The sequence below is a fragment of the Phascolarctos cinereus genome, unplaced genomic scaffold (genome assembly GCF_003287225.1).
Source record: "Phascolarctos cinereus isolate Bilbo 61053 unplaced genomic scaffold, phaCin_HiC Scaffold_8;HRSCAF=390, whole genome shotgun sequence".
Classification (NCBI taxonomy): Eukaryota; Metazoa; Chordata; class Mammalia; order Diprotodontia; family Phascolarctidae; genus Phascolarctos; species Phascolarctos cinereus.
The window spans coordinates 26,230,669-26,503,927 of record NW_027556291.1 but is presented as its reverse complement, the minus strand read 5'-3'; the positions used below and the strand labels follow the sequence as shown (position 1 = coordinate 26,503,927).

At 43.9% G+C, this 273,259-nt stretch overlaps 3 protein-coding genes and 1 pseudogene across 5 annotated transcripts; 2 read left to right on the top strand and 2 right to left on the bottom strand.

Moving 5' to 3' along the window:
• Window positions 1-6,643: 6,643 nt before the first annotated feature.
• LOC110193006 (high mobility group protein B1-like) lies at window positions 6,644-7,562 on the top strand. Its single transcript, XM_078147795.1, has one exon. The coding sequence runs from the start codon at window positions 7,070-7,072 to the stop codon at window positions 7,460-7,462; it is 393 nt and encodes a 130-aa protein (XP_078003921.1). The 5' UTR covers window positions 6,644-7,069; the 3' UTR covers window positions 7,463-7,562.
• Window positions 7,563-59,018: 51,456 nt separating this feature from the next.
• On the bottom strand, window positions 59,019-62,851 carry LOC110193027 (ELAV-like protein 2 pseudogene; annotated as a pseudogene).
• Window positions 62,852-83,857: 21,006 nt separating this feature from the next.
• UPRT (uracil phosphoribosyltransferase homolog) lies at window positions 83,858-119,550 on the top strand. The gene is made up of 7 exons (XM_020964601.2): window positions 83,858-84,322; window positions 108,162-108,204; window positions 111,387-111,456; window positions 113,620-113,682; window positions 116,160-116,321; window positions 116,930-117,028; window positions 118,213-119,550. The coding sequence occupies exons 1-7, from the start codon at window positions 84,015-84,017 to the stop codon at window positions 118,317-118,319; spliced, it is 852 nt and encodes a 283-aa protein (XP_020820260.1). The 5' UTR covers window positions 83,858-84,014; the 3' UTR covers window positions 118,320-119,550.
• A 2,731-nt stretch (window positions 119,551-122,281) lies between these two features.
• ZDHHC15 (zDHHC palmitoyltransferase 15) lies at window positions 122,282-197,893 on the bottom strand. Of its 3 annotated transcripts, none has more exons than XM_020964541.2 (12): window positions 197,713-197,893; window positions 187,826-187,852; window positions 174,611-174,705; window positions 170,695-170,815; window positions 168,082-168,151; window positions 166,752-166,784; window positions 165,964-166,084; window positions 157,931-158,063; window positions 155,320-155,446; window positions 151,930-152,033; window positions 135,033-135,111; window positions 122,282-129,580 (listed from the first exon to the last, which is right to left on the bottom strand). In XM_020964541.2, exons 1-11 carry the CDS (start codon window positions 197,846-197,848, stop codon window positions 135,065-135,067), a joined length of 1,014 nt encoding a protein of 337 aa, XP_020820200.1. In that variant the 5' UTR covers window positions 197,849-197,893; the 3' UTR covers window positions 122,282-129,580; window positions 135,033-135,064. The 3 variants fall into 3 exon arrangements, with proteins under 3 accessions (XP_020820200.1, XP_020820202.1, XP_020820201.1); XM_020964542.1 differs by lacking the exon at window positions 122,282-129,580 and adding an exon at window positions 134,738-134,933; XM_020964543.2 differs by lacking the exon at window positions 135,033-135,111.
• Window positions 197,894-273,259: the final 75,366 nt, after the last annotated feature.

Genomic DNA, 273,259 nt, shown 5'->3' with positions numbered 1-273,259 from the left:
GTCTCCCAGCTAGCTACCCAGCTTAGGCAAGAGGCTAGATTTGAACCCAGCTCTTTTGATCGTACAACTTAACCACTTAGACCACACTGCATCTCTAAATCGGATTATTGTTTTTATTTGAAAATCAGTATCGTTCTCCTTGTGCACTATGGGGAGGTGGAATGGAAGACCTGGGTTTCGGTCCATCCTTAGATTCTCAGCTCTATAAACCCTGGACAAGTAAAAAACTTATCTATGCTACAGTTGCCTTAGCTGTAAAATGGAGATAATGATAGCACAAACCTCATAGGTTGTTGCAAGGATCAAATGAGATTATGGAAAACCTGAAACTGTTATCAACTAAGTGCTTTATGTAGCGAGTATGAGATGGTTGCTCTCTTCCAGAAGAGCCTGACAAGCTCAGATGAAGGAAAAAAAATGAGGTTGGATGAGATGACTTCATAAGATTCTTCCAGATCTAAATCTATGGTCCTATGATCCTAGACACAGAAAAGCAACAGCGTTCAATTCAACAGACATTGATTAAGCGCTGGAGATGCAAGGACAAAAAAGCTAGCACTCACTGCCTTCAAGGAGAATACATTCTGCTGGGAAAGGAGGGTTACACCATGGGCGAAAATGAGCAAATATAAATTAGGGGAAAACAGTGACAAGGGAGGGATCAGTTACTGTTTTTGGAAATTTGAGGAGGTAGAGATGCCAGAGTGGGGAGATCTGGGAAAGCCTCCCAGGGGAATAAGAACCTGGGAACCTGAGCTGGCAAAGGTTTCTGAAATAATTATGAAAGGCAAAGGTAAAGAGGGAATGCATTGCACACATGAGAAATAGCCCAAGGTCACACAGGTAGTCAATGACAGAACCTGAAATCAACCTTAGTCAAGTCACTAAGCATTTATTAAGTGCTTGCTGTGTGCCAGGCACTGTGCTAAGCACTAGGGATACAAAGAAAGGCAAAAACAATCTCTGCCCTCAAGGAGCTCCCAATCTAATAGGGGAAACTGAAGGTCCTCAGACTCCAAGTTCATGTCTCTTCCCACTTCACACTTCTTCATGTGTAAAAGAAAAGGATGGGCAGTGGACCTATGATATCTGTGGTATAAACAACTCCCAAATGAGGACACTCCCTTCCCAATGCAGGTCAGCGCCTTCTCTGCAACTTAGAGACTAGCTTAGAGAAGATCTTGGTGCCAAACCCAGTGACCCAACAACCAAACCAGATAAAAATGTCATTAGGAAATATTTAACAAATAAAAACAATAAGACACAGACAATTGTTAATATGTGGTCTTCAAAGTGTCTGCAGAGATCCTTCTGTAGAGTTTTGTGGCCCCTTTTCTATTTGAGTTGCCACCACTGGCCTAGAACACCAAGAGGTTTTTCCCAAGAAGTCTTGCCCAAGATCATAGAGCCAGAAGAAGGACTTGAACCTAGGCCTTTCTGGCTTCAAGGCCAGTTCTCTATCCACTGCACCACTACTACTACTGTGTGTAAGGCAGCATCTCCCTATAGCAAAAAAAAAAAATCTCAGACCTAACGAAAAATTTTCATCAGAGCTGAAATTTGTCCCTGATTTCTACTCCCTAGGCAGCATGTCCAGTGATTTTCTAATTAACAGAGAGGGGGAGGAGATAGGAGGGAGGGAAAGAGAGGGTAGGAGAGAGGGAGACGAGAAGGGAGAGGGGAAGGGAAACAAATAATCCCAGGTATCCTTTGGGCCAGACCAGCAGCATGCTTATAGGATGATTTTTTTTTTAACTCACTAGAGAGGTGGCTCCGTGGATAGAGCACCAGGCCCAGAGTCGGGAAGACCAGAGTTCCAATCTGGCCTCAGACACTTAGTAGTTGTGTGACCTGGGAAGTCACTTAGCCCTGTTTGCCTCAGTTTCCTCATCTGCAAAATGAACTGGAGAAGAAAATGACAAACCACTCAAGTATCTTTGCCCAGAAAACCCTAAATGGGATCATGAAGAGTCAGGCACAATGAGCCAGACTGAAAAGACTCAAGGAAAAGGTAAGAAAGTTAGCTTTGGTGTCAGGGACCCAGATTCTTCAATCCAGCTTTTCTGAAGCCAGAAGGAAGGCTCTTGTCAAAACACCAGTCACTTGGCTCTCTGAGTTTCCATTTCCTCATGCTTAAAATGCATTTAAACATGTATTAGGTACCTACTATATGCAGAGTGCTAAGCTAAGTGAGTTCCAAAGTTCAGATACGGTGCCAAACTCAGACCCAGCTTGTTACTTTCCACTATACAATACTTATTTCCCCATTTTCAGATACCAGAGAGCCAGGGATCTGAGACTGCAGCACTGGAGTAATGAGTCCCTTTCTTCTGAGAAGCTCAGAATCCTAGCATTAAGCCTTTCACTCCAGGGACTTCCTCTAGCTGTTGGCTGGGGCTCTTCCTCTTGTTGCTTATTAGTGGTGTGGTGAATAAAGTGCTAGACTTAGGGTCTGAAGAACATGAGTTCAAATCCCACTTCAGATGCTTACTATCTCTCAAGTTACTTAAATTCTCTGGGCCTCAGTTTCCTCATCTGTAAAATGAGGAGGTTAAACTCCGAGACCTTAAAGGCCCCTTCCAGCTGTAGATCTAGGACCCTAAAGTACCTCTCTGGGCTTTAGTTAACATATAGGGGGTGAGGATGGGGAGGGGAGCCTTCCATTCCTAACAATCTTTGGATCTGAGATTCTAGTGCATTGCCTTGCCTCTCAGCCCCAAAGTCCTTACTGGGCAATGATACAGGGCCAAAGGAAACTGACACTTTCTTCTATACTGAATCCCTTGCCTTTGCTGGATTTGGAGGGATAAAAAAGGGTAGGGGCACTTAGTACAATGGAAAGAATTCCAAATAAATGACGAGGAGGCCTCTATGGCTTATATTAAGCTGCCAGTATGGGCTCTTTGTGGAGTTGGAGGTCAAACGCTGCTTCTTTCCTTCTTTTCTCTCCTGGGCTGGAATGACAGAAAGTTCTTTCTGTCCCAAACTATCTCCACCTCCTAGCCTTTCACATCAAGTCCTCACCCCAGTACTGATAAAATACAAACTCCTCCCCTGGAATTTTAAACTCTTCACAATCCTACCTACCTGGCCCAGAGAGCAATCCCACCTCTTCTAGGCCTTGTATAATCACCTATAGGCTCCACATCATGAAGCAGGCCCAGGCCTCCCTCTCTACCCCACTCTCCAAATTGTTGTAACTTCCCCACCAACTTCCCCCCTTCCCCACTCCCCCCACACACACACACCCCAAGGAAAATATAAACCCGTTGAGGGCAAGGACTGTTTTGGTTTGGTCTCTAGGGCGTTAGCACACAGTGCTCTATGCAAAGTGGGCACCAAAAAATACTTGTTGATTTTGCCAAGTTCAAATCCTGATCCTTCCACTAATTTCTTTCCTGGCCATAACAGAGAGAAAAATTAATTGGATAGGCTGGTTAAGTCTTCTTCAGACTTAAAATCAGCCCATAGTGCTGCAACAAAAGCAATGTAAAATTATTTAATATGTTTTATATGATGTTGGTGATTTGAAAAGGCCTTGGTACCATAGAACTGTTACTACACAATTATCTCCAAAATAGGCGATCATAGACTATAGAGACAAAGGAGTTTAAGAATTCATCTAGTTCAATGACCTTGGGCAAGCCACTTCTTTCCAGGACTTGGTTTCCTCATCTGTAAAATGAGGACTTTGAATTAGATGATCTTGGCTTCCAGTTTCAAATCCTGTAACAGTATGGTACCATTCAAAGGAACAAGTCATCATTTGCAAATACTTCAGGAAGTGGAAGGCTAGGCACCCCTTATGCTTTATATGCAGCATCATTTTCCAGAATACTTGCTCACAATTCCCATTTTAATAATAATCTTTTGAGTCAAGTAGGAGAGGTATTATTATCCCCATCTTACAGACAGAGAAACTGAGGACCAGAGAGGCGAAGTGACTACCTGATGGTCACACAGACAGTCAGGAACAAACCCAGAGATAGTGCTCAACTCTCTTAACTCTTAATCCTCCTTCCCCCAGGCCCAGTTGCTTGAAGTCAGGTTCTTGGTTAAATTATCCATAGGTCTGTAGATTGCTGGTTGGGTCTAACCATCTGTATAGAGACGATACCTGAAATATCTAAGAGACTTCTGTGAAGCTTTTTGAGTCATTTAACTTTCCACTAAATGCCCCTCCCGGGTGAAATGGTAAATGTGGATTGCTATTCCCTGAAATAGAATGAATCTATTAACCATCAATCAATCAATAATCATTTATTAATCTCCTCCTATGTGCCAGCCACTGTGCTGGGTGCTGGGCATACAAAGACAAAGAATGAAACAATCTCTGCTCTCAAAGAGCTTCTATCATAACAGGGTTGACAGCATGTACCTATATAAGTATATATGGAATATACATATATAGAATAAATACAGGTAGGTACATACCAGATGGTCTAGGAGGAAACTAGCAATTAGGGGGAATCTTGTGAAAGATGGTGCTTGAGCTATGTCTTTTTTGTGTTTCTTTTGTTATATTCTGAATTTTAAAGACACTAAATAAAATAGGTGGTTTTCTATATTTAATAGAACAGGAGAAGATTGTATCTGAAATTGCAAGTCTCCATTATTTAGGGGTGATTAAGACTAGAACAAGAGTGATAGTGGTGTGAATAGAGAAGGGAACATATGTGAGAGATGCTAGGAAGGTAGAATCAATATAGGAATGGATTACTTATGTGTGGTGAGGCAAGTGAGAAGTCAGGATGACCTTGAGGGTGGCAGCCTGGGAGACTGGAACAGTTGTCAGCCTCACCAGAAATAAGGCAGTATGGAACAAGGGTGTAGCCATTCTGCAGGCCTGCCCTATCCTGATGCACTGCTGTGCTGGGAGGGGCCCTTCCAGATTTTGCCAGAGCTGGACAAGATATGGGCCTTCTCACCTCCAGGCAGGAAAATCTGGGTTTCTGAAAGACCTGTGGCAGCTTTTCTCCAGGCAAAGGAATCACCTGACTCCATGATAATGACAAACAAAAGACTCTGTAAATAGTGGCTGAAACCAAAGGATTTGTTTTAACCATCACGGAGAACAAGCATTTAAGCGCCTATGTAAGTGTGCTAAGAAAGGCAAAAACATGGTCTCAGCCTTCCTGGAGCTCAAGGCTAATGGGAGGGAAGGGAAGGGCAGGAAGACAGTATGAAAACTCTGTACATATATAAAAGATATATACAATGTAAATTCAAGGTGATGTCAGAGGGAAGGCAGTGGGGGGGGGGATTGGGAGGAGGAAAGTGGGGAGGGTTTGGGAAGAGTACCAGGAAAGACCTCCTGCAGAAGGTGGGATGTGAACTGAGTTTTGAAGGAAGCTCAGATCAAGGACAATTTGGAAGAAATCCTGCTATTGGACTTTCCATCCTCTTCAAACACTGAAGGATAGACATATCAATGTTTACATCCTTGTTCAGATCAGAGCCAGTTTGCAAATGGGTCCTCCTATGCAGATCTTTGAATAGGGTTGAGAATCCTACAGAACTCCTTGCTGGATTACAGACCTTAGAACTGGAAGGCACCTCAGAAACCATCTAGTCAAATCTCCTCATTTTGCAGATGAAGAAACTGAGGTCCAGTCAGCAGAAATGATTCACTCAAGATCACACAGAAAATGAGTGGTAGAGCCTATTTTTGTGCCCAGTCCAGTGCTTTTTGGCATAATTATCTAGGAAGTCCAGGGATATGCTGGAGCTTATTGTTAAATTTTCAGTGTGAGCGCTTACACCTCTGAAATCAGCAAGCCTTACAAAGGAGGGCTTGTTTTATTGTTTTGCTGATTGTCTAGACTTAAAAAAAAATGTTAATAATGCAGATTAAACGTGGAAGTGTGTCCTGAAGTTTTTTGCTTTTTTTTTTCCAGAGTGCCAGATGTTAAACAATTGCCAGCTCACCCCTGCTATGGTCTCTCTAAGAGATGCATGTCTTCTCAATCGTTTGGCAGGTGGGCTTAGAGTGAAGCAGTAAATATGCATAGCATAGGTCTTAGGACTGTCTTCCTATCTTCCTTCCGACTTTCTAGAGCTTGATGATTTCTTTTGCCTTAAGGGAAAACTGGGGTTGCCTGATAGGCACTGGGGTAGTGGGGAGCAGCAGGGTGTAATGGAAAGAGTCCTGGGCTTCCAGCCAAGGTAGCTGCCTGAATAGAGGCAGGCTGCCATCCCTACTCTAGCAAAAACCTGAAATTTGCACCAGACTGAATAATGCTCAGGAAATCCAATGAAAAATGACAGTAAATGACTTCTTTCACCCCAGTAGGTCACAGGAAATAAGAAAAGAAGCCTTCAGCAAAGACAGCACTGGAGTAGATAGAGAAGGAGGAAGTTGAAAAAAAGAGGAAGAGAAGGAGGAGGAGGAGGAGTTGGAAGAGAAGAAGAATCAGAAAAAGATCTAATATTTTTGTAGCACCTACTATGTGACAGGCATAGTATCTCAATTGATCCTCACAGCAACACTGGGAGGTAGGTGCTATTATTATTTCTATTTTACAGTTGGGGAAACTGAGGCAACCACAGGTGAAGTGACTTGCTCAGGGTCAAATAGCTAGTAAGTGTCTGAGATCACATTTGGACTCAGGTCTTCCTGATTACAGGCCTATCACTGTATCCAAGAGGGGGACCAGAGACACATTTAACCTGCTGGGCTCTTTGTCTGGGTGCAGCAAGAGGAGAGGGCTCCCCTGAGAAAGCCTAAAGGCAGTTGTAAACTCCCAGTGAGAAGGATCTTGGAAATTCCAGGGAAAAGCAATGTGACTGTGTGAGAGACCAGTGTGACCTAACCCTAACCCTCAGGGCTCCAAGATCCCTAGGACCCTGTCCTGAGCCACAAAAGAGGGACCTAAAGATCCAGCACTCTAGTAAAAATGGGAGATCTTGAGAGTAATGTTACAAAATGGAGAGAGTGAGGAGGCTGTGTCTGGCTTGAGCTCTTACAACCATTACAGTACATTGAGCTCCATGGAGACAGCACCGGGGCAAGTAAAAGCCGGATGGGCACTGGGCTACTCTGTGCCACACTGAGGGAAAGTACTCCAAAATGGGCAAAGGTGATCCTAAGAAGCCGAGAGGGAAAATGTCTTCATATGCCTTCTTCGTGCAAACTTGTGGGGAGGAACACAAGAAGAAGCACCCAGATGCTTCTGTGAACTTCTCAGAATTTTCTAAAAAATGCTCAGAAAGGTGGAAGACAATGTCTGCTAAAGAGAAAGGGAAATTTGAGGACATGGCAAAAGCCAAAAAGGTTCCTTATGACAGAGAAATGAAAACCTACATGCCACCTAAAGGAGAAACAAAAAAGAAGTTTAAGGATCCCAATGTACCGAAGAGGCCTCCTTTGGCATTCTTCTTATTCTGTTCTGAGTATTGTCCAAAAATCAAAGGGGAGCATCCTGGTGATGTGGCAAAAAAAATTGGGAGATATGCGGAATAATACTGCTTCAGATGACAACCTCATGAAAAGAAGGCAGCTAAGCTGAAGGAAAAATATGAAAAGGATATTGCCAAATACCAGGCTAAAGGAAAACCTGATGTTGGTAAAAAGGGAGGAGTTGTCAAGGCTGAGAAGAGCAAGAAAAAGAAGGAGGAGGAAGATGAAGAATACAAGGAGGAAAATGATGATGACGATGAATAAGTTGGTTCTAGAGCAATTTTTTTCTTGTCTATAAAGCATTTAACCCCCCTGTACACAACTCACTCCTTTTAAAGAAAAAAAAATTGAAATGTAAGGCTGTGTAAGATTTGTTTTTAAACTGTACAGTGTGTTTTTTTGTATAGTTAACACACTACCGAATGTGTCTTTAGATAGCCCTCTCCTTTAGTGGTATTTTCAATAGCCATTAACCTTGCCTGGTACAGTATAGGGGTTGTAAATTGGCATGGAAATTTAAAGCAGGTTCTTGTTGGTGCACAGCACAAATTAGTATATATGGGGATGTAGTTCATTTTCATCTTCAGCTGTCTTTGATGCAGCATATGAAATAATTGCTGTTCTGTTAACTGAATACCACTCTGTAATTGCAAAAAAAAAAAGTTGCAGCTGTTTTGTTGACATTCTGAATGCTTCTAAGTAAATACAATTTTTTTTTATTAGTATTGTTGTCCTTTTCATAGGTGCCCTTAAATCATAACTTTTCTTTTTCAGGGGAAGCTCGTGTTTGCTTTTGTATGCCCATTTGGGATCACATGAATTATTACAGTTTTCACTTTTTCATATAGTTAGCCGATAAAAAGCTTTGATCTACACACCCTGCATAATTGTAATGGGGTAATAAAAGTTGTATAGAAACAATTTTCTTCCATAACTGGAAATCAAAAGTTACCAGTTAATAAACTCAAATTTCATATAGTACAGTATTCTATCAGATTACATTTACCAAGTGGAGAATATAGAAATTTGCAGCATGGAACTATTTGAGTGAAATGTACTAAAACTCTGTCCTTGAAGAATCAGTAGAAGGGTATATTCTAATCTTTATGTGGGGAATATACATTCATAATTTCATTACTGTGTAACTGAAGTTATGTTTTGATTCCCATCCTTCAGAAGAGCTGAGAATGTACCCCAAAAGCGTGAGTTGAAAATATAAGACTGCCATCATTAATCTTTGGCAGCAGACTTACTGAAGGCTAAGTAGGCTTATAGTATGAAGAGCTGGCAGTAAATGGCCCCTTGGGAAACTTAAAATTCTATATGGTACCATTTATGACTATGTACATCTAGATTTGATTTGTTAGTTGAAGATAAAATTATAAAGGTCTCAGTTAATAAACTGAGACATGATCTTCACATTATGGTTTATATTAAAATTGTAATATTTGACCCTATATAAATAAAATAGGCCTTGATGGGAAATACACTTAAAATTTGGCATTAAGGTAAAATGTAGACCAAGTGTCTGATTTGATCAAAACTTTTTTCCCTTCCAAAACCAAAGCTAACAATGTATTCATTAAAACTGACCATTTATATGTTTACCTGCTTACCATTTGGGGGGACAATTTGGCAATGTTGTGGTTTTGAAATTATGGTTCTCTTAAGTGCCAGTGTTTTAAAATAGCATTCTTGTAATTTTACATGCTTTTGTGATGGAGTACTGTTTTGTTATACAATTTTGACTTTCAGATTCTAATTTCAGTTTTGCATTTGTTTATGTATAATTCCTGGATGATACTAATAAACTAATAATTGCAGAGGTTTTAAAAAAATGAAAGATCTTAGGTAACATTACTATGAGCCAAAGATCTAGGCTTACAACCAAGTTTAGCTTACTTTGAAAAATTGATTATCATCCTACAGCCAAAAAAAATATGAACCTGTAATGGAACAGAAGAATTTCAAGCATTTCTGATGAGGAGGAACTGAGGAGGAACTTTGAAATGCAAACACAAACTTCCAGAGAAACCTAGAAAGATAAATTTTTTGAGTAACTGGAAGTGGCTGGAGGACGTTGTATCTGTCATTCTAACGGGGGAAAAGAAACGAGTATCCCTTTAGAAACTCAGTGTCCAGGGTAGAGCCAAGATGGCAGAGTAAAAGCAGTGACTTGCTTGAGCTCTCCCCCAAACCCCTCCAAATACTTATAAAAAATGACTCTAGGAAATTGAGAGGATGCCCATCAACTGGAGAATGGCTGAACAAGTTGTGGTATATGAATGTAATGGAATACTATTGTGCTATAAGAAATGATGAGCAGGCTGACTTCAGAAGAACCTGGAAAGACTTGTATGGTCTGATGCTGAATGAAGTGAGCAGAACCAGGAGAACATTATACACAGTAACAGCCATGTTGTGTAATGACTAATATTGATAAACTTAACCCTTCTCAGAATTACAAGGATCTAAGACATCTCCAAAGGCCTCGTGATGGAAAATGCTATCCACAAAGAAGGAAAAACTATGGAGTTTGAATGCAGATCGAAGCATACTATTTGCTATTTTTTTTCTTCTGTTGTGTTTTGTTTCCTCTTTCTGGTGGTTCCTCCTATTGGTTCTAATTCTTACTTACAACATGACTAATGTGAAAATATGTTTAATAGGAATGTATATGTATAGCCTGTATCAGATTGAGCACTGTCTTGGGGAGGGAGGTGGGGAGGCAGGGGATGAAAAATTTAAAACTCAAAAGCTTATGGAAGTGATTGTTGGTAATTCAAAATAAATTAATTTTAAAAAATGACTCTAAACAAATTCTAGAGCAGCAGAACCCACAAAAAGACAGAGTGAAACAAATTTCCAGCCCAAGGCAACTTGGATGGTTGATGGGAAAGGTCTGTTGCACAGGGCTGAGAGAGGAGCATGGTTCAGCATGGACATCAGAGACAAAGACCGGGCCTGAGAGAACCTGGAGTAGGCATCAGGCGACTGAATCACTAGCAGCTGTGGTGGTTTCCAGACTGCTCAACCCACAGATTCCAAAGAATTAGAAGGTCAGTAGGAAAGGTCTGTTTGACCTGGATGAGAGAGGAATGTGGCCGGGCCCCAACCCCATGGTGGCAGAGGCAGCCACTGCTTCTGGAGCTCTAGGCTCACAGATAGTGGGGAGATTGAGCAGCTGATCAGAGGGGGATTGCAGGGATTTCATTGCTGGTGCTGAGGCAGGATTCTCTTGCTTTGCCCGGGCATGGATCTGGGTCCCAGGCCTGGGTGGTGGTCCTGCGGTGAGGAGGAGCACTGGTGTGGGGGAGCTTGTGGAAGCAGTGAAAAGGGAATCTTCCTCACAGTTTCAAGGAAGAAAAGAGTGCTTGTGGTCACTCATAGACCAGAGCACAGGCCAGGAAAGGAGTAAACACTTCATACCACCTTTGATCATAGCACTGAAAATTTACAGGTTTCTAGAAGTATCTCTGAAAACAGCTGAACAAAACCCCTGAAACTTGGGGCAGTACACCTTCCACACTGGAAGCAGAGCCCTACCTTAACAAAGAGTTAAAAAGTCAAGTACTTGGGGCAGCTAGGTGGCTCAGTAGATAGAGCACCAGACCTGAAGTCAGGAGGACCTGAGTTCAAATCCGGCCTCAGACCAAACACTTGACACTTACTAGCTGTGTGACCCTGGGCAAGTCACTTAACCCCAATTGCCAAAAAAAAAAAAGTCAAGTAATTGGCTGGGAACATGAGCAAACAGCTTTAAAAAATTCAGACTATAGAATCTTACTTACTTTGGTGATGAAGATCAAAACATACAACCAGAAGAAGACAACAAAGTCAAAACTCCTACATCCAAAGCCTCCAAGAAAAATATGAATTGTCCCAGGCCTGGAAGAGCTCAAAAGGATTTTGAAAGTCAAGTAAGAGAAGTAGAAGAAAAATTTAGCAGAGAAATGAGAGTGATGCAAGAAATTCATGAAAAACAAGTCAAAGCTTGCTAAAGGAGACCCAAAAAAATACTGAAGAAAATAACACCTTAAAAAATAGCCTAACCCAAATGGCAAAAGAGGTCCAAAAAGCCAATGAGGAGAAGAATGCCTAAAAAGAAATTGGCCAAATGGAAAAGGAAGTCCAAAAGACTTACTGAGAAAATACTTCCTTAAAAATTAGAATGAGCAATTGGAAGTAGTGACTTTATGAGAAATCAAGACACTTATAAACAAATCCAAAGAATGAAAAATTAGAAACAATGTGAAATATCTCATTGGAAAAACAACTGACCTGGAAAATAGATCCAGGAGAGAGAATTTAAAAATTATTGGACTATCTGAAAGCCATGATCAAAAAAAGAGCCTAGACATCATCTTTCAAGAAATTATCAAGGAAAACTGCCCTGATATATAGAACCAGAGGGCAAAATAGAAATTGAAAGAATCCACCATCTCTCCTGAAAGAGATCCCCAAAGGAAAACTCCTAGGAATATTATAGCCAAATTCCAGAGTTCCCAGGTCAAGGAGAAAATATTACAAGCTGCCAGAAGGAAACAATTCAAGTACTGTGGAAACACAATCAGGATAACACAAGATTTAGCAGCTTCTACATTAAAGGACCGCAGGGCATGGAATATAATATTCTGGAGGGCAAAGGAGATAGGATTACAACCAAGAATCACCTACCGCAGAGTAAATCCTTCAGGGGAAAAAATGGTCATTCAGTGAAATAGAGGACTTTCAAGCATTCTTGATGAAAAGACCAGAGCTGAATAGAAAATTTGACTTTCAAATACAGGACTCACAGTGGAACATGAAGAGGTAAACAGGAAAGAGAAATCATAAGAGACTTATTAAGATTGAACTGTTTACATTCCTGCATGGAAAGATGATATTTATAACTCATGAGACCTTTGTCAGTATTAGGGTAGTTGGAGGAAAAAAATTATATGTATGTATATGTAGATAGATAGATAGAGGGCACAGGGTGAGTTGAAGATTAAGGGGTCATATCTGGAGAATAAAATTAAGGGATGAGAGAGGATTATACTCGGAGAAGAAGAAAGGGAGAGGTAGAATGGGGTAAATCTCACAAAAAAACAGAAAAGAAAAGTCTCTTACAGTGGAGGGAAGCAGGGGAAGGTGAGAGGGAATGAGTGAATCTTATTCTCATAGGATTTGGCTTAAGGAGGAATAAATACACATTCAATTGGGTATGGAAATCTGTCTTACCCTACAGGAAAATAGGGGGAAAGGGGACAAGAGAGCAGGGGATGATAGAGAGGAGGGCAGATTGGGAAAGGGGTAATCAGAAGTAAATACTTCTGAGGAGGGGTCAAAAGAAAGAGAATAAATGGGAGGGCAGGATAGGATTAAGGGAAATAGAGTTAGTTTTTCACAACATGTCTACTATGGAATGTTTTGCATAACTGCACATGTACAACCTATATTGACTTGCTTGCCTTTTCAATGAGGGTGGGTGGGGAGGGAGGAAGAGAGAAAATTTGAAACCTGAAGTTTTAAAAACATATGTTTAAAAAAAAGTGTTTTCACATGCTACTGGGAAATAAGAAATACAGGAAATGGGGCACAGAAGTCTATCCTGCCCTACAGGAAAATAGAAGGGGAAAGGGATAAGAGAAGGGGAGAGAGATAGAAGAGAGGGCAGACTAGGGGAAGGGATATTCAGAATGCATGCCATCTTGGGGTGGGGGGAGGGGGAAGATGGGGTGAAAATTTGGAACTCAAAAACTTGTGGAAGTGAATGTTGAAAACTAAAAATAAATAAATTTATATTTATTTTCAAGAAATTATCAAGGAAAACTTCCCTGATATTCTAGAACCAGAGGGTAAAATAGAAATTGAAAGAATCCACCAATCACCTCCTAAAAGAGATGCCCAAAGGAAAAGTCTTAGGAATATTATAACCAAATTCCAGAGTTCCCAGGTCAAGGAGAGAATATTGCAAGCAGCCAGAAAGAAACAATTCAAGTATTGTAAAACACAATCAGGATAACACAAGATTTACATTAATGGACCAGAGGGCTTGGAATATGATATTCTGGAGGTCAAAGGAACTAGGATTAAAACCAAGAATCACCTACCCAGAAAAACTGAGTAAAATCTTTCAGGGGAAAAAATGGATATTCAATGAAATAGAGGACTTTCAAGCATTCTTGATGAAAAGACCAGAGCTGAATAGAAAATTTGACTTTCAAATACAAGACTCAAGAGAAGCATGAAAAGGTAAACAGGAAAGAGAAATCATAAGGGACTTATTAAAGTTGAACTGTTTACGTTCCTACATGAAAAGATGACATTTGTAACTAATGAGACCTTTCTCAGTAGTAGGGTAGTTGGAGGAAATATATGTATGTATTTATATATATATATATATATATATATATATATATATATATATATATATATATATATATATATATATATATATATATATATATATATATACATACATACAAAGGGCACAGGGTGAGTTGAATATGGAGAGATAACATGTAAAAAACAAAATTAAGGGGTGAGAGGGAATTGTACTGGGAGAAGGAGAAAGGGAGAGGTAGAATGGGGTAAATTATCTCATAAAAGAGGAAAGGAAAAGCTTTTACAATGGAGAAGGGGGGAAGGTGAGAGGGAATAAGTGAATCTTACTCTCCTCTGATTTGGCTTAAGGATGGAATAACATACACACTCAATTGGGTATGGAAATCTATCTTACCCTACAGGAAAATAGGGGGGAAGAGCATAAAAGGTGGGGAGGACAGATTGGGGGAGGGAGTAATCAGAAGCAAACACTTTTGAGGAGGGACAGGGTCAAAGGAGAGAATAGAATAAATGGGGGCAGGATTGGATGTAGGGAATTATAGTTAGTCTTTCACAACATGACTTATAGAAGTGTTTTGCATGACTACACATGTATAACCTATATCAAATTGCTTGCCTTCTCAATGAGGGTAGGTGGGGAGGAAGGAAGGGAGAGAATTTAGAATTCCAAGTTTTAAAAACGAATGTTAAAAATTGTTTTTACATGCAACTGAGAAATAAGATATACCGGCAATGGGGTATAGAAATCTATCCTGCCCTACAGGAAAATAGAAGGGGAAGGGGATAAGAGAAGTGGGGGGGTCATAGAAGGGAGGGCAGATTGGGGAAAGGGGTATTCAGGATGCATGTCATCTTGGGGTGGGGGGGGAGAAAATTTGGAACTTAAAATCTTGTGGAAGTAAATGTTGACAACTAAGGATTAATTAATTAATTTTAAAAAAAAGAACAAAAAAAGAAAATAAATAGAAGGAAGCTTCATAAACCAAAGTAGTAGAAAGATATGACAAAAATAGTGCTTTGTGTATATATGGGCAAGGGGACAGCTTCCAGATCACTGTTGTGTGCCAAGGATGTCTGTCTTCTGAGAATTAAACAAAGACCAATAAAACACTTCTTACAGGGATGGATTAAAAATAAATAAATAAATGCATGAAGGAAAGAAAGAAAGAAAGAAAGAAGGAAGGAAGGAAGGAAGGAAGGAAGGAAGGAAGGAAGGAAGGAAGGAAGGAAGGAAGGAAGGAAAGGAAGGAAGGAAGGAAGGAAGGAAGGAAGGAAGGAAGGAAGAAAGAAAGAAAAGAAGAAGAAAGAAAGAAAGAAAGAAAGAAAGAAAGAAAGAAAGAAAGAAAGAAAGAAAGAAAGAAAGAAAGAAAGAAAGAAAGAAAGAAACTCAGTACCCTTAAAAGCTAGTGAGAGAATTAAGAGAAGCAGTAGACCTGAGCTGGTGGTTTGGTCTTGTTCTAAGGGTTTAAAGAGAGGAAAGAGAACGGAGGGTCAAAGTTATACTCTAATGTACAAAGGAGGAAGGTGTTGAAATTTGCTATTTCTTATGAATGGGGTACATGAGAAGAAGAGCATACAAACATGGAGTACAGGATTGGGGAGTGGGCATCTTATCTGAACTGGACAAAGAAGGATTAGCCAGACATGTGGAGTTTGGCAGAGCAATACAGTAAACTGCCCCCCTCCTTTCTTTATATCCTTCCCTGTCTCTTTGTCCTTTCCTTTTCCTTTCCTCTCCTTCCTTTCCCCCTCCTCTCTTTCCCCTCTCTGTCCTTTCCCCTTCCTCCCTTCCTCAGCTTAGATGAGTGGAGATAGCCAAGAATCATGAAGGCCAACATCACAGGTCTGTGCTGGTACATCCATGTTCCTTCAAAATGGGAAGGACCAGTGAAGACCACAAACTTCGGGGAAATATGAACAAGCTGACCAACGTAAAGTGTCTAGAAATAAAAGATGCTGCAGTAATCATTAGTCGAAACCTGAAGAAAAGAGATTTAAAAAAGAAGAAGAAACCTAAAGGCCTTAAACCTGAAGTTTGTAGCACTCCAGCCTTAGTGGGATCAGATCACACCAATTAAGGAGTAAGTAGGTAGTAGCTCTTGAACAGACAGCCTATAGGGTGCAAGCATATTCAAAGAAACTGGAAACAAGGTAAAAGAAGCTCAAGAAACAATGAAACAATTATTCATTCTTTAATGCTGAGACTTTCTTCACCTATAAGAATGTTCCATAAGAGCTGAAGTTTGTCAGATACAATTTATCACGTCTATGCTTCAACTCCATAAAAGGCAACAAGCAGCATCCCAGCTCATGAGCTTTGGTTAGATACTATTACTGTGGCTGCCCTTTGATGTATCTCTCGATCTACGTCCCAGTCTTGCCTCTTCATCAGTTGGTTGCATGACCTTGAGCAAGTCAGTTAACCTCTTCGGGCCTCAGTTTCCCCATCTGTAAAATAAAGGGATTTGCGCAGTGGATAGAGCCCTGGCCTTGGAGTCAAGAGGACCTGAGTTCAAATTTGGCCTCAGACACTTGACACTTACTAGCTGTGTGACCCTGAGCAAGTCACTTAACCCTGATTGCCTCTCCAAAAAAAAAATTAATAATAATAATAATAATAATAAATAAAGGGGTTGACTAGATGACTAGGTACTTTCCAGTTCCAACATTCTAGAATTTCCCTTAGGTCAAAGTGATGCCTTCTAGGAAAATCAGACAAGACCCATCAGTATCTCTCACCCTCAATAATGAAAGAGATTTGCGGTTTCAGAAACATCTGGGCTTTCCTTCCATTGACATTCACAGCAATCCTACCACACCTTAAGTAGAGTCTAGACTTGGTGCTAAAAAGGACCTTGGAGCTTATCTAGACCAGAACTTCTTAAACTGTGGGTCCCAACTCCATATGGAGTCACGAAAAATTTGGCAACAGTAAAAGGTTTCTGAAACCGCAATGACCAAAAATTAATTAAAAATCAAAAATGTAATGAATGTGAGCTGTTTCTGTCAGTGCTTGCCATGTTGCATCATGCAACTTCACTGCAGCCTTGGCTCTGAACACACAGCATGTTCACTTTGCACTGTGCATGCCTTCAGGCCACGCAACACCAAGGAAAGCTGCCAAAATGGGGAAAGGGGTCAGGAGTAGACAAAGTGTAAGAAGCCCTGATCTAGACAAATTCTCTCATTTTACAGAGGACGTTGAACCCAAGAGAGGTCAAATGATTTGCCCAGTGATTCAAATATAGTAAGTAGCAGACCTAGTGCTCATGGTGAAAACCAGTTCATGCTTTGATAGCCAGCCTTCTAGCAATGAGACGAAGCTGGTCCATCATCAGGTCTGTACTTGAAATCCTCCCCGTTCAGTAGGAACTAACAGAGTCTGAAAAGCTAGCAGAGCCTTCGAGAATCCAGGCTCAGCTCCACATTCATGAGAAAGTACCTGAGTATAGGATGATAATCATGAAGAGAGAAGAGACCTCAGTATCATGGCCTTGTAACTAACTAGGCCAGTGGCAACCCATTCTTCCTTATCTCTAGTTGTTCTCATCTATGAACTCTTAGATCAGAAAGTGATGCTGATCTAAATCCCTTTTTAGGTTTTATAGAATTTAAAAATATTCTGTTGCACACACCCCCATTTTCAGATGAAGAAACTGAGACCCAGAAACATGAAGCAGTTTACCCAAGATCATATAGGTTAGTGAGTAGCAAGATCAGGATTCCAGCCTACATCCAACATTCTTACCACTATACTATTTATTTTTTCTTCTGGAAGAAATGGAGAATAGTTGTTCAATATCATATACACCATCTCCTCCATGTCATCTTCTTTTATGTACCTTCAGGCCTTTAGCATCATCAGTAACACCAGCTGTGACACTGAGGAAGATACTTAAATCAATCCTTTCTGTGCTCTCCTTTTGTCTGGGGATCTAAGAATAAACTTTCCCAAGCTTCATTTATTTTCTCCTTGGCGGGAGGGGGTGGTGGTGGTTAAAGTACTATCTTATCTTAAGTCACCACCCTCTCCTCCCAGCCCCTCTCCTTGATGGAGATTTAATCAGTTGTCTGGGACAATAATTAGCTCACTGTTAGCCTAGGAGTAATATAGTCAACCTCAGATTCACATAGTTCTTTTCTCTGCTATTTTATGGAGTTTATATCTGGCAAAAATTTATTCATAAAAGTCACCCTAGCTCAGAGTACCCAGTTAGGAAAATCCCTACCACTCAGACGGAGATTTTGAACACTGCCCCAATTTAAAGTTTGTGCTTTTCCAGCTCTCTCCTGGCTTCTATATAATTGAGGTGTAATCAGGACACAGGAAACACTTGGGAGGAAGAACAGGTACGAGGAGGAAAACTGAGGAAGAGGGGAGAAGGAGCCCTTTCAGAAGTTCCCTCAAAACTTGAAGAGGTTGGGACAAGAGTTAGTTACTTCAATCCCAGTTCCATTCTGATTCTGAGATACCTGACAAACTCATTGGCCCGCCTTGATTTTTCCCTTCTTTGATGCAAGTGAACTCTTTCTGTTTCCCCGCCACCTGTTGCCCCTATGCCTCCAATGTCTTTCCTATGTCTCAAGTGGAGCTGAGGACCCTATCTCACTGCTGCTGTCACTTTCCTCTCAGCCGAGTGTGTCCTGTAATCAGAAATAGTCCACACTGCTCTTAGGGCTGAGTAGCGATTCTTTCCCCTCAACATTTCAGATCTCAGTACACCACTCGGTTCTCAACTCACCCCCCATGAGTCAAGAATATCTGAGTTTGATTCCTGACTCTGACATTTACTAGCTGAGTGACCCTGGGCAAGTCACTGAATCACTGTCTACTTCAGTTTCCTCATCAGTAAAATGGGGATAATAATAATAATAATGAGGAGGATGGGAGCTAAATCCCCAAAAGGAAAAACCCTGGGCTTTCCCACATGGCCAAATCTCTGGCATTTGCCTGAGACAAATCAACTGGCCTTTCTTTGTGGCTACACCCAATCTCCCAATTCTGTTACCCTTAACCTAGCCTAGCCCTTCATATGGCCCCCGGCCATTTCCCACACTTAATTCTAGCTAGGCTCCATTGTCCAGTTCCCAGGAGTCCTGTTCACCCCAGTTTACTGGCTACTCCCATTCAGATCTTCCTTAGACCCCTCCTCCAATCACCCCAAACTACTTGGCTACTCCTAGATCCCTCCCACAGTCTTTCTATATATGAGGTGCATCTTGTCTCCATTAAGATGCTCAGATTCCTAAAATCTAACCACTGCTCTGATTCTTAGAATCTAGCAAAAACTTGTAGATTCCTAAATTCCTCAACAGTCTAGCTAATATGGCAGGTCTTTAATAAACTTTGTCTTTGGCTGAAAGAAGGCTTGGGTCAAATTCTTTCCAGCAGGCCCTACATGTTGAGATCTTGGGGTTCCAGCACCCCTAACCTTTAGGCCTCATCAATACCACTCTCCCACAGTTGTTTGTTTGTTTGTTTTATTTTTAGGCAATTGGGGTTAAGTGACTTGCCTAGGGTCACATAGCTAGTGTCAAGTGTTTGGTCTGAGGCCGAATTTGAACTCAGGTCCTCCTGACTTCAGGGCTGGTGCTCCATCCACTGTGCCACCTAGCTGCTCCTACTTCCAGGGTTGTTGTGAGGATTAAATGAAATAGATAAGTGAAGCATCTTGCAAACCTTAAAGCTATTATATTATTATTCTTATGACAATCCACACAAAGTAAACACTCTGCTCAGAAGGCTATATCATCTTTATTTAATGCCTTTTGCTTTTTTGCCTGAACTGACACTGGGATCTCCTGCCTTCATGCTTACACTGGTCCCTGTGTCTGAAATCCCTTCCTCTTCTACTTCATCTGTTGAATTCTTACTTATCTTCTCTTTTTTTTCTTACTGATCTTCTAAAGTCTAGCAAATTAATGCTGTTTCTTCTATGAAGCCTATGAAGTTCTATGAAGAACTAGAACCCAGTTCTTCAAATAAGAAACAATAAGCATCGTCTTCAAATTTTGTAATGATCAGAGAAACACAAATTAAAATAACTCCAAAGGACAACTTTATACCCATTGAATTGCTAAAGATATTAAAATAAGATAAAGTACAATGTTGGTACATCTGTGGAAAACCAGACAAGCTAGCATACTGCCAGTAGAGCTGGGAATTAATTCTTTCTTTATGGAATCAATGCTATCTTTATGTAATGAAGCCAAGATGGTGTAGTAGATAGAGTATCTGATCAGGAAGACCAGAATTTCAATCTTTTCATTCATTCATTCATTCATTTGTTCATTAGTTCTTTCCTTTATTGGCTTGTTTCTTTGTTTGTTTGTTTGTTTGTTTTTAGGCAATTGGGATTAAATGACTTGCCCAGGGTCACATGGCTAGTAAGTACCAACTGTTTGGTCCGAGGCTGGATTTGAACTCGGGTCCTCCTGACTCCAAGGCCTTCCTCTATCCACTGTACCATCTAGCTGCCCCCCAGAATTTGAATCTTGCCCCAGGCACTTAATGGCAGTGTGATCCTGAGCAAGTCATTTAACCTCTCTCAGTTTCAGCTTCCTTATCTGTAAAATAGGAATAATCATAGCACCCCCCTCACTGAGTGGTTGGAGGATCAAGTGAGATAGTATGTAAAGCTCTTGGCAAATCTTAAAGTGCTATATAGATACTTTTGTTCTTGTTGTTTAAGTCCTTTTCAGTTGTGTCCTGACTCTTCATGACCCTGTTTGAGATTTTCTTGGCAAAGATCCTGGAGTGGCTTGCTATTTCCTTTTCCAACTCATTTTATAGAGGAAACTGAGGCAAACAGGGTTTAAGTGACTTGCTCCAGGCCACATAGCTAAGTGTCTTAGGTCAGATTTGAACTCGGGTTTTCCTGATTCCAGGCCCAGAGCTCTATCCACTGGACCACCTAGATGCCCTATATAAATACTAGCTATTATTATTATTGTGGAAGGCAGTAACAGCTATTAAAATGTCTGTACCCCTGGAACACTATGCCCCAAAGTGTTATTAATAAGAAAAACAATCTGTACAAAAATATTCCTAGCGCTACTATTTGTAAGAGCAATTGGAATCAATCTTCACCTTATCTTCATTGATTGGTGAATAGCTGAACAAACTTTGGTACATGAATGTACTAGACCTCATCATTCTGCTCAAACTGCTCTCTTTAAAGCTACCAGTGCTCTCTTAGTTGCCCAATCCAATGGCCTTTTCTCAATCCTCGTTCTCCTTGACCTCTCTGCAGCCTTTGACACTGTTGATCACCCTTTTCTCCTTGACACGTTCTTCTCTCTAGGTTTTCAGGACACCATTCTCTCCTGATTCTCCTCCTATCAGACCTCTCCTTCCCAGTCTCCTTTCCTGGATTCTCATCCAGACAAAGCCCTCCAATCATAGGTTTCCCTCAGGTTCTGCCCTAGGCCCTCTTCTCTTCTCCCTCTGTACTGCTTCACTTTGTGATCTCACCAACTCCAGGGGATTTAATTACTTAATTACTATCTCCTCTATGCTGATGATTCTCAAGTCTTCCTATCCTGCCCCAACTTTTCTGCTGACCTCCAATCTCACATCTCCAACTGCTTTTCAGACAGGATGTCCAGTAGACATCTTAAACCCTCTCCTGGCCTACCTTGTCTAGTACTGTAGAGGGCAACACCACCCTCTCAGTCTCTCAACCCCTCACTATCACTCATCCTCCATATCCAATCTGTTGCCAAGGCCTGTCAACTTCACCTTTGCAGCATTTCTCAAATGTGCCCCCTTCTCTCCTTGGATGCTGCCACCACTCTGGTGCAGGCCCTCATCACTTCATAACTGGCCTATTGCAATAGCTGGTGGGTCAGCCTGCCTCAAGTCTCTCCCCACTCCAATCCATCCTCCATTCAGTCACTAAAGTGGTTTTCCTAAAGTGAAGGTTGCATAGTGCATGTCACTCCCCCCAACCCCCCCCCACAATAAACTCCAGTGGGTTCCTACTGCCTCTAGAATCAAATACAAAGTGCTCTGTTTGGCATTCAAAGCCCTTCAAAGCCTAGCCCCCTCCTACCCTTCCAGTCTTCTTAGACCCTACTCCCCAACTCATATACTCTATGATCAAGTGACACCAGTCTCCCGAGGCTGTTCCACAAACAAGATACTCCATCTCTCAGCTCTGAGCATTTTCTCTGTCTCGTCTGTACCCCATGACTAGAATTTTCTCTCTCCTCATCTCCGCCTCTTGACTTTTCCCAGCTTCCCCCAATAAAAATCCCACCTTCTACAGGAAGCCTTCCCTAAGCCCTCTTAATTCTAGTTGACAGCCAGGGCAGTCTTTTCCCTTTTTTTGTAACCCCAGTGCTTAGCACAGTACCTGCACATAGTAGGCACTTAATAAATGTTTATGGATTGACCAATAATATATTGCCAAATATTTTGCTAAGCACTTTACAAATATGACCTCATTTGATTCTCACAACAAGCCTAGGAGGCAGTTACTATCATTATCCCCATTTTACAGTTGAGGAAACTGAAGCAGACAGTGATTAAGTAGATAGTGATTAAGTGACTTGCCCAAGGTCACACAGCTACTAAGTATCTGAAGCTAAATTTGAACTCAGGTCTTCTTGACTCCATGCCCCGCACTGTGCCATCCAGCTGCCTGTTTTTGAAATCAAATTATTAATCATAAAAAGTACCTTCCCTCTCTGAACTCACATAGCACTTTGGTGGGCACCTCTCAGGTAATACTATATATTATATAGGCATGTGTTTGCATCTTATACCCCTATTAGACTCCATGAGGAAGGGGCCTGAGGCTTATCTAAATGTTCTATTTTCCCCAGAAAGGGAAGGGGGAAAGACTTAATATTTAATAAATGTTTAGTGAATGAATGAAAGCTGACATTTATAATAATATCTCATTTAATCCTTTAAAACGATCCCATAAGATAGATGGTGCAAGAATTATCCCCATTTTACAGATCAGAAAATGAGTCCCAGGAAGTCAAAGTGATTTGTCTGGGATCTCACAGTCAGCAAGTGGCTGACCTTGGACTGTCTGTATCCCCCAGGTCTTCTGACCCCCTATCCAGGGTGCTTTACAATTCATCACAGTTTCTGAGATGCTCAATAAGGCAGCTTTTTAAGATAGGATATAAATTGTTTGTAACTGTATTCTCCTGCTGCTTGAATACAGTGAATTTAGGGGATCAAATTAATAGTAATGAGCTTTCCTATGGCACTAATTAATCCTCACAATAGGTAAGAAACATTATCCCAAGCTCACAGATGTGTGGCAAGCACGGAACTCCTGATGCTGACATCAAGTACAACCTTGTTCACACACTGACAGTCTCCCTTGCAAAGATTTCCTCCTTTGCCTTGAAAGCAAAAGGATAAAACAAAACAAAACAAAAGACTGTAACAAAATGTTTTCGATTCCTTCTGTGCACTTCCTAAGACTCCAACCAAGGGAAGTCTAAAGAAAGATCGCCTTTGATTGCCTCACAGGGTTCGCTTTTAAATATGCCAGTCTTATAGTAAAAAGAAGTAAGAGCGTCATTTCCAGAGGATAACGAAGATCTCCCCATTATTTTTGCAAATCTCCTCATTCTTCATATTTCTCCAGGCTGCCAGCACTACCCTCATTTAGATCTTCATGTTTTAGAAGACACTCCATGCAGACATAGGAAATGGCTTAACTGTGTAAGTAGGATAAATTGGCATCTGCAAAAATCCATCAGGAGTGTGCTCATGGGAGATTTGGGCATGGACAGAGAAGTGCTAGAGAGATATATGAATGTGAAATCCAGAGATTTACATATAAAACGGCATGCTCATGGAAAGACATCAACTTGGAAGGTTAACAGTACGCTTTATGAGAAAAGAAGAGAGTCAAGCATATTATGCGCCTTATCAACTCTGAACCAGGACTCATCATTAACGCTGGACGTGAACAGGGCAAAAGCAGTTTCATTTTGGGTGGTCTTTCAAAATGAATCCTTGATCTTCTTTATTTCTTGCTTAATGGTATAAGGAGGGATTCATGAGGTGATTTCTTTGTTAGAGTGTACTTGTGTGAAAAGAAGGATTAGTTCCTGACCCTTGTTCATATTTCCTTCAGGGCTTTAGGGTTTACAAAATGCTTTTATATAACCCTCTATCAGCCTCATCATACCCTAGATGAGGCAGATAAAAGAAGTATGATTAGTGCCATTCTACAGATAAGAAAACTGAGGTTCCAAGAAGTTACGGGATTTACTTGCCCAAACTCACACAGCTAATGAGCAGTGAAACAGACTCAGACTCAGGTTTTTACTGCCTTTATTGATCATTATGAAGCCTTTGACTCAGTTCCACACTCATGGCTTATTCAAGTCACTGCAAATGTATAAAATAGACTCAAGTACAGTGAGAGGACTGGAATTGTCAACCTGGAAAATTGTCCTCTATCTAAAACATGCCACCAGATCTGCCCCACCTTCTTTGCAGAGTTCAAGGACTTTATGTATAAAACACTGGCTATAATGGCAACTTTTTTTGATATATCGGTTAGTTGTGATGAACTAGGAGGGAGGGGAGAGAGACATAATGGGAAATCTAGGCCATGTAAAAATAAAAGATTAATATATTTTTGAAAATCACCACAATATCAAAAGCAGTTGATATTGAAATGTGGCATCTTTCAGGGAGGCAGTTTAAGGCTTTTGTGGCTCAGCCTCAAGCCCAATACAATCTCTGTCAATCATAATTGAGAATGGATTCTAAGTTATAAGAGTTATACCAAAACGTTAAGTTATGTCTCCACTGAAAAATACACTAGACAACTTTTCCATCTCATGGAATCTTCCTTCAATGATATGAAAGTGACATTTAGAATCAATAAGAATAAAATTTTTAATGCACACCAAGGAAATATTGGGACTTAAGGCTTTGAACTTGGATCTAGAGGTCCAATTGAACCAAGGGAAGAAGGTGATACTTACAAATGCCTTGGTCTTCTACAGGCAAAGCATGTTGAGCATAAAGCTGTCAAGGAGGTTACTGTGACTGTCTATGTCAAGAAATGTACTGGCATTTTGAAATCAAAGCTCAATGGGATATGCATGTTTAAGGCAATTAAAACCTAAGCAGTGCCAATCTTAAAAAAAATACCTTTGAAATTTTAACATAGAACAAAACAGATTTGTAAAGTATTCTAATGAAAACTTGGGCAATGGTAACAAAACACAGAACCTAAGGCAACTAGGGAAAGATGGATGCTTCCTCATCCAAAAGCAGAAAAGGAATTTATAGATGGTCTTAGAGCACATGCTAAGCAAACCACAAGTTTACAGAAATATTTTGGGATTAAGCAGATATCACTTCCCTGAGAAACAATGAAGTGTGAAAATAGGTATGCACTATTAGATTTGTCAGATACACCCAAGAGTGGTTTACCGCTGGGTAAAGCCAATGAAATGGCTAAAATCCAACAGCAGAATCAAAAGGCCCTCCATGGGTAGCATCCATATGAGCTCAACCAATATGGTTTAATCCAGCAGCCAATTCAGATTGACTGAGTCCTATAGATTTACGTATTAAAATAGATGGATTTTTTTTTTGGTTAGGCAATGGGATTAAGTGACTTGCCCAGGTCACACAGCTAGTAAGTGTTATGTGTCTGAGGCCAGATTTGAACTCAGGTCCTCCTGAATCCAGGGCTGGTGCTCTATCCACTGTGCCACCTAGCTGCCCCATAATAGATGGATTTTTAATGACAATTCAGGACCAGGTTATTGCCACCAGATTTATAGACATATTGTTGTTAAGGAGTCTGGACTTATTGATCAGTGCAAATTACACAAGGAAATGGTAAAAAGTGGGCAATACATTACTGCAGGCTGTCAAAATTTAGCATCTACCAAATACCTAGCAAGACATGACCTGATAACTAGAATTATATATCAGATGCCCACTATCTTTCATAAACCAGAAGTTTACAAATCTCCACACTATAGATACAGAACACAAAATCTACAAAATTGTGGCCCACAATCACCTAGAGATGACACAGATACATAAGCATTTGAGAACACCATATTAAATAGATGTCACCATATCAAATACTCATGTTCTACAAGCCACATGGAAGAAAAGGCTTTCAAGCTATAGAGACGTAGAAGAAGAAGAAATCAAAATCATGTGGGAAGAGAATGAGGTGCATTTCATGCCTGTTATTCTATCTGCTGCTGTAGTTTCCCCCAAGGATGCTTTCAGTGAGCCTATAGAAGATATGATTATATCAGTAATTTTATTCAATTACAAAAGGCTTATCAGTCTTTGCAGTGGTCTGCAGGACATTAAAAATGGAAGAACAATAGCAGGATAGCAGCCTGTCCCAGGACCATTTTTGTCTAAACTCTACCACAAAAGATGAGAACAAGATTAACACCAATAACAATACAAGATGCAATTATTTTAGCCATCTTTCAACATTGCATAGAACATTAAATATAAAATAATAATAGCTAACATACAGGTAGTACTTCAAAGTTTGCTAAGTGCTTTACAAGGGGCAGCTAAGGAGTGCTGCAGTGGATAGAGCGCCAGGCCCAGATTCAGGAAGAACTGAGTTCAAATCTGGCCTCAGACACTTACTAGCTGTGTGACCCTGGGCAAGTCACTTCACCCTATTTGCTTCAGTTTCCTTATCTGTAAAATGAGCTGGAAAAGAAAATGGCAAACTACTCCAGTATCTTTGCCAAAAAAATTCTAAAATGACTGAAACAACTACGGCAACGTGCTTTATAAATATCTCATAGGGCAGCTAGGTGGCACAGTGGATAGAGCAATGACCTTGGAGTCTGGAGGATCTGAGTTCAAACCCAGCCTCAGACCTCAGACATATAACACTAGCTGTGTGACTCCGGGAAAAAAAAAAAAAATATATATATATATATATATATATATATATATGTATATATCTCATTTGATCCTCTGGAAAGTAGTGCTATTATTATTCCCATTTTACAAATAACTGAGACAGAGGTTAAATGACTTGCCCAGAGTCATATAGCTAGTAAGTATCTGAGGTAGGATTTGAATTCAGGTCTACCTGACTACAGGTCCAACACTCCATATACTCACTGTGTCACTTAGCTGCTTCTAGCAACTTGTTCATCCACCCCTGCTAACTATTTTCTTATATCTCTTCTCCCTTTTGTGGTTAAATTTCTTGAGAAGGCTGTTTACTTCCTTTCCTCCTCTCACTCTCTTCTTTACTCTTTGCAGTCTGACTTTTGACCTCAATTACTGAACTGAAATGCTCTCCAAATTTACCAGTGTTAACTCTAATGGCCTTTTCTCAATCCTCATTCTTCTTGACCTCTCTGCAGCCTCTGACACTGTCCATCACCCTCTTCCCCTTGACTCCCTCTTTTCTCTAAGTTTTCATAATACTGTTCTCTCCTCAGTCTCCTTTGCTGGATCTTTATCCATGTCACAGCCAGTACTCATGAGGGTGCCCCAAGGCTCTATCTTGGGACCTCTTCTCTCTCCTTCTATATTATTTTACTTGGTGATCTCATGAGCTCCCATGATTTCAGTTATCATCTCTGCAGATGGCTCTCAGATCTACTTGTCCACCTCTCTCCTAATCTTCTGATTTACATCTCCAAATGCCTTTTGAACATCTTGAACTGGATGTTCCATAGGCATCTTAAACTCAACATGTCCAAAACTGAACTCATTATTATCCTTTCCACAAAAACCTCCCCTCTTCCTAACGTCCCTATTACTGTTAAGGATACCATCCTTCTAGTCACCCAGCTCAATACCTAGGTGTCATCCTCTCTATCTCACCTTCCCATATCCCATCAGTTTCCAAATCCTGGCTTAGTAACATCTCTCTCATATGTTCTTTTCTTTCGTCCAACACTGCCATAAGCCTGTATTCATTGATATGCTTTGTTATATTGTTCCTAAGGCTGGAGGCAAACCGTATGCAAGGACAGTTGTCAAGGCAATTTTCCATTTCCCTTCATTAGCTAACATTTACTGAATATCTACTGGGTATATGACACTTCTAGCACCATGGTGGGGTTTCTGCAGTAAGGAGATATAGCCAAAGGGGCTTTCATCTCCAGAAAAGATCGGGTCGTAATCTAAGGTTCCTAAAGAAATAGACATTAGTTGAATCAGTACTTAGATGTGTGACACCAACACCTCCCCCCCACACCCACACACAGGTTTACATATACAACAAATACCAAAGAGATCCCTGGTGCATGTGGCAAGCCATGGTAGGAGCAGACACTAAGCAAGTGATATTCTTTGCTGAGTCGATGTAAAACTGCTTTTTATCAGGGAAGACTGTTCCTTGCTGTTCTTAACATATAGACAAATCCACCCATCTCCAGATAGAGAGGTGATAGACTCAGTGCAGATTCAGGCATACTTTTTTTAAAAAACATAACCAATGCAGGAATTTGTTTTGCTCAACTATTTTTTTTAATATAAATTTATTTATTTTTAGTTTTCAACATTTACTTCCACAAGATTTTGAATTCCAAATTTTCACCCCATCTTGCCCCTCCCCCCACCCCAAGATGGCATGCATTCTGAATACTCCGTCCCCTAGTCTTCCCTCCCTTCTATCTCTCCCCCCCCTTCTCTTATCCCCTTCCCCTTCTATTTTCCTGTAGGGCAGGATAGATTTCTGTACCTCATTTCCTGTATTTCTTATTTCCCAGTTGCATGTGGAAGCATTTTTTTAAACATGTGTTTTTAAAACTTTGGGTTCCAAATTTTCTACCTTCCTCCCACCCCACCCACCCTCATTGAAAAGGCAAGCAAGTCAATACAGGCCATACATGTGCAGTTATGCAAAACATTTCCATAGTAGACCTGTTGTGAAAAACTAACTCCATTTCCCTTAATCCTATCCTGCCCCCCCATTTATTCTATTCTTTCTTTTGACCCTGTCCCTCCTCAGAAGTACTTCCTTCTGATTACCCTTTCTCAATCTGCCCTTCTCTCTATCATCCCTCTGCTCTCTTGTCCCCTTCCTCCCCTATTTTCCTGTAGGGTAAGACAGATTTCCATACCCAATTGAGTGTGTATGTTATTCCCTCCTTAAGCCAAATCCTATGAGAATAAGATTCCCTCATTTCCTCTCACCTTCCCTGTTTCCCCTCCACTGTAAGAACCTTTTCTTGTCTGTTTTGTGTGAGATAATGTACCCCATTCTACCTCTCCCTTTCTCCTTCTCCTAGTATAATCCTCTCTCACCCTTAATTTTATTCTCCAGATATCACCCCTTCATCTTCAACTCACCCTGTGCCCTCTATCTATCTATCTATCTATCTATCTATCTATCTATCTATATCTATCCATATAATTTTTTTCCCCTCCCACTACCCTAATACTGACAAAGGTCTCATGAGTTATAAATATCATCTTTCCATGCAGGAATGTAAACAGTTCAGTCTTAATAAGTCTCTTATGATTTCTCTTTCCTGTTTACCTCTTCATGTTCCACTTGAGTCTTGTATTTGAAAGTCAAATTTTCTATTCAGCTCTGGTCTTTTCATCAAGAATGCTTGAAAGTCCTCTATTTCACTGAATGACCATTTTTTCCCCTGAAGGATTATACTCAGTTTTGCTGGGTAGGTGATTCTTGGTTGTAATCCTATCTCCTTTGCCCTCCAGAATATTATATTCCATGCCCTGCGGTCCCTTAATGTAGAAGCTGCTAAATCTTGTGTTATCCTGATTGTGTTTCCACCATACTTGAATTGTTTCTTTCTGGCTGCTTGCAATATTTTCTCCTTGACCTGGGAACTCTGGAATTTGGCTATTGTATTCCTAGGAGTTTTCCTTTGGGGATCTCTTTCAGGAGGAGATCTGTGGATTCTTTCAATTTCTATTTTGCCCTCTGGTTCTAAATATCAGGGCAGTTTTCCTTGATAATTTCTTGAAAGATGATGTCTAGGCTCTTTTTTTGATCATGGCTTTCAGATAGTCCAATAATTTTTAAATTCTCTCTCCTGGATCTATTTTCCAGGTCAGTTGTTTTTCCAATGAGATATTTCACATTGTTTTCTAATTTTTCATTCTTTTGGATTTGTTTTACAGTGTCTTGATTTCTCATAAAGTCACTATCTTCCAATTGCTCTATTCTAATTTTTAAGGAAGTATTTTCTTCAGTAAGCTTTTGGACTTCCTTTTCCATTTGGCCAATTTTGCTTTTTGGGGCATTCTTCTCCTCATTGGCTTTTTGGACCTCTTTTGCCATTTGGGTTAGGCTATTTTTTAAGGTGTTATTTTCTTCAGTATTTTTTGGGTCTCCTTTAGCAAGCTGTTGACTTGTTTTTCATGATTTTCTTGCATCACTTTCATTTCTCTTCCCAGTTTTTCCTCTACTTCTCTTACTTGCTTCTCAAAATCCCTTTTGAGCTCTTCCAAGGCCTGGAATGGATTCATATTTTTCTTGGAGGCTTTAGATGTAAGAGCTTTGACTTTGTTGTCTTCTTCTGGTTATATGTTTTGATCTTCTTTGTCACCAAAGTAAGATAATATAGTCTGACTCTTTTTGCAAGGTTTGCTCATGATCCCAGCCAACTACTTGAGTTTTAAACTCTTTGTTAAGGTAAAAGTCTGCTTCCAATGTGGAGCATGTACTGTCCCAAGCTTTGGGGGTTTGTATAGATGTTTTCAGAGATACTTCTAGGGACTTATAAATTTTTAGTTCTTCCAAGGTGGTATGATAATGGTCGAGGTGTTTACTCTTTTCCTGGCCTGTGCTCTGGTCTTTGAGTGACCGGCCACAAGCAGTCTTTTCTCTCTTGGAACTGTGAGGAGGATTTTCTCTCCACTGCCACTACAAGCTCCACAACGCCAGCGCTCCTCCTCACCCAAGCACTGCTGCCCAGAACTGTGACCCAGATCCAAACATGGGCAAAGCAAGAGATTCCTGCCTCAGCACTGGCAAAGAGATCCCTGCAGTCCCCCTCTGATCAGCCACTGGATTCCCCCTCAGTCAGTGGGCTGGAAGCTCAGGACGCAGCCACCGCCAGGCGCCTGCACTCTGCACTCTGTGCTCTGGAACTGGCTCTGACCTAGCTCTTCTCTTACCAAAAAAACAGACTTTTCCCACTGACCTTCTAAGTTGTCTTTGGTGTTCGTGGATTGAGGAGTCTGGAAACCTCCACAGCTGCCTGTGATTCATTCCTCTAAGGCCTGCTCCAGGTTTGCTGCAGCCTGTGTGCCCATGCCGAGCTGAGCTCCTCTCCCTGCCTGGCAAGATATGCCTTTCCAATCAACCATCTAGGCTGTCTTGGGCTGGAAATTTGTTTTCCTCTGTCTTTTTGTGGGTTCTGCTGCTTTAGAATTTGTTTAGAACCATTTTTTATGAGTATTTGGAGGGGTTTGGGGGAGAGCTCAAGTAAGTCACTGCTTTTACTCCGCCATCTTGGCTCTACCCCCCCTTGCTCAACTATTCCTATTTGTAATGGGTTTTGTTTTCTTGCTTTCTCAGTTGGGGAAGGGAGGAGGTGAAAGAGAGAGAATGTAGATCTACAAATAAAATAAAAATAAATGTAAAGAAGACACATGAGAAGATGCAAGTTGTAGGGAAAAGGGCACTACCACCATCCACTAGAAGACCTAGGTTCTCATCTGACTTCCATTGCAAACTATCTGTGCCATCTTAGACCTCTCTGGGTCTCAGTTTGCTTCTCTGTAATATGAGGGAGTCAAAGTGATGCAGAGAGAAGTAAGTAGAACCAGGAAAAACAATGTTCAGGTATTTAAATGATGCCAATGAAAAAGAACATGAAAGCATAGCCAAATATTTGGAATTGTAATATTCACTCTCGGCCTCAAGAAAGAGGCAAGAAAATATATCCTCTTTTCATTAAAGATGTGGGAGAGCTGTGAGTGTGGAATGCTGCCATCAGATGCCAGTAACCTATCTAGGCACTTTCCCCATCTGTAAAATGGGTATAATAATGACAACTGTCTCAATCCGTTATTGTAAGAATCAAATGAGATAACATCTATAAAACTTTTTTGCAACCTTAAAGCACCATACAAAAGTTAGATATTATTATTGAAGAACAGGTTGGAGTATTTCTGGATCTCATCACCTCTCTCCGGGACTGTTGACATAGCCTTCTAATTGGCCTCCTGCCTTCAGGCTCTCCGCTCTCCAATCCATCTTCCATTCAGCTGACAAAGTGATTTTCCTAAAGCACAGGTCTGACTGTGGCCCCACCCCCACCCCTGCCTTCCACAGTGAGTTACCTCCAGGACCCAATATAAAGTTATTTCTTTGGCTTTCAAATGAAGGCTTTCAGAACTTGACTACTTCCTGCCTTTCTAGTCCCCTCCATACACTTTACCATCCAGCCACATTGGCCAGCTAGATGTTCTTTGTGCACAACACTCGCATTTCAGATCTCTGTAAATTCGCACTGGCTTTCCCCTGTGCCTGGAGTGCTCTCTCTTCACACCTCTGCCTCTTAGTTTCCCTGGCTTCTTTGAAGACTCAGCTCAGATTCGACCTTCTGCAGGAGGCCTTTCCCTAGTGCCTTCCCTTCTCAGGTTCTCTGTCATCTACTCTGTATAAATCTTCTATGTACCTATTTATCCCTAGGGCTTAGCACAGTGCCTGGCTCAATACATGTTTGTGGACTGACTGCTCTGTGATCTCACTGATCTCACTGAATGAGGGAGACCCGTAATTCATGGAATTCTTGTGCATGACCTTCCCAGAAAACCCTGAGCAGGAACATCCCTGACAAGCGTGCCTTCCTTCTTCACTTGAAGACATCAAATACAGGGAAGGCCACTACCTCCTGAGGAAGCCCAGTTCACTGTGGATCAGCCCTGAGGAAATTTTTTCTGAGACAAAGTCTAAATCTTCATCTCTGTAACTTTAACCCACTGGCCCTAGCTCTGCTATCTGGGGCAATCTAATCCTTTTTCCCTCCACATGCTGGGAAATAACTATCATGTTCCCTCTAGGTCTTCCCTTGTTCAAGCTCTATGTTTCCAGTTGCTTCAACCCATCTTCCCCAATCTGAATGCCCTCCTCTGAATGTGTTCTAGTTTGTCATTGTCCTTCCTTTTTTTTTTTTTAACTAGGCAATAGGATTATGTGACTTATTTGCCCAGGGTCACACAGCTAGTAAGTATTATGTGTCTGACGTCAAATTTGAACTCAGGTCCTCCTGAATTCAGGGCCAGTGCTCTATCCACTGCTCCACTTAGCTGCCCCCTGTCATTGTCCTTCCTAGGATGTGCTGACAGAATCGAATGAGTATGACCATGGACCTGATCTCTGTCGTCTTCCTCAGGCAGTCAATTTTTTGTGACCATATATAGAATTGTATGGTCTTCTCTAATAAAGTCTGTCTTTTTTCATTTGGCCCATTAGGCAACAGTGAGTAAGCATTTATTAAGCACCTACTATATGCCAGGCACTGGGCTAAGCCCTGGGGATACAAAGAAATGACATAGGCAGTCCTCACCATCAAGGAGCTCACATTTTAATGGGGGAAACTGAGCAAATAAGATATGGGGTGGGCTGGGCAGAAGGTGGGATCTGAGCTGAGTCTTGAAGGAAGCCAGGGAATTGAGCAGGTAGAGAGAGAGCCTTCTAGACCTAGGATTCAGACAGGAGATGGAGACACAGAGGAACAGCAAGGAGGCCAATGGAGCTGAACCAGAAAGTACATTAAATGCTTTATTCATTCATTCACTTCTATTTATCCAGCCCTAACCCCCTTCTCAACCTCCAGCCTCTCATCACCAACGTCCTATTGAACATCTCAAACTGGTTATCCCACAGACAACTCACACTCACCTTATCCAAAACAGAACTCATTATCTTTCTCACTTAACCCTCCCCTCTTCTATTATTATGGAGATCAAATGAGGTAATAATTGTAAAGCGCTTAGCACAAGGCCTGGAACATAGTGTTATATAAATATTAGCTATTATTATGGAGAGCACCAGCATCATCTCAGTTGCTGAGGCTCACCGTATCATCCTTAACTCCTCATCGGTACTCACTACACTTCTCCAATTTATTGCCATCTTATTCCTCTCATATGTGTGTGCATGTATATCTACCTGCTTACCTATTTATCTGTCTGTCTGTCTGTCTACATCATCTTCTCTCTACTCATGAAGCCACCACCCTGGTGCAGACCTTGATCACCTGTGCTACTACCACCACCACCTGGACCACCATCTCCCCTTAGATCCTGATGGAGATAGCTTAGAACTCTGAACCCAGGGGGATAGGAGCGTAATACATACGAGATCTTCTCACAGCCTAGCTCTTGCAGCCATCATTAAGGGGAGGAATCATTGTGGAGAAGGCCAGACTTCCCTATCACCAATAGCAACAAATGCTTACCAACTGCCACCAGACAGATGGGGGTGGGAACCCTGGGAGTGGCAACACCTCCCAAACCACTGGCCCTGCTTCCAGCCCAGCCCTCCCAGCCATCACCCAGGGAAACAATTCCTGCGGAGAAGGCGCCATTCATCCCCAACAAATGCCAACTGACTTCCACCCACAGGGCAGGTTAATCAGACTAGCTGAAGCAACAGGGCACCCTAAGGGAGAGGCAGAAGGTAGCACATGCCAGGCAAGTCAAACTACCACCATCTCCCCTCAGATCCTGCCGGGGATCCTTAACCCAAAAGCCTTGGCAATATCAATACTTACGAAAGTCCTGAACCCTCAGCCATCATCCCGGGCAGCAACTCCTGAGGAGATGCAGCCTAGCAGAGGCTCCTGCAGGGGCTACTGCCACAGTTCCTGTAGACCCAGATCCTAAAGTTCTTCTCACCCAAATCAGTCAGCATCAAAAACATGACATAATTTTATCAGTGGAAGTGACATTAAAGAAGAGACCTTACCATCTGCTTTGCTGCTGCACTCCCAGGACCGTGGGACCTTTCCATTTAACTGAAATTAGCTGAAACCTTCCATAGGTGTTGTCTCCTCCATGAGAATGTGAGCTCCTGGAGAGCAGGGGCTGTCTAGATTTTCTGTTTGTAACTCCGAGCCTCAGCAGAGCCTGGCATATAGCAAGCAATTAATCAATGTTTAGCACTTGATTGATTGAATCATCTGAACAGAGATGATAATTGATTCAAGTAGTCAGCTCTCCCTTTTCTTCATTAGCATAGTATTTTCTCCTTATATCTTCAAAATTTCATCTTTTATAATTTTCTATTTCTTATATGCCAACCTTACTTGTGGAATGAATAGGATCCTACCTATTACTTCCCTTTGGAATTTGGTTTCTCCATATCTAGATGGTGGGACAGACTATGCCAGCTTCTCCAACTCTATCATATACTCTGTGAAGGAGAGCTCCTGGTTTCAGTCATTTTTACTTCCTTTGCTGTTCAAAATTAAACTGCAAAGAGAATTTCTCCTTGTTTCTGCCATATTTTGAAGTTATTATTTAGTTGAGTTGTGAATTTCTTGACTGGGAGGGGAGAGAGGAAAGAGACAGAGACAGACAGAGATGGAGGGAGAGAGAAAGAAGAAGGGAGGCAGAGGGGGGAGAGAGAAAAAGAGAGAGACAGAGATGGAGGGAGGGAGGGAGAGGGGAGAGAGAGAAAGAGGAAAAGAGGGAGGGAGAGACAGAGACAGAGAGAGGGAGAGACAGAAACAGAGAGAGATGCTTCAGCTCTCTGTATGGCTGAGGTTCCCTATTACTAAAATATCATGCTTTTATGCCAGTTTTGTGATGTTTCCTAAATTCTTTATCTATTTCTTCTTTCTGCCCAAGTGGTCTTGGAATATAGTCTATTCCAAAGATAATAATACTTTTTCTGCTACTGAATTTCCTTACATGAGTATACTTCTGATGGATGTGAGACAGTATATATGTCCCTAGGTGCTTCTCACAAACATAGCTATAACTAGGAATTCTAGCAGCTAGGGCAGATTTCAGTTGTAGAGGCAGACCTCTAAAGACAAAGCTCTGTGGGGGGAAAGAGACCTTGGGACATAGCCCTGTGTGTTTAGGGAAGGGTGGTGGTGGTAGTGGAATTAAAATCCCTGATTTTCTGTGACATTCAGGAGGGATGTCATGAGCATCCCCTGTGAAAGTTGGGGAGGGGCCCCCTGGGCCACTCTGCTCTGGCACAGTCACGGTAGAAGAGGGGAGCATTCCATCCCCTAAAATATAGATATTGCCCCCACGGCAGGGCCAATGAATGACCCACCCCAATTCCCTAACCCCTCCAACTTCTCACAGGAGGAGTTTGGAGGAGAATCAAGAGAGGTGGCAGGTAGGGGATGTAGCAGTGCCATGGAGGAAGACATTACAGCAATTCGACCTTAAGCAAGTACAGTACCTTAATCAAAGACAATCACTCAAGAAGCATTTATTAATCGCTTACTACATGCTAGGTAGTATGTTAAGCACAAGGGATAAAGTAAGGTAAAAGGAATCCCTGCTGAAAAAAAGTTCACATTCTAATGGAGGAGACATGTAAGTAACTAGGTGGATATATGATATATACAGAGTAGATGGAAATTATGTTCTCAGAGGAAGGGCACAGTGGGGCTGGGGGTAGGGGGGGAATAGAACTTGAAAAGGTCTCCTGCAGAAGGTGGGATTCAAGCTGATACTTGGAGAAAGCCAGGGAATCTGAGGCAAAGATGAGGTGGCAGAGTATGCCAGGCATGGGGATGAAGAGGTCTAGGGGTTTTGGGGTGCTGGGACCCCAAGATCACGGTACCGGGCCCTGCCTGAATGAATTCAACTCAAATCTTCAGCCAGAGGAAAAGCTTATTGGTGGTAAAACATATAGGCCAGGTGACGCCCGTAAAGACCAGCGGGCATGAGAGGTTCTCAGCCTTGTGGGCCTGAGATTCTCAGCCGGGTGACGCCCATAAAGATGAGAGGGCATGAGAGGTTCTCAGCCTTGTGGGCCTGAGATTCTCAGCCGGGTGACGCCCATAAAGATGAGAGGGCATGAGAGGTTCTCAGCCTTTTGAGCATGAGATTCTCAGCATCTGAATGAGGGCCAAGGTGGATCTTAAATACTAAAGTAACTTTGGGTGGCCAGAGAAGGGGGTTGGGTAAAGGGTGTAGGTAACAATTCTAATTGGGGAGGTCAGAGAGACTGAATAGACAATGGGAATAGATAATGGAGGAACAGGAAGGCAGAAGTTTGAAAGGCATCTGCACAAAATCAAAGTGGGGCTAGGACTTTCAAAAGGAGACAAAGGAAGGCCTTTCTGGGGCCTATAGACAAGAGCAAGCCTGATTCTATTCAGGGCAAGGGTTGAAGGTGCATCTGAATAAGATCTAAAGGTAAGCTAGGGCTTTCAAGGGAGATGAGGGTCTGGGGCCTGTGAGTCAGATTCCCTTTGGGGCAAAGGGTGGAAGATCTTGGCTTGGGCCCCACCCTCATCAGGGAGAGAGAGAGTGCAAAGACCTGGCAAGGGCATAGAGGTAGTGACCCCAAGAAGAAAACATGCATATCTTTCTAATGTTAGCAGCCTGGACAAAGCCCTGGTCACCAGGCTCTAGTTACATCTCTGTCCGCCATCACACCCTGGCTCTCCGTCCCACAGCCTTTCTTCTTCCCTGATCCTTTCTTTATTGTAGTCAGCCCGGATCAAAAAAAAAAAAAAAAAGATTCTCTGCCCCGGGCTATCTGCAGAGCCGAACTGTTCTGCAGAGAGGAAGCTTCCAGAGGCGTCCTTCCTGGCTTAGTGCTTATCTCTAACCTACTTCAGTAAATATAGCCTTCAAATCAAGCTTCTTACAAACAAGAAACAATTAGCACACACTATTGATTTATTGCCTCGTTCAACAAACTTTTCTTGGACAACTCCCACCCACTTTAAAACCTTCCTAAGTCCTTGGGGCAAGAGCTTTCCTCTTACCCCACTTCCGTTGGCTCAAAATAAATTACATTTCCTCAGGGCAGGGACTGTTCAGCTCTGCAGCCCCAGGACTGTCCCTGGACTTATAGCAGTTGCTTAGTAAATGCTTGTGAAGAAAGGAGAGAACCACATCAAGGACTTGACTTTGGCTGTCAGAATGATTGTCAAGGTCGTCAAGGTCATGGCCAGTGGCCAGTGGCCAAGCACAGCAGCTCCCGGAAACGGAAGCAGGGCCCAAGTGAAGCCCGGAGTTTGAGGCAAAATCCAAACAAAGAGGAAATCACCAAGCTGAAGGTGAAAGTGGGACAAAGGTGCCAGAAGGGGCTGCTTCAGGGGTAATGAGATCCCTCTGTGAAGTTCTTCGGGGGAAGATTGCATGCCCATTTGACAGGTGTATTGGAGTTGGGATTCCCTATTAGATGAGGGCCAATCTGGATCACCCCTAAATGTCTTCCAGTTCTGAGATTCCAGAGTCCCATACAAAGTGTGACAGAGGGAGCAAGGCTTGGGCAGGTGGAATGGGACATGGTCACACCGGCACTTTGGGAAAGTCACCTTGGCTTCTGAACAGAAGGTGGACTGGAGTGGGGAAGAGACTGAGGTAGGAAGACCAATTAGAAGCTTATTCCAAGGCAGCTAGGTGGTGCAGTGAATAGAGTGCTGGGTTTGCATTCAGGAAGACTGAAGTTTATTTCCTGCCTCAGATATTACAGTTGAAATAGTCCCGTTGAGAGGTCCGGAGACTTGATCTATGATGGAGGCACATATGAGAGTGATAGGGTTTTTTTTTTAGGAATTCAGAAGGAAAGCTGTTTCTGTTTGTTTGTTGTTGTTTTGCTTTTTGGTGAGGTGATGGGGGTTAAGTGACTTGCCCAGGGTCACACAGCTAGTAAGTGTTGAGTGTCTGAAGTCAAATTTGAACTCAGATCCTCCTGACTCCAAGGCCAGAGCTCTGTTCCCTGGTTGCTCTTAAGGGGGATGGTAGGCCTCTGTTTACACTCACCAGCTTAGATTCTTCCCTCCAAATGCCGATTAACACAAAAGGCCATCACAAATAGAGAACAGTGAGTAAACTCATTTATCCAAGCAAGACAGCAAATAAATAAAAGTTCTAGAGATCAGAATATACCAAAGAATACACAAGAATAAATGAGCTCTTCAGCTGGTTGTAAAATAAGATCTCAGCTCAAATCTAGAAAGTTAGTGCCATTCACGACTCTCTCCCTTCCTTTTGGCCACCTCCTGGAAATCTTCTTTCCACATGTCCCTGCAAACAACTCAAATAAGTCTCTGATGACAGGTACATAACATCACCCTCAGCATTCTCTCAGCCAATCAGGAGTCACATTGATCTCTGCTTATGCTACATGAAGCACAGGGTTGTCTTTCTAGGCACCACCCAAAGTGGTGTTTCAACTGGATATCCTAATTGCAGGTGAGGTTCCTGAACCTCAACTAATAAAGTGATAGCAAAAGTCACAACTTCATTTCTTTTTTTTTTTCCACTATTAATTTATTTTGATTTATCAACAATCACTTCCATATGCTTTTGAGTTTAAAATTTTTCACCCCCTCCCTCCCCACTTCCCTCCCCAAAATGGCACACAATCTGATATAGGCTATACATATACATTCCTATTAAACATATTCTCACATTAGTGATGTTGTAAGTAAGAATTAGAACCAATAGGAGGAAGCACCAGAAAGAGGAAGCAAAACATAACAGAAGAGAAAAAAAAATAGCAAATAGTATGCTTTGATCTGTATTTAAATTTCACAGTTCTTTCTTTGGATGTGGACAGCGTTTTTCATCGTGAGGCCTTTGGAGATGTCTTAGATCCTTGTATTGCTGGGAAGGGTTAAGTTTATCAGTATTAGTCATTGCACAACATGGCTGTTATTGTGTACAACACTCTCTTGGTTCTGCTCACTTCACTCAGCATCAGTCCATACAAGTCTTTCCAGGTTTTTCTGAAGTCTGCCTGTTCATCATTTCTTATAGCACAATAGTATTCCATTACATTCATATACCACAACTTGTTCAGCCATTCTCCAATTGATGAGCATACCCTCAATTTCCAATTCTTTGCCACCACAAAGACAGCTGCTATAAATATTTTTGTACACGTGGGTCCTTTTCCCATTTGTATGATCTCTTTGGGATACAGCCCTAGAAGTGCTATTGCTGGGTCAAAGGGCACAACTTCATTTCAAGGCAAGGTGAAGAGGAAGGAGCTCTGGATTTGGTTGGAATCAGTGGACCTAGGTTCAAATCCTTTTTCTGCATGTCATTTTTCTTGAACTGACTGAGCCTATGGCTACGAAGTGAGCTATAGCCCCGACAGTGAGGGGTAACAACAACGAGACAAGTTTGATTCATAGCAAGGCTTCGTGACCAGAACACGGATAAAGCAGGTGCTCAGAGAACACTTGGTGCTGGTCAAAGCAATACAATCATTATATGAAACAATTCTGGGATTTTGCAGTGGCTGAGATCATCCAGAGGGTAAACAGAAAGGATTGTTGTTATGCCAAGCTCAGGACACAGCTTGCTTGCTGGGCAGTAGCTATGGAAAACAGGGTGTTTCCTAATATCTTGACAGGCAAAAACCCTTAAGCTCTCTGGGCCTCAGTTGTCCCACTGCCAGTTCCCCACATTTTCTAGCAGCCTAAGCATTTTCAGTAAAGAGCCCTGGGGCCCACTGAACTGACCCCGTTTGTCTCAAGTGTTACCAGAGAGTCATTCACTTCAACTTGCACCTTATTCTCCTAGTTTGTTGATGCACTGAACTCCTTGGCCTCCTCCTCCTCCTCCTCCTCCTCCTTTTCCTCCTCTTCCTCCTCCTCTTTTCTCTGTTTGGACCTCACAGTCTCTGACATTCTTTCTTTGCTCTTTCCTTTTCACTGGCTGTAAAATTATGATTTAAGAATAAAAGGTACCTTTTTAAAAGGGGCCTTTTCCAGTAATGCACTATATTACAGTTGACATTTGAAATGTTTACTGCTCCTTTCAGGTATGTTCCATTTGTGTTTTATTTTTAGTCAATCACATAATTTGAGTCAATAACATAATTTCATACTTACGTCACGAGGAGATTTTCAAAAAGCTGTATTTTTCCAATCAGACTAATAATTGGACAAAGAACAGTGGGAAACAGGGCCCTGTCATTGAACTGTTTTCTTACTGACAGTTTCTGTCCTGAATGTGGGAGCTCTGAGCATTTGTCCTCTTGTGGATTCAGTATCCCAGAATGCCTTTATGTTTTAACTTGTTCACATTCTCTCCTCCCTCACAAAATGTCAGGACTAACACCTCACAATGGGTCCCTTGGCCTTTGGGACAACACCAGTTTTGCACAACTGAACTCATGTCCTCAGAGACAAGATAATATAGTAGAAAGATCATTGGCACTTGGAAGACAGGAGTCCCAGTCCCAGCTCTGATAGTAATGAAAGAGTGGGGTTGCTATTTTCTTAATCAAATCTCCTACCCCACTTAAAATAAGTGGTAAGATACTCAATCCATCAGTCTCAATCATAGGCCTTGTACTAAGTGTGAAAAGTCTTGGAAAGCCATTGGACAGAAGTAAAATGATGTCATGTAGGAAAGTCAGTGAGTCAGTAAACATTTGTTAAGTGCCTATTATGTGCCAGTCCTGTGCTGTCTACTATGTGTCAGGCACTGTGCTAAGTACTGGTGATACAAAGAAAGGCAAAACCAGTCCCTACTCTTGAGGAGCTCACAATCTAATGAAAAGGGGCAGCTAGGTGGCGCAATGTATACAACACTGGCCCTGGAGTCAGGAGGACCTGAGTTCAAATCTGATCTCAGACACATAGTACTTCCTAACTGTGTGACTTTGGGCAAGTCACTTAAACCCAATTGCCTCACAAAAAAAAAAAGCAAAAAAACCCCTAATCTAATGAAAAGACAACATACAAACAACAATGCACAGACAGGCTACGTACAGACTACATTGGAGGTAATCTCAGTGGGAAGGCACTAGCCTTATGGGAGATCAGGAAAGACTTCTTGTAGAAGGTGAGATTTTAGCTGGGACTTAAAGGAAACTAGAGATGCCAGAAGGTAGAGATGAGAGTATTCCAGGTGTGGGGGACAGCCAGTGAGATACAGATACACAACCATATAAAAAAACATATATATTTATATATATAAAGGACCATATAAATGCAAGCCAGGAGAGTGCTCCAGCAAACTTTTGAGGAGGAACTGATGGTGAGGGTTAGGAGGAAGGAGAGGCCTTGGCTTTGGCCACTTCCTCCTTGGGTAGAGGAGGACCTTGAGAGCTTTAAAAGCAATGGAAGATGTTGGAGTTCCCACCTTCCTTTTGGTGTCCTAGCAGCACCCCAGATCAGCTGATGGCAGAATCTGTTTTAGGAGTCAAGGACAGAGGGAGCCCAGCAAAGAAACTAGCCCTAGCCTAAGGGGGATTTCTTAAGCACCCCATAAATGGGAGAAAAGGACTTCCAGAAACTAGTGCTTTGTGTCCTCTCCAAATTGGAGCCCTCTTTTCCCCTGTACTTTCTGTTTACTTTGTGGGAGAGTGGTCCTGGACTTTTTTATTGGGGGGGATGGAGAGGAGAGATTTTGTACCAACTATTCTTACTATATCACTTTAATAAATAGACCTAATTCTAAAAGCTGCTTAAGGCTAGCTGACTCAAATGATTCTCAGCTTGGGATAATCTTGGAGGGAAGCCCAGCACTTGAGGCTCTAGTCTAGTCCATGGCATTAGAGAGTCATCTCCTGACTCCTCAGGGCTTTTCCTAGGACTCTGAGGGATAGATGTAGCTTTGCTCCAAGATGGGAGAGTATTCTGTGAGAGAGACAGTGGGAAAAGGATCTTCAGAACTTAGATGGGCTATGCATTAATAACTAGGCCCTCTGGGGCCTCCAGAAAATGAGAGGTGTGGACTGGAGGATCTCAACAGCATTAAGGGCCCTCCTAACTCTGACATTTGGTGTTCTAAGATCTCTTTTTTTAGTGGTAAATTACAATATCATACTTTTGTACTTCAAGTAATACAATCAGCAGGGCTATGAAATGTGTTCTGTGGCTTCATTTTTTTTTTAAATGTGATCTTCTATTTACTGATGTCTTTCGTTTTTATTTCCCATCCATTTCCAAATATACTTGTCCCCCTTCCCTCTCCCTAGAGGCATCACTTATTGCTGTCATTGTCGCTGTTGTTGTGTCCAACTCTTCATGACCCCATGGACCATAGCATGCTGGGCCCTTCTATCCTCCATTATTTCTCAAAGTCTGCCCAAGCTCCTGTTCATTGCTTCCATGGCACTATCTATCCCTCTCATCCTCTGCCATCCCTTTTCCTTTTGCCTTCAGTCTTTCCCAACATCAGGCCCTTTTCCAATGAGTCCCGTCTTCCCATTATGTGGTCAAAGTACTTAAGCTTCAGCTTCAGTATCTGACCTTCCAATGAGTAACCTGAATTAATTTCATTAAGTATTGACTGACTTGATCTCTTTGCTGTCCAACGGACTCCCAAAAGTCTTCTCCAGCACCACAATTCGAAAGTGTGGATTCTGTGGTGCTCAGCTTTCCTTACAATCCAACAGCCATACACGGCTTTGACTATACGGACTTTTGGTGGCAAGGTGATGTCTCTGCTTTTTAGTCTGCTGTCCAGATTTGCCATAGCTTTCCTTCCAAGGAGCAAGCACCTTTTAATTTCATGGTTGCAGTTTCCATCTGCAGTGATCTTTGAGCCTAAGAATATAAAATCTGACACTGCCTCCATTTCTTCTCCCTCTATTTGCCAGGAAGTGATGGGACCAGTTGCCAAGATCTTAGTTTTTTTTTATATTAAGCTTCAAGCCAGCTTTTGCATTCTCCTTTCACCCTCATTAAGAGGCTTCTTAATTCCTCTTTACTTTCTGCCATCCGAGTGGTATCATCTGCGTATCTGAGATTGTTGATATTTCTCCCAGCAGCCTTAATTCCAGCTTTTGACTCATCCAGCCTGGCATTTCACATGATGTCCTCTGCAAATAAGTTAAATAAATAAGGTGACAACATACAGCCTTGTCATACTTCTTTCCCAATCTTAAACCATGTTCCATGTTTGGTTCTAACAGTTGCTTCTTAGCCCACATACAGGCTCCTTAGGAGATAAGTAAGATGATCTGGTCCTCCCATCTGTTTGGGGGCTTGCCACATTTTCTTGTGATCCACACAGTCAAAGGCTATAGTGTCATCAATGAAGCAGAAATAGATGTTTTTTCTGGAACTCCCTTGCTTTCTTCATAAGCCAGCAAATGTTGGCTATTTGGTCTCTAGTTCTTCAAAAACCAGCTGGTTCAGGGCAGCTAGGTGGAGCAGTGGATAGAGCACCGGCCCTGAAGTCAGGAGGACCCGAGTTCAAATCTGGCCTCAGACATATAACACTCACTAGCTATGTGACTCTGGGCAAGTCACTTAACCCCAATTGCCTCATCAAAAACAAAAAACCAAAACAAACAAACAAAAAACCAGCTGGTTCTTCTGGTAATTCTCAGTTCACATACTGCTGAAGCCTAGTTTGCAGAATCTTAAGCATAACCTTGCTGGCATGTGAAACTTGCTGGCACGTGAACCTCGCTGGCGTGTGAAATGATCACAACCGTTCGGTAATTTGAACATTCTTTGGCATAGGCCTTGTTTAGGATTGGGATGTAAACTGATCCATCCAGCATAGCTCATAGTTTCATTAAGCTATGCATGCCCCTCCTCCACGACAAGGCAGTGATCCAGGGTGGAAGTCATCTCTTGTAGCAAAGCTTTAAAAAAGAGAGATTTAAAAATAAATAGAAGATGAGGAAGGAAGGAGAACAGAAACAATGATAGGGATCGACAAAGGCTTTGTGTAGGAGATGGCTCCTGAGCTGAGATTTGAAGCTTAGGATTCTAGGAGGCAGAAGTGAGGAGGGAGGGCATTTCAGGCATGTAGCACAGCCAGTACAAAGGCCCAGAAATGAGAGATGGTACACCAAGTTTTGGGAGCCATAAGGAAGCTAGATTGCCTGGCATGAAAGAGTAAGGAGACACTGGTTCTCTTTATCTATATGTTGTTTATAATTTGTGGGGTGCCTTCTGTGGCTATAAAGCATATACACACAATGCATAAAGGGATAAGCAATGATGAAGCTGTCACCTCAGATCTACTTGAGCAGCACTATTTATCTGAACTGTGTCAGCTGAACTCGGAAGTGGTGTCCTCTGTGCTGGCAGCTTCCCTACCCAACTTAATCCTTGCTGATGGCACTCATTCCTCTCTGACCTCCATTGTATCCCTTCTCCCTGGTCTGCCGCCCATCTCTGTCCATCCACCACACAATGAAGGGCTGTTCCGGACTCCAGGCTAGCAGTCTCACACCTCTGGAGTCTTACAGAGGAAGAAGGCATTAAGCTTTGACAATTCAAAGCCTAGTGATACCAAAGGGGAATTCACAGTGCTATTGTGGCCAAATGGAAATGCTGATTAGGTCAGGAATACAGATGAAGCTACAGCAACACCAATAGTAATACACTGAGGAATGTCCCACCTTCCAAAGTCTGTTAAGTGCTGGGATGCTGGTTACTCACAACTAGGTTGGGAGCCCAGCCCTCTCCAGTATATATGACCTACCATTCTGTTAGTTTTATTTCAGAGAAGCAAAGAACTTTGGAGTATTATGATCTTTACCTTGCCAGTCTTCTTTCATGTTGCTCTCCTCCTCTCATATTACTTGACTATGTTTATTTGTTACAAGAGTCTTTTCCCCTCATTTCTTTCTCTAGTTAAGTTGCAAAGGGGTGGGGGCAGTGGGGAGTGAGTCAGAGGGGAATTAGCAGTAATGATCAAAAAAAAAAAAAGAGGGCCATTGTAACCCTTTTTAAGATGCATAGAAGAAAACAAAGATATTCTGGAAGAAGCACAAACAGGACAGTTTTGACAGTAATGTGTAGAATTTATTATGTTCTTTAAAAATAAAAGCAAATGATGTAGAGATTCATGTTTTCATTTAGAATTCTCTTTTTGTGCATTGCTGTATATGTAGAAATGGTCTTTTTTGGTGTTTATGGTCAAAATAAAAAAAATTAAATTTAAGAAATCAATTGTTCCTGCTCTAGACTCTTTCTTTGTGGGGAGGAACTCAAGGTAAAATGTCAGAGAAGTTGTTCAGTTCATTGGAATTATCTCCTTCCCTGATTCAGAGACCTGGGAGAAGGAGGGAAGGAGGCCTCTGAGGGGAGGGGAAGGATAGGATAGCTGAGCAACTGTTATCCTAATCAGGGGTGGGGAACCTGTGGCCTTAATAAAAAGATTCGTTCTGTCAAACTTGGATTCAGTCAAAAGGCCTCTTCCAAGGACCTAGAGGGCCACGTGTGGCCTCGAGGCCACAGCTTCCCCAGCCCTGGTTCAAATCATCAAAGCCATGAGCTCAGCTATAGCAGGGACTCATAAGGGTCAGAAAGGAAAAGATGGGAAATGAAAATGGACAGATCACCTTCACCCCACCCCTCACCATTTGCCCACATGGTCTGGCCACAGAGCTACCTACGGTGGCCAACAGGCCACTTTTTATGATGACTACCTGCCAGGAAACTTCACAGACCCTTGCCACTGGTTCCAATGACGAAATGTCTCTAACTAGTAGACTTTGGGGATAGCATCTTCATGGTGACTCAGGGTTACACTTATCTGGGTCACTAGCTTATCTCCCTATTAGATTGTAACCTCTAAGAAGACAGGCACTTGTGTCTTAGCTAAACTTGCCGCCTCATCTACAATGTTCCTTTTGCAGTGAGTGGGTGCTTAATAAGCATGTTATAAATGAGTGAATTCTGAACGAAGCCAGTCACTGCTTTCCTCAGCTGCTCTGGGTCCAATCCTCCTGTTTTTATCAGTCATTTTTTCAGCCGTGCTAATATTGATGATTAATATTGCTCTTCATGACCCCCTTTGGGGTTTTCTTGACAATGATACTGGAGTATTTTGCCATTTCCTTTACCAGCTCATTTTACAGATGAGGAAACTGAGGCAAAAATGGGATAAAGTGACTTGCCCAGAGTCACACAGCTAGGAAGTGTCTGAGGCTACATTTGAACTTGGGTCCTGCACTCTAGCCACTGTGCCTCCTAGTTTCCCCAACACTCTTATTTTACAGAGAAGGAAATTAAGGCCTAGAGAGGAAAAAAAGAGCCTCATACAAGGTCATTGAGGTAGTAAGAGGTAACTTAGCTGGGACCAGTCCAGAAATCACTCCCCTGGACCAATGTTTCTTAGACTGGTAAGACAATTTTCAGCACACCCTTTATATATGTTTATATTTACTTTTAAATAACATAGATGTACTAATAATTGCATTCATTATGGAACCCACAAAAACAGAAATTAAAAGAGGATGAGATAAAAATGAAATACTATTTGATCCCAGAGTCAATAGGGAGTCCCTGGAGTTTATTTATTGAGTGAGGAAATTATATGGTCAGACCTACATTTTAGGAAAATCACTTTGGCAACTGTGTAGAGGGTAGATTGGAGAGGGGGAAAATTGGAAGCAGAGAGCCCAATTAGGGAGCTACTGCAATTGTCTAGGCAACAGCAAACAACAACAACAATAATAGTAACAGTAATAATAATCGTAATGGTATTTTATAGTGCTTCAATTTTTTTGCAAAGCACTTTACATATTTTAACTCATTTGATCAAGACAAGAGGTGACAAGCTCCTAAGCCAGGGTCTTGGCTATGTGAAAAGGAAGAAAAGGATAAATGCAAGAGACATGAAGGTAGAAATGACACGACTGGGCGTTTGGATTGGATGTGTGGTGTGAGAAAGAAAAGGAGTCGGAGATGGTGGTACTGTATTTGGTGACCTGGGTGAACAGAATGACAATGGGACCCTTGAAGGCAAGAGGGACATTTGGAATGAAGTAGGTTTAGGAAAAAAAGAAAACGTAATGATGTAGTCATGAGCCATGCTTGTGTGTCCTCTGAGAAGTACTCTGTCCTATCTAAAGCAAAAAGCAGGGAAACAGAGATCATTCTGAGGGGAGCAAGGTGTAGAAGACAGAGAACTGGCCTCCATTTCAGGAAGTCCTTATGTTATAGGCCAGATCTCACAAGACCAATCTCCTGGTAGTTTAAATGTGAGTTCTGAATGCAATGAGACACTTAGAGATTCTGCTAAGAGCTAATAAAAGGAGATTGGCTATAGCAGAGTAAAGATATTCAACAAGGTTGGGGCAGCTAGGTGGCACAGTGGATAGAGCACTGGGCTTGGATTCAGGAGGACCTGAGTTCAAATCTGGCCTCAGACACATAACACTTACTAGCTGTGTGACCCTGGGCAAGTCACTTAACCCCATTGCCTAGCCAAAAATACAAAAATAAAAATAAAAAGAAGATATTCAACAAGGTTATGCAGTGAGGCCACCACACTGATTCAGCTGAGTGAGGACCTTCTACCTTGGAGGTCTTCTACTGAAGCACTGGGAAGGAAGTGGAGCGCCTCATCTCTGTTTGTACTCAAGTGAACACTGAGCCTTAAGTCCTCTGAGCCAATTAAGTCTTGAAGATAGCCTCAATACTTTTAAGGAAAAGAACTAGCCTGACCTATCACCTGAACTGTGATGGGGTCCTGCGGTAGCATACTAACTTAAAAAAAAAAAAAACCACAATACTAATATTTTGTTGTTATTCAGTCTTTTCCAATCCTATCTGTCTCTTTGTGACCCCATTTGGGGTTTTCTTGGCAAAGACACTGGAGTTGTTTGCCATTTCCTTTTCTAGCTCATTTTACAAATGAGGAAACTGAGGCAATGGGGTTAAGTGACTTGCCCAGGGTCACACAGCTAGTAAATGTCTGAGGCTGAATTTCAACTCAGGAAGATGGGTCTTCCTGACTCCAGGCCTAGTGCTCTATCTACTCACTGTGCCATCTAGCTGCCTCAAAACTAACATTATTTATATTCTATTGTATTTTTATTTGTTTTGTTAAATGTTTCCCAATTACATTTTCATCTGGTTCTGGCTGTGTTGTGGGCAGCGTGGGCCACATGTATTATACCTCTGTTTTAGAGCACCTTCTACCACTTCAATTAACTCTTAGACAACCCTGATTTGGGGGATGTGGGAAGCCTGGCATAGGAAAAACTAAGCTAGATAGCAAAAGCAAGACAAAAGAAAAGAGTGTAAATAAGATGATGGCCACATATCAGAGAACAAATAGCAGAAGTCCTGGGTTTTGTCTCCTTGCTTTGCCGTTCACAGGGGTCTCCCAGTGTAAAGACAGGGGGGCAGCTAGATGGTGCAGTGGATCAAGTACCCACCCTGGAGTCAGGAGGACCTGAGTTCAAATCCAGCCTCAGACACTTATTAGCTGTGTGACCCTGGACAAGTCACTCCACTTGAATGCCTCCTCCAAACGAAACAAAACAAAAAACCAATGTAAAGACAGGAAAGAAATGATGGTGAACATGGGCAGCTTAGGAAAGATCAGGGTTATATCCAGACAATGACACCTACTGTAGTCACTTAGACTTCTCATGAATCAAGATCATCTATATTAATGCAGCTAACAAATCATTCTCCTCTTGCATGCAGCCTGTCCCAATGCCAGCAGAGATACCAAGAATTGCCCTCCAAATCCTCCCTGGGAAGGAGTTATCTGATGATCGTTGGGTATTAAAAGGGAAGCAACTGGGCCTGCCTTGGCCACTGTCCACGTCAGTGAGGCCTGGGTATATGTTCCAGTGCTATGTCTGGGGCCCATAGTGCTGCCCTCTACCTGTTGCTGCTGCCACTGCTGGGGCCCAACTCTGGCCCTCTGTGCTAGGCAGAGCACTGCCCCACTGTGCTGAAGTGCAGCTTGTGCTAGAAGTCTTCTTTCTCCAGGGCCTGTATGCTAGGGCTCCCCAGGCCAGTATCTCCCAATCCCCCTAAGGTAGGCCACATCCCTGGTGTCACAGGCCAGGGCTTCACTATCCCTGGTTGGTCCACCACATTGATAAGATCAGCTCCCAGGAGAGTTTGGGCAACTCAAAGGGGCTCTGGCTAGCCAGGCCAAAGCTTGGTGGGTTCTTCCTCCTGCTAGTGGTCATCCTTTCCAATGCAGGATATGCCCCAAGGCTAGGAATAGCCAGTTCAGAATGGTTCACCTGTGCTCAAAGAAAGAGTCACAAAACAAAACAAAAGTGGACCCCCCAAACAAACAAAACCAAATGAAATCACAGGCTCTTCTAGGCCAGTAAGCAAGCAGTAGACATGTCAGTCAGGTCAGGGAGAGTACCTAGGGCTTGACCTGCACAGAGGCTACTTACTGACCCCAAGTGGCAGCCCCAAAGAGAAAGAAAATTTGAGTTCACAAAAATTTGTGTTTTAGATCAAGGAGAAAAGCTGTCTTTCTTCTTAAACTGCTGTAGCTACACACACAAACCCAATCCAATTAAAATGAGAATGGAAACATTTAATTGGGAAACAAATTGTTGCAGCAAATTTCTCTGATAAAGGGCTCATTTCCAAGATATATATGGAACTATATCAAATGTATAAGAGCAAGATCCATTCTCCAATGGAGATAACTGGTCAAAGGATATAAACAGGCAGTTTTCTTTTCTTTTCTTTTCTTTTTTAACATATTTCCACATTAATCATGTTGTAAAGAAGAATTAGAACCAAAGGGAAAAACCACAAGAAAGAAAAAAAACAAAGTAAAAGAAACCAAAAAAAAAAAAAAAGGAAAAATAGTATGCTTCGATCTGCATTCAGACTCCATAGTTCTTTCTCTGGATGTGGATAGCATTTTTGGAGATGTCTTAGATCCTTGCATTGCTGAGAAGAGCTAAGTCTATCAAAGCTGGTCATCTTACAATGTTGCTGTTACCATGTACAATTAAACAGGCAATTTTCAAAGGAAGAAATCCAAACTGTCAATAATCACATTTAAAAAATGCTCCAAATCACAAATTAAAACAACTAGGCCACACCTCAAACCTGGCAGATTGGCAAAGAAGACAAAAAAGGAAAATGACAAATGTTGGAGCAGCTGTGGGAAAACAGGCACATTCATACACTGTTGAAAGGGTTGTAAATTTGTTCAGCCATTGTGGAAAGTCACTAACTTGTGCATACCCCTTTATGCAACTATATAGCTCCCAAAGAGATCAAATAAAGAGGAAAAGGACTCATAATATGCAAAAATATTTATATTAGCTCTTTTTGTGGTAGCAAAGAACTGGAGAGGGGGAGGGAATCCTCGCTTTGGGGAATGGTTGAATGAATGATGTGATATAAATGTAATTAGATATTATTGTGCAATAACCCTGGTCTTGGAAAGTTAAGAAGCCTGGCATAGGCAGCATAGGAAAAGAAAAAATAAACCAGGAAGATAACCAAGCCAAAAAGAAAACAAGGTAATAGCCCTCAGAGAGGTGGCATAATGGTTAGAAATGCTGGGCAGGAAATCCTGAGTTCAAATTTGGCCTCAGATACTTACTAGCTAAGTGACCCTGGGCAAGTCATTTAATCTCTCTCTTCCTCAGTTTCCTCAACTCTAAAATGGAAGTTATAACAGCATCTGACTTGCGGGGTTGTCATGAGGATCAAATGTGATATTTGTAAAGCTCCTAGCATACAGTAGGCGCTTAATAAATGCTTGCTCCTTCACCATAATCCATGTTGAGGGGGGATAGTTTCAAAGCAATCTGGGAATACTTCTATTATCTGATGCAGAGTTAAGAAAGCAGAAGCAGAATAAGTTATTCAATAACAGCATAGTAAAGAAAACTTGGAAAGACTTACAGGGGCCAAGCTTGATTCCAGAAGACTCATGATGAATCATGCTACCCACTTCCAACATCAAGAGATGATGGACTTAAGGTGAAGAAGGAGACATTCATTTTGGCCATACCCAGTGTGGGTATTTGTTATGCTTGATTGTACATAATCACTGAAAGTATTTTTTTTTTGAGAGGGTGGGGAAGAAATAAAACAATTTCTTATTAAAGTAAAAAATTTTTAAAAATAAATTGATGTAGCACCACCTGCTGTGGGGTACATTTGTCCACATCTCCAATTTTGTAAAGGTCTAAGGGCACCAAGGAAGGCTGCCCTTCAAGAGCGTATTTATTTATTCATGTTCCTTGGACCAGAGTCCCAACAAATGGTCTGGTGGCCCAGCTCCCAGAGGCCTCCCAAAGGCTACTCAAAAAGTCCTAATTAGTTCTTTAAGCAGCGTTCCTTTTAAATTTCAAAGAAACAATGGATTCAATTCTACATTTCAACTAATTACCTTAGAATTTGTTTTGCATGACTATATATATTTGTGATAGGCTTTGTTTATCATGCTTTTTAAATGAGTGGAGGAAGGGAAAGGGAAGAAACTATTCAGAGCCTACTAATGCCACCCACTGAGATACATGCTTTACAAATATGATCTCATTTGATCCTCACAACAACCCAGGAGGGAGGTGCTATTATGATCCTTACTTTTACAGTTGAGGAAACTGAGGCAGACAGAGGTGATGTGACTTGCCCAGGGTCACACAGCTAGCCAGTGTCTCAGGGCAAATTTGAACTTCCTGACCCCAGGCCCAGCTCTTTGTGGACTAATAACACACCACAATTTCCTTAGCCATTCCTTAATACTAGATTACTGTGGTCATTTACTACCGTGTATTGGGTCCCTAATCTATTCCGCTGATCCACTTTGTAATACAGTTTGAGATCTAAGCCACCTTCCTTCACATATTTTTTCATTGATTCCCTTGATATTCTTGACTTTTTGCTCTTCCAAATGAATTGTTATTATTTTTTCTAGCTCTCTAAAATAATTTTTGGTCATTTAATTGGTATAGCACTGAATTAAATTAATTTAGGTAGAATTGTCATTTTAATTATGTTGGCTTGGCCTACCCATAAACAATTAATATTTTTCCACTTGTTTAGATGTGACTGTGTGAAAAGTGTTTTGTAGTTGTGTTTATATAGTTTCTGGGTTTATCTTGGCAGGGAGACTCCTAAATATTTTATATTGCTTATGGTTATTTTAAATGGTATTTTTCTTTCTCTCTCTTCCTTATGGACTTTGTTGGTAATATATAGAAATACTGATGATTTATGTGGGTTTATTTTATAGCCTACAACTTTGCTGAAGTTATTATTCAGCTAGCTTTTAGTTGATTCTCTAAGTACACCATGATATCATCTGCAAAGAGTGATAGTTTCGTTTCCTCATTGCCTAGTGTAAGTCCTTCACTTTCTTTTTCTTCTCTCATTGCTACAGTTGGCATTTCTAGTACAATATTGAACAATATTTGTGATAATGGGCATCCTTGTTTCACCCCCGATCTTATTGGGAAGGCTTTTAGCTTATCCTTGTTACAGATAATGCTTATTGATGGTTTTAGATAGACACCACTTATAATTTTAAGAAAAGCTCCATTCAAGAAAATAATAAAAAGCTCCATTTATACTTATAATTTCTAGTGTTTTTAATAGGAATGACTGTTATATTTTGTCAAAAGCTTTTTCTGCATCTATTGAGATCATATGATTTTTGTTGGTTTTGTTATTGATATGGTAATTATGCTGATAGTTTCCCTAATACTGATTTTTAAATGGTTATTAATAATTTGGGTTTTTTCCTTTGAAAACTGCCTGTTCATATCCTTTGACCATTTATTGCCATTAATGAATAGCTCTTGTTCTTAGAAATTTCAGAGTTTGTAAATATCTTGGGAATGAGACCTTTATCAGAGAAACTCACTAGAAAGTTTTTTTCCCCCATTAACCATTTCCTGTCTAATTTTAACTGTATTGAATTTGTTTAAGAATTTTTCAATTTTACATAATCAAAATGGTCTATTTCATTTTCTGTTGCTTTAGTTATGAGTTAATTGCTCCCTGAGCAATTTCTTCTTTGTTCCTCTCATTTATTTATGATGTCACTAAGGCATGCAGTCATTCAGAGTTTATTTTGGTAAATGATGTGAGCTATTGGTCTATACCCAAGTTCTGCCAGACTGCTTTCCAGTTTTCCTAGAGGTTTTGGGTTTTTTTTTTTTTTAAATAGTGACTCCTCACCCAAGTAACTGATGTCTCTATATTTATGGAACATTATGTTTTTATGTTCCCTTGCTTCTGCATGTTGTTTACTTCATTTATTCCACTGATGTACCACTTGTTTTAACCAAATTATTTTTAATAATTACTGCTTTGTGAAAGAGTTTGAGATCTGGTACTGATAGACCTCCTTCATTGCTACATTTTTCATTATTATTTTTAAAATTCTTGACATTTTCTTCTTCCATATGAAGTTCCTTATTACTTTTTTGAGCTCTAGAAAATAACCCACCATTTTGAGAAGCAGTTTAGAAGTTTGGAAATAAAATGACAGCAATGTCTGTTGCCAGATATTTAACTACTGGCCATGTCCCCATCTTCATTGATAAGAATAAAGATCCCATTTACAACAAAATATTTATGGCAGCATTTTTTGGAGTAGCAAAGAACTGGAAATAAAACAGATGCCCATAAATTGGGGAAAGGCCAAGCAAATGGTGGTACATGAATGTAATGGGTTATTATTGTGCTGTAAGAAATAATGACTGTGATATAGCCCAAGAATCAAAGACCTGCGAGAATGGATACTGAGAGAAGTAAACAGCCAGAAAACACTATGCATGACTACAACAATGTAAATGGACAGAACAAATTGTCCCTACACCACCTGCACAGCTGCTGCTCTGGGTACCCTGATGTGGGTTGGGTTCTAACCGCTCTGAGGGGCTGAAGGGCTCAGAAGTGGGAGGGGTTGGGGAACTGGGACATGGAGGAAGCAGGCTGACCAGCAGAGTGTGGGGGAATAAGGGCAGTAAGTATGGCTATACTGCCTAAGTCTCCTAATTGGCTCTCTCAGGGAGAGGGAAGATGCTATCCGTTTTTCTACTCCCTGACTGGTTGATCACATCAGGCCACATCTGCACTATCATTCAATCCTTCCACTTGTCCCAAAGTGTGCCGTGCTAGCCTCTGATTTGGACATTGGCAAAGAAGCCCAGTCCCAGATTTCCATTCTCGTCTTCCTTCTAATGAGTCAAACCAGAATATGAAGTGGCCAAGGAAACAGTGATAATGCGGCCTCCGTGGTGACGCAGATATGATTCACTTATCATCTAGCTAGAATTTGGATAGGAATTAAGACATTCATTTGCCAACAGCCCACCATCCATCAGTAGTAATTGGAATTTATTTTGCTCAGCTCACAAATTTTCTCAGGTTGACATTACAGGATGCATTAAAAAGACAAAAACGGAAAGTTGGACTGCTTTGTCACCCATCCTCATCCTGCCCTCTTTGGTCTTTGCTCACATTGCCATTCCAACGCTTGGAATCAATTACTACCGCATCCCCTGCCCTCCCATCTGGACTTCCGCTTTGTACCTACTATCCTACTCTTTGGTATCATCATTTTGTACAAAGGAGGTAAGCTCCTAGACAGCAGGACCTGCTATGACTATTTCCATGTTCCCAGTGCTAAACACAATGTTATAGATAACCGAGGCCCACCGAGGTGAAGTGACTTGCCCAAGGTAATGTAGCAAGATGATAAAGTTAGAGCTTGTCCAGCTCTCTCGGTGATAGACTGGAAGAACCACTGGATTTGGAGTTGACCTGGGTCCAGATGCTGCCTCTGTCACTTACTACACATGTGACCTGGGGTGAGTCACTTCTCCATCTCTGGGCCTGGTTTCTTATCATTAAAATGAAAGCGTTGGCCTAGATGGTCTCCAAGGTCCCTTCCAGCTCTAGATCCATGATAGGGGAAGTGAAAAGTATTTATTAAGCAACTACTCTCTGTTGTTGTTTCTCCTTTGTTTTTGTTTTTTTTGGTGAGGCAATTAGGGTTAAGTGACTTGCCCAGAGTCACACAGTAAGTGTTGAGTGTCTGACGTGGGATTTGAACTCAGGTCCTCCTGACTCCAGGGTCGGTGCTCTTCCTACTGTGCCACCTAGCTGCCCCTTGTCTTTTGTTTTCAAAGAGGACCAATGATATCACAAAAATCAAGATGGCTGACAGTGGCCTGGGACATAGTGGGTGACCTCGGCTTCTTCCACATCGGACCAAGCTCTAAGCGCTCCACAGCACCTGCGTCAGCCATCTTCATGGCTGCAGGAACAAATTGTTCTTATCCCTGCATTCTGCTGCAGGATATCTTCCCATGTTTAGGGTAGATACCCTTCCTAACTCAGCAATGGCTTTGAGGTCTGTCAGATACCTTCAACCTGGTTTAGCCCCTCTGAGACACTTTTATTGGAGCCACAGTGAGAGTTGAAGTGCCAGGTGGACACCAAAGGTTGAGCAGCCATGAAAAGGGCTAGTTCTCCCTGAACATCCCATAACGTGCTAGGTACTCTACAAATATTATCTCATTTGATTCTCATAACCACCCTGGGAGGTAGGGCCAATTATTACACCTTCTTTACAGTTGGGGAAACTGAGGCAGACAGGTGAAGTGAGTTGCCCAGGGTCACTTAGGTAGACGTGTCTGAGGGTAGATTTGAACTCAGTTGTTCCTGACTCCAGGCCCACTGTGCCACCTAGATGCCTCTCAATAATAATAGCCGCTAACATTTGTAGAGCACTTACTGTGTGTCAGACATCCTGCTAAGTGCTTTGCAATTATTATCTCATTTGACTCTCACAAAACCTTGGGGGGAAGGTGCTATTATTATTCATTTTGCAGATGAGGAAACAAAGGGAAATAGAGATTCAGTGACTTGCCCAGGGTCACTTCGGTAGTAAGTGTCTGAGGCCTCTAGATTTGAACTTAGGTCTTCCTAAGCGCTCTATCCACTGTGCCAAATAGCTGCCTTCAGATATTTCAATTGTTAAATTGTTAAAAATCTTAAATTGAATTGTTAAAAATCTTAAAACAACAATTAAAAGATGACAAAGGAAAGAAATCACCACAGAAAAAACTAGTGGAGAGACTGACTAGGAAGCATAGGAAAGCTCCCAACACAATTTTTAAAAAAATAGGGCTAGAGAATGCCAAGAAACAATTCCAGAAGACGAGAATGTCTGTAATCGTTGCAGTTAGAACCCCAGATAAAAGGACAGAATTGCCCCAAGAATCCAGGGAGTAGTTGGAAGGTCTAATAAAATAACTGAAGGAAAAGCTAGGGTATGAAATTAGAGCTCAATGAAAAACTCAAAAGGAAAGTATATGGCTTAAATTGAAAGCTAAAAATGTCAGCAAAGCAGTAGATAACCATAGAATTTAAAATTCTAATGCTATAGAGAGAAACAACAAAGAACTAATTTTTATTCGGCCATTTAATATTTGTAAGCCTTAACCCTTCATGATCTAAAATTCTCTCCCTACTTTATGTATACATATTATCTCATTTTAACCTCACAACTTTCTACCTTAACTAGAGAAATGTAAGTGCTTAATTTTTTTTTGGAGGTGGGGGGCGCTAGGCAACCGGGTTAAGTGACTTACCCAGAGTCACACAGCTAGTTAAGTGTCAAGTGGCTGACTCTGGGTTTGAACTCAGGTCCTCCTGACTCCAGGGCTGGTGCTCTAACCACTGTGCCACCTAGCTGCCCCATAAATGTTTTCTAAATGAATGAATTAGTGACTTCTCTCATGGAATACTTTACTCAGATGAGTCAGGTCCCAACCCTCTCATTTCAAAGAGGAGGAAACAAGGGGCAGCTAGGTGGCACAGTGGATAGAGCAACAGCCCTAGAGGCAGGAGGACCTGAGTTCCAATCTGGACTCAGTCACCTAGCTGGGTGACCCTGGACAAGTCACTTAACCCCAATTGCCTCACCAAAACAAACAAACAAACAATCGAAAAGAAACTAAAGCCCAGAGAAGGGTTTGGTACTGGTCCAGATTGGGCCTGGAGGTCACACCATTATGCTATCCTGCCACATTTTCCAACCCAGGTTTTTCCTGATTCCAAGTCCAAATCCAAAGAACTCATGAGATACCTACAGTAAAAAATAATGACTCTCAACACAGGTCTCAATGAGATTATCTAAGAATCACCGGTTTCCCAGAAAAATATAATGAAAGAAAAAATTACATTTCTAAACATCATTAAAAAAACTGACTGGAATTTCATGAGAAGCACTGAGGAAATGCAATTGCTAAGCTCCAGAACTCCTGGGCCAAAGAGAAAATATTTCAAGCAGTAGGGAGATGTTATTTTATTGCCTATGAAGGAACTGTGGCCAGAATCAGGAACTATTCATTAGGAAGGGGAGAAAAAAAAAAGATTGGAATATGATATAGCAAAAAGCAAAGGAGAATGGCTGACACTCAATGATAATTTATCTTGGGAAAGTGAGCATAATCCTACAAGAAAAAAAAAAAGGACTTTTACCAGAATTCATACCTGGCAAGCATCCTTTGAGGAAAAGAGAGTTGGGCAGAGCCTTTGAATTGCAGACAAAGGAAACAAAAGGAATTTAAGGTAAGTATGTCAGAAGGCTAGATGCGGATCCCCGAGTTTACATTCTGAAAGCAAGAAAAAGAATAATTTTTCTGCCTAGTCTAAAGGGCAATAAAAAAATAGAGACACATTCTAGGCTTGGGTATTAAGAAATATTCTAATAACAATAATAGCTAATGTTTATGTAGGTTTCTAGGTTATCTCATTTGTTTCCCACAATAAAATTTAAGATTGGTGCTATAATTACTCTCATTTTACAGATGAGAAAACATGCTGAGAGAGGTTAAGTGGCTTGCCCAGAGTCAGACAGCTAATGAGTGTCTGAGGTAGAATCTGAATTCAGGTCTTGCTAACTCTAGGCCCAGTGCTCCATTAACTAGCTGACCAAAGATTCTTAAACTTTGTGTTATGGACCTCTTTGGCAATCTAAAAAAACTTATGATCACCTTTTCAGCAGGATGTTTTTAAATATGTAAAATAAAATATACAGGATTATAAAGGAAATCAAGTATCTTAAAATAGTTTTCATGATTTTTTTTAAATGCAAGGTCAGAAAAAAAGAAAAGAAGAGGGCAATGAACTTAGGATTTATTGCAGTTGATTTGTTTGTTTGTTTTTTTGGAGGCAATGGGGGTTAAGTGACTTGCCCAGGGTCACACAGCTAGCTAGTAGGCCACCTAGCTGCCCCTTTGTTTTTGTTTGTTTTGATTTGTTGTAATTGAGATCCCACTGATGAAGACCCTTCCAAAACAGAGGTGGTGGGGGCAGAGAGAAAAACAAATCATAAAAATGAATATTTAAAAAAAAAAACAAGAAAAAAAGAACCAATAACAATGAAAAACACCCAAAGATATAGCCATCTGAATAAATGAAAAAGACAAATTTATCCTTTAATAAACATCAAAACATTTTATTGCCATTAAGTCTAAATGTATTCTATCCAATATTCTCAATTCAACTACCAACTAAATTATCCATAGCTAACAACTGCTTCTGTTACCAGGCAAAAGAAGAAGTTTCTCTTCAGTTTGAAAAACACAGTCCCATACAAAGAATTTACTAAAATAAAAAAGTCTGTTCCCTTAATTCTGCTTTTTGTGTTTGTTTCTCCTCAGTCTGAATAACATTAAAACAAAAGTCAAATCACAAAAAAATAAGTAATTTAAAAATTAAAAAAATACATCCATCTTTCTTTTTTCATATTGTACAGTGAGAAAACATTTTAACGAGCATGGGAATAAATTAAATGATATTTCAACACAACTTTGAGCTCTGTCACTTAGATGTAAATAATAATACAATCCTTCTTTTTAGAAATATACCCACAAAATTCAAAGGAAATTCTTAAAAGGTTTAAGTAAAAAAAAAAATCTGTCTATAAAAATGTCTACATGACACAGATAAAGAAATGTACTTCTCAGAGTTTAAATGAACAATTAAATAAAACAGCTACCTCATGCATGTGTACTCTTCATATCACCCAGTAAGTGAGTAAAGCAAGCAAAAACTGAAAAATCTCACTTCAAAATTTCTTAAACTTTAAATCTTTTTTCTCTTCTTTCAAAAACACAGTACATTTCCTAAACACATTTCCCTTATCACACAGCACTATAATTCTAAGATATGTAAATCATTTTACAGCATATCTCCCTTCTAAACTAGGAAGCTTCCAACCAAAAAAAAATTATATTTTAGCTTGTTTTGCAGAGATCCCAAACTGATGGCTTTAAAGGAAAATAATCTTTTCTTTAATAAAAGGAACTGGGGTATTCAGGGATAGAAACTCCCCCCCTTTGTGGTAAGTAGTTAAGATACCTTTTTAAAATTCCTGTTACATGCTGCAAAAAGATTTAAGATCATCTCTTTATAAAGATCCTTAAAAAAAAATTACCAATTCAGTTTAAAAACATTATCTTCATCTCTGCAAAGTCATCAGTGTATTATGAACTCAATAGTTGTTTACTTCCTTCTCTATTAGCCAAAAACTTTTTATCCAGATTCTCTTGTAAAAACCCCATTTTTAGAAAAATTCTTTGCTAGAAAAACCCGTTTTGGCAAATATTTAGCAAAAAGTTTAGCATTGTTCATTAGCATCAAATTGTTCCTGTTATCAGGCATCTCCCCTGACCCTCTCAAAGACATGCTATTTTAAAAAAAAAAAAGTTTAACTTTCTTTCCAATTTTGATTACTGCTCTTTCATTTGGAAAGAGAAGTTATCAATCAAACAAACAAAAAAAAAACCTTCAAAAAAGTTTACTAATCCAGCTTAAAAGCACACATCTTGATCTCAGCAAAGTTACCAGTGTATTATGAATTTGACGGCTGTTCATTTTCCCCATTATTAACTAGTCAAAATCTTTTTATCCAGATTCTCTTATAAAAATCCTATTTTTAGAAAAACAGATTTTGCTAGAAAAACCCATTTCAGGAAGTATTTAGCAATAACCTTAGCGTCATTCTTAAATTGTTCCAGTCACTGGACATCTCCCTTGACCCCCTAAAAGATATAAAAGAAAACTGAAAAAAAAAATTGCCAATTTCTTTCCAATTTTGCCTGTTTCTGTTTAATTTGGAAGAGGATGGGAAGGGCTGCCAATCTAACTGGATTACTGTTTGAAAAAAAAAAAGGAGAAACTTTATTTTCTCTTTTAATTCCATTGCTTAAACAACAGCAAAAAACAAAACCAAAAACAAACCACTGGGTGGTTTGGTGTTTTTTTTTTTTAATAGAGATTCCCTCTCCCCTCCTCTCTCAAATATATGAAGAATCATCATAAAAGACTCACTTACAAAGAAGGTAGTACATTTTGCTAGATAGGCAAAACCCCCTCTTCGTTGTTATCTAGATATTCTATAACTAATAGCTATTAAAGAGAACTCCACACATACCAAGTACGCCATTTTGCATTTTTCTAAGCAGGATAAAACCCTTTTCCAGAACTATTTCAAGACCACCAACACTTTTAAAATTTTGCAAACTATCAAGGTAAAGCTGGTGACAAATGGCACAAAGTTTCTTCTCCTTTCTTCCTGCTCCTTATGTTAATGCATTCCTTTTGGCTTTGCACAATTCAAGCCTTGTGAATTTTGTCGGTCTTAAAGGAAACCTGCAATACACGGCCACCAAGGACGGAACCATTCAGGCTGGCGATGGCCACAGCTGCTTCATCATAGCTGGTCATAGTGACAAAGCCAAAACGTTTGCACTTTTTGGTGTTGAAATCTCGGATGATCTTGACGTTGCTCACTGCTCCAAAGGGCTCGAAAAGCTGCCAGAGGACACTCTCATCACATTCAGGGTATAAGTTGTAGATGAAGATACACCAGCCGCTGCTATTGCTGGTGTGGCCTGGGAAGGTCATTCCCATCTGGCCCATCACGTTATCAAAAGAGGAGGGTGAAGAGCACTGGGCTCCACAGGTCGCTTTGAACAAGTTGTCTAGCCCCAATCTGCTGGTCTGAGGCTGCAGGAGCCCCTGGTGGTGCTGGGGAGGCTGCGCCAGCGGGCTCTGAGGGGTCTTCAGGGCCTGGTTACGAGCAAACTTGACCACGAGATGCTCCACCATACCGTGGAGCTTCTGGCCATTGAGGGCCTTGATGGCTTCCACAGCCTCTGATTTCGTATTAAAGCGGATAAAGCCCACACCCCGGGAGGCCCCACTGACCTTGTCTATCAGGATTCTTGATGCTACGATGTGCCCAAAGGGAGAGAAGAGCTGTTCTAGCTCCTTCTGTGTCACAGTCTTAGGCAGGCCACTGATGTAGACGTTGGCTTCTTGGACAGAGGATGAACTGGACTGAGCATAGGACACCTTAATGGTTTTGGGGGGGCAGTGAAGCCCATTCAGCAAGCAGAGAGCTTTCTCTGCGTCCCAGGGGTCCACATAGTTAATAAAGCCATAGCCTAGGCTCTGGCCGGTCATCTTGTCCCGCACTAATTTGCAAGACTGAATCTCACCCATACTGGCGAATATGTTGTAGAACTCCTCTTGGGTCATGCTCTGTGGCAGGTAATTGACGATCAGATTGGTCTTGGGGTAAGAGGAAGCCGGCAAGGGCCCCTCTGCAGCCCCTGAGGAGGAAGAGGTACCTACCACTGCAGCAGCAGCAGCAATGGTAGCTGATTCAGGCTGGGGCTGAGGACTAGCTACAGGTGCTGCTTGGGACAGGACTGAGGCCAGAGCAGGAGCCCTAGCCTGGGCATCCAGGCAGGCCTGAGCAAGGGCAGACAAAGGAAGAGGAGGCCAAGCAAAGGTAGGAGCCAGAACAGGAAACTGGGCAGAGGCTGGAGCACTGGTCTGGCCAAGAGCTGGAGGCTCAGCAACGGCAAAGCCTGGAGCTGGGACAGGAGCAACAGGCCCAGCAAAGGAAGGCACAAAAGTCGGTACTGGCGAGGGAGCTGGAACAGGAGCCGGAACGGGAGCCGGAGCCGGAGCCGGGACGGGAGCCGGAGCCGGAACGGGCGCCAGAGCCGGAACGGGAGCTGGAGCTGGAACAGGAACTGGAACTGGATCTGGAGCAGGAGCCACAGCCTGGACAGGAATGGGATTCTGGGTATGAGCTGGAACGTGAGCCAGCACAGGTGCAGGAGTAGGGAACCCAAAGCCAAAGGTCAGATTAGCAGCCAGGCTAGGGCCTGGAACCTGGGCATGGGTCATAGTGGCAGCCAGGGCTGGGACTGGGGCTGGAACCTGCGTAGAGCATGGCTCAGATTAATAGCCAAGGCAGAGGCCGGAGCCGGAGCCTGGGTAGAGGCATGGGTCAGATTAATAGCCGAGGCAGGGACCAGAGCAGGAGCCGGAACCTGGGTAGAGGCATGGCTCAGATTAGCAGCTAAGATAGGCGAAGGGGACAGGACCATCTGCACAAATGAGGTCTGGGTTTGGGCCTGTACAAGGCCCCCCGCAGCGGCAGGGAAGGCGCTCGGCCCATTACCAGAGGGCCCGTTGTGGGCGGGCCCCAAAACGTTGCTCACGTGCCCTACGCCACTGCTTGTATGGCCGCTGCCGCTGGTGGTCGGCCCCATGCCGTGGGTGGGCCAGTTGGTGGAGAACCCGGAGCTGTTGGAAGCTTGCCCATTAGCAGGGGATTCAGCGGTGCCGTTGGGGTCGTTAGGGTCATCGTGGTCATCGGAGGAGGTACCGTGGCTGCCACTCACCTCAGGCTCCGCGGTCGGAAGGTTCTTCAGATGCATTTTCTCTGGAATTGGCTGTATCTAGAGCGCCCGGGCTACACGAGGCTGAACCGCTGGTCTAGCGGGTGGCACAGCCGGGCTGCTGGAAGGCAGTGGAGACCGCCAGGGCGGTAGGCCCAAGTCCAGCGACCAGGGGAACACGTGCGCAGGAGAGGCGGCCTGCGCGTGCTACTCCCTGAGAGGCCGGCACCGGAGTGAGCCAGGGGCGTGCTGGGCAGTCTTATAGAGGGGCCAGGGGGCGGGGCCATACAGCTACCGCGAGAATAGAGAACAAAGGCGCCCCTGTGTACGTGAGCTTGGCAACAGTTGCTCCCACAGCAACTGCAAGCAGATAGGCCAGGGCACGTTGTGACGCCACGGGGAGGGGGCAGAGGGCAGAGGTGGGGGGTAAGTGGGCAGGGCTGAAAGTGTCTCGCTTGGGGGAGGGGCCAGGGCATCGGGCCTCTTAGGCGGGAAAACTTTCTTCCGCTTAGCCCTGCAACTGGCGGGCGCCAAATTATTGGAGGGAAATTGTTCTCCCTCAACAGTTACACTAAGGAAAAAAAAAAAAATTAAAAAAAAATTACACTAAGCAAAGGGGCGACCAAGTAACTGTGCATGCAGTTACAAAAAAGCAGCATTTGCAAAAGCAGGAGACGATCTAGCAAGTCACAAGTGAACTCCAAAAGGTAAAAACAAAACATGGATACAGCTTTTAAAAAATAAATAGCTTTTATTGTTTTTCTTATTGCCGTCGCTTCCTAATGACTCTCTCCCACAGAATCTTTCATACCAAGTAAGTACAGTTAAGCAAAACAAATCGATCTCCTGGCTTCATAAGCATATCTCCTCATGCACCTGTAGCCTCACCGCACAGATGGGGGAGGGATGCTCCAGCACCACTTTTTTTTTTTAAATTTATTGAGCAGGAGCATGATATGGTCAGACCTGCACTTTATTTTTTCCTCCCACTTGATACTGTTTTATTTTTTTCAAATTACATGTAAAGATAGTTTTCAACATTCACTTTTATAAGATTTCCAGTTCCAAATTTTTTTTCCTTCCCCTCCCCCCTCCCCAAGACAGCATACAATCTGATATAGGCAATACATGTACAATCCTGTTAGACATTTCCACATTAGTCATGTTGGGAAGGAAGAATCTTCAGTGCCACTCTTGAGGTCACAATTGGTCCCTGTGGTGGTGGAACTTCTCTCATCTTTCACTGTTGTTTTCCTTTCCCTTATTGTAGGAACTAAGTAAATTGTTCTGGGTCTGCTTGTTTTGCATAAAATTTATCAGATTATTTATTATTTACCCAGTTCCTATGTCCCTTAATTCTTTATAGTTGTTGCTTGTGATGGTGTGATAATATTCCATTCCATTCACATACCACAGTTAGTTTAGCTATTGCTGAGTGAGAGGGCACTCATTTTGTTTTCCAGCTTCCTCCCACAAAAAATGCAGCTATAAACATATATGTATATGTGACCTTTCCCTCTCTGACTGCCTTGAAGCTATGCCTAGTAATGGTATCACTGGATTAAAGGGTATACATTGTTTACAGACTCATAAAATAGAATTTCAAATGGCTTTCCAGCACAGTTGGACCTGCTTCACAGCTCCACTTACAGTGCATTAGTGTGCTTTTCTGCCCAAAGCCCCATCACCATTTACTATTTCATCTTTTGTTGTCTTCTCCAATCTGATAGGTGTTCTGTGAAACCTCAGTACTTTTAGATTCCATTTGTCTCATTATTAGTGATTAGATATATGCCTGTTCATATCCTTTGACTGTTTATTGAAGAATGGTTCTTATTCTTATAGCCACACAGATTTAAAAGTGAATTCTATCAAAGCAAATAACTTAAGTGCTACATAAACTGCTTGCAAAAATAGAGGGGAAAAGGTACCTTGCAAAAACTCTGTCTGCAAGATAAATAATGGTCCCAATAACAAAATCAGTGGAAGATTAAGCACAAAATAAACTATAGATCTTGGTCATGAATGACAAGTGGCACCAACATTGTAACTGAAAAATGAGCAAGGTCACATTGGCTAGTTAGGGGCAGAATTGTGATTAGGAATCAATCAGTAAGCATTCATTAAGTGTCTTCTGTGTTCCATGCACTGTATAAATGCCAGGGATACAGAGGCAAAAAAGAGAACCTACTCTTAAGAGGAGCTCACAGTCTTATAGGGAAGGAAAGACACAATTATGTCTAAACAAGATATATACAGGATAAATTGGAGATAATCCATAGAGGGAAGGTAATAGCATTAAGTGGGATAGGAAAAGGAGTCTTGTGGAGGTGTGATTTTATGTTTTTGTTTTGTTTTGTTTTTGCTTTTAGGCAACTGGGGTTAAGTGACTTGCCCAGGGTCACACAGCTAGTAGGTATCAAGTGTTTGGTGTGAGGTCGGATTTGAACTCAGGTCCTCCTGACTTCAGGGCCAGGGCTCTATCCACTGCGCCACCTAGCTGCCCCTAAAGGAGATAGGATGTAGGTCTTTTTTTTTCTTTTTTTTTTAAGGCAATTAGGGTTAAGTGACTTGCCCAGAGTCACATAGCTAGTGAGTGTTACAATGTGTCTGAGGCCAGATTTGAACTCAGGTCCTCCTGAATCCAGGGCCAGTGCTGTATCCACTGCACCACCTAGCTGCCCCGGAGGTGTGATTTTAGATGGAATTTGACAGAAGCCAGGGAATGTAGGAGGTGGAAATTAGGAGAAAGAATTCCAGGCACAGGGGACAGCAAGTGTAAATGTATGGAGATGAGAGATGAGACTGTTGTGTGCAAAGGACATTGAAGAGGCCAGAGTCACTGGGTCACAGAATGTGTTGAGAGAGTAAGGTATGAGAAGATTGGAAATGTGGAGGTAGGCCAAGTTAGGAATGGCTTTGAACACCTGAGAATTTTATATTTGATCCTGGAGGCAATAGGGAGCCGCTGGAGTTTATTCAGTAGTGGGAGGACACGGTCAGCTCTGCACATTAGGAAGATGACTTTGATAGCTGAGTGTAACATGGACTAGGGTGAGGAAAGAATTGTGGCAGGTTAATGTAATAGTCCAGTTGTGAAGTGAGGGCTTGCACCAGAGTGGTGGAAGCTTCACAGGAGAGAAGGGGACATCTAGGAGAGATGTGTTACTAAAGTAAAATTGCCAGCACTTGGCAACAGATTGGATATGGGGGTGGGTGGGTTGAGAGAGAGTCAAGGAAGGATGATGCCTGGGTGACTGGGAGGATTGTGGTACCCATGACAGTAAGAGGGAAGTTAGGGAAAGGGGGAAGGGGAAATGAGGTAAGATGGCTGAGGGCGGGAGAAGATAATGAGTTCTGTTTTGGACATGTTGACTTTAAGGTATCTAAGGGACATCTGGTTCAAAGTGTCTAAAAGGCAGTTGGAGATGCTGAACTGGGCTGGATAAATAGATCTGAGAACTGTCTGCATAGAAATAATCGAATCCTTGGGAGCTGATGAGATCACCACATACTGTGATCCTAGCCCTATGTGAGACTCCAGGGAGTCAGAAAAGTCTAAGCCAGCCACTGTCTTCATGGAGTTTGCAGTCTAGTTGAGGAGATGTTTAGCATCTAGGACAGTAGTGGGTGTTTGCTAAATCCAGGTTGAAAAAAAGAATCAATATAATCCAATGCTGCCTGGGTGGCACAGACTACAAATACTGTTGGAATTCAGAGAAGGAAAGATCATTGTGATCTGGGGTTTTCTGGACGAGGTAGGTATGATTTAAGGGGGGCCCAAGCAGGATTGAGACAAACATATAGGAAGAGGAAGAGCATTCCAGGAGGGAAAAACATTTTGCTTCTTGGTTTCTAGTATTATACATAATACAGATGTGGGTATGAGTGTGTGTGTGTGTGGGGGTAGGGTGGATACTTCTATTATCTGACTCATATGATTAGTATTTAAATTAATTCAACATTTATTAAGTACCCACTATGTACCAGACAGCTATGCTGATACTACAAAGATGAACAACAATAGAGTCCTTGGCCTCAAGGACCTTACAGTCTAATGGGAGTGGGGTATGATGTTTAAAGTTAAGTATATCCTCAAGGAGAAAGAGATAGGGATGGAGAGGAGAATCCTGACAAAGTGCTTAGGGAAGATTGGAGGGCAGAGAGATCATTTTTAAAGGCCAGGTATGGAGGGGGAACTAAAATGGAAGAGTGATCAGAAGCCACTTGGTGAGCTCCAGGCCACAGACTGTTCTAACAGTTCTAGAAAATACACCAAATGAAGTCCTGATAAGGAAATCCAGGTAAGTCACAGCGTGTCATTTGTCCAGCCTGGGTGTAGAAAAACAGATTGGGAATATATACATGTACACATATACATATGTATGTATATGTAATATGTATGTGTATATAGTTATATATAACACACAATACAGTACATACACACATTATTTAATATATACAGTATGTAATATAGATATGTATATATACATATATGTGTATACATATATATATATGCATATTATATGCAGTGTGTGTGTGTGTATGTGTGTATTGTAACAGTCCTCTGGCATAAAGGAAGGCCTCCTGGGAGGATGTAGGGGTTCCCTTACTGACCCTTGCTTTCTACAACTGGCCTCACAGTGCCATCCTCCCCCAATGTAGGTGCCACTGCCACCAGGTTAAGCCTGGGTACCCACCCAGTTTATGTTCAAGAAAAGGCAGATGAACCAGCCAGCTAAGTTAGGGAAAACAACCCACTTAATGAGGTCAACCTTACCTCACTTAAATCCAATTCACTTGCAAGTCAAGACATCACCTTCCTAATGTCATTGGTCCTCTTTGGGGGAAAAAAAATCTAAAGGAAAAACAACAATTCTGCCGTGAATAACATGTAAAACAATAGGAATCAGTTCTATGCAAAGCTTCATTGCAAGCAGTGGGGAGGAAGGGGAAGAGAAAAGGAAAAGGATTAGAGCTACAAGTCAGGGACAAGATACTGAAACAGAGTGTAACTCAAGTCAGGGCAGGGCTGCATTGGGGAGTACAGAGATCTGGGGCCATTCAGCAGGAGGACCAAAGTGCCCTTCAAAGAGAGGGCTTCTTATACTCTGATTTTGGGTGCTGCCTCCCTGAAGTTGGTAGAGTTGCATATCAGGGGTCAGGGCAACATACTATTTTGGGGGTTTGCACATCAGGGAGAAAAACAAGCCGGTGGTAGATAAAATATTATTTTAGGGACACAGTTGTATTAAGCTTCTAAAAATACAGTCTATATTTTTTCCATGAGTATGTTCTATAAGCTTACAGTCTCCCTTAAGGGCTGTCATGGTGGCCTCAAAACCACCAGGCCTAATCTTATAACAGTGGTTTCCATGCATAGATTATTTGAGCTACAGCCTCCATTAAGGGCGGACTGTCGCAGGGGTCTCAAGACCACTAAGGCCAAATCTTATAACAATATAGCAGGTATGTGGCTCTAGGCAACCCTGGGCCACATATTCAGAAACAGAAGGAAACTTGGAGATTGTCTCTTCCAATTTACTCCTTCTACAGCTGGGAAATTGGGATCCTGAGAGACAGAATGTTTTTTGGGGAAAGTCATACTTTCTTAGTGAAGCCAGGATTTCAAACCATATGCCTCTCTAAGCCTGGCCTTCTTTTGCCTCTTCTGACTTCTACTCTCTCACTTTCTGCTCCATCCATCTTGGGTAAGAATGATAAGCTCCAGTTCAAGTCTTAGAGGACCATGACATGCAGAGTCAGAAATGTAGCATGTACTTTGGCTGCCTGGATAATCTTCCTTCCTGTCATATAACTGGTCATGCCCCTGCTATGCTCCAAAATTTTCAGTGACTCCCCATTGCCTATCAAGTAAGGTTCATACTCTTTTGCTTGAGCTTCAAGGTTCTCTATAATCTAGCAGCATTTCAGATTGCTGCCCTTCACACACTCTATTTACATTACAGCCTTGAAGGGTGGGCATATTTTGGATACGTCTTTGGAGAGTCTGATCTAAAGGGGAGAAAGGAAGGCATTCCTGATGCAGGGAACAAGCATAAGCAAAGGCAGAATAACTTCTGGCCAAAATAAGGAAGGGATAGGGATAAAAAGTAGCCTTACTAGAGGCTGCACGTTCTCCAAAGAATCAGATCATAGGTAAACCAAAGGACAGTAGAAAAAATACATGTTGGGAATCATGGAGAGGATTTTCAAGGCTATTGATCATAGATTTAATGCTGGAAGGGACTTTAGAGGTCATCTACTTCAATCTCCTTGTTTTATAGAAACTGAGGCCCAGAGAGGGGAAGTGACTTCTGAAGGCCTGTGCAGTCACTGCCTTTACCTCCATCACTAAAAGGCAACACAGAATCCTTTGCCCAAAAACCCCAGGAATAGCATTGTCTGCTAGGCCACTGGCCCCCTGCAGCTGTCATACAGGGAAGCAACCTCTGTGGAGACTGAATCTCCACTGCCCTTATCACCAATAACAGAGCTACTTACAACCAAGAAAAGAAAGTTCTTCGGAGGAGGTTTGCAAGGAAACACTGACAAATAGGACAGCTTTGAAATTAACATGCTGAATTGATTATGTTCTCTTTTTTTATAATGCAGGCTCTGCATAATAGGTTTACGGACAATCTTCTTTTTCTGTGTATGTGGAAATGCTTATGTTTGATGATTTTTTTTCAAGTATGGGAGAAAAAAGACAAGAAAGGAAAAAAAAACCTCACCAAAGTCCTTGGCCCTATCAAATGATTTAAAATTATGGGGTCCACTCAATATGATTTATCAAAAGAAATGACCTTAAAGAAGATGCATTACCATTTATCTTACTGTGACTCCTTACTCACCATAGGCACTTTCCATATGCCTACAGGAAAATCTTCCCATGTGTGTTATGTCTCTCTCTTACAATGTTAGCCCCTTGAAAGCAAGGAATATCTTTCCTATCGGAGTCACATAGTAAATACTTAAATTTTTTTTATTCATTCACCTAGGTAATCAAGAGGCAGAGTCAAAATTCCAATCCAGATCTTCTCACTCCATTGCTTTCCATTGCATTAAGCCCCAGAAAATAGTCTTCACATTGTGAAGGATATACAGTGTGGATGGGCCTAGTTGGGCTAAATTTATACTAGATTTAAATAGGAGGATGAGGAGGGACTAGTGGATCGCACTTGGGAAATTTCAAAGTTCTTTCAATGATTTCAAGCTGATCACTTCCTTTTACAAAAAAACTCATGTTGGGGAAGCTAGGTGGCGCAGTGGATAGAGCACCGGCCCTGAAGTCAGGAGGACCTGAGTTCAAATCTGGCCTCAGACCAAACACTTGACATGTACTAGCTGTGTGACCTTGGCAAGTCACTTAACCCCGATTGCCTCACTAAAAAAAAACAAAAACAAAAAAAAGAAAAAACTCATGTCATGGGCAGCTAGGTGGCGCAGTGGATAGAGCACCAGCCCTGGATTCAGGAGGCCCTGAGTTCAAATGTGACCTCAGACATATAACACTTACTAGCTGTGTGACCCTGGGCAAGTCACTTAACCCCATTGCCTAGCCAAAACAAAAACAAAAACAAAAAAACTCATGTCCTTAAAACCACTGTTCTGTTGGAGAGGCAGTGTGGTGTAGGGGATAGAGAGCTGGCCTTCTTTGGAGTCAAGATCACCTGGGTTCAAATTCAGCCCACACATACGGGCTTATTGGATCCTGGGAAATTCACTGAACCTTTCAGTACCCTCAAGGGACTCCAAGGTTTTAAGTTCCATAAGTTGACCTGCATTAGTACAGGGAGTTTACTCACAGGAGTTCTCTATACCCATCAAAGCAAAGATCTGAAGGGCTCTTCCTAGCCCCCCACCTCCTCCTTGCACACAATTCCCTGATGTTATATGACCATAAGCCATAAAACTCCATGTTCTCCAAAGAATTAAAATTGCAGGAGGCCGCCTGGGTCCAAGTCTACAGGTCAACTCCAATTTCAATTCTTTGGGGAACATGGCATTCTACGGTGTGCAATCAAATAATTGAACTCACAGGGCAGTAGAAAGCTCTATAGTAAGTGTAAACTGACTGCAGATTATCAGTGGCGACTTGGCCATGAGAAAAGGCATAAAAGCCGTCATTAAGGATGCATAGAGCCAGAAGTGGAGGAGGTCACAAAAGGGTCCTGTTACTGCCAATCATCAGCATGAAAACTCCCTGCTCCAGATCACTCAGTGGCACTCTGCTTTTTAGAGTTATTTCTCCCCAGTCTGAATTAGAGAGAACTTGGAGTAGCTTAGAAAATGCCTAATTCAATCAAGCTGGAGGAGACCCAGATTGTGATCAGTTTCTCATTACTAATGATTCTGGTGCCTATGTGGGAGGCAGGGGGGGGGGGTGGTGACGGCTGGTTGGTGTCCTAGAACTAGAGCCGTACTCCCACCCATGTGCACCTGCCCTCCCCCAATGGCCAGCCTGCTCTTCATTGGCCAGGCATTTAGACAATTACTGCAGCAAGCATCCACTCATCCCTTTCACATTTCCTCTATTACTGCCTTCAGCTCTTCAAGGAAAGGTTTCTGACTAAATCACACTAAACTGCTTTGATGAAAGCAAAGCATCCCTTTAGCACAAACCTGATTCTCAGTGCATGCTCCTTCCTTCAGCATCTCAAGGGGAGTACCCATCTCATCCTTCCTGTCTGACAAGAGGTGGGCTAGTCATGTTGAGATTTTGAAGGATAAGAGATGTGGCCTGCAGGATAGCCATGAAATGCTTTGTTTGCTATAATTTTATTATCATTCTAAAAAATACCCACTATCTCATTAGAGCCTCCCAACAAGCTTTTGATGGCAGACTCTTCAAATACTCCCATTTCACAAATGAGCAAACTAAGGTTACCCGTGGTCACAAACACAGCCAGAAAACATCAGAATCAAGTTCCAGATCTGTGCCTTAGGGACTCAAAGGTCCCACACCTTGATTCTTTCTATGCAGTATTGTCTCCATCCCCATCCAAAAATATTGAATGAGCCACAGAAAACCTTCTAATCCGTTGGGCAGAGCCTTTGTAAAGGATTCATAAAAGGACATCGCTAAAAATAGGTCAGGATGTCAGGGAGTGGATGGGATGGGACCTGCACAGGGAGAACAAAGGAGTGTTCATGTGCCTGAGAGCATAGATCTTCCTCATATCCATTGATATCAATGGATAGGAGCTGATCAAAAAAAATGAAAAAAAAATGAACGATTCATTTCTTGAATATTTTGGCAATTTCATTAGTTGAAATGGTAACATTTTTTTCTACTGCTAATCATGGGAATGTTGGGGGATTGGAAATATTGTTTACAACTCTGGAGGACTTTTCTCAGATGATAACACATTTCTACAGCACACTTTCCTCACAAAAACCCTGTGAAATGGATTGTGTGACTTTGATTATCCTCATTTGACAAATCAGGAAACTGAGGCTGAGAGACATCGTGGTGTTATGAGTTGCCAGAGCCAGTGGGGTTAGGTTTAAATAGGAGGATGAGGAGGGACTGGTGGATCCCATTTGGGAAATTTCAAAGTTCTTTCGACGATTTCAAGCTGCTCACTTCCTTTTAGAAAAACCTCATGTCCTTAAAACCACTGTTCTGTTAGAGAAGCAGTGTGGTATAGGGGATAGAGAGCTGGCCTTCTTTGGACTCAAGATTGCCTGGGTTCAGTTCCAGTCCACACATCCACACACAGTGCAACTCCCTCAGAGGAAACTGAGGCCCAGAACAGTGATTTTCCCTAAGGTCATACAAAGCTGGGATACACATGTAGTTCTTCAGACTCCAAATCCAGGGCTCCTTCACTTACATCGTGGTGACTTGCATAGGGTTACACAGGATATTATGTGGTTTCATTGGGATTTGAATCTTGGGCTCCTGGGCCCAAGCCCAGGGCTACTTCTACTAAAACACACTGCCAATGGAGAAAGAGGTATAGAAGATCCTCTGGGCACAGTTGCCCAGCCTCCTGTCACGAGGGTGGTGGCAAAGGCTAGGAAGGCTGATAACAAGGACTGTCTCTATATGATTTCCTATCCCTGACATGGCCAAAAGGTGGGGTATCAGGAGAGGTGTCTTCTAGAAAGTGATCAGACATTTTCCAGTGACCTAAGGAGGCACCTACAGTTTGCATGGAGGATGTGGGTGTGGAGAGGATAAGCTGGAACACCAACAAGAGCCTAAGACTTTAGAAATCCTCCCCACTGGATTTGGAGTCAGGAGGGCCGAACTGTAGTTCCAGCTCAGACATTTATTCAGAGTGTGAACTTGGGCAGGTCTGTTCAGCTTTCGAGGCCTAGGCTTCCTCTTCAATAAAATGGGGCCAATAATCTTGAAGATCAAATGAGATCCCATATGTAAAGCTCTTCTTAAAGATCACGATGCTGTAGAAATGTCAAATATCATTAGTATTCCTAAGATACCGGCAAAGTCCTGGATGATCAATCTTCTGCCTACCTTCACCACTTTCTCCTCCAAAAATGTTCCTTGCTTACCAGTGGCAGTCACATCTTGTGAAATGTGTGTGTACAGGATGGGGTATGTGTAGAGGCATTACCCCAATCAGGAAAGTGGTACAAATGATCTGTGGATCAGTCAATCCACAAACATGTCTTAAGCTCCTATTCTATTTCAAACACTGTGCTAACAATCTAAGGATACAAAGACAAAAAAGAAAGAAAGAAAAGAGAGAAAGAAAGGAAGAGTCCTTGCCCTCAAGAGCTTACATTCTATTGGGATAAAACACATACATGTATAAATACATACAGTAGCTTTTTCTCATAACCCTTACAAGGCATCAAATGCTCTGTTCCAGACTGACTGTCCTCAGCATATAAAAGCAAATTCAGTCCAGCTTCTGGGCTGGTGTTTGTAAAGTGACCCTCATACTGCAGGGCTAAGTTGTCAAAAGGGTGAGCAATAGAGTCAAGTGATTCTCTTCGGTTGAAAAGCCACACAGTTTTGGGCAGCCTGGCCACTTAGGTGACTTTTCCTATGTATCTCTGTGTTCTCCTGGGCTGTGTACATCCCTGGAGAAACTTTCACATGGTAAGCTTTACTGAATGCCTGTTACGGGCCTTAGACTCCAATGTATACTATGTGGCTTGGGCAAGGACGATGTTGGGACCCAAGATGATTCCTAGCTGGGAGCTGGACAATCCCTTTGTATGTCTTCCTGGTTTTCTTCGCCATGTCTGAGCCAGAAGTTTTGCAGGACTCTTGCTCTCAGAAATCGCAGGCCCCTGACAGAGACCATGCCGAAAGCTAGACGCCCAGTTCAGTACAAGGCACCATTCTGATCAATGCTTCGGTATCCCACCCAGGCCATCCACTGCCTAACCTTTGGCCAAATGCATGAATACCTGCTGGCGGGATGTGAACGTGGGCGACAATAGGAGGATACTGATGGGGGCAGAAGCATAGAGAATCCAGGCTTACTTTGAGAAACTCCTGTTCAGCAGTAATGAAGGGATTTATATCAATAATTTCATAGGCAAGTACATATTAGCTCATGGTCTGTAATGTAATTTTTAATAAGTCAAAACCAGGCTACATTTTAATTATCTTGTCAATCCAATTCCCTGCAGTTGATGGATGGGGACGGCATTCAACTTCAGCTCAGTCTCTTTCCTTAGAATCCTTTAGACAATTTGGAACACCTGATATCTAGAATAATTCCATCCCCAATACCTGAAGGGTTAAAAAGCATTTTCCTCAAAGCAATAGTTATAGTGCTATGAATATTATCTCCATTTTACAGGGAAGAAACAAAAGCTCAGATCAGGGAAGGCATAACTGGGTAGCATGATGCACATGTTACTTCATTGGTCCCCTCCAAACATCCTTGAGAAGTAGGTGTTATGATTATGATTAGTATTCAATTATCATCCCCATTTTGCAGATACAGAAACTGAGGCTGAGAAAAGTTAAGTGATTTTACCCAAGGTTGCACAGCTTGTGTTTGAGATTTGAACGGGATTGTAATGCAGACCTTCCTGATTCTAAGTCCAGTGGTCTTACCCACTGCCCCACCTAGCTGCCTCTGATCCTTACAACAACTCCATGAAGTAGGTTTTTTCCTGTGGTTTTTTTTAAGTACTCCCATTTTACAGATGAGGAAACTGAGGCTCATGGAGATTATGTGACTATCCAAGATCACATGGCTAGTAAATCTAGGGCTCCTTCTACTATAAGATGGTGCCTTTGACATTTCAATAGGATTATTTTGAATTAAGGTCATCTCCAACTTTTGCAGCCCTCATTAGGCCCTCCTTGTGTGGCAACTACTCTCTGGCCTCACTCTCCCAGAGCAAGGCTGACTATATCTCCCCCTTAGTGCACACTGCTGCATGCTAGCTTATACTCATGAACACTCACCCACACTTGCTCATCCTCATGCACACTCATTCACACTTGCCCACACTCGTGTATACTCACACTCATGCACTCTCATATACTTACACAACCACACATACCCTCACACTAGCGAGTATGTGTGTATGTAGAGGACAGTGAGTGGAACACCATCATACACACTCGGACACATTCCCTCACATTCACCCACAATCAAACAAATCATACTCATGTGATACTCACACTCAATGCATCTTCCCACAGTCACATATCATGTTCACTCACAGATTCACACACTCAGAAACTCACTGACATTCTCCCACACTCTCCCACACATTCATGGATTCGCATACTCAGATACACTCATAGAAATTCACACTGACACTCTCCCACACCATCACTTACTCATGCACAGTCATGTACTTTGCTGCACAGACTCCTGTGTGAGTATGTGGGTGCATAAATATAAATTCTGTCAGTCTGTGAGGGTGTGCAAGTATGTGGAAAAATGTGCTTGAGTACATGCTGGAGAGTGTATGAGTGTGCAGGTGTCTGCGGGAGTGTATGAGCATGTGGGAGCCTGCACGAACATGCAAGAATGTGCACGAACAACATTGGGAACGTGCACTAGTGAGTATAAGTGTGCATACTGCATGAGTGTCTACATACAAAACCGTTTGAGAGTGTAAGTGCAAGCATGTATGGACGTGTTGGTGATTTCCTGCGAGTATGTGGGTGTGTGCATGTGTGTAAGTGTGAGTGCCTAGGTCAGTGATAGTCATACATAGAATAACTGAAGTGAAATGACTCATTCCCAGTTGTACAGATAGTAAAGGCTGAGCTGGAACATCGAGGAGCAGCCTTCCTTCCACTAGCTTGGTCAGACTTTCTTCTTCCTAGGCAACAAAAGGCTGAAGGTCACCAGATATCTAGGTAGGGATTGGGTTCTTTCTCAGAAGTTTCTGCTTGGTTTCCCCATTTCTAATGTCCCAGATAAGGAGGAGCTAGGGAGAAAATCAAACAGGGAAAAGAAAGCTGGTAGCTTACTGTCTTTGTCAGAGGCCTGAGGGCAGCGTAGTCATTGCTGTCACCATGGCCCTTAGTGATGCTGACGTCTAAAGGCAGAGCACATGATGGCTTTTGTTGAACAAGAAGCAAATGAGAAGGCAGGAGAAATATATGCGAAGGCAGGAGAGTTCAACATTGAGAAAGGTCGTCTTGTGCAAACAGAGACTGAAGATAATGAAATATTATAAGGAGAAAAATTGAGCAGCTGAAGAAAATTCAGATGTCCAACTTAATGAATCAGGCAAGATTGAAAGTCCTTAGAGCCAGAGATGACCTTATCTCAGATGTATTAAATGAAGTAAAGCAGAGACTCTTCTGAGCTCCAGTTTCACATCACCAAATGCCTTTTGGACATCTCAAGCTCAACATGTCCAAAACCAAGCTCATCATCTCTGCTGCTCCCATCCCCCCTTCCTGCCTGTTAGTGTCAAGGGCACCATCATCCTTTCCAATTTCCCAGGCTCTCCAACTCGGCCACTGGCACTCAGCCTGTGCTCCCCTGCCCTCATGCCCATCGCTGATCCACTTCCTGTCATTTCTACCTTCACAACATCTGTCTATGTCCCTCTCTTCTATACCTACTCAGCCACCACCTTATTGCCCCTTACCCATCCCACTGCAATGGGCTTCTAATTGGGCTCCCTCTGTCAAGTCTCCCTATTCTCCGTTCAGCTGTCAAGCTGTTTTTTCTAAAGCACAGGCAGAACCATCTTAAACCCTTCTTCAATAAAGTCCGATGGCTCCATATTAGGAAGGAAACATTTATTAAGCACCTACCACATGCCAAGTACTTCACAAATGCCGTCTCATTTGATCTTTACAACAACCCTGGTGCTATCATCCCCATTTTACAGATGGGGCAACTGAGGCAGAGGTTAAGTGACTCATGCAAGGTCACACAGGTAGTATATCTGAGGCTGGATTTGAACTCGGTTTTCCCGACTCCAGGTTCAATGCTCTATCCACTAAGCCACCTAGCTATTGCCCTCCCCCCATCAAATATAAAGTTTTCTGATTGGCCCCTTCCTACCTTTCCAGGTTTCTTCTGCCTCACTCTCCTCACATACCACATTCCATCTCCTCCTGCCTCCATGCTTTTGTATTGGCAATCTTTTATGCTTCCCTATAGACTCAGCTCAAATCTAGAGGCCTATCCTGTGCCCCCTAGCTGCTAGTACCTTCCTCTCTGAGATCCTTTCCATCTACTTTCTCTATATAGTATATCTTGGACATACCTATCAACATGTGGGCTCTCCCATTAGAACGTAAGCTCTCAGGGCAGCTAGGTGGTACAGTTGGATAGAGCAGGGGCCGAGTTAAAATCTGGCTTTAAACACTTGACGCTATCTGTGTGACCCTGGGCAAGTCACTTAACTCTGATTGCTTTGAGGGAAAATATATATAGATATAGATATAGATATAGATATAGATATAGATATAGATATATATAAGCTCTCCAAGGGCCTAGTACTTAGCATAATACCTTGGCCCACAGGAAACATAATTGCCAAGTCAGTTGCCCAGCTATCACTGAGTCTTCTGCTTCTGGGACCTGCCATGGATTGGGCTCAGCTGGGTGTGGCAGATTATTTCTCCTCTGACTTTTGAGTTCTTCAGGTTACTTTAATATGCACATGGGACATGCATTCACTCTAGGACTACCAGCAACATGCACGTTTACTGATTGGGCCCATGGCAGGGGTTCTTATTTTTTTGGGTATCATCGACCCCTTGGGCAGTGTGATGAAGCCTATGGACCCCTTTTCAGAACAGTGCCCTTAAATGCACAAGATAAAATACAAAATGTTATAAGGAAAGCAATTCTACTGAAATATAGTTAGAAAGATATTAACAAAAAACAAACCCAAACCTATGAATCTCAGATTAGGAACCCCTGTCTTAGAGGCTTCCCTTCACTGTAACTATAATTCAGAAACCAGAGCCCTGACTACCTTGGTTTATTTATTAAAATAAAGTGCGTCCAGAGCAGGGGCAGCCCTCTGATTCTCAGGGACATCACACATACAGTCCATGCTCAGAGAGCTCTCTAGCTTTGTAGGACCTGCCCAAGCTGGTGCCTGCTGATACAGGCTTTGGGAGTCACCAGTCACTTCTCTACCAGAGGGTGGCCCTGGAGGAAGCCCTAGGGGGAGACCCTCTTTCATCCAGCCTTGGAATGCTAAGGTGGCAGCACCCCGAGGCAGCAAGGGCCTCTGTGTTCTTATGTAAATCCTCCACAGAAGACAGGACACAACCCCCACACTAGAGGCCTTCCTCTGCCAGTTTTCCCATCCCCATCTTACAGACACAAGCATAGCTCTTGGAGGACGTTCTAGACTTGTGATAAGTTTCTCCCGCCCGCAAATTAAGGGAGTTTGCTGTTTCTCACAGCACAGCTGGAACACCTCAAATGAGAGTGCAGGGGAGACGGGCTATAAGTCAACAGGACCTGTTCTTGCACTCCCTTCCTCCTTTGAATTCCTCTCTTTTGGTCAATTCATTAGCCCCATGGTCAGCATAGTTTAGAGCAGAGGTTCTTTTTTTTTTTTTAATTTTATCAATTTATTTTGATTTATCAACAATCACTTCCACATGCTTTTGAGTTGAAAATTTTTCTCCCTCTTCCTCCCCCCTACCCTCCCCAAGACAGCGCAGCACAATCTGATACAGGCTTTACATTTACATTCCCATTAAACATATTTTCACATTAGTGAAGTTGTAAGTAAAAATTAAAACCAATAGGAGGAACCATCAGAAAGAGGAAACGAAACTCAACAGAAGGTAAAAATAAGTGAGAGCGATTCGACTTCCATAGTTCTTTCTTTGGATGTGGACAGCATTTTCCTTCCCGAGGCCTCTGGAGATGTCTTAGATCCTTGTAATGCTGAGAAGGGTTCAGTTTAACAATATTAGTCATTGCATAAGGTGGCTGTTATTGTGTACAAAGTCCTCTTGGTTCTAGAGCAGAGGTTCTTAACCTAGAAGGGTTTATGTGTAGATTTCATGGGGTCTTGGAACTTGGAGGGGACAAAATCATAAATCTTTATTTTCACTAATCTTTAACTGAAATTGAACATTTTCTTCAACAGTAAATAAGATTTTAATACCTATTCTTCTGCGTAGTCCATGCCTCCCTCCTCCCCAAAGTTAAGGACCCCTGGAATCAGAGTTAAGGGATCCTTTTGTGACCTTGAGCAAGGTTTTTAACCTCTCTGGGCCTCAGTTTTCTCCATCTGTCAAAGGAGAGGCTGGACTTGATGGTTTCTTTTTTTTTTTTTTTTTGGCTAGGCAATGGGGTTAAGTGACTCGCCCAGGGTCACACAGTTAGCAAGTGTCTGAGGCCAGATTTGAACTCAGGTCCTCCTGAGTCCAGGGCCAGTGCTCTATCTACTGTGCCACCTAGCTGCCCCATGGTGGTTTCTAAAATCCCTTTCAAGTCCTGCCTTCCATGAACTTCAATAAAAGGAGGACAGGACACAACAATCCAACTCTGGGGTGGGGAACCTTCGGCCTCAAGATCACATGTGGCCTTCTAGGTCTTTGGGCGTGACCCTTTGACTGAATCCAAACTTAACAGAACAAATCCTTTTATTAAGGGGATTTGTTCTGTGATGTGGCGTGGAGGCAGCAGGTTTCCTACCCCTGCTCTATACTATTTCACTGCTCAGTTTTGCTTCCAAGGCAAGTGACACTCAGTTGCTAACCATGATCTTTTTGGATTTGTTATCCACGTCGCGGACCTTCAGTCACATTGTCGGGATACTCTCTGCACAGTGAATGGCACAACCAAAGCAATGTGGGCACTTGGGTACATTTGGCTTCCAAAACTGAATCTAGCGGAGATGAGTAGACCTGGTGAGCCTGCTGCGGACAGGGGAGAGTGGGGCCCATTTCCTCCCTCCAAGATCCCTAGGGCAAGAAGAACTGCTTCAGTGCCTACATAAGGTCATTGAGAAAACAAGGTCATTTGTCTCAGATGCTCCAGAAGAACGAATGTAGCCCAGTTAAAGTCCTGGGAAGTCTTACAATGAGACCATTTTCAAATCATGGCTGCATTTAGCTTGGTGCTAATGAGACAAGATGATCTTGCTGCCGCTTTCCTTGGCGCATTTACGGGCCAAGTAGCCACTCCATTTCTTCTGCCCACTTCAAATCAGCAGGTGCAGCCTGGGAACCCCGAGATGGTTGCCAGGGCTTTGTTTGCTTGGGGAGGGAGGAGGAGAAAGAAGGATGGGAAAGATGCTACAGATTCAGGCTCTTGGGACTGAGGGGGATTAGAGTCTGAGGCTCCCCTTCAAGCTAGCCAATCAGGGCCGTGGCAGCTGGCTACTTCAGGAGGAGACTTAGCTGTGTTCATCCCTGGAGGCTCAGCACTGACTTGGGGAGGAAGCAACCAGGCACAACACCCTCCTCCCCCAGAGGAGAGAAAGAATTTAACTATTCATTTGGGCTGTTGCAACAGCCGCCTTTTAGAGATTCTGCTGTCCACTCTCCTCCTTTACCAATCTGTCCTTGACACCGATGCCAGAGTGAGTTCTTTCATGCACAGATTTGGGCATGTCACTCCTGCTCAGAAATTTCAAGGGCTTCCTATTGCCACCCACCAAAAAAATCGGAATGCTAATAATGTTGTTCAGTCCTGTCTGACTTTTGGTGACCCCATTTGGGGCTCTCTTAAGTGGTTTGCCATTTCCTTCTCCAGTTCATTTTTCAGATGAGGAAACTGAGGCCAAGGAATGTTAAGCAACTTGTCCAGGGTCACGCAACTAGTGTCTGAGGCTACCTTTGGACACAGGAAAAGGAGTCTGAGGCCCTGAACTCCATCCAGGGTGTCACTCAGCTGCCTACCAATAATAATAGCTACTGTTTACATAATATTATCTTATTTGCGCTTCACAGAAGCCCTGTGAGCTTGGAGGTGTTCTTTATCCCCATTTTACAGATGAGGAATGTAAGTCAGGGATTTCAACTCGGGTCTTCCTGGCTCCAAGTCTCTGGTGGTGTCAAACAAAAAGAAAGGGATCCCTGCCTTGGGTTGCATGCAGATTTGACTTAGAAAACCACAAAAGAACATTATCTAGGTTGTATTGTATTTTTATTTGTTTTGTTAAACATTTTCCAGTTACATTTGAATGTGGTTGAATTTGACACCTCAGCACACCACCCCGAATAAAAAGCAACCACTGTCTCACAGCCAGGAATAGGGTATAACTGACAAGAGCTGGCAAGAAAGCGATTTGCCTGCACTATTGCAAATATTATCAAGAGAGCTTTAAACTGAAAGTGGAGAGAGACAGGACAGAGCCATTGCCATATATCTGCCAGGCCAGCTACCACACAGAGCAGCGGCGACAGACCAAAAGAAGAGTTGCTCTCCAGAGAGCCCCAATAGCAAACAGGAAACACCTCCAAGTGAGGAGCTAGCAATCCTGGAAGAAAGCCTTAGTGAAGTGCTTCCTGGGGCCAGGCCTTGTGCTAAGCACGAGGAGGGTAGGGGGTGGTGGCAAGCAGGGGAAGCAGGACAGTCCCCCCTTCAAGGAGCTTGGCTGGGGTGGGGGGGAAAGGGGATTGTAGCGGTGTGTGCTGGTAAATGTTTAACAACGGGGTCTCCAAGAAAAAATCCATCCAGGGCACACTTTTAAATTTAATCTGCATTATTAACATTTTCTCGACCACTTAAGTCTAGACAACTGGCAAAACAATAAATCAAGCCTCAATTTGTAGCTTTTGTGTATTCTGGAGGTGTAAATGCTAACATTGAGAATTTAACAATCAGTTTTCCTAGGAACCTCTTTGAGCTGGTTCTAGCACACCCCAGGGAGGGTCAGAGGAGCAGGATCTACTAGGGTCTGAATCTCTGCCATGTAAGACAGGCTCGTTGTTTCTGGAAGGGGCAAGGAAATTGTCTCTGACAAGCACCCTTGGTGATAGGATTTCTTGGTAGTCTCAAGCTGCTATTGATCTGACTTCCTGCTCATCTAAGGACACAAAAAAGGCCTGGCCATATGGAGCTGAGCACTTCAGACTTGGTAGGCATGAGTCACTACACCTTGCCCTGCTAACCCAAGGCATTTCTGTATGGAGAGGAAGTGTCCAATTCTACACCTCAGAGTACGAAGAGGAGGGGGATCTGGGTGGATCCAGAGAAAGCCAAGTTCTATAATCCTTGTTGAGTTTTATTAACCTTAAAGGCAGCTAGGTGGTACAGTGCCTGGAGTCCAGCCTCAGAGCCTTCCTGGCTATGTGACAAGTCACTTAAGTTCTATTTGCCCCAGTTTCCTCATCTGTAAAGTGGGGATAATAATAGCACCTACCTGCCAGGGTTGATGTAAAGATCAAATGAGATAATAATAAAGTGCTCAGCACAGTGCCTGGCACACAGTAGGTGCTACAGAAATGTTAGCTATTATTACTAGCTAACCTTTATATTGATTAGGCTTTTTACAATTTACATTTTAAAAAAGCCTTTTACAAATATTATCTCATTTGATTGTCACAATATTATTATTATTGGGAGGTTGATATTATTATTATTACTATTACTGACCTTTCACAGCTGTGGAAACTAAGATCGACCCGTTTAAATACCCAGGGTTCCACAGCTAGCTTCTGAGACAGAATTCAAACTCAGGTCTTCCTGACTCCAAGTCCTGTGCTCTATTTATTGTACTATCTAGCTGCTAGAACCACTGATCTAGTCCAAATTCTTATTTTACAGAAAAGGAAACTGAGCTCTAGAGGGGACGTGGCTTACTTGTCACAGAGGTGGGAAGTGGTCAGGCAGGAGTTAACTCCAGTCCCCTTACTCTCTGTGCCCCTGCAGACTTTCCTTCAAGAAAATGAAGGGGCTGGACCATGTGAGAAGTCTAAGGGTTCTTCCCGCCCCAAATCCCGTGGTTTTCTCAGGTGAAGGTGCCAGTTCAGAAAGGCCTAACGGATGACGCAGGCCGGGACGGACAGGAGTAAAGTTGTCCGCCCCACGTGCTGGTGTCCGAGGGACTGCAAAGAACTAGTTAACAAAAAGAGCCCAGGAGTGGCGGGTCCTGGAGCCAATGGCGCAAGCCCATGGGCGGAGCAGACTCAGCCAGAGGCCATTGGGCTGAAGGGGCCTAGGGGAGCTGGGCTGGGCCCGGCCTGGGGTGAGGGGGCATCAGGAAGGGGAGGGGGAGGGCGTGCTGGAGCCGGCCGGCCTGGAGCTGGGTCGGGCTGGGCAGAGAAGGCGGAAGCTGACCCGGGGCGGGCTGCTCCCGCTAGTTGCCTACGGCCTCCAGTGCCTTTCGGCTCTCTCGACGGGCCCTGTTGTATGGCCAAGGAGCTCCGGCGGCCGGACACCATGCCCTGTCATAACCAGCAGCTAGCTCCCGCGGCCACCGCCTCCCAGTGTCCCGAGCCGGCAGAACCCGGCGGCGGGCCAGGGCAGGACCAGGTGGGAGGCCCGGCCAAGCTGCCTGCCAACGGCGCCGTGGCTGGGCCGGCCGGGGACAGTGCCGAGGGCCCCCCGCCAGAGGACCGCGAGCCCGAGGACCTCTCCTTCTGCCAGCTCGGCCCGCAGCTCAAACTGCTACCCATGAACGACCAGATCCGGGAGCTCCAGACCATCATCCGGGACAAGTGAGCGCCGGGGAAGGGGGGGGGATGGGGGGAGGGGGGCACCCCAGAGGGGGTGGCCGTAGACCCAGAGCCGCCTCCGCCCAGCCGTAGCTTGCCCGGCGTTCAGATGAGGACGACGTCAGCCCCCCTAGATGGGCTGTGTTTTCAACAGGCTCCCGTTTTCTAGTTAAGGGCAGAAGCCTTGTTGCCCCACTCCAGCTGCGCGCTCTGCGCTCTCCTGAGCGAGGAGTCAGTTTCCCTACAAGCACTCTCTGCTTGCCCAGGGACCCATGTGGCACAACTTTATCCTACTGTCTACGAGGCCCACCCCCGCCCAGCCCAAATCTCCTATCCAGGGCGGTCCATCCTTTTTGGACTTGTGGTTTCTGGAATAAAGTTAGGGAGCACTTTCACTTGTAATGCTGACAGACCTGTGCGAGAGAAGTTCGTTGGCATTTGCCTTTCACTTGGAAACATGTAACTTTCCCCTTGAGGAAGTTCTTGATAATTACTCTAACCTCTACTGATCCTCCCTAGAGGGCCAATGTCATGTGGGGGCTGGTCATCCTCACTTCTTTAGTTGGTATTGCTTTACTGTAATTTTATCCCAAACTCGAACATTTACAACACATCCAGTTCCTGGAGCCAAGTTTGGCCTAAAGAAAGTCCTTCCTCATTCCCCAAACCATCGGGATCAAAGCCTCCTTGTGTGTTAACATAAGATTTTAAGGATGTTTGTAAACTTCAGCATAAAAGAGTTTTAAGACATTTCAGCTGGCCCTCAAGTGCCAGTGTCCCCTTGTTATACTATTGGGGCATACGATGGCCTCCTAGGCCAAAACACACAGACAAAATGAGACCCTTTTTACTTTTGAGGGTAGGTCTTAATTTTTAAGCACTGCATGTTTCCATATGATAATACCTTTAGACATAGCCAGGTAGTTAATGGAGAAGGTTCACCCCCACCCACCTTTATCAGTGGGCTATTCTTGCAATTAACTAATAACTATAAACGTTGTCCAAAGGCAGTCTTTTGGAGTGTATTAATGGCCATTGTGGTGCTTGGCTGTATACTGCAAGTGTGTAAGCCCCTAGTCAATGGGGTTCCTCTAATTTACCTGATGTAATTGAACCTCAGGTAATAAAGACAGTGAAGTCTAAAGAGGCCACCTCTTTCAGATTTTGGCCAGAAGTGGGAGCTTGTGAAGAATGTGCAAGTTTGACTGACTTGTTGCTTAGAAAGGGTGTGGTCTGTTTGCCTTGGAGAGAGGCAGAGGACTTGGCTGAGGAGAGACGCCCAGAGAATATCAAAAGCAGTGGGATGAGGCTGAGGAGTCAGCTATAAAAGTACAACCCAGCTCATTCTTTCTTCCTTCCTCCAAATGGAGGTTCAAATTCACCCCTTTTGTAACGCAAGCAGGATGGCTTAAGAAAAAGGGAGGGGGGATAAGCATGCATATAGGTTTACTATGTGCCAGGCACTTTACTAAGCACTCTTACAAATCTCTCATTTGATTCTCACAACAATCCTGGAAGGTAGGTGGTATTATTATCCTTTTTTTTTTTTTAATCGTTGGGGTAACTGAGGCAATCAGTGGTTTAAGTGACTTGCCCAGGGTTACACAGCTAGTGAATATGTGAAGTTGGATTTGAACTCAAGTTTTCCCCACTCCCAGGCAAGTAGCTGGCTCAGTAGATAGAGCGCTGGGCCTGGAGTCAGGAATACTTAACTTCCCGAGTTAAAATCCAGTCTCTGGATACTTCTTAGCCCTGTGATCCTGGGCAAGTCACTTCACCGTGTTTGCCTCAGATTCCTAATCTGCAAAATGAACTGGAGAAGGAAATGGCAAGCCACTCTAGTATCTTTGCCAAGAAAGCCCCAAATGGGGCCATGAAGAGTCACTGAAAAAACTACTGAACAACATGTGGGACTCCCAAAGAGGGATCAAGCCCTTGAGATGGCTTAAACAGTTTCTAGGCCATCAGACTGAGTCCATAAACATCTTGGAGGGCTCTGGGTGGTCGGGTGCATTGCGGTATTCCAAGGATGCTCACGTCAGTTGCCATGCTCATAACTGACACAGTGACATCAGAGACATCGGAGCTTAAGGCATGTGACTGTGTCAAGATTCTCAGCAGTGATCTGAGTAAGGGAAATGTTAAAAAATTTGTTGGTTAAAGACTGAAACCCAAGCAAAGCTTCTAATTTTTCCTTCAAAGAGATCCCTCCTACACTAGGGCATCAAGAGATCGATACTTCCAAGACTGGAGAGATCCAGTGGGTCCCTGTAAATGGATGAGGCACCTCCCATGTATTCCAGCTGAACCCCCAGAATAGCATCCCCTTTGAGGTGCCTCCCTTAATTCCCACTCACAGCTCAGGGACCGTGGCGAACGACTACTCTAGATTCGAGGTACCTTGGGGTCCACACTCCTAGAACTTACGGCTCAGAAGACACCACTGGTAAGACCCGAGTTAAAAGTGGCCTCAGACACTTACTAGCTGTGTAACCCTGGAAAAGTTACTTTTCCTCTCTGGGCCTCAGTTTCCTCAGCTGTGAAATGGGGAAAACAATAGCACCTACCTCCCAGGGTTGTTGTAAAGATCAAGTGAGATAATATTTATACTTAACACAGTACCTGGTACACAGTAGGCACACAATAACTGCTGTTCTCTTCTCCTTAGTGCTGCTGCTGGTGGGGGTGGTAGTGGTAGTAATGGTTGTAATAGTTCCTTGTTCCCTTCTCCTTAGTTTACAGCAAAGGCATTTTATAGAATGGCATGGTATGAAAAATAGTAGCAAAAGCTCTCCCACTCCAACCTTGGCCCACCCTCCCAGAAGCGCGAAGAGTCCGGGCTTCCGGTGAACAGCCAAAGAACGCTGCAGTAAAGACAACTCACCTCGGAATTTGCCGAGTCTCTTCTCCACTGACCCTCCCGGCCACTCGGATTTTTGTATTCACTGGGAAGACTCTCCCAGCCCGAGGACTAACTACCTCCGTCTCTACCAGTCCCTTAATTTACTATCCTCTGAGGAGTTTCCTGGTCCTTTCATATGCAAATGTTCAATCCCAGCCAGAAAGGGAAACACCTGGTTGCGAAGTGCAGCTGGGCCAATCAGCGGTTCACACCCTTGATGAGCCAAAAATTTGGGCTGGGGAAAGTTAAGAGAGTGGTTCCTTTAGAGCTTCTCGCCCCTGTTACCCCCTCCTTACAGTCTCTATAATTTCATCTCGTGGCTGAACTGGAATTCCCGGATCAACACTTCCCTCCACCACATACACATACCGATGTAAACTGTGTTGTTTAAGTACTGTCAAGAACTCTAGAATCGCCTGTTAAAAGTCAGAGGCAGGTCACTTCTACTTTGCCAAGCCTCAGTTTTATTTTCTGCAAAATGGGGTAGTAAGAATTATTAACTAAGGACTCCCTGCCTCCCATCAGGTTGTGAGAAGAGTAATTTCCAAAGCTTTACATTTTACAAATCACTTTACTGAAAATAGCCCGGTGAGGTAATTATTGGAAATCTTATCCCTGTCTTACATATGGGGAAACCATATGTGAAGCCAGAGAGATAAAGTAACTTTTTCAGGGTCTGGACTAGCTGGGACCTGAATGAGGCAGTAAGTACAGTATGGAACCCGAAGCACCCATAACTCTTTACCCCAGACCTTTTTGGTTGAGTAATGGCGGGTGGGGGTGGGGAAACCACAAAGAAAAGCTCTTGGGAGTAACAAATTCATCCTTAGCTAATTAGGAAAGATAAAATGTGTCGGTTTTAGCTTAGCTCGTTTAAAGAGGCATTGCAGAAAGGGGCCTGGGCCAGATGCAGATGTCATTGGGAACATAACATAAATAAAGATACAATAAAACAGAGTTCTATCACATTTGAAAACTAAGTCAGTATGTGCCCGGCAGGTGTCCTTCGGTACAGTTCAGTGGCCTCCTTTCGTTTGAGTGTAATTAGTGTAGTGGACAGATCACCAAACTAGGATTGGCTGTCAGCAAGCATTTATCTCAATCAATCAATAAGCATTTATTAAGTGCCTACTGTGTGCCAGGCACTGGGGATATAAAAAGAGGCAGAAGACAGCCCCTGCCCTCAAGGAACTTACAACCTAATGGGGGAGACAATATACAAATATAAACAAATTGAGCAGGGTAAATGGGAAATAATTAACAGGGGGAAGGCACTGGAATTAAGAGGGGTTTGGGAAGGCTTCCAGTAAAAGATGGGAGGAGTGGAGGAAGGAAAGCATTCTAGGAAGGGGGAATGGTAAGAGAAATGGAATGTCTTGTTTGTGGACCAGCCAGGAGAAGGCCAGTGTTGCTGGATCCAAGAGTGTGTGTTGGGGAGTAAGGCGTAAGAAGACTGGGAAGGGAAGAGGGCGCTAGAAGGCTATTGCAGTGATCCAGGGGGGAGACGATGAGGGCCTGCACCAGAGTGGTGCCAGTGTGACAGGGGAAAAGGGGGTGGATTCGAGGGATGTTGTCAAGTTAGAATTGTCAGCCTTTGGCAGCATTTGGATGGGGGGGAGGGGGGGAGAGAGAGTGAGGAGTCTGGGATGGACTCCTAGGGTACGAGTCTGAGGGACTGGGAGGGTAGTGTTGCCCTTGACAGTAATAGGGAAGGGGGGAGGGGGAGGGTTTAGAGGGAAAGATAAGGAGGTCTCTTTTGGATGAATTGAGTTTAAGGTGTCTACAGGACACCCAGTAGGAGATGCCAGATTGGAGGTCAGCAGAGAGATTGGGGCAGGAAAGGCAGATTTGAGAATTATCAGCTGACAAGATCTACAGGTGAAGTAGTATGGAATAGTGTAGAGTAGTATGGAAGAGAAGAGGTCCCAGGACAAGACCCTGAGAGACACTTGCAGAGGATCCCGCAAAGGAAGGAGTGGTACGATAGGTAGGAGGAGAACCAGGAGAGATTGCAGAGAGATCCAGGGCAATGGGGGTTGTGAAAAAGCCATTGGATTGGGCAACTGAGAGTTCATTAGTAACTTTAAGGAGAGCAGGGTCAGTGGAATGATAAGGTTCAGAGCCAGATCTTAAGGACTTAAGAAGAGAGTAGAAAGAGAGAAAGTGGAGGCGCCTGTTGTAGATGGCCTTTTCAAGCAGTATGACCCCAAAGGGCAGAAGAGATAGAGGATGATAGATAGCAGGGATGGAAGGATCAAGCGAAGATTTTTTCAGAGTGGAGGAGACTTGGACGTATTTGTAGGCAGTAGAGAGGGAGATTGAAAGAACGGAATGGCAGAGTGGCAGTCTGTTGGAGGAGACAGGATGCACAAGTAGAGGAGTTACCCTTGGTAAAGAGTAGGCCACCTCATCAGGTGAGACTAGTGAAAGAGGAGACAGTGGCAGAAGGCGTACAAGTGATAGGAGATGAGAAAAAGGAGAGAGGGAGTTCCCAGAGAAGAGTCTCAATTTTTTTTCTGTAAAACATGAGGCAAGGCTTTCAGCTTTAGAATGGGGGAAGAGGAGCCATGGGAGGCTTGAGGAGGGATGAAAAGGTCTGGAAGAGCTGCTGTGGAGAGTTGGATGGTGAGCTGATAAGGGAGGTATATAGTAGGGTGGCCTAGCAGCCGTGAGGACTCAGTAGAGGTTATGTAACACAAGTTCGTAGTAGACCCTGTAGGAACGGTTGTGTGATTTTTTTCCCCCACTTTTGTTCAGTAGCACCTGTGTAGACATGAAGGTGGTGAATGATGGGAGTGATCCAAGGCTGAAGCTTGGCTGGGTGTAGTTGGGGATATGATAAGGGACCTAGGGATTCAAGAGAGGAAAACAGTGTAGAGCTGACTTGCTTCACCAAGGGGTCAAGATGGGGAAAAGAGGAGAGAGTGGTTAGTTCAGGGGAGATGGTCTGGGAGAGAATTGAGGGATCAAGGGATTGGAGGTCATGGTGCAGATGAAAGGTTTTGCAAGGAAAGGCACAGGGAAAAGCTGGTAGATTGTGGTCAGACAAGGGGATTTCCAAATTCCTGACCATAGAGATGATATATTTGTGGGTGATGGCAAGATCAAGGGTATGACCATCTTTACATGCAGCTGAGGTGGGGTGGAGGAGTAAGGAGCTCATGGGAGGTGAGTAGGTTGAGGTACTGAGTGGTTAGGGTGTTTGAGAGTCATTATGTGTCTCACAGTGTGAGGACAGGAGTTGGAGAGGAGAGAAAATTGTGAGCCTGGTACTGAACTCATTGAGGAAGGAAAGAGAGTCTGTAGACAACAGCTACCAGGATTTTGATTGGGTAGTAGATAAGAATAACATGAACTTCAGTTATGTGCCCCGTACTATGTAATATGCACAGTCTAAAACCTAGAAAGAAGAGAATATCCCGGAGGGTGATCAGCAGCCAATGGTGTCAAAGGCTGTAGAGAGTCCCAGCCAGGTGAGGCTTCAGAAAAGGCCCCATTAGATTGGCTAGTCTCAGCTCCTTGGCGAAGGTGGAGAGAGCACTTTCAGTTGAATGATGAAGTTGGAAGCCAGACTGCAGAGGGTTAAGAAAGGAGAGAGAGGAGGGGCCCAGCTCATAGATGGGCAGCAACTGATGGACAACTGATTCTATTAGAGATAGGTAGCATGGAGGGAGTTCTTGGACATCAGGGGTGCTTAAGGCAGAGGCTTAGGTTTCTTTTCATGGGAGCAGGGGTTTTGCTTCCTTGATCCCCACACATTTACATTTCCCTTTACCAGCAAGGTGTGGCTTGGGCCCTGGAGAGCTGAAGTCACAGCTGAGTCCTGATTACTTTTGCTGGTCTGGGCTGCACATGCTAAGCCTTAGGGTATATGGGCGGAGGAACTAGTTTCATGAAAACTAGTTTCAGAAGATGCTAGCGTTTGTTTTACTCCTCTGGGGCTGACAAACTGCTGGTATTTTGATGTGCCATCATGTATATGGATGATGGGCCTGTCTGCTGGTGTTCAGGTCATTGGAGCATGTCAGCCTTCCTTTTCTATCCCCTGGTCTTTGGGAGCTAGTGAGGGATTAGCTGTATAAATTTGCTTTGACTCTGTTGACATGGAGAATTGAAAATAGGCAGACCTTATATAATTGTTTGAAAAATTGAGAGGGTAGTTTGGGCTTTTTCAGATACATCCCAATGTAGGCCTTGTCTCTAAGATGAGATCTCTTTGAAAGGAAAAAAAAATAGGATGTGTACTGAAATACATCAAGGGATCTGTGATCTTATTGATATGGGTATTCTTTGCATCACTGCACGCGGCTCATCCCACGCTGGATGATCTTGTCTGGGCTGTCTCATAGATCCTCATGAAAAATCCATTTTGTTCTTTGAATCTTCGTAGTTTTTTGGAGTTATTTTCTCCTTTTGGGGGATCCCTAGATTTTCAATAATTTTTAGGACTAGTCAGTGGTTTTTGTTTTGAATTTACTCATCTCCCCAGCTTTAGTTCCTGAATTGGGGCTTTGTGCTGAAGCTCAGCCTGCTTTGTTTGTACTTGGGTCCCTTGGGTTCCCCCTGGGGTTATCCTAACCCCCTAAATCTTCAAGGCCCTCTTTGGCATCTCAGGACAGATTGTTGGAAAGCTCCGAGCTCCTGGTTTCATTGTTACAGCGCTGTGCTTGCCATTCACTAGTTGATGCCACCCAGGGTTTCCAGTGTCCCTATCCCGGGGCTTTCTGAGCACCTTGGGGCTTTCTCAGGGGAGCCCTCTGCCCTTCTTGGCCCTGGACACAAAGCCTTGCAAGCTACCCATGTATCTATTCTCTGGTCGTAGCTAAGAGCCCAGTGCTGGCACTGGTTTTGCTGGAGGTCGCCTTTCCTATTGCCTGTGGGTTTCTGACTGGATTTCTGGGCACTTCTGTGGTGGAAGGGGTAACTTCCTTTGATTTCTCTTTGGATTTCTTGAGCATGATTCGGCCTGCTATGAATTTCAAAGTTTCTCTAGAGTAGGTGTGTAGGAGCTAGGGGCAGCCTCCCTCTTATTCAGGCCAGGAACTCCTCCCCCTAGTTTTCCCCAGCAGATCTCCCCAATTGGCTAGAGGCCTTCCCCTCGCCCTTTTTACCCAGGCAGTGTGTGCTGCAGCCTTCCATCTGTGATGGAAGTGTTTGCTCTAGATGAGCTCTATGGGTTAGGAGACCCCTGGGAGATAGACTGTACAAGTTGTACTCCTGGCCTTTTACAGATCGGGAAACTGAGGTTCAAAGGAGTGAACTAACTAGCCCAGGGTCACACAATTGGGTCTGGGCCTGCCCTTGTTTTCTGATCTTTTCCTTTCCTGGGTGGTGGTGGTGGTGGTGGTGGTGGTGGTGGTGGTGGTGGAGGATATACATACAGACACATATCTGTAGCTATACTGTCTTATTATTAATTTTGTGTGTGTGTAACTATAATATCTTATACCACTTCTTTTGTGTAGGCCATCAGTGGCAGCATGCTGTGTACCTGGCCCACTATGCATCTCTTCATTGCCCTTTAGGTTGGCTTTGATTCTTCAGACACTGTGGTGTTTGGAGATGCAGAGCCATTCAGCATTTCAGGGACAACATTTGTGCCAAAAAAAATGGGTTTTTGTAGCAGACAGCAGCTTGAGCTGCTTAAAAGCAGAGCATTTCCTCAGTCTGCTCTTGTTTTCCTAGGACCCTGAGTCTGGAGCTGCAAGGGCCCTGAGAAGCTGTGTGCTGCAACCCCCTCATTTTCCAGATAAGCTAAGGATGGTGACTTGCCCAGGGTCACACAGGTAGTAAGAGTCAGAGGTGAGATCTGAACCCAGGCCCTCTAACTCCAGCTACCCTGTACCACCCTGCCTTTAGCTATCCTTTTTAAGCATGCTTTCGTGAAAAGAGTGAAAAGGGCACTGGTCTGAGGATTGAGGGAAACCTGGTTTGAGTCCCAGCTCTGAAACTTACTAGTTGTGTGACCCTGGGCAAGTTAGTTCACTCCTTTGAACCTCAGTTTCCTGATCTGTAAAAGGCCAGGAGTACAACTTGTACCTTCTATCTCCCAGGGGTCTCCTAACCCATAAATTGCTTCATCCAGAGTGAACACTCTTAGTGCCTTGTCACAGGGGGGTCAGCAGTGAAGTGGCTTTAGAAGCAGGTAACATTGATTTCTAGCTCTTTGTTCTTATAGATATGCTTTCCTTTGGGGCCTGGAGAAAAATCTGAGTGCATGCCATGAATTCAGTCTTTTCTTCAGCATACTTCCTAACCTTTGTAGCTGAAGGTCCTACAGTGCATTTGCTAAAAGGCCCTTTCCCCAGTTTCCAGCTCTCCCCCTTTTCTCCTCAAGTAGGAGGTGAAGTATGTTTTTAAGTTAGTCGTGGCTTCCTTTGTTCTCCCTCCTAAGTGGGGCTGGAGGTTTGCCGCGGCACTCAGCCCCTGCAAGCTCAGTGATCCTGGAGTGCTTGAACGGCAGTGAAATGGAAGGGAGAGCTCGCTCGGCTTATTTTCTCTCCGAGTTTTTCTGGAATGGGGGAGAAGATCAAAGAACTGTTGATTTTGAGCTAAAAGGGACCTTCAGAGTCACCTGATCCAGTCCCTGCAGTTTACAGTTGAGGAGCCAGGTGCATGACTTGGCCTAAGGTTGAACTGGGAGGAAATGGTAGAAGCATGTTTTGAAGCCAAGTTGTCGGAGTCCAAAGGGAGCAACAAGTGTGATTTCTGCTGCAGGGGGCTGGCCTCTGAGGAGAAGCCAGTCAATTTAGCACCCACTTATTAAGCACCTGCTATATGAAAGGCACTGGAAATAAGACCAAACCAGCAAATGAAACCATCAGTCTCTGTCCTCAGAGAGCTTCTGAAAGCAACTTTGGGAGAACTGATCAAAATGCTGCTTATTGTATTCTAATACTACAGTGGGCCAGCTGGATGAAGGGCAGGATGGCAGGAAAGGGACAACAGTGCAACATATATTTCCTGAGCACTGCTGTGCTAGACACTGAGGGCGTATGAAGTTTCAATGAGACATTATATAATCTTCAGGAAGTTACAGTCTATTAGGGTGATGAGACTCATACACGGAACTGTAGTACTCAATATTATATGATAGGCAAGGTAGAGTGGACAGAGGGGCCAATTTTTTTAAATTAAATTTTTTTTCTCAATTACATCTAAAAACAATTTTAACATTTGTTTTTGAAAATTCTGAATTCCAAATTCTCCCCCCCTGCCCTTCCTCCTCTCCTCCCTCATTGAGAAGGCAAGCAGTTTGCTTTAGATTATACATGTGCAGTCATACAAAACATTCCTGTATTAGCTATGTTGCAAAAGAAAAGAGACCAAAAACACAAGAAAAATAAAGAAAGTAAAAAGAGAATGCTTCTGTCTACATTCACACTCCATCAGTTTTTTCTCTGGAGGTGGATAGCAGTTTTCATCATAAGTCCTTTGGAATTGTCCTGGATTTTTGTATTGTCGAGAATACCTAAGTCATTCGCAGTTAATCCTTGTACAATATTGCTCTTACTGTGTACGAAGTTCTCCTGGTTCTGCTCACTCTTTGCATCCGTTCATATGAGTCTTGCCAGATTTTTCTGAAAGCATCCTGCTCCTCATGTCTTCTAGCATCATATTATACCATCACAGTCATATACCACAACTCGTTCAGCCATTCCCCAATTGATGGGCCTCCCCTTGATTTCCAGTTCTTTGTCACCATAAAAAGAGCTGCTAGAAATGTTTTTGTACATATAGGTCCTTTTCTCTCTCTTTTAAAAAAAATCTCTTTGGGATACAGATCTCGTAATGGTACTGATGGGTCAAAGGGTATGCACGGTTTTATAGCTCTTTGGCTGTATTTCCAAATTGCTTTCCAGAATAGTTGGATCAGTTTATGACTCCACCAAGAGTGCATTAGTGTCTCAGTTTTTCCGCATCTCCTCCAACACTTGTCATTTTCCTTTTCTATCATATTAGCCAATCTAATAGGTGTGAGATGATACCTCAGAATTGTTTTAATTTGCCTTTCTCTAATCAGTAGTGATTTAGAGCATTTTTTCCATATGAGTATAGATAGCTTTGATTTTTTTCACCTGAAACTAACTGTTCATATACGTTGACCATTTGTCAATTGGGGAACCACTTGTATTCTTATAGCTTTGACTTAGATCTCAATATATTTCAGAAATGAGGACTTTATCATAGAAACTTGCTGTAAATTTTTCCCCCAGTTTCTTGTTTTTCTTCTGATCTTGGTTGCATTGATTCTGTTTGTACAAATCCTTGTTAATGTAATGTGATCAAAATTATTCTTTTTACATCCTTTAATGTTCTCTATCTCTTGTTTCATCATAAATTTTTCAGAGAGGCAGAGGAGCTACTTACTAATCTATACCAGTGGAGGGAGTTTCCATACCGGAAATTTCTTTCCACAATAAAATCCCAGATCCCAGACCTTAGGGTGTAGCAGTTTGGAGAAGGGATGTCTGACTTGTTCTGGGCTTCTCCCCAGTCTAGATGAAGCAAGGGAAACTTAGTTGGCTTTGGGGTTGACCTGCTGTTTGTAGTTTTGCCCTGGTGGGGACTTTTTGATCCAGTGACACTTGCCTCCTGGCTGTTGCAGGAATAAAACTCTCCATCTCAGGGCTCCTCGAGTTCTTTCCGGCTGTCCTCGTGCCTGAAATGCTCTTCCTCTTCCTCTCTGAATGCAGACCTCCCCGGCCTTCCCCAACCCCCGTAATTCCAGTGTCTTCCCTTTGTTCGTTATTTCCCATTTATCCTGTGTATAGCTTGCTTTGTTTATATTTGCTTGTATGTTGTCACCCACCCCCTTAGATTGTAAACTCCTGGAGGGCAGGGACTGTCTTTTGCCTCTTTTAGCACAGAGCCAGGCACATAATAATGGCGCTTAAGGAATGCTTATTGATTGATTGATCTGGAGACCTCAGGGGCTTTGCTTTTCCCATCTGTACGATGGGAGTATTGCACTAGATGTCTTTTAAGGTCCCTTCTGGCTTAAAATATTCTTGTGAATCTATCTGGGGGTCCCTTTTGGTGGGGCTCTCTAATTACTGCCTCATTCCCTTGCTCTTATGCCTTCCCCCCCAAAAAACAAGATAATTCAGATGTGCGCTTTCGTTCATTTGAGCGTAGCCACCGTTTTGGGTTTTGTGTAGTTTATAAGACACCTTCCTCTGCAGTCTGTAAGTTATGGAGGGCGACTGTTTCTCATCATCCCCATAGGTCAGGTGTCTCCTCTGCCCCCTTGGTTCTTGGCGGCACTCCTTCCATTAAACCATGCTGCTCTGCTTGGGGAAGAGTTCTCTATTTTGGGCAAGTACAAAGAAAACGCTTTGTTAGTTACCCTTTACCTAATGTAAACATTGGGCCCAGCCATGCTGGGAAGTACAAGTAAAGAATTAGTGTTAGCTTACTAATCTGTGATCTTGAGGACTTGCCAGGTAGTAACAGTTATTTTTGTCCGACTTTCACATCTGATTAGGTTTGCTTAAATCCACTGGGGCGCTTTCATGAGGGTGAGGGAAGAAGGAAACCCATAAATATTTATGAACAAACTGTCTACAATGGCCTTCGAAACAAACAACGCCTGGCCTGAGAGTGAGCTTCTCCTGAGCCAGGCCAGGAAGCTGGAGACAGCTCGCTTTTTTGAGTTCCGATTAAACTTGAACTTGACACTGAAGCATTCCTTTGATTTAAACAGGGAAGCCTAGTTTTCAGTGCCAGGGGGAAGGCCTTTCTGATGGACCTTCCTTTAACCTGTGGCTTTGGGAGAGCATTGCTCTGGAGGCTTTGCCTTTTTTCCTGCTCCATGACTTGCCCGAAACAATAACAGCTCACTTGTCTATGCTGTTTTTTTTTTTCCAGTGTACCAAGTGCTTAACATCCATTATCTCATTTGATTGTTCCAACAACCTTGCACGGAGGTAATGATTATAAATGGGAGCAATTATTAGTTAGAGCTTTGCAGTTTACCAAGGCTTCCCTCATCATTGTCCTGCCCAGCAGGGCATCTCATCCCCATACTAGAGATGGAAACGCATGGGAGGAGGCTCTTCAGGCAGTGGACAGGGGGCCAGGTTTTCTGGCATCATGTTGCAGGCCCCTCTCTCTCCTCTCCAACGCAGTTGTTGCATCAAGAGACTGGAGTAGTGGTGTGTGACAGTCGAGGAATGTCAGACTTGGAAGATACATGGTTGAGTCTAGGGAGTATGTGAACCTGGAGGCCCTCTAGAATGTATTCAAGTGGCCATCCACCCTTTGTTCTCTGGGAGGAAGAACCCACTGCCTTCTAAGGCAGTCCTATCCATTTTTGGACCGCTATGGGAGTAAAGACATTTTTCTCCAAATCAGCATCTTTGTACCTTCTGCCCTCTGGGGCCAAGCAGACTGTATAATCCCTCTTCCACATGCTAGCCCTGCCCTTCAGATACTTGAAGACTGCTACCATGTGTTTCCCCAACTCTTTTCTTCCCCAGGCTAAAACATCCCTAGTTCCTCCAGATGGTGCTGATATGACATCATCTCACCTTACAACTTGATGATCTCCCTTCCTTGAATGTTTTCTAGCTTCATGAAATGCAACCCCCTAAACAGAATACTAGATCTGGGCTGGCCAGGGCAGAGGACAGTGGGGAGACTGCCTCCCTACCCCTTGCCACTAGGCTTCTCGTAATGCAGCCTAAACTGATATTCGCTTCATTGGCAGCCATATCACACTCATACGGCACTTGTGGTCTGTTAAAACCCCTAGAACTTTTTCAAATGAGTCCTTGCCTGTCTTGTCCTTGTGACAAAGCAGAATTTTCCCATTAGGCTTCACGAGGACAAACTTATGAACACAGCCTTGAGTGATATGAGAAGTGGAGGAGGGAGGAAGAGAAGTTTTTAAAAAAACCTTAAATGTAATGTTTTAATGGGGGTTTTATTTTTCTTGCTTTCTTTCTTAATGGAGGTGAAAGAAGATAGATCTTCATGAAAATAAAAATTAATTAAAAAGCTCAAATGGAAGACCTGAACTTTCATAGAGATAAATGTAATACTATCTGATTTGGATCAGGGCCCAAGGTTGTTAGGAATCCTGACTTTGGCATCCTGTGTGGGAGCTGGCGTTCACTCCCAGCTCTGTGTCATCTGTGAACTTGATCAGGGTGCCCGCTAGGCCTTTATCCAAGTCATTGAGAAAATGCTTTGATCCTTTGCTAAGCAGTATGGGCTAAGTACATTTCACTAGAGACCTTTCAGTTCCACATTGATCCACTGATGATGACTCTTTGGGTACAGCCCTTCAGCCAGGTCCCGAGCTGCTGAGTTCTCCTCTTGTCTAGTGTCCATCATTCGGGATCTTAAGCCCAGTCCCTGAGTTGGACCTTGGAAAGCAGCTCGCCCAGCTCGTGCTACCACTGGGATCTCTTTGATGTCATACAGGTTTTGGAAATACAGGCTAGTGTAGATACTGCGTGGGCAGACTTGATTGAAATCCATTTGATTTAATTCACTCTCTTCAGGCCTTGATTTCATCAGTCTTTGATCAGTTTCCACAAAAGAACATTTTTGCTTGCCATAGCTTAATATGTCCTCTTCATTGCTTAGATGTGATTTGCAGATCAGCTTACACCTGAGAGGAATCACTGATGCTTCGTTTAGCCCTGGCACAGAGCATGCCTTGGTTGCACTGCTTGCATTTACCACGTGTGCCAGTCGTGTCCCTGGGTAGAACAAGATCATTAGGATGTTCCCACAGGGCCTGCTGCAGCCAGCCACTTCCTCCCTTCCTCCAGGCTGTGCTCAGAAGTTGGTCCTTGTGCAGACTAATGGGAAATTCTGCTCCACAAGTGTCTCTTGATTTTGCTGCCCTTCCTGGGATGTTGGCTGGTTATGGGAGCTGAGTTCCAGTCCCATATGTCACTCAAGCCCCCCATGACAGGGTATGGGCCCAAGCTGAGACCTTTGAGAATTTGGGTCCCCTTTGTTTGAGGGGGAAATGATGGGGTACAGGCTTTGGAAACTCCCTCCTTGAACTCTCCTTGAATTTTCTCACTTCTCATCAAGGAAGTATCTAGCATTTGCCTGAGGCTATAATCCACTCAAATGGTCTTTCATTGCCCCTATGCCCAATCTCCCAATTCTTTGTTGGCCTTAACCTAGCCCAGCCCTCCAAGCCCCCAGCTACTTCCCACCCTTGATCCTATCTAGACCCCATTCCCAGGCTGTGTTCCTCCTCCAGTCACCCCAGACTATGGGCCACTCCCATCAAGATCCTCCCTAGACCCTTTCTCCCAGACCTCTCCTCCAGTCACCCCAAATTACTTGGCCACTCCTAGGTCTCTCCCACAGTCTTTCTGTATATAAGGTCCATCTTGTCTCCATTAAAGCACTCCGATTCTTATAATCTAGCCAGTGGCTGAGATTTAATCTAGCCTGCTTGTTAAAAGAGTGTCATGAATGTTCAGATTCCTTAAGAGTCTAGCCAATGTGGAAAATCTTTAATAAACCTTGTCTTTGGCTGAAAGAAGGCTTGGGTCAAATTCATCTGGGCAGGACCCACATGTTGCTCTTTTGGAGTCCCAGAACCCCAGTACCCCTAAACCTCAACACATAGCCCTTGGCCCCTGGCTTCCTTCACTGTCCAATGAGGGTGTTGGAGCAGCTGCTAGTCTCTGAAGCCCCTTATAGCTATGAGCCCGTGATCCCTTGCGTTTTGCCCGTGCCTTCTTCCTGGTTTATAACCTCCTTGAAGGTAGGGAATGTGGCCCCCACCACAACAGACAGTTCAATAAATATTGGTTGAAGGAATGAACCCTAGCAGAGGACAGTTTCTCCCTCAGCAGATTTCTTTTTTACTTTTAAGGAACAGTAGAAGGAGATGTAGACCCTACCTATAAACTTTGGATCTTCAGGGGACTATCTTTATCTCCTAGGCTGTGGTCCTGAATGCATTTGGATACTACTGTTTGCATCCTAATCCCTTCCAGTGATTTTTCCCTGGCCCCCAATGCTGCACTGTCTAGCAAAACGAATCAACCCTGGCCACATTTGTAGCTTCCTCCAGAGGCTTTTCAGACTCATTCATATTGCCTGCTGCGGAATGACTGCCATAGGTTTACTATGTGTGTGTGTGAAATGGAGGGGAAATTGTGGCAAAAGCACCAGAATTGGAGTCAAGAGAGACCTGGGTTCAAATCCCAGCTCTGACATAACTAGCTGTGTGACACCAGGCAAGTCCCCTCCCAGCTGAGCCAGCAGCTATAGTGCTTTCCGGATATTAAACCCTTTAATCAGTTATTATAATAAATCTCATTAATATGAAAGACAACAGGGCATAATGTAGAGAGAGCTAGCCTCAGGGCCGGGATGACCTGGGTTCAAGTCTTGTTCCTGAGCCATGATGTTTGTATGGCCCCCTGGCAGGTCACTTCACCTCCTTTCAGTGCTCCAAGTCACTAAGATTCTGGTCAATTCCGCTAGGTGGGGGAGGGGCTTAGAGTCTGCCTCAGACTCTTACTGCAAAATGAGGGCTTAGAGTCAATGGTCTTTAGTTCCTCCCAGTTCTAAATTTATAATCTTATGATCCTACTTCAGTCAGAATTCAAACAGTGCCCCCCTCATCCAGGTATTTGAAAATATGGTGAACAGACCTCATGATTTTATAGATGTCGGTCATGTTGCTTCTCAACCTTTAATTTTTTCAGGCTGAAGAGATTTTGGCTTTTTTTTTCTAATTCTTTCTATCCCTTCTTCCCCTCCCTTTCTCACCCCATGCTATGAGAGTTTCACAAAAACATTTTAGAAAAAAAGGTCCACAAGTAAGTTACAACAGACCATGAGAGACCATGTAGAAAAATGGAAAGAGTGCTGGATTTTGAGTCAAAGGGCTTGGGTTCAAATCTTGCATCTTTCACTTATTACTCATGTGACCTTGAGCCAGTTTCTCCTCTGTGGGTCTTAGTTTCCTTGTGGGTGAAACGAGGGGGCAGACACTAGTTGGCTTCAGAGGTCTCTTGTAGCTTTAGATCTCTTTCCTCAGCAGTCAGTTGCAAGTCCAGTTGATTTTTGTCTTCTGGCTTTTTCCCCCCTGCCATCCCCCTAGTCCAGGCCCTTACTGCCCCTCAGCTGGACCATTGTTATGGCTTCCCAGCTGCCCCTGCACATGTGATTTTGTTGGACCAACGTCATCATATCAGAGTCAGAAGGGACCTTGAGGGCAATCTACTCCGACCTCTGCCTCAAAATGAATCCTGTTGCCAAGTTTCAGGGAAGCGCCCCTCCTGAGGCAGCTGTTTCCACTTTTGTTGTAGCCCCAACACTTGGGAAGTTTTTTCCTTATTTAAAGCCTCAATTTGTGTCTTTGTGGTTCCCACCTGTTGCGACTAATCTGGCCTTGTGGGGCCATGCTAAACTAACCTGGCACCTTCTGCTACTTGCCGGCAGCTGTCAGATTCTCCCCAAGTCTTCTCTAGACCAAATGTCCCTAGTTCCTTCTATCCATTGTCACATGGAATACACTCCAGGCTCATCACCATCCTGGTTGCCCTTGGACTCTCTCCAGCTTATCGATGTCCTTCCTAAAATGTCCCGCCTAGAAAGGAACACAGTCCTCCAAATGTGGTCTGATCAGAGCCTTGTTCTAGAACACTACAGCTGCTTCCCTTTGGTCTTCAAACATTCCCACATTCCTTCATCCTTCAAAAAATCCCTCATGTCATCCCCTTTCTCTGCCACACTCCTAGAAAAAGTTGTCTACACTTGCTGTCTGCACCATTTCCCCTCCTCTCACTTCTCAGGCCTTTGCAGTCTGGCTTCTGACCTCATCAGTAGACTGCTGTTGCCCTTTCCAAAGTTACCAGTGATTTTTGATATGCCAGATCTGATGGTCTTTTTTCTTTGGTCTTCATCCTTCTGGACCTCTCTGCTGCATTTGACATTGTTGCCTACCTTCTCTCTCCTGGACACTCTCCCCTCTGGGTTTTGGGGCCGTTGCTCTCTCTTGCTTCTCCTACCTGTTGGCTCACTCCTTGTCAGGCTCCTTTGCTGGTTGATCATCTGCATCATGCCCCCCGTTGGTGTTCCCCAGTGTTGTGCCCTGGGCCCTCTTCTCTCCCTGTCTACTGTCTCTCTTGGTGACCTTATCACTTCATTTTGGGTTTAGCCATCACCTCTCTACAGATGACTCCCCAGATCTATAGGAATAGTCCTAGTCTCTCCCTCAAGTTTTAGTTGCACATTACTCCATGCCTGTTGAAACTTGCTTACTTTACAGCTAATAAATATCTGTGGCTGGATTTGAACCTGGAGATCCTAACTCCAAGTTTTTGGCTCTGTCATCTCAAAGTGCAGCACAAGCACCGCCTTCTGTTCCAAATGGTCTTGTAGTTTACTAGGTATTTGTATTTATTCTCTTTATATTTATTTTGTATATACTTACATGTGTCCTTATTGTCTCCCCGATTATAATGTAAGCTCCTTTCCAGTAGGAATTATTTCATTCATTGTATCTGTGCCTCTAGAGTCTAGCATAGTGCCTGGTACACAGTACTTATTAAGTACTCCTTCAGTCTAACCTAAGATCCCATTCATTACCTTTGCTGGTTGCCACATGACAGAGCTGACTCTTATTGAGCTTGTGATCCACCAAAACCTCTAGATCTTTTTCAAATGGCCTGCTGTCTAACCTTAGGCCTTTTCTATCTTAGACCTGGGAAGCTGATTTTTCTTTGGAACTCAAGTTTTAGACTCTACTTTTATCCCTATTAAAATGCATCTAATTTGATTCTTCCCAGTGTTCAAGTCTGTCAGTTTTTTTGGCCTTCTGCCCATGCCATAGAGTGTGTCCAGCTTTGTGCTAATTTGCAGCTGTGTAAGGTGACAGAAATGGATTCCTGAGGCACTCCATTGGAGACCTCCCGCTAAGATGATGTTGGATCATTAATAAGTATTCTTTAAGTCTGACCAGCTCTGAATATACTTAATTGGTTTTTTTCCTTGTCCACATCTCTCCATCTTTTCCACAAAAATGACATGAGATATTTTATCAAATGCTTTGCGAAAATCCAGGAAAAATATGTCTATAGCACTTCGATCATCTGCCAGTTTAGTGCTTCCTTATTATCTGTCCTCCATTCCTTTAATAACATGTTCTAGAATTTTGCCAGAAACAGAGTTTGGGCTCATGGGCCTAGAGTTCAGGCTAAGTTGGTCTAGTCTCTTTCTTGGAAAATGGTGACATTTGCTCTTTTCCAGTCCTGTTGTGCTTTGTAAAATGAAGAATATCAGCTATTTGATGGGTCATTGTATGTCCAAACTAGAACACAGGGGCCTTTGGGATCGTCTGGCTCCGTCTACCTCATTTTACAGAGTAGGGAACTCTCACTGAAACAGTAGTCTCCAGTAATTCTCTTGTCCCTTTTCTGGATTAGTAATGAAGCGTGTTATCTCTGGAGACGTGAGGCCACGTGGGAGCAGAAACTAAATGGGATTTTCTGTGCACACTCGGAGCATCAATAATTTTTGGTTATTGTAGTTTTTTTTCACCTTCCAAACCAATAGGGGGCCCCCTGGGAGTCCTTGCGATTGGTACCCTAAAGTAGTCCCTGGCCACTTGTAACTAACTGAGAACATTGACCTGTTCTCTAAAAAAGTTTTTCTCAACTTTTTTCATATTACTTTCTTTTTTGAAAAAATTAAAAATTTTTATTTGCAGTTCCAAATTCTCTCCCTCTCTCCACCTTCTCCCCTACCCATTGAGAGGATAAGAAATATGATACCCATTATGCCTATGAAGTAATTTCATATTATTTTCAAGGATGAGGGGAAAAAATTTCAAGAACAAAACTTAAAAAATGCTGATTCACTTTAAAAAAAATCCAATTAAAATATTGAGTCTAATAAAAATCTACATGGGGTTTGGGTAAATGCGTTAGAAGGGGTGTTGTTATTTTGTTGTTGTTATTTGCTTTGGTGTTTCGAGATCTTAGTATTAGTAGTTCTGCTACATTTTAGCTCCCTGAATTTCTTATAGGGTGCATCTATCTATTTTATAATAAACTCACAACTACAAGCATCTTAACAGCTCTCTTCAGGGTCGTGGATGTTTGGACGGGGTTCCTTTTTGAGAAGGGGAGAGGCCAGTTTACCAAGCAGGGGAGCCCCCAACCTGGCATCGGCTTAGCGCTAGAACTCGGGAGTAGCCGAAGAAATGGCTGCCTTTGCCTGCGTGTGGGGCTCGGGGAATTAGAGGCAAACCGAGCATTTTCAGTGTGGCTGCTGCGCCTTCATCAATCAGGATGTACAATTGAAAGGGCACTCAGCTTAAAGTTTAATTTGATTTCCACGCTATGAATTATGAGTGTCTGGACGTTCTTGTCTGTTTAAATATTCGGCGATATTGAAATGGTCTTGAGCTCTCTGGGTGTGTAGCTTGCTTTGCACTCCTTGTTCTCTGGGTTGCCTTTCAAATAGAAGATGATTAAAATGTCTTTTCAAAGCTTTATTCCCAGTAGGACAAATGCAGTTTAGTGGTTCCAAGGCAAAAAGGAATCGAGTTAAGCTTTTCCTCCAAGGTTCTGTGGCTAATGAGGCCTAGGGTTAGTTTTCATAAAAGCATCTCCATTAACAGAAGATCCATACCACAGCCAAGCTTCGAACTGGGCAAATAGAAGGTAAACATTTGTTGATTGATCAGTCAGACAAATACGTGGCTTCACTCGCTTTCACAGAATGTCAGCCTTAGCAACACTGCTATGAATGTAAATGTGGGCACTGAAGGTGGCTGTGGATTTTAAAAAAAATGTAATCAACTTATTGTCTTCTATCTATATTTGAATTCCGAAATTGATTTCAGCTGAAACAGAGCTGATCTGGAAAGCAGCAGGGGATAGGCTAGTGAGGACTGTTTGAAGTAGGCCGCCCCGCTGCAGCTGCCTCCCCATTTCAAAAGCTCCGTGATTTCATCTGCATGGGCGACACAGAGCAGGCTCTTCATGCCTTTGTCAATGGTTTCGTGTATTGCTGTGGCCAAAGAATTCCTCACCCGTTGGCCTATCTTCGGGTGATTAACCTCTCCCCACTTGGTTCTGAGATGACAGAGGCTGGCTGCGGCACCTGAGTCTGCGTCTGCCCCTTGGTCTTTCTGGCTCAGGAGGACCTGGCCAAGCCGAATTGGCTGACCCAGCCTTCTGAGAGGTCAAGGTCCCCGCTGAGAGGCCCACGGCAGATGTGCAGTAAAGACTTGCTGATTGATTTGGGTGTTTATGAAGTTTGGACTGGGAACAGCAATGCCATGGATTTTAATACAGACATTGGCCATCACTCTGGGTTGTAAAAACTGAAATCACCTTGTATCCTAGCTATATGTTAATTTCTAAATTGATTGAAAGTAAAGAGCATAGATTTGAAGTCTGGAGAGCAGCGGGGGGATAGCCTAGTAATTACTTGAATTGCTAGTGATTATTTGAAGTAATGCCGACTTGCTACTGCGCAAATATGCCTGCTTAGAGGGCCTGTCAGGGACAGACAGACAGCAAGACTGTCCTGAGCTATGTGTATTCTGCTCCCAGAATGGAGCTAGTCTGTGTGTGTGTGTGGGGGGGGCAGTGGGGAATGGGATGTTTTTGTTTGGAGGATAGGAAAAAGGGTTTGCTCCACTTGGACTCAACGAAGCTGCTACTTCCGGGTGAAGGAAGGGGAAAAGGCCTTGCATTTAATTTCCAATTTCAAAACAAAAGATCTGTGAGTTTTTGGTCACTCGGCAGAGTGAAGGATGCCGACTTAGAAGAGAGAGGAATATTTAAATAGATGGTTCAAGGGATATAGCTGCCCTATCTGCATTCTATGTTTCTTTAAGAAAATGATAGAAATTCTTTTTTTTTTTTTAAAGATTTTCCATTGTCTAGGCAGAGCTGTGTTTGCTAGTGAGAATTCTTACATAAAAGCTAGTCCAGGCTCTAGCAAATACAGCAAGGGAACTACACATGAAATTAGTATTTCACTGCCCTTTCCTTCCTTAACAGGAATGTTATAGAGCTAGATTATAGAAATGAAAGGCAGCAAGGTTTAGTGTGGCCATTGAAAGTCGGTACTTAACATGGGCTCTGATTCAGGGGGTGAGTGTATGTGTGTGTGCATGTGAGCTGAACCCTCTAGGGTGAGAAATTGTAGTTTAATTATGAATATATGGCCTATGTCCTGGGATATTGATTGTCCTATCATAGTTGATATCGTAGAGGACTTACCTAAACAGTTTTGTTCAATATGATTAGGAAATTAGTGAGAAATGTTGGTGCCTATGCTGTGTCTTCCTCAAAAAATAGGAAATAAGAAATCATATCATTAGTACTTGTGTGTGGATGCCCTCCCCTCACCCTCAGGCTTACTGTAGTCTGGAAAAGGCTCCCCTTGCTGACCATGCATCTGCTAGTGAGAAGCCAGCCCCTTTTTATCCAGCCTGGGCGTTTCCAGCATGTCAGATCTGCCGGAGCTTGGCATCCACGGGCTTCGACTTTGAGAATCCAGGCTCACCTCCACACTATTATGAGGCATCAGAAGAGGGCTTTAATGGAGGAAAAAAATACAGGCGTTTTATATACATATATACCTATTAATGTGCAACACATTTTCTTTCTTTTTTTTTTTTTTAAACAGACGTAGGCTTACTACATGACACTTGTTGGGTATCTTATAAAGGAGAGTCTTGTTCAGGTTGGGATTAAGTGAGATGGTTTCTGAGATTTTATCAGCTTCTGTAATTCCTCTTATTTGCTCCAGAATATCCTTGACTTTCCCCTGGAAGTGATCAGTACTGCCCACCCCTTCCCCTGGTCCAGCATCTCTGAGGTCCATCGATATGTTTCAAGCCCAAAGCATCCTGGGGCCAAATTAGTTAGGTCATCTCTACAGTAGGCTGGCAGTGGCTTTGTATGCACGTATAGCATTTCCCTGCTTCTCCCAGTGAGAGAAAGTGAACGTGGCTTCTACGGCTGGCTGGAGAGAAATGGTGTGCCAAGTAATGTGTGCTTCACATATGTCCTTTTGGGTGTCTTGGGCTGTGTGTTTTCGGAGTCCTATGGACGGGGGGGTGGGGGGGAGGTCTATAAACACACAGAATGTGAATCAGTTCCAAGTATCAGTCACAGCATGGTTGTGTTTATGAGAGAAGCCAGTTTGGTGGAGGCGTGGTGGCTCTGGCCAGAAATAAGGAGAACAAGTTTTGGCTCATAGCAGTAGCACGGCCTTTCACATGGGGTTAGGGGACTGTCTGCCCAAGATGGAGCTCTGGTTTAAACAGTGGGAGTACAAACCTCAGTTTCATCATGGGTAGGCACGCACTGCAGGATAAGAAAGGATGGATGCATAGGAAGAGAAAAGCAGAGCAAGAACAGAATGGCTTATGAAATGGAGAGCTTGGTTTTGAAGAAAGGCATAAGGAACACTCATTAAATGCTTGGCTTTGGAGCTAAAAGCTCTCGAAAGGTACCGGTGAAAGGAAGGCTTTATTGATCTCTTGCTACAGGCTTTCAGGACAGAGGAAGAATGGAGGAAGGCCAGGGGGAAAATTCCAGTTTTATGTGGATAGTTTTCTTGACAGTTTGTGTTCTGCATAGATTTAGTGATGCCCCTTGATCTTAGACGCTTTTTCTACCAAGATATGGGCCTTTTAATACCCAATTGCTCTGGGCATGCTGGACAAATATTTTTCAGTGTCATTTATTAAAGAAAAATGGCTTCTCTGGTTTCTGGTAAACATCTGGACATTGCACATAGGAGATTTTAGCTCTGTGTGTGTGTGTGTGTGTGTGTGTGAGAGAGAGAGAGAGAGAGAGAGAGAGAGAGAGAGAGAGAGAGAGAGAACAGGTGTTATAATCAGTGTTATTACTATATGTATAAATTAATATTTTACCATAAAGTTGTCATTTACATTAAAATTGTACTACTCTCTTTTAGGACGGCCAGTCGAGGGGACTTCATGTTTTCTGCAGACCGTTTGGTAGGTAGAGGGTTCCCATTTCTGTTTCATTGCTGTGACTTAGTGACACCTGCCAAATGCTACCCAAGGGTAAGGGGGAGGGATTGCCAGTCAGTTGCCAGCCTGCTGAGCTTCTTGAAGTTTTACTTTTATGGTTGGAGTAAAATTTGGCCTTTATACCCTTTCATCCCAAAGTCGTTCATGTGAACTCATTTTCTATAGCATTGAGGACCTACTGTCCCCCAGTTAGATGTGGCTTTGAGCCTTTTCTCTGCCACTCATTGGCTGTGAGGCCTGAGGCAAGCCCCTTCCCCTCTGGACCTCAGTTTGACTTCTCTGTAAAATGAGGCTGGGCTGGCTGCTTCCTCACCTGCCAGGGAATTCTTTTTTTTTTTCTTTTCTTTTTCGGCTAGGCAATGGGATTAAGTGACTTGCCCAGGGTCACACAGCTAATAAGTGTTATGTGTCTCAGGCCATATTTGAACTCAGGTCCTCCTGAATCTAGGGCCAGTGTTCTATCCACTGTGCTACCTACCTGCCCTTTGCCACGGAATTCTTAGAGCTCAGGGCAGCGAGTACCATGTATATGGGAATTAAAAGGAGGATCTAATGTAGCCAAAGGAAGAGCCCCCAAGGACTAAGGCCTTTGCTTAAAGGAGAAAGGAGGGTTTTGATCATGGCAGAGAAGGGGCTTTAGTTCTGTCTGCTGCTTCTCTTGTCTATTTTTTTTTTTGGAGGCAGTCGGGATTAAGTGACTTGCCCAGGGTCATATAGCTAGTAAGTGTCTGAGGTCAGATTTGAACTCAAGTCCTTCTGACTTCAGGGCCAGGGCTCTCTCATCTGTTTTTCTCATGGATATATTGAATAGTAGGTGGAAACACTTTCCTGGTACCATCCTTCTAACAGGGAATTGTTTGTCTTCAATGGTTTTACCTACAAATCCTAGCCCGGCCTAATAACTCTGATCTCATGCGGAGGAGGTTTGTTAGGCCACGCCTTTTGCCTTAACTATCCTGTATGTGACCAGCTTCAAAGTTGGATTGAGAAAAACAGGGTTGTTTATTGCTTAGAATCAGTCAACAAACATTTCTTAGGTGCACTTGGAGGTGGGGGAGGGGTAACTGGCCAGGACCTTCTTGATGCTTCTTGGAGGCCAAGGCACAGTGCGTTTCAGCCTTGTAACTTTAGCCAGATAATGGAAGAGAAAATGAAAAAAATCACAGGCCCTATCCTCTCTGGAGGTTTTAGTTACTCTACTTGAGTTTTCCTCAAGGCTGAAAGAGCACAACCAACTTTTCTGCATTTGGCTTAAAATATTGACTACTGTTTACTGTGTGACCCTGGCAAATTGCTCTCTGGGCCTCAGTTTCCTCATGTGTGAAATGAGGCCATAGACTAATGATGTACAAGAGGTCTTGATCATCTCAGACTTAAAGGTAAAAATTGCTTGGGCCCCCAGGGGCTATATACCAAGCCCAGATCAGCTCAACTGCCTTCCTTTTTATACCTTGTACCACCTCAAGAGACTGGGTGCCAGATGCTGTGAGAAAGGATGGAAGAGAAGCCAGGTGTTTCCTAAAGGAAGCTCTTCTCATTTGCCTTTACTTTTTTTGGGGGGGCTAGGCAATGGGGTCAAGTGACTTGCCCAAGGTCACACAGCTAGTTAAGTGTTATGTGTCTGTGGTTGGATTTGAACTCAGGTTCTCCTGAATTCAGGGCTGGTGCTCTATCCACTGTGCCACCTAGCTGCCCCTGCCTTTGCTTTTCTTCAAGGCTGTTCCCCTGGAAAAAGCCAGGCCACACTCATTGGCAAGTAGGAAAGGTATTCTGTCTTAGCCAGAGCTGAGGCCCTGGGTCACATTGACTGGAGGAATGACCTTGGGAGGGGAGAATTACTCAGGGCAGGGCCTTGGGCTTCTTCCAATGTTGACCTGAAGTTTCTGGTCTCAGGAAAGTGGCCCCTGTTCCTAGTATTAAGGAATTCAGCTAGCTACTCAGTCAATGAGAGCCCCTGCTAGCAAAATGTCTAACAGCTGCAGTCAGCTCTGTTACCCTTCCTGGCCACTGAGCTGGTCTCATCTGAGTCGTGGGGCTCAGAGCTGACTAGGGTTCTCTGCAATTTGTCTGTCCCAGGCTGAGGTATGGGGGGGGGGGGGCTGAAAGGATGGTCCCAGGAGGCACCTTGTTCTGCAGGTAGAACAGGAGAGAGCCCTAGTCTCTTCAAAGGAAAGAATCCTGACTTTGCCTTGTAATTTGCTCATATGAAATAGAAATTTTCCTCAAAAGTGGTGGCTGGAAGCTATGACATACCGAGATCCTGGGGTTCTGGCCCTCTGCCTAGTGCTGGGGGCTGACAAAGGGCTCTGTACCACTTAGCATTGATCCTTTTAATGGCTGCACAGCCTTTGTTGGGTTGGGATAATGGAGCCCAAGCCCAGGTTTGTCTCTGGTTTTTTCTTTTCAATCAGTAATGTCATATTGATTGCAGAAAATGAGTGGTGCAGACTCTGCCTAGCTTTTCTTGTCAGAAGGTCCCTTCGGGTAGCCGCTGATCCTCTTTGTGGAGGCTCTTCCCAGCTCTTCTTCCTCATCTCCTGTAATAGTCACCAGGAAGCCTTTGGGGGTAGAATTGCCCTGCTCCTCTCTTTACACCAACTGTCTTTTTTACCTAAGTAAGGGAGAGGGAGAGAAGAGAGAGAGACAGAGAGAGGGAGAAAGAGAGAAGGGAGAGAGAGAGAAGAGAGAGAAAGAGAGAGAGGAAAGAGAGAGAAGAGAAGAGAGGAAAGAGAGAGAAGAGAAGAGAGGAGACGGAGAGAGAGAGAGTGAGAGAAGGAAAGAGATTGTTTGAAATTTCACAGTTGCCATAAAGATCACTTAGTCAAAGACAGAAGAGTATACCACCAGATTTGGGGCCAGAGGACCTGGGTTCAAATCTTGCCTCTGCATGAGCTTCCCCTCAGTAAAGTGAGGGTGTGTGACGAGCTGAGATGAGATGAGCTTAGTGCTTCTAAGACAGGAGTGGACGGAGCCATGGAAGGCCCTCTTTCTCCTACCTCCCCCTGCGAAGGTTCAAGTGTTACTTTAGATAATACTGAGTTGATGCCTGGCATTCAGTCCTTGGGACCAACATACTAGAGGCTGGTATGTGGCAGATGGCAATTTTCTTCATTAAATCTTCAATAATTCTTTCTTTTGTTCTACAGATCAGACTTGTTGTGGAAGAGGGATTGAATCAGCTGCCATATAAAGAGTGCACAGTGACCACTCCAACAGGTAATGGGGGCTAGTGGTTCCCATCCCTTGGAAAGTTTGTGGGAGAAACAATAGTCTGCCAAGATGGGAGGAGGGGGTGGGACAGGAAAGGAAGCAGCCTGAAAGAAATCAATGTGCACAATGAGGTGTCTCTCTGGAGCTGGTCTTTTTAGCGTCTTAATGAACTCTGTGAGACATTTAGCGCCATGACTTTTTCTTAATGGTTTGCTTGTCGATCCAAGTTAAAGGTTAATAAATATCCTTCACTAGGCGGGTGTTGTCTCCCCGATGGCCCGTGGGGACACAGCTCAGAACTGCACCTCGGTGGGCAAGCTACCGGCTGGTAAATGGGAGAGACTGGCTCAGCGTTCAATCAAATGCATTAGGTAGAAGAGTGATAATTAGACTAAACAGTGGAGGTGGCAAGAGCTGAAAAGGTGCCTTGCTTTCTGCTCAGCCTTCCTTCCCCACTTTTGAAAATACAGTTTGGCACCTTAGGGCTCTGGGCGGTTCTGGGAAGCTGCTTACCCTGGCTTATCTTGAGCCCCCACGATCCCCCAGGTGACTAAAGTGCTCTGCACCCCTTCAGCCCCTGTATAAAATGCTAGCCATTATTCTGGTTGTTGAGCTTGGAGGTGGGTGTGGCAGCAGTGGTGGGCCCTGGCCTGGCAGTTAGAGGTTTCCATGCTGGGTCTGCTATTTACGATTAAGTCTGGGGCAGGGGATGGAAGACTCTTGCCACAGTATTCCTGAGTGTGGCCGAAGCAGATTAAATGTTATGGGGAAATATTGAGCAAAACAAATAATAATCTAATGGAACATTCGGTAATGTTCATTTGGGGTTCTCTGAGTCATTCTGCAGCTTCAGGGATCCTTCTGGTATGGTTAAATGGCCCTGTTTCTATTTGAGCTTGACATCACTTATTCTTTGTCAGCCTCAGTTTCCTTGTCTGTCAAACAAAGTTGTAATCCTCAGACTCACTGCATGGCAGGGTTGTTGTGATGATATAAATGAGATCTGGGCATGGGGTGCTTTGTAACCCCAAAGAGCTCTGTGATTGGTATGGGTGGTGGAAGCCTGCTGCCTCAGTGTCAGGTAGAATGCTGGCCCTTTTATCTGTCTAGCTCATCTGTGAAATGGGCCTCATACTGGCTATTACTTCAGAGGGAGGAAAATACTTTGTGAATCTTCAAGTACTTTCAGAATGCAAACTCTTATTACCAGCAGCAGCCTAGATGTCTGTGCAAGGCAGTGATGGCCAGGAGGAGAGAGCGGCCACTGGGCTTGTGTTCAGGGCAGGAGAGGGAGCTGACATCATTCACCTTGGGGAGAAATGAGAAAAGGGGACTTCTGAGATCCTAGGCAGTGCACAGGGAAGTGGTCCTAGAGCCTTTTTCAGGGTGCAGTAGGGAGGCTCAGTGGTTTTCTGTTAATTCAGGCATTTTCCTCATATTATAATATTGACAATGGACATTTCTGTGGCACTTTAAAATTTGCAAAGCTCCTTATAGCTATTCTTTGATCCTTAATGATCTTTATATCATTATTTGAGCCTTACAGCAGGCCTGTGAGGTCAGTACTGTGAATATTATCATTATTCCTGTTTATAGATGAGAAAACTGTGGCTTATAGAAGTTGTGACTTGCTCACACAGCTAGAGGTGGGATTTGAACCCAGGTCTTCCAGATTCCAAGTCTAGCCATGTCGCTATGAGAAGAAATCCTATCTCTGTTTGATGAATTCCCCAGGGATTTATCGTGGAGAGTTGAGATGTTACTCTAAAAAGCTTCACGTAAAAGTGTCACAATAAACAGGCTTTTTAATATACTAGATGGTATATTTTAATCAACTGGATGGTTCCAGGTCGGGCACTGCTCTTGTAGAATCCAGATCCCAGGCCAGCCAGGTCTTGCCATGAAGCCTCTGGGAATCCTAGGATGGAAGACGAGGTTTCATTGTGGCCCTGTCTGTCCTCCTCTTAGCTATCATTCTTACTGCCTAAAACAGACGTTGATTGAACATCTTCTTTGGGCACAGGACTGTGCTCAGATGCTGAGAAATTATGTTTGGAGAAGGCGGCTGTTCACCCTTCTGCCCCTAAACCAGAGGGCCCTTCTCAAAGAAGTATCTGCTTCAATAACAAAAGATAACATTCTCTTTTTCCTCCCTTTCTTTTGCGACAGGATATAAGTATGAAGGAGTGAAATTTGAGAAGGGGAATTGTGGGGTCAGCATAATGAGAAGTGGTAAGTCTGTCTGTACTTTGGTTCCCCCCTCCACCCCTCATCCTCTGTACCACCCCCCCGGGGTCCTGTTCGTTTTCTGTAATTGCAGCTTACCTGAGCTCCAGTTTCTTTCTCTCCATTGCCTGCCCTAGCTCTCCTCCTCTGCTGGTGCCTCTGCAGTACTGGCCGGCATGTTGCCGAGCTTGGCTAATTTTAGCGGCAGTCTCTTCCCCAGGGGCCTGTCTGCATGTGCAAGGTTGCGTAGAAAGAGGAGCAGGGGAGGCTGGGAGGATGCTGCGGTGGCATGGAGACAGTGATGGAGGGAGATGGTGCAGACTTAGTACCAGCCTGGAGGAAGTGGGGCTCCTTTGTTTTATTGTCAGGCGACAGCTGTACTGGACGACTTGTTGGGTCTCTTTCAGCATCGAAATGATTGTGTGACCATGTAGGCAAAACCACTTTCTTGGCAATAACTGGCTTGTCGATGTTATATTTGTACGTAAGTGCTCCCTCGCCAGGATCAGCCTTTGGTCACAGCCTCCAGTGAAGTTCTGTACTTGTAATTAGTACATAGAACTGTGATCATGGCCCTTCTCCCCCGCTTCTTCCCCAGCAGGACCAAGGAGAAACCCTGGGAGCTGATGGAATTTTATGAATTTCCCTCATAGCTTTTATTAACATGGATGGGCTAGGGGACATTTGAGCAGTTTTCACAAAAATAGGTGTTCAAAACAGGAATCTTCCTTCTTCTTCTTCTTCTTCTTTTTTTTTTTTGGTTAGGCAATGGGGTTAAGCGACTTGCCCAGAGTCACAGAGCTAGTAAGTGTCTGAGGCCAGATTTGAACTCAGGTCCTCCTGATTCCAAGGCTGGAGCTCTATCCCCTGCATCACCTAGCTGCCCCCAAAGCCAGAATCTTAAGAGGCTCAGATGACATAATGGATGCAAAGCACTTTACACATTGTAAAGTGCTATATAAATGCCAGATGTTATTGTCGGTGTTGTTGGCCTCCAGTCTGGTGATGCCTTCATTCCCTTTGCCTTCTACTGCCCTCCTGCTGAGCTCAAGCCAGGTTATAGAGCAGTATTGTAAATGTTTAACAACCAGGTTGGGGGGTAGGGGGTGGGAATGTGTACACACTCACTTTTAAGTTAAATTAGCATTGTTACCATTTTCTGCAGTCTGGGCAATCAACAAAACAATAAACCAAGCCCTGATTTGTAGTGATTGCTGATTTCTGAGGTGTCAGTGCTCGCCCTGAAAACTGACCAGTCGGCCCTCCCCCTGGTTCTAGATAAGGCGTAGCCTTGGTAGCTGAAGGTGGCATTTAGATATTGACTAATCCCTGGGCAATCTTGTTCAACCTCCTTTGAGTTGGTGAAGCTATGAGAGGAAGACTTGTCAGGCATTATTCATTCAACAAACATTCTGTGCCTGCCACGAAGAGCCTTGTCCTGAGCAAGGGCTAGGTTTTAGTAGGTTAGCAGCCTTTAGTTTGTTTCTTTTCTCTTTGATTTTTGTTTGCAGCCTTTTCCCTTTAAAAAATTTAAATTCCAAAATGACTTTTGGCTTCCAGGCTAAGGTGATAGTTGTTGGTAGTAAGCTATTCTTCCCCCCCCCCCAAAAAAAAGAAACCCAACCAGAAACCAAACCCAAACAAACAAAAGCCAACACCCAAAAACCCGACCCAGCAGCCAGCTGCTCCTTATTCACTGTGTGCTGGAAAAGCCTCTTCGACACTAAATTAATTCATTGCTGCACCGAGTGACAGTCTTTATAACATTGTGTTCTAAGAGCCAATCATCTTTGGTTTCTAACACCCATTCCCTTCCCAGGAATCTTTCATTCTTAACCGTAATGAAAAGGACATTGTCACATAGATGAAGTGCCAGGTTTTGGTGATTTAGGCATCTTATTTAAAATAATGGGAAGAAAAAATGTTAGGAATATCACAGAAGATCGTGAGCCAAGAGAACACAGGGCTTTTTCTGCCTTGCTAACCCCAGAAGCGCAGTGACAGTAGACATGAAAACTAAGAAATCAATCCTCTTTTTATAGCACTTTCAAACTTCATGGCCCCCCAGTGAGGGTAAGGTTTATTGCCTTCATCTTAGACATATAGCAGCTGAGGCATCACTAAGTGTCCTGGCCAGATCCCCACATACAGTGTCAGAGCTAGGCAGTGAACTCAGGCCTTTTGGACACTAGCACCTCACTTCTTTCTTTTTCTTTAGTAACACTTTCTTTTCTAGCAGGCTGCAACACAGCTAGCTTTAATAGGTGACACCTATAACCAAATGGTTCCATTCTAGAACATTCTAGAATGCTGATCTTAGCTTATTGGAGCTCTTGCTCTGGGCAAGGCACTGGGAGACTCCTCAGACAATGTCCGAGGAAGCATTGCCATCTTCTTGATGGTGTCCCTTCTGTATTTGTAACAACAGCCTGGGGTGGGTGCTTTATTCATCTCATCTTGTTCTTCTTCATCTCTGCCCTCAGGAGAGGCCATGGAGCAGGGTTTGCGGGACTGCTGCCGCTCAATCCGAATTGGAAAGATTCTGATCCAGAGTGATGAGGAGACCCAAAGAGCCAAAGTCTATTATGCCAAATTCCCCCCAGACATTTACCGGAGGAAAGTCCTCCTGATGTATCCAATCCTAAGTGAGTGTGTGCTCATTGTGCTCTGGAACCTTTGGTGAGGGAGGGCTCATTTTGGTGCTTGACTCGCAGCCTGGCAGCCTTCCAGGCAAAAGCAGTTCTGGTTCTTGCTGCTCTTGGGGCTTCTGAGTTAACATGGGCAGTTCATGTGTGAATTGATTGCCAGATATCAGAATATACAGTAGTCAAACTTCATTAGCTCCAAAGGGATTTTCTGTCTTTAAATGTACGCATCGAAGCAAGGGATGTGATGAGGCAAAAGAAACAGAATGTGAGGAGCATTGCACTGTGTCTGTTCTCTAGTCCAGTGAAGGCAGTGGAGAGTTTCTCAAAGATTTATCTTTGTGGGTCGTCTTTGTGATCCCTCGTTTTTCTGGTCTTCACCCTGATTCTGAGACTCACATTGCTCACAGCACGGGCCAGTGGGCTTCTGAAGGTTGGCTTTGGGCGTGAGATTCTGAAGTCACATAGTGAGATCCCCTCACTGGATAATAGGTCCCTTCCAGTGTAGTTTTGCCTATGGTCTGCACCAGAGAGCTGCAGAGACTCCTGAAGAGGAATTAGGTGACCCTAAAAGGATTTTAATGGCCTCGGGTTTCATTTTATTTCAGGTACTGGAAATACTGTCATTGAGGCTGTAAAAGTCCTTATAGAGCATGGTGTTCAACCCAGTGTCATCATTGTCCTCAGTCTCTTTTCTACTCCTCATGGTAAGTCCTGACTTGGGTAATGGATGGGACTCCAGATGAGGTACAGAATGGGGAAATGTGCATCTGCTTAGCTTCTCTTATGGAAAGCCCTGGCTTTATTTGCTTTCTTGTTAAGTATCCCCAGGCGGTGTGTTTAAAATAACTATGTGCTGGCTGCCCAGCCATCGGAAGAAATAGCACTTGGAAATGTAGACACCTGTGATTCAGCTGAGTGTTGTGGAGTCAGAAGTTGGAGGGTTCCATCCTGGGTCTGCTGCTTGGTAGTCTCTCTGAGTGTCCATTGGGGAGCATCCTACTTTCTAGTGCCTGCCTCAGAGGGTTGGGGGAAAAGTTCTGTGCAAACTGATCTTATAACTGTCAGGATGTGTGTGCTTCCGTCAGCTTGGCCATTACCTCTGTTGCCCCTCTGCCTCTGTGGGTGCTCTTTGTGAGACTGAACAAGAGAACCACATTAGTCTTTGGCTAGCCTGTAGATGAACCTCTGACCATTTGCCTAGGCTGCGAGTTTTCATTGCTGGACCTGACCTGGAAGCTTCTCTAGCTTGGTAGGACCTACCAGAACTTGCCTAAATTCATTGCTAGGGCATGATGACACATGGTGTGAGGGGTTGGTGGCGGGGGGGATGGGATACTTTAGTCAAGGAGAAAGTACAGAGTGCTCTGTAAATGTGAGCAGCAGGGCTTAGCAGTAGTTAATTTGAGGACTGGGAGGCATCACTTTGAAGTCCCACAGAAAAGGAAAGATAAGGACAATTGGTGGTAGTGGTCAGGTGGAGGGGAGGGATTGTTGCTGGCTGGGCAGGCATCTGGGCATAGGGTGGAAGAGAGCTTCCCTCTCAAAGGAGGCATGATGAGCCTGGAAAGTCAGTTCCCTTTTAGGAGGAAGTAGTGAGCATGAAATACTTCTGATGACTTTGGGTTTCATTTGATTCCAAGCATGGAAATACTATCATTGAGGCAAATATTAACCCCATTTTACAGATGAGGATACTCAAGCTCAGGGGGCAAAATGGCTTTTCTAGACTGATGTAGCCAGTGAGTGAGTGTCAGGGCTCACACTTTCTGAAACAGTGCTGTTCTCCATCCTCTGCTAGCCCACTACTCTGCCCTCCCTCTCAAACCAACCAACCCGCTCAGTCCCGGTATAATACTGGTTTTCCTTTGTCCTTGTTCCTTTTCTCAAGGTGCCACGTCGATCATCCAGGAGTTCCCAGACATCACAATTTTAACCACAGAGGTCCATCCTGTTGCACCAACACATTTTGGACAGAAGTATTTTGGAACAGATTAAGTTCGAGGAACACTGGGTTCCCCTGTACAATATTATAAGAGTGTATTGAGTTTCCTCTTGTTGACCTATTTCGGTTGGGGAATGGGATGAGACAGTGAGGTGGAGGGGCTGTTTAAATTTTTTTTTTTGTGGGCCAAATGGGAAATATTGGCGGTCTCTTCATTTAATTTGGTTATTTCTTGACTGTTGGAACCAAGTGCAATAATGAGGCACACTCAGCTCTTAGAATTGATGGGAATTTTAATAATGTGCTTATGCAAATTACTGGACTCTTCAGTGAATTAATTTATTCTCTAGTTTCTGGACTGCCCTGCTCTGAGGTTTCCTGTAGTTACAAATAAAACCAAAAAGAGTCAGTTCTCTAAGGCCCACTGGGAGTTGCATTGTGTTCTGTTTGCTTTCTGCTCCCCTGAGAAACAGAGAGAGGGGTGTGTGTGTGTGTGTGTGTGTGTGTGTGTGTGTGTGTGTGTGTGTCTGTGTGTGTGTGTCTGTGTGTCTGTGTGTGTCTCTGTCTAAGCCCACTTTCCGTCTTCCTCTCTTCTCCACTTTCCCAGTTCTGGCTCTTTCTCTTGGTGACTTATAAACAAAACTGAGTGCCTCTGGAAGCCCTCATTTTCTTTCCTGTCCATGCTCAGCTGGCAGACCCAAGATGTCGGCCCCGAATGTGTGCTTGACTTTTCAGCTGGTCCATTATTTTTTTTGTGGCCCACTTCCCAAGCAGTGCGTGGCTGGCTGGGCAGTGAAGGAAAAGGAAACCATTTTGGCAACTGGGCTGTGCCAGTGACCCCCACTGAACACCCCTGGGAAGTCAGAATGGCAGCACAGGAAGGCTAAGTACAGTTAAATAGCATCAATCCAGAGAAAGGAAATGATGGATGGGTGTGAGTGGGGCGGGTCGGGGGCAGGGGGAGTGGTGGCAGGCAGAATGATTTCTTGCTTGGTCTTCTGGCCAATAAGTAAATTAAAATGATGTGATTTCATATTGATGTTCTTTTACTTGAAGACTGTGATTTGGAAAAGTCATTTGGCAAGTTTTGTCACTTGTAGATGTGCTGAAATGGGACAAAAGAAGGTCATGTTTTGTATAATCCCAATAATTTGCAGGTGTTGCTATTTTGGCTTCCACAATGGAGAGGAATCATTTTTGAAACAAAAGCTTCTTGGTCAACTACTTGTAAAAACCTTTACTGTATTTTGCATTGATATTAAAAAAAACCCCCCACAATTCTAACAGTGGTGGTTGGCTGGTTGCTTGACTCATTAGGGATTTGTGGGAACACAGGCTGAGGTGTGACCTGCTGCTTTTCTGAAGTGGAAGACTTAATCTCCAATAGAACTGAGCCGCTGAGAGAAATGTCAGCAATGGCTGACCGGGAGGAGAGGAACTGCTGGGCAGAGTGGGAGCAGGGAGGGGCTTGAGAGCTGATGCACAGCGTGAGCGCTCATCTTCTTCTAGTTTGTCCCTTTTATTTTACAGATGGCCCAGAGAGGGGAAGGAACTTGTCACCGGTCACATGGGTAGAAAGCCACAGAGCCTGTATTTGGACCAAATTCATTGCTTCTCTGGTTGTGCCACACTGATTCTTTAGCAGAAAGCTAGCAGTCCCTTGCTATGTGATGCCTCTGATGGTAGAGTCTACGCTGCAGTTTTTCTATGGCCCATCTGGCTTTTGTGTTCTTAGGGAGGCAGCTGGGGTGTGGGGAAAGAACACGGGATTTGGAATTGAAAACCTGGGGTGAAGCCCTGTTCTCCTGTGCTGTATTACCTGTTAATCTTTGTGCTTTAGTTTGCTCCTCTGTAAATTGGTCTACCACCTCTGGCTACCTCACAGGGTGTACCTTGGGGAACAATAAGAATATGTGTTTAAGTCCTGGGTAAATTTGTCAGTTATAATAACTGGCAGTCACTTATGTACTTTGACACCTTCAGGACCTTGGGAACCAGCAGGGTTACATAGCAAGGCCAGTGCTGCTTTAAACTGATGCTTAGCTTTTCTTTGTTGTGGCCTTGTTGTATTGGTAAAAGTGAATTCTCCGAGTGTTAGCTTCGTCCCTATTCACTCACATAGGAAAATGCATTTCAAGGAAAAGAGTACCTGCCATTTTGGTATTAGACCCATCACCATTCTCCTCTGACCCCAGTTAGGTCTTTACGAATGTAGTGCAGTAGTTGCCAAACTCTTTTGATCACACACACCTATCGGTAAAAGAGTTTTGAGCACCCACCTCCATATATGAATATTTACTCATTTATAAATTATATGTCTGTGCTACTGTACTAGTAATTATGTACATTATAAATCTTACACAGAAAGTAGCAATTTGAAAAAGATGAGATAAAGATGAGGTGATATTTTGCAAATCTTTAAGAATGGTGCAGAAAAACCTTTTTTCTCACTAAAAATATTAATGATGATATTTTTGGTGAGAGCAGTGGGACTGAATATGCTTCATTATTTTTGAAAATCTTGACTTACCACTGTGATACAGGGATTTGAAGGTCTGGGCCTAAGCTTACTTTGATTTGAGTGGTTGTCATAGCTGAACAAGGGAACTCAGAGAGATAAACGGATCCCCTTCAAAGAAGTGTGTCTTGGGCTGTGCTTACTAAATTATAATACTCATTTTTTCAGTCCCATCCACCAATTATGCAAAAGTTTCTCTTGAAGTTCAGCTAGTGAATTTCTATCTTTCTTTATCTTTATCAATTATAAACTAATCAAAAGGGATTATAGTTTTATATTTATGTGTTTTATTTATATAATTACATAATTTATAAGTGTTTTGTATTAATAATACAAAACTCAGTGAAATTCTTCATTCGGAAGATTTCTTATCAGATTAGAAAATTCAAAGTTTTTTAAGCATGCAACTGAGTTTTGATAGGTAATACATTTCCATTGTCTTCATCAACTGAAAGAGGAGAGAGTGAGTATGTAGAAAGAGAAAGTCATCAACGCTAGAGGTCAAAAAGATGAAGAATAAAAAGAGGCCACTGGATTGGGTAACTTTGGTGAGAACAGTTCCAGCTGATGAAGGGTCAAGCATGAAGAGGTATTGGGATTGTGGGAGACTGGGATGATGGTGGTCTCTGAAAAAGAGACAGATGGGCAAGAGGAGCAGGTTTGGGGAGAATGATAATGTAATGAGATTTGTGATGCATATTGGAAGCCATGCAGGCCTACAGGTGGAGGGCTACTGGCTATTACTGGCCTGGGGGTTGGGGCCCCTCATCCCCAGCTTGCCCTTTGGGGTGCCTGCAGTAGCTACAAGGTGATCTGGAAGATAAAGGATGGGGATGTTGGGGTGGGGAGGGGCAGGACCAAGGAATGGAGGGGGCTTGAGCTATAATTGGTTATGGGGCTGATGTGGTTGTGTTGTAGACAAACTAGGAGAGTGTGGGATTCGAGCCATGTTCTCATTCTCCATTTGGAGACCACTGCCCTAATGCCTGGGCACAGAGCAGGCATTTAATGTTTGAACTAAATTGAAGCTCATCTTCCCAGACTTATCTCCTCCTGTGAAATAAGGTAATGGGACTAGATGGTTCCCAAGGATCGTTCTGTGACTGGAGTAGTCCTAACTTGGTTATCACGTGGAAGGCCCAAGGGAGGCAAGGGTGGAGGTGCAGAGAAGGACCCCGGAGATATAGTTCTCCCTGCCTCTTTTCTGCAGTTGGAGTTCTTTTCACCAAATGTCATGATCTGTTGAACTCTTCAGGCTTGGGAGAATTGTTCAGGTTTGCATAATTCTGGCAGAGGAAGAGGGCATTAGCTCTGAAGTCAGAGGACTTGGGCCTGAGTAACTTTGGGTATGGTTGAAGGGCTTACCCAAAGAACCTCCTGCCACCCAGGGACCATCTAGTGCACCCTGTCATTTTATGTAGGGCTCCCTTACGTGGCCCCTGAGGTCCCATCTAGCGTGAGATCCATGAGCCTTTGAACTCAAAAAACTTTGAGCAATTTAGTCAAAACCAGATTGTTTTTAATGCAGTGAACTGCCCAAGAGCATATAAACTCTGTACATTTCCTACAGAAGAAACAAATCCAAACACAATAGAAAATGACACCAAAATATTGTACATACAGTACTGAAACTTACGAACTTAGTAATGATACTATTAAAACCTTATGCACGTAGCATCCAATAACCAATAAATGGTGAGGGCTTGACAATAAAACAATGAACATAATGCTTTATGCAGAAAAATTTTCACAAGAATCCATTTTTTTAAATATTTAAAAACCAGTGTCAGCATCACTAAAAATATCACTAAACACTCCAGCAGCTGTCATTTTGGCTGCTTTACTTTCAAGGAGAAGCGCTTGGTCCCCCAGTTTGGAAGATCGTGGGGGGGGACCTCAGGAGTCCGCCTGTCCTCAGCGCTGGCCATGCCAATACTTGACCAAATGGTAAACAAGATGTTCTGAAAAGAGTAACTTGGGGATAACATGCTCTACCTGTTAATATGCCTTGGAAACTCTTGAGCACAGGTTGGATGTACACAGGGGCAGATAAGCATTTGATTGGATGATGCTGGGTTTAAGAGAGGTATTGCCCTCCTCATTTCTCTCCAGCTTTTACCATGCTGCCACTGACTAGAGATGGCACAGCTGATGGCAGTGATTATTAGTAATGCAGAAAGTTTAGTATAGTGAGAGCTGTGTTAGCTGGCACCAGAAAGAATACCCAGGATCTGTCTTCAGTCTGCCTAATGGGGAGAGCTGTCGGCTGCAGCGAGGTGGCACCATCGCGCAGAGTGCTAGACCTGGGGACTAGAAGACCTGAGTCCATATCCAGCCCCAGACAGTTACTAGCTGTGTGAACTGGGGAAGTCATTTACCCTTTGTCTGCCTTAGTTTCCTCATCTCTAAAATGGGGCATAATACCAGCACCTACCTCTCCCAGGCTTGAGACTCAAATGAGATAATATTTGTAACTCATTTTGCAACTCTAAAGGTGTTATTTCAGTGCTATAGTTAGCTGTTCTCAGCATCTCTTGTGAACCTTCTAAAAATGCAAGGTTTATGCTAGGTCCAATTATCTTAGTGACAGTTAACTTTCCCCAGATCCTTTAGGCAGGGAAAAAGTAGAAATCTCCAAGAGTCCATGAGAAAGGACAGTACTTGAGAAAATGGGGTTGATTAGCAATGGCACATACTCCAGGTGATTCTCTTTTGAAAATAACCAGGCCCAGAAGCAGAGATCTGAAGTTACCTCTCTGGGCCACTTAACTAATAGGAGAATCCTAGAGGCTGAATCTGTGGTTTTCATCATTAAAACTTGAGTGTCTATAGATTGAAAGCACGGTGAGAGAAAAGTTTTGAGTTTGGGGGAAATCACAAGCTAATGGATTAAATGGGAGTTTTAGCAACTCGGCCTAGCCTCTAGTTCTCCTTAATGACCCTTAATGATTCTTTAATCCATCCCCACCCCTTCACCCCCAGCCTGCCCCTGCCAGAGAGGACCTTCATTTTTGACCAGTGCACTGATCTCTCTCATCTCTCAATTGCCATCATTTCCAACAGCGTTTGCTGTTCTTGGGCAAATCCTTAGATTTTTCTATACTTTCATTCCAATTCCCATTTGCTCCAGTGGGATTTCTTTTAGACTTTGCCACATTTTTTCTGCAGCTGGGTGTGTGAGTCTCTGCCAATGGGCCAAACTGGTTAAGTTGTTAAAGTTTCTTGAAGGTGAAGGGTCTTTCTTCACCTCCAATCCACGTTCTTAAAAAATAATTGGTTGATTCCTCAGGGCTGTCTGCTTTGAGAGGAAAAGGCAAGGAGAAAAAACAAGTCACTTACTTTTTTAGTGGTACTGCGGGTTCAAATTAGGTTTTAAACCTGGTACCTGGCAAACAAGAGAAATGCTCATTGAATTGGGAAGGGGCGGGGAGGGATCAATCCATGTGGATTTTAAAGGTCATTTTGGCGTTTGTAAAATGGAAGAATAGGAACACACAATGTTTTCTCATCCATGTGGGTCCAAAGGGAGCAGGGCCAGGTCTGTGATTGCACTGGTATAGGAAGTCCCCAATGTGGAAGCTCCCCCTACCAAGGCAAGTCCACCAAGAGGCCAAATGTCACCTAGTCAGTATGTACCAGAGGCTGGGATTTGAACCCAGGCTTTGTGGGCAGCCCCTCCCTCGTGTGTGTGCCAGTCTATAGATTCTGAATGCACAATACCCTATCTGGCCAGATGGGTAGAAATGAACATTTCCATTGAAATTGGCCTGTCTTAGACTTTTAAATAACTTCAATTCACATAAAGGCCCGAATTGAAATCAATTCTAAGCTTTGTTCATTCTGAAAGTGGGAAGAGAAGCTAGGGGAACTTTGGGGTTTTAGAGGCAAGTAGGGAGACTTGCCAGTTGTATGAAGGTAGACAATAATAATGATCAATAATTAGCATTTTTATGGCGCTTTAAGGTTTGCAAAATACCGTCCAGTGTTGTTATTTGATTCTCACAGCAACCCTGGGAGATAGGTGTTATTACTATCCCTCTTTTACAGATGAGTCAACTGAGGCAGATTGAGGTTAAGAGACTTGTCCAAGGTCACACAGCGATAAATATTTGAGGGCAGATTTTCAAACCTGGGCCTCCTGACTCCCAAGTCCAACATCCACCGTGCCGCCTAGCAGCCTCTCTCTGCTTCTACTCTCTAGGTCTCAGTTTCCTTCGCTGTAAAACAAGGGAGTTGGTCTTGGTGACCAACTTGGTTATCTCGAAGGTCCCTTCTAGCTCTGACAGAATAGGATTCTGTAAGTGGAATCAGTGTGACAGATACCTGGGGGTACATGAACCCCACACTGTATTCCATTCCATCTAATGGGCTGTGTGGAAACTGACAGAAAGTGGACGAAAACTTTTTAATGAGACCACAGTATCAGCTAGAAGAAATAACAACCCCATGCACATACTTTTAATAGATTAACATGGGAAAGTACAGTTTGCCAGCCTTTTGTAATCAATACTCAGTAGCACAAGTCAGAGCACCACATACAGTCAGTCACATTGGCACAGATGAAACCAAGAAATTGGGGGAGGGGAGTATCAGTAGCAAATTGGCAACCTGACCTTCATTGCTGAGTGAACGGTGACTTGATTTTCTTGCTCAGAGGGGCAGTTCTCTCTAGTCCCCTGAACACATTCCAGAGAAAGAGCAGGAGCCTCCTGTCCGGGCCCCCAGACCTTTAGCTTGGTTAGCCAGTGGGAGGTTTGGGACAGGGGTTATTTCCCGAAGGCATTTCCACTATACCATCTCCTCTTGCCCCATATCTGCTACAGAAAGCCCATTGCTTGGTCATTACAGTCATCATCTCTTTTTAATGCCTGCGAGGATGGTCCCATAACTTGGGGAAGGTGCTTTCTGGCTGCCTCCCATAGAGCACATGAACTTACTTGTAGTATGCTCCTGGAGTCAGCCTCAGCCCTTTCTGGGAAGTGAATGGTTATTGGCTATGTGCTTTTTGGAAGCGCCTATTCCTTGGTATGTTGCACTTCATTTGCATGCAAAAAGCTACTATTTGATACTGTACATTTCGGGCTGCGTTGAAACAAATGCAAATGGACTGCACCTCCAAAGCCAACTGAGACACGGTGGAAAGAGCTCTAGATTTGGGGGCAGAAGACCCAGGTTCAAATCCCAGCTCTGCCACTTCCTAGCTGGGGGTTGTCAGGCAAATGACATCCCACATTCTCTGGGCCTTTTCCCTCATTTGTTAACGGACACACTTGGACCAGATGTTCTCTAATGACCCTTCATACTCTGAATGCTATTTTCTCTTTCCCACTGGTTTTATGGAGCTCATGAATTTTCAAAGAAAACTGTCTCATAGAGAATTTCAATCATCTTGTTTGGGATGCTTTCTGACTGGCAGAGGGTTCGTGACCAAACAACATTGATGTGACCCCACATGAGATCCTGGGTCCTAGATCTAGCACTGAAAGTGACCTCTGAGCTCATCTACAAATGAGGGACGTGAAACTCAGTGTCCAGTCACAGAGCCAGAAAGTGGCAGAGCTGAGCCATGGGCTTGGGGTCTTTGATTCCAAAGCCTCTGACGCTTTCCGCTTTTAGCTGCCCTCGGAAGTCAAGGTTCAGGAATGCACAGAGGGGGTGATTGTCACCAGTAGAGAATGTTGGGGGCCCTTTTGTCGAAAGAAGGCCTGGAGTCCCTTAATGTATCTGTTCCCACAATGTTCCCACAATGTTCCCGACAGCCAGCCTTGCCTAACTGGACAGCTCTTAACTTCCCTGAGCCTTCATTTCTCTAGCTAAAAAAAAAAAAGTCATCCCCATCTTGTTGCCCCATAAAGGAGGAAGGCATTAAGGGCTCATGTGATCACAGGATATTTAGTAATACTGGGGTGGTCCAACTTCTCATTCTAGCCCTGTATTGGACTGACTGAGGCGAGGACAGAAGATAGACTAGCACCTTTCAGCACAGATGTGAGAGATGAGGGCTAATGGCTGGAGCACCGAGTGGCATGAAGTCCATAAGAAAGACAGGCCTGTTCCAGTGGGCTCCAACTAGGCTAGGCATTCTCCACCTTTGTCGTGTCATGGGCCCCTCGGACAATCTGGCGAAGCCTGTGGAGCCCTTCTCAAAATCATCATCTTAGATGCGTAAAATAAAATATGTAGGATTACAAAGGAAACCAATTATACTGAAATGCAGTCGGCAAAATATTCAAAAAAAGCAAGTTCATGGACCCCAGGTCAAACGATCGCTAAGCTTCCTTCCAGCTCTAAAGTAAAGTCTGTACAGTTTAGGATTCTAAGCAAACGTACTATCTCTTTCTCAGCAGGGCCTCTAGCTTGGTACAGCGGTCAGCCCTATGGCGACCTCTGGAAAGCCAAGGTTACGAGCGGATTGGATGCCAGTGGAACCATGGTGCCAAGAATGCCTTATTGGGCTCTGGGAGCCCTCCAGTAGAGGCTTGCTCTCCTAGGATTCCTCGGCACGGCCTTTGTGACTTGACTTTTGGGAGGGGAGTACTAATATGCGCCAGGGCATGGGAGACATCACCTAACCTGGGATTGGGGGTAGTAGATGCTTTAGCAGAACCACTGGCAGAAAAGGCAGCATGGTAGGGTGGAGAGGGGACTGGATTGGGAATTGGAAGAGCTGGGTTCAAATCTCGATTCAGCTGCCTCCCCGAAGGACCTTCTCCCATTCAGGGCCTCTGTTTGCATGCCTTTAAGGTGAGGGAGGTGGGACTAGTGGATCTTCATCTACCTCCTCTCCTGTGCTTCCAGTCTATAAGAGAGGGAAGGGGAAAATCTGCCCAGGTAGGGGAGAGTGGGCTTTTCTCTCCCTTCCTGGAGGTGACATACAGAAGCTGTGAGTCCACAGTCTTCTGAGGCTGTCATTTGGCTTCAGGCTTTTTGAAGGACCAAGAAATTTAACTTTGGCCAGTAGTCAGAGGGAACCATCACCATAACGGTTGAGCTTTGCTCCTGAAGCTGCCTTGGCCAGAGGGCTCTGGGTGTGCCCCAAACCACTGGGGCCATCCATTCCATGGGGCTTCAGCTTCCCTGGAGCTTGGCCCAGCAGCTGGAAGCTTTGATGAAAGCCCAGCTCCAGAAGCTCCATCCCACAGCCATGCATGCTGTGAAGGCTGGCTGGGAGGCCTTGGCCTTCTCTTTGCTCAGCTCTCGGCAGCTGGGGACAAGAGGCTTGCCAGGGAAGCTGAATGCATCAGTACTCCAAGGTATTAGGATAGGGTAAACAGCTTTAGCGTCCACACACTGCACCAAGGGCTAGGGAGAGGCTGATTATAAGGAAAGAAGGCAATGAATGGAAACTACCGAGCCGTCCTAATGGCAGAGCTCCCGGGGAAGCTTTGAAAAGGTCAAAGAAAGGACTGGCAAGTTACTGCTCAGTTTATCAATGTTTATATGCTAACCCCTGGGGAGTAAACAAAAGTGTTTACATGGTGGGAGCTCTAGGGCTAATGGTAGGTCTGAAACTTGTTCCTTAGGAAAAGAACAAGGTTAGGATTGAAAAATTGTCCTGAAAGCCCACAGTTCAGAGCAATCATTTCTTGGTCCTCATTAAACCTGTTTGTAAAGTCTAAGAACACAGGGTGCATACATGTGTGTGTGTGCAGGCGTGTGCGCATGTGTGCAAGTGGGGAAACGTGTTGTGAGGGGAAGGAAAATGTGTTGGGGAAGAGGGAAACATGTTGGGGAGGGAAACAGTTTTTTGGGGGGAAGGTTGAGCATCTGACACTTGTTGCCCTGAATCTGCTCTGAACTTATCTTTTAGCTCCTGTATCAACTAGACTGGGAGTCCAAGGTCCTGGGTTCAAATCCTGCATCTGATATGTGACTTGGGTAGGCAAATCTATTCTCTTTTCAAGGCTTCAGTTTCCTCAGCTTTGATGAGAGGTAGGGATAGTGTGTGTGTGGACAGGATGACATCTGTGATCCTTTGTAGCTGGGATATGGTGTTATCCTATTTCTTGGGCCTGTGGTGGGATAAGGCTGAAATCCTCCCCTGCTGAGCAGCTGCAGGTTGGTGAGAGCACTGTCTCTTTTGGGGGGAAGGATTTGAGCTGGGGTTAGACTTGGGGGCTTGAGGCTGAGGAAGGAAAATGGGCTGGGGGAGGTTTCCCACAGTGCTTCAGTTCCCTAGCCTTTTTAGCATGTGAAGATCTCTCAGAAATTGGAAGGTCCTGCCTGGTCTGAGGGTTGCACTCAAGAGCTCAGCCAATTTGGGGTGGGGGTGGGGGGACAGGGAAGCTTGTGTCTACACAGAGGCTCCAAGCCATGCTCCAGCCTTGGTTGTGAATCTCGGTTCTTCTGGTGATCAGCCAGTTTCTGTACACAGCCTGCACCCATACATGTACTTCTACACACACACACACACACACACACACACACACACACACACACACACACACAGGCGCATGCAGCAGACATACTCAAATGCCCCTCCCACATCACAGTGCAGGGGCTTCCTGGGCTTCCCATAGCAGATGGAAAGAAGCCCAGTGTGGCATTAAGGCCCTCACTGATGGGGGATAAAGGGGAAAGAGATGAGGGCACATTGGCCTGGACCAGTGGCCAGTCACAACATGAAAGAAGGACTTGGAAAGCCCTGCAACATCGGCACATCAGGCATGGGATGGGATATTTCCAGATTGCGAGGGTTTGAATCCAATCATACTCCACCGTGGTGTCCTTTTGAACACTGGGCATCTCCAGATTTTGAACTCTGCCAGCCTCATAGGAAGGAGAGGTGATGGGGGCCTGAGAACAAAAGAACAAGACATACTTGAGTGAGCAAAGAAGGACTGAGCTGGGAAGCCAGAGCTTGCGTCTGACACAAGTTTATGGGTGAGTCGCATCACTTTGATGGGCCTCAATTTCCTCGTCATTACATGGGGCTATAAGGAAAGTGATTTGTAAAGAGAAGTCCCTCCCAGATGGGACACTTGGTGTTCTAAGACCCCTTCTAGGCCTGATATCACCCATCTTTTAGAGTCCATGTTCCAAGCTTTGTGATATTCTCAGGTCTACATGGAAGGTCCCTTCTGAATTTGACATTCTCTATTCTAAGGTCCTACTTAGCTCTACTTTTCTCCTAGCCTTATTCTGTGCATTGTTGTTGTTTGGTTGTGGCTGACTCTTTGTGACCTCGGGGACCATCACTTCCCAGTACTGTCCATGGTGTTTTCTTGGGAAAGATACTAGAGTGGTTTATCATTTCCTTTTCTCCAGTGGATTAAGGCAAACAGGTTAAATGACTTGCCCAAGGTCACATGGCTAGTAAGTGACTGAAGCCGGCTTTGTCTTCCTGACTCCAGGCCCAGCGCTCTATCCATTGAGGCACCTAGCTGCCTCATTCTCTGGTTTAGGGCATCCCCAACCCCTGTCTTCACTGTTTTAATTACCATCCAAATTGACAGTCCATGTTTGAAGATGTCTTCCAGCTGTGACATTCTATGGTTTCTATTAGATACAGATTTCCTTGTTGTTTTTTTTTTAAGTGAGGCAGTTGGGGTTAAGTGACTTGCCCAGGGTCACACAGCTAGTAAGTGTGAAGTGTTTGGTCTGAGGCTGGATTTGAACTCAGGTCCTCCTGACTCCAGGGCCAGTGCTGTATCTACTGCGCCACCTAGCTGCCCCTGGATTTCCCTGTTCTGAAGAGAGTTTTGAGAGCTGACATTGCACATTTTAAGGTACTGCCCAGATCTGACACTGTTCAAAGGCATGTCCTGGTTTTAACCTTCACTATTTTCTGTTCCCTCCTAGCTCTGTTATTCCCTCTTCAAAGGTTCCTCCCAGGTCTAACATGCTCTGTTCTAAGGGCCCTCTTAGCTCAGCTTTTCTCTTTTCTGTGGCCCATCCCTGCATCAACATAATCTGAGACATCCTTCAGCCTCAACATTCCTTCTTCTAAGGTCCCTCCCAGCACTGACGATCCACGTTCTAAAGTCAGTCTCTCTTTATCTGTGACATTTTCTGTTCTGAGGTTCCTCCCACCTCTGCCTTTCTCCTTCCTCCTACATTATCTGTTATAGGGAACCCCCAGCTCCAACATTCTCTGTTCTAAAGTCACTCATGGATGTGATATTCTCTGATCTAAGGTCTGTTCAAGCTCTGACATTCCTTGTTCTAAAGTAACTCCCAATTGGGCCATTCTCTCTTCTAAGCTCTCTCTGAGCTTTGATTTCCTCTGAGGTTCCATTCAGCCCTGACATGCTTTTTCATAAGGTCCTTTTCTCTTCTGAGGCCCCTCTCAGCCCTCAGAAGTCCACGGTCAATGATCCTTTCTAGTTCTGATTCTCTCTTTTCTAATGCCAGTTGTAAGGGACTCACCAGCCCTGGCCTTCTGTGATCTGTGGCCAGCTCTGACATTCTCTGTTCTAAGTCCCCTTCCAGCTTTGATATATTCTATACTAAGGTTCCCTTCAAGGGCAGCTAGATGGCGCAGTGGATGGAGTGCTGGGTCTGGAGTCAGGAAGACCTGAGACCAAATGTGATCTCGAGACATCTATGTGACCCTGGGCAAGTCACTTCACCCTGTTTGCTTCAGTTTCCTCATCTGTAAAAATGAGCTGGAGAAGGAAATGGCAAACCACTGTAGTATCTCTGTCAAGAAAACCCCAAACAGGATCACAAGGAGTTGGTAGTGAACAACAACAAATAGTAAGGTTCCCTTTTCTCTAAGGTGTGATATTTCTTCTCTATTCTGAACTTCTCAGCTCTGCCAGTCCATGTCCTAAGGTTCCCTCTCCAAGATGTGACATTATCTGTTCTAAGACCCCTTCCATTTGCCATCCTCTGATCCAAGGTCCCTTTAAGCTCTGGTATTCCCTGTTCTGAGGTCTCTTAGCTCCAAAATTCTGTTTTTATATACCTCCAAGCTGTGACAGTTCATAGCCTAAGGTCCCTCCCAGGTGTGACATTCTGTGTTCTACATTGCTTGCTTCTGATTTTCCTTTTCTAGCGCCCGTCCAGGCTCTAACCTTCTTTCTTATTAGGCAGCCCTAACCTGGACATTCTCTGTTCTAAGGCTCTTCCCAGCTCTGCTATTTCCTGTTGTAAGGTCTCTTCCTGGTCCAGCATCTCTTTTCTATGGTCCCTTTCATCTCCGATGGTTCATTCTCTAAGGCTTTTCTCAGCTCAGCCATTCTCTATTCCACATTTCTTCTGAGCACTTCCATTTTCCATTATACAGCCCTTTCCAGCTCTGCCATTGTCTCTTGTAAGGTCCTCCACTATGACAGTGTTCTAAGGTTCCTTACCCTTCTCCAGCTTAGCAGTGCCCGGAACATAGTAGGTGCTTAATAAAATGTGTGTTGACTGTGACGTCCTGTGTTCTAAGGACCCTGGGCTCTAAAAGACCATGGGATGTTTTCTCAGGTTTCTCTAAGACAGTCCACTTTCAGCTCTGACATTCTCTGTTCGAAGGTCCGTCCTGGCTCTGATTTTCCCTTGTCTAAGACCTCTTCTAGCTTAGACCTTCTCATTTCTACGGCATAGCCCTGTTCTGACATTTTCTGCTCTAAGCTGCTGTCTCCCACCCCCCAATCACAGATTCTTTGTCCAAACAGACCTTTCAGCTCTGCACTTCTTTGGTCCAGTCCCTTTCTGCATTAATTGTCTCATGTTCTAAGGCCCTCATAGCTGTGACCACTGTTTCAAAGCCCCTCCCAGTTAAAACATTCTCTGATCTAAGGTCCCTCCCAGCTGTGACCTTCTAAAGTTCCTTCCCAACTCTCACATATGCTCTTCCAAGGTCCCTCCAATGATATGCCATTTTCCATTCTAAGCTCCTCAACTTCCCCATGTCAGAGGCAGGAAGTGGCCTAATTGGTCATGAAGTTCCATTTCCTGCCTCCAGCCCTTTGCACGGGATGTCTCTCATGCCTGGTATGCTTTCCTTCCTCACTTCTTCCTTGAACCCTTGGCCCATGTAGAAGCTCAGCCTGGGGACCACGTACTTAAGATGCCTTTCCTGATTCCCCTCATTGTTAGTACCTACCCTTATGCACACACCAAATTACTGTGTATTTATTTTGTATATATCCTGTATTTATCAGGAAGCACATTGCAGGCCCCCAATAGAAGGTAAGGTCCTTTAGCATAATAGTATTAATAAATGTGGCATTTACTTCCTGAAGCACTCCTCCCTCTCCCCAAATCCTGGCCTTGATACTCTTGTCAGTTCTTTCATCCATCCTTAATCTAAGGTCCCTCCCAGCTGTGCCATTCTCTATTCTAAATCCTCTTCTGCCTGATTGTCTCTTTCCTAAAGTCTAAACCCAAGCCCTCACATTCCCTCTGGTCTGGATGTTCTCTGTTCCAAGTTCCCTTTCAGCTCTGACCGTCCATGTTCTAAGCTCCCTAGCTGGTGTGGCAGTCTATCTTCTGGCTCCGATGTTCACTTGTGTACCTACCTGGGTCCCTTCAAGCTCTGCATGCCCTGTTCTATGGTCCTTGCCAGCTCCAACATTCTCCAGCTTGGAGTTCTTCTCTGGCAGCCTATGACTAGGGTTCCTTCTAGCTGTGAAACGTCTCAGCTCTCTTCTAAGGTCCCTCTCACTTCTGATGTTCTCGATTCTACAGTGTCTGCCAGATTGGACGTTCCCTGTTCCAAAGTCTCTCCAGCTCCAACATCCAACATTCTCTAGTCTAAGGCCCCTCCTAGCATCCTCTGTTCTTAGCTCTGACAGTCCATGTTTTAAGGGCCCTTCCAGAAGAGCCATTCTCTGTTCTAAGGCCTGTCCTAGCTCCGACATCCTCTGTACTAAAACCCCTTCCAGCTCGGAAATTTTGTTCTGAGTACCCTCTTCATCCCTGACATTCGATATTCTAATGTCTCTTCATCTATTTTAACATCCCTTCTGGCCTCAAGATTTTCTGTTTTAAAGTACTTCCCATATGGGAATTCTGTGTTCTAAGGTTCCCCCTTGATGTGACATTCTCTGTTCTAAGGTCTCTCCCAGTTATGGCATTCTCGGTTCTAAGGTGCCTCCTGGCTCTGACATTCTTAAGTTCTAATGGCTCTATAGGCTTTGACATCTATTCTAAGGTCCTTCTTGGTTCTGACATTCTCTGTTCCAAGGGCTCTTCTCGTTCTGCTTTTCTTTTTCTAAGGCTTGTTCTAGCTTCAACATTTTTGATTCTAGGGACCTAGATTCTGTTCCAAGACCCTGCCCATCTCTGCCATTCTCTGTTCTATGGTTCTTTCCACTGGCATTTTCTTGTTCTCAGGTCCCTCCCTGCTCTGCCATTCTCTGTTCTCAAGTTCCTTCCAGCTCCTCCAATCTGATCCTAGCATTTGTCAGAAAGCTGCTACCCTTAGCTCTCTGGCAGACCTGTTACTAGAATTACATCTTTCCCTGCTGGATTATACTGGGTTTATTTATTTGGGAGTGCTGTGAGAAGAAAGCTGTTTACTTCTTCATTAAGAAAAGGCTTTCCAATGAGCCCGCCACTAGTTAACACGTTAGCAGCATTTGCTCAGGGGAAGGGGGGAGGGTGTTCTTTGTGAGGGGGTGGAAGTACGGTATTAACTGATATAATGGGGTCAGAGAAAGCGACCTTGATCATTTCAGGTGGAGGCCCTCGCTGTCCTAGGATGAGTCTACCTGGCCCGGGAAGGGCAAGTCAGAGGTGGCATTTGACTGCCAAGCCAGTGCTCTTTTCTCCTCTACCTTGCCACCTCTCCTGTTGAGCGGCTGCCACGTGGTCTTTTCAGTCTATGACACTGGTAAGAGCAGACACGAAAGCCACCTTGCCAGTTTGTTATAAGGTCAGGAATATAGCTCCCACACCTACTAGCTGTGGGACACTGGGCAAGTCACCTTTCTAAGCCTCAGTTTCCCCATCTGTGAAATGGGTATAATGACAGTGTTTGTAGGAGGAATACACTAGGTAAAACACAAACCACTATACAGCTGTTGAGTTCTTTTTATTAACTAAACCCTTAGCTAAGGGCTCACTTTGATGATGTTGCTATGGAATTCATTGCTCCCTCACTCTAAGCCTGGATACTGTTTGTCCTGTGACTTGGAACCGATTCAAGATGAGAAGTATGGTATGAGTGGAGGGGCTGTGGGCATCCTTCGAAGCATCTCCTTCATGAAATGACCTATAGAATGATTATGCAAATGACATTAGGGAAATGACTTTAACCCCAGGTTCACTGGGCTGAGGACTTTCTCCTCCTCCAGCACTCCCCAGTACTGACCTAGTGGACACAAGCAGGAGATGGGAAAAGTGCTATGTCTCCATTTCAATGGTAAGCGATGATGAGCTTTCCGGGAAATCTAAAATGTGGAGAAAGGAAACAGGTGAGATGCACAGCCATGCAGTGGGTTGGTCCAAGTCGGGCCACGCTGTTAGAATGAGATGGTTATGAAGGAAGAAAGCAAATCAAATGCAAATGGCACTGCTCCGGGGACTTCCTCCAGAACAGTAAGTGAAGATGGACACGTGAACACAGCTCTCCCCATGAACCGTGTGGACATATGTGCCTGGCTCTCCCCCTGTACAGTACAGACAAGTGAGCCTAATTCTTGCCCTATAAAATACAGTCATGTGAGCCTCGCCGTCCCCGAGAGTGGGGACAGGTAGGCACGGCTTTCCCTCTGTATGGAAGCATAGCGCCTACCTCACAGGGTCGTGGAGAAGATCAACTGACTTAATATTTGTAAGGCACACAGCAGGCACTTAATAGTGCTCATTTACTTCCTTTCTATACATTGGGAGCTCCTCGAGGGCAGTGCCTGCCTTCTGTCTTTCTCTGTATCCCCAGTTCTTAGCACTGTGCCTGGCTCATAGTAGGCACTTAATAGACGCGGACTGACTGCCTGACCATACAGAAGGGACATGTGAGCCTAGCTTTCACCTAGTCAAGAGTGGACCTGTCAGTGTAGTTCTCCCCACAGAGTGTGGCCATTCTCTGTTGAGAGGGCTGGGGGCAGCTTTTGATTGGGTTCAGGGACCGAGGCTTTCTCCAAGAGGACCTGGTTAGCTAGGACTCTGAGGAGGATGGGTCCGTGTCAGAGGAACTGGCAGAGACAATACACCTATGTGACCCTTTCACTTTGTCGCTGTTTCCCTGTCCAGAGCCGGTTACAGCAGGACAGACCTGTGCCCTGTGTTTTGAGGGGTTTGTGGAGGGAGGCAGGAGACGTGTGCATGTACAACCTCTTTCCCCATAGAAGCGGCAAGGCTGCCTGAGGGCAGAAGCACACAGCGGGGTACCTGGATTTATCCACAGCTTTCTGAATACAGGTCTGAGGTCAGAACTGAGAGCGGACTTTTCCAGCCTAAGACTGGTCATGGTGGAATCCCTGGTAAAAGCCCACTGCAGAAGCCAACCTGCCCATCCGTCACTGGTGGTGGCAGGAACTTGGGTGATTGGCCCTCCTTGTATTCCCTGTTCCCCAGCCTATTCACTCCCCTACCTCCCCCCAAGCATGTCTTGTCATGTGGGCATCTACTGACAAGCAATCGTAGGCCTCACTCTGGTCTTAAACCCGATTTTGGAAAATAGGATGGCCTGTCTTCTGACAAATATGATGCACTGGCCTGGTTCATCCTTAGCTCATTTTTCTTCCCTCATTCCATCCTGGGAAGCAGCAGATTTAGCCCCCGCCCAGCCATAGCCCCAAAGAGGTCAGGGGGCAGGAAGGCCTCCCGACTCATTCTCCACCTGAACCTCTCTCACCTAGAACACGTGTGTACTCCCTCACAGAGGAGCATACATTGAACTTAGAGGCTCACAGATCAGAACCTGAGAGCTCAGAGGAGGAAAAGGGGGGGGGGGAGGGGACCCAAGGTCACACTGCCAGGCTCCAAACCAAGCAGTGTGATGCCTGACGCCTGACTTCCCATTCCAGCTTGGTTACTTACTAGTCTAAGTCATCTAGTCACATTGAGCCTCAGTTTCTCCTTCCATAAAAATGCAAGGGGTTTTGCCTAACAGACTTCTAAAGTCCCTTCCAGCTCAAGAGCCTATAGATTACTTCCTTGTGTATTTAAGACCTCTTCACCCCTTGGTGATACTTACCTAAAGACTGGCTGAGCTTGGCTGGGCCATCCGCCCCACCCAGTGGCAGGCCCCTTGCTGGGCTTGATCTGCTGCAGTTATCTGATCTTCTCTACCTGCTCCTGGCTGCTTGTCAGCATCAGGCGCCATGTCATGTTGCTAATGGGATTTATCTGGAGCCTGGCAACTTCGACAGTATCTGGGCCTTATTATTCTCTGCGTGCCTCAGTCAAGGCCTTTGGTTATTACAGCACTTTAGGCATTAGTGTGTTTCTGCAGTGGGATGAGGTGACTAGAGTTGAACAAGCTGAAGCTTAGCATTTATGGGATCGTGCTTTGCTTTCCTTCTTCTGATGCAGATTATATACTAAATGGGGCCGCTGCATTCTGCAATGGTCTCTCAAATGAAATCTCTGATGATCCCAAGTCGAGCCATGGTATTAGAGCTGAAAGAAACCTTCGAGATTATTGAGGACAACAATTTTACAGAGGAGAATGCTGAGGCTGCTCAAGATAGGGCAACAGAAAAGTGCCATTCCTGGCCAAGCCACAGATGCCCTAGGAGGGTAAGTCAGTTTTGTCTCAGCAAAGGGCCTTGAGATCCTCAGGGGCAGAAAGCTAGATGGGCATGGGATGACTTCCCTAAGAAGACGAGCAAACGCTGATGTTGCCAGTTGAGGTGGCAGAATTTCCTGGGGCTCAGGCTACTGGGGGAATCTCATCTAGAGGCCAGGCTTTCCAGAACAGGTCAGTGATTTATCTGGTCACTAATGAAAGACAGCCTTGAATAGCAGAAAGAACACTGATTTGGGCTCACAGGATCCAAGTTCAATTCCTGACTAGATGTGTGACCTTGGGCCAGTCCCTTCCTCTTTCAGGGCCTCAGTTTTCTTCTTTATAAACTGGGGAGGTTGGACAATCTCTCAGGCCCCTTCCAGCTCTTGATCCTGCCTTCTGGTCCCAGGGTCGGCTTATCCCAGGGGGCTCTGAGGAAGGCAGCTACATTTTCCCTGCTGTCAAATGATTCAAGGGGCATGGTGCTAAATTCCTCCACTTGGTCAAAGGACTTCAGGGAGAAGAAAAAGAAGCAGCTCACGTTGAGACAGCCCTTTGGTTTTTTGGCTATTCAAAGAGGCAGAGTGTGAGTGCTGAGAAACACACTCCATCCTTCCCAGACTGTATTTCTTCTGGGGAAGGAATCTGACAGAAAGAGACAGAAATGGGATCCTGAAGAATTATGGCAGACTAGAAGAAGGACCACAGAAGCATTCCTCATTCATTTCTGTTGTCTGTTCTGTCCAGTCCAGGATCATGCAGGCATGTGGCCCTTATCAGGTGTCTGGGGCAATAAAAAATGTCATTCTGCTTTCTTATTTACATATACACTCAAAGCCAGGGACGTTTACCAAGAACTAGCTGTGTCATCTGGGGAAAATCACTTCCCTTCTCTTCATTATCCTTGTCTATAAAATGTATGTTGGACTAGATGATCTCTAAGGTTCCTCTTGACCTGAAATTCTCTGTCTCCTTTCATGTCTTCTCCCATCCCTGATCTTCTCCTTCATTTCCATGCCTTCAACTACTGTGACATTGTCACTGTCTCCTGTCCTGACTTTCCACTTTCCCTAGAGTTCCTTATTTCCAACTCCTTGGATCTGGACAACATGGACATGCCACCATCACCTCAAATGCCACACACATCCATGACTAAATTCATCGTTTTTTTCCTAAACTGGATACAATTCCCAGTCGGTGCAAACATGATTTGACCAGTTTTTTGGGCTAGAAACTCAAGCTCATACTTCTTCATTCTTTACAACCATTATGGCAACAGGTCCTGTTTCTTCCTTCAAAATGTCTCCTAGGTTTGGTCCTTCTCCATTCTCCTCAACTGGGCCCTCACTGCCACAAAGCAATCTTTTTATCTCTGCCTAATATCATCCTATCCCACTCCCCACAAAAGCTATTCCAAATCTTTTCTCTCCTCAAGCCTTCTATACTTCCTTCCCCCTCTAGCTACCCTCTCAGTAGAGGACCTGGCATCTGACTTTACAAAGAAAATGAAGGCCATTTACCATAAGCTCCCTCTTCTCCCCTTCTCTCCATCTCAAAGCCCTTTGGCATCATTCCCCACTATGTCCTTTCCTCCAGTGTCCGACAAGACTTGAACCCAAGCCCTCACCTATCTTCTCCAGCAGACTGTGCTCTCAATCATTCCTCTCTCTTCAGTCTCTCCCTATCTAATGGTTCCTTCCCTGTCACCTTGAAACATTTCTAAGTCTCCCCCATCCTCAAAGAGCTGTTTATTCTTGTCATCTTTACTTCCTCTCTTCTCACTCCTTAACCCTTTACATTTTGGCCTCTAACTTCATCAGTCAATAGAAACTGCTCGCTCTGAAGTTATTGGACTCAGAGTCAGAAGGACAAGTTCAAATCCTGCCCCCGATGCTTATTAGTTGTGTGACTTTGGGCAAGTCATTTAATGTCTTTCAGCCTCATGGATAAAATGGTGATAATAATAGTATCCACCTGACAGGGCTATGACGAGGATTAAATAAGGTAATGTATGTCAAGTGCTTTGCAAACCTTTAAGAGCTTTTTGAATGTTAGCTAATATTATAATTAGAGGCAGTATGGCATAGTGGATAGAGAGAGCTGGCCTAGAAGCTAGGAAGACCTTGGGTTCAAGTCCCATCTCTGACACATACTAGTTGAGTGATCCTGGGTAAGTCACTTAACCTTTTAGTGCCTAGGCAATTCTTTAAGACTGTAAGTTGCAGAGAAAGTACCGACCTGTATTGGTAGAAGGAGTTTCCTCATTCGGTGTTTCCTGAATCAATAAATCAGAGGTCCAGTCCCTATTCCAATTATTATTACCACCAGCGATCTCTTACTTGCCAAATCCAAAGCTCTTTTCTCATTCTTCATCCTTCTGAACCTCTCTACAGCCTCTGACACTGGTGACCACCCTTTGCACTGGCCATCTGCCAGGCCAGGAATGCACTCTGTCTTTATCTTGGCCTCACAAAATCTATCTCTTCCTTCAGGACTCAGCTCAAACACATGCCACCTTCTACATGAAGCCTTTCCTGATCCCTCCTTCCCTAAATACCTTCTGTTGAGTCACCACAGTCCCTGTATATATTATATGTCTTGTCCCCTTCCAAAGAATGTAAGCTCCTTGAGAATGGGGATTCTTTTTTTTTTTTGGTCTGTGTTCCCTATGCTTAGCATATAGTAGGTACTTAATAAATGCTTGCTGACTGATTCTGACTGTTAGCACCTCTTATTATCTCACACCTAAATTTCTGCAATAGCCTCTGAGTTAGCCTTATCTCCAGTCAGTCATCTCCCTGAACTAATTCATTCTGCCTTACACTATCAGACTAGAACGCTTCATCGTGTTTCTCTCCTTCCTAACCCACGGTAGCTCTCTACTGCCTTCCAAATAAAGCGAAACTCCTATGCCTAGTTTTTCTCACACTGTCGCCCTAACCTGGAATGAATGGTCTTCTTCCTTTCTACTTATCCAATCCTACTCATCCTTCAGGTAGCAACTCAGGTCCTACTTCCTCCACGATATCTTCTGTGAGTAGTGAAGCCCAGCCCACGCCAATGTCTCCTTGCCTTGGACTCTCATTACACTTAGGGGCAGCACCAAACAGTTAAGCCCTTCTATGTTCTCTGGCTCTTTCTGTGTGCTAGTTTTGTTTTCCCAATTATTCTGTAAGCCCCCTGAGGGCAGGATTGTGTCATCTTATAAGTTTTGGCCTCCTTCCTGACACTTCTACACCAGGAGCTCCAACTAGGCATTCCGTGAAAACGTGAATGATTAAAAATCAGCATTACACAATGACAGTGTTAGGGATGGAAGGGAACTCAGTGGCCACCTAGTGTAACCCAGATCAGAAAGGAATTCCTCATAACGTACTATGCTTGTATAACACAGAATGCTAGTGATCACTCAGACTCTACTTGAAGACTCCCAGTGAGAGGGATGCCACTTGGGAACAGCTCTACTTTTTTTCTGGCATTAAGCCTAGACTGACTTCTTTGCAATGTCCAGCCATTCACTGTTCCTGGTTCTGCCCTCTGGGGCCAAACAGAACCAAGTGAATCCCTTTTCCACATGAGAGCCCTTCAAATGCCTGAAGGCAGCTCTCGTGTTTCCCCCTGAGTCTCTTCTTCTCCAGCTTAAACATCCTCGTTTCCTTGGTTCCTTCAAGCACTCCTCATCTGACATAGAATGCAGCCCTTCTCTGGACATGCTCCAGCTTATCAATGTCCTTCAGAACCTGTGGGACCCAGATACCCCAATCCCTCTAACGAGGGCAGATGCCCAAGACTGGATTAGCTTCTTTTGATTGCCATGGTCCACTGGTGATGCCTGCTGACCTTTTAGTCTGTTAAACACTCCAGCTCATTTTCAGGCAAACTGTTATCTAACTCTTCCTGACCTGTACTTGTGACTTTGAGTTTTTGAACCCCAGTATGAGAGTTTACATTTAGCTCTACTGAATTCTGGCTGATCAGATCGGGCCCAGTGCTCTAGCCTGCCAAGATTCTTTTGGATGCCGACTCTGTCATCCAGTGTGTTAGCTCTCTGTGTCTTTATGCAAATCCTTGATAACGATGGTAAGCAGCAATGAGCCAAGCACAGATCCCAGTGGAGACCTACTGTCCAGATGACACTGAACTGTTTATGGCTCCTGGTCATTCAATGCATTCTGAGTCCTTCTGCTTATATGCCTGCCTCGTTGGCATCTCACCATCTTTTCCGTTTGAGAAACTTTATCAAATGCTTCACTAAAATCTAGGTAGACTCTGACACTTATTATCCACAGCATTCCTCTGAACCACTAATTTTTATAACCCTGTCAAAAAAGGAAATAAGGTTCTTCTAGCATGACCTATTCTTGATTAAGCCACTCTGGCTCTTTAGAATCATCTCTTCCCTTTCTAGATACTCAGTAATCATCTCATTAATGAAAAACCATAGAATTTTCCCAGGAAACAAGGTCAAGCTCATTAGCCTATAGTTTGAAGCCTCTGTTCGCTGTTAAAAAAAAATTGGGATATTTTCCTTCTTTAGGCCTAGGGTACCTCTCTTGTTCTCTATGATCTTTCAGATATCACCAACAGTGGCTTAGCAATGATAGGATTATAGATCTAGAGATGGGATGGCCATTACAGGCCATTGGATCTAACCCCTTCATTTTACATTTTACATTTACAGGAAGTTGTGGCCTGGAGAAGTTAGGTGGCTTATCCAAGGTCACACAAGAAGTAAGTAGCAGAGCGATTTGAACCCGGGTCTTTTGACTCTAGATTCAGCTTTCTTTCCATTCTATGACATCAGTGCAGGGACTGTGCTGCTATTTAGGGAGTGGATTCCAGAATTCCTTCTGTCTAATGAGGGTAATTGAAAAATGTAAGAGTAAGTTGGCTACAACCTGATTATTCACACTCCACACTGATGGAGGAAGGAGGAAGAGCGGGAGAGAGAAAATGCCTAAACGAGTGCAGGGATCTGGCTGCTGAATCTAATGCAGAGGGCAATGGCATTGGATTTACACTGCTCGCTAGGGGGCAATGTCTCGTAAGTTTCACACCCAGCCTTCCCTTTTGCTGAATGACGCCACATTGCCGCCATTCTCCCATCTTCTGCCCCTTGCAAGTGAGGAGACTTTATCCACTCCTGTCTGGGATCCAGAAGAACTGAGAGGCACAGAAGCTAAGATAATTTTTTTTTGGGGGGGGAACACTGATTTTTAATGGGGGCATTTGTTTTAGTGATGGGAAAGAGGCAACTTAATTTTCAAAACAAAACAAACTTCATTGACCTGCATTCTCAACAGAGAAAAGACTGATTTTCTCATTGTTTCCTATCCCAGGCCCAGCCTGGGTCTCTATTAGTTCAGACTGAACCTTAACAACAAGCTCCATACTGTGAAAAGTGAATCGTAGCAAACCCAAAGGCTTCTGAAAAGCCAGTGTTGATCTCTATGTTTTCAGAACCTCTCCTCCACATAGCAAGTGGACATTTTGCCAAGTAGGTTATTTTGGTGTGAAAACATATGGAGGGTAAGAAAGTTTTCTTAAAGTCTTTAGGTAGGGACATCTTTTCCATCTGTGCTCATGAGAGCAAGAGACTAAGATTTGGGGCAAGAAGGAAAGAAATTACAGAGTGAAAAGGGGTCATCCCCAGGCTCATGCAGGAATCCCTTACAGGTGGTCAACTTCCTTTGCTTGACAACACCATTGATAGTTAAAACATGAGCTCCCAACACAACTGAGCCTGTGTCTGGTAAGTTCTAGTTGGTAGGCACTCTTCCTCCTACCGGGTCCTAGAGCTGCCTCTTGGTAACTTCCATCCCTTGTTGCTAGTTCTGTCTTCTGGGGCCAATGACAGCTGACATCTACACAGCACGTTATAGTTTATTATTTCAGATGCCACCTCCTACAGGAAGCCTCCCCTGATCCCTTGTGTTCAAGTTCCAGTACTGGTATCTCTGTTTACAAGCTGTAGCTCCATTAGAAGACTGGCTTGTCCACTAGCCCCTTGAGGGGCGAGACTTTTTCATTTTTGTCTGTTTCTGATGTCTTGGATTGAGAGCTGGCTTGGGAGCCAGGGAGATCTCTGTACATGCTAACTGTATCACCTTGGGCACATCACAACCTCTAGGATACTCTTTAAGACGGGTTCAAAATCTTTTTTGGAGTCATGGACTGCTTTGGCAGTCTGCTGAAGTCTATGGACCTATTCTCAGAATAATGTTTTGCAATAATTTGAGTAAATTCTAAATTTCAGTTAGAAGTTAGTGAAAAGAAAGAGGCCATATTTTCTGATCCAAGCATATGGACTCCTTGAAATCTCTCCATAGACCCTGAGGGGGTCCATGGACTGCACGTTAAGAAACTGCAGTAACCTGCATTAGGAGAGGGACTTCCCTCACCTGGGAGTTCCCCATACCAGTGAAATCCCAGGTCCAGGCACCTGCCTTTCTCCTTTCACATAATAGACCCTCAGTGCAGGTTTGTGCTTGAATTAGATCAGTCCTTTCAGCTCTCTAACTTGTTCTAGTCTCGGTCCATTGGCCAGCTTTCTACCCTGGAACACCACCACCTCCCCCAGCTACGGCCCTTCCTGACGGATGATGAAGCATGCTGCCCACACTGGCGCAGAGAGCAGAATGACACATAGCTTTTTGGGATGCAGCCAATGTGGGAATTGTTTTTCTTGACGATGAATATTGGTTACAAGGTTTTGTCTTTCCTTTTTTTTTTTCCCTAGTAGAGGGAATGGGAGGGAGAGAAATTCAATTTTTGTTCATTGAAAAAATAACATTTCATAATAAAAAGAGCCCCTCATCCAGGTGAGTAAGAATTCCTGGCCCGGAGGAGATGCTGCTATCCTTCATTTCACTATCTCCTCCAGGGGAGAGAGTAGGTGTGGGCTGATCAATTTCTGATAGCTCTTTACAAGACTGGAGAGCAACCTTAAAGAAATTGTCCACGGTTCCACCTTCCCTTGCCAAAAGACAACATCTCAATCGGTTCAGGCAAAGGAGTCGGTGGTCCTGGGGTGAAATAAGCAATTTAGGCTAGGACCCCCTGGGCCAGCATTCTCTCGCCCCCTGGGCTGGCCTCACAGGGCTTTGTCTAAGAAAATTCAAGAAAGATCCAAAGGCTGCCTGTGACCTTGGGGTGATTGCCTGGAAAATGACCTGGAGAGACTTCTATACAACAAAGCTCTTCATCTAAACGGCCTCTTCACTTGTAGCAGAGCTCTTGTTTGCCAGCTGCCCCAGAGAAGTGGCAGTTCGCCCCATTCTCCGAAGGCCTCCTTGAGGAGGGGCAGGAGAGTGTTTCTGGAGAGGAGGTGCATCTGAAAAGCTTATGCAAACACAGCTTTCATCTCCCCAGATCTCTGCTCCAAACCTTCACTAGCCCCCTATGGCTTTGTATGGAAAGCACTTAATAAGCATAGTGCCTGGCACACAGTAAGCTTAAAAATGCTTTTTACTTGATTGATTCAAAATGTTTACTTGTCATTCAAAGGGCCCTTACAACCTGAGCCCAACTACCTTTTTAGCCTTCTCTCTCACTGCTCTCTAGTGTGGACCTGGGCAGCTGGGCCTTGCCCGTTCTTAGCCTGGGGTCTTCACTCATGCCAATCCCTGCCTCTCAGAATGGCCTCTTTCACTTTTTAGCCAGTCTGAATGTTGTTGCTGCTGTTACCGTTCAGTCGTTTCAGTCACGTCTGACTCTTTGTGCCCCTCCCCCCCCCGGACTTTCTTGGCAAAGATGCCGGAGTGGTTTGCCATTTCTTTCTCTTGCTCATTTTACAGATGAGGAAACTGAGGCAAACAGGGTTAAATGATTTGCACAAGGTCACACAGCCAGTAAGTGAGGTCAGATTTGAACTTAGGTCTTCCTAACTCCAGGTCTGGTGCTCTGTCTACTGCAGCACCATCTAGCTGTCCATCTCCTCTGTGAAGTTTCCCCAACCACCTCAGCCCATCCGTCAGTGACTTCTCTCTTTGGGCACTCCTACAGTATTAATCCTACTAAGTCTCAAGGTGGGAAGCTCATTCCTGGGCGCCCCCCCCCAAACCCCCCCCGCCAAAGCCACCTTTCCTCCTGACTTTCCTATTTCTGTCAAAGGCATCACCAATCTCTCAGTCACCCAGGTTCATGACCTGGGAGTCAGCCTCAGCTCTTCACCGAGACTCATGCCCTGTGGCCCATCCCCAAGCATCTTTCCAGTCCGTCTCTTTCTGCTCCCACCACAACTTGCTGTCTTTCGCCTACTTGAACTGGTTTCTCTTCATCCAGTCTTGCTTTGCCCTAATCTATCCTCCACTCAGCTACTAAGGTGATAATCCTAAAATAGAGATATGATTGATACACTCCCTTGCTCAGGAAACTTCAGTGGCTCCCCACCACCTTGAAGATGAAATACAAACTCCTCTGTTGGGCATTTAAAGGCCTTCACAGTCTGGCTCTTGCCTATCTTTTCAGGCTGCCTATACATTACCCCTCCTCATACTACATTTTATTATTTATTTACTTTAAGGCAATTGGGGTTAAGTGACTTGCCCAGGGTCACATAGCTAGTACGTGTCAGTGTTTGGTCTGAGGCCGGATTTAACTCTGGGTCCTCCTGACTTCAGGGCCAGTGCTCTATCCACTGTGCCACCTAGCTGCCCACTCCTACTACATTTTAGCCAAACTGCTCTACTTGCTGTTCTCTAACCTCGCTACTCAGTCTCCCCCTCTCTGTGCCTTTGCACAGGCTGTATGTCCTGCCTGAAATGCTCTCCCTCCTTATCTCTCTCTCTTGGAATCCCTAGCACTCTTCAAAGCTCAGCACTAGTGCCTGCTGCCCCCTTCAAGAAGCTCTTTCTGATTCCCTCAGTTGTCATAGGCCTCCACCCTGAAGTCACTTTGTATCCTAAATTGACTTTTCTGTGAGGTCAGGGATAGTCACTTTTGTACCTAGCATTGTGGCTGGCATACAGTAGGTGCTTAATAAATGCTTGTTGAGTGATAGGGCTCCTATCATGGTCATATGTGGTCTTTTGCTGTTGGCTGAATTTTCCCAGCTCATCTCACCACTTAAGAGTGTAAGCTCCTTAAGAGACTTGGACCTACGATTCCACTGGTACAAGGAACTCCTAGGTGAGAAAAGTCCCTCTACTAATGCAGGCCAGCTCCTTCTCTGCATCTCCATCTGAAGAGAGCTGCTGAAAGCCCTGACAGGCTAAGCCACACAGCTAGGATGTGGTGGAGGCAGGCCATGCACCCAGGGCTTCCATTCTGCCACTGGGCCCCAGCGCCAAGCAGAATGCCTGGAACAGAGCAAGTTCTTGAGTTATGTTAATGGCTGTTCACAGCAGCTGGAAAGTGGATCGCTCAGCCTTCCCATTTCCAGCACTGGCAGACTCACTTAAGGGACAGCAGGTTTTGTAATTCAATGGACTCCTCAATTCTGGGGCATATGGGGGTAGGCCAGAGTGGGGACGTGACCTTGGGTCTCACAGAGAATGTAAACGACCTTGAGTAAATGTAAACAGCAAAAGAAGCTCCAGCCGTCCCATGGGCAAACTTGCACATGACCCCAGGGCTATCCTGGCACTCTGCCTTCTTTGTTCTGTGTATGACACCTGGCCTGGGCTTGGTGCGGGGACCCACCATGTTACTTTGTCTTGCTGCCGCTCAGGATGACTGGCCTCTTGTGAATAAACTCTCAAACAACCTGATCAGCCTAATTAAGCCTAATAAAACCTATTAATAACCAAGTGGGTACGAGCTCCTCTTTCTTTGGTATCTCAATATTCTCTCAGAGGGCATGCCACCCTACAATTGGCATAATTAGGGCAGAACACATCTGTCCCCTTCAGAGGGGAGGGTGAAGAAGCCCAGAGAAGGAAGTGATTTGCCTAGTATCTTGGAGACAGAAAGTGGTTGAGCTGGGATTCCAGCCCAAGTCTTCTGTTTTCCAATCCACTCTACACTGTCCTTCAGCATGATGCAGCCACACATCCTGGAGCCCTAAGCAGAGCAGCCTTGGACAGCTGAGAGGCAAGCTCTAGAGTGGAGCTGGGCCTTCAAAGTCCTCTAGGTCACGACCCACAGTTTAAGAAGCGCTGAAGGGGTGGCGAGTGCAAAAAGTTGAAGAAGATTCTAGTCCAGCTCTCATTTTACAGATGAATAGCTGGGGCCCAGGGAAGGTGAAGTGACTTTTGCTCAAAACCACACAAGTGGTATGGGGCAGAAGTACCATTTGAACTCAGCTCTTCTGACTCCAAATCCATCCTTCCTTCTACTGTACCACATTGCCTCTCCTTATATCCTTCCCACCAGAGAGCTATGCTGGCAATCACAGGCTCACAGATGTCGAGCTGGCTGGGCTAATCCTTCATTTTACAGAGGAAGAAACCGAGGCTGAAGAGCTTGTTTTGAATTTACCAAGATTTCACTAGATAAGAAAAAAGAATTCCCTTTCTGAGACACTGGACAAATTTACGCAAGTACATTAAAGGCCCTCTTTCTGTCTCCCCAGCTGGAGCTGAGAGCCCTCCCGGCCAGCTAGTGGAAGCTCATTTATTTTCTATCATGATCCTTTAATGTCTTTCTCGTTCTGCTCATCACAGCTGGCGAACTGAGGTCAGAGCAGGGGACGGGGATGTTTAAGACGATCGTGTTCACAGGCTCCGACTTTGTGTGGTCGGTCGTCTGTGCTGCATAACAACGTTTGGATGCCATCTTGTTAGTGAAGTCACGTGTAATAAGGGACTTCATAGGCCTCAGGCCTGGTCAGGAAGTGCTGGGAAATCTTTGTTTGGGATCACATACAGCAGATTGGCTTTTCTACCACACCCTGTCATCTGGAAACAGCTGATTTCCATATCCCATTATAGCCTGTTATGGAGCTAGTTGCTCATATATCTTGTGTAGGTGTGTCCCATGTTCTATTATGTTCATATATATCCTATTACCCAGCAGTAGAAAAGCCTACTGAGGGGCAGCTAGGTGGCGCAGTGGATAGAGCACTGGCCTCCTGAAGTCAGGAGGACCTGAGTTCAAATCCGACCTCAGACCAAACACTTGACACTTACTAGCTACATGACCCTGGGCAAGTCACTTAACCCCAATTGCCTAAAAAAAAGAAAAGAAAAAATAAAAAAAAAAAGAAAAGCCTATTGGTTCACACATGACTCTTTCTGGCTGCTTGGAACCCAATGAGAAAGGGGGTCATGTGGTAGAAAGGAGTCAGAGGACCTGGCTTCAAATCCTACCTGTGACCTTGGGCAAGTCCCTTTACCTCCCTAGGCTCAGTTTCCTCCTCTGTAAAAGGAGGGAGCTGGACAAGATGGGCTCTGAGGGCCCTTCCAGTCCTGGATCTCTGATGTCCTGACCTGGAGTGACATCTGCTTAATGGCTTAGGGACCAATGAATGGGCAGGGCAGAGACTTAGTGCAGAGTGACCAGGAGGCTCCTTGCAGATTGGCCTGGACCAGCTGATGCTGCCTTCGTGGGAGCGCTGGGAGCTAGCCCTAACAGCCCAGAATCCTCCCCATCGGATGAGACTCCTGGATGCCCTAGAGGCAGGCATTCTGGGGCCCAGGGCTGGTTACATGGCTCCTGGGGCACAGCGATTTGCATGTCCTTTCTTTATTATCTTCATGAAATGATTCAGTGCTTGGTGAGTGTGCTGAACAGTCCCTTTCCCCAAACCCGGAAAGAACCTTGTTATCTGGTATGATAGACTCTTATTCTCCTCCTCACCCTTATTCTAACCCCAAACTGAGGAACTCTCTCTCATCAGATTGTCCTCAAATAATGGGCAAAAGTCCAATGAACATGCAGGCAAGAAGCAGAGCAGAAGACATCAAGGATGATGGCCAGGTAACAAGGGTAAGAGACAACAGATGGGTGGACTGATAGCCAGGAAATATCCAAAGACCCAGCGGAAGACCCACCCTCCACATGGTGGGGAAATCCTTTGTGGAGCATTTGTGGAAGGAGAGAAAGGAAATGTGGCACAGGGGATTGAGTGCTGGCCTTTGAGTCAGAAAGACCTGGGTCCAAATCCCACTTCTAACACTTACTAGCTGTGTGACCTTGAGTAAGTCACTTTACTCTCCCTGAGTCTCAGGTGATTCCTTAAGACCAGATGTTTTATGTGTGCAGTGATCAGCATTGGTGGTGGAAGTGCTCACGCTGAAAAAAGTCAAGGGACTTTGAGGTACTGATGGACGGGCAAGGATTTCCCTGGACCAAGAAGAATTGTGATGTGCAGTGGCAGAGAGTGCCCTCACTAAGATGACAATCCTGATTACAGGTCCCATTGGACTATGGTCACATGGTTAGACCTAGCAGATGCTCACCTCACCACGTGCTGGTGGGTAAACAAAGGCAATACTGAATTCCATATTTGTCGGACATTACCAGTGTACATGAACTTGGGAATTTTTCCTGAAAAGTCCAGTGGGTTGGGGAGAGGGGAAGAGGAGGAAGATATTTTGAAAATATGGTTACTACGAGCCTGCCTTTGGCACAGGGCAACTACATCACTGCCTGTGAATGCCATGCTAGAACAGTTTTTCATCAGGGTCACTATTACGATCACAGGTGGTTTACTGCTGGAATCAGTCAATCAGCATACATTTATTAAGCACCTACTATGTTCCAGGCACTGTCCTTAGAGATTAGTCTACTCCTCATTTTGCATATGTACAAACAGGCCCAGGGATGCCAAAGGTCTTATGAGTAGTATGGAGCACAGGCAGGATTTGAACCCAGGTCTTTTGGTTCTAAAGTCAATGCCCTTTCCACTCTACTCTGTTGCCTTTCAGTATGATGTGGCTTTACATAAGCAGTTTTGTAGACAAGCATCCAGGAGCCCTAAACGGAGGAGACTGAATCCTCCAAGCCCTGGACCATAGACCTAGAGCTGGAACAGGCCTTTGAGGCCATTTCATCTCATTTAATGAACAAACTGGGGGCCCAGAGAGACAGAGTGACTTTTTACTCACTGTGACATAGGGGCAGAGAACTCAGGTTTCCTGAGTCCCCCGACTGCTTTCTTGGTGGCTCTCAAGATCACCTGGGGCACAGACGGTTTGCCGTGCACTGTGGTCTAGGGAAAGGCAGACCAAAGACAACACTGCCAGAAGAGTTCTGGGAAAGGGGCGGAGTCAAAGGCTACTGGTCAGATCTAGCGTCAAGGAGTTTACTTTGGCCTTCTCTTTGGGGGGAGCAGCTGTTTCCCCAACCTGAGTCTTATGGACCACTTGAAATGACTTCACTGAGTCAATGTGAAAACAACACTCTTCCGAGCTCCTTGGGAAAGAAGATTGTGCCAGGCACGTTTGCCTTTTCCCCCATAAGTGGATCTTGTTTGTTTTCTCCTTACGCACCTCTGGAGCCTGCTAATATCATTACTCAATCATTGGTATGGTTGAAAGAGTTTGTCCCTCTCAAATGAAAACTTCCATTAACCTATGGCAAGAGCGTTGGGCAATGTCTTCACTAAAGCTGGAAGACTTGAGAGGTTATCAGCCATAGCTTTGCTAGGACATGGAGTCTTGGGCAAATGACTGTGGCCAATCGGTCCAGAAACTGATTTAGAAGAAAAAGGAAGTGGTGAATGAAAACTATCTGGGGATCCACTCAAACAGTAACAGAAGGACATAAGGGACACAGAAAGCTTTCAGAGCCATGAAGGATTAGAAAGGAAGACCTGTACACAGCAGAGAATAGGGGATATGAGTACTGAGCTCAGCAGAGAGAGTGAAGCTTGGAGACATCAATGTAGCCATGGGAGTGGATGAGTGCAGAAAGAGATGGGGGGCCCGGGGCAGTCTTGGGAAATGCCGACCCTTACGTAGGAGGAGGAAGGAATAAAAGAAGTGTGGGAGAGTGCAGCAGTCAAAGAAGCCAACGAGGGCAAAGAGCAGCACAAAGGGGGAGTGGGTGAGCATTGAATGCTGCCAAGAGGTCAGAGGATGAGGCCTGAGAAGAAGCCCCTGGATCTAGCTATGCAGAGGTCACTGAAGAACGGCGGATTGGAGGGCGCTTAGGCAGCAAGCATGGCAAGTAAAGGGTGGTGACAGCTGGCAAGTAGCTCCCAGGGTTAGAGGGTTTGGGGGAGGCTTTTAGAAGAGGAATTTCAGAGTTGGAAGTGTTCCTGAGTCCAACATTTAGCTAAGACCCTCCTGTACAGAATTCCTCCCAGGTGGCCATCCGGCCTTCACCTGAAGATCCCAAAGGCAGGCCCCATCCCACTTATCATCAAGGCCTTCAAGTCGGCCTCTTTGTCTCTTTCACCCATCTGGCTCCAGGTTGGATTTGTCGCTCTTCGATTTCCCTTATGAAGTGTGAGCCCCTGGGAAAGACAGCTTTGTTCATTCATCATCCTCACTGAGCTGATCTGAACTCATCTCAGCACAAGGCTGGTGAGGCCCTCCCAAGCTGCTAGGCCTCCTCTGATTGCGACACTGACCTGTGTGTGCAGTGTCCTTGGCTGGTGCAGGCTCCTTTAGGGCCAGACCCGAGCACAGGCCCTTCTGTACTCACTTACCTCGACCCTCCTCCTCGTTGTCCTCCCAGCGCTCTTCGTTGGCCAGCAGTGGATTCTGGGACTCGTTCATGGACCTCATCGGGAAGGAATGTCCATCACCTGGGCTGTAGGGGAGACACAGATAGTGAGCACCTGAAGATGACTGTGCTTCTTTTAAAGGAGAAACAACGCACTTAGGAAAAAGTTGGAGAATCTCTAGGAAAAAAAAAAATCTAGGCCTACTGGATGGAATTGTGGCAGACCAGGCAGCAGGTCTTTGCAGTATAGTCTTCCTGTTAAATGTCCCAGGGGCAGCTGAATCAATGTTGGCTATTCTGGACTGAAAGCTTGTTTAACTTGCATTAGATGGCAGCTAGCATGGCAACATGAATGTGCTTAAATAACATTTGGTGACAACACCCATTCATATCCCTTTGTCTTATTGCTTTGATTCTTAATTCTTGAGAAAGGTCAATAGGCAATGAATCCTTTCAGAGAGTAGATAGCAGCTGTGGCTTAGTGACAGAAAGAAATTGCTGGTCGTGTTGCATCCCCCGGGCTCTATCTAGCTTGTGAGTCAGCAAGGCCATAGGCACTGGCAGCCAAAATGGGAGCTAAGGCAGTCACTGCAATTCCAACTCTGGGGGGCAAGGCCTCCAAGAGCAATAGGTTGTCCATGGTGCCCTGGGCTCATCTCCCAGGCCTCTTGGAGCACAGCTGAACTGAGAAGGGCTTGGGGTTGGCCATTTCTCTATGACTGCCCTACAAAGTGAAACAGGGATGACTTGGGCCCACTCATAGTTTGATAATACCCACACTCCTCTCTCTATCCATCGTGTGGAAACCCGAAAGTTGACAGCTCTATCCATGGTAACAAACAGAGAAAACAAACCTATTGCTTCTGGCAGGGTACTGAGGGATTGGGGAGTGAGCATGGTCAGTGTTTACTTTGTAGGATTACAACCCAAAAGTTGGATTCCAACTTTCCACCTAGGTAGAGATGGGAAAAACAAAGTTCTGGCTCTAGGTGGTAGCCTCTTTACTGGTGTTACAGGGCCATAGGTCATTCTTTATAGCTAGACCAGCAGTAGCTCTGGGGTGGTTTTTTAAGAAATAGCATGGCCTTTGAAAAACCAAACCAAACCAAACCAAACCATCCCTTACGTGGGGAAGGCCACGGGGGCAGAGGAGATAGTGCCAACATTTTCAACAGGGTTATTAGATTGCCACAATATGTGGCATGCTGCTGCTAACTGAGCTAGATTGTAGCAAAGCATTTGGCAAAGTCTGTTCTTGTGGACAAGATGGAGAGATATGGACCAGGCAAAGTACAATCAGTTGATTTTTGAATTGGCCAAATGGCTCACCCCAAAGAGCAGTCATTAATGGTTTCCAGTGGAGTTCCCCAGGGATCTGTGCTTGGCCCTGTGTTGTCTCATAGTTTGATCAATGATTTGGATGGCATGCTTATGATATCTGTGGATGACATCAGGCTGAGGTTTCTCTAACCCTCCAGATGCCAGAATCAAGATCCAAAAAGGTCTTGAAAGGCTAGTTCACTGACTCAGATCTGATAACAGGACGTGTAATTAAGACAAATGGAAAAGCCTTAATCAACTTTACAAGTATAAGGTGAGGGAAGTATGGTTTGACAAGGAGATCATCTGAAAAAGAGTCTGGGGTCACAGTAGACTGCAAGCTCAATGTAAGTCAACAGTGTGGATTCCACTTACCTTTCCCACCTTATTTTTCATTTGTTTCCTTCATATACTCTATGTCCTGTCTGTGTGCCTTTGCACTCAGAGCTTCCAGGAAGAGAAAGCCTTTTCCTACCCCCTGCCACCCAAGAAGACCCACTGCACTTTGGGATACCTCTGACTGCTCTGTCCTATTGGGCCTAAAGCTGCCTCTCAATGCCAGAGCTTGTGCTTGTGCCCTTTGGCTCCACACCAGCCCCAGGCATTTCTCTCCCTCCTACGTGTGACCTTGCCTCATCCCTCCAGGGGATTAACATTCTCTTCCTTTTGAAATTACTTTGTTATTTTTATATATCTATATCATGTTGACTTACTGGTGTCCACATCGTGTCCTCCCCTAACAGAACTGAGGGCAGAATAGAGCTCCTTGAGGATAGGGGCAGTTCTTTTGACACTGAATTTTTTTTTAAATTTTGAGTTCCCAATTCTCTCCCTCCCTCCCTCCAGCCCCTCCCTACCACTGAGAAGGCAAGCTGTGATCACCATCAATCACGGAGGGGGTTGTTTTGTTTCCCTTTCCTCTCTGTATTCCCCATGCCTGGCACAGAGCCTGGCACAGAGTAGCTGTTTAATATATGAATGTTGAATTTAACTGAATACAGCAGCCAAGAAAGTGAACATCCTCATAGACTGTGCCAGGAGAGATGTAGAGGCCTACATCTAGGACCAGGGAGGTGTTCAGGTGGAAGCACCACATTTTGGAAGGGACACAAGCTGGAGAAGGTCTAGGGGGGGCAGAGCCTCATGATCAGTGGAGGGAATTTGGAATCTTTTTTTTTTTAAAGCAATTGGGGTTAAGTGACTTGCCCAGGGTCACACAGCTAGTAAGTGTCTGGTCTGAGGCCACATTTGAACTCAGGTCCTCCTGACTCCAGGGCTGGTGCTCTATCCACTGCGCCACCTAGCTGCCCCAAAGGAACTAGGAATCTTTAGCCTGGAAATGACAAGACTCAGGGGAACACTCTACCTGCCTTCACATAGTTGAAGAACTGTCATATACCAAAGGGACTCAGATTGGTGAGCTGTCCACTAGCTTCAGAGGCCAAAGCTAGGAGCTCTGGGTGCACCTGTCAAGAAGCAGCTTTAGGCTTGATAACAATGTGAGGTATCCCAGAGTGGAATGGGCCTTCTTGGGTGGGAGGAGGGGCAGGGCAAGAAGCTTCCTTTCACTGGAAGTCTCTGAGCAAAGACAGGATGACCACTTAGCAGATACATTGTGGAAGGGACTCCTCTTCCAGTGTTGGTTAGACTCAGTGGCCTCGGAGGTCTTGTCCAATTCAGCCGCTTTCCTTATCTGCTTTAACTGAGATTTGAAAACACCATGTGGTCCAGTTACGCCTCCTTGTCTTCTAGTGTGGCCAGGGAGCTTTAGGAAAATCAGAGACAAGCTATGGTCCTGAGCTGGTGACTATTAGTTTGATCTGTTTTCACGAGGGGACTCTGCTGCTTTCCTGGGATGACTACTGCTGTCTGCAGAGGCCCAAACCAACCTCTGACCCCTCCTCTGCTTCTGCTTGCTTGGGGTTTTTTTGAAACTAGCAGAAACAACTGGAACATTGTAGGGAACAATGCATCTAGTGGAATGGGGCCTGGGAGCCAAGGGAAATGTGCTGGGGTTTCCAGGGCTCCTCACTTGGCCCTGTGCTTTACTTACCTGGACCCAATGGGGAGTAACCACAGCCTCTTGTTCTCACCAAACACTTGCTGGAAGTTTTTGATGAAGCCAAGGTTGAATCCATTTTTGTCCGGGCCACTCAGAAATATCGGAGCAGAGAAAGCCTCTAGGGTGGGTTAGAAGAGTGGAGAAACAGGGAGAAAGGAACAAAGGACAATGCATTATGGGATGCCCCCAGCCACTCAGAAAACCAAGGATTTTACAGCTCCTTGGGAATTCAGCTGTCCTGAGGCATCTTCCTGCTCTCATAGTGCTGACCTGTCATCCTTAAATAGTAAAACTTTCACTCAATACAAAGTTAGACGGAAGCCAACTTTGTGCATTGTAACCCATCACACTACCACAGAAAATATAGGCTAGTATAGAGATCAGAGCAGGTCTTCAACACCTGGGTTCAAGCCCTGACTCTGATATTCCTTAGCTGGGTGAGGATGAGCAAATCGCTTCACTGATGTGAGAGCCTCCCTTTCCTTCCCTGTACACTTACACTACCTGTCACACTGGGTGGTTGGGAGGAAAATGCTTGAGAAGCGGGAGGAATTGTTATTAGTACAAAAATCTCAGCAGGCCGCCAGGGCCCAACACGCCTCTCCACGCCAGAAGTAAGGAGGGAAAAACACATTTCAGACCATTTTCTCGTCATCCAAGTGGCAACAGCCAAACAGTGCCTATCTTTAGAGCTGCTGCAGAAATAATAACATTTGAAAAAGTGGTAACAATGTAGATTTCATTTCTGAAAAATCTGCAGGAAGGGATGATGTTTGGAACAAAGAATGTCAGGGCCAGGAGGGACCTCGGAGAATGTCAGGGCCAGGAGGGACCTCGGAGAATGTCAGGCCTGGGAGGGACCTCGGAGAATGTCAGGCCTGGGAGGGACCTGGGCATACAAAATGTCAGAAGTGGAAGGGACCTTAGAAAATCCAATGTTACAGCTCCGAGGGACCTCAGAACAAAAAATTCAGATTATCAAATCGAGGAAGAAGTTTACAACACAGATTATCGAAGTGAGAAGGGACTTCTGAATGTCAGAGCTGGAAAGGACTTACAGAGATGGAAATTGAGGCTGAGGGAGGGGGAGTGATTTGTCCAAAGTCAAAGGCAGGATCTGAACTCAAATTCTCGGATTCTAAATCTTTCTACCGTTCCCCATTGCTCCCTTGGGCATTTGCGTAGAGTTGGGGTGGGGGTGGGGGGAAACCTGTGGCCTTAAGACCATGTGTGGCCTCAAGACCATGTGTGGCCTCTAGTACGGCCCTTTGACTGAATTCCAACTTCCCAGAACAAATCCCCTTCATAAAAGGGTTTGTTCTGTAAAACTTGGACTCGGTCAAAAGGCTGCACCCGAGGACCTAGAAGGCTACATGCTTCCCACCCCTGCTGTAGACTTACAAATTGTTTTATGTTGCTAATTCTGTGTGAACGTGTATGAATATGTGTGCATGTGTGCGTTTTGTCTCCCCAAATGCCACAAAATGGTGATCGAGGGTTAGCTTCCATCCCTTGGACAGCGGGCTCAGAGTATCCGAGCAGTCTTTATTTCTCCTTCCCCTACCACATCTAAACAACCTCTGAGTCCTCTTGATTTTTGGGGGCATCATCTCCATTTCCATTGCAATAGGCCCAGGTTAGGTCCTAAGCAACTCAAGGCCCGGCTGGTTCCTGCCCTCCTTCAATCCAGCCTGCACAAATTGACCAATTAAGCTTAGTAAAGCCTGGCTTGGGATACGTCTATTCCTTGCTCCATTCAAGGGCTGCCTGGCTGCCAAGTGGATGGAGTCCAAACTCTCTGGATTGCCATTCAGTGTCTTCTATAATCTGGCCTGCACTCAACTCCCCAAACCCTTGGTTCCAGCCAAAGAGGCCTCTTCATTGCCCTCCCCCACCTCCCTTCTCCCTCTCTCTCGATTATACCCCATCTGGCAAGATGCAGCTCCAACTCGATCCCTCCTGGGACACCCCTCTATGCATCTCTTCCGGAACTTTTGCATGGCAATGAACCAGGAGCTGGCTTGTTATAATAACACGTGTCTTGTTGCATTAAACTGGGTTTCCTTATTATTCTGCTGTTTAGCTTTTTATGGATTTACATCCTGCCTTTGCAACCTGACTGTAAACTCCTTGAGGGTGGGGACCATGTCTTTGATGCTCTCCTACTCCCTCACAGTATCTCTAGCCTAGACATGCTACTAAAATACTGGGTTGGCTGGTTTTCTGAATCTTTCTTCTCCCCTCTTTGAAATGCTCTCTCTGAACATTCATTCTTCTGGCACATCTTTTGCCTGGATTCCTCTTTTGTCTCTTTTTCCCCTTGCTCACTGGGTGTGTGTGCCCCTGTCAGCTGGCTTTTGGATGGTAACTCTGGGGGGCTGTTACCCTAGATGAGCTATAAACAGCAACCTTCTGAGTGAGGGCCATTTGCAAGCAGGTTTTCTCTCCTGGATTTCATTCACTAAAGCTGTCTTCAGTCTGGCTCAGTGGCAAAGCAGAGTGATGACACATCAAGTAAATGGCCCCATTGTCTCTGATGGGCCACTGGAATACTCTAACCTGAGTGGTGATTCCACTAGCCTCCCAGACTGGCCAAACTTACCCAAGGTCGTTTTGTTTCTGCTGAGAAGCCAGCAATGGTATCCAAAGAGAATCATCAGGCTGACGAAAAACATGCAAGCCACAAAGAGGAGGAAGAGGACATGGAACTTGGAGCGTGTATTGGGCAGGTCACCCTGGAAGCAAAAGAGATGAGGGAGAAGAGAAGAGAAAGAAAGCGATGAAACTGGTGAGCCTCAGCCTCACTCTTCCCAGGACTTGTTCATGCTATTGTCCTCTGCTTGAAACCAGAATCCTCCCCCCGCAGCCCCTCCTGCCATCTCTGGTGACATCCTTCCCCCTCCAGGGCCTGGTATAGATCACAGAATCATAGAATTTGAGCACTGGAAGGGACCTCTACCATCTAGTCCAACCCATCTACCACAGTAACAGACCTGAAAGTGGTCAGCCAGCCTCTGTGTGAAGAGCTCTGAGGAGCGGGAAACTGTATCTCTATTTGTCAAAATGGTTCGATGTCAGTTTGGCAGGAAGTCTCTCTCACTGACTCCCTGACGCCTTCCTTAACACCTCCCTCACCCCAGTCATTAATGATCCTCTGTCCCTCAAATCCTGCAGCCCTTGTTTTCCATCTTTTATAAGCACTGATGTTCATTTTATATCACAGTTATTTCTGTTTGTATTATCTCCCCAATAGATAGGAAGCTCTCTCTCTTGGTGATCTCATCAGTTCCCATGGATTCAGTGATCACTGTTCTGATGATTCCCAGATCTTCCAGCCTCAGCCTCTCTGCTGAGCTCCAGTCCCACATCACTGTCCGCCTGCTGGACAGTTCCACTTAGCTGGCCCATAAGCATCCCAACTTAATGTGTCCAAAACAGAACTCAGTACATTCCCTTGAAATCCTCCAAATCTCCCTGTGCCTATCGAGGGCATCACCAAACTTCACAACACGGGAGTCATCCTCAGCTCTAAACTCTTCACTGATCTCCAGCCACCATTTGTATCCAATCAGTGTCTAAATCTTATCTATTTAACTTCCACAGCATCCTTCGCATCTGCACCCCTTCTCTCCCTTCCTATGGCCTTGACCACTACAATAGCCTTTCAATTGGTCTCCCTATCTCAAACCTTTCCCTTTTCTAACTCATCTTCTTGGTAGCTGTCACCTTGATATTCCTAAAGTGAAGATCTGACCATGTTTAGCACTGAAAGTCCTTTATAATTTGGCCCCAACTTATCTTTTTTCAATCTTTTATCATATTTTTCAATGAATAAAAGTTTATTTTCTTTCCTTCCCACCTCCCATCATTGAAAAAAGGAAGACAAAACCTTTGTAACAAATAGGTCAAGCACAACAAATTCGAGATTTCACATTATTCCTCCTCATGCAATCTATGCCCCAATCCAAGTGGCCGCCATTCCCAGCCTCTGCATCTGTGGAGGTTCCATTACCATTCCTCCTGCTCGAGAAATGCCATCCCAACTTCTTTTTAAGGCTCAGCTCTAGAGCTACCTCCTACATAAGGTCTTGCTGAGACAGAGCCTTGCAAAGAATAGGTATTTAACAGGTGTCTAGAGAATTGAATTTGACTTAATAATTTACTCCTATGAGTGAAAAATTGAGAAGGCAGCCCTTTTTTCTCTTTCACTGTAGTCTTCCTCCGGTGTCAGAAGAAATGACCTCTCAAAAGCTTATGAGCAGAACTCAGGTTCTGACAGGCCCCACCAAGCTGGAAAGGCTTCAAGGGTAGGCCTGGTGCTGGATCCTGGGGCCTAGCTAAGTTCAGAGAGGCTTTGCCAGGTTGGCAGCAGGTGAGGAGTCTTTTAGCTGCTGCAACTCTCAAAGACTGTCTACAGATCCACGAGGGGCAATGAGCCTTCAGCGAAGGGAATGTGGGAGTGCCCACGCCAGCACACACAGAACTCCCTGGAGGGCAGAAGTTGTCCTTTATTCAAATGAGCATGCTTCTCCAAGTGGTTCTCGTTCTCTCTCTCTTCCTCTTCCCTCCTCTTTCCCCCCTTCTCTTTCTCTTTCCTTGTTCTCTCTCTGTCTCTCTCTAAACACTACACCTGTTATTTACGTGACATTTCTACTGATTGTTTCTCACTGTGAATGTTTTCAACCTATAAATGGCAAGATGGATCCTGACTTCAGGCATAATATGGGTAATGAAGATGCATTTACCAGTTAAGCAAAAAGAAATGCCCGCAGCCCCTGGACTCTTTGAAACTGAGGGGATCCGAAGGTCATGCAGTCCATCCCTAACTCTTAGATTCTTCCTGAGTCCTTTAAACCTGGAGCTCCTTTTGGCCACTCTGGTCTCTAAAGCTTAATAAAGTGGTATAGAAGTGGCATCTGGTCTCATCTCTGCTACTGACTAGCTGTGTGACCTTGGGCAAGTCACTTCCCAGGAATGGTAAGAGCACTGCATTTTGAGTAAGAGGAGCTGGCTCTAAATCTGGACTCTGCTATTAACTTCCTCATTGTGTGACCCTGGGCAAGTCATTTTCCTTTGGGCTTCAGTTTCCTCCTCTATAAAATGAGGAGGTTGGGAGCAATGCCCTTTTAACCCCCTTTCAGTTCTATATCAATGATTCTAGAATCTCTGATGTGAGTCCTAAGATCTCTTCCAGCTCTAAAAATGGAACTGTCCAACACTATGTACCTATGTGCAATGCACAAAGAACTTTGAACATGTCTTCCCTATCAGTGATGGCCTTCAATGTGAAAGCCACCACAAGTGTTGGACTGTTGCTTTTTATAGCTAAAGTGGAATGAGTCAGTATATAGGACAGCTGCCTTTAGCCAGTACAAACCCATCAGGTGGGTGCCTACACAGCCTGAAGTTATGCTGGGCCATCTTCCGCTCACTACGGTTGCACATTTGGTGGGTTTCCTCCGGCCCTAACTCAGAACAAGACGGCGGCAAGGCACAAAGGCATGTCATGTGCATGGTGAGAAGAACCATTCTAGGGAGGGAGCCAACAGGTCAACAGGCTGGGACTTCTTTCTTCCTTCTCAGTTGGGAACATGGTTTTAGAGAGCTGAACTCCTCTGGAATGGCACCTAATGAGGTGGTATATGTGGTGTCCTGGAAAGAACATTGGGCTTAGAGTTGGAAAACCGGGGTTCAAATTCCTACTGGACCATGTGACCTTGGGAAAGTCACTCCCTCTCTCTGACGGAGGCTGAACTAAGTCGATCTCTGATGTCTCTTATGAGGCCTAAAATGAGAGTGGAAAAGTACCCGGGGAAGGGAGGCTAGAGCTTAGCATATGAGCCTGGTTCCAAGGCCAGGATGGAAGGAGAAAGGGGAGGTTTGTCTGGTGGGACAGCCAGGGGGCTGCTCTTTCTCTCTGTGATTCCTGGCCCCAGGATATGGCGCTCTGATTTTTCAAGGTGTATAAGGCCAGAGAAGTGACAGAGTTAGACCCATTGAAAACAATATGAAGACCAGGGGCTTTCTGGTGAATGATCACTAAACTCCCCTGGCTTGCTATGGGCTCCTTTAATGCACTGAAGGTGATCAAGTCTTGCACAGAACCTATGCAATCAATGAAAGGTAGGGTCCTTACACATAGCAAATATGAATGCCCCTTCTGAATCCTGCCTCCAAAGTGATATATTCATGAGATCACACATTTAGAGTTGAAAGGGCCCATACAGTCCAACCCCTTCTTTTTACAGATGGGCAACCTGAGCCCTAGGGAGTTTAAGTGACTTGCCCAGGGTCACACAGCTGGTCTTCCTATGGGGAAAAGACCCAATGTTCTAGCTCTTCAAAGTAAAGTACATTCAGGAGTGATGACAGTTCAATGGCGGGTGAAGCCATTCATAGGTTATCATGTCAAACTTCCTTTTTTTTTTTTTTTTTGGTGAGGCAGTTGGGATTAAGCGACTTGCCCAGAGTCACACAGCTAGTAAGTGTTATGTGTCTGAGGCCACACTTGAACTCAGGTCCTCCTGACTCCAAGGCTGGTACTCTATCCACTGCACCACCTAGCTGCTCCCATGTCAAACTTCCTAAAGGCCTGTAGGGGTTCTAAACAAGAGCTTGTGGAATCCTACAGAACCAGAGTGGTGCTGATGGGAACCTGGGAACAGCAGGCACAAGCTTTGGCAGTAATACACTTAGATCTGGGGTAGGGCATCTGTGGCCTCAAGTCCTCTAGGTCCTCAAGTGCAGCCCTTTGACTGAATCCAAACTTCACAGAACAAATCCCCTTCAGAAAAGGATTGGTTCTGTAAAACTTGGACTCAGTCAAAGGCTACACCCGAGGACCTAGAGGGCCACATGTGGTATATAAGCAGTGAAATAAAACTGATTTTTAGGAGCTTAAAAAAATGGCCATTAGTCTATGCTGCCTCCATATGTTGTGCCTTCTGGCTGGGTCCATTCTATCAATTTCGGAAACCTGAAGGAATCACAGAGGTCAGCTTGTTCAGTTACTTCATTTTACAGATGAAGAACTAGGACCCAGAGAGGGCAAGTGATTTACCTGAGGTCACACAGGCAGTAAGTGGGAGAGCTACTATTTGAACCTAGGTCCTCTGCCTTCACATCCAGCACCCCATTCACTATACCATGGTGCAGCTAATGAAGCAATAGGGGATCTGCTGCTATTCCATATGGATTATTCAAAGGGAGCTAGAGTCTTGCTGAAAAGGGCTAGGACTGGCCTTCTAGGGAGGTCTGCCCTACCCTAGAAGCATGTGAACTTGAAACCTAAAGCAAGGCAATGGAGGCCTTCTGCTGAACCCAATGTTTCCAATTTCAGGAAGAGTGAATGTAGACTTAGAAAACACTCTTAAAGCTCAGATGGCTAAACAAACCACATTTTCTTGAGCTTTCAATGACTCTGATGTTGTAGCTAGGACAGGGTTCTTCAGCTGAGAATCACTAGCCATGTAACCAGAGGACCCAGATTTGGATAGGACTCCCATCAGACATAGCTCCATTTTGAAGAGCTATTTCAAAGCTCATTACCCCAAGGTGGGGACCTCAATCGGAGGTGGACAGGCCGTGTTGAGGTAGGGAAGCTGTGGGGGGAAAGCATGCTGATAGTGGTGCAGAGAGAAGGCTGGGACTTCCACAGGATCTCTGCTGCTCAGCTGATGAAGCCAGGTCAAGAGTACACACTGTAAAGACCAGCTTGTTCCTTGCTGATTAGAGAAGGTGGCTTTTTGGCCCTCTGGGGTTTTTCTCTGAAGTAGGAGCCGTGGCATGTGGCCTGAATGCCAAACATGTAATAGAAGATGGAGCAACAGATAAGGAATTCAGGGCTCGGGGAAGGGCCCAAAGGGGAGCTGAAGCTTCCCTGCCAAGATGCCCAGTGTGGAGGGACTACAGCAGTGTGCATTAGCAGGGGGTTCATGACAAAACTTCTCTTCCGCTAATGTTCTTCATCACCCCACAGAAGCCATGATTCACCTGCTTTATCAGCCCCTGGGACTGGCTGGATTCTTGACCTGATTCAGTGGCTGAGGTCTAAGGTTTGACTTGGCAACAACAGATTCAGGGGAGGACAGGGAACTGGTTCTCCTCCAATTTTCTAATGAATAATTTAAGTATTCTCAACAATAGAAGCCTTGGTTCCTTTGTTCTCTGGCTTCATTCAACCTTAACCCTCACAAATGAAGACTTTTGGCCCCAAAAAGAACACTCTCCAAGAAGTGGTAACGGGTAGCCCTGGCCATACTTCTGGGCTCTGATACTAGGGCGGCTGGCAGAGAAGGAGCTGTCTATGCTGGGCAAAAGTGTCACCCAAGGCCAGAGGGAGGCATTTCTTTTTCTTTTTCTTCTTCTTTTTTTTTTTTTAGCGAGGCAATTGGGGTTAAGTGACTTGCCCAGAGTCACACAGCTAGTGAATGTTATGTGTCTGAGGCTAGATTTGAACTCAGGTCCTCCTGACTTCATGGCTGGTGCTCTATTCACTGTGCCATCTAGCTGCCCCTGAGACAGTTCTTCTGGGTTCCCAAATGATGGAGAACCCGGCATGGGGTGGGCTCCATAAACCTGCCTTCAAGGCTTGGCTCAGTCGCTTCCTGGGCTATGGTGACTGTGGATAAGTCACATGCCCTTCTCCAAACCTTGATTTCCCTCTCTGTACAATGGGGATGAACATACTTGTACTGCCTACCTCACAGGGTCATGGCAAGGAAAGTACTTTGTGAGCCCTAACGCAAGATGTAAATGTGAACTTGGAGGAACATGGGACTGAAAGGCCATCTAGTCCAAGGTCAGCAAACTATGGCCTGCCATGGCCAAATCCTCTGCCTGTTTTTGTATGGCATTTTATTTTAAAATGTAAAAACCATTTTTGGCTTGCTGGCAGTGGGTTGGATTTGGCCTATAAGCTGTAGTCTGCCAACCCCTAATCTAGTCCAATGGCCTCATTTTACAGATGGGGAAACTGAGGCTCAGAGAGGGCAACGGACTTGGCCTCTCATGAAGGTCATGAGGATAAGTGGCAGAGCTATTTCCACCACTGTTTCTCCATTATTATTACTGTTAATAACAAAAACTTACATTATTCTAGCATGTTTAAATTTACAAAGAGCTTCCCATAAAACAACCATGAAAGGTAGATAATATCCCTGTTTTACAGATGAGGAAACTGAGGCCCACGGCAGAAAAGTGAGTGATTTGCCCACAGTCACATAGCTAGTGTGCATCTCTCTTGACTCTCTGTTTAGGGCTCTCGCCCCTCCCCATTCTTATTCCACTGCCGTCAGGCCTCATTCATACAAGTAAAAGGTGAGGAAACAAAGGGATGTTGGCGTGTTGTGGGGACGTGGCCAAAATCATATTTGTTGAGCACATTCTAATGCTGGAAAGTGCCAGCCCATACATTCCTACACTTGATCTTTGCAACATGATGGTGAGGCAAGGAGGTTTGAGAGGAAGTGATTTCCCTAAGGTGAGGCACAGCCAGAAGGAGAAAGATGCAGGCCTCTTGACCCCCAGCCCAGTTCTTGCTGCACATGCAGGCTCTCAACTTTAGGCCTGTCAGCTCTAGGGATTTCAGCGCATGGTCATGCCAAGTGGGAACGCTGCCACTCTGGTAAACAGAGAGTGGGCCTGGAGGATGGCAGGGTAGTCTTTTCTGTAGAAAACTTGACTAGAATTGAGTTTCATTTTTTTCATATTCTGTGTTCTGTAAGAGTGGTCTTAGTAAGAGATGTGCATATCAGGTGCTGGAAGGTCAAGTCATTAAGAGGCATATCAATGGTAAGATCCTCAAGACTTAGTGAAACAGGCTATAATGAAAGGGGCCAGAGAGCTGGTCTCCAAGCCAGGGAGATGAGTTCACATTCTGCCTCTGACACATATGGTTATGTGATTCTGGGTAGGTCACCTCTTTTAACATTCATAAAAAATTTTTTTTGAGTTCCAAATTGTCTCCCTCCCTCCTACCCCTCTCCCACACATTGAGAAGGCATGCAAGATGATATCAGTTATACATGTGGAGTCATGCAAAACCCATTTCCATATTAGCCATGTTGCAAAAACAATGATAACAATAAAGAGCAAGAAACAAAGAAAGTGAAAAAAGTCTGCTTTGCTCTGTATTCAGAGCTCAGCAGCTCTCTCTCTGGAGGTGGATAGCACTTTTCATCATGGGTCCTTCAGAATTGTCTTGGATCATTGCCTTGATCAGAGGAGCTAAGTCTTTCTCAGCTGATCATGGCACAACACGGCTTTTCCCGTGCACAATGATCTCCTGGTGCTTCTCACTGCACTTTGCATCAGTTCATTGAAGTTGTCTAAATCACCTCTCAGTGCTCTATGCAACTCTTTAGGATTCTAAGTTGAGGAGAAGGTGATAACCTACATTGATGGAGGGAGTTTCCACACATGGGAATTCTCCTTAACCAATGAAATCCCAGGTGCAGTCTCTATCCTCTAGTTATTTAAACTCCACCTTTCCATATAAATCCATTTCCCCTCAATATAAAGTGTTCACTTTCTAAAACACAGAGCAAGGTGGGCATATGTAAACTTTTCATAGATAAGGATGGGTGAGGGTGTTGGTAAATGAGGGAGCAAACCCTTTAGGATTCCTGAACTTACCACCCAATACTTGATGAAATACTGGAAAACAGTGGCAGCGATGTAGAGGCAGTAGAGAACAGAGTAGGCCAAGAACTGAAGGAAGAATTTGTAGTTGGAGAATCCAATGCAGTTATTCACCCTAAAAAACACAAAAGAATCGCGAATTGGAGCACGTTGAGAACGTGGTTACAGACACAGACAAAACAAAGGAAGCAAGTCTCTCCTGCTGCTGCATTATGGGCCAGAAGGTCCTCCGCAGAAGGACCAAAAGGAACCAAGTTCAAGTTTCATCCTCATTTCTGTTTCCACCTGCAGCCCCAGAAATCCATGTTCTGCCTACCAAGTAAACATGCTGTTGGGAATCCACTATGGCCTAGGCAGCTGTGCAGAGCTGGGGAGTGGGGGGGGGGTTGTTTCAGCCCATGGTGAGATAATCCAATGTGAACCCACTCCCCCACCATGTCTGCCAAATCAGATTGGGAAGAGGGCAGCTGAAATGAATAACACTGGGCCAGAAGATTCCGTCCATTAGGATGGCTAGAAACAGATTTGAAATGTGGAAGAGAACTGAGCTCACGTTAACTATGTGGCCACTTGTTAAAGGCAGTGAACAGGAAGGAATCTATGTGCTCTGTGGCATCAGGAACGCATGGGCGGAACTACACCTATTCATTCTGACTCAGAATTGGGCTGAGTCCCACAAAGGACCAGCGAAGTACAGGGGCAGAAGTGACTGAGGTGCAGAAGAGCGGACACATAAGCAGCTTTGGCCCTTTGGAGGGAAGAAGGCAATCGGGAGCACGCACCAGGGACAGTGATGGTCCATTTTCAAGACACACCTACAAGAGACAAAATACGGTAGGATAGAGTCAGAAGATGCTAATAAGGAAACACTTCTCTGCAAAACGTTACAAATATCAGCAACTGTTCTTGCCATCACTCCAAAACGCACAGCAGATGCTGGGCTGGGAGTCAGGAGGAGCTTGGGTTCAGTTTTCGCCTCTGATACTTAATGACTACGTGACAGATAACGGGCAAGGCACGTCACCTCTATGTGCCTTTGGCAACTTATTTACTGTGTCACAGACAGATCTGCGTTGGCGGAAGGAGTTGATAAAAAGGGAGTTTCCCACACTGCCAAAAGCAAGGCTCTCCAACGTGTTGACATATTATTAATATCATTACCACGGAGGGCTGATTCTGTAGCTGGGCCATGCTACGTGAGGCGTCATTTAGGGGAGGAGATGCCAGTGCATCCGCCCCGTCCCAGAGATCCATTCCTGAGACACTGTCCATACCTCTTCCCCCAACACTACCCTGGAATGAGTCCTTTGGCTCTTTCAAGGATGTGATTCAAGGATGTGATCCATCATGTCATGGGATCAAGCTGACACCACATAGCTGGCCTTGCAACAGCCTTCTGAAGAAGCTGGAGGCTTCAAAACTCCAACAAGAGAGTCAAGGCCTAGGGGAGCTTTCTTCCTTCCGTCCACTCTGTCTTCTTGCTGCTCCATCTTTTTCTCTGTTATTCTCCTTGCCCCTGCCCCCACACTGTTCATACCTCTCCCTTCTAAACAGACGGCACTGACAAAGCCCGGGATAATCCCAAAAGGGTTTCACAGGTGAAGAGAATACAGGCAAAGCAACTCACCCAGGGAAAACAAGAGATTGAAAGGACATGTACCTAGAATTCTCTTTGTTCCTCACCCCACCCTCTGGGCCCACATCCCCGCTTCCCCCTTTCCCCTCCCACCCCAGTGGGGCCCTGTTTCTCTTTTCTGTCCAAAAGCAGAGATTCTTAACCTTTGTTGTGCCATGAACCCCTCTGGAAGTCTAGGGAAGCCTAAGGCCCCCTTCTGAGAATCATGTTTTCAAATGCATACGATAATATAAAAAACATAGGATTACAAAGGAAATTGATGACCTAAAAATATAGTTAGCAAAATATAATAAGTTCATGGCCCCCAGGTTAAGAACCCCTGGTCTAAAGCATCATCTTCATGAGGGCATTTTTAGCTTGGACATCTCTGATTCAAGGGAGATGTCCTGGCATGGTCACATGTAAAGACCAGTCTTGTTGCCTAGGCAACTAGCAGTGGGCAAGCTTAGTACTTGGCAAATATTCTTGTCACTCACATGGCACAGACAGAGCAGTGGTGGCAACGATCAGGCTTGATCAGATGGCACCGGTCACAGAATCGCACAGCTGTAAGAAATATGAGGTGGTTAGCAAGGGTCAAGGCTCACTTCTAGGCCCATATAGCCTATTACCCTAGATAGATGGTGGCTTTAAAAATGTTTCAGCCAAGTGTTACTCAGATAGTTGCAAGTTAGCAAACAAAAGGCAGATCAGATGAGTGTAATGTGGTGAATGTGAATGTGAGTGTGTATGTGAGTGTGTGTGTGTGTGTGTGTGTGTGTGTGTGTGTGTATGCATAGCACACTTGCATGCAGAAGTCTTTGAACACCCCCACCAGGCAAACTATTCTTCAGATAGATAAGCACAAGGCCTAGAGCCAGGAACCCCTTTAGTTTAAGACAAACTCTACTGTATCCTTTGACTCAGAGAATCTGCTTGCTGCATATGTACCACCAAGGAGGTCAGTGGCAAAACAGAAAGGCTCTACGTATACTAAAATATTCAGGGTGAAACAAATTGTGGTACATGAATGTAATAGAATATGTTCATTGTAAGAAGTGATAAAACATGATGAATCCAGGGGAGAAGAGGAAGAATTATATGAACTGATACAAAGTGACATAAGCAGAGCCAGGAAAACAATATACCCAATGACTACAACAATGCAAATGGAAAGCAATCAAAACTGAATGCTGTGAAATTAGAAAGTACAAGCTTGGCTCCAAAGCAGAGATCTGAGAAGCTCCTTGCCAGAGGTGAGGCTGGGGGAAGTGGGGGGAACACCGCATAGAATCTCGGATCTTTCCAATGTATTGATTGGTTTTGCTAATTTAAAAAAAATTTCTGTTATGTAGGAGGGCTCTGAAGGACGGGGAGGGGAGGGATACAGGGGCAAATCTGGATGATATAAAAACCATGGATATCAATAAAATCTACGAAAAAAAAAAAACAAGCCCTACTACCAATGGCTTTACTAGCCTAGGGCAATTTACTTAGACATCTTTCACCCCAGTTTCCTCTTTATAAAAATAAAGATTAATAATTTACTTCTGCAGCTCCGAAGGGCTGAATTGTAATTAGGTAAAGATCAGAAACTGTTCTACAAAGAGTGGCTGTTAAAGAACAGCATGGTTCTTGTTCTTACATGTGCTAAGGAGGGAATGTGGTACTAAGGAAAGAAAACTTTCAAGGTTCAAGGTTCTGCCTTCAAATCCCACACATGACACGTATTCCCTGTATGACCTTGGGCAAGTCATTACCTTTCTGGGCCCTCAGTTTCCCCTCTCTGTGAAATGAAGAGGTGGGATTCTGAGACCTGTGAGGTCTCTTCCACCTCTAGATCTTGGGTCCTATGATCTTACAGGATGGTAGGGACAGGCCTCTACTAAAGCCTTTACTGTGGTGAGCCGAGGGGATTAAGAGGAAGGCCAGTGGGGCACAAGCTCTGGGAGGGCCTTCCAGGCTGCAAAAGCCTGGCCCCAGTGATGGTGTACCCTAGCATAGCTCAAAGGGACTCCTCACAACAAGGTTGGTTGGCTGGGAGTGATTTTTTTGGCCCTAGGAACTCATGAAGTTTGCCTATTAAAGCTGGAAAGGCCTGCAATCTACATTGGTAGACGGCAGCACACAAAATGAGGAAATGAGGTATCCAGGAAGGTACTGTATGTGGGACATACAGTAAACACTAAGATCCCCAGATCTTTTTTACTTTACCTGTTGCTAATCTATGGCTCTTTCAATCTGTCATCATGTATTCAGTTTTTTTTTTCTTTTCTGGTGAGGCAATCGGGGTTAAGTGACTTGCCCAGTGTCACACAGCTAGTGTCATGTGTTTGAGACTCACGTCCTCCTGACTCCAAGGCCAGAGCTCTATCCACTGGGCCACCTAGCTGCCCCATGTGTATTCAGTTCTTATGGTTGATTCTTTAAAAATTCTAGCCCCATTTTTAGTGGTGGGAAGCACAATATCGTGCTTTAAACTCAAACACATGATAAGCCCAAAAGGGAGTTTAAAGTAGCAGGAACGAGCTGGATGAGACTCAGAGAGAACGCACATATTTTCATTTGCTCTTCATTTGGACGCAACACATGGCAGACTGATAGTTCAGCAAAGACTTTGCTGTGTGGGCGTAGAGAATTTTTTCCCCTGACTAACCGGAATACGTAGAGCAGCACATGATATTTGATTCGCTCTGAAAACCATGCAGTCATCACAAAAGTCAACTCAATATGTACTGAACAAGACTCCCCTTTCCCTCCCCCAAACTAATCTACCTTTGGTCTGTACTGGCTACAGTGTTCCGGCATGGCATACTGGTTTCAAGGCTCTATACTGAGTAGGACCCCCTCCTCTCCCCTTTTTCTCAAGCCAGAACAACCTTGTTCTGTATCGGCTACAGCTAGGTATAGAAGGATCTCAGCTATACTGGTTGTGGGGCAAACAGGCAGAGGAGTAATATCAGAAACCAATGGAAGGACTGCATGGTGCCTGCTGGAGAAGCCCAGGGAAAGGGGCTGTGTGGCATTTCTGAGCCCGCTCTCATCTTGGCCTGCCTTTCCTAGCCCTCCCCTTCACCCCGCCTCCCCCTCCCCCTCCCCCATGAGCCCACCTCCATTCCCAGTCCTTGTATACACCGGCAGCTTCTTGGCTATGTCAAGGAGCATTTGCTTCTGAACCTCAGGCCTTTCTTCATTTTCATAGCGTTCCTTGTCTCCGTAGGACATGAAGAACTGAAAACAAAAGGAGCACAGACAAACATCCACTCAGTCCAAGGTACAGAGAAAAGCTTTTGAAAATCCCATCCATAAGCAAATACCAAATCTGACTCGAGAGCTTTTTTATGTGCAATTAACAAGGAAATGGTTTCTGACCAATTATCCTGATTGCAGGATAAATGAGTCACTGATGGTTTTAAAAAAGAGATAAATAATAGTTGTTCCAGGCTCGTCCTGTTGGTGGATATCTTGCAAGCGAAGGCTGAAGCACAAAGTAAGAACCGGTCAGTATGAAAGAAAAGGACCAAAGAGTTCGGATGCCATTTGCAAAGATAATTAAGGGCTAGGATGCGTCGTTCAGAAAGCTGTAAACACCTCGAGTTGGGCAGAAAATGGGAACAGGCAGCACTGGGCTTTTTCCCCCCCTTTCACTCTTAAACCTTTTTTTTCTTGTTTGTTTTTAATAAAGCTATTTGCTCAGCCAACCATTAGCCTGGTGAAATTGGGTTACGAAGTCTATCACTTCAATGCCTGCCAGCTGGCTATGATCCAGAACCTTAGTGATGGCTACTGTGCTTGGCTAGTGGCAAGGATGCCTCCTGGGGGATGCTTGGAAAACTCTTCATGAGGCTGGAGGGGGACTCCTCTGCATGTGCTACTTTGGTGCAGCCTTATAAGAAGCAAGCTCTTCTCAAGACTTTAGCAATCCTGGATTCCTGGTTTAGAGCCTGATACTGTATGTTCTCAGTCTTTGTTCTTTTGTTTTGTTTTGGTTTTTTGCTAGGCAATCGGGTTAAGTGACTTGCCTAGGGTCACACACAGCTAGTAAGTGACAAGTGTCTGAGGCCACATTTGAACTCAGGTCCTCCTGATTCCAGGGCCGATGCTCTATCCACTGCACCACCTAGCTGCCTCTATATGTTCTCAGTCTTAGAAGAACCATGGCCCCAAATTTCATGAGAAATATACAATAGCAAGTGGTCACTAAATTCTGCTACTTGAGGGGGGTGAAATCCTTGAAGGGGATGAAAATCTTTGTTTGCCACTAGTGATACCGTTGCTCAAAAGGGATGCCATTAAAAAATGTAAACTCCCCTTTGGGTTTACAGTTCTTCTAACTGTTAAAAATAGTGTTAGAATTTTTTTTAAATCAACCATAAGAACTGAATACACAATGACAGGATGAGAGAGACATAAGCAACAGGTCAAGTAAAAAAGATCTGGGGGCCTTTGTGTCTAACAAGCTCAGTATTAGTCAATGGTATCAGCTGTTCATCCAAAATCTAGCTCAACCTGGGCTGCACAATATCAGAATTTGGGAAACAAGAGGCCTGCTGTACTCTGTTCTGGTCAAGCTGCTGCTAGAATACTGTATTCCATTTTGAGCCCCATATTTTATGAAAGACACTAGCAAACTGGATCAAGGCCAGGGGAGGGTGACCAGGGTGGGGATGGGCTTTGAAGTCAGGCCATAAAAAGACTGACTGTAGGAAGTGGGAATGCTTAGCCTAGACTAGAGAAGACTTAGGAGGCCCATGTTGGTGGCACTCAAATATGTGAAGGATGACCACACGGAGGAAGAATTAAGACTTGCTTTGCTTAATCCCACAGAGATGACTAGGATGTGCTGCATTGGAAGGGAATGAGATGCCTATCACTAGAAGTATGCAAAAAGAAAAAAGCACTACATAGCAAGAACCATATTTTTTTTAATTATAAAGAAGTTCTAAAAAAATGAAAAATAGTTGAAGTAGATAGAAAAAGTTGGCTGACCAAGCTGGTTTACTTTGTCGTTCTGGGAGAATGAAGGATAGAAATGGAAGAATATAACAGTTTAGTAAGTTTCAAAGATCCAGCTTGCTCTTGGTAATCAAAGAAATCTAACCAAAAGTATAACTAAGGCATGAGAAGTCACTGCCTTCCCACAAGGCCATGCCAGAGGAGCAGCGGGCTGGCCCCGACTCTAGGCAGCACGAACATGCTGTATGTGATCTGCAGGTTTGGTGCTCTGGAGGACCATGATCAGTGTTAGTATACAATCTCCTTACAGGCTAGTTAGCCCTGGATTCAGGAGGACCTGAGTTCAAATCCGGATTCAGACACATAACGCTTACCAGTTGTGTGACCCTGGGCAAGTTCCTTAACCCCATTGCCTAGCCAAAAAACAAAACAAAACAAAACAAAATGACAGAGGCTAAACAAGGCCAACAAAGACGAAGGGAACCAAAATGAGAGAGGTCTAGGTAGCACAGCCAAGACCAGGTGGCAGACAGTGAGTCAGTCAATGCATTTGGGGGCCAGACACTTGGTACTATACTGCACTGTGTTTGGTGCAGGAGGAATGAATGCTTCACTGTAGTTAAAGAGTCCCCAAGAAGTTTCCATCCCCTCTTTACTAATCCAACGTAAGAAAGATACAGGACTTTAAGGGCAGATATCTGTGATGCGTCTCTCCATCCTGTTATCTTCTCTCCCAAAAGCACTTCAAATCTCTGCCAGACTATAAACTGCCTAGATGGTGTGGGGAGAGCAGAGATTAAGTCAGGAGTCTTCATACTTATTTGGGGAGGCCTGGGGGGGTGCACATGCACATGAATGTGCCTGCCATGGCCACACGTTCTCCCAAAGGAGAGAGAAAAGGCTTCATCTTGGAAGCCGCTGATTGAAGTAGCTGTCTAGGGGCTCTCTGACATGGCTTTTCTTGGGCCACACATGGAACTTTCTTTGGCTACTGGAATCAGCAAGTTTTCATGGACTTAGAGCTGAATGGTTTCAGTTGATCGGGTTCAACTGGATAGCTGAAAAGGTGGTATGAAAAAAAAAGGAACAGACATATAGTCTGTTCTTAGACTCATAAAAGAGGAAAGAACGCTACACTGGGGGGTCTGAGGAGGTCTTTACTGAAGGATGTCCTCTTACTGCCAATACAGGCTTCCTTTCGCACACGGCCAAGCTCTCTTGGTCAATCTGCTTTGTCTCCCCACCTCTACTTGCCTTTGAAAGATTCTGGCACCCTTCTTGTTACATCCCAGAAAAAGAAAAGTCTTTTGCCATTCAACAAGCAGTCTATACCCTAGCCATACCCCCTCCTTGTTGCCCAGTGGTTTTTAGAGCTTTCCCCCAATCATCATCTCCTCCACCCCCCAAATCTGGAAACATCTTCACTTAGGATCTTCCAAACTGGAAACTTCTGACCTCAGGAATGGGGGAATCAAAATACTTTCCTCATAAAATATGGTGGTTACCCTGACCCTAGAGATGCCCTGACACATAGAGGGAAGATGAACTCCCAAATAAGTATGGGGAAGAGGTCCCCGGTCTACAAAGTCTCTGTGTGAGCTTGGTATAAGAGGCACCGAGCCCTGGGAGGCGGCCTCTCACAAGGTCACCAGGCCCTCTTCCTGCCTCAGTGCCCAACGCCCCCTGGGGGCAGCCCTGCTTATATCCCTCCCTGGGCTGCTCTAGAGAGATTGGTCCCAGGTTCAGAGGGATAGGCTGGCCTAGTCTGGAGGTGTCAGCCACTGTGAGAGTGAGAGAGAGAGAGAGAGAGAGAGAGAGAGAGAGAGAGAGAGAGAGAGAGAGAGAGAGAGAGAGAGAGAGAGTGTGTGTGTGTGTTTGTTTATGGACCCTGTAGTATCCTTCCCTTGCTGCCTCTGCCATTCCCCTTAGGCTTCTTTGACTATGTAGCCACATGGCCTGCCCTTGAACAATCCAAATAAAAGGGCCTGAGGCTTCCAGCTCTGATCAGCCTGGCTCATTCTTCTCCAAAGCCTCTGCAGTCCCAGTCTCCCACCTTCCTCCTCCACTTACCTTCTGGTGTGGCTGATGAGGGAGAGTGAAGATCGATTTCCAGTAGGTCCAGATGAAGAAAACGAAGAGGGCATGGTACACTGTGAGGTAGATGACTGAAACAAAAACACACATCAATGCTCACTCTCTGGGCATCTAGTTCTCAGGGTTCCAAAAGGAATTTTGTTTAATCACAAGCTTTCTTTACTTTTTACCTTGTTTAAGAAAAACTGGCCCTTCCATTTCCAGGTCCACTAGCCACCCACACCCCACTTCCCAGGTCGCTCCTCTGTTGTGGGATTCTGCTCTCTTTACAATAGAATTCCTAAGATTTAGGGTTGCTCCAATCCCCTCATTTTAGAAGTGTGAAAATGGAGACTCAGTGGAAGGGAGATGACTGGCCCAAGGTCATTTGGACAAGTGGTAAACGTGCAAATCCAGTGTTTTTTCCACTACACAACGATGCCTTAACTTGACGTCAGTTCAATAGGGAGAGGTAGTCATCAACACTCCCACGCTAGCAACAGAAGCATGGCCATACTTCCCCATGTCTGCAAACAGCAGCGGTCATTCTCTTCTCCACTGGAGACTTCACACTGTTGCCCAAGGGACAAATAACCTCATGTATGACTCATCAGGTCACTCCTCCATTCCCATCTTCAAAGACTCCTACTGCCTACCCAATGAAAGAAGAGTTCCTGATCCTTGCTGGATACCCTTCCAGCCCCAGGCAAAGGGCTCCCTCCTTTGCACAATGCCTAGCCTGCTCCTTTGTAAGGTACTCTCTCTCTTTGGTGTACACGCTATATTACCCCATTTTGGATCACAGGTTCCTTGGAAGCCTGGTCTCTGGCATACATTTCTGGGCATGCCCAGTGGTGAGCCTGGGGCTTTGCTGCATACAGTAGGTGTTTAATAAATGTCTGTTGCATTGAATTTGTCTAAATCAAACAGAAGCACAAGAAGCCAATGACAAAGCCAGCTTTTGAACTTGGGGTTTCCTGGTCATGTGCGATATGGTCATGACCATAAAGTCAAGTGGCTGACTGGAGGGTTCCCACCCCTCAGCTCCTCCCAGCTGTGGCTGTTAAGCAGCCAGAGTGTCCCTGATGTTTGTCCATCTCTCTTTCTGGCTCTTTTTATGTGACACAGATACTGCTGCATGGTTAATTCTTTGGCATCTGGAATGGTACTGTATGTGGCAAAAGCCATGGAGAGTTTCTTTTTAAGTGAGATGCTCTGGTGGGGTTTCAGCTAGCTGGAGAAATCAAACAGCCATTACTCACAGACATCAGGAGAAAACAGGCCAGCATCCCCTTTGGGCAAGCAGACCCAGCAGAGCTTTTTGCTTCTGGGGTAGTGCTCCTCAACTATGGGGCATCAGAAGATCACCATATGAAAGCCAGAGAAAGCCCTTCCAAGTACTGCTTTTTTTGCAGGCAGGGGAAAGGGGCAGGAAGCAGTCCCTACCTAGGAAATCTGACCAAGGACACTCCCTGTACTGACACTCCCTTCCTCAAGCCCTAGGCTGAATTTTGTTACTGAAATTTGTTACATATGCACATGCCACGGTGGCACTAGTAACAACTTGAGGATTGAGGCTGAACTAAAGGCCTCTTCATAAGCACTTTGGGTCTAACAATTATGGGGGCTTGATCTTTTTTTAAATAATATTTTGGTTTTTTCCAATTATATGTAATAACAATTTTTAATATTCATTTTCAAAAAATTTTTAGTTCCAAATTCTCTCTTACCTCCTCTCTCCTATCATTGACAAGGCAAGCAATTTGACATAGGTTATACATGTAAAGTCATGCAAAACATGTTTCCATATTAGTCATGTTGTAAAAGAAAACAGACCCAAAAACCCACAAAAAATAAAGTGAAAAATAGTATGCTTTGATCTGCATTCAGACATCATCAGTTCTTTCTCTGGAGGTGGATAGCATTTTTCATCATGAGACCTTTGCAATTGTCTTGGATCTTTGTATTGCTAAGAATAGGTAACTCATTCACAGTTGATCCTTGTACAATATTGCTATTACAGCGCACAATGTTCTCCAGGTTCTGCTCACTTCACTTTGCATCAGTTCATGTAAGTTTTTCCAGGTTTTCCTGGAAGCATCCTGCTCATCATTTCTTATAGCACAATATTATTGCATCACAATTATATTACTACAGCTTGTTCAACCATTCTCCAACTGATGGACATCCACTCAATTTCCAATTCTTTGCCACCACAAAAAAACCTGCTATAAATATTTTTTTGGTACAAATAGGTCCTTTTCCTTTTAAAAAAAAATTTCTTTGAGATACAGACCTAGTAGTGGCATTGCTGGGTCAAAGGGTATGCACAGATTTATAGTCCTTTGGGCATTGTTCCAATTGCTCTCTAGAATGGCTGGATCAGTTCACAATTCCACCAACAGTTCATTAGTGTTCCAATTTTCCCACATCTTTTCCAACTTTTATCATTTTCCTTTTCTGTCATACTAGCCAATCTGATAGGTGTGAGGTAGTACCTCAGAGTTATTTTAATTTGCATTTCTCTAATTAATAGTGATTTGGAGCATTTTTTCATATGACTATAGATAGCTTTGATTTCTTCACCTGAAAACTGTTTGTATTCTTTGACCATTTATCAATTGGGAATGATTTGTATTCTTATAAATTTGACTCAGTTCTCCATACATCTGAAAAATAAGGCCTTTATCAGAAACACTTAATGTAAAAAATTTTTTTCCCTGCTTTCTGCTTTCCTTCTAATCTTGGCCGTGTGGATTTTGTTTGTGTAAAAACTTTTAAATTTTAATATAATCAAAATCATCTATTTTATATCTTGTCATACTGTCTATCCCTTATTTGGTCATAGATTCTTCCCTTCTCCATAGATCTGACAGGTAAACTTTTCCATGCTCTCCTAATTTGCTTGTGGTATCACCCTTTATGTCTAGACCATGGACTCGTTTTGACCTTATCTTGGCATTATGGACGGAGATGTTGGTCTTTACTTAGTTTCTGCCAAACCGTTTTTTAGTTTTTCTAGCAGTTTTTGTCAAATAGTGAATTCTTGTCCCAAAAGCTTGGATCTTGGGTTTATCAAACCCTAGACTACTATGGTCATTTACTACTATGTACTGTGTACTGATTGACCATTCTATTTCTTAGCCAGTACCAAATGGTTTTTTGATGATTACTGCTTTATAATGTAGTTTGAGATCTAGTATTGCTAGGCCACCTTCCTTCACATTTTGAAAAATTAATTCCCTTGATATTCTTGACCTTTTGTTCTTCCAGATGATTTTTTTCCTAGCTCTATAAAATAATTTTTGGTAGTTTGATTGGTATGGCACTGAATAAATAAATTAACTTAGGTAAGGGGAAAGGGGGACAGGCTGTCATTTTTATTATACTCAGCCTATCCACCAGCAATTAATATTTTTCCAATTGTTCAGATCTAACTTTATTTCTGTTTTGTGATTTTGTTCACACAGTTCCTGGGTTCATCTTGGCAGGCAGACTCCCAAGTCTTTTTATATTGTCTATAGTTATTTTAAATGGAATATCTCTTTCAATCTCTTTCTGCTGGACTTTGTGGGTGAAATGTTGATGATGGGGGCTTCCTCTTAAAAGATAGCTTTGCAATTTGGCAGAAACTAGGTATAGATCCACACCTCAGTCTGTATGCCAAGATAAGGTCAAAATGAGTACATTCAGACATAAAGAATGACACCATAAGCAAATTAGGGCAGCATGGAAGAGTTTACCTCTCAGACCTATGGAGAAGGGAAGAATTTATGACCAAACAAGAGATAGACAGTATGACAAGATATAAAATAGATGATTTTGATTACATGAAATTAAAAAGGTTTTGCACAACAAAACCAATGTAGCCAACATTAGAAGGAAAGCAGGAAATTGGGGAAAATCTTTTTACGGCAAGTTTCTCTGATAAAGGCCTCATTTCTCAAATACATAGAGAACTGAGTCAAATTTATAAGAATATAAGTCATTCTCCAACGGATAAATGGTCAAAGGGTATGAACAGGCAGTTTTTAGATGAAGAAATCAAAGCTATCTATAGTCATATGAAAAAATGCTCTAAATCACTATTGATTAGAGAAATGCAAATTAAAACAACTCTGAGGTACTACCTCACACCTATAGGATTGGCTAGTATGACAGAGAAGGGAAATGACAAATGTTGGAGGGGAAGATTGGGACACAAATGCACTTTTAGTGGAGTTGTGAACTGATCTAACCATTCTGGAGAGCAATCTGGAACTATGCCCAAAGGGCTATAAATTTGTGCATACCCTTTGATCCAGCAATACTACTACTAGTTCTATAGTCCAAAGAGATCCAAAAAAGGGGGAAAGGACCCACATGTACAAAAATATTTATAGCAGCTCTTTTTGTGGTGGTAAGCAATTGGAAATTGAGGGAATCAATTGGGGGATGACTGAACAAGTTGTGGTATATGACTGAGATAGAATACTATTGTGCTATGAGAAATGATGAGCAGGATGTTTTCGTAAAAACCTGGAAAGACTTAATGAACTGATATAAAGTCATGTGAGTAGAACCTGGAGAACACTGTACACAGTAACAGCTATATTGTACAAGGATCAACTGTGAATGACTTAGCTATTCTCAGCAATACAATGATCTAAGACAACTCGGAAGGACTTATAATGCAAAATGCCATCCACTTCCAGAGAAAGAACCAATGCAGTCTCAATACAGGTTGAAGCATGCTATTTTTTTAATCTTCTTTATTTTCTTTCTGTTTTGTCTATGTTTTCTTTCACAAAATGACTAATATGAAAATGTGTTTTGTGTGACTGCACACGTATAACCTATATTAAATTGCTTGCTGTCTCGGAGGGGAGAGGGAGGGAATTTGGAACTCAAAATTTAAAAAAAAAAGAATGTTAAAAATTGTTTTTACATGTAATTAGAAAAAGAAACTATTTAAAAAACATCTAAGAAATAATTAAGAGGTAGCTTTGGTCCTCATCATGGGCCTTGGGGGATATGAGATGGCAACGGGTGTGAGCGAGGTGCAGGAGGGACACCTGGCCAATGGCATGTAGGCAGTAGCCCCCAACCATGAAGAATCAATAGACCCTTTCCTGGCTCCACTGAAGAGGGAGAAAGGTGGCCAGTAATGCAACTGCACTTGAGTCAGCTCTGTTCAGTAAGAGGTTCCATTCAAAGGTTGTTATTGTGGAAATTCTATTACAAGTACCTCTGCTTTAAAAGCTATTGCTGGAAACTGTGTTTAGTTGAAAAAAGAAAGAGCTCACTATTTTCTGTAGCATCTTTTGTATAAATTGATGCCTAAAAGCTTTGGAAGGGGGTTGGGGGGCCCAAACATGCTTTGTAATCACCCTTTCCCATCTGCATAGGCAGAGCAGCTGCAGTTTCAGTAAATGGGAGACAAACTTGGAGCACACTTAGCCCCCAAACTTTTGAGCACAGCGTGGTCCCGAGATTGATTTGCTCATCCACTGGGAGATAATTTATGTGCCCTGCAAGCATTACTTCCTCTTGAGGCAACCCTCTGTGACCTCCTCTTTTGTGAAGGTCTGCCTGACCTCCACTTTCTATGAGTACACTTTCTACTTCCCTTCCTTCCCCTTCCCTTAGCTGGCTGACTCCTGAAAGGAAAATGGAGACCGCCTCCTGCCAAAGGTGGCTCCCTCTGGGCAGGAGAGGAGAACTGACATATTGGGTCAGCCCTGTGAGTCATCCACCCGGAGTGGGGAGCTTGTACATCCTGACATTTACCTCAAATGTTAGGTACATACCTCTAAATAACCGAGTTGGCCTCCAGAAGCCATTATGTGGGTTGTGCAAATTTACACACATCCTTTTAAAACTCCTTATTCCTTCAGCATGTAGCACCCCTTGGGGTAATGAGTTCCACAGGTCTGCGGCTTGCTGGGTAATGTGGGCACTTACTATTTATTCTTTAGCCTAAACTTTTCCCTTTCAAGCAGGCACTGAGCAGTGTCCTCCTGGTTCTAACATAATGTGTTTGGTGAGCTAAAGAAGCTCTTCTGTTCCATTTGGAAACTTAAAGTCTTTAGACAAGTTCCCACCCCGGCCTATCCCCATGGTCTTCACCTTCCCCTTCTCACAGGAGCACTAGACACACTCCAAAAATCATAGGTAGGGGCAACTAGGTGGCATTGCAGAGGCTAGAGCGCTGGGCTTGGAGTCAGGAAGACCTGAGTTCAAATCCAGCCTTAGACACTTACTAGTTGTGTGATCGTGGGCAAGTCACCTCTGTTTGCCTCAGTTTCCTCATCTGTAAAATGGGGATAGTAATAACACCTACCTCTTAGGGTTGCTATGAGGATCAAATGAGATAATAAATTGTAAGGCATTTAGCACAGTGCCCACCACGTGGCAAGAGCTATAAAAATGTTAGCTAGTATCATTATTATTGTTGTTAAAATCTTAGAAAGGAGGGGCAGCTAGGTGGCTCAGTGGATAGAGCTCTGGCCTTGGAGTCAAGAGGACCTGAGTTCAAATCCGGCCTCAGACACGTAATACTTACTAGCTGTGTGACCTTGGGCAAGTCATTTAACCCCATTGCCTAGCCCAAAACTAAAAAAACAAACAAAAAAAAAAACTTCGAAAGGAGTCAGCAATGAAACCCATGGTCTCAGATCTCTGGACATAAATGAGACAAAAGTCTCAGACAAAAGTCTGAGAACAAGCCAGGTAAACTAGAGATCCAAAGGGGAGAAAGACTGATGAAGACCATCTGAATGGAGATCCACGGAGGCAGAAGCAGGGGTGTACTACAGGCATGCAGGACGAGGAAAAAATAGATGAAGAGTTTGGGAAACAGATAACAACCCTAGCACAAAGGCAGGCTAGAATAGCGATGGAGGGCTTCAGTTATCTGGACAGTAGCTGGATTTATTTCTGCCAATAAGCAAGAGCTGGTTACTGAGGGGAAATGACTACTTCATCTTCCAATCCATGTTAGGGAAGAGGAGGAATTCCAAGAATACTCTGCCATATGGCACAGATCTTAGATTGTGCGAAGTCAGCCAATGAACCGCAAGGCACCTCACTGGAGAACACCGACCATTAGTGATTATGATTTGGGTTTGTCTATTTAGCTAGCTCCAAATTCACCCCTACATGTCTCCATAATTTCTACGAAAGTTTCTAATGTTTTTCTGAAGTCTAAGTAAACTATACCTATTGTATTTCCCTCATTTGCTGTTAAAGAAGGAAACTTATCTATTTCCTCTTTCTGTCAGGGTAGTGTATAGCAGAGGTGTCACACTCCAGCCTGCTGGCCACCTGTGGCCAGGGGAAATGTTTAACAAAATAAATAAAAATACAATACAACATAAATAATGTTAATTTGTGGTTTTCTAAATCCATATGTAGACTGGGATCTGACACCACTGGTCTAAAGTATACTCCAAGGCCAATATAGTGAAAGAATGATTCTTTCTGTCTGTCACTGTGCTTACTACCAGACTTCCCCCCTGCAGCTCTCGGAATTTCTCACGTGAGTATAGCTTCTTAAAATATAATGCTCCTCCGGCTCCCATTCCTTTTATGGATTCTGTTTCTTTTTAACCATTTTCTACATTTACAGTTGCGCTTTTTGCTCTTACATTGCATTCGTTTCTCAATGTCCTTTCCCTTCTCCCAAGACTTTCCTTGCAACGAGGACTAGTATCAACCAAACACCGGGGTCTGTCAGATTATATAACACTCCACACCCATGGTCCCCCACCTCTTCACAGAGAGGGAACAGGTACATTTCCCACATCTTTTCTATATCTTGGTGCTGGTGGTTGTTTTTTAATTTTTAGGCAATTGGGGTTAAGTGACTGGCCCAGGGTCACACAGCTAGTAAGTATCAAGTGTTTGGACTGAGGCCAGATTTGAACTCAGGTCCTCCTAACTTCAGGGCCAGTGCTCTATCCACTGGGCCACCTAGCTGTTCCCTTATTTTGGTTTGTTTTTTTTAAAGCTACCCTTTCAAAGGCATTTTCCACTCATGGGTCCCATCCTTGCCATCTTAAGTCCCAGGGATGTCAATCAGGTCCAATTTGCCTTCCTGCTTTAAGAACTCTTGTTCATCTTGCTTCTGCCAATATTTTACAATTTGTGGACACTGGTTCTTTTTTGGCATTTAATCTCCTGTCTATATCTGAGTGCCTCAACTGCTGTCTTTCTTCCTACACTGTAGCGATTCTCCATGGCCTTTGGCTTGGGTGGATATGGATCAGAGAGAGCTGCCATCTGCCTACCAGAGTTCTAGCTAGGCACACAGTAGGTGCCCATGGCAGCCTCACTGAGAAATAGCATTGCGTAGGACAATGAACAGTATGGGTTGAAAGAATGAGGTTTTATTCCTATTTTGTTCATATCTATGTGACCTTTAAAAAGTTAATTAACCTGTCTGTGTTTCATGTTCCTCATCTTTAAACAGAAGCCAGGAGTTTGTTTGATTTTCCCCTCTGTACTCTTTCTGGGAGCCGAGCTTATTGGTAATAAGGTGTCACAAGAGGTTGTCTGATGCCATCGCTCAGGCCTCCCCCACAACTGGAAGTGCACATGACACGTTCGGCTGTCCCTAAATTGCAGACACAAAGGGCCGGAGAGATGATTGCTTTGGTCCTGGAGCCCCAGGGGTACGTTTGCTTCTTCTCACCCTATAAATGAACAGAAGGCTGCCTGCTCTCCATTGGTTTGGGACATCCTGTGCTTAGACCTTGTCTTATAGGCTCTGGCAGGAACATGATGAGGGCCACGCTGAGAGAATGTGGTGGTGTCATCATGGTGGAAGAGCACAGTCAGAATAATAACAGCTGACATTTACATAAAGCTCACTTATAAAGTACTTCACTGAGTCATATCATTTGTTCCCCATCATCACAGGACCATGGAGATAAAGCTGGAACATCAAAGGCTCTCTCATTTTACAGAGGAGGAAACTGAGGCCACCCAGAAAGGATGGGTCAAGGCCACACAAGGAGCAAGCATCAGAGGAGGGATTTGAACCCAGGTCCTCTGACTCCAAAGCTGGTGCTCTTTCCAGATACTACTCAATCCCCACTTTACATATGAGGAAAACTGAGGCTGAGGGTTAAGTGACTTGTCCAGGGTCATACTACTAATTAAGTGTCAACCCTGGAACTTAAACCCAGGTCTTTTGATTCTAATTTCAACATGTTTTCTTCTATATCACAGCTGCCTCTCTCCAAAACAAAATTATACTTTCCATTTCTCTAATGTGTCAGGGTTTACAAAGAGCTTTTTCCACAGCAACTCTGCATGGGAGGTAATGCAAATATTGTTATACCTATCTCACAAAGGAAGAAACTGAGGTTCACAGCCTCGAAGTGAGGTGTCCATTCTCTTTTTTTTGGGGGGGGTGAGGCAATTGGGGTTAAGTGACTTGCCCAGGGTCACACGGCTAGTAAGTGTCAAGTGACTGGTCTGAGGTGGGATTTGAACTCAGGTCCTCCTGACTTCAGGGCCAGTGCTCTATCCACTATGCCACCTAGCTGCCCCTAAGTGTCCCTTCTTACAATAAGCCCTGGTCCTCCCATTAGGGCCTTGAGGTAGCCATCTCACAGGTTCTAGAAGCCCCTCTTCCCCGCCAGTTCCAGGATGATTAGGACTGCTGTGGCCACTACCCCTAATCCTTGACAAGCTGCCAGAAGCATGTGTTTAAAGGGTGCATGGGAAGGCACAGGGGTCCTAACCTGGCAAAGGAGGAAGGGGAAACAGGCCCTATAATTGGTATTCTGACTCCTGGCTTAATCCCTCCCTCTGGTGCAAAATGAGATTCATTGTGTGGCGCATTTTTATCCTACTCTAGGTCTCTGGTGAAAGCTAGTGAATTTGGAGCCTAAGAGGTGACTCTAGTGCCCAGTGTACTGGGCTGTGAGGCAGAGGGCCTGGGTTTTAATCCCGGACCATGGTAAGGCCACAGAGATGACCTCTTTGGATCTCAGTTAACCTATGGATAAATTGGGGCTGTGCCCATGTGACAGCCCCCTCATAGGGAGTGGAGTCATTAGGGCAGAGAAATGCTTCACAATCCTTAGAAGAAAGGCATTACAGGGGACATTCTGCTCGTTAGAGAAAACGAGTATTAACATAGCACCAGAGATGGGAAATGAACAGAGAAAATAATGAATGCTTTTTAAAAGCAGGCTGCATGGCTGTGACTTTTTTGAGCTTTGGGGATTGAGGAAAAGGTTATATGCTTCGAGACCTTTTGCTTGCTTTCCCTGTGAAAGTCACATGTTTTTTTTTTTGTCTATACTAAGCAAGGTTCCCACTGGCAATAACATACATACAAAATCTGTATTCTGAGAGAGCAAAGAAGTCACTGGTTCAGAGGGTTGGTGAGGACTACCATATACAGTGGAAACACGCACCCCCCCCCCTGACTTGGAGTCAGAGGACCTGTGTTCGAATCCCAGCCCTGCCAATTACTGCCTGTGTGACTTTGGACAAGTCACTTAACCTCTCTGGGCCTCAGTTTCCTCATCTGTATAATGGATTAGATGACCTCTATGGTCCTTTCTGGCTATGATCCTCTGACCTCAAGAAGTCATCAAGTCTATTGTTCTGTCTCCAGACAAGAGCTGGCCCTAAACATCGCTGATTGACAGGTGCTGAACACTTCTTTGGGAGGAAATGTACACTTCCCTTGGTAAACTGTTCTAGTATCAGAAAATCCTTTGTGTTGGAGGAACAATGGATGAGAATGGAAAGAGAGCTGGATTTGGCATCAGAGGATCTGGGTTCAAACCTCAGCTCATTGCTTACTGTCTAAGTTACCTTGGATGAGTGACTTCCACTCTCTAGGCCTTGGTTCTCTCCTCTATATAATGAGGGGGTTAGATTGGATGATCTCTAGGGACCCTTCCAGCTCTAGAGCCCATAATCCTATGTCTGATCTACATCCCTCCTGCTGAGATCAAAAAATCATTTCAGTTTAGGAAATTTCCTCTTTGAGAATTCTAGCTTTAGCAAAAGCAAGGATCTGGGAAATAAGGAGCCACTGGGAGAAAAAGTAACAGGAGTTTGGTGAGGGGCTCCAATTCCAATGGCCAGACCCAGGGAGCTGGCCAGCAGGAAAGAACCTGGCAGGTAGGACTTCTTTGGAAGGCTCCAGGCTCTAAGGTGGGCCCATCACTGCACTGTGATGGCTCAGCTGGACTTATCCTTGGGCCCATGAGGAAAGAGCATTTGTAACTATTTGTGGGGTTACTATCGCTAACAAAGGGCTGATTATGGAGAGCTTCACCTATATTATTTCATCTGATCCTCCCACAACCCTGTGAAATGACAATAATAATCATAATAGAAACAACAGCTCCCATTTATATGGAGCTGTTGGGTTTCCAAAGCACTTTACACACATATTCCCTTTGAGTTAGGGAAGGCAAATATCATCGTAGATGAGCAAACTGAGTTTGAGAGGTTTGTGTGACTTGATCAGCTGGTAAGAGGCAGAGGCTAGACCCCGACATCTGCCCCCAAGCTCACTCTCCCATGCCACACGCTCCAGGTTTCAGATTAGGGAGTCCACGTAATAACACCCACAAATGGCATTTGTGTGGAGCTTTGAGGTTACACACATTATCTCCCTGGAGTTTTGCAGCAACCCTGGGTACTACAGGGATCTTTATCCCCATTTTACAGATAAGGACAGACAGAGGCTATGTGACTTGCCAATGTCAGAGTCAGGATTTGAACTGAACGCCAAATCGGGCACTCAAGCCACTATACCACTAATTACACTCTGGATCTCAGTTTCTATATCTGGAAAATGAGGCAATTACATTAGATGACTCCTACTATTTACTTTGAAGAAGCTGTTTTTCTGCCATGGTCGGAGAAACGCTGGAAAAGACTGAGGGAGAAGATAGGGAAAACTTTTCTTGAAGAAACTATTATGATCTTTATCTTGCAAAAAGGACAAAGGGAATTCTTTTAAAGAGATTTTCTTTGTTATTCAGAACAAATTGAGTGGTGTGGGACTGTGCTCTTAGAAGTGAAGTCATTGGCACAGCTGAAATATCCTAATCTATGCCTTTGTTTTATTCATAGTTTCATCGTTGATATAGTATATATTCAGTAACTTTAATAGTTATCTAATCCTAGCAGATCAAGGGATTTAATATAGAGTCTAGGTTTCTACAGTTTATTAAATAAATACTATTCTATGAACTAGTGGGGGCTCTAAGCTTAATTGGTTAATTGAAAGAGATGTTGACATTTTATTTTATTAATGAGGAAATATACAATACAAATATTAATTAATGAGGAAATATACAAATGAACGAGGAAATATACAAATGGGCTGCACCCTGGAGCTCAGGATGATAAAATTAAATATGCATGAGTCAAGTCTGAGGCGCTAAAGCTAGGCTTTTACGATAAACACCTGACAGATACTGGATTCTGCCCCTAGGCTTGGTCAACCGCCTACGAGAATAAACAAGAGGCAAGAAACCGGAAGCTCTGCAGCTCTGCCAGGCGATGACTTGCTCTAAGACAATAGGCAAGTGGCTTTACCTCTCTCTGGCCTGCTCATCTGAAAATGGGAGTGATCAAAGGCTGGGGTGTTGATTCACCCAGGAAAGTGATTTATGACAATTAATGATTAACTAGGAAGTGATTCTCAAACACAGGGGGGCTACATAAAGGCAAATGGCTTAGTGGTAACACAGTGTGAGGATCCCTAAGACATGTTTTTAGAAATGGAAAACTCTGATGTTCTCCATCAGAGGGACAGCAGGATTTTCATCCTGCCTGCCAGTCATGGGGAGGTAGAGGAAGGCGGATGACCCGGCACTCAGAACAAGTAGCTCCCGGGAGGAGGTACTTGCTTCGTGCCTGGGGGTAGTGGTGAGCTGTTTAGAACAGCCGCTGGTGCCCAGAGGGAAAGATGGGAGTCTGGCTTATCAGGTGGACGTCTTGGTGCCACCCTCTGGTGAGGTCTTGGCAGCTGTCCATCTGGCACAAAGGGGACTGCTTCATGACCTCTAGAGCTACCCCTCCCCCCCCCAGAAGGTTTTTTTCTCAGGCAGGATCCTTGCTACTAATAATCTCAAACTTTTCTTAGCTACTCAAGTATATCATGGATAAGTTGTTCAATTTATAGGATGATTAATATGCAATTCATTCTTATATAGAAAGAGAAAGCAGTTTACAGAATCTTCTTACCTTTTTCTACTGTGTTGGCCACAGTCACTGTGAAAAGAAAGAGGAAAAAAATGAGTGTTATTTAAATAGCTCTTATCCAAATGCCCATGTCATTAGTCTACTCTTTAAGGGAGAACTGGGAACCTGCCAGCCTGCTTCATCCACCCATAGTCTTCCTCCCCTCTCATGATTGAGGAATCGTCATTCATTCATTCATTCAACAAGCTAACCAATCCTGGTATTCCTTGCTTCAAACAATCAAAAGAGGTAGTTACACGAAAATCTGAACCGAAAGGGGGCACTGACTTGAATCTTTCAAGGATCTGTGATTTCCCTGGCATGGGAACACCTTCCATTGATGGAGATCAAACCTGAGGCCTGCAGGCCACAAGCAACACTTGGAGTAGAGTGTGGCAAAACAGATTAAAGTGTAACTGAGAAATGTGTGACAAAATAAAAATACAGTAGAATATAGATAATGTCAATATGTGGTTTTCTAAGCCAATATGCAGCCAGTAGGGATCTTTATGTAGTGGCCTCATTTCTATTTGAGTTGACATCACTGCCTTAATGGATTGATGCTGGAGATGCTATGGGGAAAAACTCATCCTCTGGTGGCCAAGTCACTGGAGCTGAGTCTCTGCCAACTGAGCTGGGCTAGGCCTATGATGCTAGATCCTCTCTGTCACGGGGTCCTTGGAGGGCCCAGAAGCCATCTGGGGCCAGCTGCACCCACCAGAGCTTGTGTTCTACAAGTATCGATGTGGAGAACCCAGGGCTTCCTGGAGGGACCAGGAGGCACTGGGGTAGGATTTCCTCGGGGCTACCAGACCAATTCACATGTGCTTATTCATATCCCTGAATACTTCCTTGCTAGGTTCCTTTAAATGGCAAGCTAGCTAGCTCCCTGGTATACCTGAAGTCTAAATCAATTTACAGAACAGCTTTTCAAGAATCTATTTATTATGTCAAGTGAAGCACACCTGCTTTAGCTCCTCAGTGCCTCAGTGCTCTGTGCTGGACTACGTGCTGAGGGGCAGCCTGGTGCCCTGGACAGAGATCTGGTCTTGGAATTAGCAAGAGCGGGGTACAAGTTCCACACTGCCACATCTCAACTCTCTAACGGTAGCAAGCACCTTTAGCTTTCAGTGCTCCAGGTGGCTCTCATGAGCCCACAGATTGGTAAATCTAGAGCCAAGAGACCTCAGAGGTCATCTAATCCCTCCCCCCTACACTTTATTTTACAAACAAGGAAACTGAGGCCCAGGGAGGTAACAGTCAAAGGTGGGACTTGCTCTAAGGCTACAAGTTACAAAGGAATCGTTGATGGGATGGAAGAGGGAGAGGGACTTTCTACCCCTACAGGCTGGGACCCAAAACTGGACTACATGGAGGGAAGTAATCTTAACTGTGACCTGATAAATCAGGATTTTTTTCCTCTAAACAACAGGCCAACATTTATGGGTACTAATAACAGCAATAAACTTCAAACAGGGAAGGGGTCAGTGTTCTAGGGCAGGGGTGGGGAACCTGCAACCTTGAGGCCGCAGGCTCCCCACCCCTAGACTAGGTGTTTCTCCTTAAGCAAGTTGCCCAGCTTCCCCCTCTCCTCATATCCAGGTCTTTCACAAAACTTGCCAACCAACCCCCATGGCCAGCCCTGGTAATGCCCAACTTGGCAGGCCTTGGTTAAAACTGTCCTGCCTGTCTTTGCCCTTCCTGCTCCTACACGAAAGTAATTACAGTTGGCTCTCCCAGTAGGAAGGAGCAAGCTTTCCAGATAATGTCTTCTCTCTTTTTCAAAGACACATGCCTAGAGACTGACCCCAGCTGCTTGATTTTCTTTCCCCAGCCCAGTTAGGGAACTCTGGGTGCGGCTGCTTGAAAGAAGTCCATGGAAGAATTTGACCATGAAGAAAGGGGAGGAAGCAGGAAGCTTGGATGGGCCGGCCTGGGGCTGCACCCAGTTGTCCTGGCGATTAGCTTCCATTCTGTTTGCTCCTGAGGGGAAAGGGAGCCCTTCAAAGGCCTCCAGAGATCGGGACTTTTTTGGAAGGAGAACCGATGACCATGTGTCACGTCACGATGACAAGAGTTTAGGGGATTGGGCAGGGGAGTTCCCCATCAACCTGATGAACTAAGTGGGTGGTGAGCCTTTGCTTGGGACTTTGGATTGTATTTTCCTAGGAGGATATTAACGCAGTAGGTGGCTCCTTATGGAAGATGGTTCTCAGTGATTAGGGATGAATTCGGTTGGCTCAGACCAGTGTGGGAGCAGCCTTTTCTCTTTGCTGCCCTATAAAAGAAAGTTTTCAATTGCAGATTTGGGCTTTTTTCCTTCTCTGAGGATAGAGCACAGCCTGGCAAAACAAAGACTGGACCTAGGTGCTGGAATCAGGAGAATGCCACCTTTCTCCCCCTCAGGAAGCCACTGACTGCCTTGGGGCAGAGGCACATGGGGACTGCATAAGCTGTCACTCATGTGACCAGAGAAGAGCATCCCTGGACCTCAAATTCCTATTACTCAGAGTTATTTGGAAAGTGCAGGCCTCTCTAATAGCCCTAAGCATGTTACCCTTCTGGGGCAGGGTTAACCTAAACTACAAGGTGGTCCCATCACCACAAGGCGGTGCTCTGAAGCTAGGGGACTATTGAATCTTGGGGAAAGGTAGGGCTTGCTAGAGAGAGAACTGTATGGATTGTTTAGAGGTTACTGAGGCCTTTCAGTTGTCTTCAGTTTCTATGGGTTAGGATAAAGGCTATCCTGTCCCCAACATATGTACTATATTAAGTGCTTGGACAAGGTACATTTGAACTATATTCTGATATATATATATATACACATATATATATATATATATATATGTATGTATATTTTAGGCAATTGGGGTTAAGTGACTTTCTCAGGGTCACACAGCTAGTAAGTGTCAAGTGTCTGGTCTGAAGCCAGATTTGAACTCACGTCCTCTTGACTCCAGGGCCGGTGCTCTATCCACTGCGCCACCTAGCTGCCCCCTATATTCTGATATTTCCCAGAAGCAACTCTGGGTGGTGGCAACATGAGCTAAAAAGATGGTCGTTTGGGAGGGAGAGAGGTTGGGAGGGAAGCCTCCAAGATTGGACTCATTTTGTGGAAGCCCCCAGCTCAGGGCATATCTTCTTCCACCCAAATGTCACAAAGTACTCTCCTGATAAGCAAGCACTAATTTCTCTCTTGCCTTTTTCTTTTTAATTATAGGTGTTCCGGCTACAGAACACCTTGCCTGGTTGTCAAAGCCCTAACAATGAGGAGAGGGACAATATGGTGCTTGGAACATGCCAGGATGAACCTGAAGCAATAACATTGCCTCCTCACAAACTCCATTCTTTGGGATTGCACATCAATAAGAGAAAAAAATGCTCGTCTCCAAAAGGTTGCAGTATTTCACTCGACATTTCTGCTTTTCCTCCCCTTTTTACTAATGCCTTTTACAGAGTGGGGAAGAGGTTCAAAATATAACTCGTGCGTTACAAATGCTTTTAAAAATGAAAACGCACCAAGATTCATTCTAAAGTTTTACAAAATGGAGCCTTTATCACTAGGGTCTTAGCTAAGTGTACACTTAAGACACGCTGTAGGTAACCCTCTGAGCATGAAGACAGTCTGCTATGGTGAGTCCTATAATTACCCACCCTCTGTGGTCCTTCAAGTCTCAGCTTGCTTTTAGTGATTTAGACAATTGGAGATACTTTCCAGGGTCCTTTGCATACTCCTCTTTTCTATTAGCTATTTGCAGATTCTTTGGAGAAAAGGATCTGGAAGAATAGATGTCTGTCAATTAAGACTTTTTTTTTGTGAAAGAAAGCACGTATTAGAACCCAAATATCACCTGCTGAGGCCCCCCAAAGGGGTGTGCTGCGTCTGTCCCAGATGAGCAGGAAAGGATCTGGGAGGTTTCACAAAAACCAGAGGGGGTGATTTTGACTACCTCACTATTAGAGCTATCCAAAAGTGGAATGGGTAGCCTTGGAAGGTACTAAGTCCCCCATCATTGGATAGCTTCAAGTGGAAGCTTGCTGACCACTTGTACCAGGGATTCTCACTCAGGAACAGATTGGACCTCTGAGTTCCCTTTCAACTCTGAGTCTATCCTGGAGGTTTGGGTACAGAAGACTGCCTGAGGTTGCATAAGGATGACTACTAATCCTCAGAGTACTCAGGGCACAAGAAGAAAAAAATCAGAAGGCTTTGGGGATGAGGAACTAACCGGAGAGCAATAAAACCAGGAGGCCAGGGATTTCACTATGAGGCCTATAACCCAGCAGGGCTGGGGAACCTGCAGCCTCAAGGCCACACGTGGCCCTCTAGGTCCTCAAGTGCATCCCTTTGACTGAATCCAAACTTCACAGAACAAATCCCCTTAATAGAAAGATCTGTTCTGTAAAACTGGGACTCGGTCAAAGGGCTGCCATTCAGGATCTAGGGAGCCACATGGGGCCTCGAGGCCACAGATTCCCCACCCCTGAGTTCTAAAGAGAACAAAGAAAAAAGAAAAGGTTCTCCAGTGTACTCTAATGCTTGTTTTGAAAATGTGAATTTGCTCCAATGAGACTGATATATTAGCGAACAGAGCATCATGTGAATTGGGGGGGGGGGCACTTCATAATCACTCACAGGTGATTGTGATGACTTAACAAATGAATGCCCTCAGTCCTTCTTCCTTGCCCTGGACCATCCCTTGAGCTTTACTGGTTTAGGGGAAGGCAAAGGGGGCTGAGTTCTTCCTGACTTTGTCTCCAATTAACCCAAGTCAGCCAAGCACCCTCCCTTACCACCTCCAGGGAGCTTCTGGACGGCCAATGGGAATGGCTCCCAACTCTGGCATACCGCAGTTCACCACTTGGCCTAGAGGCAGCTCCCAAACCTGTTTTACATACAGTACAGGCAATGATTCATACTCACAAGTTCTACAGCTGCAGAAACTTGTTTCTTAGAAAATCTTCTCTGGTTTTCCGCTCCAGAGATACCTTCCATTTTTCCTGACTAACCCACATAATCAGTGCCCTTTCTCATCAAATAATTCTGGGCTCTGAGTAGGATTACACCCCAGCTCCTTTATTTCTTCCTTTCAATACAGACACTGTAGAACTCCGCCCTCCTCCAAAAGCCCAAAATAGTTACTCCTGTGCCCAACAGGATCCCGTTAATTTTCTGCAATCACGGCCCACACTCCAATAGCGCTTTCAGGTTTATAAAACGCTTTGCTCACCGCAACCTTTATGATATTGTTATGATAATATTGCCACCTCACTTTTACAGAGAAGGAAACTGAGGTCCCAAAAGGGGTGGCAACTTGCCCACAGTTATGCAGCTAGGACAAATCCACTGGGATTTGAAGTCAAGTCTCCCAAATCCAAGGCCAGGACTCTCCATACACTACGTAGCCTTTCTACCCTGCAGAAAGGAAGCAGCTCAGCCCCCACAAAGGTAGAAACAGTTCTCCATGGATCATTTCTGCTTTCAGCTAGATAACTGGACATTAGGGAGAATACAAAAAAGCCTAAGAGAGCAGAGGGCTCCCTCACCTTACTCCTTTCTAACAAAATCAATCCAAGACATGCTTTTTTTGTCCTGTTTCACAACAAGCAGGTGGTCTGTGCAGAAAAAAACTCTAAACAAAAAAAACCCCTTTTCATGTTGCATATTGCAATACGAAACAACTGTGACATACTGCCAACAGGGAGTAGTGGATGGAATATGGTGCTGGGGCCTGGGACATCAGGGTTCTAGTCTCAGCTCTGCCCCTTTACTGGCCATTCATTTCTTCTCTGAGGGCCTCCATTTTCTCCTCTGCCAAGTGAAGGGGTTGGATTAGATTGACTGAAAGGCCTCCTCCAGGTATAGGATGTAGCTGTCCTTGACGAGTTCAAGTCACCAAGTCCAAAGGAAGCACATGGCAGGCTACTGGGAGGACTGGTAGATGTCATCTACTGACACTGACAATGGACAGTCATCTGTGAAAGATCACGGAGCGGTGCACTAGGCCTGCAACAGGAGGGCAAATGTCCTGATTTTCAAAAAGGGCAAACCAGAAGTCTGAAAACTGTAGCCTCGTGAGTTTGTCTGTGATTTCTGGCAAAATGTCATCTTGTTATTAAAGGGGTGGGTAAGGAACATGTGGAAAAGGAAAAGGTGACCACTAAGAACCATTATGGCTTCATCAAGAACAAGTCATGCCAGACCAATTTCATTTCCTTTTTCTCACAATTACTAGCACGTTTTCTGGATAAAGATGGCTGAGATTGCTTTACTTTTAGATTTACTTTAATAGATTACTTTAGCAAAGCCTAATCAAAATGTGGACAAGATGGAGAGATGTGGACTAGAAGAAACAGATTTTCAAATTAGTTGAATGGCTAGACCCCCAAAATGATTATGAATGGTTTTATTTCAATCTGGAAGGAAGGAAGTCTCTAGTAGAGTTCCCCAGAGATCTGTGCTTGGTCCTGTGCAGCCTAACCTTGGATCAGGACACAGAAGACATGCTTATCAAATTTGCAGATGTTACATAGCTGGGCTGGAGAAATAAGAGAATCATAGCTGATAGAGTCAGTATCTCAAAGTATCATGGCAGGCTAGAACATTGTGCTGAGTCCAGTAAGGTAAAATGTAATAGGAATAAAGGTTAATTTCAACATCTGAGTTTAAAAAGTCAACTTCACAAGTTCAAGATAGGGGAAGTCACGGTTCCTCTTGAGGATCTGGGAGTTTTAATAGGCTGTGAGATCAACATGAATCTACAGTGTGATATGGCACTGAAAGAAAAAGGGAATATGATTTTAGGCTATATTAAGAATGAATGAATGGGGGCAGCTAGGTGGCACAGTGGATAGAGCACCAGCCCTGGAGTCAGGAGGACCTGAGTTCAAATCTGGCCTCAGACACTTGACACTTACTAGCTGTGTGATCCTGGATAAGTCACTTCACCCCAATGCCTAGCCAAAAAAAAAAAAGTGAATGAATGAATAAAAAAAATTATCAAGCACTTACTATGTGCAAAGCACTGTAAGAGCTGGGGAAATAACTAGAAAAATAAGTCAGCGTCTACTCTCAAAGAGGTCACACTCTAGGAGAAGCATAATGTCTAGGGCTCAGGGAATGAGGGGCCCACTGGACTCTGCTATGGACTGACCATGTGTAGAGTACTATGTTCACTAGGTCACCGGTCAGCTCGAGAACATTCAGGGGAGGGTCATCACGATGCTGAAGGGCCTCAGGTTCATATCATCTAAGTATCATCTGAAGGAATGGGGTATATGTAGTCAGGAGAAGTGATGACTGGAGGGGGCATGATAGCTGTCTGCTGTCATGGGCAAGACAGATGTGATTTGTTCTGTTTGGCTCCACAGCCATAGGGGTAGGAATTACAAAAAACCCAAACAAACAAAAAAGCAAATTTAGGTTTGAAATAAAGAAAAAATATCAATAATCTGAGCTATCCACAAGTAGAAATGGATTGGGGGGGGGCAGTAGGTTTCTCCTCATTTGAGGTCTTTAAGCAAAGGCTGATCACCTGTTGTATTTGTTTCTGAAGCGGTTTCCTGGTCACACATGCTTTGCACCAGATGGCCTCTGAGGTCTCTTTCAATTCTGAGACTGTGTGATTCCAGCTTGGTTTTATGTTTAAAAGGGGAGGGGGGAGGGAAAGCTTTCTTTGCAATGTCCACTCAAATCACAAAACCCACAAATTCTAAAAGACCTTACATAACTACCTTGATGTGTTAATAGTCCTTAGACAGAATGTTGACAGCATAATAGCAGTCCAGATTTCTGGACTCTTAATTTTTTTCATTCAAAGGCAGAAATGGTAAGGTCTGAATATAGAAAATCTCTCCCATTATTGCATAGCCTTGATTAAACCCTCAATTTCAGCAATGAGATGGAAACCAAACTTATTTTATGCCTGACAAAGGCAATTGATTGGATTGATTTCTTTAAGAGCTCTTTTTGCATTTTCCATAATGTTTCTAAAAAGGGGCTTATTTCTTTACACCAATCAAATTTGCAAAGATGGTGGGAGATGGAAATAATCATGTTAGAGGGGCTGTTGGAAGACAGGCACACTAATGCACTATGGGTATGAGCTATGAACTGGTTCAATGATTCTGGAAAACAAGGTGATATTTCATAAGAAAAGCCACAAAACCATTCTTGCCCTTCAATACCATGATCCTACTATTGGGTTTATTACCCCAGTGAAGTCAATGATAGAGAGGAAGGTCTCACGAATACCAAAATATTAATAGCAACACTATTTGTAGTAGCAAGAGGCTGGAAACAAATCATGTGCCCAATGTTTGGGGAATGGTTGAACAAAGTACAGTATATAAATGAATGAAAAGCATGAAGCATTTCTTTATTAAGTGCTTTCTATGTGCCAATAGATATGAATATAGTTGAATATGCTTGTGCTATAAGAAGCAGTAAATATGAAGAGTTCCACAGAAACACTGGAAGACCTGTATGCAGAATAAAACAAACCAAGAGAACAATATACACATTTACAAACACACAACCCAGGCAAGTCCAGAGTGCAACCAGACCTAGAATAAAATGGAACTGGGAAATATTTAACAAAATAAATAAGAACACAACAGAACATACACAATATTAATATACGGTTTTCTAAGTCAATATGTGGCTGCAGGGATCCTTGCCTACGGTTTAGCTGTGACATGCAAGGAAGGATGAACTGCAAGGACCATACTGGATTTCAAGGTATAAACGTATGCTAGCAAGGCCCCTGCTTTTATACTTCTATATTTGAGCATGAAAACACTGATATAAATAAAGAGAATAGAAGTCTGGTAAAATCCATTGACCAGTGCTGGTTCCTTGAGGACTGGAGTTAAAACATAATCTTTACTCCCTGTTTATAAACAGTAAACCATAAGAAGTGAAAGTGATATAGGATGGTATTTACTGTTGTTATGTTAAATGATTTTGTTTGTCTTTTTTTATTTGAAGGTTTCTATGGTGGAGGATATTTATTAGGAAGTGATTGATTTGTCAAAATAAAATGCATAATATATACATAAATGTTTGTATATATGTATGTGTACACACACACACACACACACACACACACACATGAATGAGGTGAGGGAAATTTTTTTTCTTGCTATACAGACTTGAATCACTAGGGAAAGAACCAGAAACAAGGCTTGTGTGTAGGCCACCAGTGCACCAAACTGCTCTCCCCAGTCTATGGGGAAAGGGGGGGGGGTGATTATATGCATCCCCAAATCTTGGGGACAGGGAAGAGGGAACTCAGGTCTAATTGATGGGGTGAGGGGCACTTGGTGTCACAAGTCATGTTAAGACTCTGAGGTGAGGGGATGGGGGACACAGCAGTGCCCTTGGATAGGGAATGGAACAGGAACATGGTGGGATCCCAGTGTACGAGGATAATAGGGTCTTGGCTTCAAGGCAGGAAGGGCCCTTAGAGATCATCTACTACACCCCCTCATTTTATAGATGAAGAATCCAAGGCCCAGAGAGGCGAAGCCTCTGTATTGCCCAAGGTCATACAGGTAGTTAAGTGGCAGATCTGGGACGTAATCCCAGATCTACTGACTCCATCCCCAGCTCTCTCTCTGGATGCTGGGAATGCGGCGGAACCTCAGTGTGAGGGACACGGGTGGGGGCGGCGGGGGAAGCAGGGAGCCCAGGCTGGGGGCACAAGGCACAAAATGGGCAGAAGAAGCGGTAAAGGAGACCTAGCTTAGGGAAAGGGGGCAAACGCCCAGATCCGGACGGGGGAGGGGTCAGAAGCTTTGGGCAAGAAGCAAGAGGCGGGGCCCCCATGGGGACTCCACAGACACGGTGGGGGGGGAGCGGGGAGGCGCCCCCGCCCACTCCCACTTACCCACGCACAGCTCGAAGACATAGGCGTAGTAGGACCAAAGCACAACGAGCACGATGACGAGCACGGGCACCCAAGCCAGCATGCGGCGGCAGCACCGCAGCCCCCCGGACAGAGCCATCTTCCAGCCCCGTCGCATCCTCTGCTCGAAGCTCGACCCAGCGGGCCTGGCAGCTCTAGCGCGGAGAGGGCTAGAGGGACGGGGGGAGGAAGGGCTGGCGCACCCGTGCGGCGCTCTACTGCAAAGCCTGGCGGGCCTCCCCTGGCGCCACAGCGCCACCCCGCGGTCCCTTCTTCGCATGGTTGGGCGAGTCAAAAAACCCCAAAAAACAAAACACAAAACACAAAACGCAAAACGCAAAACACACACTTACACACACACACACGCACACTCACACTCACACTCACAAACAAAAAACCCCCCAACACCCGGCCAAGTGGCGCTGCAAGTGGCCAGGCCTGCAGTCAGGAACACCTGAGTGTGGCCCTGGGCTAGTCACTTCACCCTGTTTGCCTCAGTCTCCTCATCTGTAAAAATGAGCTGCAGAAGGAAATGGCAGACCACTCCGGTACCTTCGCCAAGAAAACCCCCAATGGGGTCACGTGGAGTCGGACGCGACTGAAACGACTGAACAAGTCAGGTGGTAAGGATGGGAAGTCAGAGGGATCCTGGGATGCCAAGGGGGGGAGAGGACCTCCACGATCATTTACATTCGGGTTCCCCACCCCTGAAATCCAATCCTCTCCTTTTACAGAGAAGGAAACAGGCCAGGAGAGGATATGCTGCTAAAGATCACAGATTTGGAGCTTCAAGGGACCTTTGGGTTGTATGGATGTGGAAACTGAGGCCCAGGCAGGACAAGTAATAGAAATAATAGAGTGTCAGAACAGGTGTGCATATACCCATGTAGTCTTCTGCAACAGAATATAAGCCTCGTGAGGACAGGGACTGTTTGCCTTTTTGTGATTTCAAGCAACCACCAAGCATTTATTAAGCATCTACTATGGGCTGGGTGTTGGAGACGATCGTTTATTTTTAAACTGACAGTCATATAGTATTTGATTTACACTATCATTTGGTCATTCCATTTTATAGCTGAGGAAACAGGCTCAGGGAGATTACCCTATCAATGGTTTCAGACATAGAATTCAAACTCTGATTCTCCCGACTCCAAGGCCAGCATGCTATCTACTATACCAACTGCCTCTCAAAGGTCAGAGAGCAGAAGTTTCAAGCTGGAAGGGACATCAGAAGCCAGATGGCTTCTAGTCTGACCTCATTTTACAAATGAGGAAACTGAGCCCAGGAAGGGAAGTGATTTGCTCAAGCCTACAGAAGTAGTAAGCAGCAGAAGGAGGCTCCTGGAATCCCACCCCCTTACTTAGAGAGAAGAAAACTGGCTGGGGAAGCGAAGCAGTTTAGATTATAGAATGTCAGAGGTGGAAAGCATATTTAAAAGCATCAGGTAGCGCCTCAGCATTTTACAGATGAAGAAAAAGGAAAAGAACTAGTTGTCCAGGGACAGACAGAGAGTAACTCAGGCCCATCCTCACAGTCCAAGGCCACCACACCTGCCACACTAGCGAGAGAATGCACTAGTTGCTGTGCGTTTCTAAATTGGTTCCAGTGCCTCCTTGCCCTGCCACAGGGCAGGTCTTTGGCAACACATTGTGACATGTACGCAAGTATTATTAATGAAGACATAAATATTTTTTGGGGAAACACTGGATCAACAGTAACCTGGGCCCAGAGTTGAATCAAAGGAAGTTGGCTGGATTGCCAGCCAACAGGGAGTTAACACAAGGCTTTTCATGGTTCCAAAATGCTCCCTGGTTTAAAAAAAAAAGGGAGGGCCCAGGTTTTAAATAAAAATGTTCCTCCCCTGTAATGCTGGATGGTTAAGAAAATTGGAAAACATTAGGCTTTGAGGGATCAAAGTCACAGGTGACCCAAAGGCCAATGGTGAGATGCATTGTGGGCTCAGGAAAGCTGCGGTGTATTTTCAGTAATGACCTTTGTTCAGCAGTGGTGAGAGTGAGGGCTGCCAAATGGACAGCCTGAGTACTGCCTGGCTACCCCCAGAATAGAAGAAGATCCAGAGGATGGCCCCCAGCACATGGGGTAGATGCTTTGTTGAGGATGTATGGGGGAGCAGGGACACAAAGCACAATTTATTTAATAAGAAGGTGTGGATGTTTATGAAGTGCATGGAAGGAGGGTCTGCAGGGCCTGCACTAGATTTCAAGGGAACAGTGGAAGCTGGTAAGTTGAGAATGGTAGAATTAAGCTTGTTGTTAGAAATCATTCCAATTTTTGCATTTGTATCTTTAATGCCTGGCATACAGTAAGTGCTTAATAAATGCTTGTTGCTTCAGGTACAGAGACAGAGCCTCACATGCAGTTTATCCAGCTACAGCATTCATTGATGTATACAAACTGATCTATTGAGCAAAGGCTATTGAGGGGGCAAGTTTCCTGACTGCCTCCTCTCACCTGGATTGTCCAGATTGGTTCTGATTTGGAGATATGAGGCAGGACAATCCGAGTCACCCAGCTGTGCCCAGAACTTTACAGGTGTTTCTGGATGGTGCAGGAAGGTGAGGGTTGGTGGGGCTTCATACTGATATAGACAGAGGAAGCTGGAGCCCTTTAAAGATATACCCTAGCCACCTTTGCACATGCCATCTGTGAGAAGGCAGATAAAGATAAACAGGGATTGAAAGAAAGGAAGGAAACAAGCATTAATTAAGTGCTTGCTGTGTGCCAGGCACTGTGCTAAGCAAAAAGAAACACAGTCCTTGCTTTCAAGAAACTTACATTCTTTTTTAAAAAATTATTTATTTTTCTTTTTCAATATTTACTTCCATAAGATTTCAAGTTCTAATTTTTCTCCCCCTTTCCTCCCTCCCCCCTCCCCAAGACAGCGTGTACTCTGATATAGGCTATACGTGTACAACCATATGAATTAATGGTATTTTAATTTTATTCGTTTTTCTTTCTCCTAGTTTTTCCCTTTGGTTCTAATTCTTCTTTACAACATGAAAATGAAGGCAGGCCTTCCTAGGCTCTGACGCAAAATGGGGGCTCCACCAGGAGAGCTCACCAGTGGGAGAAAGGGGCAGGCCTGGTGAAGGAATATTCCAAGCAGAGCAGCTCACAGGAGCAGCGGACTGTTCCAGGGCAAGGAGGGCCCCTGTCATCCACATGATTTTCCCCATTTCACAGGTGAGTAAACAGAAGTTCTGAGGTGGGGCAACTCTTTCTGTAATAATAGGAGTTCAAAGAAGGAAGAGGGTGGGGGGCACATTTGAATTAGGTCTTTAAGGATGGGTAGAATTTTGATAGGAGGGACAGCATTTAGGATGAAAGAGGTAATAAGGGCAAAGATACCAAGGGGTCTGTAAGGTCCCTATTGGCTGGTACTCTGTGAGTGAGTCAAGTGAGTGTGTGTGTGTGTGTGTGAGCATATGTGTGAGCATGTGTGCATGCATGTGTGTATATGTGAGCCTGTATATATGTGCATGTATGTGTACAAGCATATGTGTATTGTAAGCACACATGAGCAATGTGTGAGTATGTGTGTATGTGTGAGCATATGTATATTCGAGTATATGTGAACATGTGTGTATGTATGTGAATATGTGTGAGCATGTATATGTGTACATAAGCATATATTTGTAGGTAAGTATGTGTGAACATGTGTGTATGTATGAATGTGCATGAGTGTGTATATGTGTATGTATATATTATATATTGAGTGTGTGTGTGGATATGTGTGAATATGAGTATGTGTGTTAGCACATACATGAGTATTATGCGAGCAGATGTGTATGTATGTGAACATATGTGTATATATATGTATGAGGATGTATGAGGGTGTGTACATGAGTATGTGTATATGTATATATGAGAGTATGTGTGTGAATATATGTGCATGTATGTGTGAGTATGTATGCACAAACATGTGTTTATGTGTGCATGTGCATATATATATATGTATGTGTGTGTGTGTGTGTGTGTGTGTGTGTGTGTGTTGTGTATTGAATATGTGAATGTGTGTGTGTATTCAGCACTGTGTGGAATCCAGAAGACGAGTTCCTAGAGTTGCTTTGTACCTTGCTTTCCTCTGCCATAGGAGGGACTACAAGAGAATTGAAGCCAAAGGCCTTTTGTGGCTATCTCTCCCTATCCCCGACCCTTGCCCCGACCCTTGACATATACATAACTTGAAGTCATAAATGTTGATCAGCAAGACCAGGACAAGACATTTTTGCACTCTGGTCAAAGTTTGGGCCCTCTGTGTGAGACTGACTGCTGAAGGCTTTAGGCCTTCCCTGAAACACAGTGAATCATGGGATTTAGAGCTAGAAGAGAGGCCTCTTCTAGTCCAATTCCTTCATTTTACAGAGGAGGAGACAAAGTCTCAGGGATGGGAAGGGCCTTGCTCCAACCCCCAAAGAAGTAAGTATCGGGGGTGGGATTTTGAAGTAAGAAGTCAAATGGAACTTAGGAATATAGTGGAAAGAGCACATGATGTAGAGTTAGAGAGCCTGGGCTCTAATATCATCTCTGATACTAATGCCTTTAAAAATATATGCATGTGTAAAAAGGCATATAAAAAAATAATGTTCCTTATTGCATCTCCACCCTCTCCCCACCATGTCAGGCTCTAAAGGACTAATTAGTTTGCCTAGTCTAGTCCTGCTCTGAGGATTGTCATTTCCTGGCATTATTTAGTACCAACAGTTTCAACACTATGCCCAGCTATAACAGCATGGCAGGGTGCTCTTGTGAAAACTATATTACTTCCTTTTTTTCGGTCATAGTCTTCAGGGAATCCAGTGATTCTTTTAAAAATTTTTTTTGAAAGTTATTTTATTTTTCTCAATTACATGTAAAAACAATTTTAACATTCATTTTTAATAATTTTTGAGTTCCAAATTCCCTATCTCTTTCCCCTCCCCCCTCACTGAGAAGGCAAGCAGGTTGATATAGCTTATACATGTGGAGTCATACAAAACCTATTTACAAATTAGCCATATTGCAAAAGAGAACATGGACCCAAAAAAATCCCAAGAAAAATAAAGAAAGTAAAAATAGTATGTTTTGATCTGCATTTAGACTCCATTGATTCTTTCTCTGGGGGTGGATAGCATTTTTCATCTTAAGTCCTTCAAAATTGTCTTGGATCATTGTATTGCTGAGAATAGCTAAGTCATTCACAGCCGATCATGATACAGTATTGTTATTGTGTACGATATTCTCTTGGTTCTGCTCATTTCAGTTTGAATCAGTTCATGTAAGTCTTTCCAGGTTTTTCTGAGAGCATCTTGCTCATCATTTCTTATAGCACAGTAGTATTCCATCACAATCATATACCACAACTTGTTCAGCCATTCCCTAACTGATGGGCATCCCCTCAATTTCCCATTCTTTGCACCACAAAAAGAGCTGTTAGAAATAATTTTATACATATAGATCCTTTTCCTTTTTCCTTGATCTCTTTGGGATAGAGATCTAGTAGTGGTATTGCTGGGTCAAAGGGTATGCATGATTGCCCTTTGGGCATAGTTCCAAATTGTTCTCTAGAATGGTTGGATCAGTTCACACCTCCACCAATAGCGCATTAGTGTCCCAATTTCCCCCTCCAACATTTGTCATTTTTCTTTTCTGTCATACAAGCCAATCTGATAGGCGTGAGGTAGTACCTCAGAGTTGTTTTAATTTGCATTTTTTAAATCAATAGTGATTTAGAGCATTTTTTCATATGACTATAGATAGCCTTGCTTTCTTCATCTAAAAACTGCCTGTTCATATCCTTTGACTATTTATCAGTTGGGGAATGACTTGAATTTTTATAGATTTGACTGAATTCTCTATATATTTGGGAAATGAGGCCTTTATCAGAGAAACTTGCTATAATTTTTTTCTAGTTTACTGTCTTCCTTCTAATCTTGGCTGCATTGGTTTTGTTTGTGTAAACCCCTTTTAATTTAAAGTAATCAAAATTTTCTATTTTGCATCCTGTTAACACTCTCTATTTCTTGTGTGGTCATAAATCCTTCAGAGAAGCCAATTTGAGAGTCAGGGAGACACGCCTCTGTGACATACTAGGTGTGGTATGGCCCTTGGAAAATCCTCTTACTGTCCCCAGGTAGCTTTCTAGGGCAGTTAAGTTACAGAGGAACTCGTAATCTGTACCAGTGCAGGGAATGCCTTCAGCAATAAAATCACAGATCCTAGTCTAACTCCTTCAATTTCTTTTTAACACAAATAAAGTCAGATCTAAAGAATAATGTCAGAGTGCTTGTAGGCTTTAGGGCTAAGGGACCTCTGTTACTCCTGCTGGGGGCGTCCCAATCTCAGCACTGCCCTCCCGGACACTGAAGCATCTGAGTGCCAAAGACTTCCACCACATTGGAGCTTCCTCATCAGAATCCTATTCCCTTGTTTCATCTCTATATAGGGCAATGGAGGATTCAAATGTCCCTTGTCTGTCTCTAGTCTGAACTGGGATGTTTTTATCTTGTTAGCCTGAATTGGTGTGGGCTTTTTCGGCTGGCCTCCTTTCCTATTGTTCTTGGATTTCTTCTGGGCTGGATGAAGTAACTTACTATGCCTTCTCTTTAGATTTCTCAGTCATGATTCCATTTGGTGCAATTTTTAGGTTTTTGCCCGAGTAGGTTTATGAGAGCTGGGCAGCCTGCCTCCTATTCAAGCAGCCAGCTTTACTGGAAGTTCTGTATTATTTCTTCAGTACTTCACTAGATCCATGGATGTGGGTATTACATCTATTGGTGTCAATCACAGCCCATCCAAGACTTCTCATTCTACACAATCCACATACATGTTCTGTTGCAGAACCTCTATAGAGGATCCACCCAACATGCTGCAGGCCTTCCCCTAGGTTTTATGTTTTATAGGTACTGGTGGAGACTTCCACAGGTGATGTAGTTGTTATCCCATGCTCTTCTTATCTGCTATCCTGGGGTCCACCTCCTTTTCCGGTGATACATTTCATGAATGACAGCGTTTATGCTATTTTTTGCACAGAATGTTCTCTATGACAGTGGCAGAAATATCTTTGGCAAAAATATATCTTGCTGTCATACATCTCCCTTGATGTTAATAATCACAAGGCCATTGAACAGCTATACCTGTGACTCCTTTTCTGATTTTAATATCTGCATGAGACTTTTTATTGGAGCAGAGTCCTTCAGGCTATATTTTTCTCTACTGAGTCAAATATTGGTAATGCGGTTTAGTAATCCATAAACAACAACATAGTAGGCTCTTGTATTCTTTCTACTCTCAGTTTACAGTGTGACTGTACAGATGTGGCCAGGTGTAGAGAACCATTTGTGTTTTCAACTCGTGTTTTCATCATGGATACCCTTGCTTTTTGTGTAAACCATTCTCATAAAATTTTTTTATAATAACAAGAAAGTATGAATATGGGTCAGTAGTTGTTGATATCTTCCTGGCTGCCTTTTTTTTTGGGGGGGCAATAACATTTTCAGCAATTTCCCCATCAATCTTTTGGTGCCTTTTTTTTTTTTACTTGGGATCCCTCAATGCTTTTAAGATTATGTTGCCTCCACAGCATACATTTTCTTCATGTAGACCTGGTCTGGTGCAGACACTTGTCCCAAGCTCATCATCTTAAGTGCCATTTCTAGGCTATGTAGGACTGAGGTGTTAGAATCTAAATTTGGTGGTCCCATTGTTAATACTGATAAAAAAAAAAAGAGTGCTATAGAAGCACTGACAAATCTGTTCAATTTTTTATGTGCCTGTGGACTTTCTTCTAGTTTTACTTATGAATATTCTTAGAATGACAAAACTTAGCGAGGTCTTATTCCAAGCTTTCTGTGTACTTGTTTTTGTCTCCACTGTTTTACATTGTTTTATGAGTCAATATTACTCATAATCTTCTGCCAGCCTCCATAGAATTTTACAGATGAATTTGCCTTACAAACCAGTGATTCCACTGACTGCCATCTCTCTGATTGGCAAGAAGATCAAGAGTTTTCTGGTCAAGGTGGCTTCTGGGAGGTTTTGGTTTCTTTGTTATGGTAACTGCTTGATGTGATTCTTGCAGAAAATGGTGACGACCAAGGTCATTTATCTTTGCCTTTTTCAATTTCCCATTTTCCAGAATCGGCATCATTCTGAATGTCAGGTTGAGGCTGTTGCCTGTGTTTTTAGAGTCTTCTTTTTTATCCTTATTCTTCTAATTTGATGTTGATTTGACCTTTGCTCTAACCAGTTAATGGACGTATTGCACACAGACAGTTCTAATATGTGTCTACATTCTAATGTGCTTCCCAAATCAATAACTAATTTCATGTCTGTTAAAATGAAGTCAGTTCAACTTTTTAAAAATTAATTCTATTTTAATGGCCAGGAAATGACTTATGACTGATTTGCCATCAGTAATGAACCAGTAGTCTGCATATAGTTAGAACAAAGATTAAAATTAAAACAAAGCTAGAATAAAGAGTAAAATGAGAAAGAATTATGCTGTGCAAGTAAAAACTCCAACTTGAACTATTCAAACAAGTTATTGATGCCAAAAAATGGGAAATGGGTGGAGGAGGGGACTTTGGCACACCAATTATAAGTTGTTGTTTTTTTTCCTTTTGGTTTTCCATGTCCAAAACTGTATGTCTTTTTGTACCTTGTGCCTATCACTTCTCTGTCAGGAGGTAGGTAACATGCTTCATCGGTAGGTCCTCATGGAGACAACATAGGTCATTGCATTGATGAGAGTTCTTAAATCTCTCAAAAGTCATTTTTCTTTACAATGTTGCTGTCGTTGTTGAAAGTATTTTGCTGAGTAGATTGCAGCAACTTATCACAAGAATAATACACTATGACCAGGTAGGATTTATACCAGGAATGCAGGGTTGGTTCAATATTAGGGAAAACTATCAGCATCATTGAGCATATCAACACCAAAACCAACAGAAACCACATGATCATCTCAATAGACGCAGAAAAAGCTTTTGATAAAATACAACACCCATTCCTATTAAAAACACTAGAAAGCAGAGGTATCAATGGAGTCTTCCTTAAAATAATAAATAGCATCTGTCGAAAGTATTTTGCTGGTTCTGCTCATTTCGCTCTGTGTCAATTCATATTACCCAGTTTGCTCTGAAATTGTCTCTTTCAAGATTTCTTATGGTGCAATAATATTCCATTACATTCATATACCACAATTTGTTCAGCTGTTACCCAATTGTCTGAGGCAATCTAAGGCACTCCCTTAGACTCTAGGTCTTTTTTGTTCCCTTTCATTTTCTTTTTTTATCCCCTTGTCAGAATCAGGAAGTTAATTTTGCTTGTGACTATTACTTCCCTTGTATTATTTTCCCTCTTAACCTCACTATCCCTATCTGTATCCCAGTTGAGTTTGATGTATTTCTACATGACACTGTCTGTGGGAGTGTGTTCAACCCTCCTCTGTCCATTTGAGACAAGAGTGAAAGTTCTTCTGATACCCTCTCTCACCAGGTTTGTTTACTCTTCTTATGTTCCTCAATTATGAGAAATAGTAAGTTCCACCCCCTTCTTCCTCCTTTTACTTCTCTTTCCCTTCCTTGAACTGTCAGAATAGACCCAATCCACCCCCAGAATCTGTTTTTCTTGCTTAACTTCTTTAATAATACCCTTTGAAGACATGATTCTGAAGGGATCCTTGTTTCTTCTCCTCCTACAAGAATGTTAGCATTGTATTATCATACAGCACCTTCCAATTGCTCAAATTGTCTTTGTCTTTAAAAGTTTGTTTGTCTTTAAAAGTTCCTATGCAGCTCTGGTCTTTTCATCAGAAATGCCTGAAACTCATGTATTCCATTAAAGGTTCATTTTCCTCCCTGTAGGATTTTTCTCATCTTTGCAGGTTAAGTTGTTCTTGGTTGTAAGCCTTTTAGAATATTTTCTAGAATATTTTAGAATATTTTCTCTTGCCTTTTAGAATATTTTATTCCAAAACTCCCTTTGTTTATTGTAGAAGCTGCCAGGTCTTATGTGATCCTGACTCTAACTGCTTGGTACTTAAACCATTTCTTTCTTGATGCTTGAAGTATTTTTTCTTTGAACTGGAAGCTTGGATTTTGGCTATGACATTGCTGGGACTTTTCCTTTTGGTGTTTCTTTCTGGAGATATCAGTGGATTCTTTCTGTCTTTACCTTGCCTTCTGGTTCCAATAGATTTGGGCAGTTTTCCTTTATGATTTCTTGAAGCATAGTGTCCAGGCTCTATTCTAAAACAAAATTATTATTTACTTATTTTTACCATTCATTAAAATTTTTTTTTAGTTCCAAATTCTCTCCCTCCTTCCTACCCCTCCCCCACCCATTGAAAAGGCAATGTGATATCAATTACACATGTGAAATCATGTAAAACATTTCCATATTAGCCATGTTGTTAAAATAAAAAGCAAGAAAAATAAAGAAAGTGAAAAAATTATGTTTCAGTCTGCACTCAGACTTCATTGCTCTATTTTTAATTAAGGGAGTCCACTGATTCTTAGATTACCCCTCCTTGGCCTCCTTTTCAGATCAGTTGTTTTTGATATCAGATATCTCATATTTTCCTCTTATCTTTCCAGTCCTTTAACTTTATTCTAATATTTGTTGCTGCTCATGGAGTTATTGATTTCTGGTTGCCCTTTTCTAGTTTTCAGGATGTTCATTTCTTGGGTAAGGTTTACAACTTTTTTGTTTAAGCTACTTATTCTCTTTTCAATTCTTTCTTGCAGAGCTTTTCTTTCTTTTTTTAATCTTTTGTTTCATTTCTTCTTGATATTCACGTTGTCCTTGTGGAAAATCAAAATTTTTTTTTCCTTTGAGCCTTTGCTTGTGATTTTAGAATTGCTCACTCTGTCTTTTCGGGGATCTCAATATAGTACTTTTTTATACTGGTTAGTGTTTTCTTTGACTTAATCATCCCTCCGGCTTTAGTCCCTGAATTAGGGTTTTGTGCTTGGGCCAGGCTCTGCCCCCTGCTGAACTTCTGAGTGGGATAGTCTACCCAGCTTGGTTTTGCTCTGCGTCACTTGGGTTCCTGTGATGACCTCCACCTTGGCAGTTAGCGTTTCCCCTGTCCAAATCTTTGAAGTTAAGAATGCTGGATCTTTAGGGCCCTCTCTAATATCTCAAGCTTCTAGTGTCCTAGTTGGAGTGCTATAGCACTGCAGTCACTCTCCAGGGCTTCAAAGGTCTCTGCCCTGCGGTTTTTTGACCACCCTTGGGCTTTCTTGGGAGAGTCTTTCACTCTTGCTGCCTTTAGACCCAGAGCCTCGAAGGCTGCAAGTGTCCTGGCCTATCTCTGGTTGTGCTATGAGACTACCCTACAGTGGCATTGGCTTTGCTGGTGGCCCCCTTGCTGTTCTCACACATGGCATTCCATCTCCATCCTCTGTGTCTTTGAATAGGCTGTGTTCCTGGAATGCTTTTCCTCCTCACCTCTGGTTCTTAGAATGCCTGGTTTTCTTTAAAACTCAGCCTGAGTACTACCTTCTGCATAAGGCCTTTCCTGAACCTTCTAAAATTGCTTTTTATGTCTTTTGTACATCGTGTAACTGGTTCAGTTTGCTAACCATGTGATGAAGAGATTGGATGCGCAGCTAAACCTGGGGTACATTTAAAAGGCATTAGTCAGCCAGAGTTAGTCTTTCGGCTCTGGCTGTTTCCAGACTGGCTACCATTGGAGAAGGAGGACAAATGACTGTAGGCCTGTGGGTGGGGAAGGGACCTTGGGCCCTCTCTTAGCCAGAGGTGGCATGAAGACAAGCACACGTGCCCCGCTGGCCACTACTTCTGTCTCTGTGGAATCTAGTCCTTCCTGATTTTAGGTGAAGGAGACTGGAGATGGTTACTAAGCCTATAAACTTCAAAAGGTTGGGAGAATGAGCCACCAAGAAGTCTGGGAGCAGAGCTCATGATGGCTTTTATGGCCAGCAATGAGGCCCTGTGGAATGACTTGATGAGCCCAGCCCAGTGATAGCTGAAAGGAAGACTCGCCCAGTGGCCATGTTGCTTTTGGAAGGGAACTTGGTGGAGGGAATTCAATATAGAAACTTTGTTAAGATTCAGCTTACTCTCTGAAGGGACTCAGGTGATATAGGGGAGAGTATGTCTACAGGTATTGGAAGAAATGTTTATACTTTTTAAAAATTTTAAACTTTTTTTTTCTTTTTTAAAAAATTTATTTTTAGTTGTCAACATTCACTTCCACAAAATTTTGAGCTCCAAATTTTCTCCCCATCTCTCCCCTCCCCCCACCCCAAGACAGTGTGCATTCTGTTTTTTGGGGTTTTTTCCGGCTAAGCAGTGGGGTTAAGTGACTTGCCCAGGGTCACACAGATAGTAAGTGTTAAGTGTCTGAGGCTGGATTTGAACTCAAGTCCTCCTGACTCCAGGGTCCATGTTCTATCCACTGCACCACCTAGCTGCCCCTTGTTTTTGGTTTTGTTTTGTTTTTTATTTTTAGGTTTTTTTTTTTTTACAGCATGCATTCTGAATACCCCTTCCCCTAGTCTGCCCTCCCTTCTCTTATCCCCTTCCCCTTCTATTTTCCTGTAGGGCAGGATAGATTTCTATCCCCCATTGCCTGTATGTCTTATTTCCCAGTTGCATGTAAAAACAATTTTTAACATTTGTTTTTAAAACTTTGGTTTCCAAATTCTCTCCCTTCCTCCTTCCCCACCCACCCTCATTGAGAAGGCAAGTAGCTTGATACAGGTTATACATGTATAGTCATGCAAAACACTCCCATAATAGTCATGTTGTAAAAAACTAACTATATTTCCCTTCATCCTATCCCCCTCCCTCATTTATTCTATTCTCTCCTTTGTCCCTGTCCCTCCTCAAAAGTGTTTGCTTCTGATTACCCCCTCCCCCAATCTGCCCTCCCTTCTATCACCCTTTCTCTCTTATCCCCTTCTTCCCCCCTATTTTCCTGTAGGGTAAGATAGATTTCCATAACCAGTTGAGTGTGTGTGTTATTCCCTCCTTAAGCCAAATGCGATGACAGTAAGATTCACTCATTCCCTCTCACCTTTCCTTATTTCCCCATCCGCTGTAAAAGCTTTTTCCTGTCTGTTTTATGTGAGATAATTTACCCCATTCTACCTCTCCCTTTCTCCTCCCAGTATAATCCTCTCTCACTCAGAAATGTTTATACTTATGTTCTTGTTAAAGCTTCAAAATAAATATTCCTTTGTAAAAGATAGCTGATGTTAAGTTAAATGGAACTGGGGTGCTAATCGTTGATGGTTAAGAATTGGGGGAATATGCTTGAATGAGGACTCAAGCTGATAGCATTAGAAAAAGGTTCTCCAAATCCCTGAGGGGTACCCCTAGAACACTGAGGGAGAGATATACCCAGGCTTGCTCTAGGAGAGTGAGTCCAGAGCTTTGCTCCACTCATGTACGTGTTGCCCTGATAGAATAAGCTCCTCAAGGACAGGGATTGTTTCATTTGTTTCTTCATATCCCTGGCACCTGGCCCAGTGCCCAGCAGTGGTTGTTCATTGATTGATTGATATAATAATGTGCTAATAATGATGATGATGATAAATGCTTCTTGATTGACCAATTAATTACAGCTTCCGCTGCAATGCACCCGCACTGACGGCCATTTTGCATTTTTCTGTGTTGTGGGCTGCTATGTGTGACTGGATCAGTATCTACCAGGGCTTCCCCAGCCCTTTCACTGAAAGGCAATGAAGCTATTTCTGGGACTTGATTGGCCTAAGGGACTAAGGCTCAAGCTATACTTGGCCTCCATCGACAGTTTCCTGGTGGCCTTTGGCTTTGTTGACACAGCTTTCTGGTCACCCAAGGGGATTCAACAGGCCCATACATATGAAGTAGGGCCCCTTAAGACTTGGTGGATGTCCCAAGACCCCTCAAGTCTCAATCCTCTGCCCTGATGACCAGATGGATTTACATAAGGAGGGGAAGAGGACTGTGTCTACCAAAGCTAAGTACAAGCTAAGAATTCATCTTCAAGCGTCTGGCCTCCTGGTAAGGAGCTAGGATGGTCCTTGAAAAGCAGACTCAGTCTGCTACCAGGACCATAGGTGAAGCTCGTCCAACATGATAAAACCTGGTACAGCCAGCCTGGTTTTTCAGAACCTAATATAATAAATAAAGGATAAAGAGGATCTCAAAGATAAAATGGACAATTTTGATCACATGAAACTGAAAAGGTTTTGCACAAACAAATCCAATACAGTTAAGATTAGAAGGAAAATAGTTAACTGGTAAAAATCTTTGTAGCATAGGGCAGCTAGGTGGCGAAGTAGACAGAGCACCAGCCCTGGAGTCAGGAGGACCTGAGTTCAAATCCTTCCTCAGACACATGATATTCACTAGCCGTGTGACCCTGGGCAAGTCACTTAACCCCAATTGTCTCACCAAAAAAAAAAAAAGCATTGTAGCAGGTTTCTCTGATAAAAGTCTTACTTCTAAGATACATAGGGAACAGATTCAAATTTATAAGCATAAAACCATTCCCCAATCAACAAATGGTCTAAGGATATGAACAGACAGTTCTCTAGGAAAGAAACTCAAGCTCAATCTCTCTCTCTCTCTCTCTCTCTCTCTCTCTCTCTCTCTCTTATATATATATATATATATATATATATATATATATATATATATAATTAATATATATATAGAGAGAGATGATAGATAGAGATAGAGATATGGCCAAATTTTAAAAAATGCTCCAAATCACTAATAAGAGTAATGCAAATTAAAGCAACTCTGAGGGTTCACCTCATCGTCAGAGGGGTCACCCACCAGATTGGAAAAAATGACAAAAAAAGAAAAAATGTTGGAGGAGCTGAGGGAAAATTGGCACATTGATTCACTGTGGGTACAGGCATTCTGGAAAGCAATTTGCAACTCTGTCTAAAAAGTTATTAGATACTGTAGGTTTTGATTTAAAGATATCACTAGTAGGCTTATGCCCCAAAGAAAGCAAAGGGGAAAAAAAGGTCCTATATATACAAAAATATTTATGGCAACTCTTTTTGTGGCAGCAAAGAACTGGAAACTGGTGGGGGGTATCCATCTATTGGGAAATGGCTGAATTACCAAAGAAACAGTTTCAGAGAGAGCTGGGAAGCTCACTTGCATAAACTGATTCAGACTGAAGTAAGCAGAACCAGGAGAAGAATTTATACTATAACATCAATATTGCAAAATGAATAATTATGAAAGACTTAAGAACTCTTAGTGATCAAAATCTGATCAGAATAGAGGCAGGTAGGTGGCACAGTGGATAAAGTGTTGGGCCTGGAGTCAGGAAGACCAGAGTCCAAATCTGGCCTCACACACTTCCTAGCTTTGTGGTCTTAGGTAAGTCACTTAACCTCTGACTCAGGGTTGTTGTGAGGATCAAATGAGATCATAATTATCAAGTGCTTACTGCAGTACCTGGCTCATAGTAGTAAGCGCTATTATTATTATCATTAATGCAATGATCAACCATGATTCTATGGGACTGATGAAAAAGAATACCTCATGACAAAGAGGTGAAGGACTAATATGCAGAATAAGAAGCATATTTGGGGGCATGCAAAGTGGGAATTTGTTTTGCTTGACTATACTTATGTGATTCATTCATTCTTTCCTTCCTTTGGGGTGGGGGGAGGTGGGAAGGATAAAAAATGCTTGATAATTGAAAAAACAAAAATTTATTGAAAATAGAAAGAACCCAGGGTGACCTCTGTGCCATGATGAGGCATCAGAACAGGACTTTGTGGAGGAGTACTATATTACGTATCTTAAATCTTAGCACTTTAGAGCTGAAAGGGACCTTGAGAGATTCTCCCCATTCTCCTCTTCCCCCAACACTCATACATATGCACTCACACATGTATACACACACACACACACACACACACACACACACACACACGCACACGCATACCCCCCCACACACAATTCTACAGACGAGGTAACAATCCTTTTTAAAAAATTAATTTATTTTTAGTTTTCAACAATCACTTCCATAAGCTTTTGAGTTTAAAATTTTCTCCCCCTCCCTCCAAAGGTAACAATCCTAAAGAGGAGGAATGCTCTGCCCCAGAACCCTCAGTTCACTCAGTGGTAAGGTCAGGGTTAAAGCCCACTCTACAAGGCTGAAGAGCCTTCCACGGGCTCCCTCAGTTGCGAGGCTCCCTCACTGAGCAGCCTGGGCCACTTATCTGGTCAGTAAGCTGGCTGGGGCCGACAATTTCCACTAGAGTGCACCACAGCACTGTGTTTATAGGAGTGCAGCCCCCAGAATGTCTGAGCTGCAAGGGAATTTAGAGACCATTTAGTCCAACTTCCTCGTTTTACAGAGGCCCAGTGAGGATGAGGAACTTGCCCAAGTTTCACAGATAGTCAGCGGCAAAGCCGGGATTTGGATCGAGAGCTTCTGAGTCCAAATCTCTGCCAATTCAGTGACGACCACCGTTCCCCCCTCCAGTTTTCCCCAATTCTCTTGGATCTGAGAAATGTCCAGTGCCAAGAGGGGACAGGATTTGGTTAGATAATCTTGTTCAAGGTGCAAAAAGGGATTTGCATTTGCCCAAAATGTTTTAATCCTGGTAACTCATCCTCTGAAGCAATGTTTAAAGCTATGGACTACTAATTCTCTGCCATTGTCTTTTTCACAATGTGGGAAATGGGGACCTGAGACCTTATATTCAAATTCATGCACTTACTAGCTACATGACTACCTCTCTGTGCCTCTATTTCTTCATCTGTAAAATGGAGATAATCATCCTGCCATGTCTATCTCATAGGATTTCTGTGAAAAACCAAGGGAGTTAGATTAGATGCTGTCTAAAGTTCCTTTTAATTCTAGAATTCTGTGAACTAAATATTTGGGCCAATTTTCCCAGCCTCCAAATTGAGGTGTAATCTGAGAAAGATCATAGGATCATAGTGTTACCCATACTCTGGAGTTGCTCTCCCAACCCCCATTCTCACTGGTGGGCTGGGTCCCCACAACTTAGGTACTAGGCCGGCTAAGGGTTCAAGGTGGGGAGTGCTTTTCTAATGCTAACAATCTCTCATGAACTCCCACTGATGAGGCTCCCAACATGATTATCAGCCAATATAAATTAGTCAGACTTAATTAGCTTTTATATATGTACATGTATATATATGTGTGTGTGTGTGTATTTTCCCCAAAAGTCTGTGATCCATTCTCCCACCAATACATACAGAGTCCAGGGGAAAGTGAGCTCAAGTTTAGACAGCACGTGTGGCAAAGGGGTAGCTCTTCTTGAATCTATCTTTCCAGTTTGTCCAGTCCCTGTGTCCTGGTGACAATGCTAGTCCTCCAGTCCTCCTGAATTTACAAGGTCCTCCTCTAGGCAGCTAGGTGGTACAGTGGACAGAGTGCTGAGCCTGGAGTCAGAAAGATTCATCTTCCTTAGTTCAAATCTGGCCTCAGATACTTACTAGCTGTGACCCTGGGCAGGTCACTTTACCCTGTTTGCCTCAGTTTCCTCATCTGTAAAATGAACTAAAGAAGGAAATGGCAAACCACTCCAGTTCCTCTGCCAAGAAAACCCCAAATGGGGTCATGGAGAGTCAGACATGACTGGAAAACGACTGAACTTCTAGTGTGTCTGGGCGGGGGGAAGGAGACCAAGGCTGAGGCTAAGGAGATCTCCTTCCCCCAAGCCATTCCTTATCAGGGGCATGCATGGCTGGAGGCTCCCACCATTAATCTGCTCCAATCCTTGATTCCAAAGTGGCTCCTTGATTTATGCAAGGCCCACAAGAGTGTGACCAAGTCTCTCAACAGATCTGTAGAGACTTTCTATCTATCACAGGAGAGATTCAACAGAAGACAGACTTGAACCCAGATCCTCTCATTCCAAATCCAGCCCGCTATTCATTAGGATACCTTGCCCCTCCATAATCAGTCACCCAGTAAGATGATTTGAGGACTCAAGGAAGCAGGGCTTTCTTCCCTCAAATCTCTCTCCCACAGAAGCCTGAAATGTTCCCTAGCAACAGATCACTCTTTCTTTGGAGATTATTCATCTTTTAAAATGCCAGCCCTCCTGGGAAGGGTAATTATGATGAAAGCTCTCCTTTGCAGTACACAACCTTGTGGTGAGGAATCACAGAATTCAGAGCTGGAGGTTGTATCTGAAGTCACCTAATGAAAGTCCTCCCTTTATGGGCCCAGGGCAGTTAAATAGGTTGCTCAGCGATAATGTGAACTCAGGTTCTCCTATGTCCAATCCATTGTCCTTGCTGCCACAATATGCTACCTCACAGAACAGAGACTGTCAGGGTTGAGAGGGCCCAGAGAACAGAGCCGGGCAGAGCTGGGAGGGACCTTCTAGCATCCCCTGGTCCCACCCCCTCATTTTATTGATGGGGGAATGGCATTTCTTACATTCTACACCCATACAACTAGTGACTAATAGAAGACTGCACAGAACTCAGTCAGGACTATGTGAGCACCAGTTTAGACTCGAAGTGCCCCCGGCCTTTTGGGGCAAGGGTACCCAGTGGAGGCCGGACGGATGGAGGAAGGTGCTCTGCAGGCCCACAGCTTTGGGAGAGATCTTCCCAAGTTCTCTCCGGCCAGAACATTTGTATTTCCTCCAGCCCCACATTCTTATTAATGTCCTCCTTAGTCCTTCCCCACCTGCTTCGCCTGTTCCTCCAACTGACTCCCCCAGAGCCCCAGAGCCCCATGGAAACCTGGCACATTCAGATTCAAAAGGAGATTCCATCGCTTTTAGGCTCATTGCCTGCTTTCCTTGGGGCTCCTGGGAGATGGTCAGTATTTGTCTGAAGGGGGAAAGCCAGAGGCCTGTGCGGAGGAGAAACGATTTTGGTGGAGTTCTGCATTTCCCATTAGCACTTGCTTTGCTTATTGTACTTGAGCTCCCTTATGTGCTGCCTTGGACTTAGGGCCTGGTACCAGGGAGCAGGGCCGTGGGGTCAGCAGCATCATCTTACTCTGGGCACTTTTATATTTTCTGGTGGTAATGTTTCTGACACAGGTTTCATTTTCTCAGTGGTCTTTTTTTTTTTCTAAATTAATTTTGTCCTAGATTTTCCAAGTTGTACTTCATGGGGCAGGCAGGGACAGGTGTGCGGGGTGCCATTGGCAAAGTCTCTGGGAGGCTGGCTGGTAATGTTGAGGATCTAAGTTTCCACTAATGAACTGTGGCCTTGAAACTGAATGCCCAGGTGGCAGGGGCTTAGTGGAGCATGGAAGGCCAGATGACTTCTTTAAATCCTTGATTATCCAGTGACTTTGTAGGCCGGAGGATTTTTGAGGTAGAAGAGACCTTACATCTCATCTAGAATCATAGATTTAAGCTGGAAGTGACCTTAGAGGCAACAGAGTCTAATTCCCTCATTTTACGGATAGAAAAACTGAGGCCCAGAGCAGAGATGTGATTGCCCAGTACCACACAGCTAATAAAGGTACAGCTGGGATTGGAAACCAGGTTTTCCACTTCCAGAGCCAGGCTTCTTTCCACCACACAGTACTGCCTCCAGATAATTATTATGATGTCCACTTTACAAATGAGGAAACTGAGGCCTGGAAATGTAAAATGGCTTGCTCTGATGGCAGAACTGGGATTCAAGCCCAGGGGCTATGATTTCCAATGCCATTTTCCTTCTCAGTATATTGGGAATTCTCTGTCTTCCATCCTGATACCCTCCTTTTTACTCCTAGCCCCTCCTCACAGGAAAAACCGCAGAGACTTCCTGCTGTGTGGCTAAAAGGAAATAGAGTCAGAGGAGCAAAAAGCAGACGTGAACGGGGAACAGGAGACCTCTGCCAGCTTGCTCCAGAGGCGACACTGGGAAGTAAAAGAGAGAGGGGATGAAAAGGGCCTTGGGCCCTGCTGAGAGGCGAGAAGACACTCAGAGCAGTGCAAAGAGCTCCAAAAACCCTCTGCCACTGGGTAACCTTGGGGAAATCGCAAACCGCTCTAGGGCTCAGGTTGCTCACCTGTACAATGGGTATAATCATGCTTATACTTTCTACCTCACAGGGCTATTTTTGAGGATAGTGCTTTGTAAGCTGTAAAGGACTAGGGGAGTATGAGCTATGATTGCCTGTGTAGCAGTCGGCTAATCGAGTCCATTTAGATCAAGTTAGGCAGGGTAAGAGAGCCTTCTGAGCCTTTGTTTACTCCAAAGGTTGGCCCTGTTTGAAGACCACTGGGCAAATGGCTGATGGGTTCTGGGGTTTTCCACCCTCAACCTAGTTCTTCAGAACATCATGTCTGTAATCCAATTCCTATGAATTTACATGCCATTCATTTCATATTTTTCGACTGTTCACAGGTTGCATATATTGTACCAGAAATACAAAATCCTTAAAAGAACTGGAATGGACCATAGAGACATAACATTGAGTGTAATCTTTGAGCTCAGGGAAGGGTAGTGACTTGTCCAAGGCTATATATACATGGCAGAGCCAGGAGCAGAGGCTTCCAGTTGGGTTCTTCCCCTGTACAGAGCTGCTATGGAGACTGTGGCCTCCTTGGGGAGGCACTGGCACGGAGCTGGCTGACCCTGGGCAAGTCACTGGACTTTGCTGACTTTCAGTTGGTTCCTCTACAGAATGAAGAAAACAATGCTTGTGCGACCTCCCTCCCTGGACTGCTGGCAGGGAAGATCACTCTCTGGAAATCTGAGCGGTAGGCACTCTTATTCTTAGGTTGTGGGCAGAGGGCTCTGACCCAGCGTGAGCCACTAGAGCCTCGGCCTTCGCTAAGTGATGACCTGCTGAGCGTGGCGTTCTCCTAGAGCCTCCTGGCCTTAGTCACCCAACTGCTTCACTGCTTTAGGGAGCCAAGCAACAGGAGGCTCAGTTGAACCACCCCACCCCACCCCTACCCCTACCCTCTACCCATGGTGAGTATGAAAGAACACTGGTTCTGGGAACAGGGGCCTGGGTTCAAATCCTGGCTCTGAGGCTCACTACCTGGGTGACCTCGGGCCAGTGGCTTCCCCTCCCTGGGTGTCAGTTTCTTCCTCTGCAAAAGGAGAGGGAGGAAGTTTGCACCAGAGGACCTCTGAGGCCCCAACCAGCTCAGGCTAGTTCTCTGTTGGAAAAGGGGCAACCCCTCACTGTGACAATGGAAAGGGAGACGGGAAGGAAGCCCTTTCAGATGAAAAGGAAGCATCCCACACCTTACGCTGTCGGTCATTCCAATGGGCCAGGCCCTCTGCTAAGTGCTGGGGATGCCCAGAAAGGCCAACACCCTGTCTCTGCCCTCAGGGGGCTCACCTTCTAATGGGGGAGATGCACACATGCACACAACCGTGAACATACAAGATATGCCCAGTAAGAAAGGGCAGTAATCTCAGAGGGAAGGCACTGGCAGTGGGGGAGGGCCTGAGAGAGGCCTCCTGCCCAAGCTGGGATTGGAGTTGAACAGAACACAATGTTGGGCCTGGGGTAGATACCAAGTTTGGATAAGACACAGTCCTTAATGGGAAGGAGAGAAAAGAAATGCTTGTTCATTGAAAGGAAAATGGTAAAGAAAACACAGTCCTTAATCGCATAAAGATTACAGTCTGGGGCTGGGGGTGGGGGAAGACACCAGCACAGGTAGCTCTACTGAACATGGTATACATGGTAAGTGCATGGGATTTCGAGTGAGAAGATATTGCAATGTCATGGAAAAACTATTAGGAGTTTGAGGAGCTGGGTTCACATCTTAGTTCTGAAATGTACTCCCTGTGTGATACTGGGCAAATCACTTAATCTCTCTGGTCCATAGTCTTCACCTTTGTCAAATGGTGGGGTTAGACTAGATGGTGTCTGAGGTTCCTTTCAACTCTACCTTTGTGATGATTCGTGATTCTCAGCAGAGCAATGATCCAGGCAGATCTATGTATGGGGCAGATTAGCTTGACTGACCAATTGAAGTGGGGAGAGAATAGAGAAAGGAGGAACTGTCAGGAGGCTCCTCAGGCTCCTGGGCCTATCCCATCCTCCCCACCCAAGGCACTTAGCAATTCAGCCCCCAAAATGCTAGTTGACTTGACGTGACTATGCTCTAGACCAGTTCACTGTGTTGCTGGCTTCTTCACCTGCAGCCTCTGGCCCTTTCTAAAGTTGATACTCCCTCAAACAGCCTAACTTCCCAGTCCCTGAATGTACTCATTCCCCATGACTTCCTTCACCGCCCCGCCTCAGCTACACACAGACCTGCTCCTACCCTTGATTTAGCCATCACCTATAACTTTCCATTTTCATTTCTTATCTGATCATAATCTTTTGTCATTCCATTTTTTCCCTCTGCCATACAAGCCCTAACACCGTTCTTTGTCCTTGACATCACCTCCGGTCCCTCCACCCCTCAGTTTTTTCCTAACCCATCATCCCTGCACTGGCTGTACTCTCTTCCCTTCCCTATCTTGGCCCGTTGGTGAATCAGTTCAACTTGACACTGTCTTCTCTTGAATCCCTCGTCCCCTTATCCCTATTCTGTGGTTTATCTTGCCTCGGCCCTGGAGTACTCCCACTATCAGCTGCCATCACTCCTACTTACTTGCTTCCAAAGCTGGAGAAAATAATGCAATTCTCCTGACTGGGTCCACTACAAATTTATGCTATAAAATCTCCACTGGGCCCTCCTTGTGGCAAGGTAATCCTTTTACAATTCCCTAATCCATTCACTAGCTCACTCACTGCAGCAGTTTTCCAAATGTTTTCATCCCTCCTCAAACCTGCTATAACTTCCCTCCTCTCCACCCTCCACTGAGAATGTTGCCTCGTATTTCACTGAAAAAAATTGAGGCCATGCACCAAGAGCTCCCTCTTCTCCCCTCCTCCTCATCTCCCATCCCTCAGATGCCTCCCTCTACTATCTCCTCCTTTGCCTCTGTTTCATGTAAAGAGGTGGCCCTTCTCCTTGCCAAGGCCAACCCCTCTACACATACAAGTGAGTTTATCCACGCCAGTCTTCTCCAGCATTATCACCCTCACTCTGTAATCTTCAATCTGTCCTTGTCTACTGGCTACTTCCCTGGTGTCTACAAACACTCTCATTCAACTGAAACTGCTGTCTTCAAAGTCACCAATGATCTCTTGAAATGGCCAAGTCGAATGGCCTTTTCCCAGGCCTCATCCTTCTTGACCTCTCTGCAGTCCTGGATACCGCTGATCTCTCTTCCTCCTGGATATTGCCTCCTTTCTAAGTTTTCATGACCCTAATCTCTTCTGCTTCTCCTCATTTCACCAATCTCTCCTGCTTCTTTTCTGAGCACTCTTTCTAAATCTTTGCTTTGCTGGATCTTCTTTCAGGACATGCCCACTAACTCTGTGTCCCCCAGTGATCTATCTTGGGCCCTTTGCTCTTCTCCCTCTATATTATCTTCCTTGGTGGTGTCATCAGCTTCCCCAGAGTTCAGTGATCACCTCTATACAGGTGATTCCCAAATCTAGGTATCCTGAGTAGCCTCCCTCCTGATGTCCCATCTCTTATCACCAACTGCCTTTTGTACAGCTGTAGACACTTCAAACTCAACATGCCCAAAACTGAATTAGTTATCTTTCCCCCCATACCCTCACCTCTTTCTAACATCCCTATTACTATTTAAGTCTCTCATAATCCTTGCACATAACCAATCTGTTGCCAAGTCTTATTATTTCTACCTTCATAGTATCCCTTATATGGGAAGAAATCTGACCAGATCACTCCCCTACTCCATAAACTTCAGTGGCTCCCTATTACCTCTAGGATCAAATATAAAATCCTCTGTTTGGCACTAAAACCCTTCCCAACTTGGCCCCCTTCTACCTTTCCAATCTTTTTATACTTCCTCCCCCCACTACACAGTATGTTCCAGATACACTGGCTTATACAGGACCCTCAGTCTCCATTTTCCTACTCAGTGCCTTTTCATTGGTTGTCCCACATGCCTGGAATGCTCTCTCTCTCACCTTTACCTTCTGGTTCTCTGGCTTCCTTCAAGACTCACCTCAAGCCATTCTGCAGTAGAAAAATGAGCAAAGGATATGAACAGGCACTTTTTAAAAAAATTATTTTTTATTTTTAGGCAATTGGGGTTAAGTGACTTGCCCAGGGTCACACAGCTAGTAAGGAACAGTCACTTTCCAGAGGAAGAAATCTAAGCTATTAACAACCATATGAAAAAATGCTCAAATCACTAATAAGTAGAGAAATGCAAATTAAAGCAATTCTGAGCTTCCACCTCATACCCATAAGATTGGAAAAAATGACAAGGAAAATGACAAATGTCTGAGAGGCCCCCAGAAAATGAGCAATTCCAAACGATGCCCCCAAAGTGATTCAAATGAGCATACGCTCTGACCTAACTGTACTACCACCAGACCTAGATCCCAAAGAGATCAAAGAAAGAGGAGGAGGATCTAGAGATACAAAAATGTTTGTAGCTGCTCCTTTTGGAGTAGCAAAAACCTGGAAACTAAGGAGGTGCCCACCAGTTGGGCAGTAGCTACATAAATTATGGTATATAAATGTAATGAAATATTACTGGGCTAAAAGAAATGGCAAAATGGACATTTTCAGAGGAAGCTGTGAAGGCCTCTATAAACAGGTGCAGCATGAAATGAAGAAAAACTAGGAGGACAACTTAGACTATGGGAACAACATTGTAAAGAAGACTTAAGAGCTGTGATAAAACATGAATCCAGAGGCCTGAAGATGAAATGTATCACTCATCTCCTGCCAAAAAAGGTGATGGACTTCAGATGCACAGCAAGACATATATTTTTGGACATGGCCAACAGGAAAATTTGTTTTGCTGGACTATGCATGTTTATAATGGAAGTTTTCTTTTTCTTTCTTTTTTTTTAACAGTTGAATGTGTGTGTGGGGGGAAATAGATACTTATAAAAAAAAATAAGCAGTGCATCTCCAAAAAAATGGATTCAGAAAGAAGGAAAAAAAACCCCAGCTCCAATCCCAGCTTGGGCAGGAGGCCTCTCTCAGGCCCTCCCCCACTGCCAGTGCCTTCCCTCTGAGATTACTGCCCTTTCTTACTGGGCATATCTTGTATGTTCACGGTTGTGTGCATGTGTGCATCTCCCCCATTAGAAGGTGAGCCCCCTGAGGGCAGAGACAGGGTGTTGGCCTTTCTGGGCATCCCCAGCACTTAGCAGAGGGCCTGGCCCATTGGAATGACCGACAGCGTAAGGTGTGGGATGCTTCCTTTTCATCTGAAAGGGCTTCCTTCCCGTCTCCCTTTCCATTGTCACAGTGAGGGGTTGCCCCTTTTCCAACAGAGAACTAGCCTGAGCTGGTTGGGGCCTCAGAGGTCCTCTGGTGCAAACTTCCTCCCTCTCCTTTTGCAGAGGAAGAAACTGACACCCAGGGAGGGGAAGCCACTGGCCCGAGGTCACCCAGGTAGTGAGCCTCAGAGCCAGGATTTGAACCCAGGCCCCCTGTTCCCAGAACCAGTGTTCTTTCATACTCACCATGGGGTAGGGGTAGGGGTAGGGGTGGGGTGGGGTGGTTCAACTGAGCCTCCTGTTGCTTGGCTCCCTAAAGCAGTGAAGCAGTTGGGTGACTAAGGCCAGGAGGCTCTAGGAGAACGCCACGCTCAGCAGGTCATCACTTAGCGAAGGCCGAGGCTCTAGTGGCTCACGCTGGGTCAGAGCCCTCTGCCCACAACCTAAGAATAAGAGTGCCTACCGCTCAGATTTCCAGAGAGTGATCTTCCCTGCCAGCAGTCCAGGGAGGGAGGTCGCACAAGCATTGTTTTCTTCATTCTGTAGAGGAACCAACTGAAAGTCAGCAAAGTCCAGTGACTTGCCCAGGGTCAGCCAGCTCCGTGCCAGTGCCTCCCCAAGGAGGCCACAGTCTCCATAGCAGCTCTGTACAGGGGAAGAACCCAACTGGAAGCCTCTGCTCCTGACTGTCATTTATTTTATTTTTTTGGCCTTTCTTTGAATCCTTAGCCTTAGGATAGTGCCTGGCACACAGTAAGTGCTTAATAAATGCTTGTTGACTGACTATCCATGTAGGTGATTAATAAATGTTTGTTGAGTGGAGTGAGGGTGGGCTAAAGGACTGTAACCCTTTGAGGGGGGAGAAGTGGCATCAAGTACTTTGGAAGAGGGTTTAAGTGCTGCTCCTTTAGGGCAAGGGCCAGCGCCCAGCACAGAGGGGAATGGAATCCCCATATCCATTCTTTGGCATGACTGAAGTTTCAAGCCTGCAAATGGGCTGGCCAGAGAACCAGTGTGAGGAGCTAGGGAACCGGATCCCCAGGATGAACTCTGAGGCTGGCGGGGACCACTGCTCTTCTCCTCCCACACCTCACAGCTGTTGCTGGGAAACCAGCATTGTTTAGCATTTGAAGAAAAGAGGAAGAAAAAAAAAGATGTTCCTTTTACCCAAAAAAAAAAATTGTCTCTGTCTGACTGTGGCTCCAGCCTTGTTTATTTATCAGCTCCTAGGAACGGATTTCTGGGGAGTGGTGGCTCAGGTCCTCAGGGCATGGTGGGGTTATCAATTAGAGTAAGTAGCATCTCTTATTGGGTGCTGCCGTGACAGGCCCCAAGCTCCAATCCTTATCATCTGTCAGTTTGTGTCTGTCTGTCTCTGGACCCTCATTTATCCCTGAACTATTTCCTCCTCTCTTTTGGGCAAGTCCTTTGCCTTCTCTGTGCCTCAGTTTCCTCTTTTGATCAATGAGGGAGTCGGACTACGTGGGCTCTCAGGGCCTTTCCACCTCTGACATTTCAAGGTCCCTTCCAGCTCTAATTTTCGGATTATTTTCTCCTTCTTTCTTTTTTCCCCCTTCTCTGTGTTGCTTTTTGTCACTCTCTTCCCCTGGTTCCCCCCATCCTCCAGTTTCTTTCTCTCCTTCACTTTCCTTTGTCTCTCTCACTTTCGTGTTTATTCTTTCCTTATCATACCCAGCTGGATCTGAATCCAGGCAGATGTGCATGCCAGGAGACCTTTCCATCCATCCCAAGCTCAGAGACATGACAGATCAAAGCGCCCTATTAGCTCATCCAGTCCATTTCCCAGCCAGCTCAGGATTGCTCCCCAAAGTCGATTCTGCTTTGCTTTGGTCTGGGCCAATTTGAAATGACTCAAGCCATGGGGCTTCCACCACTTCCCCAGGGAAAGACTTTTCTACATTTTAATGGATTTTTGCACTGGATTTTTCCTGCTTCTGAGCCCAAAATTTCCTTTGCTTCATTTCATGCCATTACTCCTGGTTAGATTCCCTGGGACCACCCTAAGACCCTGGGCTCCCTTCTCAGGGTTGCTATCCTGCCAGGTCTTGGAGGTGCTTATCACATTACATTCCTGCGGAGTCATGATTTCAAACTGAGTCCCAGGCTGCACCTCCTAGCCATGGCCAGATGGCCGGCCAAGTGGCTGTTTATCACAAGGGGGATTAGCTGAGAGAGTGGGGATGGCTCAGCACAAACCATCCCTAACCTCAGTGAGGCAACTCAAGGGTACTTGTCCTTTAAGAGGGTCAGTAGAGTTACCTTACAAGGACAATTGGTGGAAGAAATCTTAGAATGGAAAACATATAGAATGCAATGTTAGAGCTGGGAGGGACCTCGCAATAAAGAATGTCAGAGCTGGTAGTAGGTTCCTTAGGAAAGAGAATTTCAGAACTGGAAGAGACCTGAGAATAGTGAATCAGAGCTGGGAGGGCCCTGAGAACACAGACTGCAGAGCTGGGAGGGACCTCAGAACAAAGAATGTCAGAGCTGGTAGGATCCTTAGAAAAGAGACCTGAGAACAGTGAATCACAGCTGGGAGGGCCCTGAGAATAAGAGTGGCAGAGCTGGGAGGGACCTTAGAAAAGAGGATGACAGATCTGGGAGGGACTTTAGAACACAGAACACAAATGCTGGTGTTTGAAAGGCCTTTAGGACATAAAATGAAATGGCAGAACTGGAAGAGATCTTAAAACATAGAAATTGGGATAGTGAAGTTGGAAGGGCCTTTAATAAGTAATAACAGCATCTCTGGTTTTGTGGAGCAGCTAGGTGGTAGAGTGGACAGAGTGCCAGGCCTTGAGTCAGAAAACCTCATCTTCCTGAATTCAAATCTGGCCTCAGACACTTACTAGCTGTGGGACCCTGAGCAAGTCACTTCACCTTACTTGCCTCAGTTTCCTCATCTGTAAAATGGGCTGGAGAAGGAAATGGCAAACCACTCCAGCAGATTTGCCAAGAAAACCCCAAATGGGATCATGAAGAGTCGGACATGACCGAAACAACTGAACAACCACAACAGGAGGAAATGTCTGTGCTTCTGTTCTTGCTATATCTTAGAAGTATCTACTTGTAAAAGCAAATTGATGTTAAATGGAGTAGGTGTGCTAATCACTGGTGGTTAATAGGGTGTGTGGATGGTGGGGGGAGGGAGCAGGAATCACACATCACTGTAGTAGTTTGAGCCAATAACATTAGAGAAAGACAGCACCAAGCCCTCAGAGATATCAAGAGAGCCCTGAGAGGGAGCTGTCCCGCTCAGGGATAGGAGGCCGCAGTTCCACTCCCCATAGTTGTAGAGAGCTGCCTAAAGCACAGAGAGGTGTCAGAAGCTGGGCTTGAAGCTAGGCCTTCCTTGCTCTGAGGCCAGCTCGCCATCCAATGGAAGAATAGTGAATATTCAACATGACTAATGTGGAAATGTGTTTAACATGATTGTACGTGTATAACCTATATCAGGTTGCTTGCTGTCTTGGCGAGGGGAGGGAGGGAGAAAAATTTGGAACTCAAAATCTTACAAAAATGAATGTTAAAAACTATCGTGTGTGTAATTAGGAAAAATATGATTAGGTGCAAAAAAGAGATTAAAAGACAGAAAAAATAATAGTGAATATTTAGATAACCCTTTAAGGTTTTCAAAGTGCTTTACATATATTATCTTGTTAATTGGGGCATGAAACACAGAAATTCAGACACAGCACGTTAGAGCTGTAAGGAACCTTAGAATGTAGAATACAGACTCAAAAAATTCATAGAATTTCAGAACTGAAAGGGACCTAAGCAGTCACGTAGTCCAACCTATACCCACAAAAGAAATTCAACTACAACACAGCTGAGAAGACATCATTTAGCTTCTGCCTAAAGGCCTCCGATGAGGGGGAGCCCACCACCTTTGGAGGCGTCCCATTCTGCCTTTGCATAGCTTCAATAAGAAGCTTCAGTTTGCCTCTTTGTAACTTTTACCTGGTCTTCTTACTTCTGATCTTTGTGGTCAAGCAGAACACAAGACAGTCCTTCAGATATTTGTTGACAGCTATCACATCCCCCCCAAGTCTTCTCTTCTCCAGGCTAAACGTGCCTGATTCCTTTGAACCATCCTTATGTGGCTTGGACTTAAGACCCTTCACCACCCCATGAATTCTCTCTAGCTTATCAGTGTCCTTTCCAACCGTGGCACCCAGAGCTGAGGATACATTGTTCCAGATGTAACCTAACACTAGTAGAGATCAGTTGAGCCACCATCTCTGCACTCCTAGAAGCTCAGCCTCTCTGAATGTAGCCAAAATTTGCCTTTTGGCCTGCTATATCACACTGTTGACTCATATTGAACTTGTAGTCCACTAAAACCTCCAGATCGTTTTCAGACAAATTGCTGTCTAGTTACGCCTTCTCCATCTTGTACTCTTTACATTTGTCCCTATTGAATGTTACCTCATTGGATTTGGCCCAGCATTTCAGCCTGTTAACATTTTTGTGGATGCTGATTCTGTTGTCGCCGTTAGCAACCCCTCTTGGCTTTGTGTCATTTGTGGATTTCATGACTGTGCCATCTGAACCTTGATCCAAATCATTGAAAAGATGTCAAATAGCCAAGTATAGATTACTGGGACGCTCCACTGGAGACCTCTTTCCAAGTTAGCATTAGAATCTTTGAGTCCTTCCATTCAACCAGTTCTGAATTCATCTAATTTTATTATTATCTAGTCTATAATTTTCTATTTTTTCCACAGGAATAGCATGAGATATTTTGACTTGTTGCTTGTTAAAATCTGGATAAATGAAATTGACAGCATTCCCCTGACCCACCAATTTAATAACCCTGTCAGAAAAGGGAATAAGGCCAATCTGGCTGGCATGGACTGTTGTGATCATCATTTTGCTTTTGAGATGTTCACTAAACATCTCTTTAATAACATGTGCTATAATTTTGCCAGAAATCAAAGTCAACTTCATTGGTCTAGAGTTTGCCAATTTTATTCTCTTGCCTTTTTTGGAAAATTGGGATAATATTTACCTTTCTTTAGCTCTGCTATATTTCTCTTTTATTCCAGAATCTTTCAAATATCACTGACAATAGCTCACTCATCACATTTGCCAATTCTTGCAGTACCCAAGAATGTATGTAGTTTATCTGGACCAAGTGACTTGAATTCACCAAAGGCAGCTGGATGATTTCTTATTATCTCCTTATTTATATTTGATATCAACTTCCTCTTAACCATTTTTGTTTTGTCCTTTAATAATCCTTTTAGATCCCTTTCATGATATACCCTCCAAGGTTGGAATTTGTTTTGTTTATGACTAATTCTTTTTTGAATCTACCTTTCCTCTTATTTCTCCTTTTCCCCTTCCCCAATTCCCTCCTGTTTCCCTGAGTTGAATGTATTTCTACACCAAACTCTGTGTGTGTGTATGTATGTATGTGTGTATGTTCTGCTTTCCTTTGTCTGCTTCAGATAAAAGTGAGGTTCAAGTGAAGTCCTCTCTCTCCTCTCTTCAGTTTCCAGGATTATGTATAGTCTTCTTGCATATACCAATTATATGAGATAATAAGTTCTAACCCCTTCTCCCCTTTCTTCCCTAGTGAATTCTCCTCTTCTCTTTTCTTTCTTCTCTTAAGATCATGAAAACATAATAAAACCATTCTCAGGCCTTCTGTCCTATTGAATTTCCTTTATGACCTGTTGATTACATTAAGGTTCTGAGGGGACACTTATTTATACAATCCCTATTAGAATGTAAACACTTTATCCTTGTATAGTTCCTTCCAATTGCTCAAATGTATTTACCTTTTTACGTTTCTCTTGACTCTTGTGTTTGCATTTCAAACTTTCTACTTAGCTCTGGTCTTTTCATCACAATTTCTTGGAAGTCCTCTATCTCATTTAAGGTCTATTTTCCCTTTGTAGGATTATACTCAGTTTTGCCAGGTAAACTACTTTTGGTTGTAAACCTTTTTCTTTTGCCTTTTGGAATATTGTATCCCAAGCTCTTCTCCTCTGAATGGTAGTTGCCAAGTCTTATGTGAGCTTGATTGTGGCACTTTGATACCTGAACTCTTTCTTTTCTGGCTTCTCAAAGTATTTTTTCATTGACCTGGAAGCTCTAGATTTTTCCTATGATGCTCCTGAGAGTTTCAATTTTGGAATTTATTTTAGGAGGTGACTACTTTTTCCTCTAGAGTTCTCATTTCATTTAGTGTGTGTGTGTGTGTGTGTGTGTGTGTGTGTGTGTGTGAGTGTGTACAAAATAACTTTTTAATCTCTTGCTTCATTTCTTCCAGGAATCCTAGTTGATCTTGTATGAGACTTTGTTTGTAGATGTTGTAGACTTATTCTCTTCTGGGTTTCTATTTTGGGGATCCCTGGATCCATAATATTTCTCTATAATCAGCTTCTTCTTTTGTTTATGACTTTTTCCAGTGTTATTTCCTGAACTGAGACTTATTGTCAGGACCAGCATGCATTCTGGAGGGAATGCTGTGGACTTGTTTGATCCATTTGGTCCATTTTTATGCTTGCTCAGTCTTAGCTCATCAGCCAATTAAAAGGCTTCTATCACCACACAGGAAGCTCTGAAGATCTGCCCCTCCGTAATTTACCAAGAGGTAATCCACAAGGTTACCCTCATTTCTACTCCAGCAACCAATTCCTCTCTGTTAGTGAGAATCAGATCCAGAGCTGAATTTCACCTTATTGGTTCCCTTAATTTTTGGAAGGATGCAATTACTTCTATGCAAGAAGTTAACAGCTGTTCTGCTTTTTTGGGGGGAATGGAGAAGGGACAGAGAGAGAGAGAGAGAGAGAGAGAGAGAGAGAGAGAGAGAGAGAGAGAGAGAGAGAGAGAGAGAGAGAGAGAGAGAGAGAGAGAAGAAGAAGAAGAAGAAGAAGAAGAAGAAGAAGAAGAAGAAGAAGAAGAAGAAGAAGAAGAAGAAGTAGAAGAAGAAAAAGAAGGAGGAGGAGCAGGAGGAGGAGGAGGAGGAGGAGGAGGAGGAGAGGGAGACACATGGAGTGTGGAAGTTCCTTTATCTCTATCATATTATGCCTCTGTGCCAGGCATGTGACCTGTTTACCTAAGTCCTCATCTATTTCCTCTTTCTATACAGGTATGTACCAAAGAGTATACTACACAAATGTATTTATGCTACACACATGCATATCTAAATAGATTATCAGGGCTGGAAGAGATACAATAATAATAATACAACAATAGAATGTTGGAGGTGGAAGGGCCCTTGGAACGTAGAACATAGAATGTCAGACCTAGAAGCAAACTTAGAACACGACTATCAGATCTGGAAGGGCACTTAGAACATAGAACATAGATTGTCAGGCCTGGAAGGTACCTCAGAACATAGAATATTAGGCCTTCGACAGCACTTGGAGCATAGAACATTGAATGTCAAGACTGGAAAGGACCTTAGAGATCATCTAGCTAAACCCATTCATTCTGCACTGACTGGCTTTGGGGTCAGAGGACCTGAGTTCAAATATTGCCTGTCACTCCCAGTGTAACCTTAGGCAAGTCACTGTACTCTCTCAGCCTCAGTTTCCTCATCTATAAGAATGTGAGCTCAAGAGAAGGGAAATAACTTGCCCAATGGGACATAGTAGGTTAGCGGCAGACTGAGGACTCAAACCCAGGTCTTTGGATTCCCAGGTCCCCAGCGCTATTTCTACTGCCCCACCTTTAGACCTGAAGGGCAGCTCACATTTGATTCATGTAGTGACTGGGCGATAGAATGCTGAGGGGACGTTTCAGGCCCTTACATGACCCTTTACTCACTTCTTTTAATGATAGCTATCATTTGCAAAGCACTTTAAGGTTGTCAAAGCACTTTACAAATATTGTCTCATTTTATTGTTACAACAACCTTGGGAGGTAGGTGCTACTATGATCCCCATTTTACAGATGAACAAACTGAGATGGGCAGAAGTGAAGTGATTTTCCCAGTATCCGATGTCATCTTTGAACACAGGTCTTCCTGACTCCAGACTGAGCTCTCTAACCACTGGGGCACCTTGCTCCCTCGAGCTGGCTTCTCTTCCACTATCTTGCATCAGTCCTCTGATAAAGGCCAACATCCCCAGTTTCCATGTGTGCTCTGGCTCCCTTCAAGCTCAGTCAGGTTTCCGCATCATTCTCTTTTGTTTCCTTTGTACTGCCTTTATGGCTTTTCTGGATATCACCCTAATCTTTCCAACTGATGTTCTGTATCCACACCTTCTACCCTGATCCTGAATCCCTTATTGCTCAAGAATGGTGAAACCCTTTGATCAGTGGGCAAGGATTTCAATACAGCCTTTCACTTCTCCACTAGTCAGTAGCCTGGACTTATCTCTGAAGCACCCTTGCTGGTGAGAGGGTTGCCGATGCTAGCGATTCAAATCAGAGGGCTCGCAATGGGAATGAGACACTCAGGTGGGTGAGACAGCATGCTCAGCCAAATCCAGTGTTGACTATGAAATCTACCAGTGAGGAGATATGTCAAAAGATGACCCAAGTCTCTCACACATTTTCTCTTCCTCTCTCCCCACCAGCCACTGACTGATGAATTGACAGAACAAATCCTTTTGTTCTGGGAAGTCTGGATTCAGTCAAAGGGCTGCACTTGAGGACCTAGAGGGCCACATGTGGCCTCGAGGCCCCAGGTTCCCCACCCCTGGACTAGGCACTAGGGATCCAGAGACAAAAAGGAAGTAGACCTTGCCCTCAATGAGTTTCCATTTTACTGGAGGGAAACAACATGTATCCAGGTCATGGGATTTACTTAGCCATAACAGCAGGATCTTCAGCTAGGATAGGCATTGAGGACACCTTAAGTTAATTCAGCTGAGTGAAGCTCCCTTGCCTCAACTGCCCCTCGTGCTCCACCAACCAAGCATCAGAGAGCACTTGGGACTCCCTGGCTGCTTGTACTCAGGTGACAAGGAAATGATGTCAACTGCCTGAGTCTTTAGGCCCCTGAGCCAAACAAGCCTCAAGGATGCTTTCAATACCTTTTAAAGGAAATAAGAGCAAGGGTTAGGATATTGCTACCACACTATGATTCTAGCATCCATAGAAGAACTAAATCTGTAATAATGCCAGGGTCTTCATAATGGAATCTTACCAAAAGGTGATGACAATCTTGGTTGCTCTGAGCTCCATTGGCCCAGAATGACTGGCTGCTCTGATTGGTGGGCACTATTTCACACTTCATAACGGCTAGGGGAAAAGGCAGCCAAAGGAAATGTTGTTGTTATTGTCGTTTGAAGAGGACCAATGACATTACGTGATGATGTCTTGACTTGCCTGTGAACTGGATTTTAGCGAGGCAGAACTGCGTAAAGTGATCAGCCTCATTCTCTCTTCCAGAGTCATCAAAGTCCAGTGGCCACACAAAAGTCAGGATGAGTGCTGATGGCCCGGGATGCAGCGGGTGACCTTGGGGTCTTCGATGTCCGACCAAGCTCTAAGCAGTCCGTAGTGCCTGCTTCAGCCACTTCATGGCCATTAAAACACGTTGTTCTCCTCCACCCATTCTGCTGGGGAAAGTCTTCACATGCTTGGGGTAGACATCCCCTAATCCGCCAACAGGTTTGAGACCCATTGCTTACCTTTGACCTGGTTTAGCCTGTCTGCTAAGATGGTTTTTACCAAGGTATGGCCACCGAGCATGCTACAGCTTCTTGGAGTACCAGGTGAGAGTTGAGTGCCAGGTGGACCCAAAGGTGGATAAGCAGCCCTCACACCAGGGGACTAGTTCTCCCTGAATACCCCATACACCCTCAAAAAGAGATGTACTAACTTATCAATGTCCCAATCCAGTAAGAAGCAGTAAGTCAGGCTTTTTCCTCTGGCTTAAAATAACAGTTGGTATCTCTGAGCAGGAGACCAACGTCTGCCAATTAACTTTTTTAAGCCTCTGCCAATTTGATAGAGTCATCGTGAGGAAAGTGGTTCATGAACCACAGGTTGTTAGCAAAATGTGAGTTGTTTTAATTAATCATCAAGGATAGCTCTTCTGTGAGAACTCAGGGTCGTCTCTAGGCAATGATGAGGCCTCATAGGACGTACCACATTGTCAGGAGAAGACATTTACTTCATGATCACCACACTGTCATCATCCTTCAGTATTATGGCAGATCCCTGTACGTCCCGATCCCCTCCTCTGTGTCTCACTACAGCCTCCCACCCCATAACACACACACACACACACACACACACACACACACACACACACACATACACATGCACAATTCATCACTTCACAGCCAGCCTTGTTTCCATGACCCTCTCCGCACTTTGCTGGGCTGACCTATGTGACTTTAATCCAGTCATTTAACCACCATAAGCCTAGCCTTCCTCCTCTGCCAAGTGAGACAGCTGGACTTAGATGAGCCCTTCCAGCTGTAAACCCAGGGCCTGTAATCAAAGCCTTTTGAGCTTGCCAGGATCTGCCAAAACCTTCAATACAAGGGCACAGCCTTTGAGAAACCAGTGTGATGTCCATGCCACAAGGAGCCATTAGAGGAAGCTATTACTGAACGATTAATAATGACCATCAGAAGAAAGATTTAGCCAGGGAGGGAGAATTTTGTCAAGCTCCGAGTCGGCTCCAAGTTTTGGCTGAGAAGCCTTAGGACAGAACAGAACTCTGAAGGCTCCCACGTTTTCTTTTTTCCTCTGTAATACTGATGAGACCCAGGAGCCCTCGGATGTATTGGCAGATTCTGTTAAGCTCGGCTTGGCTAACATTTATCCCCATTAGGATGGAGTTAGTTTTATTAATGTGTGCTGGGTAACAACGCCCAGGATCTCAGCCGGCTGGGGTTCTGCTCCCGAAAATTCTCTTTTCTTGTCCTCTTTGCCTGGCTACTCTGTATGCAGAGTTGGGCACAGGGGGAATGTGCCAGGAGGTGGGGGAAGGGGCAGGCAGAGTCACAGACCCTGCCTAGGGGAAGATGGGCTCCCTCTGTGTGTGAAGCCTAGCAACAAGCCAGAGCCCTGTCTGTACCGCTGCAGCTTCTGACCTGTGGAGGCCAATCACTGCTTGTCAGAGGGGAAGGCCTGCTTTCTTGTCCAGGCTTTGGAAGAGTTGGGTGGGGGCTTTTGCCAGCCCTAGCCCCAAAGCATTTCATTGCCTCCCTTGCTTTATGACTGTAATGCTCAGAGCTTCATGGTCTGTACTTGTACAAGGATGTGTCCAAATCCTCGGGCCATGTAAACTTGGAACTAACAGAGTGGATCATGTATACTCCAGGCCAAAATGTTCCCGAGAACCTGACCCTGGTGATTTGTTATCAGCATCTCTTACAAAACAACCCCCTACAAACACAGCCATGAACATACAAAGAACGAAGATAGGGATGGGACAAAGTGATTTTGGGTAGTTAGAGTTGGATCATGGACGGGCCCCTTGGGTCTTGCATCCATTTTCCCCAGTAAGACTACTCACAGTGACTGAGTAGAGGATGTTCTGCTCTGCATAACAGGCATGAAGTAGGTGAGGGTGAGGGAGAGAGGGTAGAAAGAGCCCAGGACTGGAAATCAGGAGACTTGGCTTTGGCTTCCAGCTCTGCCTCTAGCTAGCTTGGGGATCTTAGGTAAATTCATTTGCCCTCTCTTGGCCTTAGCTTCTGACTCTGTACAATGAGTGAATTGGGCTATAGTAAGAACATTGCCCTTTCTGCTCTGATAGTCTGTGTTCTAAGGTCTCTTCCAGTTCTGATATCAAATGTTCTTAAACCCCTCCAAGTTCTGACATTCTTTGTTCTAATGTTCTATGTTCTAAGTTCCCTCCCAACTCTGATATTCTATGTTCTAAAGTCTTCCCCAGCTCTCTGATATTTTCTGTTTTAAGGTCCTTTCCAACTCTGACATTGTCTAAGATGCCTTCCAGATCTGACATTCTTTGTTCTGATGTTCTATGTTCTAAGGCCCCTCCCAGCTCTGACATTTGTTGTGTATCTGGCTCTTTCAGTCAAGCACCAGTTCTCCCTAACTTCGCTGAGAGTCGCAGCGGGGCCTATTTTCCTGTGAGCAATTGCACATGTATGTTAATGGGAGGATCCCTGTGGCTGTTGCTTCTTTGGCCCAGGCCAAGAGGTTAGGCACCTGGGCCCAAAGCTTAGGAAGCTGGATTGGTGCCTCCTGGTGGGTGGTGGTGGGGTTAGAGATGGCAGCAATATTCTCAGCTCTGGTCTTTTCATCAAGAATGCTTGAAAGTCCTCTATTTCACTGAATATTCATTTTTTCCCCTAAAGGACTATACTCAGTTTTGCTGGGTAGGTGATTCTTGGCTATAATCCTATCTCCTCTGCCCTCCAGAATATCATATTCCAAGCCCTCCGGTCCCTTAATGTAGAAGCTGCTAAATCTTGTGTTATCCTGACTACTTGAATTGTTTCTTTCTGGCTGCTTGCAATATTTTCTCCTTGACCTGGGAACTCTGGAATTTGGCTACAATATTCCTAGGGGTTTTCCTTTGGGGATCTCTTTCAGGAGGTGATTGGTAGATTCTTTCCATTTCTATTTTACCCTTTGGTTCTAGAATATCAGGGCAGTTTTCCTTGATAGTTTCTTGAAAGATGATGTCTAGGCTCTTTTTTTGATCATAGCTTTCAGGTAGTCCAATAATTTTTAAATTATCTCTCCAGGATCTATTTTCCAGGTCAGTTGTTTTTCCAATGAGATATTTCACATTGTCTTCTATTTTTTCATTCTTCTGGTTTTGTTTTACAATGTCTTGATTTCGCATGAAGTCATTAGCTTCCATTTGCTGCATTCTGATTTTTAAGGAAGCATTTTCTTCAGTGAGCTTTTGGACTTCCTTTTCCATTTGACGAATTTTGCTTTTTAAGGCATTCTTCTCCTCGGCTTTCTGGACCTCTTTTGCTATTTGGGTTAGTGTATTTTTTAAGGTGTTATTTTCTTCAGTATTTTTTTGGGTCTCCTTTAGCAAGCTGTTGACTTGTTTTTCTTGATTATCTTGCATCACTCTCATTTCTCTTCCCAGTTTTTCCTCTACTTCCCTTACTTGCTTCTCAAAATCCCTTTTGAGCTCTTCCAAGGCCTGGGACTGATTCATATTTTTCTTGGAGGCTTTGGATGTAGGAGCTTTGACTTTGTTGTCTTCTTCTGGTCGTATGGGTTTGTTGTTGTTGTTGTTGTTGTTGTTTTGGGGTTTTTTGGCCTTTTTTTGGTAAGGCAATTGGGGTTAAGTGACTTGCCCAGGGTCACACAGCTAGTAAGTGTCAAGTGTCTGAGGCCGCATTTGAACTCAGGTCCTCCTGACTCTAAGGCCAGAACTCTATCCACTGTGCCACCTAGCTGCCCCAGTTGTATGTTTTGATCTTCTTTGTCACCAAAGAAAGATTCTATGGTTTGACTTTTTTTTTTTTGCATAGTTTACTCATGATCCCAGCCAATTATTTGACTTTTAAGCTCTTTTTTAAGGGAGGAATCTGGTTCCAGTGTGGAGGATGTACTGTCCCAAGCTTCAGGGGTTTTGTGCAGCTGTTTTTATAGGTACTTCTAGGGACCTGCAAATTTTTCATTCTTCCAAGATCGTATGATCAACGGCGAGGTGTTTACTCCTTTCCTGGCCTGTAATTTGGTCTATAAGTGAATACAAGCACTCTTTTCTGCCTCTCCACTGTGGCCACAAGCTCCACCATGCCAACGTTCCTCCTTGCCCCAGGACCACCACCCAGAACTGTGACCCAGATCCAAGCACAGGCAAAGCAAGAGAATCATGCCTCAGCACCAGCAAGGAGATCCCTGCAATCCCCCTCTGATCAGCTTTTTGATTCCCCCCTCCATCTATAGGCTGAGAGCTCCAGAAGCAGCCGCCTCCCCAGGGCTGTGCCAGAACTGGGGCTGGGACCAAGCTTCTCTCTCACCATGGTCACAGACCTTTCCTACTGATCTTCTAAATTGTCTTTGGTGTTTGTGGGTTGAGAAGTCTGGAAACTGCCACAGCTCCCCTTGGTTTAGTCCCCTGAGGCCTGCTCCAGGTTTGCTGAGGCCTGGTCTTTGCCTGCGCACCCACACTGAACTGCGCTCCTCTTCCAGCCTGGCACAATAGACCTTTCCAATCGAGCATCCAGCTTGTCTTGGGCTGGAAATTTGTTTCACTCTGTCTTTTTGTGGATTCTGCTGCTCTAGAATTTGTTTAGAGCCATTTTTTACAGGTATTTGGAAGGGTTTGAGGGAGAGCTGAAGCAAGTCACTGCTTTCACTCTGCCATCTTGGCTCCACCCCAGCAATATTCTCTAGGAGAAGCCTGGAATGGGGCTCTGGCTAGGCAGGAGGAGTCTACCTGATGCTAGAGATCTATCAGGCAAGAGGTCCAAGGACCAGAGAAGCAAGCAGGGCTGGAAGGGTCTAGCAGGGATGTAGGCCCAGATGGGCAAAGGGTAGGAGGTGGTGGGGGAGGTCCAGGGACATCAGCTCCAGCAGGAATGATTGTGAAGCTCATACAGATCCCTTCCTTTCCCCTTTCAGTATGGAGTCAGTAACAAGGTTACTAGACTAGACTTTCCATTTCTACCACTAAATGGAAGAGAAAACTCCCATTTCAGTCAGCACCTATCAGGATCTGATGGATTCATAACAGTGCACATTTCTAAAGTTCTTTATAGTTTGTAAAGCACTTTCTTTACAATGAACATGTGAGATGGAGTATTATTACCTTCCTTTTGCAGATGGGGAAACTGAGGCTTAGAAGGAGAAAGTAATATTCCAGGTTACACGATGAGTAAATGCAGAGCTGGGGTTTGAGCTCAGTGATGTCTAGTGCCCTTTTCACTGTACCATGCTAGCTCTCACTAGGTTGTTGTCCTTTCTCTAAGAGGACCAAAATGACATTACTGTGTCAGGGTCAAGGTACAGTGTGTCCGACTGTGGCTGATCAGACCAGATCAAAAGGCTCTACCACAGGTTGGGCACAAATAGTCCATATGAACATTTGGAGTGGAGATGGCTCTAACTCTGAATGTCTCACATTTCTTTAGAGCTATTCCAATCCTGCTTTGCTCACACAGCATAGCACCTTCTTTGATGTGGGCATGCTACACTCAGTAGTCCTGGCCAGTGTCTCCCAAGTCTCACAATCTATTCCAAAGTTCTTCAGAGAGACCTTGAGAGTGTCCTTGTATCACTTCTTATGTTGTCCATTTGAGCGCTTGCCTTGTATGAGTTCTCTGTAAAATCGTCTTTTAGGCAAACGGACATTTGGCATTCAAACAATATGGCTAGTTGATCAGAGTTATGTTCTCTGCAGTAGAGTCTGAATGCTTGGCAGTTTAGCTTGAGAAAGGGCTTCAGTTTCTGGTTCGTTATCCTGACAGGTGATCTTCAGAATCTTCCTAAGACAATTCAAATGGAAGTGATTCAGTTTCCTGGCATGGTGCTGGCATACTGTCCAGGTTTCACAGGCATACAACAATGAGGTCAGCATGATGGCTCAGCTGACCTTCAGTGTGATAGGCAGTGTAATATCTCTTCTCTTCCACACTTTCTTGAGCGTCCCAAACACTGAGCTAGCTCTGGCAATGTGTGCATCAACCTCATCAACTATGTGTATATCCCTGGAAAGATAAGTGAACTTATCCATTGCATTCAAAATTTCCCCCTTTGCTGTAACTGATGGTTCCATGTACGGACAATATGGTGCTGGCTGGTGGAGAACCTCTGTTTTCTTGGTGTTAATTGTTAGGCCAAATTAGCACAAGCAGTAGAGTCAATCCATATTTTGTTGCATCTCAGCCTCACAGGCTGCAATGAGTGCACATCATCTATGAACAAAAAGTCACACACCAACTCTCCCTCCACTTTAGTTTTGGCTTGTAGCCTTTTCAGGTTAAATAATTTACCAAGAGTGAGGTAGCTCACCTTGATGCCATTTCAGTCCTCGATGAAGGCGTCTAACAACATTGCTGAAAACATCATGCTAAAAAGTGTGACAAGCTTTCACTAGACACTTATTGAATACCAATTCAGCACTATGCTAAGCACTGTGAGGGATCCTGGAAAAGGGGAACACAGTCTTTATCCTCAGGGAGTTTATACTTTAGTTGTCCATGTGACAGAATTCAGCAATGTGTGAGAGTCAATGATGCAAAAGGACAATTCCAGAGACATTCTAAGGAAAGGTTCCAAATATGGCACCTAGATTCTGATTTGGAAGGTGAAGTCATGGTGGGGAGTGGGGATACTTTAGAGAGACAATGGGACTTGAGCTGGGCCTTGAAAGATGAGCAAAGATGAGGAGGCAGGAAGGTATTTGAAGGAAAGTGAGGAAAATAGTCTGGTTGGAATGATGGATTTATGTTGAGGGAAAGTTGGCAATAAAGCTGGAGAGGTAGTTTTCAACTTAGGAGGGTTGCTGAATGCTGAGCTGAGAGGACTTTCCTGGAGATTGTCACAGACTCGACCCAGAGCCAGTATTACCATCAATTAGCAGCTCTACTCTCCAGCTTCCCTAGTAGGGAACGTTGAGGTCGCTCGATCCAAACTTCTCAGTCTGCACAAACCAGAGAGGGGAAGGGACTGGCCCACAGCACTTAGTATGTCTCCATTTTGAGCCAATGCTCTCAGTCCTTTCTCAAGGCAATCTGTGATGTGGTGGACATTCTGAGCCACAATGTCTTGAAGCACTTGGGTCTCTGGTGGCCCTGAGCGCAGCACGTTCAGGACCTGTGGAGAAGGGGGTCACCTGGGCCTGCTGTGCCGTCAGTCTATTAGCCATATGATCTTGGGTAAGTTACTTCAGCTCCCCGGGCCTCAGTTTGCACCTCTGTAAGATGAGGTAGTTGACCTCTGAGGTCCTTTCTGTGATATTTCCTCTCTTCAATCCCACCTGCTATTCCTGCATCCTTGAGATGCAGTTCTGAAGGGCCTCCAATCCATGGAGCAGTCTCCTCCAGCCATATTTGTGTTTGTGCTCTGGAAATATGAGAAAACATATTTTGACTAATGGTATCCCCCCCTAGAGGAAAACATACTTCAGTTATAACGATGTTCCATTGTAATTGTTGGAAATCACCCTGCCTCGCCATAAACAGGCCTTACATCAATGTTTCTGCTTGACCTTTCTACAGAAGGAAAAAAAACTTTCTGGGAATGGAGAAGCGAGTGGAGTTTTTGGAAGGGAGGCTACGGAGGGAGGCAGTCTGGCCCCTTTATAAAATGCAGCAGTAGAGCTGTTGCTATTTGCTAACAATCCTTAAAGGGAAATTATCGGAGCACCAGATGTTAAGGGGTGTGTGTGTGTGTGTGTGTGTGTGTGTGTGTTGCTAAAATCCAGCCCCTGGTGAGCAATGCAGCTGCCCCCAAGTGAGGGTGGAGTCCTTTGATTTCTTTCTCCTTTTCCTCCTTAGATCTCTAGCTAAAATTTCAAAATGAAGAGCACATCCTGGTCCAAGTGAATACATACTCCATGGCTTAGAAGCAGCAATCTGCTCTAGAGAAGTCCCTCCCCGGTAGTTACCTCCCCCTTTCTAGTTTCCTTTCTGCCATATTTAAAGGCTATCATGTTATTGATGAAGGATACTCAGCAATGTTGGGTGGCATGGGCAGAATGGAAATGGCTTTCTTTGAACTCTGGCCTTCCTCCCATCCAAGTGATGCCACTCCCCTCCCTCCGAAGCCTGGGATGGTACCTCTACTAGGAGCAGGTGCATTGTTCACTGGAAATCCAAGGCTGGAAGTACCAAGGAGTGTGAGGGAAAGAACCCTCTCTGGATTTGGAGTCAGACAATACCGTCTCACATTCCAGGTTTGCCACTAGTTTGATGCCAACAACCTTGGGCAATTCCCTTCCCTTCTCTGGGCCTTAGTTTCCTCTTCTATAAAATGAGGGGGTTGGGTTAGAATTCAGGGTTCCTTCAACTTTTTCCACTTCAGACCCCTTCAGCACCTGGGTCACGATGCACAGTTTAAGAAGTACTGGGTTAGATGGCCTCTAGATCCAGCTCAAAATCCTGTGATACCAAGAGGATTCCTTTGGGTTTAGGTAGGGATGGGGGGGTGGGCTGTGGCTCCCCATTCAGTTTGGCTTGCTTCGATCTGATGAGCACCAAGATGGAGCTCAGTGGTCGGGGGGGGGGCGCGATCCATGAGCTAGAGCTAGAGAAATCTCCAGGGCAAGCCTTAGGTCTTACATCTGCCCTGTTGAGATGGCTGAGCTTGAGCCTCCTACCTCAAGCCCTACTTCTGACATGCTCTTGACAGTTCAATGTCAGCCACGAAGGAACATCGCCTTTTGGATCCTGCCTATTTCCTGGGTCTCCAATGGAGGATGATAGTGGAGTTTAATGTGATAAAGCTCCTTTGTAGATGCTTTACTACTCCCATTTTTCTTATGCTCTACAGACCTCAGAGTCCAGTCGATGCCCATCTATACCTCTGTCCACCAGACTTTTAAAGAGGTTACTCAGCATCTCAGTATCCTCTGTAAAATCAAGGGGTTGGGCTAGATAGATCTCAAAGGTTCTTCCCAACTACACATTCTACGGCCATTTATAAGATAATCTATAGCCCACACTGCACTGTGCAAAAGGACCAGAGCACAACCTGAAAGATCTGAAGGTAATGGTTTCTGAGGTGTTTCACCACCACCATTACCACCACCACCACCACCACCACCACCACCACCATCACCACCACCACCATTACCATCACCACACATTTCTTTAGGACTTTAAGGTTTACAAAGCACTTTCTTCCCAACAATCTTGTGCAGTAGGGGGTACAAATATGATCTCCATTTTACACATAAGGATAACAAGTGTCAGAGAAATTAAGTGACTTTCCCATGGTAACACAGTTCATAAGTATTAAAGCTGCAATCTGGACCTAAATAGATCTCGTGACTCATAGTCCAGGAGTCCTATTATATCACACTGCTTTCATTCCATTTATCCTCAGCCATCTTTTTATATTGTCATGTCCAGAATCAAAATGTAAACTGGAAGTTGTCTATACAACAGGATGGTGGTTTAACCCTGAGTGGTCCCCTATGGCCTGCAGGATAAAATACAAACTCCTTAGCCAGGCATTCCTAGTCTGACTCCTCTCAACCTATCCAGCCTTCACATTACACTCCTTCATGCACTCTCTGGCCCAGTCAGACGGATCTGTCCTATCCACCACTCTCGCCCCGCCTTCTCCTGCTTCTATATTCTGCGTGGTCCATTTCCTGTGCTTGGAATACACTAGCTCTGCATCTGCCTTGAGGCTGGGGTAAGGTGGCACAGTGCTAAGAGTACTGACCTTGAAATTAAGCCACTTAGATCTGAGTTCCAGTTCCACTGGGTGACCTTCAGCCAGATCTCTCTAGATCCAAGTTTCCTCCTTTGTAAGATGAGGGAAGGTTGGATTGTATGATATTGGATCCTAAATCCTATGACCTGATCATCCCAAGGAAGCCAGGTAACTCAAACTTGCCTTCCCAGGGTGAATTTCTTCCCTGGGACCCTGTGTGTGTACATGTAGCTGGCACAGACTATGTTGATGTCATTGAAAGGCCCCAGACTTCTTGGAGGAAGGGCCCTCTTCAGACAGGGATTTCCCCTTGCCAGCCCCAGGTGTGTTTCCTCCTTTCTTATCCACTGGGAACCTGGGCTGTTCCAAGAACTCCTGCTCTTTACTGTCCAGAGCAGCCACCTGTCTATTCAAAGTATGACTCCAGGTGTGCAGTCTAATCAATCTCCAAAGCCATAAATGCTTGGGGCCAAGATTCTCAGAAACAGATGCAAGGTTCCAGCTCAGTTACCTTTGTGACAATAGCAAATCAGCCCTGAGAGGCTGGGGGGTTTCCATGGCCCTTTCTTCCCTTCCTGATAGAGTAGAGAGGAAAGGTTTTGATCCATTCCCATGAGTTATCCATAGTCATGCCACCCGGAATGCACCCAATCTGGTTTGATCCCAGAAGCTCTGCAGGTCAGTACTTGGATGGTTTGACCACATTACTCCTCTGCTCCAAAACCCTCAGTGGCTCACTACTGCTGCTAGATGGAAGACAAGAAGAGGCCGCATAGCACAGTGGAGAGAAATCAGGCTTTGGATCTAGAAAGATGCAAATTCAAGTCCTGCCTTTGGCACTTAACTGGGCAAGTCACTTAGCCTCTCGTGCTCTAGGCGACTCTCTAAGCCTGTAAATTGTGGAGCTGGTGCTGATCTTCCTGGCAAAAGGGGCTTCCTCACCCAGAAGTTCCCTGAACCAATGAAATCATAGGATCCGAACCTAACCAGAGGTTGCCACTGAGAGCCACAGAATGCTAGAATTAGAAGGGACTTCAGAGGTTATCCAAGAGACCATAATTGGCAGCTAGGAGACACAGTGGATAGAGCGCTCGATTTGAAGTTGAGAAGACCTGAGTTCAAATCCTGCCTCAGATAATTTAGTAGCTGTGTGACCCTGGACAAGTCACTTAAGTTTTCTCAGTCTTAGTTTCCTCATCTGTAAAAAAAAGGATAACGATATCACCTGCCTCAGAGGGATGGTATGGGGACCACATGAGATAACGTGTAAAGTGCTATATAAATGCTAGCTGTCATTATTATCAGCATGATCTCTATTCCTGAAGCACAGGTCGCCTATGTTGCCCCCTTACTCATTTCCTCTGGGGTCAAATACAAACTCTTGGGTTTAGCATTTCAAACCCTTCATAATCAGCCTCCAGTCTCCCTTTCGAGCCTTATGTGCCACTCCCCTTCCCACACTCTGTGGCCTAGCCAAACATGTCTTCTTGCTGATCTTCACACACAATACTCTTCTCTTATCTCCCTGCTATTGTGTCAGCTGTCCTCTCTGCCTAGAATGGACTCCCTCCTCACCTCTTCCTCCTAGAATTCTTAATTTCCTTCAAAGCGCCACTCATCTACCCAAGACCTTTCTTGATCTTCCTATCTGCTGGTGCCCCTCTCTCTAAACCACCCTGTAGTATTTAATTTGTTTATATTGGGCATGCATCTGTACATACAAATGGGTAGCATGTATACCCTGTCCCTCCTCTCAGTGCCAGATGAGCTTCTACTCCCCTCAGGGGTCCAGGATACCTTAAGAGGTCTGGGGGGTGTCTTTTTTCTCTGATGCCATCAGCTCAAACCCCGATTGGCTATATTCCCTCGTTTGTTAGGAGGCCAGTGACTAGTATTCCCAGTTCCATTTAACCACATGCTATTGAAGTAGCAACAACAAACAAACATTTCTCCACCTCCCCAACACTTTGGAGGCATATGCTACCTTATGCCACCTTAGTATTTTCTTGGGGCAGGATGGGGAGGAGCAGGCTTGAAACTTGGCTCATTTCCTACATGCCCACTAAGTTCATGTCCAGTTGTGGCATTACTGCTGGATGAGTTTGCTTCTTAGCTGCTACGAGGATGGGGTCTTAGAGGTCATTCTCAAAGGTCATTCCTTCTTCCTCAGGGCACTGGTGCTATGCTGACTAAGAAAACCAGCCTGGACTCAGACTCCCAGATTCCTGGGGCTCGCTCTCTTTCCAAAAGTCCCACGTTTGGAGACATTCCCTTTCACTTGATGCCGTGATTGACTGGAGTCACCAAGATCTCCCAGAATCAAATGAGGCCAAGAGCCAGCTGAAACTGATGCCTTCATAGCCAAAGAGCTTCCTCTTCAACACGTGGTCAGCAGATCAGAACCAGTTACAGAAGGTCTATGCATGCTCCCTAGTCTCTCTACAAGACTCTTCCCTTATACATGATCACAATTCTCCTGGAAGCTCTTCCCTCTAGATGGAGATACATCACCTTCTCATTGATGATCTCCACATGGTATTACCATTTAAGGTACTCTGCATATGCACCAAACTCCCTTTACATATATACACGTATACATGTGCTGTTTCTCATAATAGAATAGAAGTTCCTTGAGGGCAGTCTGTTTCATTTGTGCCTGGTACACAGTACTATAGGTGTTTAGTGAATACTTGTTTAGCAAAGAAGAAACTGAGGCCCAGATAGGAGAAATGACTTCTTTAAGGTTGCATGGCCAGTAAACCAGGCCTTAAGCCTTTTTTGCTTCAAGTCCAATGGTCTTCTCATCGACCCCATCTTCCCAAACCCCTTTTCCCAAAGAGAAGTTTCCTAAACCATTCTCCTTAATCCTCCCTCCTCTCTTTCACTTGAAGTTTCCTCATTTGGGAGCAGCATGGCACAGGGTCAGAGTCAGGAAAACCTGAGTTCAAATCACACCTCTGACACTTAGTAGCTATATGACCCTGGGCAAGTCACTTCTCCTCTCCAAACATCCTGGGTGGAAGTTCTTCCCCACAGTAATGTTTAGGAGGTAGCATGGAGTGATGGAAAGACCACTGAAATCAGAAAGAAAAAGACCTGGAGAAAACTGCCCTGATATTCTAGAACCAGAGGGTAAAACAGAAATTGAAAGAAACTACTGGTCACCTCCTGAAAGAGATCCCAATGTGAAAACTCCCAGGAATAGTATAGCCAAAATCCAGAGCTCCCAGGTCAAGGAGAAAGTATTGCAAACAGCCAGAAAGAAACAATTCAAATATCATGGAGCCACAGTAAGGATGATGAAAGATTTAGCAGCTTTTACATTAAAGGATTGGAGGGCTTGGAATATGATATTCTATAGGGCAAAGGAGCTAGGATTACAACCAAGAATCTCCTATCCAGCAAAACTGAGTATAATCCTTCAGGGGGAAAAATAGATATTCAATGAAATAGAGGACTTTTAAGCATTCCTGATGAAAAGACCAGAAATGAATAGAAAATTTGGCTTTCAAATACAAGACTCAAGAGAAGCATAAAAAGATAAACAGGAAGGAGAAATCATAAGGTATTCTAATAAAGTTAAACTGTTTACATTCCTACGTGGAAAGATGATACTTGCAACTCCTAAGAACTTTATCACTATTAGGGCAGTTAGACATAGACATAGAGGGCATGGGTGTGAGTTGAATATGATGGAATGATTATCTAAAAAACATTAAGTGGTGAGAAAGAGAAGTGTACTGGGAAAATGGGATAGAATAGGCTAAATTATCTCACATAAAAGAGCTTTACAGTGATAGGGAAGATGGGGAAGTGTTGGGGGGCAGCACTTGAACTTTATCTTATCGGAATTGGCTTCATTTTCCATCAGTTTATATAGATCTTTTCATGCTTCTCTGTATCCATCACACCCATCATTTCTTACCACACAGTAGTATCCCATTACATTCATGCACCACAATTTCTTTAGCCATTCCCCAATCAGTGGGCATCTACTTTGTTTCCAATTCTTGGCTATCACAGAAAGGTTATTGTGAGGCTCACATAATGCTATAAATACTTTACAAGCTTTAAAGAGCAATGTCAATGTCAGTTATTATCACCTGTAAACTGAGGGCATTGGGCTAGGTGAGCTCAACCTTTCCTTATATTGCTGACATTCCCTATTCTAAGGTCCCTCCCAGCTCTGATGATATTTCAATGTTCTAAGGATCCTCCTAGCTCTAAATATTTACTATAATCCTCTCGGCTCCTTTTTGACTCCCTTCCATTTTTGCCCAACACATACCCACTTTCCCTTCACCCCCACCAAACTTCCTCTCACTCAGAATGGGGTCTTCCATGTCTCATAGCTTTGTTGTCTTTAGGTGGGGGGGGATGCCTAAAAATCTATTTCAGGGGGCAGCTAGGTGGTGCAGTGGATAGAGCACTGGCCCTGGAGTCAGGAGGACCTGAGTTCAAATCCTACCTCAGACATTTACTAGCTAGCTGTGTGACTCTGGGCAAGTCATTTAACCCCCATTGCCTCAAAAAAAAAAAACTGAAAAAAATCTATTTCAGTTACATCAGGATCCCAAAGTCTTTCCAAACTATTATTACATTAATAATTCATTGAACTGATCTCATCACTGAATCCACGAGCCTCCCCTTAGCTCATCCTGCCTAATTATCTTGATAGTGACATGAGCCTCTTCACTTCCAAAGTGGAGGAGGCCAGAGAGGTCAATGATGTCTGAAGGACTCTGTGTATGTGTAGCAGCTGCTCTTATTAATTATGATTAATAGCTACAAAGGCCCAGATAAGCCTGATATAGGCCCATTAGAGCAGCGTGGGTCCTCCTAGCCAAGGACATTACTTCAGTGATATACTGATGCACTGGAAATGTCCTAGTAAAATAGTAATAAAGGGCCCAGTGGATAAAGGGCTGGTCTTGGAGTCAGGAAGAATTTAAATCTGCTTCTGACACGTAGTAGCTGTGTGACCTTGGGTAAGTCAGATAACCTCTGAGTTCTTAAGACTATTAGAGATTATAGACACATTCCTGATCTGTACCAATAGAGGGAGTTCTTACAGTGGGAATATGTCTCCTCAACCTGCAAGGTCTCTTTGACCCTTAGGCCCCCCTCCTCCCTTTTGAGGAAGTCCAAGTTAGCCATCCTTTACTCCTCTCTCAGCTCTGCTCCCGATTCACCATGCCTTCTCACTCTGTAAGATCCCATTGGTGAGTTCTGTGGATACTTCCTCCTCCTTCTCCAATTTTCAGTTCCCTTTTATGTGTTGACTTCTTTTAGAATGTAAGCACCTTGAAGTAGCACTGGACTCAAACTGGACCTAAGGCTGTCTGGGCTCAAAATTCAGTCCTTCAGTTCAAAACCTTTGTGTCAGACAAACTGACGCTTGATAAAGGTCAAACAGTCCATCCCAGGCCATCGCCAGTCATCTTGACTTCTGTCCTGCCCCTGGACTTTGACTCGGGAGGAGAGAGTGAGGCTGATGACTTTGCCCAGCTCTGCCTCGATTAAATCTAATTTTCCTGCAAATCAAGACATTGCTCTCGTGATATCATTGGTCCTCTTGGAAAATGAAGGATGAACAACACTACCTTGAGGTCTATCTTTCTTCTGACTTGTGTTTATATTTCCAGTGCTTAGCACAGCGCCTTGCTCAGAGTAAGCACTTACTAAATGACTGGGAGTTTTCCACAATGATGAAATTAGAGGTCTCCCTCCCTCAATTATCCCTAGATAAATGCTCACATTTCTCTGGTGTTTTAGGATTTCAAAAGCACTTTCCTTACAACCACTTTGTGAAGTAGGTAGTATAGATAGTATTATCCCCAAGAGAAATCTGAGGCTCAGACAGGTTAAGTGACTGAGGATTATGGAATTCTGAGCTGGAAAGGGCCTTACAGAACATTTAGTCCAACTCTATCATTTTATGACTGAGGCTCAGAGAAGAGTCCAGGGTCACGCAGTTAGAAAATAAGTATTACAGCCAGGATTTGAACCCAGGTCCAATGCTCTTTCTACTTTACCACCCTGGCCAAGGGCTGAGACTACCACTTTTTGAATTAGTGCCAAAGTATGGCACAAAGAATCTCCAGGCCTGTAGACCCTATCTAATGAGAGTCCATGAAGCCATCTTAGACACTAAATTCATTTGCTCTGCCTCAGTCTCCACATTTGCTTTAGCTCCTCTGCCAGAGACATATCTTTATTTATTTTTCTGCATAGATTCTTGGGACACTTTGTCTGACTGGGAACGTTACCAACAAATATTCCTGCTATCTAGATTTTATCGCATAGGACAACGCCTGCTGTTTGTTGAGCCTTCAGTATTCCTTCTATCTTAGTTATATACTTAAGAATGCCGCAGTGATCCATTTATTGCCTCAAAGGTTAATTGCTAATGCATAATCTTGGTGGTTTAGCACAGAACCTGGCACAAAGTAGGTGCTTAATAAATGTTTGTTTAGTGATTAATAGAACCACTGACTGTTAGAGGTAGAGGAGCCCATAGAGCATAAAATATCCATGAGGGAAAGGCTGAGACCAAGCTTTAGTATCTTTGGAAAGATAGTGATTTACCCAAGGGCATACAGCTAGTTAGTGGCAGACACAGGATCAGAACCCAAGGCTTCTTCCTTCTGGTCAGGTGTTTCTACTACTTCAGTTGTGGGGCCATTATTATGGCTAGTTGAATAATTCAATGTCTTAATCCTTTTTAGTCTTTGACACAGCAATAAAAGTGTGTGTGCAGGGAGTGGGCAGGGAAGGGGAGTGATATTTTCTCACTTTGATAATTTCTCATCAGAAATGAGCAAAGTGATGGGAAACGGGGGTGGGAGGGGGGAGAGTAGGAGGGGGACAGAGGCGGGGGTGGTAATCCCAACAATGAAGATGCTGCATCTGCTGATTATTGAGAGGTAGACTCTCTTAGAGAAACATGCATGGCACCTGGGAGCTGGGAGCCCTGAGTTTATGTCCTGTCTACCACTAATGAACTAAAAAGAGGGAGGGAGGGAGAAAGGAAGGAAGGAAGGAAGGAGGGAAGGAGGGAAGGAAGGGAGGGAGAGAGGGAAGGAAGGAAGGAAGGAAGGAAGGAAGGAAGGAAGGAAGGAGGGAAGGAAGGAGGGAAGGAAGGAGGGAAGGAAGGAGGGAAGGAAGGAGGGAAGGAAGGAGGGAAGGAAGGAAGGAAGGAAGGAAGGGGAAGGAAGGAAGGAAGGAAGGAAGGAAGGAAGGAAGGAAGGATAGATGAAAGTCTTTTCTCTTTGTTCCTTGGTTTCCCAGTCTATAAAAGAAATGAAATAGACTAGATGATCTCCAAGGGCCCTTCCTTGATGGTGTGCCCAGAGGTACCTTGAGGAATATGCCTGATTTCCCTTCAAAACTATCTTCACCTCCTCAAATTTGTATTGAACAATTTCTCTGAGTCTTTCCTTTGCCCTCATAACACTCTACCATTTGCTATACTTATGTGTGCATGGGTTTTATGTTCACCTACTCCTCTAGAAGCTGGCAAATTCTTTGATGGCAGCTCAAAGAATGGGCCAATTATGGGTGTTTGATTTAGTCTGAAGGGCTTGCCTGTATCACAAGGATGGGCATTATTAGCATCAGCCTAGAGCAAGGCACACGTGTGAGCATCTTCCAAATAAAGAGAATTAAGCTTCTAAGAAGCAGCATGAATTCAGACAACGTAGTATCTCTCCACATAGCGTCTATTTTGAATTCTTAACCTTTGGCAGATTCCCTCAGTTTTTGAACTCTGACCTGCAATGGAATCATCTGCATGGCTTAACCCTTGGATGTCAGCACCCTGCAGTTACTTCAATGCCTTAGCTCAGCCTGGCTTTTGATTTACTTTGGCTTTTGGCCTTTCCTCTTCCTAGCCTCCTCTTTCTCTCCCAAGGATTACCCTTCCTGGTGCCTGCCCAGAGATCTTTCCAAGTTTACTAATATGTCCTGGTTTTGCCTTGGGGGCTACATGGCAGGAGGGTCTTAGTGGTTTTTTGCCTCTGTATCCCTAGGGCCCTGTAAAGTCCCCTGCATATTGTCCAATGGCTCTCTGATCTTCCAGATATAGGCATTTCCTCCAGTGATGCAGCCTGCAGCTCATTAATGCCTACTCATCTTGCATGACCCTTGCCCAGGTCCTCCCATAAGTTCATCTCAAGGGGTCCTTCCTCTCTTTCTTCTAGCATTGAAAATAGAGGACTCCTCTACTGGAACATTCTTCTGGTGGCTAGCCATTAATTACCCCTTCCTGGCCTGTGTGGTCAGCCCGTCTTCCTTCTCAATGAAATGTTTCCCTGATTCTTCTTTGATGCTCCTGGCTTACTATACCACGTGCCTTTCCCACTGCCCCTGTGTGATGCTCAAACACCACAGTTTCCCTTACACATAGTAAACCCTTAATGGAAGTTTGTGGTATTGCATTGTCTGGTGGGGCAGGAGGAGGGGGCAGGGTGGGAGGGGTGAGAAACAGCAGGGTAACTAGGCATCAGGATCCTAATAGCTGCTTTCCATTAACCAATAAAAGGCAAGGGGAGTTGCCATCTCCAATCTATCTCTACACATAGACCCCTTCTAAACAATATCCAAGAGCATGACACCATAGGCGTTCTGGGCTCTAGATACCAGAAAGCAGTCAGCTCCCCAGATGGCCAGGTAAGCTATGACTTCATCTGCAGGAGCCCCAGCTTGGCCAGGGGCCTCCAACACACACAGGCATTTCAGCGATTGTTGGGGCTTAATCTGTGTCCTCTTCAGGAAAGCCTAGTGATGTAAAGATCTGGTATCACCCCTGCAAGAGCTTATTGGAGCCTCAAGGCAGCTTAGCAGCATCCTTCCAAGGGGGCCCGGAGGGAGACCTTCTCTGGACTAGGCATTCTTTCCTGAAGAAGGGATCCCCATTCACTTTTTTTTAGGCAATTGGGGTTAAGTGACTTGCCTAGGGTCACACAGCTAGTAAGTGTCAAGTGTTTGGTCTGAGGCCAGATTTGAACTCAGGACCTCCTGACTTCAGGACCAGTGCTCTGTTCACTGCACCACCTAGCTGCCCCTCCCATTCACTTGTAAAAGGCAAATATGCTTGAGAGACCTCACTTTCATTCTCTTTCTTCCCTTCATGGGGAAGTACAAAGCTTTCCTGAAGGACTTCTTGACATCTCTCATTTTAGTTCAAAGTGGAATCATTTCCTTTCTAAACACATCCTGAAATCAGCCTGAGAAGGAGAGGCCAGAGACATGGATTTTCTAAATTCTGGTCTTTGAGAGAAGCTAATTTGTCCTGGGGAAGTTCTATGCAGGCTGTTTAGTGTTGTGGCAGCTAGTTGGAAGCCCTCTTCTATTTTTGAGGAATTGTGGGGTCTTTGGTCAGGCCTTAGACAAGACGAGATGCACAGAGCACTCCGCTGCTGGGGGCTTCACTAACACGAGGCCTTTCTTGGCAGACGTCCAATCTCTACCAACATGTACAGATCAGCACTACCCCACAAGAACAGGGAACCCTCTTTCCCTGGGGCTTGCTTTTTTTTTTTTGAGGCAATGGTGGTTAAGTGACTTGCCCAGGGTCACACAGATAGCTAGTAAGTGTCTGAGGCCGTATGTGAACTCAGGTCTTCCTGACTCCAGGGCCGGTGCTCTATCCACTGTACCACCTAGCTGCCCTTTCCAGGGACTCATTAAGGCAACCTGAACTAGTGGCTGTGCCCCTTGGCTTAGAATAAAGCATGTTCAGTGTGGATGAGCCCAGGTTTTAGAGCTAGAAAAGACCTCAGAGGTCATCTAATTCAGTCTTCTCACTCTTTTTTTAGTGCTTTTTGGTGAGGCAGTCGGGGTTAAGTGACTTGCCCTGGGTCACACAGCTAGTAATTGTCAAGTGTCTGAGGCTGGATTTGAACTCAGGTCCTCCTGACTCCAAAGCCAGAGCTCTATCTACTGTGCCACCTAGCTGCCCCTTTTATTTTTTTTTAGGCAGTCAGGGTTAAGTGACATGCCCAGGGTCACACAGCTAGTAAGTGTGAAGTGTTTGGTCTGAGGTCACATTTGAACTCAGGTCCTCCAGACTTCAGGGTGGTGCTTTATCCACTGCGCCACCTAGCCGCCCCAGTCTTCTCATTTTAAAGAGGAGGAAACGGAGGTGTCTAAGGTCACATGGGTGATGGGTTATGACTCCCATTGCAGTGGGCTTTTTACTAGGCTATGTGGACTCCTCCAATCTAATTTGAGTCTGACTAAAACTCTGTAAAGCAAGATAAGGAAAGTATGATTATTCCCATTTTACAGATGAGGAAACAAACTCAGAGAGGTAGAGTGACTTAGGTCATTGAGCATAGAGTTGGAAGGGACTATAGAGATTATCTTTCATTTTACAGACAAAGAAACCGAGGCTTAGAGAATTTAAGTGATCAGTCCAAGGTCACATAGGTAATAATTAGCAGAGGTAAGTCACAAACCTGGCCTTTAGCTAGTAGTTGTGATGATGACTTGGTCACACCTGCCATAGCAGAGCTCCAGAATGTTGGAAATTCTTATTTCCCTTGGGAGTGGACGTGGCACTAATCTTCCTGGTGCAGCCATACGTCACTCTTGTATGAAAAACTGGAAGGTGTGTTGGGGTATATGTCTAGGATGTGACAGAAAGTTTCTAAGAGTTCTCAAACCTGATAACTAATACTAAGTTCTGGTGATTCATGTGAGGGTAAATCATAGGCCATGTGGAAACTGGAAAACAAACTGAAGGCTTTAGCATTACAGGTGGTATTTTCATCACTGCTACTGGCTGATGGGAGACAGATTTAGGAATAGCTGGTTAAGAAGATGGTGTTTGATAACAGAATTCATAATTCTGGGACACAGCTTAAGCTATAGGAATGATGGGGCCTTGGCCAGGGATGGAGTGGAATTAATGAGAATCAGTAAAATATTTGCCTCAGGTCTAAGGGAATCTGATCAAAACAGCTCTGAATTAGAAATGGAGGAGGAGAGGAAACTGCCTACATCCAGCCATCAAAGTAGATACCACAGAGAGTATCTGTGGTACTGAAAGTACCATACAGTAAGTAGGAAGGGACATCAGCAGAAAAGATCAGTAATTTCCAGACAACAATATCCTGTGAGAAGCATAGTAACAATACTGCTGGCCTCAGATATCTATATGCAAATGTGCAGGACATGGGTAAGAGGGTGAACTAGAGATATGATAAGGCAAAATCAACCACATATGTATCACAGAAACTTGGTGAGATGACACATGACTAGAGTATGGCAAGGGAAGGCAATGCCTTATTCAAAAGCAATATATTAATAATAATGATGATAGCTATTAGATAAAAGGTGTGATGGAGTAGCATTATATATCAAAAAGATATACTCTTACGAGGAAATCCATGAGTCAGAGAGGGCAAGCATGGTGGAAAGCATTTGGGTAGGGATCAATGAAGGGAAAAAAAATAAGATATTGTGCAGGAAATATATTATGGACTGCCTGGCCAGAAGAAGGAAATGGATGATGAATTCCAGAAATGATCATGAAGTTGTCAAAGAGGCATGATGTAGGAGTGATGTGGGGCTTCAGCTATCCAAACATCTGCCAGTGCAAAGTCCGTGATAAATTTTGGAATCACTTTGTGATGAGCTCATCCTTCTTTTCTTTTTTTAAAATTATTTTTAACAATCTTTTAAAAAAAGTTTTTTTTAATTTTAAGTTCCAAATTATCTCCCTACTTCCAGTCCTTCCCCCACCCATTGAGAATATAAGCAATATGATATCAATCATATGTGTGAAATCATGCAAAACATATTTCCTTATTAGTCATGTCACAAAAAGGCAATAAAAATAAAGTGAAAAATTATAGTTCATTTTGCACTTAGAGTTCATCAGCTCTTTGTCTGGTGGGGGATAGCATTTTTCATTGTGAGTTCTTTGGAATTGTCTTGGATCATTGTCTTGATCTAATAGCTAAGTCTTTCACAGTTGATCATCATTACAATACTGTTGTTACTGTGTACAATGATCTCTTGGTTCTGCTTATTTCAAAACTCTATATCAGTTCATATAGGTCTTCCCAGATTTTTCCGAAACCATTCCCTTCATCAGTTCTTTTTTTCCACTTAATGGTATTTTATTTTTTCCAATTACATGTAAAGATAGTTTTCAACATTTACTTTTATACGATTTTGAGTTCCAAATTTTTTTCTCCCCCCCCAAGACAGCAAACAATCTGATACAGAATATACACATACAATTGTATCAAACATATTTCACATTAGTAAAAAAAAAGAATCAGAACAAAAGGGAAAAACCACAAGAAAGGGAAAAAAAGAAAGAATATAGTATGCTTCGATCTGCATTCAGACTCCATAGTTCTTTCTCTGGGTGTGGACAGCATTTTTCCGTCATGAGTCTTTTGGAATTATCTTAGATCCTTGTATTGCTGAGAGAAGCTAATTCTATCAAAGTCAGTCATCATACAATGTTGCTGTTATTGTGTACAGTGTTCTCCTGCTTCTGCTCTCTTCACTCAGCATCAGTTCATGCAAGTCTTTCCACATTTTTCTGAAATCCTCCTGTTCATCATTTCTTATAGCACAATATTATATTTATTACATTTATATACCACAACTTGTTCAGCCATTCTCCAATTGATGGGTATCCCCTCAATTTCCAGTTTTTTGCCACCACAAAAAGAAGTGCTAGAAATATTTTTATACATATTGGTCCTTTTCCCTTTTTTATGATCTCTTTGAGATACAGACCTACTAGTGGTATTGATGGGTCAAAGGGTATGCATAGTTTTATAGCCCTTTGGGCATAGTTCAAAATTGTCTCCAGAATGGTTGGATCAGTTCACAACACCACCAACAATGAATTAGTGTTCCAATTTTCCCATATCTTCTCCAACATTTATCATTTTCCTTTTCTGGGCATGTTGCATTTCTATAATCAGTAGTGATTTAGAGCATTTTTTCATATGACTATAGATAGCTTTGATCTCTTTTTCTGAAAACTGCCTGTTGATATCCCTTGACCATTCATCAATTGGGGAATGGCTCTTATTTTTATAAATCTGACTCAGTTCCTTATGTATTTGAGAAATTGGGCCTTTATCAGAGAAACTTGCTTTAAACATCTTTGATATTACTTCATTGTCTATGGTACCTTTCAGTAAAATGTAGTTTCCCTGCTTATCTCTTTTAATTAAGTTTATTTTTGCTTTTCTTTGGTCTGAGTTCATGATTCCTACCCCTGCCTTTTTTTTTAACCTCAGCTGAAGCATAATAGATTGTGCTCCAGCCCTTTATTTTACTTTTGTGTGTATCTTTCTGTTTCAAGTGTGTCTCTTATAAAAACATACTGTTCGGTTATGTTTTCTAACCCATTCTGCTATCTGCTTCCATTTTATGGGTGAGTTTGTCCCATTCACATTCCCAGTTATGACTACTGTGTATTTACCTACATCCTATTTTCTTGTTTATCATTATCTCTTTTTATCCTGTCCCTCCTCAAAAGTCTGTTTTGCTTCTAATCACTGCCTCTCTTAATTGGCCCTCCCTTTTATTACTCCTCCCTTATTTTACAGCCTTCCCCATCTACTTCTTTTTTGGGTAAGATACATTTCTACATCCATCTGAGTGTGTATAAATATTTTTGCCTCTTTGAACCAATTCCAATTAGAGTGAGGTTAAATAATTGCCCACCTGCCTCCCATTTCCCCCTCCACTGTAAAAGTTCTTCCCTGTGCACCTCTTTCATGTGAGATAATTTTCCATCTTCTGTCTTTCCCTTTCCCCTTCTCCCAGTGCATTCCTCTTTCTCACTCCTTCATTTTATTTTGAGATCATAACAACATAACTGACTCACACCCATGCCCTCTGTCTATGTAGACTCCTTCTAACTACCCTAATAATGATAAAGTTCTTAGGAGTTACAATTATCATTTTCCCAAATAGGAATGTAAACAGTTTAACCTTAAGTTCCTTATGATTTCTCTTTTATATTTACATTTTTATGCTTCTCTTGAGTCTTGTGTTTGAAAGTCAAACTTTCTGTTCAGCTCATCTTTTTATCAGGAATGCTTGAAAGTCCTCTAGTTCATTAAATGCCCATTTTCCCCCCTGCAGGATTATACTTAGTTTTGATGGGTAGGTGATTCTTGGTTGTAATCCTAGCTCCTTGCCTTCCAGAATATCGTGTTCAAAGCCCTCCACTCCTTTAATCTGGCAACCGATAAATCTTATGTTGTCCTTATTGTGGCTCCATGATATTTAAATTGTTTTTTTCCTGGCTGCTAGCAATATTTTCTCCTTGACCTTAGGAGCTCTGGAATTTGGCTGGGAGTTTCCTAGGAGTTTCATTTTGAGATCTCTTTCAGAAAGTGATCAAAAGAGTCTTTCAGCGTGTATTTTACCCTCTGGTTTTAGGATATCAGGGCAGTTTTCCTTGATAATTTCTTGAAACATGATGTCTAGGCCCTTTTTTTGATCATGTTAACCCATTCTGGGTATTCCCTGCCACCATAATAGCCTTTTATGGTCAAATTCTTTTTTTGTTGTTGTTATTTGGTCGTTTTTCAGCCTATTTCTTGACTTTGAACTTTATATTAAAGTTGAGGTCTGTTCACCTGGGGGTAGGGAGGTACTGTCTCAAGATTCAGGTTTTTTCATGCTGCTATTTTCAGAGCTAGTTCTGGGAATCTGCAAGTTTTTGGTGCTTCCAAGGTGGTGTGATCTGAGGAGAGGTATGGTTACTACTCTCCTGATCTGTGTGCTGGTCTTTACCCAGGAAGGGACCCTGCTGTCCTGCAGTTGCAAGTGCCAGCTCTCTTCTTGGCTGTGGAACTGTGACCAGGTTCCCTGCTCCCCTACACTAGTGCTCCTCTCTGCCCTGGAACTGCAACCCAGAACTGTGTCTAGGCAATAGAATTGACAAACAGAGCCCAATCCTGCACCCGTTTTCAGCTCAGGGTCCTCTGTAATTGCTTTCTGACCAATTCTGTCTCTGGGCCTAGAGCTCCTGAAGCTGCCACTGCTATTTTCAATGCCTCCTCTAAGACCTACCACCAATACTGTGCTCCAGGCCAGTCCCCACCCTGTTGTCACAGACCTCTCCTGCTGACTTCCTAAATTGTCTTGGGCTAGAAAAATGTCTTTTGTTGGCTCTGCAGCACCAGAATTTGATTTGAGGTATATTTTAAAGTTGTGTGGAGGGAAATGTTAAGAAATTTTGGCTGGGTTGCTGCTTCTACCTCATTCTTCTTTTTAAGAATAAAGATAAAAAAAGGGGGGAGAGCAGCTAGGTGGTACAGTGGATACAGCACTGGCCCTGAAGTCAGGAGGACCTGAGTTCAAATCTGGCCTCAGACCAAACACTTGACACTTACTAGCTGTATGACCCTGGGCAAGTCACTTAACCCCAAATGCCTGAAAAAAAAGAATAAAGATAAAAGAAGGACAACTGCTCATCTGGAGCTGATCTCAAGCAGTGAAGAAGAATGGGTTACTGAGATAGATATTACTTCCAAGGAGGGAAGTGACCATGCCATCTTAGAGTCCTGACAGATAAGGATAGAACACCAGACATAGTCTAAGACATACCATAGGTTTGGGGAGAACATACTTGAAAGTGTTCAGAAAGGACTTCTGGGTTGCATGATCAATCAATCAACCAATCAATAACATTTATTAGGCGCCCACTATATGCCAGGCACTGTGCTAAGTGCCAGAGCAAAAAGATAGTGGACTAGACATTTTCTGCAATCCTCATGACCTCTCAAACCTCTCAAAAAATTATGCACCAAAGATAAAGCAACTTCAGCTGTCTCCATGGCCTAGGACACCCAGAATACAAAAGAAGGTAACAAACAAACAAACTCCTGAGCTAATGCTTACTGACTCTGAGCTCACTGAGCACCCCTTCCCAACTTCTCACTACTGGAAGTAAGGCTATCCTAGCAGATCCAATGACCTAACACAGAAGCTTACAACAAAACCCACTCCCACATTCCAGTCACCCCTCTGTCTTTCCAATACTATGGAGACCCCAATTCTAGGCTGCAGAAGTTTGCTTAGCAGCCACAGACAACCATTATGGTGGTAGCCCATCAGAAGCAAAAGCCTGCTAGGGGCTACAATGCTGTAGCACCAGTGCTTCAAAGCTCTGAATTGCTAGTGCCTGGCCAGAGAACTGAGGAACGGAGAGAGAAGGACAGAACACCAAGAAAGGATTCCATTTTGTGTGTGGGTGCTGTATGGAACTTGAACAGTGTTTCATTATTCAAATTTCCCTTCCTTTTTATTTGAAGGTCTTTCTCCTGATTACTTGTAGAACTTACTGTTTCTGAATTGAATTGTTAAATTTAACAGCAGTGGAATTCAGTATGCAGCCCAGGATGACCTATCCTACAAATATAAGCTTAACCATAAATGAAAAAAAAAAAAAGATAGACAATCAACAATAAAGAGACATTTGAAAAAATTTTGAAAGAAAACCAGAACTGAAGAGATTATTTGCTTCTCAAACAACTCAAACAACAGAAATGGAGGAGGAATGCATAAATGCAGAAGCCAAGGACAGCAACAATGACAGAGTGACAGCAAAGAGATCAATAAGGAACTTCTTTCTAAATGTACACAAGGAGACAGGGATGAAGGTGGAATTCTGGTAGTGGTAACAGTAAAGAGGTAGGCCTGGGGCATTATGAACAGAACGTGGTGACACCCTGCCTACAGGTGAATCAATATTTTTTTCCTGTGGGACTATATTATAACATAGGAGGGTATATGAAAGGGAGTAGGGGAGCAATGGGATAGAGAGGAATGTGTGATGAGATGGGTTCAAAACAAAGACTAGTAATGAGGAAAGATGACCCCTGTGGTCTTAGAAAGAGAGGAGCCAATCAGGAAGTGGGTGAGGAGGAGGGGAAAGATTGAAAAAGTGGAGAAAGGAAGGCCTTGTTTTGGAGGGTGCTCCACTAATGAATGTTTCTAGAGTGAAGAGAGATGGTCTGTGAAAGATGAGGATCTTATGGTGAGTGTGGCTGAGAGATTTGGTGCTTGAAAAGTCTACTCATCCTCCAGCTGGAGGGAGGGAATTGGAACTCTTAGGAGCAACAGGCACTGGGTGGGGGGATGGGAGAGCATGGACCCAGGGAGGAGATTTTAAGGCAAATGGAGAAAAACTGGTAACCAGGGGAGGGCATAGATTAGTGGTGCATTGCATAATCAGGGACCTAGTGGGGAATAGGTTCTATCATGGGACAGTGTCCTCTCTGATACCTGAAATAGCTGACAGTGTTCTAAGAGTGAAGTACAATGGAAAAGGCAGTGGCAGAAACCACTTAGAGGGGAGAGCCTAAAATGGATACCTTGGAAGTTTTAATCCCATGAGGAATACAGTGAAAAGAAAGAAACCAGGGGTAATGAATCAGAAAATGAGGGTCTAGAGTAGACAGAAATAGAGGATGGAAAATGAAGAGAGTGATAGAAATCCTTTTTGAAAAGGGGAACAAAAATGAAATTTAAAAAACTAATGAGGGGCAGTGAGGTGGCACAGTGGAGTCCAGTGGCCTTGGACTCAGGAGGACCTGAGTTCAAATCTGATCTCAGACACATAACACTCAGTAGCTGTGTGACTCTGGGCAAGTCACTTAACCCCATTGCCTAGCCCCCCCCCCCAAAAAAAAAACCCTAATGAATAGAAGTAGTTGAAGGGGAAGAGAGAAAGGGGAAATCTACTTTACTAACTGAGAGGGAAAAAAGGTGGGGGAGGATTATATGACTAGTTAAAAACAGAGAGAAAAAGGAACTAATAAACAAAACCCTAAATGGAAGGGAGTAACAAATGAGAGAAAAAGTGAGGAGGTGAGGGGAAGAGAGCCAGTGTAAACAGAGCTGCCTTAAAAAAAGATTAAGGTAAAGTAACTGAAGGAGCATAGCACTGTGTTTATAGCAGAAGAGGGAAAATATCATAACTTGAAAAAATCCCAGGGATAGAGACAGATGGAGGAAAGTATAAACCTCTCATGATTTTAAATGTGAATGGATTAAACAATCCAATAAAATTAAAATGACAGATTGGATAAGAAAACAAAACCCTACCATCTGTTACTTATAAGAAACACATGTAAAAACCAAAGATCTACACTACGCATCAAGTGGATCCAAAGAAGCAGGAGATACAATCATGCTAGCTGACCGAGCAAAACAATCATTCCAAAATTAAAAGCGATGAACAAGGAAACTTTGCTATGCTGAAAGGAATCCTAGATAACAAACCAATATCAGGAATAAACTTATATGTTCCAAATGCCTTAGCTCCAAATTCATAAAGGAAACATTATCTGAGCTACAAGAAGACAAAGAGAGTAACACAATAGCGACAGGAGACTTTGATATCCTCTCAGTTTTGGAGAAGTCTAACAGATAAATAAACAAAAAGGAAAATATGGAACTGAGCAAATTGCTAGAGTAACCAGAGTTAAAAGACCTATGGTTTCTTCTAAATGGGATAGCAAAAGCACACACACATATGTGCATCTATATCTATCTATAGTTCTCAGCTCCATATGGAACTTTTACAAAAACTGATCATGTACCATAAGGCACAGGGATACTGTAAACAAATATAAAAAGGCAGAAAAACACCCTTTACAGACCACGAAGCAATAAAAATAGGTGCTGATTGAGGGACCACAAACAAAAGATACAGACCCAAATGGAGACTTAACAATGCAATCCTAAATAATGAGTGGGTCAAAGAACAGATCATAGAAACAGTAATTATGGAAAAGAAAATGATAATGCTGAAAAAATGTACCAAAATTTCTGGGATGCAATCGTATGCTTACAAACATATATTAACAAAATAGAAAAAGAGAGGATTAATGAACTGAATATGAACTTTTAAAAATTAGAAAGCCAACAAATAAATAAACCCCCCAAAAGCACAAAGAGAATATATTAAAAATTAACAGAGGAAAAAGATAAATTAGAAACAAAACCCCCCCCATAGAAATAATAAATAAAACTAAAAGCTGGTTCTTTGAAAAGACTAATAAAATTGATAAATCCTTAGCTAATCTGATTAAAAAGAAGAGAGTAGAAAATCAAATCAATAAAAATAGCAGATCAGCAAGGTGAAATCACAACAAAATTAGAAGAAACAAAAGGAATAATCAGAACGTTTATGCAGAGTTATATGCTACCAAAATTGAGAATACAAAAGAAATAGAGGAATACCTTAAAAATATGAACTATTCAGACTATCAGAAGACCAGATAGAGATCTTAAATAATTCAATCTGAGAAAGGCAAACAGATCTAGCTATAAAGGCACTACTGAAGGAAAAAAACCCTAGCCCTAGTGGATTCACAGGAGAATTCTATCAGTTTTTTTAAACAACAGTTAGTTACTTCACAATATTTCACAAATTATTTTCAAAAATTGAAAAAGATTTACTCGTAGTGTTCACAAAATGGCTTAAAATGTTAACATAGGGTGCCAGCTCAAAAACACAAACATAAACAACCTGACGAGGAAGAAGAAGGAAGGGCTTTCTGTAGAGACTAATGAATGAGAAAGCATTTAAGTGCTTATCATATGACAAGAACCGTGCTAATCACTGAGGATACAAATAGGAAAAGCAAAATGGTCTCTTTTTTCAAGGAATTCAAACTCTAATTGGTGGAGGCACGACACAAAAGAAAGTTCAACTGCAGGGCGGTTGAGAAGGCCCATACGTCCTAAGGGTACAGCAGTGGAGTGCATGGCAAGGCCTGTGGATCTTGGAATGCTGGGGTCTGGAGGATGAAGAAGCAATACAGATGGAAAGTCATGGATGAACTCAGGACGCAGTTGCAAGGCATGGAGTAAAGCCAGACGGTCCTCCATCTCATCAGAAGGAATAGAGTTGGTTACTCACATCTTATTCAAGTGATGTGAACAGTCAAGCAGCCCAGAGGGGTTCTGGGTGGTGAGAGCTGGGAGAAAAGGTGGCAGTGACAACCTAGATTCTTTGTGGATTTTTTTGGGGGGGCAATTGGGGTTAAGTGACTCGCCCAGGGTCACGCAGCTAGTAAGTGTCAAGTGTTTGGTCTGAGGCCAGATTTGAATTCAGGTCCTCCTGACTTCAGGGCCAGTGCTCTATCCACTGCACCACCTAGCTGCCCTGACAACCTAGATTCTTAATAGACATGTTTGGAATGTGGAAACAAGTAGCTGAGAATGAAAACAAAAAGAGTGACCTGGAGAAGAATGATCCAAGATGTAGGAGTGAGACCAAAGAAAGACAGGTTCCCTTGCCACCTTCCCCCCTGCAAAAACAAAACAAAACAAAACCCAATAATAGAAACAACAATGAGAAGAAAAGTGGGCTAAAAACATACCTATGAAAATTAAAATCTACCAAAATAAATGAGAAAGGCTAAGAAGCATTGATCCCCCCCAAAATACTAAAGAACAGCCAAATTAATTAGAATACCAGGAAAAGTGGAAATGAAACAAACACAAAATATCCCAAGAGAGGTCCTCAAATGGATAGCTAGGTAGATGACAGATACATACATACATACATACATACATACATACATACATACATACATACTCGCATGCATATAGCATTTATTAAGTAATTACTATATGACAAATGCTGAGGTAGGATCTGGGGATACAGACATCAAACAAAGACAGCCCTTACTCTCAAGGATCTTACATTTTAATGAAGAAAGACAGCACATAAAAAGGAGCTGGAAAGTGGGGAGGGGGAGAGGAGGGTAGATGCCTGAGGGCAAGACAACTGGTGAGGAGAAAAAAAAGTTCAGAGAGTAAATTGAGGTGAAGTGTGGATATTGCATAATATAGATAAATGATACATTCAAAGAAATCAAGCAAGAATTAATGGTGGTAAGAAAACCATATGACCAAGTTTTAAAAAGGGATTGAAAAAGGGGGAAAAATCAGTGGTGTAAATCAAACTAAAATTTAAAAGACTCTTTAAAAGACTGGAAAGAAATAATGAAGAAAATAACTCATGTAGATAATATAGTAGAATACCTTAAAAATCTACAGAAGCAACCAACAGCAGATATTGTACAGTGGAAAATGGAATTGCATTCAGTGAAAAGCATCTGGAAATATAGGCTAAAAAATCACTGAATTATCTAAACTATTTGGAAAACATGTAGAACCAGGTGATAGACTTGGACTGAACTGGATCACAACAAAGTAATCTCAGGATTACTGACATCCCAGAGAACTTTAAAAAAGAACCTGAATGCTATATTTCAGGAAATTGTCAAATAAAATTTCCCAGAATTGGCAAAAACAACAGGAAAAAAATATAGCTAGCAAGAATCCATTGGACACCAACAATAAAGAACTCAATATTTAACATGCCTAGACACATTATGGTTAAACTCCAATAAGGAAAAATCCTATAAGCTGCCAGAAAAATGTTGGAATCAATTCCCAAGTACCAATAATGAGGATCAAAGTAGATTCCAAGGAGGACTAGGGATGATTGGAGAAATTTGAATATATTCGTAAAAATGAGAATCATGGGCCATAAACCTAGAATTATCTACTCAGAAAAATTAATGTATTCTATGAAATCTTGAGCTGGATATTTGAGCAGCAAATAAGCTTTGAAAAATTTATTCTGGGGAAGGACTTCTGGCAAGATGGCTGAATGAAGGGCTCATGGCTGAATGAAGGGTTCATGCCTAAGCTCAGTTCTCCTCCATCACCTCAAAATAATACCACATGAACCAAATAAACTAAAAAGAAAAAACGACTCTATAAGGATGGGAAAGGTATGAACTCCTTGTAGGGAAAATCTTTACAGGAAAACTGAGAAGGGGAAAGGGGTGGAGGGAGAGGGAGAGAGAGAGACTGAAGATATGAGTAAGCAAGAGAAAAGGGGCTCAATATAATGAAAATAGAAGGCAAGAAGAAATGCCCAGGAAGAAATAACAGCACTACAAGAACAGGGAGCAGAACAATTTCAAGAGCCTTTATAATGGTTTAGGAGCTCAACAGAGGAATTAAAGGAATATTGGACCCCTATAAGGACAGAGATAAATTCTCTTAAAGAAGAATACAAAAAGACCAACATTATAAACAAGTTGGATTTATATCCGGAACATAAGGATGGCTTAACATTAAGAAAACAATTGGCATAACTACTCATTGATTAAAAAAATAAAAATCACATTATTATATTAATAGGTACAGAAAAAGACATTGGAAAAAATATAACAGTTATGTTCAAAAAATACAAGCATTGTTTCCCACTGATTGGGAAATAAAGAAACTGTGTTATATGAACATAATGTAATATTGCTGCACTGAATTTGATGGATTATGAATCTGATAAATATGGAGAAACATGAGAAGACTTCATGAACTGATACAAAGTTCAGTAAGCAGAACCAGTAAAAAAAAAATATACACAACGACTACAAAGTCAATGAAAATAACACTACCACCAAAACAATTGAAATTGAATGCTATGAACAAGCTTGTCCTCAAAGAAGAAATATGAAAATGTACCTCCTTCCCTTCTTCTCAGTGGTAGGGGACTGTGGATATAGCACATTGCATATAATGTTGGACTTAATTTGCAGTTGGTTAGTTTTCCTGAACTGTTTTTTTCCCAACTTTTTTACTCTTTGTTATAAGTGATTCTGATCTAGAAGGAGGAGAGGGGAGAGAGATACTGGAAAGTGTGGGTGATATAAAAACAAATGATATTAATTTTAAAAAAAGCATAGGAAGAAAAGGATCTTGTCTTAAAATAGTAAAAGGTATGTATCTCAAAAAGCAAGAAAACCTTCCAAATTTCAGAGGATCTCAGAGTTAGAAGGGACTTCAGTGACCATCAATTCCAACCATCCTTGACCAAGACGCCCCTCCACAACATATCTGATAATAGCTTGTCCAGGCTTTGCTCAAAGACCTCCACTACAAAGAAGCTCACTAGCTGTGGAGGAAGGCCATTCTATATTGGGACAGTTCCAATCCTGACACCAAACTTCTGCAACTTGCACTTCTTGGTCCTATCTCTGTCTTCTGGATTCAAGTGGAACAAGTGCTCCCTTCCACATGACAGCCCTTCAGATACTTGAGGAAAGTTATTGTGTTGCTCCTAAGTCTTCTCTTTGGATTAAACAACTCTAGTTCCTTCAGCTGACACTACTATTTCATGAACTCAAGGACCTTCATCAGCCTAATTGCCCTTATCTCGATACTCTCCAGTTTATCAGTCTTTTCTAAAATGTGGCTACCAGAATGGAATGTGCTACTCTAGATGCGGCCTGATAAGGTGGAGTAAAGTGGGACCATCACCTCTAAAATCATGGTTGGTCATTATACTGGTCAGCATACTTAGAGTCTTTCAAAGTTGTTTGTCTATATAATGTTACCATATAAATTATTCTCTTGGTTCTGCTCACTTCACTTTATATCAGTTCACATAAATCTTCCCAGTTTTCTCTGAGACTGTCCCTTTCATCATTTCCTATAGCACAACAATATTCTATTTCATCCATATGTCATATTTTGTTCAGCCATTCCCTAACTGATGAGCACCCTCTCACTTTCTAGTTCTTTGCCACAACAAAAAAGCTGCTATAAATATTCTTGTACATAGGGGTCCTTTTCTTCTTTCTTTGATTTTGTTGTGTAGTATGGGCCTGGTAATGATATAGCTCGGTCAAAGGGAACACACAGGCTAATGACTTTTAGGGCATAGTTCCAAATTACTTTCTAGAATGGCTGGACCAATTCATGGCTCCACCAAGAGCGCATAATATATACATTATATTTCAGGCAAACTGAACTCCTACTTGTTCCACAACCTCAACCTGCCATCTCCTGCCTCTGTGCGTTTATCCCAGCTGTCCTGTATGCTTCTGTATGTATTTCTTCTTTACGTCTATGTCTTTATCTCTATTCTTGTATCTTTTCAAAGATGGTGTTGTCTCCATGAAGCCTTTCCTGGAGGCTCTGGCTGAAAGTGAGTTTCCATTTTGGTTCCCTTCACTCCCTACCTAGGATCATATTTTGTGCTCATGTGCCTGGTTTAGTTTTTCATCTTTGTATCCCCTGGCTAAGTTCAGTGCCTTGGGCTGCTTAATAAGTGTCTGTCTAGTTGAACTGAATTGCAGGGCTAGAGGAGCAAGGTGTAATGGGATGAGCACTGAACTTGGAGTCAGAGAAAGTGAGCTTAAATCCTCAGTCTACCACTTAGTAACCTGGGAAAGTCCTTATCCTCTTCTGGACCTTAGTTTCTTCCTCCGTCAACTGCAGGGATTACACTAGGTGATCTCTGAGGTCCCTTCCAACTCTATGACAGAATGAGAGAATGATATGGTTAAAGCTGGAAGGGACCTTGGTAGTCACTGAGTCCAACCCCCTCATTTAGAGAGGAGGAAACTGAGGCCCAGAGACAAGAAGTGATTGCCCAGAGTCACACAGGTCTGGCCGAGGTGTCTCTTCAGTTGAAAGTAATGCTAAAGCCACTCTTCCTCAGGCCAGAGCAGCTCTGTACATTTCAGGAAGGAGGAGGCCTGGACTGTAGTGTATTTTCCAGAGTGGCTAGAGCCAAGAATAATATCACATCACCCAACTGACTTCAAAGGTCCCAGCCCTCAGGCTCACTCCTGTTCTGCCTGCGCCTGCTAAGGCAACCAGGAGCTGAGGGGGGCTGTCAGGGACAGCTGTCCATAGGGTTTGACATAAGTCCCCAAAGCTCCACCTTGCCTCAGAAAGCCCAGAACGGGTGTAAGAGTAAGGGCAAGGCATTAGAGGAGGCCAGGCCTGACAGTCGTGGGGTACAGAGTGGTCCAAGAAGAAGGCCCCATGTGGCCACTGGTGTTTACGGTAACCTCGCGGTGTGCAGGCCATCACCCAGGCTCCACTCCAGTCAGCTCAGGAACCGTTTATAGCTCAAAACAGAGGGGACTAGTGAACTGGGTGGACTAATTACTTCACTTTATGAACTAATGTCGTTTAGCACACTAATGTGGCCCTGCTTTCAAAGCTTCTGTCCTGCTTTCAGCTCCCCAGCCACTCATACCCCAAATACCAAGGCGCACGTATATTGGCAGGGCTTCAGGAACAGGAAGGAGGCCAAGGGCCCAGGCGGGGAACACATCACTGGTGTTGCTGTGTCTTGGCAAGGGACCTAGAGCTGGAAAATGGATGTTGCTGAGCCAGTGACCTGGGGCTAATGTCCAGGCCGCCCCAGGTTCTGTGCTGTGGCCGAGGGGCCAACAACCCAGGGAGCCACAGGGAGCAACTGAAGGGCATTTGGGGTTTCATCCGAAGTCTTGTTTAGGAATGGAAATGTGGGCCTTGTGGGAAGTGCTGAGTTTCCTTTATGGGAGGCCCAAACTCCCAGTTGGGCAGTGAGGTATAGACAGCAGGACATCATCCCCTGAGGGTGTGAGCTCAGGTCCCAGGAGTAAGGTATAAGTACTTTAAGGCATAAGGTATAAAGCCATGGCGGCCCCCTTTCCCATCCCCAAGAGAAAGAAGCCACAGAGTAGATTATCATCATTATCACTACTACTTTCATCAGCACACATTTAGCTTGGTGACCTTTCTACTGTGATTGCTTCTTCTACTGAAACACATTGTTAACTCTTCCCTACTTTCTTATTCTGTGCTCTTCTACTATTAAAAATAACTCACAATTCTTTGGGACTGTAAGGGTTAGAAAGTGCTTTCCTCAGAGCACATGTCCAAAGCAGGGAGTCCTAGCATTATGGTTCCCAGTTCATTGAAAGGGAAACAGCAACTTAAGGAAGGGAAGAGATTTGCCCCAGTTGGTGTCAGAGCCTGGATTTGCACCCATGATTCCATGTCCAAGACTCTTTCCAGAAGTATCTGCTGCATCTCAGGACTCCTCACCCACCCTCACCCTGCTTTCAGGGTCCTTCCTACCTCCCCTACCTTATACACCTTGTATTCCTTCACAGAAGGCCTCTGTGAGAGTCAGGGGGGGTCTTGGAAGCTCACCTGGTCTCTAATGTTCCACTAAGACCTTCAAACAAAATGCAGCCAGGACCTGCCTTATGTGACCTGTCCCCCTTCCCAGGAATCAATGGGATTATCCACACTTTTGTACGACAATAGTTGGTCAGCTAGCATCCTGCCATTGCCTCCTATGTGCCAGGCACTGTGTGAAGCTCTAGGGATACAAAGAAAAGCTCCGGAGGAGTTCACAAACAGGAGAGCCGGCGTGCAAGCAGCTATGTACAAACAAGCTATATCTACAGGATAAATTAGAGGTATCATCCTAGAGGAAAGCCACTAAGATTAAGGCACACTGGGCAAGCTTCTTGGAGATGATGGGGTTTTAAGCCAAGCCTTGAAGGAAGCCAGAGAAGCTGGGAAGTGGAGATGAGGGGAGAGAGTGTTCCATGGATGGGAGACGGCCGGTGAAAATGCTCAGAGTCGGGAGACAGGTTGTGTCACTAGATCACAAGGTATATGGTGGGAAGTAAGGAGTCAGAAGACTGGAAAGGTCTTCTGGAAAGGGACCAGGTTATGAAAGGTTTTCTAAGACAGAGGATCTTGTATTCGATCCTGGAGATAATAGGGAGCCACTGGAGTTTCTTGAGTAAGGGAGTAAGATGGTCAGACCTGCGCTTTAGGAGGATCACTTTGATAGCTGAGTGAAGGATGGACTAATTCCCTAAGGAAACTGGAGGCCAAGGAGGGGAGGGGATTTGCCCCAGGTCACACAGTGAGTCAGTGGCAGAGGCTGAGTTAGAGCTTAGGTCTCCTGACTTCTGCCTGGGCCAGTACTCCATACCACACTACCTGGCTGACACCATATTTCTTCATGAATTTGTATTTCTTTTATCACTGGCATCCCAAATTTCGAGACGCTGCATGGAGATGGAGAGCTGCCCTTGGATCCAGGAAGAGCTGGTCTTGGATCCAGGGAGACCTGGGCTCAAGAGTGCCCTCCAATACAACCTGGCTGTGTGAGCCAGGGCAAATGACTGCATTTCTCAGCACCCCGGGCAACTACCTAACACTAGCATTTTCAGTCCCATCTCAAATCTTAGAGTGGCCTAATAACTAAGAAAGATTGAAATTATTTACTGTAGATAAAATATTTGATTGGGGATGGGGTGGAGGTCATTGCTGAGCAAATTCAGTATCCTGGTTGATATTCTAAAACCTTGGCCTCAAACTTTCAGAAAGTATGACTTCCATCTCCATTCTACGTTAGCCACCCACAGGGCTAGCCACACCTCAGACTTCAACATCATTTGGAATGGCTCCACCTCCAAGAGCATGAACTCTGAAATTCTTCTGCATGACTCTCCATTTCTGTCTTTCCACCTCTCCCACACCCTCAGTCCTACTGATCCTGCTTCTTTGTCCTTATTGAGACCTTTGTGTGCTATACTAAAAAGAACACTGCATCTGGAGTCACAGGGTCAGGGTTCCAATCTTGACTCTGCTACTCTGTCACCTGTGGGACCTAGGGGCCTCTCCCTTTCCTTCTTTGGGCATCACTTCCTTCTTCTCTAAAATGAAAGGGTTGGATTAGATCATTTCAAGGTCCCCACCAGTTTGAAATCTGATGGTCCTCGGAAGTCTGACCTATTTATGGTCCTAGTCTATCATTGCCATTTTTGTTTTATTCGACTTCCAACCACACCCTCCCCCCACTAGCCTGGACTTCATGGTCAGTGAGTAATTAGCCACTACCCTAGAAACTCTCACCATTCCCTTCTGCCATTTTCACCTTGTTAATCCCTAATCCTGGATAACTCACACCGTCTGATTTTTTCCACTTCTACTCCACTGTTGCCAACAGTTAGCTGTTGGAGGAAATCAGAAAACCACACTGATTTCAAATGCATGCTATCTGACCTCAGCCTGGTCCAGACTGTTGAATGGCAATCCTTTAATTCATCCTTTATGGACTGCTTCTTGTGACTTTCCCCATAGTAGCTTTTCAAAGCTCTTCTTTACCCCCAAGCTCAAATGGGCCCCACCTTGCTCTCAGCAGATGAACTGGCTTCCCAGTGTATTGAGAAGATTGAGACTATCTGACTTGGGACACCCTTAGCTCCCCTCCTCCACATCTCATATTTCCCCCATGCCTTCAGTACTAGCTTCTCTTCCTTCCCTCCTACCCCCAAGGAAAAGGCATCTGTACTTTGAAAGCCAACCCCTTGACTCCAGTTCCTCCTGGCTCTTGTAACACTTAAAAAAATAAGTTTTTATTGATGTCTTCTGTTTCTTATATTACCACAGTTATTACCAATATCACTCTCCCTCCCCTTCCAGAGAACCATTCCATGTAACAAATAGTATTTTTTTAGAGAGGAAAAAAATTGGCACAAATGATCAATGTACTGAAAAAGTCTGAAAATATGTGCAATGTATAACATCTGTGGACCTCCCAACTCCATGAAGGGGTGGGGGTGTTCTCTCATAGTCCTGCTTGATCTTTATAGTTTTGTTACATTTACTTTTGATTTTTTGGTTTGTGATTGTTCTTTCCACTTATATCGCTGTCGTTATTGTATGTCTTGTTTTCTCGGCTCTGCTTACTTCACTCCGCATTAGATCATAGAGATTTTCCATGCCTCTTTGTACTCATCACACCCATCATTTCTTAAAGCACAGTAGTATTCCATTACATTCACGAATCACAATTTGTTTAGCCATTCTCCAATTGATAGGCATCTACTTTGTTTATAGCTATCACAAAAAAGTGCTGCTATAAATATTTTGGAGTATATTGGGACTTCCTTCTTATCAATGGCTTCCTTGGGGCATAAACCCAGTAATGGAGTCTCTGGTTCAAAAGATATGGACATTTTAGTCACTTTATTTGTATAACTCCAAATTGCTTTCCAAAATGTTTGTACAATTTTATAGCCCCCCAACAATATATTAATGTGCCTATCATTCGCAATCTTTCCAACATTGACTATAGCCAATATTTGCCATTTTTGCCAACTTTCAGAGTATAAGATGAAACCTCACAGGTTGTTTCGATTTGCATTTATTATTAGTGATTTGGAGCCTTTTTTAATGTGGCTGTGAATACTTTGTAATTCTTCTGAGAACTATTTGTTTATACTCTTTGACAACTTATCTTTTGGGAATGGCTCTTAGTCATATATATGTATATAGATTTATACATAGCTTATATGTATATAAACATATATATGTGTGTATGTGTATGTGTATATATGTATATCTTGGATACCAAACTCTTGTCAGAGAAATCTGATAGGAAGATTTTTTTTCCCATTCAACCACTTTCCTTCTAACTGTAGGCACATACATTTTTTTTTCTGTTCAGAAGCTTTTCAGTTTCATGTAATCAAAGTTATCTTTTTTATCTTTTGAATTTACCTCTATTTCATGTTTGGTTAAGAATACATTTCCTACCCCTAGCTGTGAGAGGTATATGATTTGCTTCTCTTTTAATTAAAAAAAAATATGATCTTTAAAAATATTAGGGTCATGCATCCATTTAGAACATATTGTGGAATATGGTATAAGATGTTATTGTTTAGTCATTCAGTCATGTCTGATTCTTCATGATCCCATCTGGGGTTTTCTTGGCAAAGATCCTAGAGTGTTTTGCCATTTCCTTCTCTAGGTCATTTTACATATGAGGAAACTGAGGCAAACAAGGTAAGTGACTTGCTCAGGATCACACAGCTAGTTAAGTATCTGAGGCCAGATTTGAACTCAGGTCTTCCTGACTCCAGGCAGGACACTCTATCCACTGAGCTACCTAACCGCCCTGAGATGAGGTGTTAAGTCTAAGCCTGATTTTTTCCAGACTGCTTTCCAGTTTTCTCAAATAAGGAGTATTTTTTCCTGGGTAATTTATGTTTTCTACTTCATCCAATACTGGGTTATTGAATTCTATTGTTTCTGATTCTTCTTTGTCTAGTATATTCTATTGACCTATCTCTGTTTTTTAACTGATATCTGAAGGTTTTGATGACTTCTGCTTTATGATATAATTTGAGGTCTTGAAGTGCTATTCTTCCTTTGTCTTTACTTCTTTTCATCATTTCCCTTGATATTCTGGATCTTTTGTCTTTTCAAATGAATTTTGTCATTATTTTATCAAGTCCAAGAAAGTATCCCCTTAGTAATTTGATTGGTATAGCATTAAAAGTGTAAATTAATTTTGGTAATATTGTCATTTTTATTATATCAGCACAGCCTATCCATGAGCACTGAATATTCCTCCAGCTATTTAAGTTGTTATTTTAAAAATTTCCTTAAGGAGTACTTTGTAAATGGATCAATACAAACCTTTTGTGTGCTTTGGTAGGCTGATTCCCAGATATGTTATGCATTTTGTAGTTATTTGGTTATATTGTAGTTATTGTTGTTTCTTGTGATTTGTTATCAGTATATAAAAATGTTTTTGATTTTTGAGGATTTATTTTGTAGGCTATAACTTTGCTGAAGCTCTTAACTGTCTTAATAAGTATCTTTGCTGATTCCCTAGGATTTTCTAAGTAAACCACTGTACCATCAGCAAGTTGGGATAGTCTTAAGTCCTCTTTACCTATCTTTATGCCTTCATTTTTCTTTCTTAATGCCTTTTATTTCTTATTGCTGGTGGAAGCATTTCCAGAACTATATCAAATAATAGTGGAGAGAGTGGTTCTCTTGGCTTCACTCCCATATTTATTGGAAAAGGTTCTAGTTTTTCTCTGTTGCCTATGATGTTTGCTTTCAATTTTTGATAGATGCTTTTTATGTACGTTATTAAAAATAAAGATCCTTCTATGCCTATAACATGTAGAGTTTTTAGCATTAAAAGAGTGTTATGCGTTGTCCAAGGCTTTTTCTGAATCTATTGAGATGATCCTGTGGTTTTGGAGGCCTTTATTTTTTAATAGATTATGTCAACGGTTATCCTAATATTGAATTATCCATACATGCCTGGTGTAAGTCTCACTTGGTTATGATGAAGATTCCTTGGATAAATCATTGTAGTCTGACAGGATTTTAGTGCAATTTTTAAGTTG

Coding starts and splice junctions, on each gene's coding strand:
- LOC110193006 (XM_078147795.1), top strand. CDS start 7,070: ATGGGCAAAGGTGATCCTAAGAAGCCGAGAGGGAAAATGTCTTCATAT.
- UPRT (XM_020964601.2), top strand. CDS start 84,015: ATGGCCAAGGAGCTCCGGCGGCCGGACACCATGCCCTGTCATAACCAG. Junction 113,683..116,159: donor GGTCAGCATAATGAGAAGTG/GTAAGTCTGTCT, acceptor CTCTGCCCTCAG/GAGAGGCCATGGAGCAGGGT. Junction 116,322..116,929: donor CCTGATGTATCCAATCCTAA/GTGAGTGTGTGC, acceptor ATTTTATTTCAG/GTACTGGAAATACTGTCATT.
- ZDHHC15 (XM_020964541.2), bottom strand. CDS start 197,848: ATGCGACGGGGCTGGAAGATGGCTCTGTCCGGGGGGCTGCGGTGCTGC. Junction 170,816..174,610: donor CTCATCAGCCACACCAGAAG/GTAAGTGGAGGA, acceptor TTTTGTTTTCAG/TTCTTCATGTCCTACGGAGA. Junction 168,152..170,694: donor TACAAGGACTGGGAATGGAG/GTGGGCTCATGG, acceptor TATTTCTTACAG/CTGTGCGATTCTGTGACCGG.